Source organism: Ranitomeya variabilis, chromosome 5 (assembly GCF_051348905.1).
Source record: "Ranitomeya variabilis isolate aRanVar5 chromosome 5, aRanVar5.hap1, whole genome shotgun sequence".
Classification (NCBI taxonomy): domain Eukaryota; kingdom Metazoa; phylum Chordata; class Amphibia; order Anura; family Dendrobatidae; genus Ranitomeya; species Ranitomeya variabilis.
Genome location: NC_135236.1, coordinates 393165726 through 393454083, shown reverse-complemented (window position 1 = coordinate 393454083; position 288358 = coordinate 393165726).

Genomic DNA, 288358 nt, shown 5'->3' with positions numbered 1-288358 from the left:
CTGCACTTTAATGCACGTCTAAAAAAGATGGACACCGCCGGATCACAGGCCAGACAGCGGCCATAGTGCCTCCATCTGCCTCATTATAGGGAATCTTCCGTCTGAATCATGTATTTCAGAGATTTACACTGCAACCCCGGTGTAAGCGCAGTCTATACAGCACAGGTTAAATGTGCGCCAAGCCTTACTGCAATGATAGTGAGACAATGAAAAAATCAACAGCAGGTGAAGAATTTGTATTATTTATTTTTTACGCCGTTCTTCGTGCGGTATAAGCGTTAGACGACTTTATTCTTTGGGTCGGTGCGATTACAGCAATACCACATTATACAGTATAGTTTTTTTATGTTTGCCTGCTGTCAAACACTATAAGACGCTTTTTTCTTGAGAGCTATAATTTTTCCATAATTCTGCCAACACAGTCATGTTAGGGCTTGTGTTTTGCTGGACGAATTGACGTTTTTATTCGAACCATTTTCGGGCACACAACATTTTTTGATCGCTTTCTATTCTGATTTTTGTGAGGACGAATGAACAAAAACCAGCACTTAAATAATTTAAAAAAAAAATTTTTTAACCCCTTAGTGACAGAGCCAATTTGGTACTTAATGACCAAGCCAATTTTTACAATTCTGACCACTGTCACTTTATGAAGTTATAGCTCTAGAACGCTTCAACGTATCCCACCGATTCTGAGATGTTTTTTCATGACATATTGTACTTCATGTCAGTGGCAAAATTTATTTGACATAACTTGCGCTTATTTATGAAAAAAAACGGAAATTTGGCAAAAAAATTTAAAATGTAGCAATTTTCAAAATTTTATTTTTGTACCCTTAAATCAGAGAGGGGTGTCACACAAAATAACTAATACATAACATTTCCCACATGTCAACTTTACATCAGCACAATTTTGGAAACATAATTTTTTTTCGTTAGGACGTTATAAGAGTTAAAAGTTGATCAGCGATTTCTCATTTTTCCAACAAAATTTACAAAACATTTGATGTGAGTTTGGGGGGTCAATATAATAGAAAATACCCAAAAGTGACACCATTCTAAAAACGGCACCCCTCAAGGTGCGCAAAACCACATTCAAGAAGTTTAATAACCCTTCAGGTGCTTCACGAGAACTAAAGCAATGTGGAAGGAAAAGATGAACATTTTACTTTTTTCACAAAAAATTTACTTTGGAACCAATTTTTTTAATTTTCACAAGGGTGTCAGGAGAAAATGGACCACAAAATTTGTTATGCAATTTCTCCTGAGTACACCAATACCCCGTATGTGGGGGACAGTCACTGTTTGGGCGCATGGCAGGGCTCAGAAGGGAGGGAGCACCGTTTGACTTTTTAAATGCAAAATTGACTGGAATCAATGGTGGCGCCATGTCACGTTTTGAGACCCCCTGATGTACCTAAACGTTGAAACCCCCCAATTCTAGCTCCAACCCTAACCCCAACACACACCTAACCCTAATCCCAACCCTAACCATAACCCTAACCACAAACCTAACCCTAACACACCCCAAACCCTAATCTCAACCCTAACCGTAATCCCAGTGATAACCACAACCCTAACTTTAGCCCAACCCAAACTTTAGTCCAACCCTAACTTTAGCCCAACCCTAACTTTAGCCCAACCCTAACGTTAGCCCAACCCTAGCTTTAGCCCAACCCTAATTTTAGCCCAACTCTAACCCTAATGGAAAAATTGAAATAAATACATTTTTTTTATTTTTACCTAAATAAGGGGATGATAAAGGGGGGTTTGATTTACTATTTTTTATTTTGATCACTGTGATAGGGTCTATCACAGTGATCAAAATGAACCAATAGGAAACTTTTTTTTTCCAGTTGCTGTTATTTCATTAATAACTTGTATGTAACACCTTCTCATGTACAGCACCATGGAACCAATGGTGCTATATAAATAAATAATAATAATAATAATAATAACGGCGATCGCAACACTGGGTCGGTAAAACCGACCCAAATCATGTTCTCTGGGGTCTCGGCTACCCCCGGTAGCCGAGATCCCTGAGAAATTCTGTCACTGGGGGGCGCTATACACTTATTTCTTAGCGCCATTAAAAAGCGTCGCTGAGGAATAAGTACTCTTAACTGCCGAAGTTAAAAGGCTTGTCGGCTGTCGTTAAGGGGTTAATGCCATTTTGCATGTGGTAAAATTGATAAGGCAGCTTTATTCTTCGGGTCAGTATGATCACAGTGATACCTCATTTATATAATTTTTGTATGTTTTTGGCGCTTTTACACAATAAAAAGAGCTATAACTCTTTTTCATTATTTCACTGATTGAGCTGTATAGCGGCTTGTTTTTTGTACAAATTATCTTGCATACACCAATTATAACCACATGTAAACAGGTATGGTTAAGGTACAAAGATTTAATCCTGAGCAGCTTTGACCAGACTAATTTAATGTATAAATCATAGTATAGTATATTACTGCCATCCATGCTGCCAGGGTGAAAACACACATATATAAAGCTATGCAGTAAAAAGGGCCACAGGCCGAATCTACTATATAATTGTCTAAGGGTCACTTCCGTCTTTCTGTCTGTCCTTCTGTCTGTCTGTCTTGGAAATCCCAAGTGCTGATTGGTCGCGGCAAAACAGCCACGACCAATCAGCGACAGGCACAGTCCTTCGGCAAAATGGCCGCTCCTTACTCCCTGCAGTCAGTGCCCGCTCCATACTCCCCTCCAGTCAGCGCTCACACAGGGTTAATGGCAGCGTTAATGGACCGCGTTATGCCGGGGTGTAACGCACTCCGTTAACGCTGCTATTAACCCTGTGTGACCAACTTTTTACTATTGATGCTGCCTATGCATGGAGTGACCGCTCCATGCATTGCGATCTCGCGAGATGATGACGTAGCGGTCTCGCGAGACCGCTACGTCATCATCTCGCGAGACCGCAATGCACTCTTGTGACCGGAGCGCACGAGGAGCAATGGTAAACGCTTCGCCTGGATCCGGAGCCGACGGAAGGTGAGTATATAACTATTTTTTATTTTAATTATTTTTTTAACAGGGATATGATGCCCACATTTCTATATACTACGTGGGCTGTGCAATATACTATGTGGGCTGTGCAATATACTACGTGACTGGGCAATATACTACGTGGCTGTGCAATATACTATGTGGCTGTGCAATATACTACGTGGGCTGTGCTATATACTATGTGGGCTGTGTAATATACTACGTGGGCTGTGCAATATACTATGTGGGCTGTGCAATATACTATGTGGCTGTGCGATATACTACGTGGGCTGTGCTATATACTATGTGGGCTGTACTATATACTACGTGGGCTGTGCAATATACTACGTGGGCTGTGCAATATACTACGTGGCTGTGCAATATACTATGTGGCTGTGCAATATACTACGTGGGCTGTGCTATATACTATGTGGGCTGTGCAATATACTACGTGGGCTGTGTTATACACTACATGGGCTGTGCAATATACTACGTGGGCTGTGCTATATACTACGTGGGCTGTGTTATACACTACGTGGGCTGTGTTATACAATACGTGGGCTGTGTTATATACTGCATGTGTGGGCTGTTATATACTACGTGAGCTGTGTTATGTGTTACGTGGGCTGTTATAAACTATAGCTCTGTTATATGCTATGTGGGCTGTTATACACTCCGTGGGCTGTGCTATATACTCCGTGGGCTGTGTTATATACTACGTGGCTGTGCTATATACTTCGTGGGCTGTGCTATATACTCCGTGGACTGTGCTATATACTATGTGGCTGTGCTATATACTACATGGCTGTGCAATATACTACATGGCTGTGCTATGTACTACGTGGCTGTGCTATTTACTACGTGGGCTGTTATATACTACGTGACTGTGCTATATACTACGTGGCTGGCCGTGAACAATCAGCGACAGACGCAGTCCGGCCACGAATTGGCACGGGATTTGAACCACGCTTTGCTAATTGATCGCGGTTTGCCGAATCCTGAGTATTCAATGTATTATTCTAAAATCTTCATAAATAAACTACATACATATTCTAGAATACCCGATGCGTTAGAATTGGGCTACCATCTAGTGGTATATAATGCAGAAGTATAAATAGGTAGCTGAAGGCAAAGAAACAGAAAAATTGTTACCTTAGTAGAGGACAAGAAGTATACATGCATGCAGGACGAAACAGAATTTCCCCCCTCATCCCGAAATATGTTTTGCAACTCAGCTTCTTCGGGGGGGGGGGGGGGAGGGCGTGTTTGGAAAGCCTGTTCAAAACTGCTCAGGATTTAATCTTTGTACCTTAGCCATACCTGTTTACATGTGGTTATCACTAGTGTATACAACATAATTTATGCATATGACATTTTTGGTCATTATATACTGTATATATACACTACACCACCTCTTTAGGACGGACCAATTTCCCCCCCTTCTGGGCACTCTGCTATAATAATCACTCTGCATTTATTTTATTTTACAAGTTGTTTTTATCTTGTATTCAAGAAAGATTTATAATTTTAGTCATAGTTTTCTTCGTTTGGCTGTGTTTCCATGTGAGTCCGAAACTGGATTGAATTGTGAAAATATATGTTGTGAGGCAGTGACCAGGGTTATATGCGAGGGTCTCTGTGTCCCCCAGGATGCGTAAAGAAGCATATTGAGGCCGTGGGAGTGCCTTGCAGTCACAGGCATAGCTGTGATTGCAATGCACAATAAAAGTGAGTGTTGTTCTTGGGCAAGTTATTTGTCCAAGGCAGATTTAGGAAAACCTGCCATGGGCTTTTATTTTTGAAACAATCTACAGGAAGGTAGTAGGGAGGTCCGTTTCCTCCCCTGGCCCGGGTTTTCCATGTGGCCTACGGCCACAGGTTCTTTGGTAAAAAAACCCTGCAGCAGAGGATTGGGTGTGTTAGTTTGGGTTTTGCTAGCATGCAGAGCAAAAAGCTCTGCAGAGCTCCACCTGTGTGAAGACAACACAGAGCCTAAGTGAAGCCAAAAGGCCTGGCACCCTCAGCGTACACGGCGGTGCAGTCGCCCACGGCAACCGGTCCAAGTTGCAGACTATCTTGTTTCCCGGCTGTGAGGATAACCTTTTGTTTTCTACTTTGTGAGTATGCTGATCATTAAAGAGACTTTTGGTTTTGGAACTTTCCTGTGGTCACTACCTGTCTATCACACTGCACCAATCCCGCTGCACTACAATGTCTACAGGATATCTATATGTTCTTTCTATGTATCAATGTAGTCATATCTATATATATAATTGTCTAAGGGTTTTTCCGTCTGTCTGTCTGTCTTTCTGTCTGTCTGTCCTGGAAATCCCGCGTCTCTGATTGGTCGAGGCCCCCAGGCCCCGACCAATCAGCGACGGGCACAGTATCGACATAGATGTCATAATGGTTGCCATGGCGACGATGATGTCATAAAGGTTGCCTCGACCAATCAGCGACGGGCACAGTCTGCCGCGAATTCTGGAATCATCATTGTCCATATACTACGGGGACTTGCATATTCTAGAATACCCGATGCGTTAGAATCGGGCCACAATCTAGTCTATATATATATATTTGTCTAAGGAATTTTCTGTCTGTCTGTCTGTCCTGGAAATCCACTGTCTCCGATTTTTCGAGGCCGCCTGGGCCTCGACCAATCAGCGACGGGCACAGTATCGACGTAGATGTCATAATGGTTGCCATGGCGACGATGATGTCATAAAGGTTGCCTTGACCAATCAGCGATGGGCACAGTCTGCCGCGAATTCTGGAATCATCATTGTCCATATATTACGGGGACATGCATATTCTAGAATACCCGATGCGTGTATTGTCTAAGGGTTTTTCTGTCTGTCTGTCCTGGAAATCCCACATCTCTGATTGGTCGAGGCCGCCAGGCCTCAACCAATCAGCGACGGGCACAGTCTCTGATTGGTCGAGGCCAGCCGGCCTCGACCAATCAGCGACGGGCATTGTCCTCCACTGCTGTCAAGTGCCGCCATTGTGTTGTCTAAGGGTCTAATTGTCTGTCTCGGAAATCCCGTCATGCTGATTGGCCGAGGCCAGCCGGCCTCTACCAATCAGCGACGGGCACAGTCTGCCGCAAATTCTGGAATCATCATTGTCCTCCACTGCTGTCAAGTGCCGCCATTGTGTTGTCTAAGGGTCTAATTGTCTGTCTCGGAAATCCCGTCATGCTGATTGGCCGAGGCCAGCCGGCCTCTACCAATCAGCGACGGGCACAGTCTGCCGCAAATTCTGGAATCATCATTGTCCTCCACTGCTGTCAAGTGCCGCCATTGTGTAGGGTGTGTGCCTGCGTCTCCCTGTATGGGCGGCATCTCCCTGTGTTTCTATCTTAGAATGGGTCATAAATGAAATTACACCAATGAGGATGACAGAAAAGCAGCAGCAGCAAGAAAACGACAACATTGGGAACAGGAGACACCACAACAAACTGCTGCCAGACAAGCCCAGGATGCGAAATCTCACAGACACCGTCGCCAACCGGAGACACCACAACAAACTGTTGTACGACAGGAACAACATGATCGCCAAATTCATAAAAAACGAATGCTCTACCAACTAAGGCACGACCAGGACAATATTCAACAACTTGCACATTACGTAACAGACAATGAAAGTACAATTCATGAACACTACTGTGGGAATATGAATGCAGTTTGCTCTAAATGCGACTCTCTGAATTTCATTGATGAAAAACCATCTGACAATCAGTTTACTCAATGCTGCCAAAAAGGAAAAGTTATGCTACCGAGACCTCACTACTCAGATCTGTTTGAGCAATATACTACGTCACTGGGCAATATACTACGTGGCTGGGCAATATACTACGTGGCTGGGCAATATACTACGTGGCTGGGCAATATACTACGTGGCTGGGCAATATACTACGTGGCTGGGCAATATACTATGTCGCTGGGCAATATACTACGTCACTGGGCAATATACTACGTGGCTGTGCAATATACTACGTCACTGGGCAATATACTACGTGGCTGGGCAATATACTACGTGGCTGGGCAATATACTACGTGGACATACATATTCTAGAATACCCGATGCGTTAGAATCGGGCAACCATCTAGTTTGTATATAAGATTGCTTTATTACTTTGTAAACTAGCTTTAAATTACATAGAGAATTACAGTATGTAAAAGATGATGGTAAAAACGCTTGTCATACTGATGCTAGGTGAGGAAAAATATCGCACACCCAAATTACATAAGTTGAACCATACGGATTCCAATCTTCCAACTTTTCAGGAGCAACATGGGAGCTATTTTTTATATGCTAATGTGAGCAAGCCTTTTGTATATACATAAAATATATCCTACATAACAAGAAAACTGTATAACGAGAATCTCTGAATGAACTTTGTCCTTTCCCAGTAAAACATGTCTGCAATCGAATGCACAATTATCCATTGCTACCAGTGGGCTCTTAGACAAATAGATCCTTTTAAACAAAATCTGGGTTTGCTCGGTTATGTTTTTATTGTAAAGCAGTTCACTTTGATGATTTTTTTTCTAGAATACCACCGCAAGTCGGATTTCTTGACTTGGATGAAAACAATGTGCATGAGTTCTGCAGTTTGTTTTCCACTGCCTACAGCTGTCCATGCTGAGTTTAATGATGCTCTCCATCAAGACATCAAAAGTGAGCCGATTACAGGGAAGTTAATGAATCGAGGCTTTTTAGAACTGGGATACTGTATGGATTGCAGCCAGCTCCTTGTTATGATCACACACAAACAGGAACATTTCCAGAGAACCACACAATAGATTGGGATGCCCAGAGTAACCCTCACTGCACATCAATACTGTCTAAAGGCAAAAAAATCAGAGACTGTGATTAAAAAAAAAGACTAACAAAAAAGAAGCTACAGTCTGCTGGTCACATTCTTAACAGTTAAATAAGTGAAGCAAAGGTAGCAAGAGAATTTCTCATTAAAATCATGCCTTTCAGAAAATGGCTTTCATGAGTTGCTTTCTTTTCTCTTTGGTAAAATTAGAAAAGAATCATTTTTGCATCGTCCAGCTAGGAAATCCTTATTTGTGTTTACCCTATATAAAGTACTTGCAGTACCATGCCTTGGAGAACAAGGTCACATTACCAAGAGGAAACCACAGGCAAGATCCCGATGACCACTGTATGTGCAGATGCAACACATAGCGTGCCTTCCCACTTACATAGTAATGTTACCATGATTTCAGAATTACATAGAACTTCTCTCATTTTTTTTGCCTATGATAGCATGGGTTGTGCCTGGGAAAAGCACCTCCTAACCCGTTAGCACTTCCATCGGTCATGTATTGCACCCCTTAGCCCCCAAACACATGTAATGTAAAGATGGCCTATCACTAGTCTGAGGCTGTGCTTTCTAGCTAAGAAATCAATAGGAAGCCAAAGATTAATAATTGTACTAAATAACATTAAAAAAAAAAAAAAAAAAACATTCCTAGACGTGTCCCTAATGATCCCCTAAGGGACCTGACTTTGTAGCAAAATACAGGTGCGAACTTTCAGATTGTGGGATCCTGGCATGCAGAGTTGGATCCTACAAATCTCCACAGCTCCTATTGCAGTGAAAGTGTGAGATCTTGTATTTAAGGCTTCATTCACACGTCCGTGTTTAAATGAGTACGAGAAAAAATGGTACCCGTGTCATCAGTGTTTTGGATCAGTGTGTCCATCAGTGTCCGTTTTTACCATCAGTCGTCAGTGTTTTGGATGGATGGATAAAAAAATGACAAAGCTTCTCCTATACTTTGCAGTTAAATACAGACAGGACACGGATGGCACACTGATGCTATCCATATATTTTTCACAGATCCATAGAGATCCAAAAACTGGTATTGGCCCTTGTCATCCTTACTGTAAGACATGTCTCCATGAGCATAGCATGGACACATGGTCCATGAAAAAACATGAACATTTGAATAGCACCATCTATATATATAATTGTCTAAGGGTTTTTCCGTCTGTCTGTCTGTCCTGGAAATCCCGCGTCTCTGATTGGTCAAGGCCGCCAGGCCTCGACCAATCAGCAACGGGCACAGCATGGCGACGATGATGTCATAAAGGTTGCCTCGACCAATCAGCGACGGGCACAGTCTGCCGCAAATTCGCCTCGACCAATCAGCGACGGGCACAGTATCGACGTAGATCTCATAATGGTTGCCATGGCGACGATTATGTCATAAACGTTGCCTCGACCAATCAGCGACGAACTCAGTCTGCCGCGAATTCGCCTCGACCAATCAGCGACGGGCACAGTATCGACGTAGATGTCATAATGGTTGCCATGGCGACGATGATGTCATAAAGGTTGCCTCGACCAATCAGCGACGGGCACAGTCTGACGTGAATTCTGGAATCATCATTGTCCATATACTACGGGGACATGCATATTCTAGAATACCCGATGCGTTAGAATCGGGCCACATTCTAGGCTATATACTGTATTTTCTGGTGTATAAGACGACTGGGCGTATAAGACGACCCCCAACTTTTCCATATAAAATATGGAATTTGGGATATGCCCGCTGTATAAGACTGGGGTCATCTTATACGCCCAGTCATCTTATACAGCGTGTGGTTCCCAGGGTCTGAAGGAGAGGAGACTCTCCTTCAGGCCCTGGGATCCATATTCATGTTAAAAATAAAGAATAAAAAATATGTATATACTCACCCTTCCGAGAAGCCTGGCTCTCACCGGTGTAAGCGTCTGCCTCCGTTCCTAAGAATTGCAGCATGAAGGACCCTCGATGACGTCACGGTCAGGTGACTGGCCTGTGATTGGTCCGTGACCGCTCATGTGACCAGTCACCTGACCGTGACGTCATCGAAGGTCCTTCACGCTCTGCAATTCTTAGGAACGGAGGCAGACGCTTACACCGGTGAGAGCCAGGCTTCTCGGAGGGGTGAGTATATACATATTTTTTATTTTTATTCTTTATTTTTAACATGAATATGGATCCCAGGGCCTGAAGGAGAGTCTCCTCTCCTTCAGACCCAGGGAACATCCAGGATCGCTCCCTGCACACGCCGTACCCGGCGTATAAGACGACCCCCGACTTTTGGGACAATTTTTAGGGGTTAAAAAGTCGTCTTATACGCCGGAAAATACGGTATATAATTGTCTATGGGTTTTTCTGTCTGTCTGTCTGTCTGCCGCCTGGGCCTCGACCAATCAGCGACGGGCACAGTATCGACGTAGATGTCATAATGGAAATCCCGCGTCTCTCATTGGTCGAGGCCGCCAATCAGCGACGGGCAAAGTATCGACGTAGATGTCATAATGGTTGCCATGGCGACGATGATGTCATAAAGGTTGCCTCGACCAATCAGCGACGGGCACAGTCTGCCACGAATTCTGGAATCATCATTGTCCATATACTACGGGGATATTCTAGAATACCCGATGCGTGTATTGTCTAAGGGTTTTTCTGTCTGTCTGTCCTGGAAATCCCGCGTCTCTGATTGGTCGAGGCCGCCAGGCCTCAACCAATCAGCGACGGGCACAGTCTCTGATTGGTCGAGGCCAGCCGGCCTCGACCAATCAGCGACGGGCATTGTCCTCCACTGCTGTCAAGTGCCGCCATTGTGTTGTCTAAGGGTCTAATTGTCTGTCTGTCTCGGAAATCCCGCCATGCTGATTGGCCGAGGCCAGCCGGCCTCTACCAATCAGCGACGGGCACAGTCTGCCACAAATTCTGGAATCATCATTGTCCTCCACTGCTGTCAAGTGGCGCCATTGTGTAGGGTGTGTGCCTGCATCTCCCTGTATGGGCGGCATCTCCCTGTGTTTCTATCTTAGAATGGGTCGTAAACGAAAATACGCCAATGAAGATGACAGAAAAGCAGCAGCAGCAGCAAGAAAACGACAACATCGGGAACAGGAGACACCACAACAAACTACCGCCAGACAAGCCCAGGATGTGGAATCTCACAGACAACGTCGCCAACAGGAGACACCACAACAAACTGCTGCTAGACAAGCCCAGGATGCGGAATCTCACAGACACCGTCGCCAACCGGAGACACCACAACAAACTGTTGTACGACAGGAACAACATGATCGCCAAATTCATAAAAAACGAATGCTCTACCAACTAAGGCACGACCAGGACAATATTCAACAACTTGCACATTACGTAACGGACAATGAAAGTACAATTCATGAACACTACTGTGGGAATATGAATGCAGTTTGCTCTAAATGCGACTCTCCAAATTTCATTGATGAAAAACCATCTGACAATCAGTTTACTCAATGCTGCCAAAAAGGAAAAGTTATGCTACCGAGACCTCACTACTCAGATCTGTTTGAGCAATATACTACGTCACTGGGCAATATACTACGTGGCTGGGCAATATACTACGTGGCTGGGCAATATACTACGTCGCTGGTCAATATACTACGTCACTGGGCAATATACTACGTGGCTGGGCAATATACTATGTCACTGGGCAATATACTACGTGGCTGGGCAATATACTACGTGGCTGGGCAATATACTACGTCGCTGGTCAATATACTACGTCACTGGGCAATATACTACGTGGCTGTGCAATATACTACGTCACTGGGCAATATACTACGTGGCTGGGCAATATACTACGTGGCTGGGCAATATACTACGTGGACATACATATTCTAGAATACCCGATGCGTTAGAATCGGGCAACCATCTAGTAGATTATAATTATAAAAACGGATACAACACTTACATGCAACGCGGCCATGTGGATGAGGCCTTATGGCGAAATCTTACAATTTGAACTAAGCAAGGTCAGCTACATCCTTCACTAAGTACGTACTGACCGGTTACCAGTGTTACCATATACAAGTAGTATGAGCACTTTAGGCCACGTTCTCACCTTCAGCATTTGGTCGGTGTTTTACCTCAGTATTTGTAAGCCAAAACCAGGAGTGGGTGATAAATACAGAAGTGGTGACGGGTTTCTATTATACTTTTCCTATGATTGTTCCACTCTTTGCTTTGGCTTACAGATACTGAGGTACAATACTGACCAAATACTAAAGGTGGGAACGTGGCCGTACTCTAATGCTTCTTCCGTGACTTCCACCCTGACTAGCGTTGCTCTGTAATGTAACACACAAGTGTGGCCACCATTGTACACAGTACCTCCTTTGGTGAATACTACTAGAGAACGTCTACCTTAGAGATGCTATACAATTAATATCAGCACCTGCTGATTTGGACAACCATCTATGGCCGGTTTCAAAATTTGTTTTAGGGGTGCACATCACTTATCTGTTTGTACTGTAAAAAATGTATTAAAACAGATACCTTTTCATTTACACAGAATTCCAATAAAAACATATGTGAAATGGGTATTAGTATGACGTACAGTATGTTTGGGCACATATCCCTTGGTGAAAAAACAGTCCACTGCACTTTTTCATCCATTAAAAAAATCTGTTTTCATAACATTGCAATTTATAGAAGACATATACAAAGGTACCAGTTACTTTTGCCTCCACTCTTTCAGCCATGTTTTTTTATGTTTTTTTTTTGCCATAATACCATTCATGTGATCTCCTGACACTCCTTCCTATGCCTTTAAAAAACAAATCTCTTAAAATAAAAAGCAAAAAAACAAAACACATGCAAACGAGTGAAATGTGTATGTGGAATAAAACTGATATTTAATTCAAGATACCCATTTGGATCAGTTTTACAACAGATCAGGTTATTTTTTTATTTACAGTATAAAAACGTGTAGCTTTCAACTGTTAAAAAACTAGGTGTGAAAGAGGAATAATATGCATGGGGACGACTGGACTTTCCCTCAATGGCAGATGTTGGGGTGGGATCAGGCTGTTGGATTACAACATGCTCAATCCTTTTATTCCCAGAAAAGACAAGTTGCCCTCAGAGGTGCCTGACAGCGGCTTACTTCTCTCTCCACCTTCAGAATACATGCAGACTCAGTGGAGCATGTAAAGGGCCCAATTCATCAAGGTGTTTTCGACAGTTTTCTGGAATTAACGTGATTTTTGGAACGTAAATATTGGATCAGATATGCATCACTTATCTTGTGGATATGTGATAAATTTCTCTTGTAGGACATTCCCTTTTATATTGTAGAGAAAGGGTGTAGTCAGCTTACCATTGCCTGTGTTCTGACTCCCTGTAGGCAGCCAACGCTTCGCACGGATCTGGTAGCGCAACCAGGTAGTTCAAGTGAAAAATGAAAGCGTGATCCAGCGGTAGGCGGAACTAGGCTAAAAAATAGAATTAGACTTATCGGTAATTCGGTTTCTAGGAACCTTCCATGACAGCATAGGAGGTTGTCTCCACGCCCTAATGGGGGACAGGAAGCACAAGAGGTTAAAAGACCCTACCACCTCCGAAACCTCAGTGACTTATAATGAATCCCATAGCACAGATTATTTTACATTTCCAAGTATTAATCGAGAAACGTAAGGAGGGAAATTAGCGCTGTCGTGGAAGGTTCCTAGAAACCGAATTACTGGTAAGTCTAATTCTATTTTCTCTAGTCACCTTCCACGACAGCATAGGAGGAATACAAACCTATTTTGTAGCTAGGGGGGGACAACTGCCTGAAGGACCTTACGGCCAAAGGCTAAGTCCCGGTTGGATAGAGCATCCAACCTATAATGTTTTGGAAATGTATGAATGGACGACCATGTGGCGGCCCTACAAATCTGCTCTGTAGATGCACCTGCTTTTTCTGCCCAGGAGGTCGAGGTAGATCTTGTAGAGTGGGCTTTAATGCCTTCCGGAGGAGTCATCCCCTGAGTAAGGTATGACTCAGAAATTGCTCTTCTAATCCATCTTGCAATGGTAGTCTTTGCCACCTTCCTACCTTTATTTTTACCAGAAGGGTTGATAAATAAATTTGAATCAATCCTCCAAGGTTTAGTCTGTTCCAGGTAGAATAGTATTGTTCAACGGACATCAAGAGAATGGAACTCTGCGGTCACACGTTGCAATACACGGCGCTGGAGCGATAATTTCATGACGTATTTACGATGTAGAAGCCATTGGTTACTGTGCGCACATCGTATACAACCTTTGTCACACGATGCAATCATGCCGCCACAGCGGGACACTAGACGACGAAAGAAAGTTTCAAACGATCTGCTACGACGTACGATTCTCAGCGGGGTCCCTGATCGCAGTAGCGTGTCAGACACTGCGATATCGTATGGATATCGCTGGAACATCACGGATCGTGCCGTCGTAGCGACCAAAGTGCCACTGTGTGACAGTACCCTAAGCTATCTTCTCTGATAGTGAAGTATGGTTCTCTAATGGACAGAGCTTGAAAACTAGCATTGAAAAAATCTCCCAATTCAGTTTCCATTCCCTTGGAATTATATCCTGCCGACTCAAAAAATCTGCCTGCCTGTTGGAGGATCCCTTTAGATGTACTGCTGTTAGGGATAGTAAATGCTTCTCCGCCCAGCAAAATATTCTTCTTGATATAGCTTTTAGATTGTCGTATTTTGTGCCCCCTTGATGTTTGAGGTGGGCTACTGCTGTGACATTGTCCAAATAAACTTTTATGTGGTGACCTGTAATGATCCCACTTGCTGCCAAAAGGGTTTGTTCCACTGCTTTCAGCTACCTGGTATTGGATGAGCTGGCAGATATTTTTTACTCCAGAGACCCTGAAAGGGAGTATGCAGGACCATACCCCCCCAACCCCTCCGGCTGGCGTCTGTGGTTACCGAGATAAGGGGAGACTGATACCACACCACTCCCTTCCGGAGATTCCCTGGTTTTAGCCACCACACCAAAGACGCCTTCACTCTGCCAGGGGTCTGAATTCTTTTGTTCAGTGAACCAGAATTCCAGTTCCAATTTTTTAGTATGTGATTTTGTAGGGTTCTGGAGTGTGCCTGGGCCCAGGAAACAGTCTGAATGCAGGTCGTCATTGAGCCTAAAACAGACATTGCCTCTCGTATGGTAGGGCGTTTCATTCCTCTGAATTTCAATATTTTTGATATCAGGTTGCTGAGATGATCCTCCGGAAGAAAAGACATTTGAAGTTTGGAATTTAGGACCAATCCTAGGAACTTTCTTATCATAGAGGGCTGGAGCTCTGATTTTTTCGAATTTGGAATCCACCCCAATGAACGGAGGATATCTAATACATTTTGCACCTGAGATTCTAGAATGTGAGAGGAGGGGGCTATGATTAGCAGGTCGTCTAAATAGGGTACTATACAGATGCCCTGCTTGCGAATGTATGTCACCGTCTCTGCCATGACCTTTGAAAATATTCTTGGAGCTGACGATATCCCGAACGGGAGCACATTGAATTGATAATGTATCTGTTGATTTTGAAGAACCGCAAATCTTAGAAACTTTCTGTGATGGGGGTGAATTGAAATATGAAAATAGGCATCTTTTAGATCGATTGTTACCATCACGTGTTGTAGGCCTATCAGTGGAATTGCCGTCTTTACTAATTCCATTTTGAATCTTCTGTACAGAATGTGACGATTCAGACCCTTCAGATTTATTATTATTCGTGCATCGCCAGATGGCTTTCTTACTATGAAAAGACGGGAATAGTGACCTTCCCCTAGTTCTTGATCTGGCACTGTGAAAATTACATTCGCCTTCAGAAGACTCTGAAGACCTGATATTAAAAGATTCTCGGAAGTCGGGAGGGAAGGGACATGACTCGTACGCCCTGAGGGGGAGGAGATTGGAATTCTATCAATAGACCTTCTCTGATAATGTTTGTTACCCAATGGCTTTCTGAAATTAGAGTCCATTGGTGAAGGAATCTTCATAGCCTCCCTCCTACAGCACCCGAGTCACTGTTTGTCCTCCTGTTGTTTTTGGGGAACCAGGATATTTCCCCCCCCCCCCCTTAGCATAGCTCCATCTTTTTCCTTCCCCCTTTGAGCAGTTTGAGGAAAGGAGGGACAAAAAAATGCTTTTTTGTTACTTTTTGCTCAGGAAGAGTCTTCTTTTTATCTGTAGCTGTTAGGCTGCCGTCACACTAGCAGTATTTGGTCAGTATTTTACATCAGTATTTCTCAGCCAAAACCTGGAGTGGGTGATAAATGCAGAAGTGGTGCATATGTTTCTATTATACTTTTCCTCTATTTGTTCCACTCCTGGTTTTGGCTTACAAATACTGACATAAAATACTGACCAAATACTGCTAGTGTGACGGCAGCCTTAGGAGTCGAGTTTCCTCTGCTGCACAGGGGGAATCTCGATCCGTCTTTGCTGCGGTCTCCCATTCTCCATCGGCCGCAGTGGAGCCTGCTCAGCGGAGACGTCGGTCCCAGCGTCTCACTGAGTCTGATTCAGTGCAAAGGGTTTTTGCTGCCTCTCCAGGCTCTGCTATTGTACCCTGCACTGATCTACGGCGAACAGGCTTTTCTGGGACTAAGTCCTGCTTTGCACACACTGAGCATGCCCAGGGTAAGATCTCTCAGTGGAGATCAAGGGTCACATGTTCAGGTACTGCAGCCAAGTCTATTGGTCTTTCTAGGAAGGTCCTGTAGGTACGCAGACTCAGTAGCAGTCTCTCATTGCTCCTGATTTTTAAGGTCCTGTACGTGCTGCAGCTATTTAAGGCTCGCATGGCCGCACGGCCATGCGCTAGTATCTTCTAAAGTTACATGCTTTGCGCCACTGTTGTCATATGCGTGAATGTGTTCAGGGACCCGGCTGAAATAAGCCCCTAGAATGCTGGCACCTCCGGCGAGGAGATTGTGTATGAAAGTATTCAGGGACCCGGCTGAAATAAGCCCCTAGAATGCTGGCACCTCCGGCGAGGAGTGTTGTGTGCATGCATGACCACTGACTGCTCTCTTCTGGGTAGTTAGCCTGTGCCTCTGTGAGAGTTAACAGGGCACAGAGCTTTGCTTTCTCGGCCGCTCTGTGAAGCTAACAGAGCTGGTTAATACCGCCATATTGTGCCGCCTTTTACTTAGCGGCAGGATATTTCCTGCACGGTGGATCCCGGGTTGCGGTCGCACCAATCACATCAATAAATATATTCGGTGCGTTCCGCAAACCCTAACAGTAGCCTTTTCCAAAATGTCGTCAAGGGCAGGGCCAAACACATGTCCACCTTTAAATGGGATGGAGCAGAGTTTAATTTTGGATGTAACATCACCACTCCACATTTTCAGCCATAAGGCTCTTCTAGCAGAGTTAGACTGAGCCATTGCTCTAGTGGCTATACAAACCGACTCAGCTGATGCGTCAGCCAAGAATCCTGAAGAACTCTTTAATAGTGTTGAGCATTCCGATACCGCAAGTATCGGGTATTGGCCGATACTTACGGTATCGGAATTCCGATACCGAGATCCGATACTTTTGTGGTATCGGGAATCAGAATCGGAAGTTCCCAGTGTATGGTTCCCAGGGTCTGAAGGAGAGGAAACTCTCCTTCAGGCCCTGGGTCCATATCCATGTAAAAAATAAAGAATTAAAATAAAAAATAGGGATATACTCACCCTCTGACGCGCCCTGGTAGTAACCGGCAGCCTGCTTTGCTTAAAATGAGCGTGTTTAGCACCTTCCATGACGTCACGGCTTCTGATTGGTCGCGTGCCGCTCATGTGACCGCCACGCGACCAATCACAAGCCGCGACGTCATCCCTCAGGTCCTAAATTCCCTTCTAGGAATTTAGGACCTGAGGGATGACGTCACGGCTTCTGATTGGTCGCGTGGCGGTCACATGAGCGGCACGCGACCAATCAGAAGCCGTGACGTCATGGAAGGTACTGAACGCGCTCATTTTAAGCAAAGAAGGCTGCCGGTTCACAGCGGTAAGGTCCAGGCTGCGTCGGAGAGGTGAGTATATCAATATTTTTTATTTTAATTCTTTATTTTACACATTCATATGGATCCCAGGGCCTGAAGGAGAGTTTCCTCTCCTTCAGACCCTGGGAACCATCAGGGTACCTTCCAATACTTGAGTCCCATTGACTTGTATTGGTATCGGTTATCGGTATCGGCGAGATCCGATACTTTGCCGGTATCGGCCGATACTTTCCGATACCGATACTTTCAAGTATCGGACGGTATCGCTCAACACTACTCTTTAATAATCGAAGAGAGTCCCAACAGCTGCCCTCTAAAGGTTCCCTGGGATATGTGGGTTTCCAGCTGATCTATCCATCTATAGATAGACCGAGCTACACATGTGGAGGTAATATTGGTCTTAAGTGACGAGTAGGAAGATTCCCATGATTTTCTTAAGAGGCTTTCTACCTTTCTGTCCATTGGATCTTTTAATTGTGATGAGTCTTCAAAGGGAAGAGATGTTCTTTTAGCAACTCTAGCAACCTGTACGTCCACTCTAGGGATTTCCCAATTGACAGACTCTCCCTCTAAGGGAAATCTATTTTTTAATTCGGATGGAATATTTAGGCGCTTTTCTGGTGATTCCCATTCTTGAGAAATCATACTCAGAATGTTTTCATGGACAGGAAAACCTAACTGTTTTTCCGCCTTCAGACCACCGAACAAATCATCTTGTACTGCACATGAGGCTTCTTTTTCCTCAAACCCCATCGTATTGCGCACAGCAGGAACTAGATCCTCCATGAACTCCATAGAGAAAAAATATTTCCTCTTTTCAGAAGGCCTTTTGGGTGAAGACTCTTCCCATTTGAATGAGGATGAACTCACAGAACCGTCTGAGTCTGAATCAGAGGGTTCAATATATATTTTTCTTTTCTTAGGAGCCGAAGGACCTGGGGTTAGTGAAACAGTAGTAGGAGGTGTAAGGTTGGCAAGAGATGATTGAACTTCATTTTTAACTATGGATTTTATCTCTTCTATTAGGGAGGGATGCTCAGCCCTAATTACCGATTCCATGCGTTCACGACATAATTTGTTATGATATAGTTTTTTGAGGCAGATGGCACACTTGGGTGCAGATTTGGAAGGCATGTGTGTGGCCTTGACTCCCTATAACAAAACAAAGGGGAGAGGAGTGATACACACGAGCTATACTAGCTTGCCCTTCCTAGGACCCACCCCCTAACACACCACTTACTGGGGCAGGGGTAGCGCTGGGCTCTGCAGACATGGGGCTTGCAGGAACACCGTCTATCATCCTAACCTGACGATGTTTTCTGGAGGGTTTATATCCTTAAACCCTCCCCCAGCAACGGAAGTGTTTCCCCCCCTCCTTCTCCCTGGGTCCTGAGCAGGCATGATTAAATCGGCGTGCTCCGCACACCGCTCGGATCCCCCGAGACCAAGATGGTCGAAAACCAGAAGTGAGCGCGATCCACCGGAAAGCACGACCCGGAAGTGCTCCGACGTCACTTCCGGGTTCACCGAGCGGCGCAGGAGAAAGGTGAGCCGGAGAGCTGCTAGAGGCCTCCGGCGGGGAATCACTGATCCGCTTTACCCCCAAAGGAGGCGCAGAAGTATCAGGAAAAGTCCCGGAATCACTGCAAGCAGGGAGATGGGAGCAGCTTCATTGGGAGGAGGAACCTGACTGCCACTGCCCGGCTAATATAGAACAAGGTAACGCTGCAGTCACCGGCCACACAGCATACCAGATAACCTCTCCATGCCCCATGGGGGACAAGAAAGACACTGAGGATTAGGAGGTGGGAGGGTCTTTTAACCTCTTGTGCTTCCTGTCCCCAATTAGGGCGTGGAGACAACCTCGTATGCTGTCGTGGAAGGTGACTAGAGAAAATAACTTTTATTCCATAATGATTAAAACAATTGAAAAGTCATATTGTCAGACAATATACACCATTGGAACAGATCAACTCGTTTTGACATGAGGCTTCCTCATGATCTCATGAGGAAGACTTACATCAATACGCGATGATCTGTTCCAATGGTGCAGAGTGCCCAACAATATGACTTTTCAATTGTTTTACTCATTATGGAATAAAATTTATTTTTTAGCCTAGTTCTGCCTACCGCTGCATCACTCTTTCATTTTTCATTTTTATATTGTACACTAAAGTTAGGGGGTGGTGTGCATGATTCAATGTTTGCTGGAATTCCCACTTTACACTTCATTTGCCACTTCTCTTTTCAAGCCTCCAACTTCCCCAAATTAATTTCTGATATAAGAATTTTCTCTTCTGGATTTGTTTTACACAGCATAATATTGTCTGCATACTTTTATATCTAAGGGTGCATTTATACTGGCTGATCATAGGGGAACATTTGTGCAGTGTAAAAAGGCTGCCAATTACCAGATGAATGAAGAAAACACCCCTTTGTTAGGTGAAATGATTTTAAAGGGACTCTGTCAGCACAGAATTACTGTTCAAACCAAGTAAAGGCGCTTGATGTTTCACTACGGGGCCAATCATTTATATACACCTTCTCACCTGCTTTGTTTCAATTTATCTCCACCATTCTCTGGCCCTATGTAGCCAGAGCTGTGAATCAAAGATGGGGATGGAAATAGAGGGTAAGACAAGCAGGTGGGAAGGTGTATTTAAATGATTGAATCCGCATGAAGCACTGAACCGCGGTACTTAGTTTGAACAGTCATTCTGTGCTGACAAAATCCCTTTAAGCTTGCATAAAAATCATCATTCTCGACAGCACATCGTCATGTGTAAACAAGACCTGTACTACCGAGAACAATAGCAGATTATGCACACTGAACAAATTATTACTGATTGTGCGCATGAGAAGTGCAGTTGGTCTGTATAAACAATCGGTTGTTTAACGCCCACTCTCGGCCATTGTAAAAGCACTTTTACACTCTAAACCCTCTACAACATATGTCAAACTCAAGGACCTGGGCCAAACCCAGCTTACCAAATCATTTAACGTGGACAGCGATGTCCGGACACAGAAAGATCAGCTCTCCACTCTCCCCGTCCAACGCATGAAAGTTGCTGAACTGATGGAAGGGAAGCTGCATGCCAGAGTCCAAAATCTAAGACCGCACTCGTTCCCGTGCTACTACTACTTCCCTCTGCTAAGTGCTGACTGTGTTCTGCTGTAGGGATCATCTAGGGGTGCAGCGATCATATTACCATCACAGGTGTGTCACAGAATTTTATACCATTGAGCAGTGAGGAAAAAATAACTGCATTTTTACCACCAAAATTTTAATTTAGCCCCAGACTTTACATTTTCACACAAGAAGTGGGTAAAAGTGGCACCCAGTTTTGTCCCACAATTTCTACTGAACATGACAATACCCCATATGTGGCTGTAAAGTACTACTTAGCCATACGTAGAGACTCGGGAGGAACAGAGTGCTATTTTCCTCCTTGAACGCAGATTTTCCTAGAACAGTTTGCGAACTCCATATACAGAGCCCCTAATTGCCAGAAGAGTGGAATCCTTCCTCAAGTGACCCCATTTTGGAAATTATACCCCTTTGGGAATTTATCTACAGGTGTAGTGACGATTTTAACTCCATGGGTATTTTCCAGAATCAAGCAGCAATGAATCTTGCTGAGTGAAAATTGCAAACTGCCGTTGTAGTGACCAGTACGCTGTAGTGACCAGTACGCTGTAGTGACCAATACGTTGCAGTCACCAGTACATGCTTCTGGAGACATGCACCCATAAGCTATTTCAGAAATGCCAATCATGTGGAAGCTATATGTCGTTTTAATACACTATGGGGCTCAGAAGGGAGTGGGACATTTGGATTTGGGAGTGCTGAATATGCTGAATTTCTTTTGAAGGGTGAGGAGCCATTTCTCTTTTCCAGAGCCTTTGTACTACTTGTGTAAGAGGGTGGTGCTGTTATGGACAGTAACACGCTGCCACTTTAAGAGACAGCACCCCCTTGTTTGGTGTGATGGAATGTTCTGCTTCCCCCTGCTATAGACTGTGAAGATGAACTGCCCTAGAATAAGGAGAGGAGTTGAGCCTGAACTGTGTGTGTGAGCTGAAGCTGCGACAGAGAGAACTGTGTGCTGTTTGCTACAAGAAAGGTCCCACAGCCTGGGACGGAGTGTACTTGTGAAATTTGCAAGACTTTTCCGGGTACAGCAAAGGTGGCTGTTCTGTGCTAGTTTGTGAAGCCACGAAGACACTGAGAAAGGGACTTACAGTTTCCAGGAGCATCCCTAGGACCCAGAAGCAAGGAGAAGACCACGTTTCACAGAGCTGACCGAAAGCCGTGCGCACCACCATATTAGACTGCTGGGGGCCCCCCTGGGACTGGACCTGAGTCCCCAACATCACCGTGAGTCTGTTCCTGTTTGGTGCACCTGTTAGGGCCTAGTGTAGGCTTCAGTAGTCAGTACACGGCAGCCGTGGGGCCTACTTAGTAAAGGCCAGGGAGGTTATACGTAGCATCGTTATTTGTTTATTGTTTAAATTTGCTTGTGAGACATATTTTGAGTCTGTAATAGCTGGAGCACCGTGCTATTTTACGGACAAGATAAAGTTTATAACTCTTGTAAAGTGTCTCTTGCCATTGCATACCCCTGTTTGCATCTTCCTCACCCACTTCATTCCTTGCATCCCAATAAATCTACCCTTTGTTGTTTGCACCTCATCTTGTGTACAGCAGTCTTCCTGCACCGTGGTGGTCCCCCGGCCATCGCTTCAAGTGGCGCTGCGAGCAGGGTACTGTCACCAAGATGGATGCAGCAGACAGCAATGGCGGGAATGCTAACATTAATGGGGATGCTGTGGGCATTGGTGGAACCCCTGCAAGGACACTCCCTATGGGCACCATATTTAGTGTGCTACCAAAGTTTGACGGCAAGAATATGCCACTGTCAGACTGGGTGTCCCGGCTGCAAAGCACCCTGAAAATTTATAACATCAGCCCAGACCTTGAAGTGGACATCGCTTTAAAAGCCCTAGAGGGAGAAGCCCGCAGAAATGTCTGCCTACAACCAGAACTCACCCGCAGTACCCTGAAGGAGCTAGTGAAGTTCCTGGAAGAAATCTACGGCGAGACTGCTAGCGCGGGACACCTTCGAGCCAAATTTTTGTCTAGGCTGCAGCGGGAAGAAGAAGGAATTTCTCAGTATGCAACAGCACTGCAAGAAGTGTTAGCAGAGGTGCAGAGAAAGGAGGCGGATGGATTTGGCGGCATGGGCTCTAAAGACCGGATACTCCGGGAGCAATTCATTCTGGGACTGCACTGCACATCCTTGAGGCGAGCACTGTCAGAACGGGTCCGGGCAGATCCGGCCCTTACGTTTCGTCAAATCCTGGCGGAAACAGTGGCCCGAAGTAAAGAAGAGAGCTATGCGTCTGGGGTGATGCGTGTCCAGGGCGCCAATTCCAGAGGTGACCCAAACCATCAAGAGGTGCTGGTCCAGGTAGTGCAAGACTTGCAGCGGTCCCTTGTTAACGTGCAAGAGAAACTGACCCAGATGGAGTGAAGAGTGGGGGAACTACAAGAGCCTGACCCACCATACTCATGCAACCATTCTTCAGCCCGACCGACAAGTGATAAGTGGGAACAAGCCCCCTCCCATCAGGCATCAGAGGCACGAGGACAGGCTCGAGGTGCCCCCCAGCGAGGAGGAGGCATCCAATGCTGAGAATCTGGAGGACGGGGGCACCTTGCTAGAGACTGTCGGAACTATACTCAAGGCCAGCGGAAGCCGCCGTTAAACTACCAACCCCCGCAGTAGTGCGGCACTCTACGGGGGAGGCGAGGAGAGAGGCCGCTCCATATCATAACGAACACTTGATTGCTGGGAGTCCCATCCTACGTGCTAAATTTGAGGGAGTTCTAGTGGATTGCCTGGTAGATACCAGGTCACAAGTGACGACGATGCCAGAAACGTATTTCAAGCCGCATTTCCAGGCCCTGGCCAAGCCAGAAAAAGAGACATTGATCCGGTTGTTTGCTGCCAACCAACAACCGATCCCGGTCACAGGGGTCGTGTGGATGAATATTCAAATCTGTGGGCAAGAAGTGGGGAGAAAAGGGATCCTGCTAGTCCCTGAGCCTATCAAAGAAGATGTGCCTGTCGTACTGGGGATGAATATACTACGTGAACTCGATCAGATTATGTTTACCAAACAGGGACCTGGATATTGGAAGAAGGCTACTACACATAAGCCTACTCAAGAAGCTCTTCAACGACTGATCCGCGTCTGTGGGACGCAGAAGAGTGTGCCATCCTATCAGATGGTAGGGGTCATCAGGGCTCCTGGTAAAGAATCTGTAATCCTGCCTCCCGAGCGAGAAACTATAGTATACCTTCCAGTGGGGACGCATCGCAACCTTGACGGGTTGGAAGTGATTGTTCACGCTGTGGTAGGCGGAGGAGTGGACCAAGAAGTCATGATAGCTCATACAGTAGCTGTGGTCCAGCGAGGACACGTCCCCATAAGAGCTTTGAATGTGGGCCCCGGGGAGGTCACCTTGCCACGAGGGACAAATCTGGCCCTGATGTACCTACATAAGGGCGAAGTGGTGAGTCAGAAGGAGATGTCTTTATCGCCGAAAGAAGGTGCAGGGTGGAACCTAGCAGTTGCTGTGGGGGCCGAAGAGACGCCATCCCCGGAGTGGAGTGGACGGGTCATCCTTAATCAAATGGAAGTGGATGTGAAGGCTCTGGGCCCTGAGCGTGTGCAAGCAATAGAAGCTATGCTGTGGGAACATCAGGCCGCATTCACCCATCACGCCGAGGATTTCGGCTGTACTGAAGCAATCACGCATGAGATACTGACCGGAGAAGCTTGTCCAATTCGAGAATGATACCGGCAGATCCCACCCAAGATGTATCAAGAGGTGAAAACATTACTGACGCAGATGCTGGATTCAGGAGTGGTGCAGAGTAGTCAGAGCCCTTGGGCAGCCCCGGTGGTGCTAGTCAAGAAAAAGGATGGGACCATCTGGTTCTGTGTAGACTACAGGAAACTCAATGCCTGCACTGTTCAAGACTCGTATCCATTGCCCCGCATCGAGGAATCCTTGACAGCGTTGGGGAAAGCCAAGTACTTCTCCACCCTGGACCTAGCAAGCGGATACTGGCAAGTAGCCGTGACAGAGAAAGACAGAGAAAAAACTGCCTTCATCCTCCCTATGGGACTGTTTGAGTTTAACCGGATGCCCTTCGGGCTCTCCAATGCTCCGGGCACATTTCAACGGCTGATGAAAAAGTGTTTGGGAGACTTAAATTTTTTGGCTACCCTGATCTATCTGGATGACATCATTGTATTTTCGGCCTCATTCGAAGAACACCTTGCCCGGCTTGGACAGGTACTCGGAAGACTGCGGGCTCATAACCTGAAGGTGAAGCCAAAGAAGTGCCACCTCTTGAAGAGAGAGATTGAGTACCTGGGCCACATAGTGTCACAAGATGGAGTTCTACCCTCACCAGAAAAAGTGGCTGCTATCCAGATGTGGCCAGTCCCTCGCACGGTGAGAGAACTTCAGGCCTTTCTGGGGCTTGCCGGGTACTACCGCCGGTTTGTCAAAGACTTCGCTAAGGTGGCGGGTCCCCTGAATGAGCTGCTGAGGGGGACCGCCGGAGTGCTGAAGACCCAGTACATCCCTTGGGCCCAGAGACAAGATGAGGCCTTCCAGGCTATAAAGAATGCCCTTACTTCAGCCCTGATTTTGGCCTATGCAGATTTCGATCAACCGTTCTTGTTGTACACAGACGGTAGCCTTCATGGACTCGGTGCCGTACATTCTCAGATACAGGATGGACATGAGAGAGTCATCAGGTATGCCAGCAGGTCCCTGCGAGACAGCGAAAGAAACCCCCACAATTACAGCTCCTTTCGGTTAGAGCTCCTGGCCCTGGTGTGGGCCATGACAGAGAAGTTTGCGGGCTTCCTGGCAGGGACCTGAGCATGTGCAAGCAATAGAAGCTATGCTGTGGGAACATCAGGCCACATTCACCCATCACGCCGAGGATTTCGGCTGTACTGAAGTAATCACGCACGAGATACCGACCGGAGAAGCTTGTCCAATTCGAGAATGATACCGGCAGATCCCACCCAAGATGTATCAAGAGGTGAAAACATTACTGACGCAGATGCTGGATTCAGGAGTGGTGCAGAGTAGTCAGAGCCCTTGGGCAGCCCCGGTGGTGCTAGTCAAGAAAAAGGATGGGACCATCTGGTTCTGTGTAGACTACAGGAAACTCAATGCCTGCACTGTTCAAGACTCGTATCCGTTGCCCCGCATCGAGGAATCCTTGACAGCGTTGGGGAAAGCCAAGTACTTCTCCACCCTGGACCTAGCAAGCGGATACTGGCAAGTAGCCGTGGCAGAGAAAGACAAAGAAAAAACTGCCTTCATCCTCCCTATGGGACTGTTTGAGTTTAACCGGATGCCCTTCGGGCTCTCCAATGCTCCGGGCACGTTTCAACGGCTGATGAAAAAGTGTTTGGGAGACTTAAATTTTTTGGCTACCCTGATCTATCTGGATGACATCATTGTATTTTCGGCCTCATTCGAAGAACACCTTGCCCGGCTTGGACAGGTACTCGGAAGACTGCGGGCTCATAACCTGAAGGTGAAGCCAAAGAAGTGCCACCTCTTGAAGAGAGAGATTGAGTACCTGGGCCACATAGTGTCACAAGATGGAGTTCTACCCTCACCAGAAAAAGTGGCTGCTATCCAGATGTGGCCAGTCCCTCGCACGGTGAGAGAACTTCGGGCCTTTCTGGGGCTTGCCGGGTACTACCGCCGGTTTGTCAAAGACTTCGCTAAGGTGGCGGGTCCCCTGAATGAGCTGCTGAGGGGGACCGCCGGAGTGCTGAAGACCCAGTACATCCCTTGGGCCCAGAGACAAGATGAGGCCTTCCAGGCTATAAAGAATGCCCTTACTTCAGCCCTGATTTTGGCCTATGCAGATTTCGATCAACCGTTCTTGTTGTACACAGATGGTAGCCTTCATGGACTCGGTGCCGTACATTCTCAGATACAGGATGGACATGAGAGAGTCATCAGGTATGCCAGCAGGTCCCTGCGAGACAGCGAAAGAAACCCCCACAATTACAGCTCCTTTCGGTTAGAGCTCCTGGCCCTGGTGTGGGCCATGACAGAGAAGTTTGCGGGCTTCCTGGCAGGGACCAAGATTCAAGTTCAAACAGACAATAATCCCCTGGCCCACCTTGAGAATGCTAAATTGGGGGCCTTAGAACAACGATGGGTGGCTCGCCTAGCCAAGTTTGACTACCATCCGTTATCGCTCTGCTACCGAAAACGCAAATGCTGATGGGCTGTCAAAAGTGACTGTGCAGACTCCAGCGGGGGATCTCGATGAACAACTCGAAGAGGAGGAGACCCCAGATTTTCGTAAGTTCAAGCCCCCAGTGGTTGCGGCCCACTCAAGAAGGGAGGCCTGCGCACTACCCTGGTCCCTGGGGAGAACCAATGAGGAATGGGGACATGTTCAGGATGAAGACGAAGGGCTGAGACAGATGAAATGGTGGGTAACTCTGAAGCGGAAGCCTGGCAAACAAGAGAGAGATGATCTGGACGCTGAAATGAAGAGTATCTTACACCAGTGGGATAGACTGGAAGTGCGAGAATCAGTGTTATATCGCAAGAGACAACAGCCAAAAGATATGGAAGTAAGGTGGCAGGTGGTCATCCCAGGAAGAATGGCTCAAGAAGTAGCTAGAGAAGCCCCCGAATTTGGAGCTCACTTCGGTCCCACAAAGACCTACAAATGGTTACAGCGATATGTGTATTGCCCCCGTTTGGAGTCTGTGGTGGAAGAGGTTTGCCGGCAATGTCGAGTATGCAACCTCATTAAGAGTACCAAACAGAGAGCACCCATCCAGACCATACAAACTAAGGAACCGCTAGAAGTCTTGATGATCGACTATCTCCTCGTGGGACTCTCGGCCCGGGGGCTACAGTACTGTTTGGTGATGACTGATCATTTCTCCAAGTTCGCAGTAGTTACCCCGACTAGAGATCAGACTGCAGAGTCGGCGGCGCGAGCCATCTGTCAAGACTTCATCCGGGTGTATGGGTGCCCAAAGTGCATCCACTCCGACCAAGGCACTTGTTTCCAAGGCAAGGTGATGGAAGAACTGTATCGTATGTATGGCATCGAGCGGTCCCGTACCACCCCTTACCATCCTCAAGGCAACGGAGCATGTGAACGCTTCAACCGAACCTTACTTCAAATGCTGAGAACGTTGGAGGAGGATAAGAAGGTGTGTTGGCCAGACTACCTGCCAGAGTTGGTCTGGACCTACAACAATCGGGTCCACTCCACCACGGGTTATACCCCCTATATACTTCTGTTTGGAAGAGCTGGACGGGAGATCATTGAGCTGAATTTGGAACAGCCAGAGGAGCTGATGGAGCGAACGGTCACCTCATGGGTGAAAGAGCATCGGCAACGACTACAAACGATATGGCGGTTGGCGGGTCAGCAGCTGCAAGAAAAAGAGCATACAGGCCATAAACTGACTCAAGAGTTACCACTCCAACCCAGAGACCGAGTGTTAGTCAGAGAGAAGCGCCCCAAGGGAAAACTAAGTGAGAGATGGGAAGTACAGCCTTATAGAGTAATCGAGCGAGTGTATGCTAACGGCCCTGTCTACAAGGTGCAAATTGAGAGTGGGGCGTCCGCCCCTAGAGTACTTCACAGAAATATGCTGAGGCCCTGCCGGTCTGAGATCTGTTCTACGCCATTGTGGCCTGAAGGCGCTACTCCACTTCCCGAATCTGTCATGCCTGATGGTGAAATCGATGACGAGTGGTGGACCGTCCCTGATGTAGGGGGTCCTCAGCCGCACAGAGACAATAATCCCATGGATGTACCAGTACCGCCACATGAGAACGAGACCAGACAAGAGCCCATGATGACTCCTGCAGCAAGTGTTCCTCTGGAAGATAGTCAAGCCTTGCCTGACAGCCAAGAGCTCCGGAGATCCCAGAGGTCTAATGCAGGGGTTCCACCAGTCCGATATGTAGAACAGTGTGCTCTGTCTGTTTTTCCAACTTTGTTGCCTCCTCTATAGGTGCTGTTTCCGCATTGCACGTTCCTTCATTACGCTTCGACCTTGATACTGTGATGGCCGAGGACGACCATCATTAAGAAGGGAGGCATGTAAGAGGGTGGTGCTGTTATGGACAGTAACACGTTGCCACTTTAAGAGACAGCACCCCCTTGTTTGGTGTGATGGAATGTTCTGCTTCCCCCCTGCTATAGACTGTGAAGATGAACTGCCCTAGAATAAGGGGAGGAGTTGAGCCTGAACTGTGTGTGTGAGCTGAAGCTGCGACAGAGAGAACTATGTGCTGTTTGCTACAAGAAAGGTCCCACAGCCTGGGACGGAGTGTACTTGTGAAATTTGCAAGACTTTTCCGGGTACAGCAAAGGTGGCTGTTCTGCGCTAGTTTGTGAAGCCACGAAGATACTGAGAAAGGGACTTACAGTTTCCAGGAGCATCCCTAGGATTCAGAAGCAAGGAGAAGACCACGTTTCACAGAGCTGACAGAAAGCCGTGCGCACCACCATATTAGACTGCTGGGGGCCCCCTTGGGACTGGACCTGAGTCCCCAACATCACCGTGAGTCTGTTTCTGTTTGGTGCACCTGTTAGGGCCTAGTGTAGGCTTCAGTAGTCAGTACACGGCAGCCGTGGGGCCTGCTTAGTAAAGGCCAGGGAGGTTATACGTAGAGTAGCATCGTTATTTGTTTATTGTTTAAATTTGCTTGTGAGACATATTTTGAGTCTGTAATAGCTGGAGCACCGTGCTATTTTACGGACAAGATAAAGTTTATAACTTTTGTAAAGTGTCTCTTGCCATTGCATACCCCTGTTTGCATCTACCTCACCCACTTCATTCCTTGCCTCCCAATAAATCTGCCCTTTGTTGTTTGCACCTCATCTTGTGTACAGTAGTCTTCCTGCACCGTGGTGGTCCCCCGGCCATCGCTTCACTTGCACCGTGTAAGTCCCCTATGTTTCCATTAACATATGACAGACCTGAGTGGGGGCTTGCTTTTCTTGTGGATTGATATTAAGCTTTTATTGAGAACATTTTACATAACGTTTGGGATTACATTTATCCTGAGCTCTACGCTGAGCACTTGCTTAGGGGTTTCCATCTAAATCTTTACCCAAGAAGTATCGTTTCTCCTTGCGGAGATCAACATGCTAAGCATGCCGAGATGAGGAGACTTAAAGCCACAATGCTCCTCTGAGTAATATGCCAATTATATATATATGATTAGCATCTAAATCTTTGAGTGACATGATTCAGATGAAACTCCTGAGGGTTTCATTCACTAAAATGAGGCAGCAGAGTTACTCTGGACTCCATTTGGCCTCTGTTCAGCATTGTCCTTCTTTTTAGAAGTACACAAAACTGTGGCAGATGGCACCTTTATGCAATCTTAAAAAGATGGACACTGCCTGATGCGACCCCTCTACAGGGGCTCCAGTGATACAATGACAGAAGGTATCCTTCCGCACTGTATCCCTCCGCCGCTGTGAGTGCAGAGTTTATACTATCACTTGTAGCACCGCTGCGTGGGAAAATTCTCATGCAGCAGTGCCATAAATTGAGAGGGCATTGAACCCTCAGTGATAACACTGCAGGAGCCATTGTCTCCTGTCAGTGTGTCACTGGAGGCCTATAGAGCTGTCACATCTCCTGACAGGGGAGATCATCGTGGGACGCTCATTATTAAATGGATTGCGTCGGACCTGGGAGTATTTGTGTTGGTTTATAATTTTTTCTTTTTTTCCAGTAGATCGAGGGCATCGCATGGATTGGCAGAACAATAAAGATGGCAAAACTGTGTGGTGTTTTATTTCATTAAAATACTTTATTCTACATATGTGTGTTTATATAATCCATTAACAACTGTATGATTAGTAATGGATAAGTGTCTTATTGACACCTCTCCGTGTCTTATTGACACCTCTCTATTACTAAGCCAGCTTGATGTCACCTTACAATTCAAAGGTGACATTAACCCCCTATTACCCCATATGCTACCGCTACAGGGCAGTGGGAAGAGAGAGGCTAAGTGCCGGAATTGGCGCATCTGTAAGATGCGCCATTTCTGGGGTGACTGTGAGCAGGTGCTTGTAGCCGGGGGGGCCAATATCCATGGTCCCTTTCCGGGCTATGAATATCAGCCTGAAGCTGTCTGCATAGCCTTTTCTGGCTATTAATTATACGGGGACCCCATGTCATTTGTTTTGGGGAGTCCCTCTATTTTAATAGCCAGTAAAGGCTAAATATACAGCTGCGGGCTGATATTCATAGCCTGGGAAGATCCATGGGTATTAACCCCTTCCAAGCCAAAAACATCGGCCCCTAGTCTCTGGCACAGAAAATTGCACGGGAGCCCACACCATTTTTTGTTCAATTTTCTTTAGAAATTAAACAGATATTGTGTTTAAGGCAGGGGTCACACTTGTGAGAAGCTCGCACGAGTCTCGCATCAATACCTGGCACTGCTGCCAGCACTCGGGACCAAAGCGTGAGGCTGCATGTATTGCTATGCAGCTGAATGCTATGGTCCCAAGTGCCGGCGGCAGTGCTGGGTACTGAGGTGCGAAACTCATGCGAGATTTTGTGTGTGTCTTTATTTAACTCTTTATGTACCATTTTATTATGTTTATGTACCATTTTATTATGTTTATTGGTAAACATCGGGCTTGGTATAATCTATCTATAGATCTATCTATCTACAGATAGATGGATAGATAGATCTATAGATAGATAATAGATAGATCTATAGATAGATAGGTAATAGATAGATAGATATATAGATAGATAAATCTATAGATAGATACATCTATAGACCTATCTATCTATTATTTATCTATTATCTATCTATATATTTATCTAATGTAGAGCAGTGGTGTCCACGCTGCACAGTGATGAGACAGTGTCCCAAGCAAGTTCAAAACAAAAACGTGTTTAATGTCCAAAAACTCACACAGTGCACAGCACGCTGTATCCTCCGAATCGCAGCCGGGAAAACAAAAGACAGTCCGGGATCGGTTGCTGTGAGTGTCCACACTGCATTGTACGCAGGGGTGCCAGACCCTTTGGCTCCTCTTGACCCTGTGTGGCCTCACACAGGGAGTGCTCTGGAGACAACTGCTCTCTCTGCTTGCAAGACCAAAACTGACACACCTCTCCCTATACCACAGGGCTTTTAATCAGTCCCTGCTTCACCTATTGTAATGAAAGTTACACCTGCGACTGCAATACCCCCTCATGGCCTCATTACGCCTCCGTGCGCATTTTGGAGAGCCCAACCAGCGCCCACTAGCTATGACACCAGTCACTGCTTCACACTACCTATTGTGATGCAGTGACCCCTGTTACAGGTAGGGGGCGCATACGCATGGAATACGCATGGAGACGTATTGAAGCCATAGGAATGCATGGCAGTCACAGGCATAACTATGGTGATGAGCCAAAGTCTGGCATTATTGTGAATGGCTGGTATGTGTGTCGCAGAGGAAGATACTCTGCGCTGTCAGCCAGAAGTAAGGTTGTTCTGGGACCTGTAGTCCTACAAGTAATTGTGTTACATTAGAGGGAGGCTGGCAGGGCTGGTTCTGAGAGCTGGGCGGGTGACTAGCCACACACACACCACCCATCTATGGGAGTGGTTACAAGTATATAATGTGACCAGGGTGTGGGTCACATGGTTCCTGAGTATGGACCTGAATGATTCTGGGCTGGAAGGTTCTGTGAGAGGCTGCGATCCTGAGTGGCCTGGGTGTTGGGAAGTCCAGAGTGGGGACCAGATCCCTGAATAGCACCTGGTGAGACCGTGATCCTGAGTGGCCTCTGTGTTGGGAGGTCCTGGGCGTAGGACCGAATCCCTGAAGAGCACAAGGTGAGGCCAAGGACCTGCAGAGCCAGTGACAGCTACTGTTGTTGGGAAGCTACGTCCTTCAGTGGGTCTGGACTGACTGAGGTGTGCCTGCCAGGCAAGTTGGTGATCCCCGTAAGGCAGTTTTCCCAGGGAGAGAGGACTGACAAGGAGTTAGCGTGTGGAGCAGGAGCTCCTGTAAGGTACCTCCACAGACTGTTGGTGCTTATTATGCTCTATGAACTGTGTGGTCACCCACGGCAACTGGTCAGAGGAGGACCAATTGCCACAAACTAATGATGTGAAACTTAATGTGATGTCCTGATACAGTGTGTAATGGACTGTTCGTGATACGGTTTATGATTCTTTAATAAACCGCATAAACTGTTATGTGTTAAAAAGTGTTCCTGTGCACCTTGAATCCCGTTGCTAAGCGAGTATTCCCCAACCCATTAGTGAGTGCTATTTCACACTATCTATTATCTATCTATATATGCATCTATCTATTATCTATCTATCTATCCTTCTGTGTGTGTGTGTGTAAATATTATTCTTCAACGGAGTATGTAAATGAAGAGGTTGGACAAGAAATTACATCACAATTTTTTTTTTTTTGTTCAATAATAGATCTTTATTTAGCTTTCATAAACACATACAAATCCGCATGAAAAAAAGCATGAAAATCTTGCTTAAAAACGCGGATTTTTACCCACGTTTTCTGCCAAGAGATGCATAATCTGCGCAGAAAATTCCACATGCAAATTTGCAACGTGTGCATATACCCTAACACAGACTTCAGTTTGGAAGTCTGTGTTTGGGGTACGGTACCGGACACTAAGTATTCGGTATGAACACCAAACTTTACTGTTCGGGTTCGCTCATCACCAGCAATAAAGATTAAAAACGAGTTAGGATAGGAAAACGTGCCAGTATAGTATGTGTGTGTGTATGTGCGCTGACATGCACATGTATATTACACGTCCCGTCTGGCGCTATTTATAGGAGTTATATTTCCCAACATTGGATTAAGTAAATTGCAAGTGTCAGTTAAACATGAAGGGCCACATAGTTTCTGAGATGTAAGCACATCTTATTGACAGCTTGATGCACATAAACGAGCCAGGATTATTTCATGACTGTCAGAGTTGGTGATCCCAGCTGATACCTAATCCTAAAGAAACACTTTGGCTCTCAATGCCTTTTTAGCAGTAACCTCTAGGGAGTCTCAAAGACATTAAACCTATCAAAATAAGAACCCCCATCTTTGCCAGTTGGCATAATTAAACAAACTTGTGTAGTGATCTGTAGCATTATGTCATTTCTGTATGCATTGTCTCCCTATTAATTATAAGACAAGGCTATATTTCTGAAGTTTCTTGCATACATTGCTTTTTGTATTTAACCAAAGGCAGGAATTGAGCCTGAAGGGAGGTTTGTTGCTAACTTTGTAGTTACAGCAGCATAAAAGAACGAAGGATTTCTCTGATAACTCCAGTTATACCCAATCATGTGGCAGGAAGCACTAGTTATCCCATGTGGGTAAGCACCTTTTGACAGCACTATTCACTGCACTTTACCTATTGTGACAATCCTAGTCTTCTACTTAGGGCTCATATTCATTTGCGTGAAATACGGCCGAGTCTCGCAGGTTAAAACCCGGCTCTGCCGCCGGCACTCCAGAGCAGAGCGTGCGGCTGCACAGCAATACATGGAGCTGCATGCTCCGCTCCCAAGTGCCGGCGGCAGAGCCGGGTGTTACCATGCGAGACTCGACCGTATTTCACGCAAGTGAGTATGAGCCCTTAGGCTCTATACGAGCATGAAGACTATAGTCCTTTTGGGTACTCTCCCCACATTCTCCATGGAGAGATTGTATCCAAGACTTTTTTGGATTTATCACACAGAATTTTTACTGCCCAGATGTGTAACCATTTTTGCCCTTGACATTTGACATCTGTCATGTTCTAGTGCCTCTGTACCCTGTCTTCAACATATCCATTCATCTTTTATCATTAATTCATGTTATTTACTATCTATAATATAACGCTGGGAGTGTCACTCTGTCCGAAGCCTTTATAGACTGCGCAAGCGCCTGCGCAGTCTGGACCCCACAGAGTGACGCAGCCCAGGAGATCGCGGTATGCGTAAACACTGAACGCATACCGCGATCTCCGACGGACAAGCAGGGACGTGCCAGTAGGGGGTGAGTATGCGATATTCACCTGTCCCCTTTCCACTGCTGTGCACCGCTCTGTTTTCCACGTTCTCTGGCTGTGACGTTCAGGTCAGAGGGTGCGATGATGGGGTTAGTACGCGCCCTCTGACTGAACAGTCACCCCCATAGCACGCCAGTGTCCCCGCCTGCTCAGGCCCCCGGCACTCAGAGCCCAGCGACAAGAGGTAAGTATGTCATTCTTTTTAATCGCAGCAGCAGTATATGGGGCATATTATGTTATGGAGCATCTTATGGGGCCATCAACCTTTATAGAGCAGCATACGGGGCATTTTAAGCTATGGAGCATCTTATGGGGGCCATCAACCTTTATGGAGCAGCATATTGGGCATATGGATGGGAGCAGCACATGACAGAATGGGGGCGCAGGATGGGAGCAGCACATGACAGGATGGGAGCGCAGGATGGGAGCAGCAGCACATTTCAGAATGGGGCGAAGGATGGGAGCAGCACATTACAGAATGGGGGCGAAGGATGGGAGCTGCACATTACAGAATGGGGGCGCAGGATGGGAGCAGCACATGACAAGATGGGGGCGAAGGATGGGAGCAGCACATGACAGGATGGGGCGCAGGATGAGAGCAGCACATTTCAAAATGGGGCACAGGAAGGGAGCAGCACATGATAGGATGGGGGCTCAGGATGGGGCAGCACATTACAGAATGGGGCGCAGGATGAGAGCAGCACATTACAGAATGGGGGCTCAGATTGGGAGCAGCACATTACAGAATGGAGCGCAGGATGAGAGCAGTACATTACAGAATGGGGGGCAGGATGGGAACAGCACATGACAGGATGGGGGCGCAGGATAGGTGCAGTACATTACTGGATGGGGCAGCACATACCAGAATGGGAACGCAGGATGGGAACAGCACATGACAGCATGGGGGTGCAGGATGGGAGCACCACATGACAGGATGGGGGCGCAGGATGGGAGCACCACATGACAGGATTGGGCCCAGGATGTGAGCACATGACAGGATTGGGGCGCAGGATGAGAGCACATGACAGGATGAGGGTACAGGAAGAGATTAGCACATAACAAGATGGAGGCACACAAAACAGGATGAGGGTGCATGATAGGAGCATCATATGACAGGATGGGGGCGCAAGATGGAACAGCACATGACAGAATGGGGGCACAGGATGGGAGCAGCACATGACAGGATGGGGGCGCAGGATGAGAGCAGCACATGACAGGATGGGGCGCAGGATGGGAGTAGCACATTACAGGATGGGGGTGCAGGATGGGAGCACATGACAGGATGAGGGCACAGGAAGAGAATAGCACATGACAAGATGGAGGCGCACAAAACAGGATGAGAGCACAGGATGGGGGCTGCACATGACAGGATGGGTGCGCAAGATGGTAGCAGCACATGACAAGATTAGGGCACAGGATGGAAGCAGCACATACCAGGATGGAGACCATATACCAATATAAATGCTCACCACCCGGGTGTAGAACGGGTTCAATAGCTAGTTATTATATATATGTTTTTGCTATTTGTATTTGTATTTCATAAACTTCTGTATATTGATGAACACATACAGTGTTGCTCTTTGAAATATTTTTAGTATATTCTTGGGGCATTGAACTCAATTTTTCTTTGTAGAATTCTAGTATCTGGGAGTTGCCCCCCTTCCCTCCTATTTATATGTTTTATATTTACTTTGGTTCATTATTGATGTATCTGGTATGATTTTTTTTTTTTTTGAAACTTACAGTTTATACATTGTGTAGTGTTGCCGACCTGTGGGGTTCTGGGTCATGAGACCCACAGGTATTGGATAAAACATCACTTTGAATTGTGCAGCACCTGCATGAGCTGTGCATACAGAGCAGTGTACAGGCTCAATGGTAAGTCTATGCCTCTTTGCATTCACTATCACAAGCCACAATAAGGGTGCAGAAACTTATAATTAAGCCCTGTGGTTGTTCAACTCACTTGGCAGTACACAAAGGTAGAAAACAGGAACACTGTCTCTTTAAGTTTTTAGTTGGTTTATTATATGGCAGCATAAACCAACAAGAAGGGGAAAGTAAACACAGGCCTTCAGGCAAAAAACAGGAAAACAACAAAGAAAACAAAATGCTGTAAGACCAGGTTCACATTACGTTTTTGGCGTCTGTTAGACTGGCTCCGTTACACCGAGGCATAACGCGGTGTAACGTAGTCCGGTAACGCCGCCATTTAGTCCAATGTCGGACACATCGCTAGCGCACGCCCACAATGGGCGTGCGCTAGCGATGTGCCGTAATTGAGTGACGGACGCGGGCTGCAGCGTTTCCGGGTCTGTCACTGCTAGCGCAGATAGAGCATCTGCTAGCTCTATCTGCGCTAGCGCAACGACATATTGGCACTTGCGTTAACAGCAGCCCGTTAATGCATGTGTTGAACGGGCTGCTGTTAACGTAAAGTAAACCTGGCCTAACACAGTCCATACTTTTTTTTTATATTGATAGGTTGGACGATTCTGAACGCAACGATACCAAATATGTGTAAAAATTTTTTACTGTTTTATTTTGAATGGGGCGAAAGAAGGGTGATTTGAACTTTTACATTATTGTTATTTTTTGAATAATTTTAAAAACTTTTTTACTTTTTGCATGCTTTAATAGTCTCTATTGGAGGCTAGAAGCTGCAGTACTTTGATCGGCTCTGCTACATACAGGCGATGATCATATCACCTGTGTGTAGCAGAAATGCTCACTTGCTATGAACGCCGACCACCGGGTGGCGCTCATAGCAATCTGGCTATGACAACCTTAGAGGTCTGATGGAGACCTCTGGTTGTCATGCCGACCCATCGGTGACCCTCGATCATGTGACGGGTCACCGATGGGCAGGATAAAGGATGTGCTTCCAGTAAGGGCGAGTTAAATGCCGCTGTCAGAGATTGACAGCGGCATTTAGCTAGTTAACAGCCAATGGTGGATCGTGATTCCACCCGTAGCTGTTGCAGGCACGTGTCAGCTGTATAGATCAACTGACATGGCCCAGAAAGGTGCGGGCTCAGCGCCGGAGTTAATATACAAATTGTCTCTTTAGAGAGGAAGAGGACTAGAACTCTCGTGCTACTTATGGGAAGTAGCAAATCAAAAAGTCAATATCGACTCTCAAACAAGCCTTACACATGTCTTAGGCTAATGACCAAAACCAAAATCTCAATTTGCAGACACTGAGTTTCAGGGTACTGCCTCTTGTCAGTGCAAAGTGTGAGACTTCATTTGCAAAATAATGTATATATTGTGCCATGGGGCCGAGTTTATCTAGGAAGGGCATAGCTAAGCAGCTACTCGGTGTTCACTGGAGCTCCTGATGGTGGAGTCAGGCTTGAGCTGCAAATAGCTGCCAGGTACCACTCCTACGCAGTCCCCAGTACTGCAACTGCAGATCCGAGGGGTCAGTTATGCAGACACGAACTGGACTCGGACTCTGTCAAACTACTCCTCAGGCAGGACAGATACTGAAGTCACACATAGGGCTGGAATTGGAGACTGGAATAACAGTCCGGACAACTCTGAGTGCTAGGATATATACACGTTAAAACACAAGGGTCTCGGGTACAGCTTCAGGTTCCGCTGGAACAGCTTCATGTTCCGCCGGATCGGCTTCAGAGTTCAGATACCACCGGATGCAGTTTTAGGATTCAGATATTGGCTACACACGGACCAGGGTAGCAGAGTCAGGAACTGGCTTCACAGGAACCAGAGATTCAGGTTCACGAACTGGCCACACACATGTAGAGGGATGGGCACTAGCTCAGTCGCTTTGAGAAGCCTTCATGTAATGTTGTACAGTGAAATGTGTAGTGTGCACTGTGTGATACGTAATGTTATGTGATGTTAAGTTTAATAGCCACAGGATGTCAATAACCTTGTTATAGTCTGCCCAGCCTCAGACAGTGAGTGGGGTAAGATAGAGTGAAGTCCAGAGTTTAGCCCAGAGAGGGAGCTATGCAGCAGGATCAGAAAGGACTTCCTGGTAGTTAGTCTGAAAGAGCCCAGAGTATGCAGAGTAAAGACTTCAAGTCTGGAGTGAGTAGTGCTGCATGCAGTGGGTGTCCCTGTGGCAAGATAGGAACTACCAGAGCAGGTAGTAAGAGCCTGTAGGAGAAGAGACAGCAGAAAAGAGAAGTGAGTAGCAGTCCAGAATCAGGACTGAGAGAGTGAGAGAATACACTGTGCAACAAATTTCAGGGAAGTTCTTGTCCCCTGAGAAAATTTTATTGCATCTTATAGATTTTGATATGCTGAACACGAATATGTGCTCCAAAAGTCTGTAACACGTAAAGTTTTTAAAGTCTACATTATGACATCCGAGACACTACATACATGTGCATTGATGTCAGTAACAAAAGCAATTGTTCAAAAATGTTTTGCAGACGACTTTCATTTATAATCTGTGTCAGGCTCTCCATGACACTTGTTCAGCACCTTGCAAAAGACCATCAAAGCTACTGTCATTCATTATATCTCTGATCTGTGGGCCAATAAAAATACCATCTTTAATCTTTGCATCACTTATTCTTGGAAATTTCTGTCGCAAGTAAGAAAAGGCTTTCGATTCTTTGCTCATTGCTTTGACAAAATTCTTCATACACCCAAGTTTAATATGCAAAGGAGGGAGAAATAGATTTGCTGGATCAACGAGAGGATTATGTTTAACATTCTTCTGTCCAGCAACCAGGTTTTTCGCGGAGTGGCCAGTCCTTTCTGAAATAGTGCATTTCTCATGCACGACTATCCCACTCACAAATAAAACAACAATACTTGGTATATCCAAGCTGCAGTCCAAGAAGAAGTGCAATAACTTTTAGATCACCACATATGTTCCAGTTATAATTTCTATAATTAATGTGGGTCAACAGTAACTCCATATTCTCATACGTTTCTTTCATGTGTACGGCATGTCCAATAGGTATAGGCATTCTCTTGATGAGCTTCAAGAGGTAGTCATCGGGAATGGTCTTCCAAGAATCTTGAAGGATTTCCCAGGGATGCTGAGCACTTGTTGGCCCTTTTGCCTTCACTCTGCGGTCCAGCTGACCCCAAACCATCTCGATTGGGTTCAGGTCTGGTGACTGTGGAAGCCAGGTCATCTGGCGTAGCACCCCATCACTCTCCTTCTTGGTCAAATAGCCCTTACACAGCCTGGAGGTGTGTTTGGGGTCATTGTCCTGTTGAAAAATAAATGATAGTCCAACTAAATGCAAACCGGATGGAATAGCATGCCTCTGCAAGATGCTGTGGTAGCCATGCTGGTTCAGTATAAATCCCCAACAGTGTCACAAGCAAAGCACCCCCGCACCATCACACCTTCTCCTCCATGCTTCACGGTGGGAACCAGGCATGTAGAGTCCATCCGTTCACCTTTTCTGCGTCGCACAAAGACACAGTGGTTGGAACCAAAGATCTCAAATTTTTACTCATCAGACCAAAGCACAGATTTCCATTGGTATAATGTCCATTCCTTGTGTTCTCTAGCCCAAACAAGTCTCTTCTGCTTGTTGCCTGTCCTTAGCAGTGGTTTCTTAGCAGCTATTTTACCATGAAGGCCTGCTGTACAAAGTCTCCTCTTATAACAGTTGTTGTAGAAATGTGTCTGCTGCTAGAACTCTGTGTGGCATTGGCCTGGTCTCTAATCTGAACTGCAGTGGACCTGTGATTTCTGAGGCTGGTGACTTGGATAAACTTATCCTCAGAAGCAGAGGTGACTCTTGGTCTTCCTTTCCTGGAGTGGTCCTCATGTGAGCCAGTTTCTTTTGTAGCGTTTGATGGTTTTTGCCACTGAACTTGGGAACACTTTCAAAGTTTTCCCAATTTTTCGGACTGACTGACCTTCATTTCTTAACGTAATGATGGCCACTCGTTTTTCTTTACTTAGCTGCTTTTCTCTTGCCATAATACAAATTCTAACAGTGTATTCAGTAGGACTATCAGCTGTGTATCCACTAGACTTCTGCTCAACACAACTGATGGTCTCAACCCCATTTATAAAGCAAGAAATCCCACTTAAACCTGACAGGGCACACCAGTGAAGTGAAAACCATTCCCGGTGACTACCTTTTGAAGCTCATCAAGGGAATGCCAAGAGAGTGCAAAGCAGTCATCAAAGCAAAAGGTGGCTACTTTGAGGAACCTAGAATATAAGACATATTTTCAATTGTTTCACACTTTTTTGTTAAGTATATAATTCCACATGTGTTAATTCATAGTTGTGATGCCTACAGTGTGAATTTACAATTTTCATAGTCATGAAAATACAGAAAAATCTTTAAATGAGAAGGCGTATCCAAACTTTTGGCCTGTACTGTAGTTCATATCAAGTTATTCTTCAGTAAAAAGAAGTTTAATTTTAAACAGTGGTGGGGCACAGGAGACAAATACCTCGCCCATGGCTACCATCCCACACCACATTGCACATGGACCAGGGGAAGCAGTTTCAGTCAATGGCCACACAAGGACCAGGGTATCAGGTTTGGGCCCTGGCCACACACGGATCAGGTAATCAGGCGCCTCACTATTAGGGAGGTGCCTTTTATCCAAGATGCCTCCCAGCTATTGGCTAGGAGCATCTAAGCACTACCCCTTTAAGAATAGAGTAGTGTCTCCAGGAATTGCACAGACAGAAGCAGGGAGGCACGACGGGGACCATGCCACACGGCTGGGGCAGTGAATATGTCACCGTCCCTTCATGGGGCGGGGAAGGAGAAACATGCAGGGGTGCCAGTATAAGTGTTACAGTAACTAGTGAAGAGCAGAGGGTCAGAGTAGTTCAGTTAAAGAGAGTGACTGACAGCGCATCAGCAGACCGGCACCTGAAAGGCCTCTTTCACACATCAGTTTTTTTAGAATCAGTCACAATCCGTCAAAGTGTTGAAAAGACGGATTCTGTGCAGATTGTAAAAAACTGATGCACTGGATCCTTTTTTTGACAGATCCGTCAGAGCAGCCGCCACAGGAATTTAAAGGAACAGATTTCTGGAGAGAGAGAGAGAGAGAGAGAGATTCCCTGACTTGAAAAATTGGTTAAATTAAAGGAATAGAAATTCTTCCATGCATGCTAAGTTTCAAAAAACGGAATCCATCGCCGGATTCTGTCTTTTGACAGACAGTGACTGTTCCTGCGCCCATAGGCTTCCATTCTAGCCAACAACGGACGCAGCTGGATCCATTGCTAGCCGACTTTTTGACGAAGACAAAAAATGTTTCTTTGTAAGACTTCTCCATACGACAGATAAACAAATTCCGATGGATCCAGCGTGCGATGGACGAAACGTGAGGCCATCTGTCGTAATCCGTCGCTAATACAAGTCTATGAGCAAAAGATGGATCCAGTGGGCAACAAAAAGACTGAAGTATGAAAGAGGCCAAAGATGCAGACCTACTCTTGCAGGAAATGTGTGATGAGTAGAGATGAGCAAATTTGATTGGGTCTCTGCTTATTCGGCAAGCTATAGCGCTTACTGAATAAGCTGTAGAGGGAACCCGGATACATAGAGCCTGTCGGTTGATCAGCTGTTCGCCTCCGCAGCTGCATGTGTCACGGCAGTGTCCCAGTTGCAACACATGCCTGGAGAGCCCTAACACACAAGATCTCCATGCATGTGCTGTGACTCATCACTAGAGATGAGTCACTATTAGTGACCATTTTGCATTTTCACAGAGACTCATATCCAGAGAGAGAATTTTAAAACCAGTAGGACTCCTACACTTCTAAAGCCTATGCACTTAGTGCAATGCCTGGCAAAAATTTAAAGGTGGGATTGCAGTACACCCAGTAAGAAACTTAAAGGAGGGTCTAAGAAAACATTTTTTACCATGTGGAAGGAGTGGGACTCCTAAAGTGGTAAAGCATATGCACTTTGTGTAAAGGCTGCCAAAACTTAGTAGGCACTGCGATACACCATGGAAGAGACATAGAGGAGGCACTCAGAAAACATTATTTCACCATTAGGAAGGAATGTGCTAAGTACAAAGGCTAAACATTTACACCTGGGAGATATACATACATGTGCTTCTCACAAAATTAGAATATCTTCAAAATAAGACGGACATCTTACTCCTGAAGTCTACTGTGAGCTGTCCTTGGGGACTCTCTTCCTATCTTCCTTTCCTCCTAAACCACTCCTCTTACTCAAGTGAGGTTTGAAAAAGACCGCGTCAGGTCGAAACGTTCCTCCTTATGGTCCGCAACCACTTGTTGTTTCTGTAAAATCACTTGGTGGTGCCTGTACACTTGAATAAAAACAAAGAAAATTCTCCACATTTCCAAGACTTGAGCTGGGCAATATAATACATCGCTGGGCAATATACTACGTGGCTGGGCAATATACTACGTCGCTGGGCAATATACTACGTGGCTGTGCAATATACTACGTAAAGGCAATATACTACGTCACTGGGCAATATACTACGTCACTGGGCAATATACTACGTCACTAGCCAATATACTATGTCACTAGGCAATATACAACGTCAATGGGCAATATACAACGTCGCTGGGCAATATACTATGTCGTTGGGCAATATACTACGTCGCTGGGCAATATACTATGTCACTGGGCAATATACTACGTGGCTGGGCAATATACTACGTGGCTGGGCAATATACTACGCCGCTGGGCAATATACTATGTCGCTGGGCAATATACTACGTCACTGGGAAATATACTATGTCACTAGGCAATATACAATGTCGCTGGGCAATATACAACGTCGCTGGGCAATATACTACGTCGCTGGGCAATATACTACGTCGCTGGGCAATATACTACGTGGCTGTGCAATATACTACGTAACTGGGCAATATACTATGTCACTGGGCAATATACTACGTCACTGGGCAATATACTACGTCACTGGGCAATATACAACGTCACTGGGCAATATACTACGTCGCTGGGCAATATACTACATCGCTGGGCAATATACTACGTCACTGGGCAATATACTACGTCGCTGGGCAATATACTATGTGGCTGTGCTATATACTACGTCACTGGGCAATATACTATGTCACTGGGCAATATACTACGTGGACATACATATTCTAGAATACCCGATGCGTTAGAATCGGGCCACCATCTAGTATATTATATACACTATGTTCCAAATTATTATGCAAATGACATTTTTCTCGGATTTTCCTAAAGGGTCGGTGCAAATGACAGTCAGTCTAATAAAAGTCATCACCCGTTAGAGTATACATCGAATTTTATTGAAGAAACCTCCCAATGATAACAGTATAATCTCCAAAATGAATAAAAACTCAAAATGCACTGTTCCAAATTATTATGCACAGTAGAATTTCTAAACATTTGATATGTTCAAACATTTGATATATCAAACTCATTTTATGTTTGTGTGTGTGTGTAGCCCATTCACTATCTCCATCTGCCCCCCACCCCCTGAAGATGGCTGGACCATCATTGTAAATAAATCATTGTAAATACACACCTGTACTTTGTATCTCCCCCACCTCATTGTAGACTGTAAGCTCTCACGAGCAGGGTCGTCTTATTTTATCTTATTTTGCTTTATTACTGTATTGTTAAGATTGTTACCTATGACTGTTGTGTTTGAAACTGTTAAACTGTAAAGCACTGCGGAATATGTTGGCGCTATATAAATAAAGATTATTATTATTATTATGTTTTAAAGAACTGAAAATGCTCATTTGTGGAATTTGCAGCATTAGGAGGTCACATTCACTGAACAAAAAAGCTATTTAACTCCAAAACATCCTAACAGGCCAAGTTACATGTTAACATAGGAGCCCTTCTTTGATATCACCTTCACAATTCTTGCATCCATTGAACTTGTGAGTTTTTGGAGAGTTTCTGCTTGTATTTCTTTGCATGAAGTCAGAATAGCCTCCCAGAGCTGCTGTTTTGATGCAAACTGCCTCCCACCCTCATAGATCTTTTGCTTGATGATACTCCAAAGGTTCTCTATAGGGTTGAGGTCAGGGGAAGATGGTGGCCACACCATGAGTTTATCTCCTTTTATGCCCATAGCAGCCAATTACTCAGAGGTATGCATTGTCATGCATGAAGATGATTTTGCTCCTGAAGGCACGTTTCTGCTTTTTAGACCATGGAAGAAAGTTGTCAGTCAGAAACTCTATTTACTTTGCTGAGGTAATTTTCACACTTTCAGGAACCTTAAAGGGCCCTACCAGCTGGTTCCCCGTGATTCCAGCCCAAAACATGACTCCTCCACCTCCTTGCTGACGTCGCAGCCTTGTTGGGACATGGTGGCCATCCACCAACCATCCACTACTCCATCCGTCTGGACCGTCCAGGGTTGCTTGACACTTATCAGTAAACAAGACTGTTTGAAAATTAGTCTTCATGTATGTCTGGGCCCACTGCAACCGTTTCTGCTTGTGACCACTGTTTAGGAGTGGCCGAATAGTAGGTTTATGCACCACAGCAAGCCTTTGAAGATCCTACACCTTGAGGTTCGAGGGACTCCAGACGCACCAGCAGCTTCAAATAACTGTTTGCTGCTTTGTAATGGTATTTTGGCAGCTGCTCTCTTAATCCAATGAATTTGTCTGGCAGAAACCTTCCTCATTATGCCTTTATCTGCATGAACTCTGTCTGTGCTCTGTTTCAGTCACAAATCTCATCAGAGTATAATGATCACTCTTAAGTTTTCGTGAAATATATAATTTTTTCATACCTTGTCCAAGGCATTGCACTATTTAACGCTTTTCAGCAGCAGAGAGATCCTTTATATTTCTCATATTGCTTGAAACCTGTGACCTGCTTAATAATGTGGAACATCATTTTTAAGTAGGTTTCCTTTAATTAGAATCACCTGGAAAACTAATTATCACATGTGTATAAGATTGATTTCAGTGATTCATTGAGCCCTGAAACACAATACCATCCACGAGTTTATTTGAAAATCAAAACAATTAAACCTTTATGACACTTAAATCCAATTTGCATAATAATTTGGAACACAGTGTAGAGTCATTACAAACAGAGTGATCTATTTCAAGTGTTCATTTCTATTAATATTGATGATTATGGCTTGCAGCTAATTAAAACTCAAAAGTCATTATCTCATAAAAATTAGAAAAATTCAAAAAAAGCCCCCTGCAAAGGCTTAGGTTACTGTGACTATCAAAGGGGCACGGAGGGCAATATTACTTTCTAGGGAGCAAAATGTGGGCACTGTTTTCTAGGGCACTTGCATTTGGCATTACTATATTCTAGAGGGTTGCTTTAGAATTTAGAGGGCACAGAGAACCACAAAGAAGGTGCAGTAATAGGGACACATATGGCAGCAACATTGGGGTACTAGTAGGATGAGTTTGTGCAGGTTGGGAATACAGTAGATGGTGATGTGCTGAAAGTATGAGAAGTGAAATGTGTCTTTTTGTATTTTCTGCAGACGAGTCCTGGGCGGAAGAAGTTGTGTCGGTCTGGGCCAGATGGAAAAGACCGGAAAAGTGGACAACTCCTTTAGAAAGAACGTCAGCGGTAAGTCACCATCTGTAACTGTGCTGTGATCTCTTATATGTTCAGCAGGGCTGGTATTTATCACTGACCATATGGCGGTAATATCAATGTTGCTCTTTGTATAGAGATTATTTTCAGCAACAGCGCGGACATCTGCTGAGGTTCTCCTCCACTATTAGGGTACCGTCTCACTATACGATTTACCAACGATCACGACCTGCGATACGACCTGGCCGTGATCGTTGGTAAGTCGTTGTGTGGTCGCTGGGGAGCTGTCACACAGACCGCTCTCCAGCGACCAACGATGCCGAGGTTCGCTGGTAACCAGGGTAAACATCGGGTTACTAAGCGCAGGGCCGCGCTTAGTAACCCGATGTTTACCCTGGTTACCAGCGAACGCATCGCTGGATCGCTGTCACACACAACGATCCAGCGATGACAGCGGGAGATCCAGCAACGAAAGAAAGTTTCAAACGATCTGCTACGACGTACGATTCTCAGCAGGGTCCCTGATCGCTGCTGCGTGTCAGACACTGCGAGATCGTAACTATATCGCTAGAACGTCACGAATCGTGCCGTCGTAGCGATGAAAATGCCACTGTGTGACGGTACCCTTAGGGTGCGTCACCCAGTTGTAATCAAGGTTACCTGGTTAGGGGCCCACTCAGAAGCTCCGCCCCCCCTGAACCAAAAGCCTAGCTATGCCTCTGGTGGACACCCAATAGTTGTACAGCACAGAGGAATCATGGAGGACGCTAATACTGTTGGCTAGGTATTCCTTCACCATCTTCATAAACTTTTTCCTCCTAATCAGAGCACCCTGCAAATCAGGGCCTGGGCGCTGGAAGGGTCTAATGAAATAATCGCAGACCTTTGATAGTGTTCCCCTGCCTGTGTTGAACCTGGTGTGTGTCTCCCTTGACTCTGGTTGTCAAAAGATCTGTGACCTCTGCACCAGCTTTGTCAGATGGAAATTTTTTGACCAATTCTTCAAAAAAGGCCTTCTGATATTGACTATTTTAGTTTCCCTTATCACCACAGGAAGGAGAAATGGAAATTGTCCTTGTAGAATGGGTTGAGAAGGGTGAACAACCAGTAATCGGTGGTGGCCAAAATGCGTATAACGCAAGGGTCACATGACAGGCAGCGGGACATAAAGTCTGCCTTATTTGCCAGACTCCCGACAGACAGTACTTCTGTCTCCACCAGGAGTAGGACTCTCCATCTTGGAAGACGAATCAAGCCCAGCATCCAAAAACTCATTTAAAAGTCCATATTTATTTCAAAAGCTTAAAAATGATATCCATGATAGCCTCTCAATCTCCTTGTCCTGTTATGACTGCCAAAGCACATTCATGCAGGTAATGTACAAACCAGGGAGACAAATAACTGAACCTGACAGAATACTCTTCTGACTAGGTAAAGCCCTTCTCGGACCCTGGTAGCAGTTCCCTAAGAAGTAAAGAAATCATGCACAAAACTACTGCAACCAACACAAACTACAGCCAAGTTAATCAATCCAACAAAGTCTAGCACTAGTAGGAAACACCAGTAAAGTATTTATAGGAAACACCAGTAAAGTATTTAAAGCTGCACCCAAAAAGTGATAGCACAGACAAACAGGGTAAATGAAGAACACCTGTGTTAAGCTAGGAAGATTGCAGCCAGAATATCAGGACCCAAACACCCAGAGAAAAGGTGTGTCTCCTGTGGCTTGAAAGAGAAGCTGACCACAAAAGAAAAACTCAAAGGATCTGGAGCGCCCCCACGCGTAAGGGCAATGGGGTACTTGGTACCGGGTCCCTCTGTCTCAGTTCTGGGGATGTCACGGTGGCCTGACCCGGTTCGTGGCCCTTTGAGGGGCGTCCAATTAAAGGTGTAGTTTGTACGGTGTTCGTGACGCCACCTGTGGTGTTCGGTCAGGGCGCCCGACGCTGCTTAGGGGTCCGCTGGGGGTGATGGAATGTCAGCTAGACGGTATACCTTCCCAAAGGTGAAGTATGTCCCCAGGGCTTCCCAGATGTGTAGGTGGTGATGGTGGACGATGTAAGGCGCAATGAATAACGAGGACACAAAAGTTGCAGTCTCTTTGCCTTTTACTGAAGACTTCAGCATCCACAGTCCAGAGTACAGATCACAGGGCTGGCAGAGTCCGGCCGGTCTGAAGGCAAATCCAGAGCTCTCTTATCCAGGTGGAAATCAGTAGCCTTCCTACTAGCGCCTGTGTGTTGTAGTACTTCCCTGCTGAGCACCACGGGATAGTCCTCACAACTTTCGTGGATGTTTCTGATGTTCTCTCTCTCTGTCCCCCAGATGCTATGGATAGGATGAACCCGTATGATGGGGATGGCCTGGGTCTTGTTTATAGGGACCCTAGAGACGCCCCGACCCCCACAATTTGCCACCGTGTCTTCTTAGGTATTAAGGTCGGGCAGCCAACTTGGAATTGACTGTCCTGCCGGTCTCTGAAGTAACGCGTAGAGTCAATTACTCCCTCGGTGTTCCGGCCACCGGCTACGTGCCTCAGATGGAGGCTGCCGATCTCGGGGCAGAACTCCTCCTGGTATTATCTCCTTGTGCTGTGACTTCGTTTCTCACTCTCTACAATACAGTTCGCTTCGTGTCCTTTCTTTGGATACTGCCGCACGTGGGTCAGGCGCAGCTCCGTGTCTTTCTATCTCGCTAGGCCTCTGTCAGGATCCCACCCCTGACAGGGACCCTCTGTCTGCAGCTCAGATGTTCCTCCTTTCCCCCTGTCTGCCTGACAGGTGTTGCCTGGGCAAAGCTCAGCCAGTGTCTCTCTAACTTTCTATCCAACCCACCAGTTTTACCCTTCTGTGAGGAGTGCCCTACTAGATAGGAGCATGGCTCCCCCTGGTGGATTGGAGTGTGAAATGTGTTGTGATGCCATGATACCTGGAAAGATGAACTCCTTTAGTGCCATCAGACGTAATATCACTCCCCCATGTGGAAGAACGACATTACTGCAGCAACCAGGACTCTGGGGCGCTGCAGATCCTGTCCAGGATCATGAAAAAAAAACCTATATGTATTGGCCACTGATCCCAAAGAGATTTCCATTTGCTTACTGAACTCCTTCACTAGGCAACCCGCATTGAAATCTTTTGCACCAACCTTGGTAATATTCTCGAGACCAAACCCTTTCCATTTAACGTGATGTTGCCGTCGATGTCAAACACATCTGGAACCCAACACCCACTTCCCCTCATACTCCTTGTTCTTAGTATTAGGAAGATATGTGACAGAGAAATCAATTTCATGAAGACTGAGGACAGAAGTGTTAGAGAAAGCAAAAGCATCAACAGCCTCAGTAGACCAAGAGGAAAAATCTGTACCCTTCTTGGTCATATCAGTAAGAGCGTTTCCCTGGATGTGCTGCCTCAATTTCTTATATTTCTTGACTATTTGTGATTGTTGGATGAAGTCCTTACTGTCGCTAAGGTAGACTGAAGTACTCTTATTTTTTTAACAGAAAGGAAAGCTTTATTATTTTAAACGGGGAGAATGTTAATTTGGATGGTAAAATAAAGATGCCATTTGACATACCTACTCCACAAACTTAAATATTTATGTCATATTGTGTCTTGAATTTGAATGTGCTGTCTGCTTTTGATTCTGGAAGCCACTAGGAATTTACATGCTGCTATTTCATTGTTGTACTAGATGGACTCAATTATTTCCTTCATTCTGTTGTTTCCTTTATAATGGTTTTACATTGTAATTGTCTCTTTCTTGAATGGATATCATAATTAATTATGAAGAAAAAAAGATAGAAGTGTAACATGCTAATGTTACATTTCATTTTGTCAAAGGGTAATGAATCAACATTTAACAGAAGAAGAGATACATTTACCAGTATCATTAATCCCTTCCTGATATGGGCAATTTTCATTTTTGCATTTTTGTCACTTTCCAAGAGCCATAACTTTTTTCTGCTGCTATACCACTGATGTTTTGCAGCGCTGGAGTTCTGGGTTCAAATCCCACCAAGGACAACATCTGTAAGGAGTTTCTATGTTCTACCCTTGTTTGCGTGGGTTTACTCCCACACTCCAAAGACATACTGATAAGGAATTTAGATTGTGTGCTCCTTTGGGAACAGTGATGATGATGTCGGTAAGGGTATGTGCATGTAACAAGGGACACTGGGGTGGTATTCCGGACCGAGCTCACCCACTGAACAGTTTGTAGACACCCTGGATAGGGTTGAGCGAAACGGGTCGGCCATTTTCAGAAGTCGCCGACTTTTGGCAAAGTCGGGTTTCATGAAACCCGACCCGACCCCTGTGTGGGGTCGGCCATGAGGTCGGCGATCTTCTGAATCTGGTATCGGAATTCCGATACCGAGTTCCGATATGTTTGCGATATCGGAAATCAGTATCGGAATCCATATTTAAGTGTAAAATATAGAATCAAAATAAAAAATATTGATATACTCACCCTCGGACGCGCCCTGGTACTAACTGGCAGCCTTCCTTCCTAAGAATGAGCGCGTGAATGACCTGCGGTGACGTTGCGGCTTGTGATTGGTCGCCTGAGCGGTCACATGGGCGGCCGCGACCAATCACAAGCCGTGACGTCATCTAAGGCCCTTCACGCGCTCATTCTTTGGAAAAAAATGCTTTGTAAAGTAATTTCCTGGTTCAACCCCTTCTTTTTCATTCTGATGCAGTGGCATCAGGGTAATGGGATAGGGCTTAGTGTCAGCAGCTGTCACTGACACCAAGCCCTAGGTTTAGTAATGAAGAGTTGTCAGCCAGACACTCTCATTACTAAACTGATAAGTATAGAGTTAAATAAAAACACACACACATTGCCATCAGACTATGTAGGAGTGTTAACAGAATGAACAGAATAGGCAGTAAACAAACAGCAACTGGCAGAAATCAGCGTGCACCACGATACCTTTTTATAAAAAATGAAAAAAATTGCGTGGGCTCTTACGTAATTTTCATAACCAGCAGAGGGAAAGCCGACAGCTGAGAGCTGATATTCTGGGAAGGAGCCAACCACTGAGCCAACATCCTCAACAACAAAGAAATAAATTGTTGTTTTTGACACCATTCATTTTATCATATTGGATACTGAGAAATAGAAAAAAGAAAACCAAAACCACAAATGAGGAATCAGACCCATAACACAGGGGAACAATTTGAATAAAAATTTCTGTTGAGTTAGGTTTTTGAGCTGATTTATACTAAAATTGGCATGCTGATTCCAAAAATGTAGTCAGTTTTTTTCTAGCATGTCACGTTTTTCCTACACAATCTACCTGCCAGAGAAGCACAATTGCACTGATATCTGTAATAAGACTTATCTGATTACAATTCGACTCATATAGAGCTACGTGGCAACTTGTAAGAGTAGTCACAACTTTGTCATGCCTATTTCTTATATATTTCATTTTTTGTTCATATTTGTACTATTTAAAAAAAAACAAAACACTTTTTAGGTACAGTAGTTTACATAGTTTTGAGAAGACAAAAATCCTATAGTTCAAAAACTTGACGTGATAGAGAATTAATTAATTAATTAAGAACAGTTGTCTGACCTAACTCTTAAAAAATTGTGTTCCCCAGTGTAATGATCAAAGCTTCATTTTGCTCTATCTTGGCTGTATAAAACACAATGTATGTGTTTTCCAGTTATTTTTTTACCCTGTAAAAATGTAGCACTACACTGCAGTCAGTCCACACCAGATGCGTAGCTAGGGGTTCAGCTCTGGGTGATGGGTGGGAGTGGGGAGCGAAACATATGAGTGAGCCCATAATTACAACTATAGTGATGTACCCTAATTGTGGGTATAGGGGTATCTCAGCAGATGACCGCCCTGTTACTGAAAACAAATCTGAACACAAAGACCAACACTGATATTACTGCCACATAGTGACCCTTTATTGGTAGATACCAGTGCTGCAGAACATGTAAGATTACAATACAGTCATAGATTGTGACTTACAGCTGATGTTCTTTCTTATGGAGTTGTTCACCTTTCCTGTATTTTCTATCTGGCCCAGACCGTCACGACAACTTCATCCAGTCAAGAGTCGACTCATCTGCAGAGATTATAATAAACTGTAAAAATGTGGAAACGCGCAACATGGTCTTATCCAAGTGTAAAAAGGTGAAAGATAAGGGTGACATGCACATCTTATAGTGTTGTATGTGACCCAACCACTATTGTGGCGTAACTGACAGCTGCTGCAACATCCACAGATGAGCAAAATGGTAATGCACGAACAGGATTAGTGGATTTCAAATGCACTGCTGATTCAAAGATCCGAGGACAAGGCAATTAAAAATGGAAAGTGGTTTATTGTCAACAGATCACATGTGCTATCTGTCTGTATCAAAATATAGTAAAAACATTCCATAATATATTAAGTTTTATTGCAATACAATAATTAAAAATATGGGGAAAAAAGAAGGAAAAAAAGCAAAAAGAAGAGAGAAGTAGGGATGAATATGTCTGTAAATATACTAGTGAATAACAGATTAAATAAAATAAATGTTATTATGTATTTCGTATGTAAGATACTTTATACAGGTGCTTCTCACAAAATTAGAATATCATCAAAAAGTTAATTTATTTCATTTCTTCAATACAAAAAGTGAAACTCATATATTATGTAGAGTTATTACAAGCAGAGTGATCTATTTCAAGTGTTTATTTCTGTTAATGTTGATGATTATGGCTTACAGCCAATGAAAACTCGAAAGTCATTATCTCAGTAAATTAGAATAATTAACAAAAACACCTGCAAAGGCTTCCTAAGCATTTAAAAGGGTCCCTTAGGCTACGTTCACATTTGCGTCTTACGACGCAGCGTCGTCGACGCATAACGACGCATGTGTCATGCGCCCCTATCTTTAACATTGGGAGCGCATATACATGCGTTGTTATGCGTTTTTGGACAACGCACGACGCATGCGTCGTTTGGCCGCACCTGGCGGGGTGCGGTCGACGCTACATGTTGCATTTTTGTAGCGTCGTAAAAACGCGTGCGTCGCACTTGCGTCGCCCGTGCATCGTAATTGCGTTACAATCCCCATTGAAACCAATTGACAACACACGAGACGCAAGTGCGTGCGTCGTACGTGCGTTGTCATGATCTCAATGGCAAGAGATCATAGCATCAGCATATATAGGAACTAGCTCTTGGAAGATGGAAACTGAGCTGACCATGAACTAAACCTAACGCACAACTAGCAGTGGCCGGGTAGCATGCCTACGTTGATTCTAGATGCCCAGCACCAGCCGGAGGACTAAATAAAGCTAGCAGAGGAAAATATTAGTCCTAGCTCACCTCTAGAGAAATACCCCGAAAGGAGACAGAGGCCCCCCACATGTATTGGCGGTGAATCAAGATGAAATAACAAACGTAGTATGAAAATAGGTTTAGCAAATTTGAGGTCCACTTACTACATAGCAGAAGACAGAAAGGACACTTTCATGGTCAGCTAAAAACCCTATCAAAACACCATCCAGAAATTACTTTAAAACTCTGGCATTAACTCATAACACCAGAGTGGCAATTCCTGTTCACAAGAGCTTTCCAGACACAGTAACGAAACTACAGCTGTGAACTGGAACAAAAATGCAAAAACAAACATGGACAAGAGTCCAACTTATCTAGTAGTTGTCTAGGAGCAGGAACAAGCACAGAGAGGCTTCTGATAACATTGTTGACCGGCAAGCAACTAACAGAGCAGCAAGGTTATATAGCGGCTCCCACATCTTGATGGGAACAGGTGAACAGAGAAGATGAAGACACCAGTTCAATTCCACCAGTAGCCACCGGGGGAGCCCAGAATCCAAATTCACAACAGTACCCCCCCCTCAAGGAGGGGGCACCGAACCCTCACCCGAACCACCAGGGCGATCAGGATGGGCCCTATGAAAGGCACGAACCAGATCAGAGGCATGAACATCAGATGCATTCACCCAAGAATTATCCTCCTGGCCGTATCCCTTCCACTTGACCAGATACTGGAGTCTCCGTCTGGAAACACGAGAGTCTAAGATTTTCTCCACAACGTACTCCAACTCACCCTCAACCAACACCGGAGCAGGAGGCTCAACGGAAGGCACAACCGGTACCTCATACCTGCGCAATAATGACCGATGAAAAACGTTATGAATAGAAAAGGATGCAGGGAGGTCCAAACGGAAGGAAACAGGGTTAAGAATCTCCAATATCTTATACGGGCCGATGAACCGAGGCTTAAACTTAGGAGAAGAGACCCTCATAGGGACAAAACGAGAAGACAACCACACCAAGTCCCCAACATGAAGACGAGGACCAACACGACGACGGCGGTTAGCAAAAAGCTGAGTCTTCTCCTGGGACAACCTCAAATTGTCCACCACCTGCCCCCAGATCTGATGCAATCTCTCCACCACAGCATCCACTCCAGGACAATCCGAAGATTCCACATGACCAGAGGAAAATCGAGGATGAAACCCCGAATTACAGAAAAACGGGGACACCAAAGTGGCAGAGCTGGCCCGATTATTGAGAGCGAACTCCGCCAATGGCAAAAAAGCAACCCAATCATCCTGGTCAGCAGACACAAAACACCTCAGATATGTCTCCAGGGTCTGATTAATCCGCTCAGTCTGGCCATTCGTCTGAGGATGGAAAGCGGACGAAAAAGATAAATCTATGCCCATCCTAGCACAGAATGCCCGCCAAAATCTAGACACGAATTGGGTCCCTCTGTCAGAAACGATATTCTCAGGAATACCATGCAAACGAACAACATTTTGAAAAAACAGAGGAACCAACTCGGAAGAAGAAGGCAACTTGGGCAGAGGAACCAAATGGACCATCTTAGAGAAACGGTCACACACCACCCAGATGACAGACATCTTCTGAGAAACAGGCAGATCTGAAATAAAATCCATCGAGATGTGTGTCCAAGGCCTCTTAGGAATAGGCAAGGGCAACAACAATCCACTAGCCTGAGAACAACAAGGCTTGGCCCGAGCACAAACGTCACAAGACTGCACAAAGCCTCGCACATCTCGTGACAGGGAAGGCCACCAGAAGGACCTTGCCACCAAATCCCTGGTACCAAAAATGCCAGGATGACCTGCCAACGCAGAAGAATGAACCTCAGAGATGACTCTACTGGTCCAATCATCAGGAACAAACAGTTTATCAGGTGGGCAACGATCAGGTCTATCCGCCTGAAACTCCTGCAAGGCCCGCCGCAGGTCTGGAGAAACGGCTGACAATACCACTCCATCCTTAAGGATACCTGTGGGCTCAGAGTTACCAGGCGAGTCAGGCTCAAAACTCCTAGAAAGGGCATCCGCCTTAACATTCTTAGAACCCGGTAGGTATGACACCACAAAATTAAACCGAGAGAAAAATAATGACCAGCGCGCCTGTCTAGGATTCAGGCGCCTGGCAGTCTCAAGATAAACCAAATTTTTGTGGTCAGTCAATACCACCACCTGATGTCTGGCCCCCTCAAGCCAATGGCGCCACTCCTCAAAAGCCCACTTCATGGCCAAAAGCTCCCGATTCCCAACATCATAATTCCGCTCAGCGGGCGAAAATTTACGGGAAAAGAAGGCACAAGGCCTCATCACGGAGCAGTCAGAACTTTTCTGCGACAACACTGCCCCAGCTCCGATCTCAGAAGCGTCGACCTCAACCTGAAAAGGTAGAGCAACATCAGGCTGACGCAACACAGGGGCAGAGGAAAAACGGCGCTTAAGCTCCCGAAAGGCCTCCACAGCATCAGGGGACCAATCAGCAACATCAGCACCCTTCTTAGTCAAATCGGTCAATGGCTTAGCAATATCCGAAAAACCAGCAATAAATCGACGATAAAAGTTAGCAAAGCCCAAAAATTTCTGAAGACTCTTAAGAGAAGAGGGCTGCGTCCAATCACAAATAGCTTGAACCTTGACAGGATCCATTTCAATGGAAGAGGGGGAAAAAATATATCCCAAAAAGGAAATCCTCTGTACCCCAAAAACACACTTAGAACCCTTCACACACAAAGAATTAGACCGCAAAACCTGAAAAACCCTCCTGACTTGCTGGACATGAGAGTCCCAGTCATCCGAAAAAATCAGAATATCATCCAGATACACAATCATAAATTTATCCAAATAATCGCGAAAAATATCATGCATAAAGGACTGGAAAACTGACGGAGCATTTGAAAGACCAAAAGGCATCACTAAATACTCAAAGTGGCCCTCGGGCGTATTAAATGCGGTTTTCCACTCATCCCCCTGCCTGATTCGCACCAAATTATACGCCCCACGAAGGTCAATCTTAGAGAACCACTTGGCCCCCTTTATGCGAGCAAACAAATCAGTCAGCAACGGCAATGGGTATTGATATTTAACAGTGATTTTATTCAAAAGCCGATAATCAATACATGGTCTCAAAGAGCCGTCTTTTTTTGACACGAAGAAAAAACCGGCTCCTAAGGGAGATGACGATGGACGAATATGTCCCTTTTCCAAGGACTCCTTTATATATTCACGCATAGCAGCATGTTCAGGCACAGACAGATTAAATAAACGACCCTTTGGGTATTTACTACCCGGGATTAAATCTATGGCACAATCGCACTCTCGGTGCGGAGGTAACGAATCAAGCTTGGATTCTTCAAAGACGTCACGATAGTCAGACAGGAACTCAGGAATTTCAGAGGGAATAGATGATGAAATGGAAACCACAGGTACATCCCCATGAGCCCCCTTACATCCCCAGCTCAACACAGACATAGCTTTCCAGTCGAGGACTGGGTTGTGAGATTGCAGCCAAGGCAATCCTAGCACCAAATCATCATGTAGATTATACAGCACCAGAAAGCGAATAATCTCCTGGTGATCCGGATTAATACGCATAGTTACTTGTGTCCAGTATTGTGGTTTATTATTAGCCAATGGGGTGGAGTCAATCCCCTTCAGAGGAATAGGAGTCTCCAAAGGCTCTAAATCATACCCACAGCGTTTGGCAAAGGACCAATCCATAAGACTCAAAGCGGCGCCAGAGTCGACATAGGCGTCCGTGGTAATAGATGACAAAGAGCAAATCAGGGTCACAGATAGAATAAACTTAGACGGTAAGGTGCAAATGGAAACAGATTTACCAAGCTTTTTAGTGCGCTTAGAGCATGCTGATATAACATGAGTAGAATCACCACAATAGAAACACAACCCATTTTTCCGTCTAAAATTCTGCCGCTCACTTCGGGACAGAATTCTATCACACTGCATACTCTCTGGCGATTTCTCAGTGGACACCGCCAGATGGTGCACTGGTTTGCGCTCCCGCAAACGCCTATCGATCTGAATAGCCATTGTCATGGACTCATTCAGACCCGCAGGCACAGGGAACCCCACCATAACATCCTTAATGGCATCAGAGAGACCCTCTCTGAAAGTCGCCGCCAGGGCGCACTCATTCCACTGAGTAAGCACAGACCATTTACGGAATCTTTGGCAGTAAATTTCCGCTTCATCTTGCCCCTGAGATAGGGACATCAAAGTTTTTTCTGCCTGAAGCTCCAAATGAGGTTCGTCATAAAGCAACCCCAAGGCCAGAAAAAACGCATCCACATTGAGCAACGCAGGATCCCCTGGTGTCAATGAAAAAGCCCAGTCTTGAGGGTCGCCCCGGAGCAAGGAAATCACAATCCTGACCTGCTGTGCAGGATCTCCGGCAGAGCGAGATTTCAGGGACAAAAATAATTTGCAATTATTTCGAAAATTCTGAAACCCAGATCTATTCCCCGAGAAAAATTCCGGCAAAGGAATTCTCGGCTCAGATACAGGTGCATGACAAACAAAATCTTGCAAATTTTGTACCTTCGTGGCGAGATTATTCAAACCTGCAGTTACACTCTGAAGATCCATTGCAAACAGGTGAACACAGAGCCATTCAAAGGAGAGAAAAAAAAAAAAAAAAAATTTCAGCAGACTACTTATTTCTCTCCTTTCTCAGCCAAGGATTTTAACCCTTTAGCGGGCCGGTCAAACTGTCATGATCTCAATGGCAAGAGATCATAGCATCAGCATATATAGGAACTAGCTCTTGGAAGATGGAAACTGAGCTGACCATGAACTAAACCTAACGCACAACTAGCAGTGGCCGGGTAGCATGCCTACGTTGATTCTAGATGCCCAGCACCAGCCGGAGGACTAAATAAAGCTAGCAGAGGAAAATATTAGTCCTAGCTCACCTCTAGAGAAATACCCCGAAAGGAGACAGAGGCCCCCCACATGTATTGGCGGTGAATCAAGATGAAATAACAAACGTAGTATGAAAATAGGTTTAGCAAATTTGAGGTCCACTTACTACATAGCAGAAGACAGAAAGGACACTTTCATGGTCAGCTAAAAACCCTATCAAAACACCATCCAGAAATTACTTTAAAACTCTGGCATTAACTCATAACACCAGAGTGGCAATTCCTGTTCACAAGAGCTTTCCAGACACAGTAACGAAACTACAGCTGTGAACTGGAACAAAAATGCAAAAACAAACATGGACAAGAGTCCAACTTATCTAGTAGTTGTCTAGGAGCAGGAACAAGCACAGAGAGGCTTCTGATAACATTGTTGACCGGCAAGCAACTAACAGAGCAGCAAGGTTATATAGCGACTCCCACATCTTGATGGGAACAGGTGAACAGAGAAGATGAAGACACCAGTTCAATTCCACCAGTAGCCACCGGGGGAGCCCAGAATCCAAATTCACAACAGTGCGTTGTGCGACGCATGCGTCGTTATTTAAAATTACACAAAAAGTGTCTAGACTATGTCTAGACAGTGAAAAAAAACATCCCCCATATATAAAAATAAAGTTTGCATTGTTTGTCACTTTGGCTACAGCATACCACAGAGACCAGACCTACCAGAGCTCATCATCTGCTTTCAAGAGATGTAAGTATAGAATGATTCTGCGCATTTTTTAATGTTTTATTTTAAATTGTATTGCAAGTTGTGTATGTAGTTCTGCACTGTAGTGTATATGGACATTGGTGTATTTATTCTGGTTGTGATGTATGGCGTTCATTGTCTCCGGCCTTGTTGATTTTATTGTAAAGTATGGTGGTCTATCCAGGATTGACTTTTCTTTTCCATTATTTTTTTTTGGCTGTTTTGTTATTCTGGTTGTGATGTATATTGCTGGCGTTATATGATGGCGTTTCATTGTCTCTGGCCTTGTTGATTTTATTGTAAAGTATGGTGGTCTTTCCAGGACTGACTTCTTTTCCATTTTTGTTGTGGTGTTTTTTTATTCTGGTTGTGATGTATATTGCTGGCGTTATATGATGGCGTTTCATTGTCTCCGGCCTAGTTGGTTTTATTGTAAAGTATGGTGGTTTATCCAGGATTGACTTTTTTTTTTTTTTGTTTGGGTTGTTTTTTCTTTTTCTGAAATGTATTGTGCTGTTTATTTTGGGTTTTTCTGTGCATGCGGTGGTTCCACTGTGTTTTTTTTTTTTTTATAGAAATATTTTCTTGTATAATCATGTTCTGAAGAATTTTAGGGCTTCATATGTAGCCGTACTCGTTTTATTTTGTTATTTTTTTCTATTGTAACGTATGGCGTTATGGTTTGCCTTTTCTTGGGCCTTTTTGGAAATCAATGTTATAAAATTGTGGCATAAAAAATTCTTTGTCTTTTTTGTGTAGTACATAGGGTCTGTTGTTTATTTGTTTTGTTATCTTTCCTGGGACTGGTATTATGCTTTTGCTATACTCTGGCATTGTGTCGTCTCTGCCATTGTTTTTTCTTTTAATGTATGGCGTTGTTGTTTGCTCAGCGCTTGTTCAGTTGGCATTGTACTGTGAGGGCACTGTTTGTTGTGGTTGTAATGTTAATGTATGGATTTTTGGATTTTGGATATTTTCCAATATGTGACTCTGTATTGTGCATAGTAAATATTTTTTTTTTTTCATTTTAGAATTTCATCGCAATGGCAAGTGACTCGAGCCACACGACACCGCAGGGGAGTCCGGTGAGTACATGATCTACTGTTGCTTACTATTCGGTGTCATTTGGAGATGTGTCACTCAATTTTTTAAAACTATTTTCCAGGCTTCTTCAAGTGAGGAGGAACATAGCCAGCAGGAGCAGCGACCTCAGGGCCAAGCTGTGGTGGCAAGACGGCGAGTAAGTATTTTTTAAAAGAACGTAGTCCAAATTATTTTTTTATCATTATTTATTTATTTTATTTTTTTGGAGGGGGGGGGAGAAGGGAGGGAGACCAAGGAGACCAATTTGTATTTATATTGCAAAAATTGGGACCAAGAAGAGGGCATTGATGTTGATGTCATGGTAGCATCAATCCAGGAGCGAGGCCCGTTGTGGGACCCCCGTGACCCCCGGCACGCGGACCAGGTGGTTTTGAAATGTATGTGGACTGAAGTGGCCAAATCGCTGTGGGATGGCTTTGACAGCGCTTCACCCACTGACCAAACTAAATTTGGTAAGTATTGCCAAAATGCCGCTCTGAACCATCAGGCCAGGATACACAACCATCTGTGATGTGTTCTACTTTTGTATCATCGCACACGGTTGTGTTATCAATAAAAGTTTCTCTCAAACTAATTGTTTGCCTTTTCCACAGTCAAAAAATTGAAGACCAGATGGCGCTCCATGAAGGACCGTTTCAATCGGGGCCTGCGGAAGGAGGGAGAGGCTCGTAGTGGTGCTGCAGCGGCAAGGTCAATACCATACAAGTACAACAGGATTCTGCAGTTCCTGAGACCGGCCCTTGGCCGCCGACAGTAAGTATTACCTATTCCCACACATCGTGTACTGTCCAACATGCATATTCACGTAGTCTATTCCCCAGCCACGTAGTTTATTGCCCATCCATTTTTATTACATTGGCCAGTGACGTAGTATACAGCACACAGACACATAGTATATTGGCCAGCCACTTGCAATATGTCATTGTGGCGTAGTATATTGCACATCCAGGTTTATCACAGTTTCCTATAACGTTAAAATAATTGACACGGGAGACCTTGTAGTCCACGGCAGGTTCTGTACCCAGGGTTGGCCTGATAGCAGGACCTGTGATGACGTCTCGGTCACATGTCCGTGACGTCATGACAGTTCCGACGATAAGCGTAAACCATGGCGGCCGTTACAAACGGCAAACATGGTTGAGTATAGCTTGTTAATTTTTTAACACAAACATTTTTCAATTTTTAATATTGATGCGTCATCGGCAGTGTCAATAGTAAAAATTTGGTTACATCTTAACGGCGGCAACGGTTACCGCCGGTAAGTGTTTATATATGGGGTATATGGTTTCACATATGGGGTATAAGCATACTCAGGACAAAGTGCACAAAAACGTTTGGAGTTCAATTTCTCCTGTTACCTTTGGGAAAATAAAAAATTTGGGGCGAAAAGATCACTTTTGTGAAAAAAATATGATTTTTTATTTTTATGGCTCTACGTTATAAACCCCTGTTTAGGCACATCAGGGGCTCTCCAAACGTGACATGGCATCCGATCTCAATTCCAGCCAATTTTGCATTGAAAAGTCAAATGGTGCTCCTTCCCTTCCGAGCTCTGCCATGTACCCAAACAGTAGTTTACCTGCACATATTGTCTATCAGCGTACTCAGGACAAATTGCACAACCACTCTTGGGGTCCAATTTCTCCTGTTACCCTTGGTAAAATAAAAACATTTTGGTCTGAATTAAATTTTTTGTGAAAAAAAGCTAAATGTTCATTTTTTTTAAACTTTCCAAAAATTCCTGTGAAGCAACTGAAGGGTTAATAAACATCTTGAATATGGTTTTTAGCACCTTGAGGGGTGCAGTTTTTAGAATGGTGTCACACCATATTTTCTATCATACATACCCCTCAAAATGACTTCAAATGTGAGGTGGTCCCTAAAAAAAATGATGTTGTAAAAATGAGAAATCGCTGTTTAACTTTTAACCCTTATAACTTCCTAACAAAAATAAATTTTGGTTCCTATGTAAAGTAGACATGTGGTAAATGTTACTTATTAAGTACTAGACTGTGGCCCGATTCCAATGCACCGGGTATTCTAGAATATGCATGTCCCCGTAGTATATGGACAATGATGATTCCAGAATTCGCGGCAGACTGTGCCCGTCGCTGATTGGTCGAGGCAACCTTTATGACATCATCGTCGCCATGGCAACCATTATGACATCTACGTCGATACTGTGCCCGTCGCTGATTGGTCGAGACGAATTCGCGGCAGACTGTGCCCGTCGCTGATTGGTCTAGGCAACCTTTATGACATCATCGTCGCCATGCTGTGCCCGTCGCTGATTGGTCGAGGCCTGGCGGCCTTGACCAATCAGAGACGCAGGATTTCCAGGACAGACAGACAGACAGACAGACAGAAAAACCCTTAGACAATTATATATATAGATTTTGTGTGACATATCTCTGTGATTTAAGGGCATAAAAATTCAAATTTGGAAAACTGCAAAATTTTCTAAATTTTTGCCAAATTTCAGTTCTTTCACAAATAATCGCAAGTCATATCAAATAAATGTTACCACTAACATGAAGTACAATATGTCTCGAAAAAACTATGTCAGAATCACCGGGATCCATTGAAGATTTCCTGAGTTATTACCTCATAAAGGGGCTTGGTCATTAACATGCAAACCACCCTCATGGGTAAAGTGGTTAAAAAGATGAGAGAGGCTTGTAATTGACATCATAGGTAGACCACAACTATGAGAGTCAAAATGAGAAAACAAATCCAGAAAATCACATTGTCTGATTTGGAAAGATTTATTTTGCAAATTATGGTGGAAAATAAGTATTTGATCACCTAAAAACATGCAAGATTTCTGGTCCTCACAGACCTGTAACTTCTTCTTTAAGAGGCTCCTCTGTCCTCCACTCAGTACCTGTAGCAATGGCACCTGTTTGAACGTGTTATCAGTATAAAAGACACCTGTTCACAACCTCAAACAGTCACACTCCAAACTCCACTATGGTGAAGACCAAAGAGCTGTCGAAGGACACCAGAAACAAAATTGTAGCCCTGCATCAGACTGGAAAGACTGAGTCTGCAATAGGTAAGCAGCTTGGTGTGGTGAAATCAAGTGTGGGAACTGTCACCAGTGCCTCTTCTACTGTTTCCTGCCTGGCAAAAAATTTCACTTGCAAGTTGTAGCATGGCTCTGCCCAGAAGAGTGCTGTGGGCATAATGTCAGGGCAGGGAGCTGATTGGTGCTCCTCTGTCCATGCAGCCCCCCCCCCCCCCAATAATTTTCATACTCAGTAGAGCGGACGTAACAAGGGGAAATTAAAAAAAACAAAAACATTTTTTCAAATCTTCCATCATGGTGGCGACACCCCCCACTCTTGGGTGCCCATTGGCAAATATGGCCCTGAGTGTAGTCACAGGTGCATTTTTTAACCTGTTACCATTTATTGCATGTTCTATTTGAAGAAAAAATGTGCAATTCTGGCTAATAGTTTCTGGTAACTCTGTACTATGCTGCTGCTTTTTTTTTTAATTCTTGCTAAATATTGATAAATATATTGACAGCTGGGTGTTACCCCTGTAATTGTCAAAAGGGCGTGTCCTTATATGGCGTGGCCCGTACAGATAACAAATACAATGAGCACCTCCTAACAAAGTAAAATAAATGTGCAAGTGCAAATCTGCTATGACGGCAGTGAAAAAGTAATCAATATGGGAACCACGGCACTGCTAGTTATAGGTGCATGGATAGCACGCATTGCATTGCAAAAGCAAACAGAATTGATGCAGCAGTATTTTGCATTATTAGGACATACTTACCGGTAAATCCTTTAATTTTTTTTCCTAAATCAATAGTGCAAACAAACTAGAAAATGTTTATTTTATTTTATCAGAATACAATCTCCTTTCCCCTTCTTTTCTCTCCTGTCTCCTGCACTGATTATCCATTTTCAAAAACGGGTATAATATGACTTCAGTTCTGCATGACCATGCTACTCCATTAATCCTGAAAGCAATGAGGAAAAAAGTTGGATCGTGAGTAACCACCAGGTCTAGTGACAGCGAATGATCTGACATCTATTGCTTGTCCACAGGAAGGTGATAAGCTGCTTTTGTAAGAAAACCATATTAAGGGCAGTTTTTAATTAAATGAGAACATTGTAGAGCTAAATCCTACCCACCCGGACGAGGCCCAAGAAAGATTAGCTTATTAGCAGACTCATCTGTATCAGGTTGCACTGTCATGGCAGATGGGCTCACATTATTTGATCAATATATAAACTGACCACGACATATTTTACTATAATACATGTAATATTAAGTCATTTACAGGTCCTTCTCAAAAAATTAGCATATAGTGTTAAATTTCATTATTTACCATAATGTAATGATTACAATTAAACTTTCATATATTATAGATTCATTATCCACCAACTGAAATTTGTCAGGTCTTTTATTGTTTTAATACTGATGATTTTGGCATACAACTCCTGATAACCCAAAAAACCTGTCTCAATAAATTAGCATATTTCACCCGTCCAATCAAATAAAAGTGTTTTTTAATAACAAACAAAAAAACCATCAAATAATAATGTTCAGTTATGCACTCAATACTTGGTCGGGAATCCTTTGGCAGAAATGACTGCTTCAATGCGGCGTGGCATGGAGGCAATCAGCCTGTGACACTGCTGAGATGTTATGGAGACCCAGGATGCTTCAATAGCGGCCTTAAGCTCATCCAGAGTGTTGGGTCTTGCGTCTCTCAACTTTCTCTTCACAATATCCCACAGATTCTCTATGGGGTTCAGGTCAGGAGAGTTGGCAGGCCAATTGAGCACAGTAATACCATGGTCAGTAAACCATTTACCAGTGGTTTTGGCACTGTGAGCAGGTGCCAGGTCGTGCTGAAAAATGAAATCTTCATCTCCATAAAGCATTTCAGCCGATGGAAGCATGAAGTGCTCCAAAATCTCCTGATAGCTAGCTGCATTGACCCTGCCCTTGATGAAACACAGTGGACCAACACCAGCAGCTGACATGGCACCCCACACCATCACTGACTGTGGGTACTTGACACTGGACTTCAGGCATTTTGGCATTTCCTTCTCCCCAGTCTTCCTCCAGACTCTGGCACCTTGATTTCCGAATGACATGCAAAATTTGCTTTCATCAGAAAAAAGTACTTGGGACCACTTAGCAACAGTCCAGTGCTGCTTCTCTGTAGCCCAGGTCAGGCGTTTCTGCCGCTGTTTATGGTTCAAAAGTGGCTTTACCTGGTGAATGCGGCACCTGTAGCCCATTTCCTGCACACGCCTGTGCACGGTGGCTCTGGATGTTTCCACACCAGACTCAGTCCACTGCTTCCTCAGGTTCCCCAAGGTCTGGAATCGGTCCTTCTCCACAATCTTCCTCAGGGTCCGGTCACCTCTTCTCGTTGTACAGCGTTTTCTGCCACATTGTTTCCTTCCAACAGACTTACCATTGAGGTGCCTTGATACAGCACTCTGGGAACAGCCTATTTGTTGAGAAATTTCTTTCTGGGTCTTACCCTCTTGCTTGAGGGTGTCAATGATGGCCTTCTTGACATCTGTCAGGTCGCTAGTCTTACCCATGATGGGGGTTTTGAGTAATGAACCAGGCAGGGAGTTTTTAAAAGCCTCAGGTATCTTTTGCATGTGTTTAGAGTTAATTAGTTGATTCAGAAGATTAGGGTAATAGGTCGTTTAGAGAACCTTTTCTTGATATGCTAATTTATTGAGACAGGTTTTTTGGGTTATCAGTAGTGTTGAGCGATACCGTCCGATACTTGAAAGTATCGGTATCGGAAAGTATCGGCCGATACCGGCAAAGTATCGGATCTAATCCGATACCGATACCCGATACCAATACAAGTCAATGGGACTCATGTATCGGACGGTATTCCTGATGGTTCCCAGGGTCTGAAGGAGAGGAAACTCTCCTTCAGGCCCTGGGAACCATATTAATGTGTAAAATAAAGAATTAAAATAAAAAATATTGCTATACTCACCTCTCCGACGCAGCCTGTACCTCCGCGAGGGAACCGGCAGCGTTGTTTGCTTAAAATTTGCGCGTTTACTTCCTTACTTGAAGTCCCGGCTTGTGATTGGTCGCGTGCCGCCCATGTGGCCGCGACGCGACCAATCACAGCAAGCCGTGACGTAATTTTAGGTCCTTCAGGATTTGAAAATTACGTTCTGGCTTGTGATTGGTCGCGTCGCGGTCACATGGGCGACGCGACCAATCACAAGCCGTGACGTCACGGGAGGCTGGACATGCGCGCATTTTAAAATGCGCGCTTGTCCTGCCTCCCGTGACGTCACGGCTTGTGATTGGTCGCATCGCGTCGCGACCAATCACAAGCCAGAACGTAATTTTAAAATCCTGAAGGACCTAAAGTTACGTCACGGCTTGCTGTGATTGGTCGCATTGCGGCCACATGGGCGGCACGCGACCAATCACAAGCCGGGACTTCAAGTAAGGAAGTAAACGCGCGAATTTTAAGCAAACAACGCTGCCGGTTCCCTCGCGGAGGTCCAGGTTGCGTCGGAGAGGTGAGTATAGCAATATTTTTTATTTTAATTCTTAATTTTACACATTAATGTTGTTTCGATACCGATACCCGATACCACAAAAGTATCGGATCTCGGTATCGGAATTCCGATACCCGCAAGTATCGACCGATACCCGATACTTGCGGTATCGGAATGCTCAACACTAGTTATCAGGAGTTGTATGCCAAAATCATCAGTATTAAAACAATGAAAGACCTGACAAATTTCAGTTGGTGGATAATGAATCTATAATATATGAAAGTTTAATTGTAATCATTACATTATGGTAAATAATGAAATTTAACACTATATGCTAATTTTTTGAGAAGGACCTGTATATACCGGTAGTCATTGCTTTTGTTAGCATTAAGTGGAGGCGTACCTGCACATTTGCCACCTGGAGCTCTGCTTAACTGATAGCCCAGCTACTGCTGTAACAGTCAAGGCTGATGCCAGGCTGTTTAACCCCCTAAATGCTGTAATCAATATCAATTGTGGCATTTAGAAGGCTGTGTGAGAGAGGACTCCCTCTTTTACCCCATCCCCATATGTAATGATGATATATAACCTAAAATGCAACACCGTTTCTTGAATACAGCAGAGATTCTGTAAGGAGGTGGACAGACTGACACGTTCCCCCCTGAAGACACCAATTGTATTGATGTAATGTGCATTGCATGTGAAATGTAAGATGTTCCTGAGTAATGCTTGCATGGAACTGTGTGAAAGGTTAAGTCTGCCCAGAAACAGACTGCAGGGTTAGAGACAGTTTACATTGGGATTAGCCCACAGCGGTAGGGGCTAGAGTGCAGAGAAAGAGACTGTTTTTCTTGTTAGTGGGTGTGTTGTGGAAACCTTTAGAGAGCAGACAAGTTTAAGGGAGCAAGACCAGCAAAAGAAACAGCTGTAGTGTACAGGCCTCAAGGGACCAGCCTGGTACTCGCCCGTTTTGTATTTCTATTCTTGCACAAGAATAAAAATGGTCTCCATTCCGACGTCTTGTAATGTCAGGTGAATGTAGGTAGGCTTGTTATGCATAATGATATCCATGACCATTATCTCTCTAAATCTGAATATGTTAAATGAATGTAGCATAACTAAAGTGAATGGACCACAGTCTTAGCCTTTAATTAGGATGTATAATGTATGCAAGAAATTAATACTTGGGACAATCTTAACCCGTAACATAATTAATATTGATGATTATCAAACATACAATAAAAGTAACATAGTAAAATATGGATCTCTGTGACAATAAATATTTCAATACATATAAAAGCCGTTTGACTTCTAATGAGGTAATTAAGAATTAAATAGTGTTTTCCTGATCTGTATCAGGCTTGTGTTTGTTCAGGGGATTCTTGCCTGAAGCGGAGGCTATTCTAGTTTTTAGGTCAATTCTGGAACACCACTGAAGCATAATAAATCTAGTGGGATATTTCAAATACATTTTATGGCATGAGCTAATGCTGACTAATATTGTAAAGAATGGCTGATGGCATTGAATCACTATAAAGTATAGGTTATATACTTCAGGGAAGCATTACAGTGCTGATACAGTTATTGCCCTTTGTGTTGTGTTTAGGAATGTATGTGTGTATTAATGTAGAATATGAATAGAAGAAGAGATTGGAACTGTGTTCTATGTTTTATTATTATTTTTCAATATTCTGTGAGGTGTTCATTCATTTGTTAAAGAAAATGAATAGTATAGATGAATATAAACAATGCAAACTGTATTTTCATTAAAAGCAAAAAAACAATGCATAAAATTATGGTAAAATATAACAATATGGTACAGGGGTTATTCTACCCTCCAGATAGATTGTAATTTTAATAACTGTTCTTAAAACGGACACATTTTTCTGTTCCTACTTTAATGGAGAGTTAAAATAAAGGAAAATCTAGCAGGTCTCGGTCTATGAATACAGGAAGATGGTCAGAGACAGGCAGAGGCGCCAGTGATGAAGGGGAGCCAAGTCGATATCTGGAAATAAAACATTGAAATTACTAGGCCTAATCCTGAAGGAGCAAGGCAGAAGTGAAAGTCAGGACGTATTGTTGAGAAATCAAGAACTAGGAATACTGTATGCAGTCAGGAATGCAATTCCGACAATTTCTGAGGGATGAAAAAATGCCATTCGATCGTGGAGAAGTAACATAAGAATGTAGATAGCAATGTCATCATACTGCAATATCAGGTGGTAAATTCACCTTTTCCCATGTATCTCACAATAAACTATTGATAATACACAGGTGCATCTCACAAAATTAAAATATCATCAAAAAGTTAATTTATTTCAGTTTTTCAATACAAAAAGTGAATCTCATATATTATATAGAGTCATTACAAACAGAGTGATCTATTTCAAGTGTTTATTTCTGTTAATGTTGATGATTTTGGAAAACTCAAAAGTCTTTATCTCAGTAAATTAGAATACTTTATAACATCAGCATGAAAAAATGTTGTCCTACCAAAATGTATGTTCAGTAAATGAACTCAATACTTGGTCTGGGCTCTTTTTGCATCAATTAATTCATCAATGTGGCGTGGCATGGAGGCGATCAGTCTGTGGCACTGCTGAGATGTTATGGAAGCCCAGGTTGCTTGGATGGAACCCTTCAGCTCATCTGCATTGTTGGGTCTGGTGTCTCTCATCTTCCTCTTAACAGTACCCCATAGATTCTTCTCTATGGGGTTATGGTCAGGCGAGTTTGCTGGCCAATCAAGCACACTGATACTGTTGTTTTGAAACCAGGTATTGGTACTTTTGGAAGTGTGGACAGGTGCCAAGTCCTGCTAGAGAATGAAATTTCCATCTCCAAAAAGCTTGTCGGCAGAGGGAAGCATGAAGTGCTCTAAAATTTCCTGGTAGACGGCTGCGGTGACTTTGGTCTTGATAAAACACAGTGGACCTATACAAGCAGATGACATGGCTCCCCAAACCATCACCGATTGTGGATACTGTCAGTGTATAGGTAATACGGTGATCACCAGTGACATTATACATAGAAGTTCTGTATATAGTGTCAGTGTACAGGTAATACAGTGATCACTGGTGACATTATACATAGGAACTCTGAATATACAGTTGAAACTACAAGTTTGCATACACTATATAAAAAGACACATATGGATGTTTTTTTCATATCTGACATGAAATCAGAATACATCTTTCCCGTTTTAGGTCAATTAGGATTACCATAATTATTAATATTTGCCAAATGCCAGTGTAAGAAGAAGGACCAGACCGGAGTTACCTGTCCTGTGCCAGGTCCGGAACTGTCGAGGCTGTCTCCTCTGTTGTCCTGGGGAAAACTTAGAGACCAGGACCGACCTTTGCACAACAGAGCAGGGGGCGTGGCTACTAAGAAAAATCCTGAGAAAGTGCGTAAGCAGACGGACATGGCGGGAAGAGACAGCGCGCAGCAGGGACAAGAGAGTGCTCCGACTACTGAGCACCGGAATAGCGCAGTCCTGCACTTGTGCTTCCCTGCAATAACTCACAAAGACTATGACCAGTATCATGCTGTGTGCACGCTGGCTCCTGCGTCCCGAGGTTCCAGACGCTCTGGGCCTGTGAGTGACGCCCGCGCACCGCTTAGGAAAGACCGGGTGACTCACCGACAAGTGTGCTCTCATCCCCCGATATACATCTGCCGAGCCATGTTAGGCTCCGTTAGTGTTGTGGACTGGGTTGCACCCTGCGCTGCAGACCCCGGACCAAGGAACCCGTTAGAGACGTTGAGGACAAGCCGCTGCCATCGGGATTTGACTCAAGGACACCTACAAGATGATACCGGATCCATCCCGCTCTGACCGTGTTTGCTCCACCGTACCAATTGTGGACTCCTCAGTCAGGAAGCCGTCCGACTGATAAGTTAACTTTTGAGAACTGTTATCATCTCCCTTATACACTTTACTCCATCCTTTATACCAAACTGTTAAACCCCAGTTTTACTCTACCTCCTCCCTGTGTGGAGTATACTCCTGTTCCAGTAAACCAAGTTAACTCTTGCTCTGGCTCCTTTCCGTTACTGCATCCCGCAACCTGCTCACACCAGAATAATGAGAATGTTTTAAGGCATTTTTTCTACTTACTTCAAAGTCAAAAGTTTACATACACTAAGATTACTATGCCTTTATGCAATTGTGGATTGCCCATATGATGATGGAAGCTTCTGTTTTTTTTGCAACACAGCACTTTATTACACCCTGGCGCCCAGTAAGGAGAAGCACAAGAGGGGGGCTCTCTGTACTTCTGCTCACTGGACCCCATAAAGAAGTAAAGTCAGTAATGCGCTGATGGCGGCCCTGCCCCATTATAAACATGTATCAACAATTGTCTGTTTGTGGCCCTTCAGCCACCAGACGAGATAAGACTCCAGCACAAAAATAAGACAAAATTTATACAAAGTTTATTGAAACAATTAAAAAATTATTAGGAAGGATACTAAAATTAGACAGGGTTACAGCCTCAAAAAACAGGGAGGAAAAAAACACACAGCTTAGGCCAAGCACAGCATAATAAAATAATTCATTAAGAGACAATTGCTCTATCAATTGTTTTTTGAGTCTTTAGCCCTGTCCAATTTTAGTATCCTTCCTAATAATTTTTAATTGTTGATGCATTGTTCTTGAAGTGTCTAACAAATTATCCTTTTTGGACTTTATTGATATTCCCATTATAAACATATACACTAAGACAGCGACTGTCTCAGAGAACACAGGAGTGCTTGGTAGATTGTATTTAGAGTTTCTGCTGCCCTAGGCACTTTTAGCGCTGCCTCCCCCATTGGTGAGTATGACACTATCGGCAGTGACTTTGGCAAGAATCGCTGTTGTGAAAATAGCCTTTTGCAGCAGATCGGGCAGTTTTTTCGCATCTGCCGCGTAACGGATCACTTACGGCAACACTGCGTTCGGCCTCATTCATTCCCTATGGGATTTGTGGCACTTGCTGTGATCTGGCAACCTATATCCAAGTCCCAACCACACCCATTTAGCACTGCTGATCACACTGTTTCATATACAATAATTATAACCCCCCCAAAAATATGGCCACACAATGCTCCATACTGTATAATGACCCCTCATGATGTTCAATACTGTATAATGGCCCCACATGATGCTCAATACTGTATAATTGCCACACATGATGCTCAATAATGTATAATGGCCACACACGATGCTCCATACTGTATAATGGCCACACATGATGCTCCATACTGTATAATGGCCACACATGATGCTCCATACTGTATAATGACCACACAGTGCTCCATACTGTATAATGACCGTACATGATGCTCAATACTGTATAATGGTCACACATGATGCTCCATACTGTATAATGACTGCACATGATGCTCCATACTGTATAATGACCCCACATGATGCTCAATACTGTATAATGGCCACACACGATGCGCCATACTTTATAATGGCCACACATGATACTCCATACTGTATAATGACCACACAGTGCTCCATACTGTATAATGACCGTACATGATGCTGAATACTGTATAATGGCCACACATGATGCTCCATACTGTATAATGACCACACAGTGCTCCATACTGTATAATGACCGTACATGATGCTCCATACTGTATAAAGGCCACACATGATGCTCCATACTGTATAATGACTGCACATGATGCTCCATACTGTATAATGACCCCACATGATGCTCAATACTGTATAATTGCCACACATGATGCTTAATACTGTATAATGGCCACACACGATGCTCCATACTTTATAATGGCCACACATGATACTCCATACTGTATAATGACCACACAGTGCTCCATACTGTACAATGACCGTACATGATGCTCAATACTGTATAATGGCCACACATGATGCTCCATACTGTATAATGACCACACAGTGCTCCATACTGTATAATGACCGTACATGATGCTCAATACTGTATAATGGCCACACATGATGCTCCATACTGTATAATGACTGCACATGATGCTCCATACTGTATAATGACCCCACATGATGCTCAATACTGTATAATTGCCACACATGATGCTTAATACTGTATAATGGCCACACACGATGCTCCATACTTTATAATGGCCACACATGATACTCCATACTGTATAATGACCACACAGTGCTCCATACTGTATAATGACCGTACATGATGCTCAATACTGTATAATGGCCACACATGATGCTCCATACTGTATAATGACCACACAGTGCTCCATACTGTATAATGACCGTACATGATGCTCAATACTGTATAATGGCCACACATGATGCTCCATACTGTATAATGACTGCACATGATGCTCCATACTGTATAATGACCCCACATGATGCTCAATACTGTATAATTGCCACACATGATGCTCAATACTGTATAATGGCCACACACGATGCTCCATACTTTATAATGGCCACACATGATACCCCATACTGTATAATGACCACACAGTGCTCCATACTGTATAATGACCGTACATGATGCTCAATACTGTATAATGGCCACACATGATGCTCCATACTGTATAATGACCACACAGTGCTCCATACTGTATAATGACCGTACATGATGCTCAATACTGTATAATGGCCACACATGATGCTCCATACTGTATAATGACTGCACATGATGCTCCATACTGTATAATGACCCCACATGATGCTCTATACTGTATAATTGCCACACATGATGCTCAATACTGTATAATGGCCACACACGATGCTCCATACTTTATAATGGCCACACATGATACTCCATACTGTATAATGACCACACAGTGCTCCATACTGTATAATGACCGTACATGATGCTCCATACTGTATAATGACCACACATGATGCTCCATACTGTGTAATGGCCACACATGATGCACCATACTGTATAATGACCACACATGATGCTCCATACTGTATAATGACCCCACATGATGTTCAATACTGTATAATGGCCCCACATGATGCTCCATACTTTATAATGGCCACACATGATGCTTCATACTTTATAAGGGCCACATATGATGCTACATGCATACTGTATAATGGCCCACCCCCCCTCCCATCCTGTATGTGTGGCTCATCTCCCCTCCTTGTATGCATGGGTGGCTCAGGCTCATCTCCCATCCCCCTGTATGCGTGGCTCATCTCCCCCTCCCTCCCTGTATGCATGGGTGGCTCTGGCTCATCTCCCATCCCCCCCTGTATGCATGGCTCATCTCCCCCTCCCTGTATGCATGGGTGGCTCAGGCTCATCTCCCATCCCCCCTGTATGCGTGGCTCATCTCCCCCTCCCTCCCTGTATGCATGGGTGGCTCAGGCTCATCTCCCATCCCCCCCTGTATGCGTGGCTCATCTCCCCCTCCCTGTATGCATGGGTGGCTCTGGCTCATCTCCCATCCCCCCTGTATGCGTGGCTCATCTCCCCCTCCTTGTATGCATGGGTGGCTCAGGCTCATCTCCCATCCCCCCCTGTATGCGTGGCTCATCTCCCCCTCCCTCCCTGTATGCATGGGTGGCTGGCTCATCTCCCATCCCCCCTATGCGTGGCTCATCTCCCCCTCCCTGGTTGTATGCATGGCTCATCTCCCCCTCCCTGGCTGTATGCGTGGCTCATCCCCCCTCCCTCCCTGTATGCATGGGTGGCTCAGGCTCATCTCCCATCCCCCCCTGTATGCGTGGCTCATCTCCCCCTCCCTCCCTGTATGCATGGGTGGCTCTGGCTCATCTCCCATCCCCCCCTGTATGCGTGGCTCATCTCCCCCTCCCTGTATGCATGGGTGGCTCAGGCTCATCTCCCATCCCCCCCTGTATGCGTGGCTCATCTCCCCCTCCCTCCCTGTATGCATGGGTGGCTCTGGCTCATCTCCCATCCCCCCTGTATGCGTGGCTCATCTCCCCCTCCCTGTATGCATGGGTGGCTCAGGCTCATCTCCCATCCCCCCTGTATGCATGGCTCATCTCCCCCTCCCTGTATGCATGGGTGGCTAAGGCTCGTCATCTCCCATCCCCCTTGTAAGCTGTATGCGTGGCTCATCTCCCCCTCCCTGGCTGTATGCGTGGCTCATCTCTCCCTCTCTCCCTGTATGCATGGGTGGCTGGCTCATCTCCCCCCCTATGCGTGGCTCATCTCCCCCTCCCTGGCTGTATGCATGGCTCATCTCCCCCTCCCTGGCTGTATGCGTGGCTCATCCCCCCATCCCTCCCTGTATGCATGGGTGGCTGGCTCATCTCCCATCCCCCCTGTAGGCTATATGCGTGGCTCATCTCCCCGTCCCTGGCTGTATGCGTGGCTCATCCCCCCCTCCCTCCCTGTATACATGGGTGGCTGGCTCATCTCCCATCCCCCCTATGCGTGGCTCATCTCCCCCTCCCTCTGTATGCATGGGTGCGGGCGGCTCAGACTCATCATCTCCCATCCCCCCCGCTCCCCCAATGCGTGGCTCATCGGCTGCCCCACCGCCCCCCATCCACGGTCCTGCTTCATCCTCCCCGGCTCCCCCCGTCCTCCCTGGCTGACAGCTGTCATCATCATACTCACCTCACACCACTCAGAAGAACGGAATCCCGGCCGGCTCCACCTCTGTCCCGACTCCCAACGGCGGCGCAGCACCCTCGTCCTGTGTGAGTGCCGCGGTCAGGTGGTACCGCTCATTAAGTTCAGGAATATGCATGCATATTCATGAACCTTAATCAGCGGTACCATGTGACCGCTCACACAGGACGAGGCGAGGGCGTGCAGTCACTGAGAGCAGACCAGGCATCGCTGGAGCAGGTGAGGTGAGTATGATTGTATCATGATGTCTTCAAGGGGGCAAAGAGGCAGCGGCGGGCGGAGGGAGGGTGGAGGGAGGGGGGGTGACCCCGGCCGGACCGGACTCTATTTAAAAAAAATAAAAATAAAACACAACACATACCTGCTCAGGTGCCGCCCCCCGCGTCGCCCCGCCCTAGGCACGTGCCCTCAAGTGCCTAGTGGCAAATACGGCCCTGACAGTACCTGTGCGGAGCAAGTCAATAATCGTGTATATGGTCGTGGCTCATGGGGTTAGCTCAGCCCATACACAGCAGATGAGAAAAAATTCAGTTTTTCCAGCTCACCAATGTGTAGTAAATCCCTCTGGCAGTGGAAGGAGGCTGTGTTGGTAGTGGTGTAAGGGGTATACCGGGACCGTGTGACACTCTACTCCCTGCCTCTATGTGAATGTCACCCTTTATGTTAGAACTGTGTATATATATAAATATGTTCTGCTGACATGTCATGTTTTACATAGGGAAAGCGTAGTTTTCTAATAGGTCCACTAGAGGGAGCACCTTGTATTAGTAGTCAGCACACTGTACATAGTTAATGTAGGAGGGGCCACTGTGGGTTAAGACAGAGAGCTTCCTGTTTTTGAGTTTAGTGGTAGCTGAACAGCTGATGAGAGCCTGAGTGCCCTGACAGTGCAGATGGGCTTAATGCCCGGGACAACACAGTGGAATCCGTAACATTCAAGGAAGATAGCCCAGCCATCCAGGACCTTTAGTGAGCAACAGAAACAGCAGCAAAGACAATAGCAGTGACATCAGTAATGGGGACAGGAGCTGAAAGGAATAACACGGCAGTACAGACGGATAGATCGCTCACCATGTGGCAGCTTATAGCATGGGCAGCTGCCCTCAGATCTGGTGCGAAACGGCTGAGGGAACTACCAAGAGAATTAAGCCTGGACAGGGAGGATGCTGAGGAACCGTATGATAAGGATAAAGGAGAGCAATTTCCAGGAATATGTCCAGTCTGCCTTACATGTTTTGAACTGTCATGTTCTTAATTATAGTCTGGCCAGACTATGATTTGTTGCTGGATACCTACATCCATTTGTCCAGCAGATAATGGCTCTGTGTTACAGCCATCACCTGCCTCTACCAGCCGAGGGTGTAGTAGAGCAGAGCTTGCCAGAATGGGGTTGCATTCTTCTATGCACCCATCAGCGCTCTTATAGCGCAATTGCGGGGTGCCAAGTCGTTGCTATGACATGGATCTGTTGAAGGCAGTGGTGGACACAGTGTTGTGAATTTGCTTTTTGCTCCCTCTAGTGGTTACTAGTTTTTTGACTCTGGTTTTTCTGTCATTCCTTTTATCCGCACCTGGGTCGTTAGTTAGGGGTGTTGCTATATAAGCTCCCTGGACCTTCAGTTCAATGCCTGGCAACGTAGTTATCAGAGCTAGTCTGCTGTGCTCTTGTCTACTGATCCTGGTTCCAGTTATATCAGCTAAGTCTGCCTTTTGCTTTTTGCTATTTGTTTTGGTTTTGTATTTTTGTCCAGCTTGTTCCAAATCTATATCCTGACCTTTGCTGGAAGCTCTAGGGGGCTGGTGTTCTCCCCCCGGACCGTTAGACGGTTCGGGGGTTCTTGAATTTCCAGTGTGGATTTTGATAGGGTTTTTGTTGACCATATAAGTTACCTTTCTTTATTCTGCTATCAGTAAGCGGGCCTCTCTGTGCTAAACCTGATTCATTTCTGTGTTTGTCATTTCCTCTTACCTCACCGTCATTATTTGTGGGGGGCTTCTATCCAGCTTTGGGGTCCCCTTCTCTGGAGGCAAGAAAGGTCTTTGTTTTCCTCTACTAGGGGTAGCTAGATTCTCCGGCTGGCGCGTGTCATCTAGAATCAACGTAGGAATGATCCCCGGCTACTTCTAGTGTTGGCGTTAGGAGTAGATATATGGTCAACCCAGTTACCACTGCCCTATGAGCTGGATTTTTGTATTCTGCAGACTTCCACGTTCCTCTGAGACCCTCGCCATTGGGGTCATAACAGTTTGCCAGGCCAGTATTAAATGTTTAATGCATTGCAGAAGAGGGATTATAAGAAAGAAGATTCTGAGTTTTTTTTTTTTTCTTCTTCCCCTTTACCTCAGAGTGGCTATGCTTGCTGCAGACATGAATGTCCAGACCTTGATTACAAGTGTGGACCAGCTGGCTACTCGTGTGCAGGGCATACAAGACTATGTTATCAGAAATCCTAGGTCAGAACCTAAAATACCGATTCCTGAACTGTTTTCCGGAGACAGGTTTAAGTTTAGGAATTTCGTGAATAATTGTAAATTGTTTTTGTCCCGGAGACCCTGTTCATCTGGAGATTCTGCTCAGCAAGTAAAAATTGTTATTTCGTTCTTACGGGGCGACCCTCAGGATTGGGCTTTTTCGCTGGCGCCAGGAGATCCGGCATTGGCTGATCTTGATGCGTTTTTTCTGGCGCTCGGTTTACTTTATGAGGAACCCAATCTTGAGATTCAGGCAGAAAAGGCCTTGCTGGCTATGTCTCAGGGGCAGGACGAGGCTGAAGTGTATTGCCAAAAATTTCGGAAATGGTCCGTGCTGACACATTGGAACGAGTGTGCACTGGCCGCTAATTTTAGAAATGGCCTTTCTGAAGCCATTAAGAATGTTATGGTGGGTTTTCCCATTCCCACAGGTCTGAATGATACTATGGCACTGGCTATTCAAATTGACCGGCGGTTGCGGGAGCGCAAAACCGCAAATTCCCTCATGGTGTTGTCTGAACAGACACCTAATTCGGTGCAATGTGATAGAAAAACCGCTAATTCCCTCATGGTGTTGTCTGAACAGACACCTGATTTAATGCAATGTGATAGAATCCTGACTAGAAATGAGCGGAAAATTCATAGACGCCGGAATGGCTTGTGCTACTACTGTGGTGATTCTACACATGTTATCTCAGCATGCTCTAAACGTATAGCTAAGGTTGTTAGTCCTGTCACCGTTGGTAATTTGCAACCTAAATTTATTCTGTCTGTAACTTTGATTTGCTCACTGTCATCTTATCCTGTCATGGCGTTTGTAGATTCAGGTGCTGCCCTGAGTCTCATGGATCTCTCATTTGCTAAGCGCTGTGGTTTTACTCTTGAACCATTAGAAAATCCTATTCCTCTTAGGGGTATTGATGCTACACCATTGGCAGCAAATAAACCGCAGTATTGGACACAGGTTACCATGAGCATGACTCCTGAACACCGCGAGGTGATACGTTTCCTGGTTTTACATAAAATGCATGATTTGGTTGTTTTAGGGCTGCCATGGTTACAGACCCATAATCCAGTCCTGGACTGGAAGGCTATGTCAGTCTCAAGTTGGGGCTGTCGTGGTATTCATGGGGATTCCCTGCCTGTGTCTATTGCTTCTTCTACGCCTTCGGAAGTTCCGGAGTATTTGTCTGATTATCAGGATGTCTTCAGTGAGTCTGAGTCCAGTGCACTGCCTCCTCATAGGGACTGTGACTGTGCTATAGATTTGATCCCAGGCAGTAAGTTTCCTAAGGGAAGACTGTTTAATCTGTCGGTACCTGAACATACCGCTATGCGTTCATATATCAAGGAGTCTCTGGAGAAAGGACATATTCGTCCGTCTTCTTCCCCTCTTGGTGCGGGATTCTTTTTTGTGGCAAAAAAGGACGGATCTTTGAGACCTTGTATTGATTATCGGCTTTTAAATAAGATCACTGTCAAATTTCAGTATCCTTTACCGCTGTTGTCTGACTTGTTTGCCCGGATTAAGGGTGCCAAGTGGTTCACCAAGATAGACCTTCGTGGTGCGTACAACCTTGTGCGCATTAAGCAAGGTGATGAATGGAAAACCGCATTCAATACGCCCGAAGGTCATTTTGAGTACTTGGTGATGCCTTTTGGGCTCTCCAATGCGCCTTCAGTTTTTCAGTCCTTTATGCATGACATTTTCCGGAAGTATCTGGATAAATTTTTGATTGTTTATCTGGATGATATTTTGGTTTTTTCTGATAATTGGGATTCGCATGTGGAGCAGGTCAGGTTGGTCTTTAAAATTTTGCGTGAAAATTCTTTGTTTGTCAAGGGCTCAAAGTGTCTCTTTGGTGTACAGAAGGTTCCCTTTTTGGGGTTCATTTTTTCCCCTTCTGCTGTGGAGATGGACCCAGTCAAGGTCCGAGCTATTCTTGATTGGACTCAGCCCTCGTCAGTTAAGAGTCTTCAGAAGTTCTTGGGCTTCGCTAACTTCTACCGTCGTTTTATTGCTAATTTTTCTAGCATTGTGAAACCTTTGACGGATATGACCAAGAAGGGCTCCGATGTAGCTAACTGGGCTCCTGCTGCCGTGGAGGCTTTCCAGGAGTTGAAACGCCGGTTTACTTCGGCGCCTGTTTTGTGCCAGCCTGACGTCTCACTTCCCTTTCAGGTTGAGGTGGATGCTTCGGAGATTGGGGCAGGGGCCGTTTTGTCGCAGAGAGGCCCTGGTTGCTCTGTTATGAAACCTTGTGCCTTTTTCTCTAGGAAGTTTTCGCCTGCCGAGCGAAATTATGATGTGGGCAATCGGGAGTTGTTGGCCATGAAATGGGCATTTGAGGAGTGGCGTCATTGGCTCGAGGGTGCTAAGCATCGTGTGGTGGTCTTGACTGATCACAAAAATCTGATGTATCTCGAGTCTGCTAAACGCCTTAATCCGAGACAGGCCCGCTGGTCATTGTTTTTCTCCCGCTTTGATTTTGTTGTCTCGTATTTACCAGGTTCAAAGAATGTGAAGGCCGATGCTCTTTCTAGGAGCTTTGTGCCTGATGCTCCTGGAGTCGCTGAGCCTGTTGGTATTCTTAAAGATGGAGTTATCTTGTCAGCTATTTCTCCGGATCTGCGACGTGTGTTGCAGAGATTTCAGGCTGATAGGCCTGAGTCTTGTCCACCTGACAGACTGTTTGTTCCGGATAAGTGGACCAGCAGAGTCATTTCCGAGGTTCATTCCTCGGTGTTGGCAGGTCACCCGGGAATTTTTGGCACCAGAGATCTGGTGGCCAGGTCCTTTTGGTGGCCTTCCTTGTCAAGGGATGTGCGGTCATTTGTGCAGTCCTGTGGGACTTGTGCTCGAGCTAAGCCTTGATGTTCTCGTGCAAGCGGTTTGCTCTTGCCCTTGCCTGTCCCGAAGAGACCTTGGACACATATCTCCATGGATTTCATTTCTGATCTTCCGCTATCTCAGGGCATGTCCGTTATCTGGGTGATATGTGATCGCTTCTCCAAGATGGTCCATTTGGTTCCTTTGCCTAAGCTGCCTTCCTCCTCCGATCTGGTTCCTGTGTTTTTCCAGAACGTGGTTCGTTTGCACGGCATCCCTGAGAATATTGTGTCAGACAGAGGATCCCAGTTCGTTTCCAGGTTCTGGCGATCCTTTTGTAGTAGGATGGGCATTGATTTGTCGTTTTCGTCTGCTTTCCATCCTCAGACTAATGGACAGACGGAGCGAACCAATCAGACTTTGGAGGCTTATTTGAGGTGTTTTGTCTCTGCTGATCAGGACGATTGGGTGACATTCTTGCCGTTGGCTGAGTTTGCCCTTAATAATCGGGCTAGTTCCGCCACCTTGGTTTCGCCTTTTTTCTGCAACTCTGGTTTCCATCCTCGCTTTTCTTCGGGTCATGTGGAGCCTTCTGACTGTCCTGGGGTGGATTCCGTGGTGGATAGGTTGCAGCAGATCTGGAATCATGTGGTGGACAACTTGAAGTTGTCACAGGAGAAGGCTCAGCGCTTTGCCAACCGCCGCCGCGGTGTGGGTCCCCGACTGCGCGTTGGGGATTTAGTATGGCTTTCTTCCCGCTTTGTTCCTATGAAGGTCTCCTCTCCCAAATTTAAACCTCGTTTTATTGGGCCTTACAAGATATTGGAAATCCTTAATCCTGTATCTTTTCGTCTGGATCTTCCTGTGTCGTTTGCTATTCACAATGTATTTCATAGGTCCTTGTTGCGGCGGTACATTGTGCCTGTAGTTCCTTCTGCTGAGCCTCCTGCTCCGGTGTTGGTTGAGGGCGAGTTGGAGTACGTGGTGGAGAAGATCTTGGATTCTCGCCTCTCCAGGCGGAGGCTTCAGTACCTGGTCAAGTGGAAGGGCTATGGTCAGGAGGATAATTCCTGGGTGGTCGCCTCTGATGTTCATGCGGCCGATTTAGTTCGTGCCTTTCATGCCGCTCATCCTGATCGCCCTGGTGGTCGTGGTGAGGGTTCGGTGACCCCTCACTAAGGGGGGGGTACTTTTGTGAATTTGCTTTTTGCTCCCTCTAGTGGTTACTAGTTTTTTGACTCTGGTTTTTCTGTCATTCCTTTTATCCGCACCTGGGTCGTTAGTTAGGGGTGTTGCTATATAAGCTCCCTGGACCTTCAGTTCAATGCCTGGCAACGTAGTTATCAGAGCTAGTCTGCTGTGCTCTTGTCTACTGATCCTGGTTCCAGTTATATCAGCTAAGTCTGCCTTTTGCTTTTTGCTATTTGTTTTGGTTTTGTATTTTTGTCCAGCTTGTTCCAAATCTATATCCTGACCTTTGCTGGAAGCTCTAGGGGGCTGGTGTTCTCCCCCCGGACCGTTAGACGGTTCGGGGGTTCTTGAATTTCCAGTGTGGATTTTGATAGGGTTTTTGTTGACCATATAAGTTACCTTTCTTTATTCTGCTATCAGTAAGCGGGCCTCTCTGTGCTAAACCTGATTCATTTCTGTGTTTGTCATTTCCTCTTACCTCACCGTCATTATTTGTGGGGGGCTTCTATCCAGCTTTGGGGTCCCCTTCTCTGGAGGCAAGAAAGGTCTTTGTTTTCCTCTACTAGGGGTAGCTAGATTCTCCGGCTGGCGCGTGTCATCTAGAATCAACGTAGGAATGATCCCCGGCTACTTCTAGTGTTGGCGTTAGGAGTAGATATATGGTCAACCCAGTTACCACTGCCCTATGAGCTGGATTTTTGTATTCTGCAGACTTCCACGTTCCTCTGAGACCCTCGCCATTGGGGTCATAACACACAGGCAGTAGAGCGTCCCTGTGAAAGAACAATATATGAGCACTCTGCAGTCCAATAGCTCATCATAAAGAGTAGCAGGGTATGCAAATTCGCAAATAATTTTTAGGATATTAGCTGTGAAGTTAGGATATACAGAAAATAGTGTAATAACAGCTAATATCCAAATAGCTCATCATAACGTACAATTTCACATGCTTTGGAGGTTAAAAATAAAAAAAAGTTTTAAAATTATGAAAAAAGTAAAAAACTCCATAAAAGTTCAAATCACCCCCGTTTCCCAAATTAAAAATAAAGAAAATACCCATATATGGTATAACCACATCTAGAAAAGTCCTAATACATTAATTAACCTGATCAGTAAACACCGTAAACAAAAAAAAAATTAAAAAGCCAAATTTTTATTTTTAGTCTCCACAATATTGCATAAAATGATGTAAGAAATCATCAAAATGTCTTATTTAGTGATGAGCGAGCGTGCTCACCACTATTGTCACTCGCTAGAGCATCAGTGTGCTCGGGATGCTTGTTACTCGGCGAGTATTTTTGGAGTCCCCGCCCCGCATGTTTGGCGCTTTGTAGACAGCCAATGAACATGTGGGGATTGCCTGCCAGTCACCATAATGCTGTAGCCATCTTGATTGTGGTATTACTGTGATTGTCTGGCCGCATAGCGTCATCAGGTCTATATAAGACCTATGACGCTATGCTCGGCACACTGTACCCAGGTAGGGATTCAACTACATTTATGTTTCTGTGAAGTGGAACAACAGCCCTTCTTAGGGCTAATTATAATACATGTTAATACAACTGTTAGCAGCACTTAGGGAGAGATTGTGCTGAAGGGATCATGTAGGACACGATAGGGTGAATTGTACATCCTTTTTACTGCAGCCTGCAACTGATACTAAAACCTCTTTTCAGGGCTAATGATATTCTTTTTATTCTTAATCCTGCAAGTTGTTCTGAGCAGTGAGATATTATACACCATTTTTACTGTGGCATACAGCCAGACTTGGTTGGATCTCAATAGCATTGTATTATTGATACTGCAGTTTCATGCGTCCATCTGAGGTGTGAAAATTTGGCTGGCATTGTAATACATACTTTTCTTTGAGCTGTGAAATTTTATACAGCATTTAATATGCTACAGTTGGGCCTCAAAACCCTCTCCCAAAAATTTTTGTTAAAAATATCACATTGCTATATTGATACTGCAGTCTGATATGTCCATCTGAAGTGAGCACATTTTTCTGACATTGTAATACTGCAATTTTTTTCAGCAGAGACATTTTATATGATATTTATTGTGCTAGAGTTGAGCCCCAAAACACACATGAAAAAACTGGCTGCAAATAGCATTGCTATATTGATACTGTAGTCTTATACGGGAGCACAACAAACACATATATCATGTCGATCTAGCTTGCTGTCCCACTGTGTAGGGGGTGCAAAACACCATTTTTGAAGCCAGAACACTGTGAAAAGGATGTTTGATGGATAGCAGATAATGCTTCCAGTCACTTTGCCAGCACCACCCTGCCTACCACATGGTCCAGTCTCAGTAGCCATAATGCTGGGCCACATAATCCTCACTCTGATCCTCCTTCCTCCCACCATGCCAAGTGCCCGGACACAAGTGATCCCACACTTGGACACTCTGAAGAGCTGTTCACATTTGCATTTATAGATTCTGGTCTCTTGCCTTTCCTGTTCCAACAAGGACACGAGGAGATCACATGTGGCGATGCTCAAATATTGCTCAAATTGAGCAACCATGCTCACAAGAAGGCGACAGTGGGAAAATGCAATTACTATCGCAAGTGCTGGATGATGATGAGATACAATTGCCAGCAAGTGGTGTGGTTATGTTAGCAAGTCAGAAGGAAGACCTGAGTGTGGAAGTGGAAGACGAGGTTGTGGACAATGAAGTCACTGACCCAACCTGGGAAGGTGACAAGCAGAGCGAGGACAGCAGCAAACAAGGGAAGGGATCCACAGCACCACAACAGGCAGGAAGAAGCAGTGGGGTGGCCAGAGACAAATGGGGGGCAACTGAGCTCAGAGTCAGCGGGATACGTTGAAGAGTTCCAGAGCTATGAATTCATAAAGTGACAGTGGTTAGAATTGTAAAAATTTGGCTTGGTCATTAAGTACCAAATTGGCCCTGTCACTAAGGGGTTAAAAAAGTAGAAATCTTGCACTTTTCATACTGGCTACTGAGGCTTTTTTAGACTCTAACTTCCTGTTTCTTCACAAAACAACATATGTACGTAGCCACAATCATTGGAACCAGACCCAAACTTTTGTATTAAAACATCTAATGTGCCTATGCAAAGGTCATTGAGATGAGAGGGGGAGCAGGTCAGCTGTGATATTGCCTATTGTGAATGGTGGATCCTGTATTATCAGCTGTTTGAAGAGGAGTTACATGTCATTGTAATCCTGCCTGTGATTAGCAAAAGCCTTGCTAAAAACACTTTCCGAAAGCACAGAAAGTAGGAGTCTAAAAAGCTGTAGTGGCCAGTATGAAAAGTTCAAGATTATTTTTGTTTTAAGAATACATATAGCATGAAAACCTGATTTAAACAGTAGGCAATTTTCTGATTACCCAAACTTAAATTGCTTCATTGGGTAATAATCAACAACTTGGGATAAAACTAGAATAATTTACTAACATAAATTAGATTTTTTTATATTCATGATTTACTTAACTTAAATAGTTATTTACAGGCATTACTTTGTGATCTGAATATTGGATAGTGTTGGCACGGTAGGCCAAAAGTCATTACGTAATTTTGTCATAGTTTTATAAAATTTTGAGCAGATTTTAGAAGCTGTCACTTGTCACCTGAGTCTGTTTCTAATGAGTGGCTTCACAAATAACTTATCATATCTTCCTGATGATATGGAATTTACAATTGTAACAATGCAAGGAAAAGGAAGAATGCTGTGAATTTTTTAATCAATGACTAAATAGTTATGGTCACTTATCTCACACAAGCCTAGGTCATGAAGGCCCATGCACATGGTTCTGCTGTGAGGCACAATTACCTCCCAAAGAAGCAATGCTTTTAATAAGTAGGATTAAGAGGATAGCTTTTTATAAAGTGGGAGTTCTTTCACATGTTGGCAACTGACACACCTTGGTAGTCTGCAGAAGTATAATAAGCCATGGAACTACAGCACTCTATCAGCACATGAAGCAAGAACACTTGGCCATTTGAGAAAAGCAAGCTGGCCAGGAATCTGAGCAAAACTCGTCCTCTTATCCCTTCTCCTCATGCTCACACATCCTCAAGAAGTACCTGGTTGGTGTCATCATCATCAACATCAGAAACATACTGTATAGGCAGAATTGATATATTGGTAAGAATTCCACTCCATCTCACAAGTGAGGCATATCATGCTGATTAGACAGCAGATTTAGTTCACAGGTGTGCCTTTGGCTGGCCACAATCACAATAGAAGGCCACTATCTAAAACATTCCGTTTTACAGTACTGTATGCGATGGGGGATGATGTTTGAGGGGGAGGGACAGAAAAACAATCAGTATCTGGTGTGACCACAATTTGCATCATGCAGTTCAACGTATTTCCTTTGCATAGAGTTGATAAGGTTGTTTATTGTGGCCTATGGAATGTTGGTCCACTCCTCTTCAATGGCTGAGTGAAGTTGCTGGATATTGGCAGGAACTTGAACATGCTGTCATATACTTCGATCCAGAGCATCTGAAACATGCTCAATGGATGACATGTCTGGTGAGAATGCTGCCCATGCAAGATCTGGGATGTTTTCAGCTTCCAGGATTTGTGTACAGATCGTTGCAATATGGAGCCAGGCATTATCATGCTGCAACATGAGATGATGGCTGTGGAAGAATGGCACAACAATGGGCCTCAGGATCTCGCAACGGTATCTCTGTGTGTGGCACCCCAGGAGTCCGGTTGCCACAGTGGAATTGCCTTCCTCACGGTGGGGGGGGAGTGATATCATGCCTGGGAGTAAGGAGGGATCCCCTTAGTAGGTAACACAAACATACAACACCTTCCTGACTCCAGACCAGAAGGGGGAGCTCTAAACCCAGTTTCAGAGGAACTTCCCTAGAAGTTCTGGTCTGGAGGGGGGGGGGGGGGGGTTAGTGAGTTGAGTGTAAGACAGTGAAGGGAGATGAAGGACATGAGGAAAGAGACTGGGAATGGAGCTGTGAATGAGCTCTTCCCATGACAAAGCGCCAAGGAAACCAGACACTGGAGTCCGTGGTCGCAAGGGTACTAAAGGCCCAGCAGCTAGAAATGGAGGGCAGGAGATTGCAGGTCTCCTGGCCCATCTAATACCTGGAGGCACCACAGCAAGTCAGGAGCCTGGGGCTGCCAGTGAGAAGACAGTGCCCATGAAAGGCTCATGCTGTTAACCATATGGGTTAGGAGTAACAGACACAGAGAGGAACTTGTGTAAAGCTTCAGGCAGCAAGGGACAGAGAATTCAGCGCAGAAGGTAGGCCTCTGAACCCACCTTTCTAAGTGGATCCCAAGTTACTCCCAGGCTGCCCGGACCCGATCTACACCTGTAACCTGTGCCCCAGACTGCACCTGAAATTTACCAGTAAAAGGTAAAGGAGACTGAAAACCCTGTGTCCTCCAATTATTTCCTGCACCCTCAGTCCTGCACCCCACCAGTCATCATCCCTTACCAACTGCACCAGTAGCCCTGGGGACTAAGCTCTACCTGGGGGGAGTTATACCAGCTTTGCTGCAACACCATCAGCCCCAGTGGTCCCCTTTAGGCAGTGTAGGCCATCCCTGGCCGAGTACCACAGGTGGCATCACAAATATTTCTCCATAGACTTTATTTCCCACTACACTTCATCCCCTTTCACTGCTTCTGTGACCACCCCTTTAAGTACCGCCGAACCCGACCCGAGTACCCCATGGTCCTTGGGTGCGCTCCATGTGCATTCAAAATAGCATAAATAGAATGCACTTGTGCTTAATGTCCATAACATATGCCTACCAGAACCCCACCTCCACCATGATCCACAATGTTGACATAAGCAAACCGCTCACCAACATGACACCATACATAGTCTGCCATCTGCCCTGTAGAGTGAAAACTGGGACTCATCCACGAAGAGAACACCTCTCCACTGTGCCAGACGCCATTGAATGTGAGCATTTGTCAAGTCAAGATGGATACAACAAATGTCAGTCAGGTGGAGACCTAATGATGATGAAAATCATGTTAATGAGCTTCTCTGAGATGGTTTGTGCAGAAACTCTTTGATTATGCAAATATATTGTTGCAGCAGTTGTCCGTGTGACTGGTCTCAGACAATCTTGGAGGTAAATATGTTGGATTTTGAGGTCCTTGGCCGGTGTGGTTGCACGGGGTCTGCAGTTGTTAAGCCGGTTGGATGTACTGCTAAATTCTCTGAAATGCTTTTGGAGACGGCTTATGGTAGAGAAGTGAACATTCAAATCATGGGCAACAGCTCTGGTGGACATTCCTGCAGTCAGCATGCTAATTGCACACTCCCTCAAAGGTTGCTTGCAAAGGAGACCACAAGCAATAAAAAAGGATTGGGAGGGTATGTCAAAAGCAAAAGAAAAGTCAAAGATGCTATAGGATTTTTGCAGGACGACAAGGGTGAAGTGGTCAATAATGATGTTGAGAATTCCGAACATTTAAATTGCTATTTTGCATCTGTGTTCTCTAAGAAAGCAAATGTAACTTCAACTGATATTAGAATAAAAGAATCCACACTATCTATAAACAGAGAGATAGTGAGGGAACACTTAGGTAATTGAAATGAATTTAAATCTCCTGTTCCAGATGAATTACATCTTAGAGTACTGGAATCCAAAGGGTAACATTTCTCTTTGCGGAGAATGACATGTCAAGCCTGCCATGCCAATGTGAGGAAGTATCTACAGCATGTATATAAGTACTTGGATAAGGATACAGTGATTAACCAGGGCCAGCATGGGTTTGTAGCAAAGAAGTCATGCCAGACTATCTATCTACTAATAGATCACAGACTGCACATGAGTCAAGAGTATGGTGCAGCAGCAAAAAAGGCAAACACAGTTCTGGGATGTGTTAAAAGAAGCATAAAGTCTAGATCACATGAAGTAATTTTCCCCCTCTACTCCTCCTTGGTCAGACCTCATCTGGAATACTGTGTCAAATTCTGGTCATCACATTTTGAAAAAGATATCCAAAAACTGGAGCAAGTTCAGAGAAGAGCTACCAGGATGGTGAGCAGACTGGAAAAGATATCTTATGAGCAATGGTTAACCCCTTCCCGACCTTTGACGCCACGTAGGCATCATGAAAACCCGTGCCAATCCGACCCATGACGCCTATGTGGCGTCATGGAAAGATCGCATCCCTGCAGATCGGGTGAAAGGGTTAACTCCATTTTAACCCGATCTGCAGAGACAGGGGGAGTGGTACTTCAGCCCAGGGGGGGTGGCTTCACCCCCCCCCCCCGTGGCTACGATCGCTCTGATTGGCTGTTGAAAGTGAAACAGCCAATCAGAGCGATTTGTAATATTTCACCTATGAAAATGGTGAAATATTACAATCCAGCCATGGCCGATGCTGCAATAGCATCTGCCATGGCTGGAGACCCCGATCTGCCCCCCCCACCCCACCGATCGCCCCCCAGTCGTCCTTTCTGCCCCGATCTCCTGTCCGCTCCCCTCCTCCCTCCTGTCCGCTCCCCCGGTCCTCTTGTCTGCTCCCCCGGTCCTCCGATCCCCCCCCCGTGTTCCGATCCCACCCCCCCCCATACTTACCTAGCTTCGATGTCCCTCCCGGTGTCCGGCCGTCTTCTCCATGGGCGCCGCCATCTTGGAAAATGGCGGGCGCATGCGCAGTGCGCCCGCCGAATCTGCCAGCCGGCAGATTCATTACAAGTACATTTTGATCGCTGTGGTAGGTTCTATCGCAGCGATCAAAATAAAAAAATAATAAATAACCCCCCCCCCTTTATCACCCCCATAGGTAGGGACAATAATAAAATAAAGAAAATATTTTTTTTTCTTTCTCCACTAGGGTTAGGGTTAGAACTAGGGTTAGAACTAGGGGTAGGGTTAGGGTTAGGGGTAGGGTTAGGTGTTGTGAATTAGACTTTTTTGGCTCCCTCTTGTGGTCACTAGTGATATGACTCTGGGATTGTCTTTCCTCAGTTTGGCACCCACCTGGGTCGTTAGTCCAGGGGTGTTGCTATATAAACTTCCTGGTTTCTCAGTCCAGTGCCTGGCATCGTTGTAATCAGTTCCTTTCTGTTTGCTCCTGTCTGCTGGTCTTGGATCTTGCAAAATTAAGCTAAGTCCTGCTTCCTTGTTTTTTGGTTATTTGCTTTGCTCTTATTTTTTGTCCAGCTTGTACTAAATGTGATTCCTGATTTTGCTGGAAGCTCTAGGGGGCTGGTGTTCTCCCCCCGGGCCGTTAGACGGTTCGGGGGTTCTTGAATATCCAGCGTGGAAATTTTGATAGGGTTTTTGCTGACCATATAAGTCATCTTACTATATTCTGCTATTAGTCAGTGGGCCTCTCTTTGCTAAATATCTAGTTCATTCTTACGTTTGTCTTTTCTCCTTACCTCACCGTTATTATTTGTTGGGGGCTTGTATCCAACTTTTGGGGTCTTTTCTCTGGAGGCAAGAAAGGTCTATCTTTTCCCTTCTAGGGTTAGTTAGTTCTCCGGCTGGCGCGAGACGTCTAGAATCAACGTAGGCACGTTCCCCGGCTGCTGCTATTTGTGGTGCTAGGATTAGATATATGGTCAGCCCAGTTACCACTGCCCTATGAGCTGGTTTTTTGTGTTTGCAGACTTGGTATGTACTTTTGAGACCCTCTGCCATTGGGGTCATAACAGTATGCCAGGCCAAGGTTGAATGTTTAATGCATTACAGAAGTGGGATTACAAGAAAGGAAAGTCTGAGTTTTTTTTGTTTTTTTTTCTCTCCTCTCTTTTTTCCTCCCCTTTACCTCTGAGTGGCTTGTGCTTGCTGCAGACATGAATGTCCAGACTTTGATTACAAGTGTGGATCAGCTTGCTGCTCGTGTGCAGGGCATACAAGATTTTGTTACCAGTAGTCCAATGTCTGAACCTAAAATACCTATTCCTGAACTGTTCTCTGGAGACCGATTTAAGTTTAGGAATTTCAGGAATAATTGTAAATTGTTTCTATCTCTGAGACCCCGTTCATCTGGAGACTCAGCTCAGCAAGTAAAAATTGTTATCTCTTTCTTACGGGGCGACCCTCAGGATTGGGCCTTCTCGCTAGCGCCAGGAGATCCGGCATTGGCAAATATTGATGCGTTTTTTCTGGCGCTCGGATTGCTTTACGAGGAACCCAATCTTGAAATTCAGGCAGAAAAAGCCTTGCTGGCTATTTCTCAGGGTCAGGATGAAGCTGAAGTGTATTGCCAAAAATTTCGGAAATGGTCCGTGCTTACTCAGTGGAATGAGTGCGCTCTGGCCGCAAATTTCAGAAATGGCCTTTCTGAAGCCATTAAGAATGTGATGGTGGGTTTCTCCATTCCTACAGGTCTGAATGATTCCATGGCGCTGGCTATTCAAATTGACCGGCGTTTGCGGGAGCGCAAAGCCGCGAATCCTCTGGTGGTGTTGTCTGAACAAACACCTGATTTAATGCAATGTGGTAGAATTCAGACTAGAAATGAACGGAAAAATCATAGACGTCAGAATGGGTTGTGTTTTTACTGTGGTGATTCTACACATGTTATATCAGCATGCTCTAAACGCCTAACTAGGGTTGTTAGTCCTGTCGCCATTGGTAATTTGCAACCTAAATTTATTTTGTCTGTGACTTTAATTTGTTCATTGTCCTCCTACCCTGTTATGGCGTTTGTGGATTCAGGTGCTGCCCTGAGTCTTATGGATCTGTCGTTTGCCAAGCGCTGTGGTTTTGTTCTTGAGCCGTTGGTAAATCCTATCCCTCTTAGAGGTATTGATGCTACGCCATTGGCGGAAAATAAACCGCAGTTTTGGACACAGGTAACCATGTGCATGACTCCTGAACATCGGGAGGTGATTCGTTTTCTTGTTCTGCATAAAATGCATGATTTGGTCGTTTTGGGTCTGCCATGGTTACAGACCCTTAATCCAGTCTTGGATTGGAAGGCAATGTCTGTGTCAAGTTGGGGCTGTCAGGGAATTCATGGTGATTCCCCGCTGGTGTCTATTGCTTCCTCTACTCCTTCGGAAGTTCCTGAGTATTTGTCTGATTACCAGGATGTATTCAGCGAGTCCAGGTCCAGTGCTCTTCCTCCTCATAGGGACTGTGACTGCGCTATAGATTTGATTCCAGGTAGTAAATTTCCTAAGGGAAGATTATTTAATCTGTCTGTACCTGAGCATACCGCAATGCGTTCGTATATCAAGGAATCTCTGGAGAAGGGGCATATCCGTCCATCCTCTTCCCCTCTTGGTGCGGGATTCTTTTTTGTGGCCAAGAAGGACGGATCTTTGAGACCTTGTATTGACTATCGGCTTCTGAATAAAATCACTGTTAAATTTCAGTATCCTTTGCCTCTGTTGTCGGACTTGTTTGCCCGGATTAAAGGTGCCAAGTGGTTCACCAAGATAGATCTTCGTGGTGCGTACAACCTTGTGCGCATTAAGCAAGGAGATGAATGGAAAACTGCATTTAATACGCCCGAAGGTCATTTTGAGTACTTGGTGATGCCTTTCGGGCTCTCTAATGCTCCTTCAGTGTTTCAGTCCTTTATGCATGATATTTTCCGGAAGTATCTGGATAAATTTATGATTGTTTATCTGGATGATATTCTGTTTTTTTCTGATGATTGGGACTCGCATGTAGAGCAGGTCAGGATGGTGTTTCAGGTTTTGCGTGAGAATGCTTTGTTTGTTAAGGGCTCAAAGTGTCTCTTTGGAGTACAGAAGGTTCCCTTTTTGGGTTTTATTTTTTCCCCTTCTGCGGTGGAGATGGACCCAGTCAAGGTCCGAGCTATTCATGATTGGACTCAACCCACGTTAGTTAAGAGTCTTCAGAAGTTCTTGGGTTTTGTTAACTTCTACCGTCGTTTTATCGCTAATTTTTCTAGCGTTGTTAAACCTTTGACGGATATGACCAAGAAAGGTTCTGATGTTGCTAACTGGGCTCCTGCAGCCGTGGAAGCCTTTCAAGAGTTGAAGCGCCGGTTTACTTCGGCGCCTGTTTTGTGCCAGCCTGATGTCTCACTTCCCTTTCAGGTTGAAGTGGATGCTTCTGAGATTGGGGCAGGGGCCGTTTTGTCGCAGAGAGGCCCTGGTTGCTCTGTAATGAGACCATGTGCTTTTTTCTCTAGGAAGTTTTCGCCTGCTGAGCGGAATTATGATGTTGGCAATCGGGAGTTGTTGGCCATGAAGTGGGCATTTGAGGAGTGGCGTCATTGGCTCGAGGGTGCTAAGCATCGTGTGGTGGTCTTCACTGATCACAAAAATCTGATGTATCTCGAGTCTGCTAAACGCCTGAATCCTAGACAGGCCCGCTGGTCATTGTTTTTCTCCCGTTTTGACTTTGTGGTCTCGTATTTACCAGGTTCAAAGAATGTGAAGGCTGATGCTCTTTCAAGGAGCTTTGTGCCTGACTCTCCTGGAGTCGCAGAACCTGTTGGTATTCTCAAAGAGGGAGTTATCCTGTCAGCCATTTCTCCGGATTTGCGACGTGTGTTGCAGAGATTTCAGGCTGGTAGACCTGACTCTTGTCCACCTGACAGACTGTTTGTTCCTGATAAGTGGACCAGCAGAGTCATTTCCGAGGTTCATTCCTCGGTGTTGGCAGGGCATCCGGGAATTTTTGGCACCAGAGATCTGGTGGCTAGGTCCTTTTGGTGGCCTTCCTTGTCACGGGATGTGCGGTCATTTGTGCAGTCTTGTGGGACTTGTGCTCGAGCTAAGCCTTGCTGTTCTCGTGCCAGCGGGTTGCTCTTGCCCTTGCCTGTCCCGAAGAGGCCTTGGACACACATTTCCATGGATTTCATTTCAGATCTTCCGGTGTCTTAGGGCATGTCTGTCATCTGGGTGGTAAGTGATCGCTTTTCCAAGATGGTCCATTTGGTATCTTTGCCTAAGCTGCCTTCCTCTTCCGATCTGGTTCCTTTGTTCTTTCAGAATGTGGTTCGTTTACACGGCATTCCTGAGAATATTGTGTCTGACAGAGGATCCCAGTTTGTTTCCAGGTTCTGGCGATCCTTTTGTGCTAAGATGGGCATTGATTTGTCGTTTTCGTCTGCCTTTCATCCTCAGACTAATGGACAAACGGAGCGAACTAATCAGACTCTGGAGGCTTATTTGAGGTGTTTTGTTTCTGCAGATCAGGATGATTGGGTGACCTTCTTGCCGTTGGCTGAGTTTGCCCTTAATAATCGGGCTGGTTCCGCTACTTTGGTTTCGCCATTTTTTTGCAACTCTGGTTTCCATCCTCGTTTTTCCTCGGGACATGTGGAGCCTTCTGACTGTCCTGGGGTAGATTCCGTGGTGGATAGGTTGCAGCGGATCTGGAATCATGTGGTGGACAACTTGAAGTTGTCACAGGAGAAGGCTCAGCGTTTTGCCAACCGCCGCCGCGGTGTGGGTCCCCGACTTCGTGTTGGGGATTTGGTATGGCTGTCTTCTCGATTTGTTCCTATGAAGGTCTCCTCTCCTAAATTTAAGCCTCGCTTCATCGGTCCTAACAAGATATTGGAAATCCTTAATCCTGTGTCCTTTCGCTTGGATCTTCCGGTGTCGTTTGCCATTCACAACGTGTTCCATACGTCTTTGTTGCGGCGGTACGTTGTACCTGTGGTTCCTTCTGTTGAGCCTCCTGCTCCGGTGTTGGTTGAGGGCGAGTTGGAGTACGTGGTGGAGAAGATCTTGGATTCTCGTCTCTCCAGGCGGAGGCTTCAGTACCTGGTCAAGTGGAAGGGCTATGGTCAGGAGGATAATTCCTGGGTGGTTGCCTCTGATGTGCATGCTGCCGATTTAGTTCGTGCCTTTCACGCTGCTCATCCTGATCGCCCTGGTGGTCTTGGTGAGGGTTCGGTGACCCCTCCTTAAAGGGGGGGTACTGTTGTGAATTAGACTTTTTTGGCTCCCTCTTGTGGTCACTAGTGATATGACTCTGGGATTGTCTTTCCTCAGTTTGGCACCCACCTGGGTTGTTAGTCCAAGGGTGTTGCTATATAAACTTCCTGGTTTCTCAGTCCAGTGCCTGGCATCGTTGTAATCAGTTCCTTTCTGTTTGCTCCTGTCTGCTGGTCTTGGATCTTGCAAAATTAAGCTAAGTCCTGCTTTCTTGTTTTTTGGTTATTTGCTTTGCTCTTATTTTTTGTCCAGCTTGTACTAAATGTGATTCCTGATTTTGCTGGAAGCTCTAGGGGGCTGGTGTTCTCCCCCCGGGCCGTTAGACGGTTCAGGGGTTCTTGAATATCCAGCGTGGAAATTTTGATAGGGTTTTTGCTGACCATATAAGTCATCTTACTATATTCTGCTATTAGTCAGTGGGCCTCTCTTTGCTAAATATCTAGTTCATTCTTACGTTTGTCTTTTCTCCTTACCTCACCGTTATTATTTGTTGGGGGCTTGTATCCAACTTTTGGGGTCTTTTCTCTGGAGGCAAGAAAGGTCTATCTTTTCCCTTCTAGGGTTAGTTAGTTCTCCGGCTGGCGCGAGACGTCTAGAACCAACGTAGGCACGTTCCCCGGCTGCTGCTATTTGTGGTGCTAGGATTAGATATATGGTCAGCCCAGTTACCACTGCCCTATGAGCTGTTTTTTTGTGTTTGCAGACTTGGTATGTACTTTTGAGACCCTCTGCCATTGGGGTCATAACAGTTAGGGTTACGGGTAGGGTTAGGGTTAGGGGTAGGGTTATGGCATGTGCACACAGTGCGGATTTGGCTGCGGATCCGCAGCGGATCGGCCGCGGATCCGCAGCGGATCGGCAGCGGATCCGCAGCGGATCGGCAGCGGATCGGCAGCGGATCCGCAGCGGATCCGCAGCGGATCGGCCGCGGATCCGCAGCGGATCGGCAGCGGATCCGCAGCGGATCGGCCGCGGATCCGCAGCGGATCGGCCGCGGATCCGCAGCGGATCGGCCGCGGATCCGCAGCGGATCCGCAGAGGATCCGCAGCGGATTGGCCGCGGATCCGCAGCGGATTGGCCGTGGATCCGCAGCGGATTGGCCGCTGCAATTCGAAGCAGTTTTCCATCAGGTTTACAGTACCATGTACACCTATGGAAAACCAAATCCGCTGTGCCCATGGTGCGGAAAATTCCGTGCAGAAACCCTGCGTTGTATTTTCCGCAGCATGTCAATTCTTTGTGCGGATTCCGCAGCGTTTTACACCTGTTCCTCAATAGGAATCCGCAGGTGAAATCCGCACAAAAAAACACTGGAAATCTGCTGTAAATCCGCAGGTAAAACGCAGTGCCTTTTACCTGCAGATTTTTCAAAAATCGTGCGGAAAAATCTCACACGAATCCGCAACGTGGGCACATAGCCTTAAGGTACCGTCACACTAGGCGATATCGCCAGCGATCCGTGATGTTGCAGCGACCTGGAAAGCGATATCGCTGTATTTGACACGCAGCAGCGATCTGGATCCCGCTGTGAAATTGCTGGTCGCTGCTAGAAGGTCTGCACTTTATTTGGTCGCTAGGTCGCCGTGTATCGCCGTGTTTGACAGCAAAAGCAAGGATACCAGCGATATTTTACACTGGTAACCAGGGTAAACATCGGGTTACTAAGCGCAGGGCCGCGCTTAGTAACCCGATGTTTACCCTGGTTACCAGCGTAAAAGTTAAAAAAACAAACAGCACATACTCACCAGCGCGTCCCCCAGCCTCTGCTTCCTGACACTGACTGAGCGCCGGCCCTAAACTGAAAGTGAAAGCACAGCGGTGACGTCACCGCTGTGCTGTTAGGGCCGGAGCTCAGTCAGTGTCAGGAAGCAGAGGCTGGGGGACGCGCTGGTGAGTATGTGCTGTTTGTTTTTTTAACTTTTACGCTGGTAACCAGGGTAAACATCGGGTTACTAAGCGCGGCCCTGCGCTTAGCAACCCGATGCTTACCCTGGTTACCCGGGGACCTCGGCATCGTTGGTCGCTGGAGAGCGGTCTGTGTGACAGCTCTCCAGCGACCAAACAGCGACGCTGCAGCGATCGGCATCGCTGTCGCTATTGCTGCAGCGTCGCTTAATGTGACGGTACCTTTAGGGTTAGGGTTGGAATTAGAGTTAGGGTTGGAATTAGGGCTAGGGTTTGAAATAGGGTTAAGATTAGGCTTGTGGTTAGGGTTACGGATAGGGTTAGGGGTGTGTTGGGGTTACAGTTGTGGTTAGGGTTGGGATTAGGGTTACGGTTGGGATTAGGGTTAGGATTAGGGTTAGGGTTGGAATTAGGGTTACGGGTGTGTTGCGGTTAGGGTTGTGGTTAGGGGTGTGTTGGGGTTAGGGTTGTGATTAGGGTTATGGCTACAGTTGGGATTAGGATTAGGGGTGTGTTGGGGTTAGTGTTGAAGTTAGAATTGAGGGGTTTCCACTGTTTAGGCACATCAGGGGTCTCCAAACGCAACATGGCGCCACCATTGATTCCAGCCAATCTTGCGTTCAAAAAGTCAAATGGTGCTCCCGCCCTTCCAAGCCCCGACGTGCGCCCAAACAGTGGTTTACCCCCACATTTGGGGTACCAGCGTACTCAGGACAAACTGGGCAACAACTGTTGGGGTCCAATTTCTCCTGTTATCCTTGCAAAAAAAAAAATTACTTGCTAAAACATAATTTTTGAGGAAAGAACAATTATTTTTTATTTTCACGGCTCTGCGTTATAAACTTCTGTGAAGCACTTGGGGGTTGAAAGTGCTCACCACACATCTAGATAAGTTCCTTCGGGGGTCTAGTTTCCAAAATGGGGTCACTTGTGGGGTGTTTCTACTGTTTAGGCACATCAGGGGCTCTGCAAATGCAATGTGACGCCCGCAGACCATTCCATCAAAGTCTGCATTTCAAATGTCACTACTTCCCTTCCGAGCCCTGACGTGTGCCCAAACAGTGGTTTACCCCCACATATGGGGTATCAGCGTACTCACAACAAACTGGGCAACAAATATTGCAGTCCAAATTCTCCTGTTACCCTTGTGAAAATAAAAAATTGCTTGCTAAAACATCTTTTTTGAGGAAAGAAAAATGATTTTTTATTTTCACGGCTCTGCGTTGTAAACTTCTGTGAAGCACTTGGGGGTTGAACGTGCTCACCACACATCTAGATAAGTTCCTTAGGGGGTCTAGTTTCCAAAATGGGGTCACTTGTGGGGGTTTTCTACTGTTTAGGCATATCAGGGGCTCTGCAAACGTAACATGATGCCCGCAGACCATTCCATCAAAGTCTGCATTCCAAAACGTCACTACTTCCCTTCCGAGCCCCGGCATGTGCCCAAACAGTGGTTTACCCCCACATATGGGGTATCAGCGTACTCAGGAGAAACTGGACAACAACTTTTGGGGTCCAATTTCTCCTTTTACTCTTGCAAAAATAAAAAATTCTGGGCTAAAAAAATATTTTTGAGGAAAGGAAACACATTTTTTATTTTCACGGCTCTGCGTTATAAACTTCTGTGAAGCACTTGGGGGTTCAAAGTGCTCACTACATGTCTAGATAAGTTCCCTTGGGGGTCTAGTTTCCAAAATGGAGTCACTTGTGGGGAGTTCCTACTGTTTAGGCACATCAGGGGCTCTGCAAACGCAACCTGATGCCCGCAGAGCATTCCATCAAAGTCTGCATTTCAAAACGTCACTACTTCCCTTCCGAACCCCGACGTGTGCCAAAACAGTGGTTTACCCCCACATATGGGGTACGGGCGTACTCAGGAGAAACTGGACAACAACTTTTGGGGTCCAATTTCTCCTGTTACCCTTGGGAAAATAAAAAATTGTGGGCTAAAAAATCATTTTTGAGAAAAGAAAAATTATTTTTTATTTTCATGGCTCTGCGTTATAAACTTCTGTGAAGCACTTGGGGGTTCAAAGTGCTCACCACACATCTAGATTAGTTCCTAGATTAGTTAGGTCTAGTTTCCAAAATGGGGTCACTTGTGCGGGAGCTCCAATGTTTAGGCACACAGGGGCTCTCCAAACGCGACATGGTGTCCGCTATTGATTGGAGCTAATTTTCCATTCAAAAAGCCAAATGGCGTGCCTTCCCTTCCGAGCCCTGCCGTGCGCCCAAACAGTGGTTTACCCCCACAAATGGGGTATCGTCGTACTCAGGACAAACTGGACAACAACATTTGGGGTCCAATTTCTCCTATTATCCTTGGGAAAATAAAAAATTCTGGGCTAAAAATCAATTTTGAGGAAAGAAAAATTATTTTTTTATTTTCACGGCTCTGCGTTATAAACTTCTGTGAAGCACCTGGGGGTTATAAGTGCTCACTATGCATCTAGATAAGTTCCTTGGGGGGTCTAGTTTCCAAAATGGGGTCACTTGTAGGGGAGCTCCAATGTTTAGGCACACAGGGGCTCTCCAAACGCGACATGGTGTCCGCTAACGATTGGAGCTAATTTTCCATTCAAAAAGTCAAATGGCACGCCTCCCCTTCCGAGCCTTGCCGTGCACCCAAACAGTGGTTTACCCCCACATATGAGGTATAGGCATACTCAGGAGAAATTGCCCAACAAATTTTAGGATCCATTTTATCCTGTTGCCCATGTGAAAATGAAAGAATTGAGGCTAAAAGAAATTTTGTGTGAAAAAAAAGTACTTTTTCATTTTTGCGGATCAATTTGTGAAGCACCTGGGGGTTTAAAGTGCTCACTATGCCTCTAGATGAGTTCCTTGGGGGGTCTAGTTTCCAAAATGGGGTCACTTGTGGAGGAGCTCCAATGTTTAGGCACACAGGGGCTTTCCAAACGCGACATGGTGTCCGCTAATGATGGAGATAATTTTTCATTCAAAAAGTCAAATGGCGCTCCTTCCCTTCCGAGCCCTGCTGTGCGCCCAAACAGTGGTTTACCCCCACATATGAGGTATCAGCGTACTCAGGACAAATTGGACAACAACGTCCGTGGTCCAGTTTCTCCTTTTACCCTTGGGAAAATAAACAAATTGTTGCTAAAAGATCATTTTTGTGACTAAAAAGTTAAATGTTCATTTTTTTACTTCCATGTTGCTTCTGCTGCTGTGAAACACCTGAAGGGTTAATAAACTTCTTGAATGTGGTTTTGAGCACCTTGAGGGGTGCAGTTTTTAGAATGGTGTCACTTTTGGGTATTTTCAGCCATATAGAACCCTCAAAATGACTTCAAATGTGAGGTGGTCCCTAAAAAAAATGGTTTTGTAAATTTTGTTGTAAAAATGAGAAATCACTGGTCAAATTTTAACCCTTATAACTTCCTAGCAAAAAAAAAATTGTTTCCAAAATTGTGCTGATGTAAAGTAGACATGTGGGAAACGTTATTTATTAACTATTTTGTGTCACATATCTCTCTGGTTTAACAGAATAAAAATTCAAAATGTGAAAATTGCGAAATTTTCAAAATTTTCGCTAAATTTCCGTTTTTTTCACCAATAAACTCAGAAATTATCGACCTAAATTTACCACTACCATGAAGCCCAATATGTCATGAAAAAACAATCTCAGAATCGCTAGGATCCGTTGAAGCGTTCCTGAGTTATTACCTCATAAAGGGACACTGGTCAGAATTGCAAAAAACGGCAAGGTCATTAAGGCCAAAATAGGCTGGGTCATGAAGGGGTTAAACAATCTGGGAATGTTTAGCTTGCAATAAAGAAGGCTAGGAGGAGACTTAGTGTCTACAAATCTCTGAAGGAATGTCATAGCATAGAGGGATCATCCTTATTCTCATTTACACATAGAAAGATGAGAAGCAATGGAATTAAAATGAAAGGGAGAAGATACAGATTAGATATTAGAAAAAAAACAGTGATGGTGATCAATGAGTGGAACAGACTTCCACAAGAGGTGTGGTGAGTTCTCCTTCAATGGAAGTCTTCAAACAGAGGCTGAACAGATGTCTGCTTGAGATGGTATAGTGATTCCTGCATTGAGGTTGGACACAATGACCCTGGAGGTCCCTTCCAACACTAACATTCCATGATTCTATGAACCCTCTTTACATACACATATATTTCATGTCCTGATATTCTGGACTCCAAAAATTATATATTTTACCCTTGTGGAGACAGGAGTTTGGGATCAGAAGAATGGTTCAAGCATGCACTATATGTAGGGGCAGTTTTTCAGATTCAGAAAACAGAAAAGACATCAGCGAAATTTCCATATATTTCAGGTAACCCTCTGGGTAAAGCTTTAGGTGAATTCACAGATGAACACATACATTTACTCTGATACTCAGGGATTCAGCATACAATGTTTCCCTGGTGTCAGTAAATAAACTGATTATATATACTTTAAGCTATGCCCAATACTACCACCCCAGACAGATTTTCAATGTAAAAAATGAAATGGACTCAAAGTGTAACATACCCTTTTAACACACATTTTTAAAGACAAATAGAGATAGATAATTTTGCTGAGGACAGGACAGGCTGAGGTTGAGAGTCTCCAGTAGCAACAAAGATTCAACTTTTGTAGCTTAACCTTTTGTTGTTAATTGGATTGAGACACCCCACGCTACGTGAGATACTCAATAATTATAGTGGGAATACAAGTCTTTATTGAAGGTGCAGGAAAAATCCTGCATTCCTGTCTATGTTCTCGCAACAACTAATCCAGATAGATTTCCAAGGACATGGCTGATTCAAGGGAAACTGGAGGAGGAAACGGAACTAACATGTCCTTGATTTGATCAGAAAGTCCAAAACGGAATTGGGCCAAGTCATTCCATTTATAGTCTATGGCCCAATGCCAAAACTTAGTACAATTCTTTTTTGCAATATGTTGCCCTTGGCATATAAATGCTGTTTTACTCGCAGCAGGGATATGATGAGTCCCATACTCTGGCTATCATAACCATATAATTGTAGGCAGAGTCTGAGGAAGAGGAGACAACTGTACGCAATAACTTAAATGCAATAACGTTTTTATGGTAACGTGTGAATAAATTAAGAACATTCACTTGCAGTGTTAAATTGGTCAGGGGAGCTACTTCAGCGGCATGAGCAGCTTTCTATTGCCACTCTGCAAGATCCTGGACCAATTGAGCAAAGCTTTACATATGGCCGACCACAGCTTATGGGCAAACATTTTTTTTCCAACCAGTTGAACTGCAAGGATGAGCTGGACAAGGAAATCTGGCAGCTTTCAATAGGGGCTCCCTTTACAGACTTAGGTTATCAAGCTCCAAATGAAACCCTGAATGTACCCCTTAAAACCAATAAAGGGATTTGAACTTACAACAGGGTCTGCTGGATTGCATCCATGAAGTGCCTGCTGACTGGTGGAGCAAGTTGGGAGCGACGGGTTTACTAGCCGAGTCAAAACCAAAAAGATCAGTTACAGGACAAAATCAGTAGTCAGAGGCAAATGTCTAGGTGAAGATGTGACAGTCCCCATGCAATGTTGTATGTGTTTGCATTATCACAGATGAATCAGTATAACACTTTTGTGGGCTTCTATACAAAATTAGAGGCACATAAAGGTGCTACATAGGCCCAGAATCATCTATGGACACCATATTACACCTAGACACAATTTAGATTTGTAATACAGATTTGTGCAAGATGGTGTGAAAAAATGGAAGTCTTGAGTTACTGCATGCAAATAAGTTAAGAAAATAGAGGAGGCCCAATATTTAAAAGGTCCATCTTATTCAGATATAACGCTGGATAGATATAGCTGGTACATACCCAGTTTTAGATTTGTTTTCCAGTTTTAGATTTGCTTTTGGCTTACTGAACTTTATATGTATGTAAGTTAAAAGGCATAAGACAGTGGCTAATTTAGTCTACATTTGAATTTCTAAAGTCTTGAGTTTAATACAAATGAATAATATTATATAGAAACTAAAATCAAATTGATGAAAAAAATAAGTGATTGGTTTCACTAGTTCTCAAGTGGTGAGCTTATTTTGTGCATAAGTGGAGAAGATATTATCTCAACCTGGTTCTAGTTGCCCACTTGTGTGATTATGGTGGAAGGACAAGTGAAGGTGAAGAAAGGTTTGAGTGCAAAGATATGAGAAGCCCATTCATTGTTCTTCTGAATTCTTTTGAGGAAGAAATCTTATTTAACTCTCTGTGATAGCATTTTTCTACCACATTCATACATTATACACCATCTAATACCAATAAGGATCTTCAAGCCATATACTGTAAAACCTCTTTAACCTGTTCTCGCCAAAGCTAGTTTTGGTATTCCTAATCAGGCCAGATTTCTCATCTGTAATATATGGTAATGACTTTGAAATGCTTCTACTGTACATACTGTATCCCAGTGATTTTCAGACTGTTTTCTCTTGACACAATATGTTAGTGGTAAATTTAAGATGGTATGATTTGTATTTATTCATTTCTGACAATATCTGAAATTTTCAAACTTTGAACTTTAATTCCCTTAAAATAGATCTGATATTTTGTGCAATTTCTCCAGAGTACGCCAATAGCCTAAATGTGCCAGAACTACTGTTAAGGCACACTTCAGAACTGAAAAGGGAAGTAGACACATTTTGGAGTGCAGGTTTTGCTGGAATGGTTTGTGAGTGACAAGTCATATTGGCCCCTGAGGAGCCAATAAAGCAGAACACCCCCAAAAAAGTGACCCCATTTTTCAAACTACACCCTTCAATGAATTAGTTTAGGGATATATGAAGCATTACCCTAGCAATGGTATTTCACAGAATTTTATGCCATTGAGCCATAAAAATAAAAAGTGTGTTCTGCCCACTACAATGTTGTTTTAGCCCAACATTTTTCATTTTCACAAAAAATAATAAGAGAAATTGGACTTCTTAGTTTGCTAAACAATTTCTTCCAAACATGGCAATATTCTATCTGTGGCTGGAAACCATATGACACATGGCAACTATAGAAAGATAGGAAGCAGAATGTGATTATTGGCCCACAGAATTTACTAGAATAGTTTGCAGGTACCATTTGCAGAGGACACAAGGTTCCAGAACAGCAGAAAAAACACATTATTGCTATTTTGAAAATTACTTCTCTCAAAGAATTCCGCCATGGGTATAATGACAATTTTTTAGTCACACGTGTTTTCTAGAAATGTATTTTTATGCCAGTCACTGTATGGTAAAAATGACCAGACTATTTTATACTTTGGGTCAGTCCGATTACAGTGATACAAGGTTGATATAGTTTTTTATGTTTTACTGATTTTGCACACTACATAACACACTAATAACTATGTTTTATTTTTTAAATATGTTTTTGCATCACTTTATTCTGAGAGCTAGAATATTTATGATTTTGTTCTGATGGAGCTGTCTCAGGGCTTGTTTTTTTGCTGAGATGAGTTAATGTTTTCAGTGACACAATTTTTCTTTACATACAACTTTTTTATCACCTTTTTTCCATCTGTGTGGTCTTACAAAGAACAAACAGCACTTTTGGCATCTTATTTTTCTTTTTATCGTGCTTAGTGTATAGGCTAGGTAGCTTGGTTGGCTGCAGATGTGGCAATGCCAATTACTCGTAGGATTTACATTTTAAAAGTGAAATATTTTTCTGTAATTTTTTTTTCATGCATTTATTTATTTCAACACTGAATTGTCAGATTGCTGGATTAATTCTAATACTCATGTATTTCAGCCTATTAAACCTGTCAGTATCACACTGACAGGAGACGTATGGCAAGTACTAACAGGTCACTTACACTGCAAAACACAGATGTCATTGCTTGACGTCCGACTAGCAAGTCAACAACTGCCACTCTGGATTGGGTCTCGTGGATGCAGTTGAACATAGAGGTAGCACAACCATCTAGATGCTGCTGTGACTATTTACCTTGGCATTTAGAGGGTTAAGCTGCCAAAAACGGTGTTGCCGCTTACCCTGGTTGTTTCTGCAGGAGCTCAGCTGTTATCGTTCTGGGTACATCTCCTGTGTCCACATGATAACCCTGACATAATGTTGGAAAGAAGATAAAAGTCTTGGTCATTGAGAAGACCGCCCCTTTATCTGGACCAGATTTTCCTGTAACATATTTTCTTTTTCTCAATCTCCTGCGTATATTGGCCACTTCTTTGGGAAGACCACCCCATAGAATGCCATATTTCACTGCAATTCTGAGTGTTTGTCTCAAAATAATTTCCCTGCAGATATCTGTAAGACAGGGTGGGACTTTTTGGGGTAAAATTAATGTAAGACAGGGTCTTACTTTCGGGGAAACACCCGAAAGTAAGACAGGGTGGGGGTTACGGGGGGGTCCTTCAATGTAAGGCCTCCCCCGAATGTAAGGCAGGGTTGGGGGGCCGCTGTGAAATATAAGGCCCTTACCTTTGGGCCGCCGCTGTCCCCCAAATCCTCTGCCAGGGGATTGAAAATTGCAGCGATGTCCGTTATTCCTTCGGTGGTCGGTGGGCGCGGCCATCTTGCTTTGGCCGCGCGTGCGCAGAAGCGGCGCTCTGCTGGCCGCGGCTTCAGGAAAATGGCCGCGGGATGCCGCGCGTGCGCAGATGGATATCGCGGCGGCCATTTTCCTGAAGCCGCGGCCAGCAGAGCGCCGCGGCCAGCAGAGCGCCGCTTCTGCGCACGCGCGGCCAAAGCAAGATGGCCGCGCCCACCGACCACCGAAGGAATAACGGACATCGCTGCAATTTTCAATCCCCTGGCAGAGGATTTGGAACCTTGGACATGCGCACACCACTACGCCACCAACGGAAAACTACGCAAGATCTGGGGGAGGACACCACACGTTGGTAACGTATTTCGGCAGCTAATGTAAGACCTCCCCCGAAAGTAAGACAGGGTGGGACTTTTTGGGGTAAAATTAATGTAAGACAGGGTCTTACTTTCGGGGAAACACGGTATCTATCTATCTATCTATCTATCCAATATCTATCTATTTATCTTGATAAAAAAAACAACCAGCACTCCCAATGTGAACACGTGCACGCTGCAAACTGCATCATATAGATAAAAAAGAACACAGCAGATCATGTGCATGAATCTAGGCCATGTGAAAACACAGACAAATATTCAATATAGATTATACTTCTCAAAAATACTTTTTCACAAATTTTTTCAAAAACTTTTTATTCATAAAACTTACAGTAATAGTTGAAATGAAGGTTCTTAGTGCATAAATTGGCCAATTCATGTGTGCCCATCAACCACGGCAAGGTGACCTCCCTCTGATGGGTCCTACTCTACCGTACATGCCACTTTTGGGCCACCAGCCTACAACTATGGACAAAACATGTCACTCTAGGGTTAAGCCTACAATTTATGGGCAGGTAGAGCTGATTACAGCCACCTGCAAGGTCTGGAGGCAGCCAGCATCCAATGACTAAATAGAGAAAAATGTGCTGCTGTGTTCTTTTTTATCTATATGATGCAGTTTGCAGCGTGCACGTGTTTACATTAGGAGTGCTGGTTGTTTTTTTTTCTCTATTTTTCCAAAATAGAAAATCAGAAATAACCATACCATATAACCATATAGCAAGTAATTATGAGAATTTTACAAGAGATTAAAAAAAATCAGGACAAATGGATAAAAGCTGCTTATGAAACAAAAAAGGAGGAAACAAGGAGAAAAAAATTATAAGGGTATGTTTCCACGTTCAGGAAACGCTGCGTGTTTGACGCTGCGTAGAGCCGCAGCGTCAAACACGCAGCGTCCAGATGTTACTGCATAGTGGAGGGGATTTTATCAAATCCCGTCTCCACTAAGCGTGGTAACACGCATCCGGCGGCCCTGCGATTCCGGACATGCGGGGCGTCTTTTTAGATCGCAGCATGTCCATTTACCTTGCGGCGACGCTGTGCCACCGCAAGGTAAGACACAGGGCCCTATGAGTGGGGTGCGATGATGCCGGATGTGCAATGAACACATCCGGCATCATCGCGTCACAGAAGGGGGCGGAGCTTTGGGCGGAGCGGGTTTGCCACTCCGTCCAAACCGCCGGCCATCCTGAACGTGGTCACGTACCCTAAGAGGAAATAAAGTGAAAGGAGATTGCACAACAAAGTGATACAATTATTATAAGAGAGGGGGAAAGAATTGTAATACGAAAAAATGTAAAGTAAGAAGAAATAAATAATAAAAAATAATAACAATAAAAAGTAAAAAATAAAAAATAATAATTAAATAATAAGGGAAAGATAAATAATAATGTAAATAATATTATAAAATAAAAATAACTAAAAATAAAAAATAAGAAATATATAGTAGCAAAAAATGAATAATAAGTAATAATAAAATATAATAAATTAAAAAAAATAAGACCAAAAATAATTAAATATACTGTCAGCAGAGTGTTTCATGAACCTTAAGCTAGGTTCACATTGCGTTAGGGCAATCCGTTTAGTGCTAGCGCTAGCGGATTGCGCTAACGAAATGTATTTGTAGGGGTCGCGTTTAGGGGTTGTGTTAACGTCCCCGCTCTCGCAGGAGAGCGGGGAACGGACCTCGGGCGCGCCGCGGAAGCTGCAAGCAGCGTGCGAGGCGCACCACAAAAGAATGGCACATCGCTAGCGCGAGCCGAAAAAGGCACGCGCTAGCGATGCGCTTCAGGCAGAAACAACATTGCTGTCAATGGGTGCGCTAATGAACCCGTTGCACGGCGTTAATTGCGACATTTTCGCCGTGCAACGCTGTCCGTTACCGATCACCCAATAACGCAATGTGAACCTAGCCTTATCCAAGTCAGGACGTTATTGGTAGCTGCACTTCACGGTGACTTTTTGTAGGGCAACTGATGATTTTAACTATTAGGGCCCCTTTCCACTTGCGAGGAAAACGGACGAGTGCAATCAGATAAAAAATCGGATTGCACTCGGACCAATGTTATTCAATAGGTGTCTTTTCATTTGCGATTTTTTTTCTCAGCCAAAATCGGACTGAGAAAAATCTGGGTCGGCTGAGAAAAAAATCGCAGCATGCTGCGTATTGCTGCGATTCTCGGACGAGACTCGCCAATGCAAGCCAATGGGTGCAAGAAAAAAATCGCACAGCACTCGCACCATGCGAGTGCTGTCCGATTTTTACGCACCGGTGTCCTTTGAAAAACCGGTAATTCAGCGTGGTGTACAGTAAAATCACACTGACAGGTTAGAATAGAGTAGATATATACACATAGAATAGGTATATATACATATATATGTCAGTGAGACACCTATATATGTATATTTATATTTAATGCAGCGCTAGATAGCATAAAAGCCGCTAATTCAATTGCCAGGTTTTGCTCTCTCCTTCACAAACCCGACAGGATATGAGACATGGTTTACATACAGTAAACCATCTCATATCCCTTCTTTTTTTGCATATTCCACACTACTAATGTTAGTAGTGTGTATGTGCAAAATTTAGGCGCTGTAGCTTGTAAAATAAAGGGTTAAATGGCGGAAAAAATTGGTGTGGACTCCCGCGCAATTTTCTCCGCCAGAGTGGTAAAGCCAGTGACTGAGGGCAGATATTAATAGCCTAGAGAGGGTCCATAGTTATTGGCCCCCCCTGGCTACAAACATCTGCCCCCAGCCACCCCAGAAAAGGCACATCTGGAAGATGCGCCTATTCTGGCACTTGGCCTCTCTCTTCCCACTCCCGTGTAGCGGTGGGATATGGGGTAATGAAGGGTTAATGTCACCTTGCTATTGTAAGGTGACATGAAGCCAGATTAATAATGGAGAGGCGTCAATTATGACACCTATCCATTACTAATCCAATAGTACGAAATGGTTAAGAAAACACAAATTTTGCACATACACACTACTAACATTAGTAGTGTGGAATATGCAAAAAAAGAAGGGATATGAGATGGTTTACTGTATGTAAACCATGTCTCATATCCTGTCGGGTTTGTGAAGGAGAGAGCAAAACCTGGCAATTGAATTAGCGGCTTTTATGCTTTCTAGCGCTGCATTAAATATACATATATAGGTGTCTCACTGACATATATATACACTCACCGGCCACTTTAATAGGTACACCATGCTAGTAACGGGGTTGGACCCCTTTTGCCTTCAGAACTGCCTCAATTCTTCGTGGCATAGATTCAACAAGGTGCTGGAAGCATTCCTCAGAGATTTTGGTCCATATTGACATGATGGCATCACACAGTTGCCGCAGATTTGTCGGCTGCACATCCCAAAGATGCTCCATACAAGGCAGGATGGATCCATGCTTTCATGTTGTTTACGCCAAATTCTGACCCTACCATCCGAATGTCGCAGCAGAAATCGAGACTCATCAGACCAAGCAACGTTTTTCCAATCTTCTACTGTCCAATTTCGATGAGCTTGTGCAAATTGTAGCCTCAGTTTCCTGTTCTTAGCTGAAAGGAGTGGTACCCGGTGTGGTCTTCTGCTGCTGTAGCCCATCTGCCTCAAAGTTCGACGCACTGTGCGTTCAGAGATGCTCTTAGGCCTACCTTGGTTGTAACGGGTGGCGATTTGAGTCACTGTTGCCTTTCTATCAGCTCGAACCAGTCTGCCCATTCTCCTCTGACCTCTGGCATCAACAAGGCATTTCCGCCCACAGAACTGCCGCTCACTGGATTTTTTTTCTTTTTCGGGCCATTCTCTGTAAACCCTAGAGATGGTTGTGCGTGAAAATCCCAGTAGATCAGCAGTTTCTGAAATACTCAGACCAGCCCTTCTGGCACCAACAACCATGCCACGTTCAAAGGCACTCAAATCACCTTTCTTCCCCATACTGATGCTCGGTTTGAACTGCAGGAGATTGTCTTGACCATGTCTACATGCCTAAATGCACTGAGTTGCCGCCATGTGATTGGCTGATTAGAAATGAAGTGTTAACAAGAAGTTGGACAGGTGTACCTAATAAAGTGGCCAGTGAGTGTATGTATATATACCTATTCTATGTGTATATATCTACTCTATTCTAACCTGTCAGTGTGATTTTACTGTACACAGCACTGATTTGCCGGCTTTTCAAAGGACACCGGTGCGTACAAATCAGACAGTAATACGGATGTCATACGGATGATGCGATTACAAAAAACGGATGATGCGATTAAAAATCGCATTGCACTCGCATGACACTTGCATGACAATCGCATACGTTACATCCGTTTTTTCGGTCCAGATTACGGACCGATTTGTCTCTCGCAAGTGGAAAGGAACCCTTATAAGGCAGCTGCACTACACACAATTATATACAATTCAATTTATTGCTTCGGACTGCAGCTGTAGCTTCTTAAAATCAATCAATAGCGCTACAAAAAGTTGCACTGTAGCGCAGGCTGTACCCACTCAGATAAAAAGGGAATTTGAAGGAAATTTGGCTTTAAGAATACCTGTTACTTTGTTGATGCTAAGATTTCATCATTGTTTTGTGTATGTTTTATTATATTTAATAGAACTGTGCCATAAAAAAAATAATTTTAAAATGCGCGCGTGTCCTGCCTCCCATGACGTCACGGCTTGTGATTGGTCGCGTCGCCCATGTGACCACGATGCGACCAATCACAAGCCAGAACGTAATTTTAAAAATCCTGAAGGACCTGAAATTACGTCATGGCTTGCTGTGATTGGTCGCGTCGCGGCCACATGGGCGGCACGCGACCAATCACAAGTCGGGACTTCACGGAAGGAAGTAAACGCGCGAATTTTAAGCAAAGAACGCTGCCGGTTCCCTCCGTGAGGTCCAGGCTGCGTCGGAGAGGTGAGTATAGCAATATTTTTTATTTTAATTCTTTCTTTTACACATTATTACATTAATGTTGTTTCGATACCGATACCCGATACCACAAAAGTATCGGATCTCGGTATCGGAATTCCGATACCCGCAAGTATCGGCCGATACCCGATACTTGCGGTATCGGAATGCTCAACACTACTCATAACTAATCATGATCTGTAAGGTTATGTGCACACGTAGAATGGTCCACTGCGGATTTTTCCGCAGTGGATTTGATAAATCTGCAGGGCAAAAACACTGCGTTTTTGCCCTTCAGATTTACAGCGGATTTACCGCGTTTTTTGTGCGGATTTCACTGCGGTTTTACACCTGCGGTTTTCTATTGGAGCAGGTGTAAAACCGCTGCGGAATCCGCAGAAAGAAGTGACATGCTGCGGAATGTAAACCGCTGCGTTTCCACACGTTTTTTTCCGCAGCATGTGCACAGCGTTTTCTGTTTCCCATAGGTTTACATTATAATGTAAACTCATGGGAAACTGCTGAGGATCCGCAGCAAAATCCGCATCATGTGCACATAGCCTAAAAAAAGGAATGGGTCAGAAGTAGGTGTGGCATCACTTATGAAATGTATGTTCTCAACTCTGTATAGAGATATTATGCTTCATTATGATCCTGTGATATGAACAAAAATACAATTAAAAGGAATCTATCAGTACTTTTTTGCTATTTAATCTGAGAACAACCTGATTTATAGGCAGAGGCCCCGATTACCATGATATATCACTTACTGGGCTGTATGTTGATGTTTCAATAAAATCAGTGTTTTATCAGCAAGAGAGTATCACTAAATGACTAGACGTCTGGTGCCATGTAGTCCCTCTGCTTTGTGTAACCCCATCCCCACCACTGATTAGCAGCTGTCTACAATCTGCACAGAAAGCTGTCAATTAGTGGTGTGGGCAGGGCTATACAGAGCTCAGCACAGCAGAACTGGTAGATCTACTGCAAACAAAACAGTGATTTTTATCAAAACTGTAGTAACTAGTAAGTGATACAGTATATTGCTAGAATCAGGGTATTTGCCTTTACCTTTTGCTGCTCTCAGAAAGCATAGCAAAAACCAGGTGACGAATTGACTTTAAGAAAAAAAAATAGTTTAAACAATAGGCCATTTTCTAATTATTCATTTCTAGGAATTTTCCCTTTTTCACCCTTGATGCCCGCACCTTGATTGCATTATCCTTTAGAATGATGAAGTAACATTCATGGTGGCCACATTATTGTAGGTGATATCATTTTAGGCTTTGCCAATTTTAGTGTGGTTGTGTGTGGCTAAGTCATGGACATGCTAGGCAGATTGGGACCTAGACAATTACTGAAAGAGAGAGCCAGGAGCTTGTGCTGAGAGAATGGAACACTCTGTGGTCTTCCTCACCGCCACTAGCCACCAAAGTCCCAATTTAAATGTAATTGATTTGCATTTCAAGAACAGTTTTTGATAATGTGAAATCATTAGTCAAGGGCCTGTGCACTTACTGCAGGGGGTTGGCCCACCTTCTTCAGCCATATTTTTTCCAGAATATTTAAAAAGAATTGCATTTGAATTAAAAATGAATATTAAATAAGTAATTATAATTTTGATCCACAATAACTTTATAATTTATTGGAAGAGAATCAAAACTGTGATGCTAGAGCTATAAGGGACCTTGCTAAGCAGTGAAGTCCACTAGCATTTTCATCCTGTTTCCCATTATTTTCTGTGGCAGTCAATTCTAAAAAAAATGACCAGCCAACGCTTTATGACATTAGATCACACAGTGAAAATAGTTTTATGAATGAAACCATACATTAAAAGCACACAGTATTCATTAGATGCCTTAAGCCGGCCTGTGATACCTCAAATGTCTATGGCTCTGGCTAAACGCAGAACCATGACTCATCATGAGAACACCTACTAACAAATTACCTGCGAATGATAATTGGACTCATTGTGAAGAAACACCTGTTAGTGAAACCTCCGGTAATCAGACTAATTGCTAGATTTCGTTTATAAGGAATTATTTTCGACCTATGGTGGGAACAACAATATCTGAATAAATGCTAAATATCTTCTAAGGCAATTATCTGACCACTATGTAATTGTGTGCTATTAGCAAGAATAAAGGCTGCGGTAGCAAATAACTCACGTAGATATCTATTCTTTTACTGACATTGGTATTGCTGCAAACTCTGGAGACAACAAATGAGGAATGACCATGCTAAAAAAATGAAGGTTAAATTGAAGCTAACATGTATTAGTAATCCTTCAAAATCTCACTACGTATATTATACGGACTGTACCAATCAAAAAAATAAACCCACCACAGCACCAAGAGCTCTTAGTCGGGGGAGACAAATAAAAAAATACTTCCCACACTGTCTGTTTTTTTGTCTACCTTAGTCTATGTTCACACGTTCAGTATTTGGTCAGTATTTTACATCAGTATATGAAAGCTAATATCGGGAGTGGGTGAAAAATACTGAAGTGGTGCAAATGTTTCTATTATACTTTTACTCTCATCAGGGTCGGGATAAAGAATTTTGGTGCCCTAGGCAGATGAAGCCAATGGCGTCTCTGCCTCTATCTATCTCCCCGATGAACCCTCAGCCCCCATGCACAGGAATAGGTCAGAGACTAAAGTAACAGGATCCCTAACGGTCCCTCCTCCCCTCCAATTGGTTATATAATATAGGTTATATACAGTGCTCAAAAAAATAAAGGGAACACTTAAACAACAGAATATAAATCCAAGTAAATCAAACTTCTGTGAAATCAAACTGTCCACTTAGGAAGCAATACTGTTTGACAATCAATTTCCATTGCTGTTGTGCAAATGGAATAGACAACAGATGGAAATTATTGGCAATTATCAAGACACACTCAATAAAGGAGTGGTTCTGCAGGTGGGGACCACAGACCACATCTCAGTACCAATGCTTTCTGGCTGACGTGTTGGTCACTTTTAAATGTTAGTTGTGCTTTCACACTCGTGGTAGCATAAGACGGACTCTACAACCCACACAAGTAGCTCAGGTAGTGCAGCTCATCCAGGATGGCACATCAATGTGAGCTGTGGCAAGGTTTGCTGTGTCTGTCAGTGTAGTGTCCAGAGGCTGGAGGTGCTACCAGGAGACAGGCCAGTACACCAGGAGATGTGGAGGGGGCCGTAGGAGGGCAACAACCCAGCGGTAGGACCGCTACCTCAGCCTTTGTGTAAGGAGGAACAGGAGGAGCACTGCCAGAGCCCTGCAAAATGACCTCCAGCAGGCCACAAATGTGCATGTGTCTGCACAAACCCTCCTCCCCAATGCTCCCCATCTCCCATGCTGAGTCCACCTACACCCCATGCATTCCCTGCCCCTTGTCCCCGTGTGACCCATCTGCCCTGCTCTCAATTATCCCCTGTTACCTTTCTCACCATGTTTTCCCCATCTAGCCTGTCTTTGAAATCCCGGTGCCCCCCTTCTTCCCCGCTCCTATGTCTCTCCTGTCTTCCCCTGTCCCCTTGCAGCCCTGTCTCCCTGTGTGTCCCTATCTACTCTGCCCTCAGAGTCCCCTTGTGTCCTCTTGTGCCTGTTTCCCTTGCTCCCTAGTCCCTGTGTGTCCCCTTGTGCCTGTCTCCCTTGTCCCCTTGTGCTTGTGTCCCTTGTCTCCGTGTGTCCCCTTGTGTCAGTCTCCCTTGCCCTCTAGTCCCTGTGTGTCCCTTTGTGCTTGTGTCCCTTGTCACCGTGTGTCCCCTTGTGTCAGTCTCCCTTGCCCACTAGTGCCTATGTGTCCCCTTGTGTCAGTCTCCCTTGCCCACTAGTGCCTGTGTGTCCCCTTGTTTCAGTCTCCCTTCCCCACTAGTCCCTGTGTGTCCCTTTGTGCTTGTGTCTTGTCCCCGTGTGTCCCCTTGTGTCAGTCTCCCTTGCCCACTAGTGCCTATGTGTCCCCTTGTGTCAGTCTCCCTTGCCCACTAGTCCCAGTGTGTCCCCTTGCATCAGTCTTCCTTGTCCCCTTGTGTCAGTCTCCCTTGCCCACTAGTTCTCTTGGGCCCTTCTCCCCTGCCTCCTAGTCCCCGTGTGTCCCCTTGTGCCTGTCTTCCTTGCTCCCTAGCCCCTGTCACCCTTGTGCCTGTCTCCCCTAGCCCCCTTGTGTCCTTCGCCCCTGCTCCCTAGTCATTGTTTGCCCATGTCTTTCTCACTGCCCCTGTATGGAGGGGCTGCATTATACTATGAGAGGGGCTGCATTATATTCTATGGGAGTTACATTATATTGTATGGCGGGGCTGCATTATACTTTTGTGGGGTGGCTGCATTATACTCTGTGGAGTGGCTGCATTATGTTCTGTAGAGTGGCTGCATTATACTATATGTGGGCTGCATTATACTGTATCAAGGACTATGGGGAATAAATTATACTATATGAAGAACTATGGGGTGCATTATACTATGGGAAGTGAATTGTACGACATGGATGACTATGGAGGTGCATTATATTATATGGAGCACTATGAGGAGTGTATTATACTATATGGAGAACTGAGCAGTGCATTTTAATATATGGAAGACTATGAGGAATGTATTATACTATATGGAGGACTGAGGAGTGTATTATACTATATGGAGCACTATGAGGAGTGTATAATGCTATATGGAGCACTATGAGGAGTGTGTTATAATATATGGAGGACTATGAGGAGTGTATTATACTATATGGAGGACTGAGGAGTGTATAATACTATATGGAGGACTATGGGGAGTGTATTATACTATATGGAGGACTATGGGGAGTGTATTATACTATATGGAGCACTATGAGGAGTGTATTATGCTATATGGAGCACTACGAGGAGTGTATTATAATATATGGAGGACTATGAGGAGTGTATTATACTATATGAAGCACTGAGGAGTGTATAATACTATATCGAGGACTATGGGGAGTGTATTATACTATATGTGGGACTATGGGGAGTGTATTATACTATATGGATGACTATGAACTGTGCAGTATATTATATAGAGGACTATGGGGGTTCATTATATTATAAGGAGGACTATGGGGGTGCATTATACTTCTTATATGGATCCCCATGACTTCTATGTAAGCCCCTGATGAGTACAATGGTTTATTTTCTTTTATACATTACATAACGGCAGTATGGGGGACAAATATATACCAGGATGGGGCATGTGCCACTGAGGTCACACTATACAACTTTGCAATAAAGCTATAGTGTGCGAAATGAATAGGAAAAATGTGAATTTGGGTGGAAAATTGTAGTTATGCCACTGTGTGTGTGTTTTCTTGGGTGTGTGTATGTGTAGTTTTCTCTTGTGTGTATGTGTGTTTCAAGTGTGTGAGTGTGCATGTGTGCGTGTGTTTTTCCTGTCTTTGAGCGTGCATGTGTGTGAGCGTGCATATGTGCGAGCGTGTGGACAGCCCATAATTTCACTTTCAAATCTCAAAATCAATTTGTAATGTGTATATACAGTATATCAGTCCCAGAGTACCCTGTATGGCTGATAGTCATCGGCCCCAGCGTATCCAGCATGGCAAATAGTGATCGGCCCCAGCGTATCCCGCTTGTTGAATAGTGGTCGGCCCCCCCGGAACCAGTGTGGTGGATAGTTGTCGGCCCCAGCGTATCCCTTGTGACATAAAAGGCATAATTAAAGTGCCCCTGTCAGCAGGATTGTGCACAGTAACCTACACACAGTGTCAGGTCGGCGCCGTTATATTGATTACAATGATACCTGGTGATGAAATCCGTCTTCTTGTTGTTGTCTGATCTTTATTTTCAGTTTTGTGTTAATGACATGCTCATGCCCCGGGCGGCCTGTGGGGGGTCTTCATGTGGTGCTCTGATTAAGTATTCATAATGCAGACTGCTGACAGGTCACTGATCCCACACTGCCCCCTAGTTTACATAATGAATATTTTATATATCGTATATACTCGAGTATAAGCCGATCCGAGTATAAGCTGAGACCCCTAATTTTGCCACAAAAAACTGGGAAAACTTAATGACTCAAGTATAAGCCTATGGTGGGAAATGCAGCAGCTACTGGTAAATTTCAAAACTAAAAATAGATACCAATAAAAGAAAATTAATTGAGACATCAGTAGGTTAAGTGTTTTTGAATATCTATATTGAATCAAGAGACCCATATAATGCTCCATAAAGTTCATAATGGACCCCATAAGATGCTCCATACAAAATACACCCCATATAATGCTCCATAAATTTCATGATGGGCCCCTTAAGTTGCTTCGTACAAAAATATGCCCCATATTATGCTGCACAAAGGATGATTATGGCCCCATAAGATGCTCCATATAAACATTTGCCCCATACAATCCTGCATAAAGGTTGATCATGGCCCCATAAGATGCTCCATAGAAACATTTGCCCCATACAATCCTGCATAAAGGTTGATTATGGCCCCATAAGATGCTCCATAGAAACATTTGCCCCATTTAATGCTGCACTAAGGTTCATTGTTGCCCCATAAGATGCTCCATAGAAACATTTGCCCCATTTAATGTTGCACAAAGGTTGATTATGGCCCCATAAGATGCTCCATGGAAACAATTTCCCCATATGCTGCTGCTGCAATAAAAAAAAAAATTCACCTCTTATCCTGAGCAGGCAGGTACATCGGCACTTGCGATATTCACCTGTCCCCGTTCCCCCGCTGCGCGTCGCTCCATCTTCCGCGTCCTCTGCAGTGACTGTTCAGGCAGAGGGCGGCGCACACACTAAACACGTCATCGCACCCTCTGACCTAAACAGTCACTGCAGAGGACACGGAAGACGGAGCGAAGTGCAGCGGTGGAACGGGGACAGGTGAATATCAGAATGCTAACCCTCCCCAGTTATACTCACTTGCTCCCGGAGCGGTCCCTGGCAGCTTCTCACTGACAGATGGTCTCCGGGCGCCGGCAGCTTCTTCCTATGTTCAGCGGTCACATTGTACCGCTCATTGAAGTAATGAATGTGCGCTCCACCCCTATGGGAGTGGAGTCACGTCCATATTCATTACTTTAATGAGTGGTACCATGTGGCTGAACACAGGAAGAGCTGTGGGCGCCGGTGAAGCAGGGACCTGCAGAGACGCCCCGGGAGCAGGTGAGTATGATTTGACAGCTGCCGCTACCCCTTCCCCGCCGACCCCCTGGGACAATGACTCAAGTATAAGCTGAGAGGGGCCCTTTCAGCCTAAAAAAATGGGCTGAAAATCTCTGTTAAATGAAGAATGGGCAAGAATTTCAGTCTCTCGATGTACAAAACTGATAGAGACATACCCCAAGCGACTTGCAGCTGTAATCGCAGCCAAAGTTGGCGCAACAAAGTATTAAGTTAAAGGGGCCAAATAATATCGCACGCCCCACTTTTCAGTTTTTGAATTTCCACAAAAATTTAAAATAACCTATAAATTTCATTCAACTTCACAATTGTGTTCCACTTGTTGTTGATTCTTCACCAAAAATTTACATTTGGTATCTTTATGTTTGAAGCATGATATGTGGGAAAAGGTTGAAAAGATCAAGGGGACCGAATATTTTCGCAAGACACTCTATACACACACACACACTTTATGACCTTGTGTGTACATATGGATATGTGTGAGTGGTACTTGTCAGACACTGTGTAGGCTTTGCTGAGGTACGTTATGATGGTATTAGTAAAGCATTGTTCATTGGTTAGTGAGGCAGTGTCCTGTTCTGTTGAGAAACTGTATGATGGACAAGGTGTTATGGAGGTATTGTATGGTGGTGTTATGGAGGGACCGTATTGTGGTGTTATGGAGGTAGTGTATGGTGCTGTTATGGAGGTAATGTATGGTGCTGTTATGGAGGGACTGTATGGTGGTATTTTGAAGGTACTGTATGGTGGTGTTATGAAAGCACTGTATGGTGGTGTTAAGGAGATACTCTATGGTGGAGTTATGGAGGCTTTCTATGGTGTCGTTATGGAGGTACTGTATGGACAGTGGACAGCGGGAATGGTGAGCAGTGATCCACATATGAGCTGCAGATTACATGGCCTGTCAAGGGGAGAGGAGGCAAGTGTTGGGCAAAGTGTTTTACTGCTAGTGCAGATACAAGGACTGTGGTGTGTGTGTCATTATACAGTGGGGTTGTGCATGTGTGTGTCATTATACAGTGGAACTGTGCATGTGTGTGTCATTCTATGTGACTGCAGACTTGTGAATCCTCACATTGCTTGCAGTGCTTTTGTTATTTGGCGGGTTTGTGACTGCAAGTTTGTGATTTGCACACATGCGGTCACATGTCAACTAGACTTGCATGGCCTAATGCAACTGTACTGAACAAGGCCAGAAACAGTCTAGTCGGAATGTGGCTAGGAATATATAGATCGCATACTTGCAGTCACGAGACCACCTGTTCCCGGTGCCGGCACCAGAGAATCTTCACAGCGCTCAGTGCGCACGATATGAGGATTCACACATAGTGACTGTAGACATGTAGCATAAGATCCGACAACCCCTTTAAGGATGGGCTGCTACTCATGGGCCACTGCTGTGTGCTTGCCCCTAGGCTAAAATTTGCCAGCCAGCCGCTGCTTCCATCCCTTGTAATAATCTAGATACCTGCCTTTGAACTGACTCTAACTTCTGAATATCCTTTAAACTGGATCCCATATTCTATATGTGGCCTTACAAGTGATTTATAGAGGGGTAACAATACATTGGGATCATGGGAATTTATCACTCTTTTCAAACATCCTAAAATCTTGTTTGCTTTTGCGGCTGCTGCTTGACATTGAGTACTGCTGCTCTGTTTACTTATAACCAAAATACCCAAGTCTTTCCCCTGTTCTGTAGTCCCGAGTATACTCATTTAATGTATGTGCAGCAATAGGATGACTCAAGCCTAGATGCATTACTTTACATCAACATTAAATCTCATTTGCCAAGTGTTTACCCATTCAGACATCTTATTTAGATCGTTTTGTATTATTATACTGTCAAGGTCAGTTTTTAATATCCTACATAGTTTGGTGTTGAATTTAATCACCTAAAGAAAAGGCCCTATTTGTTTTATTGTGTTAAAACTACACTCAAAACCAAAATGAGTCTAAAATTGCCATAATCAATGCAATAAAGACTGAAAAACACAATTCCAATAATTTAAGTATTATAATGTTTATTAATAATTATACCATATATTAATTCATAATTTAAACAGTAATAACCTCCAATGTAAAAAGGAGCGGATACATACACATAACATCAATTTTTGACCCCTATGTAAGCAAGGTTCCTATGCATATATACAACCCACCACTGCCTTTAACAGAGAAACATTAGTTTCCTCATGGATGGTAGCCTATCATAAATATGCCCGTGAATGCTGATAGCTTATTGCACACAGAAAGTGCCTTAGTAATCATGAACCGGAGCCTACACTTGTATCGCTACCATCCAGCATGTATCTCAAACGAAGCTCATACCTTCATTAATATGTTACAAAGGCTCACTATAATTGAAAAAAGTGGGCACAAAAGGAGAGGTTTTTACTTACATGGGGTATGATGTCCGTGTCACCGTTCCTAAACCCCGACGCGCGTTTCGTAACACTTCCTCAGGGGGCGTACCTTGCTTACATAGGGGTCAAAAATTGATGTTATGTGTATGTATCCGCTCCTTTTTACATTGGAGGTTATTACTGTTTAAATTATGAATTAATATATGGTATAATTATTAATAAACATTATAATACTTAAATTATTGGAATTGTGTTTTTCAGTCTTTATTGCATTGATTATGGCAATTTTAGACTCATAGTTTGGTGTTGTCAGCAAAGACTGACACTTTACTTTCATCACTGAGATGAAAAAGAATTGGTCCTAGCACAGATACCGGCTGTACCCCTCTGCTGACTACATTTGTGGTCAAAAGTTTACATACCCCCGCAGAATTTTTGCTTTCTTGGCTTCTTGGCCAGAGAATATGAATGATAACACCAAAACTTTTTCTCCACTGATGGTTAGTTGTTGGGTGAAGCCATTTATTGTCAAACTACTGCATTTTCTCTTTTTTTAAATCATAATGACAACCCAAAACATGCAAATGACCTTGATCAAAAGTACACATACCCCATTTCTTAATACCATATATTACCACTCTAACATCAATGACAGCTTGAAGTCTTTTGTGTCAGTTGTGGATGAGATTATTTGCTCAGATGCTAAAGCTGCCCACTCTTCTTGGTAAAAAGCCTCTAGTTCCTTTAAATTCCTGGGCTGTCTAGCATGAACTGCGCACTTGATATCTCCCCAGAGTGGCTCAATGAAATTGAGGTCAGAAGACTGAGATGGCCACTCCAGAACCTTCACTTTGTTCTGCTGTAGCCAATGACAGGTCGACTTGGCCTTGTGTTTTGGATCGTTGTCATGTTGGAATGTCCAAGTACGTCCCATGCCCAGCTTCTGGGCTGATGAGTGCAAATTTGCCTCCAGTATTTGTTGATAATGTGATGCATTAATCTTTCCGTCAACTTTGACCAAGTTTCCTGTGCCTTTGTAGCTCACACATCCCCAAAACATCAGTGATCCACCTCCGTGCTTTTTAGTAGGAATGGTGTTCCTTTCATCATAGACCTTGTTGACCTCTCTCCAAAAGGTAATGTTTATGGTTGTGGCCAAAAAGTTAAATTTTGGTTTCATCACTCCAAATTACTTTGTTCCAGAAGTTTTGAGGCTTGTCTCTGTGCTGTTTTGCGTATTGTAGGTGAGATACTTTGCGGATTTTGCGCAGTAATGGCTTTCTTCTGGCGACTCGACCATGAAGCCCATTTCTCTTCAAGTGCCTCCTTATTGTACATTTTGAAACAGCCACACCACTAGATTTCAATAGAGTCCTGTATTTCAGCTGATGTGATTTGTGGGTTTTTCTTTGCATCCCAAACAATTTTCCTGGCAGTTGTGGACGATATTTTGTTGATCTACCTGACCGTGTTTTTGTTTTTACAGAGCCCCTGATTTTCCTTTTGCTAATCACAGTTTGAACACTGCTGACTGGCAATATCAATTTCTTGGATATCTTTTTGTATCCCTGTCCTTATACAGTTCACCTACCTTTTCGCATAGATCCATTGACAATTCTTTTGCTTTCCCTATGACTCACAATCCAGAAACATCAGTGGCTGGATAAAAGATGCAAGTGTCTGTCTGGATCCAAGAAACTCACTCAGCTTTTATGCGCACACACTGATTACAAGCAAACAGGTCACAGGTGAGGATGTTACCTTTAGTAGCTATTCAAACCCATTTGTATCAAATTCTGTGCATGTTATCAAGCCAAAATCACCAGGTATGTGAACTTTTGATCAGGGTAATTTGGAATTTTTTGGTTTTTCATTATGATTTAAAAAGAGGAAACACAGTAGTTTGACAATAAATGGCTTCACCCAACCACTAACCATGAGTGGAGAAAAAGGTTTTGTGTTATCATTCTTATTCTCTGAAAAAAGGTCAAAAGAGCAAAAATTCTGATGGGGTATGTAAACTTTTGAGCACAATTGTATATCCCATTTAGAGAATTTACCATTTATGTCAACTATTTGTTTCCTATCTTTTAGCCAGTTCCTTTCCCATTTGCATATAGACTACCACAGTCTTTGCTTCTGTAGCTTCACTATATGGCTGTTATGTGGTTCAGTATCAAATGCCTTTGTAAAATCTAGATAAATCACATGAGCCACATTACCAACATTCAGATTTGCAGTTACCTCCTCATAGAAACCCAACATATTGGTTAGACATCTTTCATGAATCCATATTATATAAAAAGGAGAACCAAGAGTTTACTAAATATAACCATTTATTGCATCAAAAGATTTAATACATAATAAAAATGGATATTATACATCAAATACATATTATGTGAACTACCCAGGTGAGTACAACTGACCGGAAGTCCACAGAGGGTAACCAAATATAACTAAACAGGCTAATACATTGGATTAGTAAATGGTAGCAGCTTAGTGTGGTTTTTCTCAAAGCAGACTATAGCACTGCAACTCAATGCTCATTCCCTAGACCGCCCACCTTGCTACTCTGCCTATATTAAGTACACCAGCCTGTTTACGTGTAAAAAATAACGGTAATAATTACCCATTTGTTGGTTTTCAACTCCTGTGAGGACCCCGATCACCCCAACGCGCGTTTCGCGTGCTTGTAACAGCCTCGCTTCCTCAGGGGGCGTCAACTATTTGTTTCCTATCTTTTAGCCAGTTCCTTTCCCATTTGCATATAGACTACCACAGTCTTTGCTTCTGTAGCTTCACTATATGGCTGTTATGTGGTTCAGTATCAAATGCCTTTGTAAAGTCTAGATAAATCACATGAGCCACATTACCAACATTCAGATTTGCAGTTACCTCCTCATAGAAACCCAACATATTGGTTAGACATCTTTCATGAATCCATGCTGGTTGTCAGTTATTATATTATTCTCTGCAATATATCCTTTCAGGTAATCTGTTATAATGCCTTCAAAATCTTTTCACAGTACTAATGTCAGACTTACCGGATGGTAATTGCCTGGATTCACTTTCTTACGGTTCTTAAATATCGGTAACACGTCAGCCATCCTCCAATCCTTTGGCAGCAACCCTGCTACAAGAGAATCTAAGAAGATGAGATACAGCAGTCTGTCAATTACTGTCAATATCCGTGGATGATTGCCATCTGGGCCTGGGGATTTGTCAATGTTTAATTTGTTCAGACTTAGGCATACTTCTTCTTGTGTTAAACTACTTATATCAGATGATGAACTTTGATTTTTGTCTTGTTGAATGATCCATGCAACATTCAGTTCATTGGTGAACATGGATGTAAAGTGCTTGTTTAATATCTCAGCCTTTTCTTTGTCCTCTATAATTATCTTGTTATTATCATCTTATAAGAGGCCTATACCATCTTTTTTTTTCTTTTTGGAATTGATGTATTTTAAAAAGGTTTTTTGGATTTATTTTAATGTCACTGGCAATCTGTGTTTCGTTAGCTAACTTTGCTAGCTTAATTTCTTTAGACATTTCTTATTGAGATCTTTATAGTCTTGAAATGCTATTTCTGTATTCTCAGCCTCCAAGATTTTGAATGCTCTTTGTTTTTGTCTTATTAAACTTTGAACTATCTTATTTATCCATAATGGTTTCTTTTTATTCCTGAACATTATATTACCAGAAGGTATAAGTTTTCTACAGGATTCTAGTAGCATATCCTTAAACCTTCCCCATTTATGTTTAGTATTCTCAGTTACCATGACATGGTGGTTTCAGTCTACTTAATTAAGGTTTTTGCTTAATTTGATCAATAAGACAATTTCTTTTTGGGGTGATCTTTTCAGCGCTGCCCAGGAGAGTCTGGACTGGACCTTCCTGGGCAACGCTGAAAAGATCATCCCAAAAAGAAACTCCCTTCCTCAACATATTCTGGACGTTGTGGGGCATCCAGAGGGTGGAGCAGCATCCCTCATGATTTAGGTGCATACCACAGGGTTCTGCCTGGACGCACAACCAACACAGGTGAGCCCCTGACCACTGATCATTGATGGTCGTGGTTGATGTGCGCTTTCTTTTCTCTTTTCTTACCCTTAATTTGTTGAAATTAGCTTTCCTAAAGTTCCAGGTTTTTGCATTTTCCCATTTGAACTGTTTTATTGAATATTACATTTAAACTTACCATATTATTGTCACTGCATCCCACATCTTTCCAAACTTGTAGATCTAAAATTGTATCTGGTCTATTTGACAGGACCAGATGAAGTAGATTATCTCTCCTGAGTCCTGGCTGGTTCATCTACCATCTGAGAGAGGTAATTGTCTTGAACTGTGAATAAGAAGTTGCAGCATTTAGCACAACCAGGAGATCCTATGTCCCATTTGAATGTCTGGATAGTTAAAATCCCCCATAATAAGGACCCCATTATTATTTGCTGTATTTTTAATTTGCTGCAGCATTTTGTCCTCTATCTGTTCATCTACAGTATGTTAGGAGGCTTGTAGTAAACTCCAATTAACAGCTTTCCATTATTGCCCTTCTCATGTACTTTTACCCATACTGACTTTACATTGTCACAGCTCTCCCTAATGTTGTCATTGAGCACAGGTCTTAACTTGTATTTAACAAAAATACACACCTCTTCACCTTTTTGCCTTTCCTATCCTTTCTGAATGTAGTGTAACACTCTGTTTCTTACACAGTTATCGCTTTTTCCAATCAGGTTTCCTTAATGCCCACCATCTCGTAATCTGTGGCTGACATATGAGTCTCCAATTGATTCATTTTGTTTGCAAGACTTCTTGCATTTACCAGCAAACATTTAATACTATTAGCATATATATTATTCCTACTTACATCACTACATTTCTTGCATGTTCCAGACCCCTAAAATCCTCATTGACCCCTACTGTCTCACTCTCTATCCCCTTATTTGCAAAATTACCCTCCTAGTTTAAAAGCTCCTCCATCCGTCTTCCCATTTTTTTCCACCAGCACCGCTGCACCCTCTGTTTTGAGGTGCAACCTGTTCCTTCCATAGAGCTTGTAGATGACAGAGAAGTCAGCCAGGTTATTTAGGAACCCAAACCCTTCCTTTCTGCACTAATTTCTAAGCTACTTATTTATTTCCCCAACCAGTTTTTCTACTGATGCTTGTGGCACTGGCAGTATTTTTGAAAAGACCACCTTGGAGGTCCTGGACTTCAGCCTCTCTACTAGTTCCCTGCAATCATTTTTAAGGAACTTCCACCTTCTTCTAACTTGTGTACCATGACCACTGGGTTTTCCCCCAGCATCACCCAGTAATCTGTCTATCTGATCCGCAATATGCTGAACCAAAGCATCCAGCAGACAACACACTGTTTGGCATTCACTTTCTCAGCAGTGGATGACTCTGTCTGTCCTCCTAATTATAGAGTCCCCTACCACCATCTGTCTGGCCTTTGATGCACTTTTATCTCCTTCCGACAGTAGTTATTTTCCTGGTTGCTTAGAGCAACATCCTGCTGTAGTAATCCCAGTCCTGGCCCTGCATTCCTAATATCAGCCAAACAGGCATATTTACTAGGTTGTGTCACATCAGGACTAGGTTCCCTGTCACTTTTACCCCTACCCCTACTTCTAACTTTTACCTAGCTTCTTAATTCTGGGCCCTGATTTTCTCTACCTCCACCCTTCTCCTTATCACTGCCCCCAAGCAGAGCATGCTCAGTGAGCTCTAAACTCATCTCCAGGTTTACAATGCTCTTGAGTCTTGCAAGCTGCATATTTAGACCCATTACCTGGGCTTCCAAAACATGTAACATGCGGACATCAAGCACAGATATATTTACTGGGCATCAACGTTAAAGGGGGGTTAAATGTTCAAAGTTTGTCGTGACGCCACCTGTGGAGTTCGGTCAGTAGTGGGACCGACGCTGCATTAAAGGGGGTCCCCTGGGGATGTTGCAGCAGCCCAGATGTTACACTTCCCGCAGGTGAAGAGGATCCCCAGAGGTCCTATGATGTGTGGCGTAGATGGTGTAGCCAGTGAATAAATGGAGGAGACAAGTGATAAGTCTTTACTTGGTTTACTTGTGGGTGACAGGCCACAGTCCAGGGTACCAGCAACAGGTTGTTTAGGAGTCCAGGCAGTCCAGAGACAAGTGGGGTCCCTTGGGTAGGTCAGGCTGGGGCCTTCCACTCTGCGCTCACTGTCTCTGTGGTCCCTGTTGCCACTAAGTGTCTCAAACAAGGTCCTTATTCGTTCTCCTGTCCTGAGACAGGTACCTGTATGGCAGGCAGCTTGAGCCGTGCCTACTGCGGTCCTTTCACAGTGACTCCAGGCTCCAAGGTGCTGCTGTGCCACAGGTAAATATGGGCAAAGTCCATGTAATTCAATGCCCTCCGGTTCTGCTCTCTGTATTATAATCCACATAAGCCTCGGGCTCCTGGTTCCTGGATTGTCTGCGCACTGACTCCCTGGGGGCCTACTCATGGCCTCCTGGAGTCCTGTATTTCCACTGCATTCCGTCCCTGTCTGTCCTCGCACACAGACTGTCTGCACTAACTGCACTAGCTCCGCCTCCAAACCAGGATCTTTATCCAGGGAAGCTGCCCTAAAACAGGGTTTTGAGCTCCCCCTCCTGGCCTGGATTTGGATGGTGTTGTGTGTGTGATAACCTACCAAAGGGAATCCCACTTGTCTCCAGACATAGCACTACCCTCCCTGAGAGGAAGGCAGCACTACTGTGGTACCCGAACTCCTGGGGTGCCACACATGCATACAATACCTCACATGTGGATAAACAATACAGACAAAAGCAGAGAAAACAGTGAACAGCTAGTAAGGAAAACACCTTACAATGCTCTTATGTTAAACTATGATATTGTGTTAAACTATGCACTTATCTGCAGCCTCACACTTAAGGTACCGTCACACAGTGCCATTTTGATCGCTACGACGGTACGATTCGTGACGTTCTAGCGATATCGTTACGATATCGCAGTGTCTGACACGCAGCAGCGATCAGGGATCCTGCTGAGAATCGTACGTCGTAGCAGATCGTATGGAACTTTCTTTCGTCGCTTGATCACCCGCTGACATCGCTGGATCGTTGTGTGTGACAGCGATCCAGCGATGTGTTCGCTTGTAACCAGGGTAAACATCGGGTAACTAAGCGCAGGGCCGCGCTTAGTAACCCGATGTTTACCCTGGTTACCAGCGTAAACGTAAAAAAACCAAACAGTACATACTCACATTCCGGTGTCTGTCCTCCGGCGTCTCAGCTTCTCTGCAGTGTGAGCGCCGGCCAGCCGGAAAGCGAGCACAGCGGTGACGTCTGACGTCACCGCTCTGCTTTCCGGCCGCTGTGCTTACACAGTGGAGAGAAGCAGAACGCCGGGGGACAGACACCGGAATGTGAGTATGTACTGTTTGGTTTTTTTACGTTTACGCTGGTAACCAGGGTAAACATCGGGTTACTAAGCGCGGCCCTGCGCTTAGTAACCCGATGTTTACCCTGGTTACCCGGGGACTTCGGCATCGCTCCAGCGCCGTGATTGCAACGTGTGACCGCAGTCTACGACGCTGGAGCGATAATCATACGATCGCTGCGACGTCACGGATCGTGCCGTCGTAGCGATCAAAATGGTACTGTGTGACGGTACCCTTAGAATGCAGCCTCCGCTTCGCTCATCTTCCCTCGCTTAGAGTCAGTGGAACGTGTAGTTCTCCCACCAACAAGGAACGGGTGTAGCTACTACAAACACTTATCTGCAGCCCCTCACTTAAAATGCAGCCCCCCGCTTTGCTCAGCTACCCACGCTTAGGGTCATGTAACAACCTCTGACAATCACTTTCAATAGATCTCTTATCTTTTTTGCCGGAAAATACCAGTAAAAATAAAACAGTGGTGTACTTTTGGGGTGAGGCGCAACAAGGAGTGCGATTTTAAAGTTCAGTATAAATGTATACATTGTTTGTGGACTATTTACATAATACCGAGGACAAATAGCGATATTCATCACTGATGTCCCGTTTTTTATATGTCAGACAAAAGAAAATCATGGAAACTAACATAGCTTAACTATAGCAGGGGCCATTTGGTTTCAATTATGTGTCCAGCATTTGACTGATACACTAATGGAAACTAAACAGACCTCATCATAGATAAAGAGATTTGTATGATGATTTTGCTCCTGTCATGCAACAAATAAAGTTTGCAACAAAACTGATGGTGGTTCTGGTGCCATATTCCGGTACAGATAATAGTTCTGGTAATGATGATTGTATTGATGATTCTGTTGACATATTCATGTAGTGATGGTTATTCTGGTGCTGTATTTATGTACTACTGATGGCACTAGTGATGTAATCATGTAGTGATGATCGTCATGGTGCTGTATTCATCATCAGAACCATCATCAGTACATGAATATGAAACCAAAATCATCAGAACTCAAATTAAATACCAGAGCCATCAATTGTACATATATATGTCATCAGAACCATTATCAGTACCTAAATGCATGACCATAACCACAAATGAATAAGGCACCCAAACCACCAAACCACCATCAGTGCATGAATGAATGGATCACCAAAACCATCATCAGTACATGAATACGAAACCAAAATCATCAGACCATAAATGGAATGCCAAAGCCATGATTATTAGTACATGAATGCATCACCAGAATCACAATTAGCACAGTACATAAGTAAATCACGAGTACCACTGTTAGTAAATGAATACACCAGTACACGGCTTCATCACCAGAACTAAAATCAGTACATGACTACATCACCAAGCTTAGTACAGAAATCACTTGAAATGTCAAATCAAGCCCATAGATATTTGTATTGCATGAACATATAACTGCCAGTATGTCCTTAACAATTATAAGGAGATGCTGGAAGTTGTTTTATCTGTCATTATCAAACTGTGGATTATACAAGAACCACAGTCCAAATAATGCAAAGTCAGTATCAACAAGTAAACTTTTATATCCAGGTACTTTATAAATGCAATCTTCTTTGATTAGATTAGAGTTGTCCTTTCTTTTCATCTCCATCTTGTCCATACTCCATGATGACTTTTCCCATCCACATCTCGTCAGTGCAGACTTCCCTCTTCTCCAGTCTTCTGCAGGGCATTCTCACATGGTGCTCTTAAAAATAAGGGTGTTATTAAAATTCTTTCAGCATAAAAATATGATATATGTCCATATTATTACCTAAATAAGCTTTCTATGTTATTTGTGCTCCATACTGTCTGCCTTAATGAGTTATTACTAACCTACAGTTTGCCATTATCAGCTATAACTGCTACACCATCCGCCCTTATGAACCTTTACCATGACTGGAGATATAGAGAGTGTAAAGGAAAACAGTGGAGAGGGGACACACTGCCCACCGATCATGCTAACCTATTTCCATACTGTGCCCCCATTTAACTCTGCCCCCTCTCCATATCAATTATGTGTCCCCTCTTCACACTGTGCCCTCATACTGCCCTCCATGCTGACCTCTCCAAACTGTACCCCCTCCTCACACTGCTCCCCAATGCAATATGATGGTAATCAAAGCAGCCCATACAGTATGATACTCACAACAATATTGCTATAATCTACACCACAGTCCCCCATGCAATATCATGATCATCATAGTCCCCCATTATATAGCATGATGGCCTCCACAGCACCCCATACAGTATTATGGCGCCATCATCCGATACAGTGTAATGGCCCACACAGCCCCTTATATACAGTATAATCCACCACAGCCCCCTATACAATATGGTCACCACAGCCCACTATACAGTGTAATGTCCCACACAGTTCCGTATTCAGATTGGTCACAAGAGCCCCCAATATAAAGTACCCAACAGCCCCAATACAGTATTGTCACTACAGACCCCATTATGTCCACTACAGCCCCCTTTACAGTATGATGTCTCTACAGCCCCCAGTATTGTCACCCACAGCCCTCTATACAGTATGATACCCCCCGCAGCCCTCCTACATAGTATGATGTCCCCACAGCCCAGGTATAATATCGCCCACAGCCAGCCCCCTGTATAATGTTCCCTACAGCCAGCCCTTATTATGTTTTTCATAGCAAGCCCTCATTAAAAAAGTCCCCCAAAGCCAGCCCCCAGTATAATAACCCTCACAGCCAGGCTACAGTATATTGTCGACCACAGCCAGCCCCCAGTATAAAGTTCTCCATAGCCAGCCCCCAGGATAGAGTCATCCACAACCAGCCCCCAGTATAATGTCCTCCTAAACCAGTCCAAAGTATTATGTACCCCACATCCAGGCCCTCGCTTAATGGCGACCATTAAGTGGCAAAATAATGTAAGAAAAATTAAAAAATGGCTTATTCTCTTATAATCCGGGCTCCCATCCAGAGCAACCTGAGTCTCCTCCTCTGTCTGATACAGTAGTGGGCACTGGATGATAGCATGCATCACCCCATCTGATGTCCCCTGGGTGCGCTGTCTTCAACAGGGCGCAGGCTGGGAGTGGCCTGCATTCTGATGAAGTTCTTGGTGGAGCAGGCAGTGGATTTCAGCACTTCTGCCAGCAAGACTGAGGACTGGGGGGTCTGCAATACCAAGACAGGTTATTACACTTGGGGCTATTTAGTTTGGAAAAACGAAGGCTAAGGGGTGATCTTATTTTAATGTATAATTATATGAGGGGACAGTACAAAGACCTTTCTGATGATCTTTTTAATCATAGACCTGAGACAGGGACAAGGGGGCATCCTCCTACGTCTGGAGGAAAGAAGGTTTAAGCATAATAACAGATGCGGGTTCTTTACAGTAAGAGCAGTGAGACTATGGAACTCTCTGCCGTATGATGTTGTAATGAGTGATTCATCATGTTACGTGGCATATAGACGCTGTCTACATGCCACATGACAGAAAGTACCCAGAATTGATACTATTCTAAAAACTGCACCCCTCAAAGTCCTCAAAAATAAATTGGAGAAATTGGACCCCAAAATGTGTTGTGAAATTTCTCCTGCATATGCTAATACTCCATGTGTGGGTGAACACTACTGTTTGGATGAATGGCAGGGCTCAGAAGGGAAGAAGCATCGTTTAACTTTCTGAGCGCAAAAACGTTACAGAATAATGGGCCCCATATATTGGTCTATACAGTATAATGGTCCCATATATTGCTGTATACAGAATAAAGGGCCCCTTATAATGTTCCAGACAGTATAATGGGTGTAGTGCCCGCATCTCTGCCTGCAGTCCCTCTCTCCCTGCAGAGACATCAGTGTACTCATCACCAAGGCTCCTGTCCTGCCCCTTCTGTTGCTGATGCTGCCCGGGGTGCATGCACTACTAGCAGGTCTCCAGTCACTGCTTACAGTGCTTGCACAGCCTTCCTCTTTTTTAAAAGAGCCGCGGGCATTCCTCTAAAGTGTCCCCGGCCAATAGCTGGAAATCTCTTTCTATTTAAACCGCCTCCTCCAACATGGAGGTGCCTGTGCAATGTTGTGAATTTGTTCCTAACACGCTTGTCAGTTCTCATGCCCCTGTACTTACAGCTGAGCCAGCTGCACCCGCCAGTGCTCACCTCAATGGCAGCAGAGTCAGCTGCACCCGCTAGTGCTCACCTCATCGGCAGCAGAGCCAGCTGCACCTGCCAGTACTCACCTCAATGGCAGCTGAGCCAGCTGCACCCGCCAGTACTCACCTCAAAGGCAGCTCAGCCTGCTGCACCTGCCAGTGCTCATCTCTCTGTCTAACTGTCCTGTCTGCGCCTGCGGTTCCTGTCATCTTCTCTGCCTTCCTGCATCTGTTGGACATTCCCCTGGGGCCATTCCAGCTATCCGCTCTTATGGGTCAGCCGCCATCTACCCAAGGTCAGTCCTGGAGTAACACCTGGATCATCTCCATCGTTTATCCACAGACTCCGGTGTTGTTAGCTACTGCATGTCTGTGGTTGGATTGGGTGAGGCTCCTAGTCACACCCCTCCAGGTCTTCCTTGGGCTTTGGCACAGTGGTTCCACCACCCTGCCCATTACAATGGGCCCCAATTCTTCATACAGAATGGGCCCCATATATTGCTCCATACAGAATGGGCCCCATATAATGCTCTATACAGAATTGGCTCCATATACAGTTATATGAAAAAGTTTGGGCACCCCTATTAATCTTAAGCTTAATGTTTTATAAAAATTGTTTTTTTTGCAACAGCTATTTCACTTTCATATATCTAATAACTGTTGGACACAGTAATGTTTCTGCCTTGAAATGAGGTTTATTGTACTAACAGAAAATGTGCAATCTACATTCAAACAAAATTTGACAGGTGCATAAGTATGGGCACCTCACCAGAAAAGTGACATTAATATTTAGTAGATCCTCCTTTTGCAAAAATAACAGCCTCTAGTCACTTCCTGTAGCTTTTAGTGAGTTCCTGGATCCTGGATGAAGGTATATTTGACCATTCCTCTTTACAAAACAATTCCAGTTCAGTTAAGTTTGATGGTCGCCGAGTATGGACAGCCCTCTTCAAATGATCCCACAGATGTTCAATGATATTCAGGTCTGGGGACTGGGATGGCCATTCCAGAACAGTGTAATTGTTCCTCTGCATGAATGCCTGAGTAGATTTGGAGTGGTGTTTTGGATCATTGTCTTGCTGAAAGATCCATCCCCTGCGTAACTTCAACTTTGTCACTGATTCATGAACATTATTGTCAAGAATCTGCTGATACTGAGAGGAATCCATGTGTCCCTCAACTTTAACAAAAAACAATTTTTATAAAACATTAAGCTTAAGATTAATAGGGGTGCCCTAACTTTTTCATATAACTGTATATATTAAAAAATAATCAAATACTTACCTCTCCCTTTAAAATGTTGTTTTTCCCCAGATTTTACATTTTCACTCTGGGAAATGGGTAAAAATGGCAGCAAAATTTGTCACACAATTTCTGCTGAATGTGGCAATACGCCGTCAGTGGCTGTACAGTACTGCTTAGACTTGGGAGGGATGAAGTGCCATTTGCCTCCTGGGGAGCAGATTTTCCTAGAATCATTTGCAGACTCCATATTTAAAACCATTAATTGCCAAAAAAGCAAAATAACCCCTCATGTGACTTCATTTTAGAAATTATAATAGCCAGGATGTATTCATAAGTCCAAGGTCAGGAAGTCCTTCCGTTCCATGACTTATGGATACGTATAAGGTCTGAAAGGGTTAAAATGGTGGCTTGACTGTACAACGCAATAATGAAGCAGATCTAACACTGTCATATATCAGAATGACATATATATATAGCTATAATGCATGATGATCATTTATTTTACGTAGGTGTTTAGCTCAAGTAGTGCACGTGTGATAGTCTCAGTTACTTGACTGCTAATTTTTAGAGCATACTGATACTGCTCCTTTAGAGTTGAGAAATACTGGGCTTTTGGGTGTAGTATATTGCTAAAAGTTAATTAATTCAGATGCTTTGCAAAGCTACTTGTTATTGTTATTGAGGTAGTAAATTTGCATTTAATGATCAGACTTTTACTAGTACCAGATATGACTTTTCTGATATGTTCTTCCTGATATCTATAGAACATTATATGATATTCTCTGTATTCAATGATTTCTCTGTTACCCTCAATAAGACAGCTACACTGCACCTATCCACAGACATATGGGTGTCTATATGTGTGTGTGTGTGTATGTATATGCACATACATACATAACCACATACATATACACCATGGCATTTAAACATCTGGGCACCCCTGGTCAAAATTTCTGTTATTGTAAACAGTTAAGCAAGGTGAAGATGAAATTATCTCTAAAAGTTAAAGTTGACACATTTCCTTTGTATCTTAGGGGAAAGAAATATTATATATATACTAGCTGTTTCCACCCAGCTAACGCTCGGCACGCTCATTGCTATCTATTTAACGCTGCTGGTGATTAAAGTAAATAATGACAACATTCAAGGACGGCGCCTCATGTGGTAATGTGTGGGGACGGAGCCTTGTGTGGTAATGTGGGGGGGCGGGATTAGATGTGGTGGGGGGCAGGATTATGTGTGGTGATGTGGTGGGGGGTGGGATTATGTGTGGTGATGTGGTGGGGGGGCGGGATTGTTTGTGGTGATGTGATGGGGGGCGGGATTGTGTGTGGTAATGTGGGGGGGTGGGATTGTGTGTGGTAATGTGGTGGGGGGAGGGATTATGTGTGGTAATGTGGTGGGGGGAGGGATTGTGTGTGGTAATGTGGTGGGGGGGAGGGATTATGTGTGGTGATGTGGGGGCGGGATTGTGTGTGGTAATGGGGGGCGGGATTGTGTGTGGTAATGTGGGGGTGGGATTGTGTGTGGTGATGTGGTGGGGGGTGGGATTGTGTGTGGTGATGTGGTGGGGGACAGGATTGTATGTGCTGATGTGGTGCGGGGGCGGGATTGTATGTGGTGATGTGGGGGCGGGATTGTGTGTGGTAATGTGAGGGCGGGATTGTGTGTGGTGATGTGGTGGGGGGGCGGGATTGTGTGTGGTAATGTGGTGGGGGGCAGGTGTGTGTTGTAATGTGGTGGGGGGCGGGATTGTGTGTGGTAATGTGAGGGCGGGATTGTGTGTGATGTGGAGGGGCAGGATTGTGTGTGGTGATGTGAGGGTGGGATTGTGTGTGGTGATGTGGTGGAGGGGCAGGATTGTGTGTGGTAAGGTGAGGGTGGGATTGTGCGTGGTGATGTGGTGGGGGGCGGGATTGTGTGTGGTGATGTGGGGGGGCGGGATTGTGTGTGGTAATGTGGGGAAGGGATTGTGTGTGGTAATGTGTTGGGGGGGCGGGATTTTGTGTGGTAATGTGGTGGGGGGCGGGATTGTGTGTGGTAATGTGGGGGCGGGATTGTGTGTGGTAATGTGGGGGCGGGATTGTGTGTGGTAATGTGGGGGCAGGATTGTGTGTGGTGATGTGGTGAGGGACGGGATTGTGTGTGGTGATGTGGTGGGGGCAGGATTGTATGTGCTGATGTGAGGGCGGGATTGTGTGAGGTAATGGGGTGGGGGCGGTATTGTGTGTGGTGATGTGGTGGGGGGGCGGGATTTTGTGTGTTGATGTGGTGGGGGGCAGGATTATGTGTGGTAATGTGGTGGGGGGCGGGATTGTGTGTGGTAATGTGGTGGGGGGCGGGATTGTGTGTGGTTTTAGGGTGGCGGGATTTTGTGTGGTAATGTGGGGGCGGGATTGTGTGTGGTAATGTGGGGGCGGGATTGTGTGTGGTAATGTGGGGGCGGGATTGTGTGTGGTAATGTGGGGGTGGGATTGTGTGTGGTGATGTGATGGGGGCGGGATTGTGTGTGGTGATGTGGTGGGGGGCGGGATTGTGTGTGGTGATGTGGTGGGGGGCGGGATTGTATGTGCTGATGTGAGGGCGGAATTGTGTGTGGTAATGGGGTGGGGGGCGGGATTATGTGTGGGGATGTGGTGGGGGGCGGGATTGTGTGTGGCAATGTGGTGGGGGGCGGGATTGTGTGTGGTAATGTGGTGGGGGACGGGATTGTGTGTGGTTTTAGGGTGGCGGGATTGTGTGTGGTAATGTGGGGGCGGGATTGTGTGTGGTAATGTAGTGGGGGGGTTTGATTGTGTGTGGTAATGTGAGGGCGGGATTGTGTGTGGTGATGTGGTGGGGGGCGGGATTGTGTGTGGTAATGTGAGGGCGGGATTGTGTGTGGTGATGTGGTGGGTGGCAGGATTGTGTGTGGTGATGTGGTGGGGGCGGAATTGTGTGTGATGATGTGGTGGGTGGCAGGATTGTGTGTGGTGAAGTGGTGGGAGCAGGATTGTGTGTGGTAATGTGATGGGGGCGGGATTGTGTGTGGTACTGTGGGGGGGCGGGATTGTGTGTGGTGATGTGGTGGGGGGTAGGATTGTGTGTGGTGATGTGGTGGGGGATGGGATTGTATGTGCTGATGTGGTGCGGGGGCGGGATTGTATGTGGTGATGTGGGGGTGGTATTGTGTGTGGCAATGTGAGGGTGGGATTGTGTGTGGTGATTTGGTGGGGGGCGGGATTGTGTGTGGTAATGTGGTGGGGGGCGGGTGTGTGTTGTAATGTGGTGGGGGTCGCGATTGTGTGTGGTAATGTGAGGGCGGGATTGGGTGGTGATTAGTGTTGAGCGATACCGTCCGATACTTGAAAGTATCGGTATCGGAAAGTATCGGCCGATACCGGCAAAGTATCGGATCCAATCCGATACCGATACCCGATACCAATACAAGTCAATGGGACTCAGGTATCGGACGGTATTCCTGATGGTTCCCAGGGTCTGAAGGAGAGGAAACTCTCCTTCAGGCCCTGGGAACCATATTAATGTGTAAAAGAAAGAATTAAAATAAAAAATATCGCTATACTCACCTGTCCGACGCAGCCGGGACCTCAGCGAGGGAACCGGCAGCGTTGTTTGTTTAAAATTCGCGCTTTTACTTGGTTACGTGAGGTCCCGGCTTGTGATTGGTCAGGGCGGCCATGTTGCCGGGACGCGGACCAATCACAGCAAGCCGTGACGAAATTACGTCACGGCTTGCTGTGATTGGTCCGCGTCCCGGCAACATGGCCGCCATTAACCAATCACAAGCCGTGACGTCACGGGAGGCTGGACATGCGCGTATTTTGAAAAGCGCGCGTGTCCAGCCTCCAGTGACGTCCCGGCTTATGATTGGTCACGGCGCCATGTTGCCGGGACGCGGACCAATCACAGCAAGCTGTGACGAAATTACGTCACGGCTTGCTGTGATTGGTCCGCGTCCCGGCAACATGGCCGCCATTAACCAATCACAAGCCGTGACGTCACGGGAGGCTGGACACGCGCGCTTTTCAAAATACGCGCGTGTCCAGCCTCCCGTGACGTCCCGGCTTGTGATTGGTTAATGGCGGCCATGTTGCCGGGACGTCACTGGAGGCTGGACACGCGCGCTTTTCAAAATACGCGCATGTCCAGCCTCCCGTGACGTCACGGCTTGTGATTGGTTAATGGCGGCCATGTTGCCGGGACGTCACTGGAGGCTGGACACGCGCGCTTTTCAAAATACGCGCATGTCCAGCCTCCCGTGACGTCACAGCTTGTGATTGGTTAATGGCGGCCATGTTGCCGGGACGCGGACCAATCACAGCAAGCCGTGACGTAATTTCGTCACGGCTTGCTGTGATTGGTCCGCGTCCCGGCAACATGGCCGCCCTGACCAATCACAAGCCGGGACTTCACGTAACCAAGTAAAAGCGCGAAATTTAAACAAACAACGCTGCCGGTTCCCTCGCTGAGGTCCCGGCTGCGTCGGACAGGTGAGTATAGCGATATTTTTTATTTTAATTCTCTTTTTTACACATTAATACATTAATGTTGTTGCGATACCCGATACCCGATACCACAAAAGTATCGGATCTCGGTATCGGAAATTCCGATACAGCAAGTATCGGCCGATACCCGATACTTGCAGTATCGGAATGCTCAACACTAGTGGTGATGTGGTGGAGGGGCGGGATTGTGTGTGGTGATGTGGGGGTGGGATTGTGTGTGGTGAGGTGGTGGAGGGGCAGGATTGCGTGTGGTAATGTGAGGGTGGGATTGTGTGTGGTGATGTGGTGGGGGGTGGGATTGTGTGTGGTGATGTGGTGGGGGGCGGGACTGTGTGTGGTAATGTGGGGGAGGGATTGTGTGTGGTAATGTGGTGGGGGGGCGGGATTGTGTGTGGTAATGTGGTGGGGGGCAGGATTGTGTGTAGCAATGTGGTGGGAAGCGGGATTGTATGTGGTAATGTGGGGGCGGGATTGTGTGTAGTAATGTGGGGGCGGGATTGTGTGTGGTAATGTGGGGGCGGGATTGTGTGTGGTAATGTGGGGGTGGGATTGTGTCTGGTAATGTGGTGGTGGGGTCGGGATTGTGAGTGGTAATGTGGTGGGGGCGGGTTGTGTGTGGTAATGTGGTGGGGGGCGGGTGTGTGTTGTAATGTGGTGGGGGCGGGATTGTGTGTGTTGATGTCGGGGCGGGATTGTGTGGTGATTTGAGGGCGGGATTGTGTGTGGTAATCGGGTGGGGGGGATTGTGTGTGCTGATGTGGTGGGGGGCGGGATTGTGTGTGGTGATGTGGTGGGGGGCGGGATTGTGTGTGGTAATGTGGTGGGGGGCGGGATTGTGTGTGGTAATGTGGTGGGGGCGGAATTGTGTGTGGTAATGGGGTGAGGGGGCAGGATTTTGTGTGGTAATGGGGTGTGGGGGCAGGATTGTGTGTGGTAATGGGGTGGGGTGTGTGATTGTGTGTGGTAATGTGGTGGGGGGCGGGATTGTGTGTGGTAATGTGGGGGCGGGATTGTGTGTGGTGATGTGGTGGGGTTGGGATTGTGTGTGGTGATGTGGTAGTGGGCGGGATTGTATGTGCTGATGTGAGGGCGGGATTGTTTGTGGCAATGTGGTGGGGGGCAGGATTATGTGTGGTGATGTGGTGGGGGGTGGGATTTTGTGTGGTGATGTGGTGGGGGGCGGGATTGCTTGTGGTGATGTGGTGGGGGGGCGGGATTGTGTGTGGTAAGGTGGGGGGGTGGGATTGTGTGTGGTAATGTGGTGGGGGGAGAGATTGTGTGTGGTACAGTGGTGGGGGGGAGGGATTATGTGTGGTGATGTGGGGGCGGGATTGTGTGTGGTAGGGGGGCGGGATTGTGTGTGGTAAAGGGGTGGGGGGGCAGGATTGTGTGTGGTAATGGGGTGGGGGGCGGGATTGTGTGTGGTAATGGGGTGGGGGGGCGGGATTGTGTGTGGTAATGGGGTGGGGGGGGCGGGATTGTGTGTGGTAATGGGGGGGCGGGATTGTGTGTGGTAATGGGGGGCAGGATTGTGTGTGGTAATGTGGGGGCGGGATTGTGTGTAGTGATGTGGTGGGGGGTGGGATTGTGTGTGGTGATGTGGTGGGGGAGAGATTGTGTGTGGTACAGTGGTGGGGGGGAGGGATTATGTGTGGTGATGTGGGGGCGGGATTGTGTGTGGTGGGGGGGCGGGATTGTGTGTGGTAATGGGGTGGGGGGCGGGATTGTGTGTGGTAATGGGGTGGGGGGCGGGATTGTGTATGGTAATGGGGGGCGGGATTGTGTGTGGTAATGGGGGGCGGGATTGTGTGTGGTAATGTGGGGGCGGGATTGTGTGTGGTGATGTGGTGGGGGGTGGGATTGTGTGGTGATGTGGTGGGGGACAGGATTGTATGTGCTGGTGTGGTGCGGGGGCGGGATTATATGTGGTGATGTGGGGGCGGGATTGTGTGTGGTAATGTGAGGGTGGGATTGTGTGTGGTGATGTGGTGGTAGGTTAGGATTGTGTGTGGTAATGTGGTGGGGGGCGGGTGTGTATTGTAATGTGGTGGGGGGCAGGATTGTGTGTGGTAATGTGAGGGTGGCATTGTGTGTGGTGATGTGAGGGTGGGATTGTGTGTGGTGATGTGGTGGAGGGGCAGGATTGTGTGTGGTAATATGAGGGTGGGTCTGTGTGTGGTGATGTGGTGGGGGGCGGGATTGTGTGTGGTGATGTGCTGAGGGGGCGGGATTGTGTGTGGTAATGTGGGGGAGGGATTGTGTGTAGTAATGTGGTGGGGGGGCGGGATTGTGTGTGGTAATGTGGTGGGGGGCGGGATTGTGTGTGGTAATGTGGGGGCGGGATTGTGTGTGGTAATGTGGGGGCGGGATTGTGTGTGGTAATGTGGGGGCGGAATTGTGTGTGGTGATGTGGTGAGGGACGGGATTGTGTGTGGTGATGTGGTGGGGCGGGATTGTGTGTGGTGAAGTGGTGGGGGGCGGGATTTTGTGTGATGAGGTGGGGGGGGCAGGATTATGTGTGGTAATGTGGTGGGGGGCGGGATTGTGTGTGGTAATGTGGTGGGGGGCGGGATTGTGTGTGGTTTTAGGGTGGCGGGATTTTGTGTGGTAGTGTGGGGGCGGGATTGTGTGTGGTAATGTGGGGGCGGGATTGTGTGTGGTAATGTGGGGGTGGGATTGTGTGTGGTGATGTGATGGGGGCGGGATTGTGTGTGGTGATGTGGTGGGAGGCGGGATTGTATGTGATGATGTGAGGGCGGAATTGTGTGTGGTAATGGGATGGGGGGCGGGATTATGTGTGGTGATGTGATGGGGGGGCGGGATTGTGTGTGGTAATGTGGTGGGGGGCGGGATTGTGTGTGGTAATGTGGTGGGGGACAGGATTGTGTGTGGTTTTAGGGTGGCGGGATTGTGTGTGGTAATGTGGGGGTGGGATTGTGTGTGGTAATGTGGTGGGGGGGCGGGATTGTGTGTGGTAATGTGAGGGCGGGATTGTGTGTGGTGATGTGGTGGGGGCGGGATTGTGTGTGGTAATGTGAGGGCGGGATTGTGTGTGGTGATGTGGTGGGTGGCAGGATTGTGTGTGGTGATGTGGTGGGGGCGGGATTGTGTGTGGTAATGTGGTGGGGGCGGGATTGTGTGTGGTAATGTGTTGGGGGGCGGGATTGTGTGTGGTAATGTGGGGGCAGGATTGTGTGTGGTAATGTGGGGGTGGGATTGTGTGTGGTGATGTGGTGGGGGGCGGGATTGTGTGTGGTGATGTGGTGGGGGGTGGGATTGTGTGTGGTGATGTGGTGGGGTACGGGATTGTATGTGGTGATGTGGTGCAGGGGTGGGATTGTATGTGGTGATGTGGGGGCGGGATTGTGTGTGGTAATGTGAGGGTGGGATTGTGTGTGGTGATGTGGTGGGGGGCGGGATTGTGTGTGGTAATGTGGTGGGGGGCGGGTGTGTGTTGTAATGTGGTGGGGGGCGGGATTGTGTGTGGTAATGTGAGGGCGGAATTGTGTGTGGTGATGTGGTGGATGGGCGGGATTGTGTGTGGTGATGTGAGGGTGGGATTGTGTGTGGTGATGTGGAGGGGCAGGATTGTGTGTGGTAATGTGAGGGTGGGATTGTGTGTGGTGATGTGGTGGGGGGCAGGATTGTGTGGGGTATTGTGAGGGCGGGATTGTGTGTGGTGATGTGGTGGGTGGCAGGATTGTGTGTGGTGATGTGGTGGGGGCGGGATTGTGTGTGGTGATGTGGTGGGTGGCAGGATTGTGTGTGGTGATGTGGTGGGAGCAGGATTGTGTGTGGTAATGTGATGGGGGGCGGGATTGTGTGTGGTACTGTGGTGGGGGGCGGGATTGTGTGTGTTGATGTGGTGGGGGGTGGGATTGTGTGTGGTGATGTGGTGGGGGATGGGATTGTATATGCTGATGTGGTGCGGGGGCGGGATTGTATGTGGTGATGTGGGGGTGGGATTGTGTGTGGCAATGTGAGGGTGGGATTGTGTGTTGTGATGTGGTGGGGGGCGGGATTGTGTGTGGTAATGTGGTGGGGGGCGGGTGTGTGTTGTAATGTGGTGGGGGTCGGGATTGTGTGTGGTAATGTGAGGGCGGGATTGGCTGGTGATGTGGTGGAGGGGCGGGATTGTGTGTGGTGATGTGGGGGTGGGATTGTGTGTGGTGAGGTGGTGGAGGGGCAGGATTGCGTGTGGTAATGTGAGGGTGGGATTGTGTGTGGTGATGTGGTGGGGGGTGGGATTGTGTGTGGTGATATGGTGGGGGGCGGGACTGTGTGTGGTAATGTGGGGGAGGGATTGTGTGTGGTAATGTGGTGGGGGGGCGGGATTGTGTGTGGTAATGTGGTAGGGGGCAGGATTGTGTGTAGTAATGTGGTGGGAAGCGGGATTGTATGTGGTAATGTGGGGGCGGGATTGTGTGTGGTAATGTGGGGGCGGGATTGTGTGTGGTAATGTGGGGGCGGGATTGTGTGTGGTAATGTGGGAGTGGGATTATGTCTGGTAATGTGGTGGTGGGGTCGGGATTGTGTGTGGTAATGTGGTGGGGGCGGGTTGTGTGTGGTAATGTGGTGGGGGGTGGGTGTGTGTTGTAATGTGGTGGGGGCGGGATTGTGTGTGTTGATGTCGGGGCGGGATTGTGTGTGGTGATGTGAGGGCGGGATTGTGTGTGGTAATCGGGTGGGGGGGATTGTGTGTGCTGATGTGGTGGGGGGCGGGATTGTGTGTGGTGATGTGGTGGGGGGCGGGATTGTGTGTGGTAATGTGGTGGGGGGCGGGATTGTGTGTGGTAATGTGGTGGGGGCGGGATTGTGTGTGGTAATGGGTTGAGGGGGCAGGATTTTGTGTGGTAATGGGGTGTGGGGGCAGGATTGTGTGTGGTAATGGGGTGGGGTGTGGGATTGTGTGTGGTAATGTGGTGGGGGGCGGGATTGTGTGTGGTAATGTGGGGGCGGGATTGTGTGTGGTGATGTGGTGGGGTTGGGATTGTGTGTGGTGATGTGGTAGTGGGCGGGATTGTATGTGCTGATGTGAGGGCGGGATTGTTTGTGGCAATGTGGTGGGGGGCAGGATTATGTGTGGTAATGTGGTGGGGGGTGGGATTTTGTGTGGTGATGTGGTGGGGGGGCGGGATTGCTTGTGGTGATGTGGTGGCGGGGCGGGATTGTGTGTGGTAAGGTGGGGGGGTGGGATTCTGTGTGGTAATGTGGTGGGGGGAGAGATTGTGTGTGGTACAGTGGTGGGGGGGAGGGATTATGTGTGGTGATGTGGGGGCGGGATTGTGTGTGGTGGGGGGGCGGGATTGTGTGTGGTAATGGGGTGGGGGGGCAGGATTGTGTGTGGTAATGGTGTGGGGGGCGGGATTGTGTGTGGTAATGGGGTGGGGGGGCGGGATTGTGTGTGGTAATGGGGGGGCAGGATTGTGTGTGGTAATGGGGGGCGGGATTGTGTGTAGTAATGTGGGGGCGGGATTGTGTGTGGTGATGTGGTGGGGGTGGGATTGTGTGTGGTGATGTGGTGGGGGGAGAGATTGTGTGTGGTACAGTGGTGGGGGGGAGGGATTATGTGTGGTGATGTGGGGGCGGGATTGTGTTTGGTGGGGGGGCGGGATTGTGTGTGGTAATGGGGTGGGGGGGCGGGATTGTGTGTGGTAATGGGGTGGGGGGGCGGGATTGTGTGTGGTAATGGGGTGGGGGGCGGGATTGTGTGTGGTAATGGGGTGGGGGGGCGGGATTGTGTGTGGTAATGGGGGGGCGGGATTGTGTGTGGTAATGGGGGGCGGGATTGTGTGTGGTAATGTGGGGGCGGGATTGTGTGTGGTGATGTGGTGGGGGGTGGGATTGTGTGTGGTGATGTGGTGGGGGACAGAATTGTATGTGCTGGTGTGGTGCAGGGGCGGGATTATATGTGGTGATGTGGGGGCGGGATTGTGTTTGGTGGGGGGGCGGGATTGTGTGTGGTAATGGGGTGGGGGGCGGGATTGTGTGTGGTAATGGGGTGGGGGGGGCGGGATTGTGTGTGGTAATGGGGTGGGGGGCGGGATTGTGTGTGGTAATGGGGTGGGGGGGCGGGATTGTGTGTGGTAATGGGGGGGCGGGATTGTGTGTGGTAATGGGGGGCGGGATTGTGTGTGGTAATGTGAGGGTGGGATTGTGTGTGGTGATGTGGTGGGAGGTTAGGATTGTGTGTGGTAATGTGGTGGGGGGCGGGTGTGTGTTGTAATGTGGTGGGGGGCGGGATTGTGTGTGGTAATGTGAGGGCGGAATTGTGTGTGGTGATGTGGTGGAGTGGCGGGATTGTGTGTGGTGATGTGAGGGTGGGATTGTGTGTGGTGATGTGGAGGGGCAGGATTGTGTGTGGTAATGTGAGGGTGGGATTGTGTGTGGTGATGTGGTGGGGGGTGGGATTGTGTGTGGTGATGTGGTGGGGGGCGGGATTGTGTGTAGTAATGTGGGGGAGGTATTGTGTGTGGTAATGTGGTGGGGGGGCGGGATTGTGTGTGGTAATGTGGTGGGGGCGGGATTGTGTGTGGTAATGTGGGGGCGGGATTGTGTGTGGTAATGTGGGGGCGGGATTGTGTGTGGTAATGTGGGGGCGGGATTGTGTGTGGTAAAGTGGGGGCGGGATTGTGTGTGGTGATGTGGTGGGGGACGGTATTGTGTGTGGTGATGTGGTGGGGGGCGGGATTGTGTGTGGTAATGTGGTGGGGGACGGGATTGTGTGTGGTTTTAGGGTGGCGGGATTATGTGTGGTAATGTGGGGGCGGGATTGTGTGTGGTAATGTGGAGGTGGGATTGTGTGTGGTAATGTGGTGGGGGGGCAGGATTGTGTGTGGTAATGTGAGGGCAGAATTGTGTGTGGTGATGTGGTGGAGGGGTGGGATTGTGTGTGGTAATGTGAGGGCGGGATTGTGTGTGGTGATGTGGTGAGGGGTGGGATTGTGTGTGGTGTTGTGGTGGGGGGCGGGATTGTGTGTGGTGATGTGGGGGGCAGGATTGTGTGGTAATGTGGTGGGGGGCGGGATTGTGTATGGTAATGTGGTGGGGGGCAGGATTGTGTGTGGTAATATGGGGCGGGATTGTGTGTGGTAATGTGGGGGCGGGATTGTGTGTGGTGATGTGGTGGGGCGGGATTGTGTGTGGTGATGTGGTGGGGGGCGGGATTGTATGTGCTGATGTGAGGGTGGGATTGTGTGAGGTAATGGGGTGGGGGCGGGATTGTTTGTGGTGATGTGGTGGGGGGCGGGATTGTGTGTGGTGATGTGGTGGGGGGGAGGGATTGTGTGTAGAAATGTGGTGTGGGGCGGGATTGTGTGTGGTAATGTGGTGGGGGGCAGGATTGTGTGTGGTTTTAGGGTGGCGGGATTGTGTGTGGTAATGTGGGGGCGGGATTGTCTGTGGTAATGTGGGGGCGGGATTGTGTGTGGTGATGTGGTGGGGGTGGGATTGTATTTGCTGATGTGAGGGCGGGATTGTGTGTTGTAATGGGGTGGGGGGCGGGATTATGTGTGGTGATGTGGTGGGGGCGGGATTGTGTGTGGTAATGTGGGGGCGGGATTGTATGTGGTAATGTGGGGGTGGGATTGTATGTGGTAATGGGGTGGGTGGGGGGGCGGGATTATGTTTGGTGATGTGGTGGGGGCAGAGCTACTTTGCAGGGGGCGGGATTAGCGAGTAATCACGATGCCTCTTATATATATATATATATATATATATATATATATATATATTTATATATATATACAGTACAGACTGAAAGTTTGGACACACCTTCTCATTTAAAGATTTTTCTGTATTTTCATGACTATGAAAATTGTACTTTCACACTGAAGGCATCAAAACTATGAATTAACAGATGTGGAATTATATACTTAACAAAAAAGTGTGAAAAAACTGAAAATTAGTGTTGAGCGATACCTTCCAATATCCAAAAGTATCGGTATCGGATTGGATCGGCCGATATCCAAAAAATATCGGATATCGCCGATACCGATATCCGATACCAATGCAAGTCAATGGGACACAAATATCGGAATGTAAATAAGCCCTTTCTGTCCTTCTACATCCTGTTCCAGGGGGGAGTTTGTGGGCGGTGCGTGGGTGGACAGTGTGTGTGTCTGTGTGTGCGGGCGGGGTCAGTGCGGGCCTGCCGGGGATCTGTACGGACCTCTCGGGGCTCTGTGTGGACTGCCGGGGCTCTGTGCAGGCTGTCGGGGGCTCTGTGCGGGCTGCCGGGGGCTCTGTGCGGGCTGCCGGGGGCTCTGTGCGGGCTGCCAGGGCTCTGTGCGGGCTGCCTGGGGCTCTGTGCGGGCTGCCTGGGGCTCTGTGTGGGCTGCCGGGGGCTCTGTGCGGGCTGCCGGGGGCTCTGCGTGGGCTGCTGGGGCTCTGTGCGGGCTGCCGGGGCTCTGTGCGGGCTCTTGGGGGCTCTGTGTGGGCTACCGGGGGTCTGTGCGTGTGTGCAGGCATTGTCCGATGGAACTACAAGTCCCATCGGATGATGCCTGCTACAGTGACAGTGATTGACACATTAGCCAATGATGGGACAGTAGTAGTCCCATCATCCGGCTAATGTGTTGAATGTAAAAAACAAACAAAAAACACCCATACATACTACATACATACTACATGCATACTACATACATACTACATACAATACATTCATACATTACATACAATACATACATACAGACATACAGTACATATAACATAGAGTACATACTCACCATTACTTGTCATTTTGATCCCCGAAGCCAGTGTCACCTGTAAAAAAGATTAAAATAACAAACAACCAATATACTCCCTGATCCGCAGAAATACACGAGTGTCCCATTACTATCTCCCGTGGAGAATGGCAGCATCAGCTGATGCAACCGCTCTCCAGGGGCTCCAGGAACACAATGACGGGAGGAAGGTATCCTTCCGCAACTGTATTCTTCCACCGCTGTAAAAAAATAGTCCCTAGTCTCACTTTTGGCAATGCTGTGTGAGAAATTTTCCCACGCAGCAATTGCCATAAGGTGAGACTTTGAACTATAGTAACCTCAGTGATGCACTGCAGGAGCCATTGTCTCCTGTCAGTGTGTCACTGAGGGTCCTATAGAGCAGTGACATCACCCGATGTCACTGTTGATTAATAATGGATAGGCGTCTTATTGACGCCTCTTCATTATTAACCTGGCTTAATGTCACCTTACAATAGCAAGGTGACATTAACCCCTTATTACCCCATATCCCACCACTACACGGGAGTGGGAAGAGAGGGGCTAAGTGCCGGAATTGGCGCATCTTACAGATGCGCCATTTCCGGGGTGGCTGCGGCCTGGTATTTGTAGCCGGAGGGGCCAATATCCATGGCCCCTCTCTAGGCTATGAATATCAGCCCGCAGCTGTCTGCATAGCCTTTCTGGCTATAAAATATAGGGGGACCCCACGTCATTTTTTGGGGGGTCCCCCTAATTTAATAGCCAGTAAAGGCTGCGCAGACAGCTGCGGGCTAATATTCATAGCAGGCTACAAATATTGGCCCCCGGCCGTCGGCTTTCCCCCTCTGGCGCAGAAAATTGCACGGGAGCCCACACCGTTTTTTTCCGTTTTTTAAAAAAAATTAAACGCTCATTAAGGCCTCTTTTATACTTGCGTCAGTACGGGTCCGTCGCTATGCCGACGCACATTGTGAAATTTGTGCACAACGTGGGCAGCGGATGCAGCTTTTCTACGCATCCGCTGCCCATTCTGAAGTCCGGGGAGGAGGGGCGGAGTTTCAGCCATGCATGCGCGGTAGAAAATGGCGGACGCGATGGACAAAAAACGTTCACTTGAACGTTTTTTCATGCCGACGGTCCGCCAAAGCACGACGGATCCGTTGCACGACGGATGCGATGTGTGGCCATCCGTCGCGATCCGTCGCTAATACAAGTCTGTGGGTAAAAACCGCATCCTGCGAGCACATTTGCAGGATCTATTTTTTCCGCCGGATCCGTTTTTTCTCATAGAGTTGTATTAGCGCCGGAATGCGCCTGATGGCCACATGTTTCATCCGTTTTTTTGCAGGATCCGTCAAAAAAGCTGTTTCTGCCAGACGGAAAACACATACAGAGGAATGGTTTTTCTGTCCAGCGAAAAAACGCACAGCGACGGATCCGGGAAAAAACGGATGAAACTGAGATGTGAAATGATGAATCCGGCCTCCAAATCCGTTTTTTCATGCATGTTTCCATGCAAATATGCTCACAGAATGCGTTTTTGACCTATAGACTTGTATTAGTGACCGATGGCCACACGTCGCGTCCGTCGTCCAACGGATCCGTCATGTTTTGGCGAACCGTCGGCACGAAAAAAACGTTCAAGTGAACTTTTTTTGTCCGTCACGTCCACCATTTTCTACCGCGCATGCACGGCCGAAACTCCGCCCCCTCCTCCCCGGACTTCAGAATGGGCAGCGGATGCGTTGAAAAACTGCATCCGCTGCCCACGTTGTGCCAAATTTCACAACGTGCGTCGGTACGTCGACCCGACGCATAGCGACGGACCCGAACCGACGCAAGTGTGAAAGAGGCCTTAATGATTATTTAACTATTTATATAATTTAAAAAAAAACCGGAAAAAACGGCGTGGGCTCCCGCGCAATTTTCTGCGCCAGAGGGGGAAAGCCAACGGCCGGGGGCCAATATTTGTAGCCTGCTATGAATATCAGCCCACAGCTGTCTGCGTAGCCTTTACTGGCTATTAAAATAGGGGGACTCCCAAAAAAATGACGTGGGGTCCCCGTATATTTTATAGCTGATATGTTAGTCATAGCCTAGAGAGGGGCCATGGATATTGGCCCCACCCCGGCTACAAATACCAGTCCGCATGTGTAAGATGCGCCAATTCCAGCACTTAGTCCCTCTCTTCCCACTTCCGTGTAGCGGTGGGATACGGGGTAATAAGGGGTTAATGTCACCTTGCTATGGTAAGGTGACATTAAGCCGGGTTGATAACGGAGAGGAGTCAATAAAACACCTATCCATTATTAATCCAATAGTAATAAAGGGTTAATAAAACACACACATTAGGAAAAAAGTATTTTAATATTCTTCATTTCACCATACTTACCATACTTCAGGGCCTGCAAAAAAACGTAAAATAATAAACCGCATACAACCTGTCCGCCGTAGTTCAATTAATAACGAGTGTCCCACGACAATCTCCCCTATAGAACAGTGACATCGGGTGATGTCACTGCTCTATAGGACCCTCAGTGACACACTGACAGGAGACAATGGCTCCTGCAGTGCATCACTGAACTATAGTAACCTCTGAGTCTCACTTTATGGCAATTGCTGCATGGGAAAATTTCTCACACAACAATGGCATAAAGTGAGACTAGGGACTATTTTTTTACAGCGGCGGAGGAATACAGTGCGGAAGGATACCTTCCTCCCGTCATTGTGTTCCTGGAGACCCTGGAGAGCGGCCGCATCAGCTGATGCAGCCGTTCTCCACGGGAGAGATCGCACAGACCCCAAGGCAGGCCACACAGACCCCTTGGCAGGCCGCACAGGCCCCCCCGGCAGGCCACACAGAGCCCCGGCAGCCCACACAGACTCCCCGGCAGGCCGCACAGAGCCCATGGCAGCCCGCAAAGACCCCTGGCAGGCCACACAGAGCCCCCGGCAGGCCGCACAGAGCCCTCGGCTGGCCGCACAGAGCCCCCGGCAGGCCGCTCAGACCCCCCCACGGTCCCGCACAGACCCCGCCCGCACAGAGACACACAGTCTCCGCCCAAGCACCACCCACACTCCATTATAGTGCATTATTGCACTATAGGAACTTCCGATTCCGGTATCCGATATAGCAAAAATATCGGAACTTGGTATCGGAATTCCGATACAGCAAATATCAGCCGATACCCGATATTTGCAGTATCGGAATGCTCAACACTACTGAAAATTTGTCTTATATTCTAGGTTCTTCAAAGTAGCCACCTTTTGCTTTGATGACTGCTTTGCACACTCTTGGCATTCTCTTCATGAGCTTCAAGAGGTAGTCACCGGGAATGGTCTTCCAACAATCATGGAGGAGTTCCCAGAGATGCTTAGTACTTGTTGGGCCTTTTGCCTTCACTCTGCGGTCCAGCTCACCCCAAACCATCTCGATTGGGTTCAGGTCTGGTGACTGTGGAGGCCAGGTTATCTGGCGTAGCACCCCATCACTCTCCTTCTTGGTCAAATAGCCCTTACACAGCCTGGAGGTGTGTTTGGGGTCATTGTCCTTTTGAAAAATATGGTCCAACTAAACGCAAACCAGATGGAATAGCATGCCGCTGCAAGATGCTGTGGTAGCCATGCTGGTTCAGTATGCCTTCAATTTTAAATAAATCCCCAACAGTGTCACCAGCAAAGCACCCCCACAACATCACATCTCCTCCTCCATGCTTCACAGAGGGAACCAGGCATGTAGAGTCCATCCGTTCACCTTTTCTGCGTCGCACAAAGACACGGTAGTTGGAACCAAAGATCTCAAATTTGGACTCATCAGACCAAAGCACAGATTTCCACTGGTCTAATGTCAATTCCTTGTGTTCTTTAGCCCAAACAAGTCTCTTCTTCTTGTTGCCTGTACTTAGCAGTGGTTTCCTAGCAGCTATTTTACCATGAAGGCCTGCTGCACAAAGTCTCCTCTTAACAGTTGTTGTAGAGATATGTCTGCTGCTAGAACTCTGTGTGGCATTGACCTGGTCTCTAATCTGAGCTGCTGTTAACCTGCGATTTCTGAGGCTGGTGACTCGGATAAACTTATCCTCAGAAGCAGAGGTGACTCTTGGTCTTCCTTTCCTGGGGCGGTCCTCATGTGAGCCAGTTTCTTTGTAGCGCTTGATGGTTTTTGCCAGTGCACTTGGGGACACTTTCAAAGTTTTCCCAATTTTTCGGACTGACTGACCTTAATTTCTTAAAGTAATGATGGCCACTCGTTTTTCTTTACTTAGCTGTTTTTGTCTTGCCATAATACAAATTCTAAGGCCGGAATCACACTACAGCGAGATACAGCCGAGTCTCGCAGGTTAAAAAGAAGCTCTGCAACCGGCACTGTGGAGTGGAGCATGCGGCTCCATGTATTGCTATGCGGCCGCCCGCTCCGCTCTGGAGTGCCGATGCCAGAGCTTCTTTTTAACCTGCGAGACTCGGCCGTATCTCGCTGTAGTGTGACTCCAGCCTAACAGTCTATTCAGTTGGACTATCAGCTGTGTATCCACCAGACTTCTGCACAACACAACTGATTGTCCCAACCCCATTTATAAGGCAAGAAATCCCACTTATTAAACCTGACAGGGCACACCTGTGAAGTGAAAACCATTCCCAGTGACTATCTCTTGAAGCTCATCAAGAGAATGCCAAGAGTGTGCAAAGCAGTCATCAAAGCAAAAGGTGGCTACTTTGAAGAACCTAGAATATAAGACATTTCAGTTGTTTCACCCTTTTTTGTTAAGTATATAATTCCACATGTGGTAATTCATAGTTTTGATGCCTTCAGTGTGAATGTACAATTTTCATAGTCATAAAAATACAGAAATATCTTTAAATGAGAAGGTGTGTCCAAACTTTTGGTCTGTACTGTATATATATGTATATGTGTGTCAATAATATATATATATATATATATATATATATATATATATATATATATATGTATATACACTCACCGGCCACTTTATTAGGTACACCTGTCCAACTTCTTGTTAACACTTAATTTCTAATCAGCCAATCACATGGCGGCAACTCAGTGCATTTAGGCATGTAGACATGGTCAAGACAATCTCCTGCAGTTCAAACCGAGCATCAGTATGGGGAAGAAAGGTGATTTGAGTGCCTTTGAACGTGGGATGGTTGTTGGTGCCAGAAGGGCTGGTCTGAGTATTTCAGAAACTGCTGATCTACTGGGATTTTCACGCACAACCATCTCTAGGGTTTATAGAGAATGGTCCGAAAAAGAAAAAAAATCCAGTGAGCGGCAGTTCTGTGGGCGGAAATGCCTTGTTGATGCCAGAGGTCAGAGGAGAATGGGCAGACTGGTTCGAGCTGATAGAAAGGCAACAGTGACTCAAATCGCCACCCGTTACAACCAAGGTAGGCCTAAGAGCATCTCTGAACGCACAGTGCGTCGAACTTTGAGGCAGATGGGCTACAGCAGCAGAAGACCACACCGGGTACCACTCCTTTCAGCTAAGAACAGGAAACTGAGGCTACAATTTGTACAAGCTCATCGAAATTGGACAGTAGAAGATTGGAAAAACGTTGCTTGGTCTGATGAGTCTCGATTTCTGCTGCGACATTCGGATGGTAGGGTCAGAATTTGGCATAAACAACATGAAAGCATGGATCCATCCTGCCTTGTATGGAGCATCTTTGGGATGTGCAGCCGACAAATCTGCGGCAACTGTGTGATGCCATCATGTCAATATGGACCAAAATCTCTGAGGAATGCTTCCAGCACCTTGTTGAATCTATGCCACGAAGAATTGAGGCAGTTCTGAAGGCAAAAGGGGGTCCAACCCGTTACTAGCATGGTGTACCTAATAAAGTGGCCGGTGAGTGTATATACACAGTATATACACCTATTCTAGGCGTATATGTGTAATGTATCTTTTCTATTGGAACCTGTCAGTGTGATTTTACAGTAGCCGCATATGAAATGCCGGCTTTTCAAAGGATACCGGTGTGTAAAAATCTCACAGCACTCGCATGGTGTAAGTGCTGTGCGATTTTTTATCGCACCCATTGACTTCTATTGTGGGATGCAATCTGTTTTCTGATTACAATCGCAGCATGCTGCAATTTTTTTCCATCCTTATCGTAATCCGATTTGAGCTGGAAAGAAAAACGCAGATGAGCACACAATCATAGATTAACATTGGTCCGAATTCAATCCGATTTTTATGATTGAATTAGTTCGATTTCATCGCAAGTGGGAATGAGCCCTTAAAAAGAATGTCAGAACTTTTTTCTATGTAACCTGAGGACAGCATGAGGTAGGGGTTAAAACACGGAATTCAGAGATGTACTTCGTATTAGACTGTGTACTGTTGCTTACTTACAGTCAGGATCGGTCTTGCCTGGCGGGGAACTGGGGAAATCCCCAGTGGGCCCTTGCAGTGGACTAGGGAGATGGCGGTGGGAAGGAGAGAGAAATAAAAAAAAATCTGCAGTTTTTAGGGACGCGGGCCCTTTAAAAGTGCAGGCATAGTCTGTGCAGGGGCGCACACGCAGCATTCATTACCTGAACCGCCGCGGCACGCGTCCCGATCAACACTGACTAGTGTGCAACTGTCGTCACCAGCGTATGACATCAGTGTCATGCGCCGCAAGCGATGGGCGCACACAAGTCAGCTATCGGCCTCTGCTAAGTTGGCGATCATGTTATTGGAGAGCGCTGGACCTGCAGAGGAATAGGACGCCGCCCAGAGCTGGGAGCGCAGGCAAGTAAGAGGATTTTTTTTTCTTCTTCTGTCCATGCGACAAGGGACCAGAGGGGATATATGGGGGGAAGAGAGAGCAACACAAGGGACCAGTATGGATTTATGGGGGGGAGAGAGCAACACAAGGGACCAGTATGGATATATGGGGGGGAGAGAGCAACACAAGGGACCAGTATGGATTTATGGGGGGGAAGAGAGCAACACAAGGGACCAGTCTCGATATATGGGGGGAGAGAGCAACCCAAGGGTTCAGTATGGATATATGGGGGGAGTGCAACACAAGGGACCAGTATGGATATATGGGGGGAGAGAGCAACACAAGGGACCAGTATGGATATATGGGGGGAGAGAGCAATACAAGGGACCAGTATGGATATATGGGGGAGGGAGAGAGCAACACAAGGGACCAGTATGGATATATGGGGGGAGAGAGCAACACAAGGGACCAGTATGGACATATGGGGGAGGGAGAGAGCAACACAAGGAACCAGTATGGACATATGGGGGAGGGAGAGAGCAACACAAGGAACCAGTATGGACATATGGGGGAGGGAGAGAGCAACACATGGGACCAGTATGGATATATGGGGGGGAGAGAGCAACACAAGGGACCAGTATGAATATATAGGGAGGGAGAGAGCAACACGGGGGACCAGTATGGATATATGGTGGGGGAGCAACACAAGGGACCAGGGTGGATATATGGGGAGGGGGAAGAAAGCAACACAAGGGACCAGGGCGGATATATGGGGGAGAGAGCAATACAAGGGACCAGTATGGATATATGGGGGAGGGAGAGAGCAACACAAGGGACCAGTATGGATATATGGGGGGAGAGAGCAACACAAGGGACCAGTATGGGCATATGGGGGAGGGAGAGAGCAACACAAGGAACCAGTATGGACATATGGGGGAGGGAGAGAGCAACACAAGGAACCAGTATGGACATATGGGGGAGGGAGAGAGCAACACATGGGACCAGTATGGATATATGGGGGGGAGAGAGCAACACAAGGGACCAGTATGAATATATAGGGAGGGAGAGAGCAACACGGGGGACCAGTATGGATATATGGTGGGGGAGCAACACAAGGGACCAGGGTGGATATATGGGGAGGGGGAAGAAAGCAACACAAGGGACCAGGGCGGATATATGGGGGAGAGAGCAATACAAGGGACCAGTATGGATATATGGGGGAGGGAGAGAGCAACACAAGGGACCAGTATGGATATATGGGGGAAGAGAGCAACACAAGGGACCAGTATGGACATATGGGGGAGGGAGAGAGCAACACAAGGAACCAGTATGGACATATGGGGGAGGGAGAGAGCAACACATGGGACCAGTATGGATATATGGGGGGGAGAGAGCAACACAAGGGACCAGTATGAATATATAGGGAGGGAGAGAGCAACACGGGGGACCAGTATGGATATATGGTGGGGGAGCAACACAAGGGACCAGGGTGGATATATGAGGAGGGGGAAGAAAGCAACACAAGGGACCAGGGCGGATATATGGGGAGAGAGAGCAACACAAGGGACCAGGATGGCTATATGAGGGGGGGCAGCACAAAAGGCCTGGGTGGATATATGGTGGGGGAGCAACACATGGGCCCAGTATGGATATATGGGGGGGAGCAACACAAGGGACCAGGGTGGATATATGGGGAGGGGGAAGAGAGCAAAACAAGGGACCAGAGTGGATATATGGGGGGAGAGAGCACCACAAAGGCTGGGATGGATATATGAGGGGAGCACAAAAGGCCTGGATGGATATATGGGGGGGAACAGCACAAGGGACCATGATGGATATATGGGGGGAAGCACCACATGGGCCCATAACTGTTACATGGGGGAGCCCCACAAAGGACCAGGATGGATATATAAGGGGAGCAGCACAAGGGACCAGGATGGATATATGGGAAGGAGCAGCACAAGGGACCAGGATGGATATATGGGGGGAGCAGCACAAGGGACCAGGATAGATATATGGGGGGCAGCACGTGGAGCTATGATTGATATATGGGGAGCAGCACAAGGGACCAGTATGGATATACGGGGGAGCAGCACAAGGGACCAGGATGGATATATGGGGGAGCAGCACATGGAGCCATGATTGATATATGGGGGAGCAGCACAAGGGACCAGTATGGATATATGGGGGGATATGCACAAGGGACCAAGATGGATATATGGGGGGAGCAGCACAAGGGACCCGGATGGATATATGGGGGAGCATCACATGGGACTAGGATGGATATATGGGGGAGAGCAGTACAAGGGGCAAGGATTAATATATAGGGGGATCTGCACAAGGGACCAGGATGGATATATGTGGAGAAGCAGCACAAAGGGCCAGGATGGATATATGGGGGGAGCAGCACAAAGGACCAGGATGGATATATGGGGGAGCAGCACAAGGGGCCAGGATGGATATATGGGGGAGCAGCACAAGGGGCCAGGATGGATATATGGGGCGGGAGCAGCACAAAGGACCAGGATGGATCTATGGGGGGAGCAGCACATGGAGCCATGATTGATATATGTAAGCCAGGACAAGGGACCATGTTGGATATATTGGGTCCATGATAGATATAGGGGGAGCAGGACAAGGGACATATGGGGTCCTGTGTGGATAGCTGGGGGGCAGGATGGATAGCTGGGGCCCAGGCTGCAGATATTGGGGCCAGGCTAGACAAAGGACATGGGGGGCGAGGCTGGGGCATATTATAAAATAAAGGGTGCCAGGCTGGGTGAGATTATTAAATAAAGAGGGCCAAGGGGAGGGACTTAATTACTGTTTGGGGGCCAGAATGAGGAACATGCTGTATTAGTTTATGGTGACAAGTGGGGAAGATAATTTCTTTAGGATCCAATTAGGGGCATTATTACTACTGTAAAATTTACTTTTTAAGAAACTGTTTTCCATGGAGGGAACAAAAAGGAGATCCTGTTAGCATGCAGTGCCTCACTACGTCACATTTTTCTTCATCTGACATAGTGTAGAAATTGGGGAAAAATTGGGGAAGGTGATCTGGAAGCGATCAGCTATTGACGATTGTGTGTTATTTTTTTGCAGAGACGAGTCCTGGCTGGAAGAAGTGATGGCGGTCTGTGCTTGTTGAAGAAGAAAAGTGAAGATAATGGACTTCAACTACAGATGTCACTCGTGAGTCAGTGTATTACAAGTACACGCACACTATACACTATATACTATGTACAGAGCTCCCTGTGTATAATGTCACTGGTGATCACTGAATTATCTGTACGCTGACATTGTATACAGAGCTCCTGTATATAATGTCACTGGTGATCCCTGTATTACCTGTACACTGACATTATATACAAAGCTCCTTTGTATAATGTCACTGGTGATTACTGTATTATCTGTACACTGTATACCATGCTCCTGTGCATAATGTCACTGGTGATCACTGTATTACCTGTACACTATAAGCTGCATACAGAGATCCTGTGTATAATGTCACCGGTGATCACTGTAATACCCATACACTGACACTATATACAGAGCTCCACTATAATGTCACTGGTGGTAATAACAGTGTTGTTAGTATTGTGGTTTGTATTCAAGATCTGTATTGTAGTATTCGGTCTCTATGTGGTGGTAATTTGTGTTTCTGGTCACGGATTGGCAGTATTTCTCCTTGTATTTGGTATTATTTGGTCCCTATATGCTGGTAATATGTCATATTGTTCGGTCACTATGTGGTGGTGATATGTGGTCTGGTCATGGTGTGACGGTATTTGTTCCTTGCATGTAGTATTATTCGGTCACTATGTGGTGGTAATATGTGGTCTGGTCATGGTGTGGCGGTATTTCTTCCCTGTATGTGGTATTATTGGTCTTGGTATAGTGGATTTTGTTGTGTATTGCTGTCATTTGTTCTCTCTGATATTAATTAGGAGAAGATTCTTTATTTCCATTAGAGATTAGACACTTGGAATACAGCGGCAGAGATCCACTTACAAGGGTTCTCCTGTGCAAAAAAGTAGTCACCTCTCTACAGGATAGGTGATAACATCAGAAAAAGAAAAAATGTACACAGGAACCAATAATAATAAAAAATACAAAATTTTATTGACAAAAAAGAACCAAAAAGACTGACAAGGTTATTAAAAAGGGGGAAACCAAAAAATTGACAGCAGGAACCTACCACATGTTATAAAGAGGTTGTACATTGAGATTGATAAGCTAGCACACTTCAGAGGATAATGCATCCAAGAAAAAGCCAAAAATTTAATCAGAATTAATGGTGCTCTCAATGCTGAAGCAAAGAGCATGGTGGTATTTGCACGCTGAGGTCTATCCTCTAGTGGCTCGGTATGGGTTGCTGCACCAGGCTGGCTTCGGGTCTGAGTAGATGCAGACTCCCACTGCCTCCCTGCATCGGGTTGTGGCCCAAGGTTGCCCCGGTGTCTCTCATCCTCCACCCATTGGTGATTTCACAGAGGTGCCTGTTTCTTCTGCGGATCTTCCACTTTTCCACCTCTTTTCTACATTTCTTTATATCTTTTTCTGTGCACAGCATTTGTGTCCTCAGCTGTCTTCCATCATAGCGCTGCCATCCACTCACCTCACTGCACTGTCCCCGCTGTTAGCTTCTGAGCTTTCTTGTTCTCTTCAGCCCACCCTTCTGAAGGCTGATCTTCTGACGTGCTCATCGCGTGACTTGTCAGTCCCAGTGACTCTGCCTTTGGTCATGCCTCTTTCACTCGTCATCTCTGGCTTCAGCACATCCCCTCTTCTGGGTCGAACCTCCAATAGGTGTAGCACCTTTTCGTGCCCTCGGCGACATCCACTATCACAATGGGCCAGCATTCTCTACTTCAGATGACAGGTCACTTTCATCTTGAGATCCATGCTATAGCCAACGTCTAAGTTTTTTCAATTTCAGGTACTGTCATATCCGAATCAACATACACCATTTTGGATTTTGTATGCTGTACAATTTCAGGTTGTTCATTTTCAGGGGCTTCTTCAATTGCGCCATAGACATGCTTCACCCCACTTTCTCCATGTGAGAAACCCAACTACACCAAATGTAATGGGTCCCAGGGTGGTAGTCATCGGCAAGTGTACCCCACGGCCTGCTACAGAGATAGGGGGACCTTTGGGTCCCTGGGTGAGTGTGGAGTGCAGTGTTTCAGTAAGGTAGATTTTCATACTCCTGATTTGCCTACCACGTTGACAATTATTTTGGTCTTCAGATTGAGACAGCCACACCAGCTTGTACTTGCAAAGTCTTCTTTACTTATCAACACATTAAGATACAGGGAGTAGCATGTAACCAGGGCCGGACTGGCCATAGGGCACTTCTGGCAAATGCCAGAAGGGCCGGTGCCAGTGGTGGGCCGCTCAATCCGCCGCCCCCGCCGTCGCATTCAACTATACCGGCGTATAGACGCCGGTACAGTTGAATGCAATGATGGAGGAGAGAGCGTCTACAGACGCTCCTCTCCCATCATTCCCCGCTCTGCCTCTGACACTGCGGGTGCGCGATGATGTCATATCATCGCGCACCTGCTGTGTCCCGGGCAGACTGCAGCTGCTGAGACAGGAGCAGGAACCAGGAAGCAACGCTGGGCACGAGGAGAGGTGAGGAGAGTTGTTTTTTTTTCTGGACTGTGGGGCCGTTCTCGGAGGAGGTGAGGGGAGGAAGAGAAGAGATGTGGGCTGTATATAGTTCTCTGTGGGCTGTGCTCTGTGCTGTATACTGCTGTGGGCTGTATATAGTTCTCTGGGCTGTGCTCTGTGCTGTATACTACTGTGGGCTGTATATAGTACTCTATGGGCTGTGCTCTGTGCTGTATACTACTGTGGGCTGTATATAGTACTCTGTGGGCTGTGCTCTGTGCTGTATACTACTGTGGGCTGTATATAGTTATCTGTGGGCTGTGCTCTGTGCTGTATATAGTTCTCTGTGGGCTGTGCTCTGTGCTGTATACTACTGTGGGCTGTATATAGTTCTCTGTGGGCTGTGCTCTGTGCTGTATACTACTGTGGGCTGTATATAGTTCTCTGTGGGCTGTGCTCTGTGCTGTATACTACTGTGTGCTGTATATAGTTCTCTGTGGGCTGTGCTGTATATAGTACTCTGTGGGCTGTGCTGTATATAGTACTCTGTGGGCTGTGCTGTATATAGTACTCTGTGGGCTGTGCTGTATATAGTACTCTGTGGGCTGTGCTGTATATAGTACTCTGTGGGCTGTGCTGTATATAGTACTCTGGGCTGTGCTGTATATAGTACTCTGTGGGCTGTGCTGTATATAGTACTCTGTGGGCTGTGCTGTATATAGTACTCTGTGGGCTGTGCTGTATATAGTACTCTGTGGGCTGTGCTGTATATAGTACTCTGTGGGCTGTGCTGTATATAGTACTCTGTGGGCTGTGCTGTATATAGTACTCTGTGGGCTGTGCTGTATATAGTACTCTGTGGGCTGTGCTGTGTATAGTACTCTGTGGGCTGTGCTGTATATAGTACTCTCTGGGCTGTGCTGTATATAGTACTCTCTGGGCTGTGCTGTATATAGTACTCTCTGGGCTGTGCTTTATATAGTACTCTGGGCTGTGCTGTATATAGTACTCTGGGCTGTGCTTTATATAGTTCTCTGTGGGCTGTGCAGTATATAGTTCTCTGTGGGCTGTGCTGTATATAGTTCTCTGTGGGCTGTGCTGTATATATTACTTTGTGGGCTGTGCTGTATATATTACTTTGTGGGCTGTGCTGTATATATTACTCTGTGGGCTGTGCTGTATACTACTGTGTGGACTGTGCTGTATACTTCTACGTGGGCTGTGCTGTATACTACTGTGTGGTCTGTGCTGTATACTACTGTGTGGTCTGTGCTGAATACTGCTGTGTGATCTACTACGCGAGCTGTGCTATAGTATGCAGGCTGTGCTGTATACTATGCGGTTTGTGCTATATAATATGCGGGCTTTGCTATATACTATGGGGAGTATATTATATTCTATGGGGGAGGCCATGTTATGTACTATGTGGCTGTGTTATATACTATTGTGGGGGTATATTATATTCTATGGGGGAGGCTGCGTTATATACTATGGGGGGCTGCATTATATTCTATGGGGGGCTACATTATATATTATGGGGAGGTGGGCTGTATTATATTCTATGGGGGTTACATACTCTGGGGTGGCTGCATTATACTCTGTGGGGTGGCTGCATTATACTCTGGGGTGGCTGCATTATACTCTGGGGTGGCTGCATTATACTATATGTGGGCTGCATTATACTGTATCGAGGACTATGGGGAATACGTTATACTATATGAAGAACTATGGGGTGCATTATACTATGGGAAGTGAATTGTACTACATGGATGACTGTGGCGGTGCATTATACTATATGGAGCACTATGAGGATTGTATTATGCTATATGGAGGACTATGAGGATTGTATTATGCTATATGGAGGACTATGAGGAGTGTATTATACTATGTGGAGGACTGAGCAGTGTATTTTAATATATGGAGGACTATAGGGAGTGTATTATACTATATGGAGGACTATGGAGCACATTATAATATATGGAGGACTATGGGGTGTATTTTACTAAACAAGTAAAATGCTGCATATTCGGATTGTTTTTGCTGGAACTAAAAGCCTTGTTGTCAGCAGCACATTGCCAGTGTAAACTGTAGATGTGCTGCTGAAAACATGATACTGTATGGTGATCTGTTAGTGATCTATTAGTGATCGTTCTGTCTCATCATTATTCCTCAGCTGGTGGAAAGAGGCCGGGAAACAAGCGTTGAACAACTTCAGTATTGTCGATCAAACTTGTTTAGCGGCCTGAACTCAGCGCACGTAAATACAACAGAAAGGCTTCTGTGTGATGTGCAATATGTTAGCATTTGGGGACCCATTTTAAACTTTGCCTAGGGCCCCACTTTGCCTAAAACCGGCCCTGCCTACAAGTGTACAAAGATATTATACAGTCACCATGTGACAAGTGGGCCTGTGTAACTTCAAATGCCAGGGCTGAATTTTAGTCCCAGTCCGGCCCTGCATGTAACACATTTTACTTGACGTTATTTCACAGGCAATGGCTCTTTCATGGTGTTGATGGACACAGAGACAGTTCTTACACTACAGATCATTGTAGAGTGTTTCAGCCCTCAGGGTAACTAACTTTTCTTGGAACCTCGATGTAAGTAAACTCCTGCTCAAGCTTGCTGTTCCCGCCACCTGGCTATCCTGGATCCACCTTCTAGACAAAGCTTTGTGTTACAACATGTCCCTTCTTAATCATGGCCCCAGTTCCAACAAACAAGAAAATAGAAATGGAGTACTATTCCATTATCCCTAGCTAGAGTATTAAGGTGTGGTTGCCTTCTTTGCACGATATTTTTTTCAAGGTAAACACTTGGGCCCCAGGGACGCTTTGGTAACAGCATTGGGCAGGCGTCCCAGGCCAGATTGGCTGGGACTACCACCATCTTGATCCAGAAACAAACTACAAGCTTTTTATTTGCGACTGCTCTACTGTGTGCTATCGAAAGTAAAAGTTTGGCTCTCTGGGTGAACTATGAAAACATTCTCTGTTGGTGAAAATTTTCCGTGGAGGTACTGTCTCCCATACTCTGTGGATGAAATTTTAATCCACTTCTGTGGGGGTAGTCTGCTCCATGCTCTGTTGTTGAAACTTGTAAGCTGCTTCTGTGGGGGTACTGTGCTTCATGATCAGTAGCTGAAATTTGTAAGCTGCTTCTGTGGGGGTCCTGTGCCCCATACTCTGTGGGTAAAATGTGCAAGCTGCTTCTGTGGAGGTACTCTACCCCATGGTCAGTGAGTAAAATTTTTAATCAGCTTCTGTTGGGGTACTGCGAGTGAAATTTGTAAGCTGCTTCTGTGGAGGCTCTGCCCCATGCTCTGTGGGTGAAATTTGCAAGCTGCTTCTGTGGGGGTACTCTGCCCTATGCTCTGTGGGTGAAAGCTTCGTGATCGACCGCCAGCACGATCCAAAATTATACTACCAGCTTTTAATAAGAAGCTGCTGTAGTGTATACACTACTGGAGCTGAAATTTTGGACAGGTGGTAGCAAGCCTTAGTTTCTGTGTGGGCACTGTTAAAACTTTAAAAAACATCCAGCCGAACTCGCCAAACCCGGACATCCATGGGTTCGCTCATCTCTAGCTGCATTTTGCACCATAGGTTTTTCATAAGAATGTTAAAAGTACTACATGCAAATGACATTTTTTCCCAAAAATTGTTGTTTTAGCCTCAAATTTTTCATTTTTACAAAGGTAACAGGAGAAAATGGATTAGTTGTCCAATTTCTCCCAAGTACGCTGATATTCCATATGTGTACTTGCAACTAATGTTCTGCACACTGCAGCACTCTAAATGCACCCTCTCACATATGCAGAGCTTTTGAGGTGCAGAACAGCATACAGAGCTAATAGTTTTTAACCCCTTCACCCCCGGAGCTTTTTTCGTTTTTGTTTTTCGCTCCCCTCATTCCCAGAGCCACAACTTTTTTATTTTTCCGTCAATATGGCCATGTGAGGGCTAATTTTTTGCAGGACGAGATGTACTTTTGAACGATACCATTGGTTTTACCATGCCATGTAACAGAAAACGGGAAAAAAATTCCAAGTACGATGAAATTGCAAAAAAGTGCAATCTCACACTTGTTTTTTGTTTGGCTTTTTTGCTAAGTTCACCAAATGCTAAAACTAACCTTCCATTATGATTCTCCAGGTCATTATGAATTCATGGACACCAGACATGTCTAGGTTCTCTTTTATCTAAGTGGTAAAAAAAAAATCCAAAGTTTGCTAAAAAAAATTTAAAAAAATTGCACCATTTTCCGATACCCGTAGCATCTCCATTTTTGATGATCTGGGGTCGGGTGAGGGCTTATCTTTTGCGTGCCGACCTGGCGTTTTTAATGATACCATTTTGGTGCAGATACATTCTTTTGATCGCCCATTATTGCATTTTAATGCAATGTCGAAGCGACCAAAAAAACGTAATTTTGGCGTTTTGATTTTTTTTCTCGCTATGCCATTTAGCGATCAGGTTAATCCTTTGTTTTTATTGATAGATCGGGCGATTCTGAACGCGGCGATATCAAATATGTGTAGCTTTGATTTTTTTATTGTTTTATTTTAATTGGGGTGAAAGGAGGGTGATTTGAACTTTTACATATTTTTTATTTTTTATATTTTTAAACACTTATTTCTTTTTAATTTTGGCATGCTTCAATAGCCTCCATAGGAGCCTAGAAGCATGCACTACAAGATCGGCTCTGCTACATAGAGGTAAAGCACAGATCACCTCTATGTAGCAGAAATGCAGGTTACATAGTTACATAGATACATAGTTATTAAGGTTGAAGGAAGACTTTAAGTCCATCTAGTTCACCCATAGCCTAGCATGCCCTAACATGTTGATCCAGGGGAAGGCAAAAAAACCCCATGTGGTAAGAGTAAGCTCCATCATGGGGAAAAAAATTCCTTCCCGACCCCACATACGGCAATCAGACTAGTTCCCTGGATCAACGCCTTATCATGGAATCTAATATATATACCCTGTAATATTATACTTTTCCAGAAAGGTATCCAGTCCCCTCTTAAATTGAAGCAATGAGTCACTCATTACAACATCATACGGCAGAGGGTTCCATAGTCTCACTGCTCTTACAGTAAAGAATCCGCGTCTGTTATTATGCTTAAACCTTTTTTCCTCCAGACGTAGAGGATGCCCCCTTGTCCCTGTCTCAGGTCTATGATTAAAAAGATCAGCAGAAAGGACTTTGTACTGTCCCCTCATATATTTATACATTAACATAAGATCACCCCTTAGTCTTCGTTTTTCCAAACTAAATAGCCCCAAGTGTAATAACCTATCTTGGTATTGCAGACCCCCCAGTCCTCTAATAACCTTGGTCGCACTTTTCTGCACCCGCTCCAGTTCAGCCATGTCTTTCTTATACACCGGAGACCAGAACTGTGCACAGTATTCTAAGTGTGGTCGCACTAGTGACTTGTATAGAGGTAAAATTATGTTCTCCTCATGAGCATCTATGCCTCTTTTAATACATCCCATTATTTTATTTGCCTTTGTAGCAGCTGCCTGACACTGGCCACTGAATATGAGTTTGTCATCCACCCATACACCCAGGTCTTTGTCATTGACGGTTTTGTCCAGAGTTTTAGAATTAAGCACATAGTTATACATCTTATTACTTCTACCCAAGTGCATGACCTTACATTTATCCCCATTAAAGCTCATTTGCCATTTATCAGCCCAAGCTTCTAGTTTACATAAATCAGCCTGTAATATAAAATTGTCCTCCCCTGTATTGATTACCCTGCAGAGTTTAGTGTCATCTGCAAATATTGAAATTCTACTCTGAATGCCCCCTACAAGGTCATTAATAAATATGTTAAAAAGAAGAGGGCCCAATACTGACCCCTGTGGTACCCCACTACTAACCGTGACCCAGTCCGAGTGTGCTCCATTAATAACCACCCTTTGTTTCCTATCCCTGAGCCAACTCTCAACCCACTTGCACATATTTTCCCCTATCCCCATTATTCTCATTTTATGTATCAACCTTTTGTGTGGCACTGTATCAAAAGCTTTTGAAAAGTCCATATACACTACATCTACTGGGTTCCCTTGGTCCAGACCGGAACTTACCTCTTCATAGAAGCTGATCAAATTAGTCTGACATGATCGGTCCCTAGTAAACCCATGCTGATACTGGGTCATGAGGTTATTCCTCTTCAGATACTCCAGTATAGCATCCCTTAGAATGCCCTCCAGGATTTTACCCACAGTAGAGGTTAAGCTTACTGGCCTATAATTACCGAGTTCAGTTTTTGTCCCCTTTTTGAATATTGGCACCACATTTGCTATACGCCAGTCCTGTGGTACAGACCCTGTTATTATGGACTCTTTAAAGATTAAAAATAATGGTCTATCAATGACTGTACTTAGTTCCTGCAGTACTCGGGGGTGTATCCCATCCGGGCCCGGAGATTTGTCAATTTTTGTGATTTTTAGACGCCGCCGTACTTCCTGCTGGGTTAAGCAGGTAACATTAAATTGGGGATTATTATCACTAGTCATATTGGCTGCCATGGGATTTTCTTTTGTAAATACTGATGAAAAAAAGTCATTTAGCATATTGGCTTTTTCCTCATCCTCATCCACCATTTCACCCAGACTATTTTTAAGGGGGCCAACACTATCATTTTTTAGTTTCTTACTATTTATGTAGTTAAAGAATATTTTGGGGTTATTTTTGCTCTCTCTAGCAATGAGTCTCTCTGTCTCAATCTTTGCTGCCTTGATTTGCTTTTTACATAATTTATTTAATTTTTTGTATTTAGTTAATGCCTCCTCACTACCTACTTCCTTTAATTCTCTAAATGCTTTCTTTTTGTCACTTATTGCGCCCCTTACAGCTTTATTTAGCCATATTGGTTTCCTCCTATTTCTAGTATGTTTATTCCCATACGGTATATACTGTGCACAGGTCCTATCCAGGATGCTAATAAATGTCTCCCATTTTCTTTGTGTATTTTTATGCCTCAGGATATCGTCCCAGTTAATTGCACCAAGATCCTCTCTCATCCGTTGGAAATTTGCCCTCCTGAAGTTTAGTGTCCTTGTCACCCCTCTACTACACATCTTATTAAAGGAGACCTGAAAACTTATTATTTTGTGATCACTATTCCCCAAGTGACCCCCAACCCTTATATTTGATATGCGGTCTGGCCTGTTGGTTAATATTAGGTCCAGCAGTGCCCCCCTTCTTGTTGGGTCCTGAACCAGTTGTGAAAGGTAATTGTCTCTCATAGTTGTCAAAAACCGATTACCTTTACTGGAACTGCAGGTTTCTGTTCCCCAATCTATTTCAGGGTAGTTGAAGTCCCCCATAATAATGACTTCTCCTTCAGTCGCAGCTTCATCTATTTGCTTTACGAGGATATTCTCCATTGCTTCCATTATTTTTGGAGATTTATAACAAACCCCTATCAGTAATTTATTATTTTTCCCCCTCCCCTTATCTCCACCCACAGGGACTCTACATTTTCATTAGATTCACCTATATTATCACGCAGGATGGGTTTTAAGGTTGATTTTACATACAGACACACCCCACCCCCTCGCTTATCTGTACGGTCATTTCTGAACAGACTATAGCCCTGCAAGTTAACAGCCCAGTCATGGCTCTCATCCAGCCATGTTTCAGATATCCCCACCATGTCATAATTATGTTCCAACAACATTAGTTCTAATTCGTCCATTTTGTAGGTGTGCTTTGCACGCCGACCACAGGGTGGCGCTCAAAGCAATCGGCCATCAACAACCATAGAGGTCTCAAGGAGACCTCTGGTTGTTATGGAAATGCACCGATGACCCCCGATCATGTGACAGGGGTCAGCGGTGCGAGCATTTCCGGCCGCGCGGCCGGGAGCTCTAGTTAAATGCCGCTGTCAGCGTTTGACGGCGGCATTTAACTAGTTAATGGGTGCGGGCGGATCGCGATTCCGCTCGCGCTCATTGCACTCACATGTCAGCTGTACAAAACAGCTGACATGTTACGGCTTTGAGGTGGGCTCACCACCGGAGCCCACCTCAAAGTGGGGGTTCTGCCAGCTGATGTACTATTCTGTCAGCTGGCAGAAAGGGGTTAAAGGTAAGGTACCGCGTTTGTAGATCATTCATTAATCAATGTAATGTAGCATAACATGCTGTTATAACCAAGATTTGAATGCATGTAAAACAGATTTCGTGTGTTATACCAGTAGATAGAAGGAACTGGGGGCTGACATCTTGGTTTCACAGCAGTAGCACGACAGTAGCAGTGTCACTTTACGGCACCCCATGGACATAGGAGATAATAGACCGCCGCGGACCCTATCTATAACATTGAAGAGGCATTAGCAGTGAGCTGGGCATGCCTCTATGGGCTGCACAACTCACTGCTGTAGGTGTGACTGGCCTCCATTTTACTATACCCCAGTGCTATCTGCCCAGCTCCACTTGCTCTCTATCGCTGCAGGACAGAAGCGCTGACTGGAGCCAGGAGAGTGGGGAGTGCGGGTGATTTATCTCCCTGCTCCTCTGTCTGTACTCCAGGCATTGTGCGTTCTGAGCAGACATCCCCTGCTCTCACACGCTGCCCTCCCTGGGTGCTTCTCCAGTTCTCCTGCTCTGTCTCCGCCTCCTCACACACAGTCCCGGAGATCTCCGGTAAGCTACACTCTCCCCCTGTGTCGCTCTCCCTCCTCCCTGCATTCTCTCCCCCTGTGTCGCTCTCCCTCTCTGCGCGGTGTGGGGGGGTCTCTATGCATGTGTGCAAGCATCGTCCAATGGGACTACAAGTCCCATCAGACGATGCCTGCTACACTGACAGTGATTGACACATTAGCCAATGATGGGACAGTAATAGTCCCATCATCCGGCTAATGTGTTGAATGAAAAAAAACAATACTCCATACATGCTACATACATGCATACATGCTACATACATACATGCTACATACATGCTACATACATACAGACATGCTACATACATACATGCTACATACATACATGCTACATACATGCTACATACCTACATGCTACATACATACATGCTACATACATACATACATGCTACATACATACACACATGCTACATACATACATACATGCTACATACATGCTACATACATGCTACATACATACATGCTACATACATACGTACATGCTACATACATACATGCTACATACATACATGCTACATACATACATGCTACATACATGCATTACATACATACTACATACATACATGCTACATACTCCATACGGTACATTCATACATTACATACATGACATACATATAGACATACAGTACATTAAACATAGATTACATACTCACCATTACTTGTCATTTTGATCCCCGAAGCCAGTGTCATCTGTAAAAAATATGAAAAAAACAAACAACCAATATACTCCCTGTCCGCAGAAATCCACAAGTGTCCCACGACGATCTCCCATGGAGAGCAGCAGCATCTGCTGATGTGACCGCTCTCCAGGGGCTCCAGGAACACAATGACGGCAGGAAGGTATCCTTCCAGCACTGTATTCCTCCGCCGCTGTAAAAAAAAAAGTCCCTAGTCTCACTTTATGCCATTGCTGTATGATAAATTTTCCCAGGCAGCAATTGGCATAAAGTGAGACTTTGTCCTAAGGTAACCTCTCAGTGATGCACTGCAGGAGCCTTTGTCTCCTGTCAGTGTGTCACTGAGGGTCCTATAGAGCAGTGACATTACCCGATGTCACTGTTCTATAGGGGAGATCGTCGTGGGACACTCGATATTAATTGGACTACGGCGGACAGGTAGTATGCGGTTTATTATTTTATGTTTTTTGCAGGCGCTGGCGTTTTTTGCAGGCGTCTTATTGACGCCTCTCCGTTATTAACCCGGCTTAATGTCACCTTACAATAGCAAGGTGACATTAACCCCTTATTACCCCATATCCCACCGCTACACGGGAGTGGGAAGAGAGGGGCTAAGTGCCGGAATTGGCGCATCTTACAGATGCGCCATTTCCGGGGTGGCTGCGGACTGGTATTTGTAGCCAGGGGGGGGCAATATCCATGGCCCCTCTCTAGGCTATGAATATCAGACCGCAGCTGTCTGCGTAGCCTTTCTGGCTATAAAATATAGGGGGACCCCACGTAATTTTTATTTTTGCGGTCCCCCTATTTTAATAGCCAGTAAAGGCTACACAGACAGCTGCGAGCTGATATTCATAGCAGGCTACAGATATTGGCCCCCGGCCGTCGGCTTTCCCCCTCTGTGCAGAAAATTGCGCGGGAGCCCACACCGTTTTTTTATTTTCTTTTTTTTTTTTAAATTCAACGCTCATAAAGGCCTCTTTCACACTTGCGTCGGTACGGGTCCATCGCTATGCGTCGTGCCGAGGTACCGATGCATGTTGTGAAATTTGTGCCCGACGTGGGCAGCGGATGCAGATTTTCAACACATCCGCTGCCCATTCTGAAGTCTGGAAGGAGGGGGCGGAGTTTTGGCAGCGCATGCTGTTTTTTTTCCGCCAGATCTGTTTTTTTCCGCCAGATCCATTTTTTTCCGCAGGATCCATTTTTTCCCGCCGGATCCGTCTTTTTTTCGCCGGATCTGTTTTTTTCCACCGGATCTGTTTTTTTTCCGCCAGATCCGTTTTTTCCACCGGATCCATTTTTTCCCGCCGGATCCGTTTTTTTTCCACCGGATCCGTTTTTTCCCGCCGTATCCGTTTTTTTCCACCGGATCCGGTTTTTTCCACCGGATCCGTTTTTCCACCGGATCCGTTTTTTTCCCGCCGGATCCGTTTTTCGTCGCCGGATCCGTTTTTTCCATCAGATCCGTTTTTTTCCGCCGGATCCAGTTTTTTATCTGATGCTGCTGCTCTCCACGGGAGATCATCGTGTTACACTCGTGGATTTCTGCGGACAGGTAGTTGGTTGTTTGTTTTTTTCATATTTTTTACAGATGACACTGGCTTCGGGGAACAAAGTGACAAGTAACGGTGAGTATATACTCTGTTATATGAACTGTATGTCTATATGTATGTCATGTATGTACTGTATGTATGTAGTATGTATGTATGTATGTAGTATGTATGTAGTATGTATGTAGCATGTATGGAGTATATATGGAGTATTTTTTTTTATATTCAACACATTACCCGGATGATGGGACTACTACTGTCCCATCATTGGCTAATGTGTCAATCACTGTCAGTGTAGCAGGCATCCTCCGATGGGACTTGTAGTCCCATCGGACGATGCCTGCACAGACACAAAGACCCCCGGCAGGCCGTACAGACCCCGGAGACGCCGTACAGACCCCCTAGAGAGGCTGTACAGACCCCCCGGCAGGCCGTACAGACCACCCACGGTCCCGCACAGACCCCGGAGAGGCCGCACAGACAGCCACGACCAATCAACGACCGGCACAGTCCGGCGGAAAAATGGCCGCTCCTTCCTCCCCGCAGTCAGTGCCCGCTTCATACTCCCCTCCAGTCAGCGCTCACACAGGGTTAATGCCGGTGGTAACGGACCGCGTTATGCCGTGTTTAACACACTCTCGGTAACTGCTGCTATTAACCCTGTGTGTCCCCAACTTTTTACTATTGATGCTGCCTATGCGACATCAATAGTAAAAAAATGTAATGTTAAAAATAATTAAAAAAACCTGCTATGCTTACCCTCCGACGTCGCGTGCTGTCCTCGGCAGTGCAAGTGGCAGGTTCCGGTGCCAAGGATGGTATGCGAGAAGGACCTTCCATGACATCACGGTCATGTGACCACGACGTCATCACAGGTCCTGCGCGCATCCAACTCTGGGACAGGAAGCTGCTGCGTGCACCGCACACAGGCGACAGGACTACAAGGGCTCCCTCGGAAGGTGAGTATATGTTTATTTTTTATTTTAACTCTTTTTTAACCTGTTACATACGTGTCTGGACAATATAGTACGTGGCTGGGCAATATACTATGTGGGCTGTGCAATATACTACGTGGGCTGTGCAATATACTACGTCGGCTGTGCAATATACTACGTGGACATGCATATTCTAGAATACCCGATGCGTTAGAATCGGGCCACCATCTAGTACCATATATGTATATATGCCATGGATGAGGCCACAGTAAAGTGTATCTTTATTTGGGACAAAAGGTAACTCACAGGTCATTGCAGATGATGATGATGATGATGATGATGAACATACAATTTGTCATTCCTCCTACACAGTCACATACCAGGGAGGAAGCCACTCCAGCCAGTGTAATATTGCCCCTTTATTTGGGTCACATGGTAACTCACATGCATTTATTTACAGCCCACATACTCCACTCTACCTCTCTGATGTCTGCTCCTCCCACATGAGTCACAGTCACACTTCACTGGCTGAATCTGAGAAGCTGCCAGGCCCAGACAAGAAAGACAAAAAAAAAAAGACTCGGCTCACTCGCTGCAGAGCCGACTCCTTTCATTCACAGCCGGGAGCCGGCTCTTTGCATTGGCTCGTTCACGAATGACACATCACTAACACACACACCACTGCACCCTTCCTCCAGTCCACCATGCTGCTGAGCCCACTGTTTTCTGCTCCTCTGTAAACAAGCTGTGCTTCTGATGCAGTAACTGCTGGTGATAGCAGATCACAGGGCAGTCACACACAAAATGGCGCTGCCCTGTGATGCTGCTCTTCATTCTGCCCCAGGGATATTAGACCACCCAAAAGGGGAGGGAAATGGTGATGTCAGCAGTTACTGCCCAGATTTTCCAGCTAACAGTAAAGCTGGTAAGTCTCACTATAGCTGCTTGAGGTCTAAAATGGAAAATGCTCCCCCTAGTGGTCAATATATATATATTTGCAAGAAAATATATAATATTTTTCATATAGAAATGTTTGCAAACAGTGCAAACATTGCATTAGTACATTTTATTTACTATTTTAAGCTTAATTTCACAAAAAAAAAAATACAAGAAAACTGGTGGCACCTTCCCTTTAAGGGTTTTACCGTTGAGTTTTGATTTGAGGTGGCATATGCAGGATGTGGACAGCACATTAGGGTGTAATAGAATGATGTATAGGATGACAATGTAGATCACAAATAAAAATTAAAAGGCTTGTTAAGGTTTGGCAAGAAAATCTGTAGTCACTCTATGTATTATATGTACTCCAACTAGGCAGTGCCAGGTTTCTACAGTGCAGGTAGCGAGACCGAGCAGTTATATGACATCGATATATAGTTGAAACTAGAAGTTTTCATACACTTGTGAGGCAGTGACTGGTGTTACATGTAGGGTTCACCGTATTTCCCCCAGGATGCGCACAGAGGCGTATTGAGGCCATGAGAGGGCATTGCAGTTACAGGCGCTGTGGTGATTGCAATGCAGAATAAAAGTAAGTGTTAGTCCTGGACAAGCTATTTGTCCAGGGCAGATTTAAAAAAAACCTTCTGGGTTTTTGTGTTTTGAAACGAACTACAGGATGGTAGTCATGCAGTCCGTTTCACTGCTGGCCACAGATTCAAGTAAAAAACCCTGCAGTATAGGGTTTGGGTGTGTCAGGGCCAGTGTCAGCTTGGTGCTTGCTAGAGTGCAGAGCAGTTGGCTGTGCAGAGCTCCATCTGTGTGAGACAACACAGGCAAGTGTAGCCAAACAGCCAAGGGAGCAGAGAGGTCTTGCACCCACAGCGTACACAGTGGTGCAGTCACCCATAGCAACTGGTCTTGGAGGTGGACTGGCGTGTTTAGTGACTGTAAACTGGAGGATATGGATCCCAGCTGCGATCTGAAGGATATCGAGTACTGTGTATTGCTGTGAGTAAAGAGACATTAATACGGAGGTGCAGTTGCCCACGGTAGCAAGTCAGAGGTGGATTGAACTTTTTGGGCATAATAACCATTGTTATGTATGGAGGAAAATGGTAGAAGCTTGGAAACCTAAGAATACCATCCCAACTGTGAAACACGGGGGTGGCAGCAACATGTTGTGGGGTTGTTTTGCTGTAGGAGGGACTGGTACACTTCACAAAATAGATGGCATCATGAAAAAAGAAGATTATGTGGCAATACTGAAGCAACATCTTAAGACATCAGCCAGGAATTTAAAGCTTGGGCGGAAATGGGTCTTCCAAATGGACAATGACCCAAAGCATACTGCCAAAATAGTAACAAAGTGGCTTAAGGATAACAAAGTCAATGTTTTCGAGTGGCCATCACAAAGCCTTGATGTCAATCCTATTCAAAAAATTATGGGCAAAGCTGAAAAGGCAGGTGTGAGCAAGGCAACTTACAAACCTCGATCAGTTACACCAGTTTTGTCAGGAGGAATGGGCTCAATTTCCGACCAACTATTGTGAGAAGCTTGTGGAAGGATATCCCAAATATTTGAACCAAGTCATTCAGTTTAATGGCTATACTTCTAGGCACATTCTGACTAGACATGCACAGCTTTGCTCAATTCAGTTATCAGAGTGTGGCGCATGCATATTGCCGCCGGTACTAGAGAATCCAGGAAGCGTATCTCGGGCACAATGTGAGGTTTCACGAGTCTGTGGTTACATAGAGTGATTGTAGACTTTTTTTATCAAACATGGAGAGCCCCATTAATAATTCACTGGTCAACGCAATTTTTCTGGCAAAAGGTTTTAAAACATATTTTAAGTCAATTTTGGCTGCTGTTTACGAATATGAACTCCGTTTTTGGTTATCACATCAGGATTTTGAGATTTTCAATTTTTTTCAGAAAATTACTCCTATCTAATCTTTTATGATAAAAACACACGATTTTCGATACTACATTGTATATTTTTAATCAAGGAATAACAAAGATTACAAAGTCTATGTACAGCAAATCAAATATACTTACAGAATTAAACTACAAAATATAAAAACACATATATATGGTACACAGATGAATGACAAATGGCAGTTATTTGAACTTTCTTTTCTTGGCTGATCTGTGATGTACAGCTTCTGGGTTGTCTCTCATCAAGCTCCAGCAATAGTCAGCCATCATATGTGAGTCCCACCGGCCTTGATACCGTTCTTCCATTGTTTTAATGTCCTGATGAAAATGCTCCCCTTGTTCCTCGCTCACATCCCAAGGTTCTCTGGAAAAAAGTCCAAATGGCTGTGTAAATAGTGAATCTTGATACTCATTCTACATCCAAGATTTCGCAGACTCATTAGTAGCTCTTCCACAATCTCTTCATAGTTGTCTGCTTTCTTATTCCCTAGAAAATTCTGCACCACATTACAAAATGCATTCCAAGCTCTTTCTTTTGTCTCATTCATTGATGTGATAAAATTTGGGTCTCTCATAAGTGTTCTTATTTGAGGTCCATCAAATATTCCAGCCTTTTTCTTCTCTTCACTAAGATCAGGAAAAGTTGAACATATATAGTTAAAGCATTCTCCACTGTGATTGAGAGCTTTGATGAACTGCTTCATCAATCCAAGTTTTATGTGTAAGGGAGGAAACACAATGTTCTTCCTATCCACTAGAGGATCATGGATGACATTCTTATCGCCAGATGCCAAACTCTGTCGCTGAGGCCGTTCAGTTTTCACCCAATGCTCTGCTGTAGCTCTACTGTCCAGTAGCACAGAAAATAAGGGTGTTATCATAACAAATGGGAATTATGCATGTTCAAAGAAAACAAAGATATTCTCACATTTATTGGGAGACTAAATGAAAACTAAATTTACCTTAGTGCACCGTATAAACCGGCACTTTTCATACACTACTTATATTTATCATGGAATTCTTGAAAATGGGCTATATACCTGTAGCGCAAAAACGTGATGTGATTGAGAAATTATAAGATCAGATTTGAATTCAGCACCCTCAAATTAGTCTAAAACTGTTCTTAAAGTCCATGCCAGAAAAAAAAAATTTTATTTGTAGACCAGTGTAATCAATGGATTCTTGGTTTATTTTGAAATATTCTTTTATGCTTAAAGCCAGGTGTGTCAGCTCAGGGATTGTACAGAAAAATGGTCTCGTTGCAATCCCTTTGGTTACACACATCACAAGTTTCATTTCTTACCAGATTGGGAGACTTAAGTGGGGAAATGTTGTCTTAATACAATATATAGACACTTTCAGTTATAGACATACTGGGGTCCTCCCCTTCTTAATTTCCAAATATTAGAGCCTTGATTACTACCTCCTGAAACTGAAGTAATATGCCAGTTTGGCCAACACATCGTGATAGCATATAAGCGATATACAATACAATCTGTACGATGTGCATGTTCAGCTTTTTAAACCTTCTGTTTTCTGCATGGCACTATAAGGCTTATGGACACCTACCATGTTCTCATTATACCCCACGACATAATCTTGTGTGGGGGTCCTTGTAAAGGTACCTCGTTTACTGGTAGGGGTGTTGCCATTTCCATGTACTGTGGTCGCGATCAGGACTTCCCTCTTGTTCTTATACTTGACCACCAGAAGATGTCTTTTCTGAGCAGTGGAACGGTTAGTGACCTATGGAGGCCTCACTGTTTTTTGTGCACAGTACCGCATGCTCCGGTAGCTCTGAAAAAGAGGGGCAGCAGCAGTTCAATATTAGTGGTACAAAGTCTGTGGCACTACAACTTCCAGCAGGAATGCAGCAGCTCAACACATTGAATGCTCTGTACACTTATCCAAACTGGAATTAAGTAGTGCAGAGAGGTACCGAGAGGTTAAATTGACCTCTAGCACTGTGATTGGTCAATCGGACATCACCATTGCATTAATTTGGGATGGGGGGAAGCTAACGCTATTAGCATTCTTGCATCTCCTTTCTAGTGCATTGTGAATGAAAAAATAAAAATGTATAATTGTAATTCAAATGAAGTCGGACAGTGTCACGATTTCACCGCTCTGTGTCCTGGACGCAGTGAGTCACAGCTCAGCAGTCCTACTGTGACCTGACCACGCGTTTGTCTTACCCCTCTGTTTATGATGAGCTCTTTTGATATCTGACTCTGGACATTATTATTATTTATTGTTATAGCGCCATTTATTCCATGGCGCTTTACATGTGAGGAGGGGTATACGTAATAAAAACAAGTACAATAATCTTAAACAATACAAGTCATAACTGGTACAGGAGGAGAGAGGAAGGCTCACAATCTACAAGGGATGAGTGAGAATACAGTAGGTGAGGATAGAGCTGGTCATGCAGCGGTTTGGTTGATCGGTGGTTACTGCAGGTTGTAGGCTTGTCGGAAGAGGTGGGTCCTCAGGCTCTTTTTGAAGGTTTCAATGGTAGGCGAGAGTCTTATGTGTTGTGGTAGAGGGTTCCAGAGTAGGGGTGATACGCGAGAGAAATCTTGTATACGATTGTGGGAAGAGGAGATAAGAGGGGAGTAGAGAAGGAGATCTTGTGAGGATCGGAGGTTGCGTGTAGGTAAGTACTGGGAGACGAGGTCACAGATGTATGGAGGAGACAGGTTGTGGATGGCTTTGTACGTCATGGTTAGGTTTTGTACTGGAGCATCTGGGCAATGGGGAGCCAGTGAAGGGATTGACAGAGGGGAGAGGCCGGGGAATAGCGGGGGGACAGGTGGATTAGTCAGGCAGCAGAGTTTATAATAGATTGGAGGGGTGCAAGAGTGTTAGAGGGGAGGCCACAGAGCAGCAGGCTGCAGTAGTCAAGGCGAGAGATGATGAGGGCATGGACTAGGGTTTTTGCAGATTCTTGGTTGAGGAATGTACGGATTCGTGAAATACTTTTGAGTTGAAGTCAGCAGGAAGTGGAAAGGGCTTGGATGTGTGGTTTGAAGGAGAGATCAGCGTCAAGGATTACCCCGAGGCAGCGAGCTTGTGGGACTGGGGAGAGTGGGCAGCCATGTACTGTAATGGATAGGTTCGTTGGGGGGGTCGCATGAGATGGGGGAAAGATGATGAATTCTGTTTTGTCCATGTTAAGTTTCAGAAATCTAGCGGAGAAGAAGGATGAAATAGTGGACAGACATTGAGGGATTCTGGTTAGTAGGGAGGTGATATCTGGTCCAGAGATGTAGATCTGTGTGTCATCAGCATAGAGGTGATACTGAAAGCCATGAGATTCTATGAGCTGTCCCAGGCCAAAGGTGTAAATGGAGAAGAGCAGGGGCCCAAGGACTGAACCTTGTGGGACTCCGACAGATAGGGGGCGAGGTGAGGAGGTGGTGTGTGAGTGGGAGACGCTGAATGTCCGGTCTGTTAGGTATGATGAGATCCAGGATAGGGCCAAGTCTGTGATGCCAAGGGATGAGAGGGTCTGTAATAATAGGGAATGGTCCACTGTGTCAAAGGCAGCCAACAGGTCGAGGAGGAGGAGGACAGAGTAGTGTCGCTGGCTCTTGGCGGTTAAGAGATCATTGGTGACCTTAGTTAGGGCAGTTTCAGTGGAATGGTGTGACCGGAAGCCAGATTGTAAGTGGTCAAAGAGGGAGCAAGAAGAGAGATGGGAGGACAGTTCAAGGTGGATGTGTTGTTCCAGTAGTTTGGAGGCATAAGGGAGAAGTGATATAGGGCGATAGCTAGATACAGAGGATGAGTCAAGAGAGGGCTTTTTGAGGATAGGTGTGATGGAGGCATGTTTAAAGCTTGAGGGGAAAACACCAGTTGTTAGTGATGGGTTGAAGAGATGGGTTAGGGTTGGGATGAAGACTGTGATGAGGTTTGGGATGAAGTGGGATGGGAGCGGGTCAAGTGCACAGGTGGTGAGATGCGATCTTGAGAGTAGAGTGGAGAGTTGATCTTCTGTAATGGTGGAGAAGTTGGTTTTGGAGGTGGAGGGCTGGGAAGTCGGGAGGAAGGGCTCTGGTGGTTGTTGACAAAAACTGTCTCTGATGCTATCAATCTTCTGCTTGAAAAATGAGGCAAAGTCTTCAGCTGAGATAAGTGGGGAGGGAGGAGGTGCTGGGGGATGGAGGAGAGAATTGAATGTGTTGAATAACTGTTTAGGGTTGTGAGACAGGGAGGATATGAGAGATGAGAAGTAAGTTTGTTTAGCTGTGGCGAGTGTGGTCTTGAAAGTAGTGAGGGACTGTTTGAATGCGATGAAGTGCTCGCTGTAGTGGGATCTTTTCCATCTGTGCTCAGCAGTCCTGGAAGCATGCATCAGTTCTTTGGTCAGGCTGGTGTGCCAGGGCTGTCTGTTGATTTTGCGAGCTTTGGTATGTGTAAGTGGGGCAGCAGATTCCAAAGCTGCAGCTATTGTGGTGTTATATAGAGTGGCAGCGTCATCCGCATTGTGTAAGGAACTTATGTCTGTGAGAGGGAGGAGGGATTCAGAGAATAAATGTAGGTCAAGATGTTTAAGATTTCTGCAAGGGTGTGAAAGTTTGTGGGGTGGGGATTGTAGACATGGAGTGGAGAGGGAAGAGAATGTGAGAGGGTTGTGGTCAGAGAGAGGAAGAGGTGAGTTAGAGAGGTTAGATAGGGAGCAGAGGCGGGTGAAGATGAGGTCCAGTGTGTGACCATCTTTGTGAGTGGCTGCAGAAGACCATTGAGTGAGGCCGAAGGAGGAAGTGAGAGATAGAAGTTTAGTGGCAGCTGAGAGGGAAGTGTCAATGGGGATGTTGAAGTAGCCCATGATGATAATGGGGATGTCCGTGGAAAGGAAATGAAGTAGCCAGGCGGTGAAGTGGTCAAAGAAGGTGGTGGCTAGCCCTGGGGGGCGGTAAATGACAGCCAGTTGGAGGTTGGAGGGGGAGTAGATGCGCATAGAGTGCATCTTGACTACCCTGTCTCACGGCTTGTCTGTTAGTAGCGACTAAGCGTCACATTTGTGACTCAGCATCACAGACAGACTCCAGATACACCATATCACTGGTCAATCACATTGTGCTTGGCACTACCGCTGGCACCTCCCTTATCTCTCACCACCACCAATTGAATCAAATTTATGTATTATTTCCAGACTACTGCTTTCAGCGTTTTCAGTGCTGCAGTTTTACAACATAATACTGTCTAGAGTATTTGTCCAGTGTTTTAGGGCTTTCTCTTTTATGTAAATTACTGAGTTTTGCTGTACACTCACTTTCCTAAACTTACCCTAAAATGACTGCTGAATTCCCTGCCTATGCTTTTTATAGAGGATATGATAGTCCCTCCTCATTACCCGTGCTATATCATGTAATGTGATAGCTTCAAAGCATTATGGGGAAGTCTACTTAGTCACACCTGAGGCCTTGTCATGCTTTTGTGGTTGATTATATATTTTTGGGGTGATTTATGCATCTAAAGTCCTCAGCATTGTCCACTTCTTCGTGTCTTTAATGCTGAGAAATAGGCAGATATTATACATCATGTAATGTTATTAAAGAGACATGTGATTAACTCCAAATTTAGTCTGCAGCAAGACAACAACTTCACCCATACAGCCAATATAATTAAGAACTATCTTCAATGTAAAGAAGAACCAGGGGTCCTGGAAGTGGCCCTCACAGTATCCTGATCTCAACATGATTGAGTCTGTGAAGAGACAGAAGGATTAGCTAAGCCTTTATACACAGAAGAAATGTTGTTGAACAACCTCTCTGCCAAATTCCTTCAAAACATGTGTTTAAGTGTACCTAAAAAAAAATTTTTGATGCTGTTTTAACCCCTTGATGACCAGGGGTATTTCAGTTTTTGAATTTCTGTTTTTTACTTCCATTCTTCCCAGATCCATAACTTTTTTATTTTTTTGGTTAATATGGCCATGTGAGGGCTTGTTTTTTGCAGGACAACTTGTACTTTTGAACAACACCATTGGTTTTAACATATCGTTAACTGGAAAATAGGAAAAAAATTCCAAGTGTGGTGAAATTGCAAAAAAGTACAATTGCATAGTTGTTTTTTTTTTTACCATGTTCACTAAATGCTAAAACTGACCTGCTATTATGATTCACCAGTCATTATGAATTAATAGAATCCAAACATATATAAGTTATTTTTTATATAACAGGTGAAAAAAAAATCCAGAATTTGCTAAAACAAAAAAAATGGTGCCATTTGTTGAGAACTGTAGCATCTCCAATTTTTGTGATCTGGAGCTGGGTGAGGGCTTATTTTTTGCTTGCCAAGCTGACATTTTTATTGATACCATTTTGGTGCAGATACATTCTTTTGATTGCCCATTATTGCATTTTATTGCAATGCAGAGGCGACAAAAAAAGTAATTCTGGTGGTTTTAATTTTTTTCTCCTTATCCCGTTTAGCGATTGGGTTAATTCTGTTTTTATATTGATAGATCGGGCGATTCTGAATGCGGCGATACCATATATGTGTATATTTGATTTTTTTGTTTGTTTTATTTTGAATGGGGCGAAGGGGGTGATTTGAACTTCTGCATTTTTAAAACTTTTTAAATATTTTTTAATTTTTTTTTAAACTTTTTGAATAGTCTCCATTACAGACTAGAAGCTGCAGTACTATGATCGTTTCTGCTACACACAAGCGATGATCAGATCTCCTGCGTGTAGCAGAAATGCTCACTTGCTATGAGCACTGACCATGGGGTGGCCCTCATAGCAATCCGGCAATGACAACAATAGAGGTCTGCTTCAGATCTCTGGTTGTCGTGCCGACCCATCCGTTACCCGTAATCATGTGACACCGATGCACATCATAAATCCCGCCCTTCCGGTAAGTGTGAGTTAAATGCCACTGTCAGAGATTGACAGAGGCATTTAAGTAGTTAACAACTGCGGGTGGATCGCGATTGCTCCCGTGGCTGTTGTGGGCACATGTCAGCTGTATAGAACAGCTGTCATGTGCCCAGAAAGGTGCAGGCTCGGGCACTGAGGGGGATGGGGAGTCCGACGCGGGCATACTATCACGCCCAATGTCAAAAAGGGGTTACAGGAAAGGAGCATCACAATAAATATTGATTTGATTTAGATTTCTCTTTTGTTCAGTCCCTTTGGATTTTGTTAATGAACTATTAATTTTACTATTGAAAGCATTCTTACCTTGCAGCATTTTTCCACATCTGCCTAAAACATTTGCACAGTATTGTACATATATTTATTTATATAGCCGAAGATGCACACTCTGCGATTCTTTAGTTACCCTTAGCAGAAATTTCTATCTTTCTTGAGCACAGATAGAGCCTGAAACTACAAATTCACCAGGGAGTCTTAACACGTATTATTCTATTGAGTTTATCCAATATTAAAATGGAAGAAACATTTGAGTATGGTGTTTTAATAGATTCATTACTTATAGAAACAAAGAAAGTGCTTATCACTTGGATAATCATTTTCAGATCTTTTCCTATAGCTAAAGTATATTTCATAGAGAAATAATATTTTCAACACCGGGAAAACACACACTTACTGTAAGTCATCGCTAATGGAGTGGGCCAATGCAGCCATACGATACTGAAGTATTTTATTGGTTAAAGATTTGTAGTCAATTACCTAGAGCACAAAAAGCAGCAGAAGAAAATTGTATTTAGTGTTCTTTGTTGGAGGACAGTAGTCTATGTATAAATCAAAGGCAATTAGCTTCATCTGTTCAATATTTGCAGATTTTAATACCCAGGTCTGCTTGTGAACTGTAAACCAACTGCTCAATCCCCTCTGATGCAGCAACAGGGAAGCAATACTCTGTCTGCCCCAAGAGGATTCATTGAAATCATTATTGGCATCCATCAATTTTTTGCTTCACAGCACAAGAAAATATATAAATTACTTTGAGATGTTGAGGACATTTTCTATTTTTGATGAGTTTTTTTTGCCAGGCTTCATGCCAGCCTGCTTACTTCAGTGTGATATGTGAAACATTTTCTGGCTTTCATACAAGGCTTTGAACAAAACAGGATGTGTCCAAAATACACATTTGTAGATGCTCCACTAATGAAGGATAATGTGAGTGTTCATTTGGCTGTTCTAATCAAAATGAAGAATTTGAAATGTTCACATATTTTTCTTCCATAGGGAGAACATTTTTTGTGAATTATTTTGCTAATATTAAATCATATTTCAATTATGGATCTTAATTTGTGCAAAAAATTGTATTTCCCCCAAAAGAAAAATAGAAATTGTATTCATTCGCTTGGGTTTGATTTTAATTCAAGAATGTAGTTCTACCTTCAATCATTGATGCAACTTAAAGGGGTTCAGATGATCAAGATGACTTATCCTGAGGATATGTCATCCATAGAAATAAGTGGATGTTTTGAAATTTGATATTGCTGATGTAACACCCCAGGTAACCGGTTGTTAAAGTGATGTTGCCTTCCTTTCGATATCATGCGTGGAGGCAAAGGGAATTCTCTTTACCAGGTAAGCACACACATGCAACACATTCTGAATACAGGCCAGGAGGGGGAGCTCAGGACCCAGTTTCAGGGGAGCTTCCCTCAAATATGGACATATGTCCTGGTTTGGGGGAGGAGTTAGACAGTCTGGGAGAGACAGTGGACAGAGACAGTTGGTCTCCAGGAGGGAGAGATAAAGGAAGGACGTCTGGAACAGACAGGGAGGCCATCAGCACGGGGGAGCTGCAACCTCTGGGAAGAGGAGAACCTGAAGGGTTGTTGCATGCAGTGGAGCATTGAAGAAAGGACCGCAGGAGAGGACCAGGGCTCAGCAGGGGAACAGTGGCAGGACACCCTCAGAGCCAGAGCGCAGCAGCTGGGTACCGGGAGCCTGAGACCTTAGTGTAACTGTAGGACACTTGGCAGAACCGGAGGACTAAGAACTTTATGTGATTGGCCCACACCACACCTGAGACGCATCAGCACCTGAGGAGCCTGGAGCATGATAGAGTTCCTGTAAAATGGCTCAAGCTGCCCATCATGCAGGTACCTGTCTTAGGACAGGGGGAAAAGAGGACTTTGCTAAACAGCGTCAAGCAGCAGAGACCTCATAGGTCAGCGCTAGTTGGAAAGGTTTACAGACCTCACCTGGGAGAGGGATTCCCCAATTGCCTCCAAGCCAGCCGGACCTTAACTACACCTGTACCTGGTACCCTGGACTGAGGCCTGCTACATCTACAGTAAACCAGGTAAAGACTTTACAACTTGTGTCCTCCACTTGTTCATCAGTATACACCATCATCGCCACACACCTTAGGACCCCTGGGGACCCCGCTTCACCTGTGGGAAGCGTTACCATCATTGCTGTGACAACATCCCCCAGAGGACCCCTTAAAAGCAACGTTGGTCCCCCTATTGACCAAATACCACAGGTGGCATCACGACCACCTGAAGAAGACGGTGTATGTCGTTGAAACGCGTTGTGGCTCAACTCAAGCTGGTGTCAAAGTCCTTTTTCCTGTGCTTCTAGGACCGGCTTTTTCTTCTATAACCTGCTATTATATTCTCTATTGGGGGTGCCTGGCTGGAGCTGCGGGGACTCGGCTGTCTACCTTCCCGTTCCTGGGACTACTGCCAGTGCTCTACTTACAAACCGCCAACTATTGATCCATATATGCAATTCCTTGGTGACAGGAGAGGCATTCTGCCCCCTGGATTGACTGATGAATGGGGCAGGAGTGACGTCATGTCAGTGAGAAGCCTGGAGACATTCGGCCTCACTGCTGCGGCATTCATCATGCTTCATGGATCAGTGATCCAGGGAAGATGAAAAGACAGCCAGAAGCAGGAGAAGATATCATTGGGAACTGCTAGACTGCACTCCGTGACCCAAGGAGCTGCAGCTGCGACAGGTAAGTATGTCCATTTTTTTTGTTCTAGGGTGATACTACTCCTTTAAGGCCGGCCAGATGAGACACTGGGTGAGCTGCTGAAAAGGCAGCCACAGGAATCCCCAGCAAATTGGGGTCCTGTATATTTTACCCGCAGGTATGTTCAACCCTAGATGTTTTGATCCCTGCATGTTGACCCCAAAAGTTGAGGGTGAAACATCTGGGGTCAAAATGTTAGGTGCGAAACATCAGATGGTGACACATCCAGGGACAAAATGCTGTAGGAGAAACATTTGGGGATGAAACATCCGGGGGTGAACTGCTGGGGGCAAACTGCTGGGGGCGAATCATTGATGACGGACGGGAAATCATGAACCACAAGTTTACAAACATCCGGGGGCGAACTGCCGGGGGTGAACTGCTGGGGGTGAAACTGATGATGGACAGGAATTCATGAACCACAAGGGTACAAACATCCGGGGGCGAACTGCTGGGGGTGAAACATTGATGATGGATGGGAATTCATGAACCACAAGGGTACAAACATCCGGGGGTGAACTGCCAGGGGCAAACTTCTGGGGGCGAAACATTGATGATGGAAAAGAATTCATGAACCACAAGGGTACATGGAGCAGCCCCCAAACGCAGGACGGCGAGGTACTCGATACCGGGTCTCTCGGTTCTGAGGATGTCACGGTGGCCTGACCTGGTCCGTGGTCCTGCTAAGGGGTGCCCAATAAAAGGTGTAGGTGGTGGTGTAAGTCGCAGTAAATAATGAGGACACAGGGTTGCAGTCTCTTTACCTCTTTACTGAAGGCTTTGGCATCCGCAATCCAGAGCACTGTTAACTGGGCTGGCTGAGACTGGCCGGTCCGAGGGCACATCCAGAGTTCCCTTTGCAGGAGGAAATCAGTGCCTACCTACTAGCGCCTGGGTGTTGTAGTACTTCCCTGCTGAGCACCACGGGATAGTCCTCACAACTGTCGTGTGTGTTTCTGTTCTTTCTCTCCGTCCCCCAGATGATATGGATAGGACGCACCCGTATGACGGGGTAGGCCTGGAGTTATTTTATAGGGACCCTAGAGATGCCCCTCTCCCACAATTGCCTCCGTTGTCTTCATTAGGTGATTTAGGTGAGGCAGCCAACCTAAAATTAACTGCCCTGCCGTTGGTTTGAAGTAATGCGTAGAGCCCAATACTTCCTCGGCGTTCCGGCCACCGGCTACGTGCCTCAGTAGGATGTTGCCGATCTCGGGGCATGACTCCTACTGGTTCTATCGCCTTTGTGCTGTGATCTTGTTTCTCACTTCTCCACAATATACTTTGCTTCGTGTCCTTTCTTAAGATGCCGCCGCAATGAAGTGCAGGCGCGGCTCCGTAACGATCTGTCCTTTTCGCTAGGCCTCTGCCAGGATCCCACCCCTGACAGGGACTCCCAAGGATCTTCCCAAGCAACCTCTTCTCTCACTAGATGTTACCTGGGCAAAACCCAGTCAGCTTCTCCCTAACTTCCTATCCAACCCCCAGTTTTACCAGAGTGTGAGGAGTGGCCTAATACATAGAACCGTTTGCTCCCCCTGGTGGCCAGAGTGTGAAGTGTAATGTGTGACTGTGATACCTGGTCAGGTGAACTCCTTTAATGCCATCAGACGTACCATCACTCCCCTTAGTGGCGGAGCGACAGTACTGCAACTACCAGGACTCTGGGGTGCTGCACTCAAACATCTGGGGGCGAACTGCCGGGGGCGAACGGCTGGGGGCAAAATATTGATGATGGACTGGAATTCATGAACCACAAGGGTACAAACATCCAGGGGCGAACTGCTGTGGGCAAAACATCCGGGGGCCAAATGCTGGGGAAACATTGATGACGGACAGAAATTCATGAACCACAAGGGTGCAAACATCTGGGGCGAACTTCCGGGTGCGAAACATCCAGGGGTGAACTGCCGGGGGCAAAACATCCAGGGGCCAAATGCTGGAGATGAAATGTGCGGGGGCAAAATGCATCCAGGGGCAAACTGCTGGGGTGAAATGTGCGGGGGCAAAATGTACCCAGGGACAAACTGCTGGGGGCCAACTGCTGGGGGCCAACTGCTGGGGGTGAACTGCTGGGGGCGAACTGCTGTGGGCGAAATGTGCGGGGGTGAAATGTGCGGGTGCAAAACATCCTGGGGGCCAAAGGCTGGGGACGAAATGTGCGGGGGCGAAATGTACCCGGGGCGAACTGCTGGGGGCGAAACATCCTAGAACCACTGCCTGCAGCATCCTTCAGCATGACTGGTTTGGCAGTGGGTCAGTAATGGTGTGGGTTGGCATTTCTTTGGAGGGCCACACAGCCCTCCATGTGCTCGCCAGAGGTAGCCTGACTGCCATTAGGTACCGAGATGAGATCCTCAGACCCCTTGTGAAACCATATGCTGGTGCGGTTGGCCCTGGTTTCCTCCTAATGCAGGACAATGCCAGACCTCATGTGGCTGGAGTGTGTCATCAGTTCCTGCAAGATGAATGCATTGGAGCTATGAACTGGCCCGCCCATTCCCCAGACCTGAATCCAATTGAACACATCTGGGACATCATGTCTCGCACCATCCACCAACGTCTCGTGGCACCACAGACTGTCTAGGAGTTGGCGGATGCTTTAGTCCAGGTCTGGGAGGAGATCCCTCAGGAGACCATCCGCCGCCTCATCAGGAGCATGCACAGGCATTGTAGGGAGGTTATACAGGCACATGGAGCCCACACACACTACTGAGCATCATTTTCTTGTCCTGAGGCATTTCCACTGAAGTTGGATCAGCCTGTAACTTCATTTTCCACTTTGATTTTGAGCATCATTCCAACTCCAGACCTCCGTGGGATATTAGTTGTGATTTACGTTGATCATTTTTAGATTTGATTGTTCTCAACACATTTCACTATGTAATGAATAAAGATTTACAACTGGAATATTTCTTTCATTGATATCTAGGATGTGGGATTTTAGTGTTCCCTTTATTTTTTTAAGCAGTATATACAGTGCCTACAAGTAGTATTCAACCCCCTGCAGATTTAGCAGGTTTAATAAGATGCAAATAAGATAGAGCCTTCAAACTTCAAACAAGAGCAGGATTTATTAACAGATGCATAATTCTTACAAACCAAAAAGTTTTGTTGCTCAGTTAAATTTTTATAAATTTTAAACATAAAAGTGTGGGTCAATTATTATTCAACCCCTAGGTTTAATATTTTGTGGAATAACCTTTGTTTGCAATTACAGCTAATAATCGTCTTTTACAAGACCTGATAAGGCCGGCACAGGTCTCTGGAGTTATCTTGGCCCACTCCTCCATGCAGATCTTCTCCAAGTTATCTAGGTTCTTTGGGTGTCTCATGTGGACTTTAATCTTGAGCTCCTTCCACAAGTTTTCAATTGGGTTAAGGTCAGGAGACTGACTAGACCACTGCAACACCTTGATTTTTTGCCTCTTGAACCAGGCCTTGGTTTTCTTGGCTGTGTGCTTTGGGTCGTTGTCTTGTTGGAAGATGAAATGACGACCCATCTTAAGATCCTTGATGGAGGAGCGGAGGTTCTTGGCCAAAATCTCCAGGTAGGCCGTGCTATCCATATTCCCATGGATGCGGACCAGATGGCCAGGCCCCTTGGCTGAGAAACAGCCCCACAGCATGATGCTGCCACCACCATGCTTGACTGTAGGGATGGTATTCTTGGGGTCGTATGCAGTGCCATCCAGTCTCCAAACGTCACGTGTGTGGTTGGCACCAAAGATCTCGATCTTGGTCTCATCAGACCAGAGAACCTTGAACCAGTCAGTCTCAGAGTCCTCCAAGTGATCATGAGCAAACTGTAGACGAGCCTTGACATGACGCTTTGAAAGTAAAGGTACCTTATGGGCTCGTCTGGAACGGAGACCATTGCGGTGGAGTACGTTACTTATGGTATTGACTGAAACCAATGTCCCCACTGCCATGAGATCTTCCCGGAGCTCCTTCCTTGTTGTCCTTGGGTTAGCCTTGACTCTTCGGACAAGCCTGGCCTCGGCGAGGGTGGAAACTTTCAAAGGCTGTCCAGGCCATGGAAGGCTAACAGTAGTTCCATAAGCCTTCCACTTCCGGATGATGCTCCCAACAGTGGAGACAGGTAGGCCCAACTCCTTGGAAAGGGTTTTGTACCCCTTGCCAGCCTTGTGACCCTCCATGATCTTGTCTCTGATGGCCTTGGAATGCTCCTTTGTCTTTCCCATGTTGACCATGTATGAGTGCTGTTCACAAGTTTGGGGAGGGTCTTAAATAGTCAGAAAAGGCTGGAAAAAGAGATAATTAATCCAAACATGTGAAGCTCATTGTTCTTTGTGCCTGAACTACTTCTTAATACTTTAGGGGAACCAAACAGAATTCTGGTGGGTTGAGGGGTTGAATACTAAATGACCCTCTGAAAAGACTTTTCACAATTTAAAAAAAAAATAAACAAAGAAATAACATTCTTTTTTGCTGCAGTGCATTTCACACTTCCAGGCTGATCTACAGTCCAAATGTCACAATTCCAAGTTAATTCCAAATGTGTAAACCTGCTAAATCTGCAGGGGGTTGAATACTACTTGTAGGCACTGTATATATATATATGCATGCTCGAGGTAGGCCTCTAAAAATTTTTAATATGGGCATCAGAAACACCCTTAAAAAATTCATAGCGAGCATGGAGGGGAGGAGGAAGAGGATGACACAAAAAGATGAAATCATGTTTGGGTGGGAAGGAGTGCATGTGAATAGACCACAAAAAAAACAAAAAAAAAAACACTGACTTTGAGTTTATGCTCTGCTGGTGTCATCTGGTGGTGTAGAGAATTCTGGCCCTATCCAGCCCTTGTTCATTTTGATAAGAGTGTGCCTGCATTTTCAGTTAATAGGCAGATGCGCCTTTTGGTTTTAATACCACAGGTGGCACTAAAAACCTGCTCTGGCATAACGCTAGCGACAGGGCAGGCCAGGACCCCAAGGCATAGAGAGACAGTTCATGTCATGTGTCTAGGTTGGATAACCAATAGTTGTAAGGCACAGAAGAATCATGGAGGACACTGGTATGGTCAGCAAGTAACTTCTTCAGCATCTTCCAAAACTTTTCCCTCCTTGTCAGAGTACACCACGCATCAGGGCATGGGCTATGGGAGGTTCTGAGAAAACAGTCCCAGATTTTTGATAGTGTTCCCCTTCCTCTGCTGCATTTTGCGGTCTCTAGTACACTTTAAATACATTCTACTTTGTATATTGTCACAGTGATGGGGTCTTGAGTGCTTTTAGCATTTATACCGCCATATGGTGCTTTACCTGTTACCCTCTGTTGTCCATTCATCTTTTCTGTGCTGTGTTTATGTTATGTTATTTTGAATATTTAATAAACTTACAAGATTTTATGGGATATTTGACTGCAAGTCTGTGATGTTTTGCACTTTGTAGTGTGCAGTTTTTCCCGATTATTGTCCTGATGTACATGCATTGTGGCACTAGAGGGATTTTGTTATTATCTAGTGGCTCTTATGGGTGTCTAATCTATGCATGTAATATGTGTGTAACAACTGTATTTTGCATTTTGTATGTGTCTACCTCATCTCTACTCCTTGGTTGTCCAAAGAACTGTGACCTTGGCTGCCAGCGTTGTCAGATGGGATGTTTTTCATTATTTTTCAACTAGAGCCTTCTGATACTGCAACATTTTATTAGACCTCTCCACCACAGGAAGGAGAAAGGTAAAGTTCTCCTTGTAGCGAGAGTCTAGAAGGGTGATCAACAAGTAATTAGTGCTGGCCAAAATGCGTACACCGCAAGGGTCACGGGAAAGGCAGCTTAAGATAAACTCAGCTATGTGTGCCAGACTGCCAACAGCCAAGACTTCCCTGTCCCCACCAAGAGGACAACAGTCCATGTTGTCCTCCTCCTCCTCATCTTTAGGACATCAACGCTGAACAGACTGGATGAAAGGGGTAGTGTAAAACCGTCTGTAGAGCAGGCATCCAGCTCCTGTTTCTGCTTCTCCTCATTATCACCCAATCTGCATTGAGAAGATGAGATGAGGCTGGGCTGTGTAATATCACTCAGTATGGTTTCTTGCTACATCTCAACTTGCTCCGCCTGCAACGCTTCCTCTTTAATTGTGAGCAGCGAGTGTTTCAGTAGACAGAGAAGTGGAATATTGACACTGATTATGGCATTATTGCCGCTCATCATTTTAGTTGAGTCCTCAAAGTTTTGGAGAACTGCACAGATGTCAGACATCCATGCACACTCATCAGCTCTTATGTGCAGAGGCTGACCGGAATACCGACATGCATGGTGTAGCTGGTATTCACCTACTGCCCTCTGCTGCTCACAAAGCCTTGACAACATATGTATCGAGTTCTGTTATGTTGGGCTGGTGGTTAGGAGCACTAGAAATGACCAGATGAGCAAACTAGCAATACAGGACGAGCTCTGGGAAGTGGGAGCTCTGCTGACCGCAACCCCTAATCCTATCACAACAACTAGAAATAGCCGTGGAGCGTTCCTGACTCTGCCTAGACGCCTCTTCACAGACTAAGAACTAACTACCCCTAAAGGTAGAAAATACAGCCTACCTTGCCTCAGAGAAATTCCCCAAAGTAATAGGCAGCCCCCACATATATTGACTGTGAGTTAAGATGGAAGTCACAAACACAGGAATGAAATAGGTTTCAGCATAGGAGGCCAGACTTAACTAAACAGACAGAGGATAGAAAAGGTATCTTTGCGGTCAGCATAAAAAACTAACAAAAAACCACGCAGAGTGTGCAAAAGAAACCACCGCACCGACTCACGGCGCGGTGGTGCCACTCTGCATCCCAGAGCTTCCAGCTAACAAGATTAAATCATAATAGCAAGCTGGACAAAAACACAGTGGTAACAAATAAGCTAGCAGGGACTTTGCTTTTGCTGAATTAGACAGGTCATCTGAAAGATCCAAGAGAACAGAACCAGTACTAGGACATTGACAGCTTGCATCAAGTAAAGATCTAAGAGGAGTTAAATAGAGCAGCCAGCCAAGGCCTGAACGAGATCAGCTGGAGAAGGAATCTCAGAACCAGCAGCTCCACTCACAGCCACCAGAGGGAGTCCATGAACAGAACTCACCGAAGTACCATTCATAACCACAGGAGGGAGCTCGAGAACAGAATTCACAACAGTACCCCCCCTTGAGGAGGGGTCACCGAACCCTCACCAGAGCCCCCAGGCTGCTCCGGACGAGTCAAATGAAAGGCACGAACAAGATCGGCAGCATGAACATCAGAGGCAACTACCCAGGAATTATCCTCCTGACCATAACCTTTCCACTTGACTAGGTACTGAAGTTTCCGTCTCGAAATACAAGAATCCAAAATCTTTTCCACCACATACTCCAACTCCCCCTCAACCAACACTGGGGCAGGAGGATCAACGGAGGGAACCATAGGAGCCACATATCTCCGCAACAACGACCGATGGAACACATTATGGATGGCGAAAGAAGCTGGAAGGTCCAAACGAAATGACACAGGATTAATAATTTCAGAAATCTTATAAGGACCAATGAAACGAGGCTTAAACTTAGGAGACAAAACCTTCATAGGAACAAAACGAGATGACAACCAAACCAAATCCCCAACACGAAGTCGGGGACCAACACAGCGACGGCGGTTAGCGAAACGTTGAGCCTTCTCCTGGGACAATGTCAAATTGTCCACTACGTGAGTCCAAATTTGCTGCAACCTGTCCACCACAGAATCCACACCAGGACAGTCCGAAGGCTCAACCTGCCCTGAAGAAAAATGAGGGTGGAAACCAGAATAACAGAAAAAAGGCGAAACCAAAGTGGCCGAGCTGGCCCGATTATTAAAGGCGAACTCAGCCAAAGGCAAGAAGGACACCCAATCATCCTGATCAGCAGAAACAAAACATCTCAGATATGTTTCCAAAGTCTGATTGGTTCGTTCGGTTTGGCCATTTGTCTGAGGATGGAAAGCTGAAGAAAAAGACAAATCAATGCCCATCTTAGCACAAAAGGACCGCCAAAATCTTGAAACAAACTGGGAACCTCTGTCCGACACGATGTTCTCCGGAATGCCATGTAAACGAACCACATGCTGGAAAAACAATGGAACCAAATCCGAGGAGGAAGGCAATTTAGGCAAAGGTACCAAATGGACCATCTTAGAGAAGCGATCACAAACCACCCAGATAACTGACATCCTCTGAGAGACAGGGAGATCTGAAATAAAATCCATGGAAATATGCGTCCAGGGCCTTTTCGGGACCAGCAAGGGCAAAAGCAACCCACTGGCACGAGAACAGCAGGGCTTAGCCCGAGCACAAGTCCCACAGGACTGCACAAAAGAACGCACATCTCGTGACAAGGAAGGCCACCAAAAGGATCTAGCCACCAAATCTCTGGTACCAAAGATTCCAGGATGACCAGCCAACACCGAACAATGAACCTCAGAGATAACTCTACTAGTCCATCTATCAGGGACAAACAGCTTCTCCGCTGGGCAACGGTCAGGTCTATCAGCCTGAAACTCCTGCAGCACCCGCCGCAAATCAGGGGAGATGGCAGACAAAATTACCCCCTCTTTGAGAATACCAGCCGGCTCAGGAACTCCCGGAGAATCAGGCACAAAACTCCTTGAAAGGGCATCAGCCTTCACATTCTTAGAACCCGGAAGGTACGAAACCACAAAATTGAAGCGGGAGAAAAACAGCGACCATCGAGCCTGTCTAGGATTCAACCGCTTGGCAGACTCGAGATAAGTCAGATTCTTGTGATCCGTCAAGACCACCACGCGATGTTTGGCTCCTTCAAGCCAATGTCGCCACTCCTCAAACGCCCACTTCATAGCCAACAACTCTCGATTACCCACATCATAATTGCGCTCAGCCGGCGAAAACTTTCTAGAAAAGAAAGCACATGGTTTCATCACAGAGCCATCAGAACCTCTTTGAGACAAAACAGCCCCTGCTCCAATCTCAGAAGCATCCACCTCGACCTGAAACGGGAGCGAAACATCTGGCTGACACAACACAGGGGCAGAAGAAAAACGACGCTTCAGATCCTGAAAAGCCTCAACGGCCGCAGAGGACCAATTGACCACATCAGCACCTTTCTTGGTCAAATCAGTCAATGGTTTAACAACACTGGAAAATTAGCGATGAAGCGACGGTAAAAATTAGCAAAGCCCAGAAATTTCTGAAGGCTCTTCACAGAAGTAGGCTGAGTCCAATCATAAATGGCCTGAACTTTAACAGGGTCCATCTCGATAGTAGAAGGGGAAAAAATGAAGCCCAAAAATGAAACCTTCTGAACTCCAAAGAGACATTTAGACCCCTTCACAAACAAGGAATGAGCACGAAGGACCTGAAACACCATTCTGACCTGCTTCACATGAGACTCCCAATCGTCCGAAAAGACCAAAATATCATCCAAATATACAATCATGAATCTATCCAGGTACTTTCGGAAGATGTCATGCATAAAGGACTGAAACACAGATGGAGCATTAGAAAGCCCGAATGGCATCACCAAGTACTCAAAATGGCCCTCGGGCGTATTAAATGCTGTTTTCCATTCATCGCCCTGTTTAATACGCACAAGATTATACGCCCCTCGAAGATCTATCTTGGTGAACCAGCTAGCTCCCTTAATCCGAGCAAACAAATCAGACAGTAGCGGCAAAGGGTACTGAAATTTGACGGTGATTTTATTAAGAAGGCGGTAATCTATATAAGGTCTCAGAGAACCATCCTTCTTGGCCACAAAAAAGAACCCTGCTCCCAACGGTGACGACGACGGGTGAATATGCCCTTTCTCCAAGGACTCCTTTATATAATTCCGCATTGCAGCGTGTTCTGGCACAGATAAATTGAACAGTCGGCCCTTCGGAAACTTACTACCAGGAATCAAATTAATAGCACAATCGCAATCCCTATGAGGAGGTAGGGCACTGGATTTGGGCTCCTCAAATACATCCCGGTAATCTGACAAGAACTCAGGGACTTCAGAAGGATGGGAAGACGAAATAGACAACAATGGGACATCCCCATGTACCCCTTGACAACCCCAACTGGATATAGACATTGATTTCCAATCCAATACAGGATTATGGACCTGTAGCCATGGCAAACCCAAAACGACCACATCATGCAGATTGTGCAACACCAAAAAGCGAATATCCTCCTGATGTGCAGGAGCCATGCACATGGTCAATTGAGTCCAGTACTGAGGCTTATTCTTGGCCAAAGGTGTAGCATCAATTCCTCTCAATGGAATAGGATACTGCAAGGGCTCCAAGAAAAAACCACAGCGCCTGGCAAACTCCAAGTCCATCAAATTCAGGGCAGCGCCTGAATCCACAAATGCCATAACAGAATAGGACGACAAAGAGCAAATCAGAGTAACGGACAAAAGAAATTTTGGCTGTACCGTACCAATGGTGGCAGACCTAGCGAACCGTTTAGTGCACTTAGGACAGTCAGAGATAGCATGAGTGGAGTCACCACAGTAAAAACACAGCCCATTCTGACGTCTGTATTCTTGCCGTTCAGCTCTGGTCAAGGTCCTATCACATTGCATAGGCTCAGGCTTCTGCTCAGAAAACACAGCCAAATGGTGCACATTTTTGCGCTCACGTAAGCGTCGATCGATCTGAATGGCCAAGGACATAGACTCATTCAGACCAGCAGGCGTGGGGAATCCCATCATGACATCCTTAAGGGCTTCAGAAAGACCCTTTCTGAAAATTGCCGCCAGGGCACACTCATTCCACTGAGTAAGCACAGACCACTTTCTGAACTTCTGACAATATACCTCCGCTTCATCCTGACCCTGACACAAAGCCAGCAAAATTTTCTCTGCCTGATCCACTGAATCTGGTTCATCATAAAGCAATCCAAGCGCCAGAAAAAACGCATCTACATTACGCAATGCAGGATCTCCTGGCGCAAGGGAAAATGCCCAGTCTTGAGGGTCGCCACGTAGCAAAGAAATAATGATTTTTACTTGCTGAATGGGGTCACCAGGGGAGCGGGGTTTCAAAGCAAAAAACAGTCTACAATTATTTTTGAAATTCAGGAACTTAGATCTATCCCCAGAAAATAAATCAGGAATTGGAATTCTGGGTTCTAACATCGGGTTCAGAATTACATAATCTTGAATGCTTTGTCCCCTTGCAGTGAGTTGATCCACACAAGAGGACAGACCTTGAATGTCCATATCTACACCTGTGTCCTGAACCACCCAGAGGTTAAGGGGAAAAGAAATACAAAACACACTGCAGAGAAAAAAAAATGGTCTCAGAACTTCTCTTATCCCTCTATTGAGATGCATTAACACTTTGTAGGCCAGCTGTACTGTTATGTTGGGCTGGTGGTTAGGAGCACTAGAAATGACCAGATGAGCAAACTAGCAATACAGGACGAGCTCTGGGAAGTGGGAGCTCTGCTGACCGCAACCCCTAATCCTATCACAACAACTAGAAATAGCCGTGGAGCGTTCCTGACTCTGCCTAGACGCCTCTTCACAGCCTCAGAACTAACTACCCCTAAAGGTAGAAAATACAGCCTACCTTGCCTCAGAGAAATTCCCCAAAGAAATAGGCAGCCCCCACATATATTGACTGTGAGTTAAGATGGAAGTCACAAACACAGGAATGAAATAGGTTTCAGCATAGGAGGCCAGACTTAACTAAACAGACAGAGGATAGAAAAGGTATCTTTGCGGTCAGCATAAAAAACTAACAAAAAACCATGCAGAGTGTGCAAAAGAAACCACCGCACCGACTCACGGCGCGGTGGTGCCACTCTGCATCCCAGAGCTTCCAGCTAACAAGATTAAATCATAATAGCAAGCTGGACAAAAACACAGTGGTAACAAATAAGCTAGCAGGGACTTTGCTTTTGCTGAATTAGACAGGTCATCTGAAAGATCCAAGAGAACAGAACCAGTACTAGGACATTGACAGCTGGCATCAAGTAAAGATCTGAGTGGAGGTAAATAGAGCAGCCAGCCAAGGCCTGAACGAGATCAGCTGGAGAAGGAATCTCAGAACCAGCAGCTCCACTCACAGCCACCAGAGGGAGTCCATGAACAGAACTCACCGAAGTACCATTCATAACCACAGGAGGGAGCTCGAGAACAGAATTCACAACAGTGTTCCAATGTGTGTTGACATCGCTCTCCAGTTGGTGAACTGGAAGTAGCAAACACTACTGCAGCACAAAAGTGTGGAGACAACTGTAGCTGACTTAAGAAAATAGGCACACACGCGGCATACTTTCACAAGTAGCTCAGGCAGATCTGGGTAGGTTTTGAGAAACCACAGAACCACTGATTTGAGCACACGGGCCAGGCATGGTATGTGTGCATGGTTGCAAAGCTTCAGAGCTGCCACCAGGTTACCATGGCCAATGTTGCAAATGGCCTTTTTATGATTAACTGGACTGTATTTAAAAAAGCACCAAGCTCAGGAACACCTAACCCTTGGCTTGGCAACTTCACCTGTGTTGGTGCTCTGGGGAACAGTTGTCTGCCTTGTGTCTCTGGCCACCCCACTGCCTCTTCCTGCCTGTTTTGGTGTTGCGGACCCTTCCCCTGTGCGCTGCTGTTCTCGCTCTATATGTCACCTACCCAGGTGTGGTCAGTGACTTCTTCATTCACCACTTTATCTTCCACTTCCGTACTCTTGTACTTTTCCTGACTTGCTGACATAACAACACCACTTTTTAGCAATTGTGTCTCATTATCCACCTCTTGTGACAGTAATAGCATTTTCCTACCATCACCTTTTTGAGAATGTGACTGCTCAAATACTTGGGCATTGCTACATGCGATCTCCTCATGTTCCGCTTGAAAGGGGCAGGGGGAGAGGCCAGAATCTGTAAAAGGAAATGTGAGCAGCTCTTCGAAGTGTCCAGGTTGAGATCATTAGTCTCCAGGCACTCGGCATGGTGGGAGAAAAGAGGCTCAGGGTGAGGATTATGTGGTCCAGGAACATGGCTACTAAGACTGGACCGTGTGGAAGACAGGGTGGTGCTGGCAAAGTGACTAGAAGCATTATCTGCTATCCATCCAACAATCTTTTCACACTGGTCTGGCTTGAAGAGTGGTGTTCCACACACCCCTACAAAGTGGGACAGGAAACTAAATCAACATGATGTGTGTGTTTGTTGTGCTCCCGCGGCAGGGACAGTTTCACCTTGCCCTATGGCTCAGCCTCTGCACTCACTATCAGCATCATGTCCACTTCCCTGTCCCTTATCATGTGCCTTTCCTATTTTAAATTAGGCTTGAGAAAGGCTCATTTGTAGCCGAAACGTCGCCCAGACATGTGGGTTGATTAAAATCCTGCACATTTTTCCACTGAAACAATGGAGTGCTGCCTCTTTCTTGGAATTCTATGAAGTTTGGATAATCATTGGACAGATTGTCTAGGGGCCTTGCACCCGAAGATAAGTATTTCTACTGTGCTGTTCCTTTTTTTGTTTCTAGATATATCTATAGATAGATGGTTATATATATCTATAGCTAGATGCATAGATATATCTATAGATGGATGGATAGATATATCTAGATAGATGGATAGATAATACCAAGCCTGATGTTTAGTAATAAACATAATAAAATGGTACATAAAGAATTAAATAAAGACACACACACACAAAATCTGCTTAGGCTGGGGTCATACTTGTGAGAAACTCGCCCGAGTCTTGCACCTCAGTAGCCGGCACTGAAATACATGCATCTGCACACCCCAATCCCGAGTGCTGGCGGTAGTGCCGGGTATTGATGCAAGAGACTCGTGCGAGTTTCTCACAAGTGTGACCCCGGCCTTAAACGCAATATCTGTTTAATTTATGAAAAAATTGAAAAAAAAATATGGCGTGGGCTCCTGTGGCATTTTTTGCGCCAGAGAAAGCCAGCGACTAGGGGCTGATGTTTATAGCCTTCGAAGGGGTTAATACCCATGAATCTTCCCAGGCTATGAATATCAGCCCGCAGCTGTATACTTAGCCTTTCCTGGCTATTAACCCCTTCATGACCCAGCCTATTTTGACCTTAATGACCTGGCCGTTTTTTGCAATTCTGACCAGTGTCCTTTTATGAGGTAATAACTCAGGAACGCTTCAACGGATACTAGTGGTTCTGAGATTGTTTTTTCGTGACATATTGGGCTTCATGATAGTGGTGAATTTAGGTCGATAATTTTTGCGTTTATTTGGGAAAAAATGGAAATTTGGCGAAAATTTTTAAAATTTCGCAATTTTCAAATTTAGAATTTTTATTCTGTTAAACGAGAGAGATATATGACACAATATAGTTAATAAATAACAATTCCCACATGTCTACTTTACATCAGCACAATTTTGGAAACAAAATTTTTTTTTGCTAGGAAGTTATAAGGGTTAAAATTTGACCAGCGATTTCTCATTTTTACAACAAAATTTACAAAAACATTTGAAGTCTTTGAGGGGTCTATATGGCTGAAAATACCCAAAATTGACACCATTACAAAAACTGCACCCCTCAAGGTACTCAAAACCACATTCAAGAAGTTTATTAACCTTTCAGGTGCTTCACAGCAGCAGAAGCAACATGGAAGGAAAAAATGAACATTTAACTTTTTAGTCACAAAAATGATCTTATAGCACCAATTTTTTTTATTTTCCCAAGGGTAAAAAGAGAAACTGGGCCCCAAAAGTTATTGTGCAATTTGTCCTGAGTACGCCGATACCCCATATGTGGGGGGGGGACCACTGTTTGGGCGTACAACAGGGCTCGGAAGGGAAGGAGCACCATTTGACTTTTTCACTGAAAAATTGGCTCCAATCTTTAGCGGACACCATGTCGCGTTTGGAGAGCCCCTGTGTGCCTAAACATTGGAGCTCCCCCACAAGTGACCCCATTTTGGAAACTAGACCTCCAAAGGAGCTTATCTAGATGCATAGTGAGCACTTTGAACCCACAGGTGCTTCACAAATTGATCCATGAAAAAGAAAAAGTACTTTTATTTCACAAAAAAAATATTTTAGCCTCAATTTTTTCATTTCCACATGGGCAACAGGATAAAATGGATCCTAAAATTTATTGGGCAATTTCTGCTGAGTACACCGATACCTCATATGTGGGGGTAAACCACTGTTTGGGCACACGGCAGGGCTCGGAAGTGAAGGAGCGCCATTTGACTTTTTCAATGAAAAATTAGCTCTAATCGTTAGCGGACACCATGTCGTGTTTGGAGAGCCCCTGTGTGCCTAAACATTGGAGCTCCCCCACAAGTGACCCCATTTTGGAAACTAGACCTCCCATGGAACTAATCTAGATTTGCGGTGACCACTTTAAACCCCCAAGTGCTTCACAGAAGTTTATAACGCAGTGCCGTGAAAATAAAAAAATCATTTTTCTTTCCTCAAAAATTATTTTTTAGCCCGCAATTTTTTATTTTCACAAGAGTAACAGGAGAAATTGGACCCCAAAAGTTGTTGTCCAGTTTGTCCTGAGTACACTGATACCCCATATGTGGGGATAAACCACTGTTTGGGCACACGTCGGGGCTTGGAAGGGAAGAAGTGACTTTTGAAATTCAGACTTTGATGGAATGGTCTGCGGGCATCATGCATCATGTTACGTTTGCAGAGCCCCTGATGTGCCTAAACAGTAGAAACCCCCCACAAGTGACCCCATTTTGGAAACTAGACCCCCTATGGAACTTATCTAGATATGTGGTGAGCAGTTTGAACCCCCAAGTGCTTCACAGAAGTTTACAACGCAGAGCGGTGAAAAGAAAAAATCATTTTTCTTTCCTCAAAAATGATGTTTTAGCAAGCAATTTTTTATTTTCACAAGGGTGACAGGAGAAATTAGACCCCAAAAGTTGTTTTCCAGTTTGTCCTGAGTGCGCTGATACCCCATATGTGGGGGGGAACCACTGTCTGGGCACATGTCGGGGCTCGGAAGGGAAGTAGGGACGTTTTGGAATGCAGACTTTGATGGAATGGTCTGCGGGCATCATGTTACGTTTGCAGAGCCCCTGATGTGCCTAAACAGTAGAAACCCCCCACAAGTGACCCCATTTTGGAAACTAGACCCCCCCAAGGAACTTATCTAGATATGTGGTGAGCACTTTGAACCCCAAAGTGCTTCACAGAAGTTTACAACGCAGAGCGGTGAAAAGAAAAAATCATTTTTCTTTCCTCAAAAATTATGTTTTAGCAAGCAATTTTTTATTTTCGCAAGGGTAACAGGAAAAATTGGACCCCAAAAATTGTTGCCCAGTTTGTCCTGAGTATGCTGGCACCCCATATGTGGGGGTAAATCACTGTTTGGGTGCACGTCGGGGCTCGGAAGGGAGGCAGCACCATTTGACTTTTTGGTGGCGCCATGTTGCGTTTGGAGACCCTTGATGTGCCTAAAAAGTGGAAACGCCTCAATACTAACTCCAACACTAACCCCAACACACCCCTAACCCTAATCCCAACTCTAGCCATAACCCTAATCACAACCCTAACCCCAACACACCCCTAACCGCAACCCTAACCCCAGCACACCCCTAACACTAATCCCAACCCTAACCCTAATCCTAACCCTAATCCCAACCCTAACACCAACACACCCCTAACCCTAACCCTAACCACAAGCTTAATCTTAATCCTATTTCCAACTCTAGTCCTAATTCCAACCCTAATTCTAATTCCAACCCTAACCCTAAGGCTATAAGCCCACATTGTGGATTCGTGTGAGATTTTTCCGCACCATTTTTGAAAAATCCGCAAGTAAAAGGCACTGCGTTTTACCTGCAGAATAACCGCGGATTTCCAGTGTTTTTTGTGCGGATTTCACCTGCGGATTCCTATGAGGAACAGGTGTAAAACGCTGCGGAATCCGCACACAGAATTGACATGCTGCGGAAAATACGACACAGCGTTTCCGCGTGGTATTTTTCGCACCATGGGCACAGCGGATTTGGTTTTCCATAGGTTTACATGGTACTATAAACCTGATGGAAAACTGCTACGAATCCGCCGGGGCCAATCCACTGCGGATCTGCAGCCAAATCGGCACCGTGTGCACATAGCCTAATTCTAACCCTAACCCTAGTTCTAACCCTAATTCCAACCCTAACCCTAACCCTAGCCCTAACCCTAGCCCTAGCCCTAACCCTTACCCTAGTGGGAGAAAAAATATATTTTCTTTATTTTATTATTGTATGGGGGTGATAAAGGGGGGGTTCATTTACTATTTTTTTTATTTTGATCACTGTGATAGGTTTTATCACAGTGATCTAAATGTACCTGGAACGAATCTGCCGGCTGGCAGATTCGGCGGGCGCACTGCGCATGCGCCCTGTTATGATCTGGTGGCCTAGGAGCGGCATGAGACGTACTCTGGAGAATGTGGTAACTGTACTGACTGCAGACCCTGGACTTAACACCACAACTAGAAGTAGCCGTGGGATTTACCTACCAATCCTAGACACCTCGACACAGCCAGAGGACTAATTAACCCTATAGATAGAAAAGGGAAAACTATCTTGCCTCAGAGAAAATTCCCAAAGGATAGGCAGCCCCCCACAAATATTGACTGTGAGAGGAGAGGAAAAAACATACACAGGCTGAAAACAGAATTTAGCAAAGGAGGCCAATCTAGCTAAAATAGGAAAGATAGGACAGAGAACTATGCGGTCAGTATTAAAATACTATGAAATGTCCACCAGACCACCACAGATAATGCAAAAACTCCACATCTAACTAAAGACATGGAGGGTAAATCTGCCTCTCCAGAGATTCCAGCTTGGCTGCATAAATCCTTACACAGATAAAGCTGGACAAGAAAAAACATGCAATGCACTGAACAATGAGGCCCACAAAATGTGAGCAGAAAAACAAGCAGAACTTATCTTGTAGAAATGAACTGCAAGCAGGAGCGACCAGGAAGGGATGTGAATCCTCCAGAAACAATGAACAACTGGCACTCACTAAAGGGTGAAGCCAGACTAAATAGCCCCGTCCGAAGTGGACGCACCTGATGACTGCTGTGAAGGACAAACAGCAGCACTACCACTTATAACCACCGGAGGGAGCCCAAGAGCAGAACCCACAACAGAATTCACAACAGTACCCCCCTTGAGGAGGGGTCACCGAACCCTCACCAGAGCCCCCAGGACGATCAGGACGAGCCAAATGGAAGGCACGAACCAAATCGTCAGCATGAACATCGGAGTCAACAACCCAAGAATTATCCTCCTGGCCATAACCCTTCCACTTGACAAGATACTGAAGCCTCCGTCTTGAAAAACGAGAATCCAAGATCTTCTCCACAACACACTCCAACTCCCCATCAATCAACACCGGGGCAGGAGGATCAACAGAGGGAACAACGGGCACCACATATTTCCGCAACAAAGATCTATGAAAAACATTACGGATGGAAAAAGAGGCTGGAAGGGCCAAACGAAAAGACACTGGATTGATAATCTCAGAAATCCTATAAGGACCAATAAACCGAGGCTTGAACTTCGGGGAAGAATCCTTCATAGGAACATGACGAGAAGACAACCAGACCAAATCCCCAACCCGAAGCCGGGAACCCACACGCCGACGACGGTTGGCAAAACGCTGAGCCTCCTCCTGAGACAACACCAAATTGTCCACAACATGAGCCCAAATTTGCTGCAACCTGTCAACCACAGAGTCCACCCCAGGACAATCAGAAGACTCAACCTGCCCTGAAGAAAAACGAGGATGAAACCCAGAATTACAAAATAATGGTGAAACCAAGGTAGCAGAACTAGCCGGATTATTAAGGGCAAACTCGACCAATGGCAAGAAAGCCACCCAATCATCCTGATCGGCAGACACAAAGCATCTCAAATAAGTTTCCAAAGTCTGGTTAGTTCGCTCGGTTTGGCCGTTTGTCTGAGGATGAAATGCGGAAGAAAAAGACAAATCAATGCCCAGCTTAGCACAAAAGGACCGCCAAAACCTAGAAACAAACTGGAAACCTCTATCGGACACAATATTCTCCGGAATGCCATGCAAATGAACCACATGCTGAAAAAACAACAGAACCAACTCAGAAGAGGAAGGCAATTTAGGCAAAGGTACCAAATGAACCACCTTAGAAAACCGGTCACGGACCACCCAGATAACCGACATCTTCTGGGAAACAGGAAGATCCGAAATAAAATCCATAGAAATATGCGTCCAAGGCCTCTCAGGGACCGGCAAAGGCAAAAGCAACCCACTGGCGCGGGAGCAACAAGGTTTGGCCCGCGCACAAGTCCCACAGGACTGCACAAAAGAACGCACATCCCGTGACAAAGAAGGCCACCAAAAGGACCTACTAACCAAATCTCTGGTACCAAAAATCCCAGGAATGCCAGCCAACACAGAACAGTGAACCTCAGAAATCACTTTACTAGTCCATCTGTCAGGAACAAACAGTTTCCCCGCTGGACAGCGATCAGGTTTATCAGCCTGAAACTCCTGAAGAACCCGTCGCAAATCAGGTGAGATGGCAGAAAGAATCACCCCCTCCTTCAGAATACCAACCGGCTCAAGAACCCCAGGGGAATCAGGCAAAAATCTCCTAGAGAGGGCATCAGCCTTAACATTCTTAGAACCCGGAAGATACGAGACAACAAAATCAAAACGGGAGAAAAACAGGGACCATCGGGCCTGTCTAGGATTCATCCGTTTGGCAGACTCGAGGTAAATCAGATTCTTATGATCGGTCAAGACCCCAATACGGTGCTTGGCCCCCTCAAGCCAATGTCGCCACTCCTCAAATGCCCACTTCATAGCCAACAACTCACGATTGCCGACATCATAATTGCGTTCCGCAGGCAAAAACTTTCGAGAAAAGAAGGCACACGGTTTCATCAAGGAACCATCAGAATTCCTCTGAGACAAAACGGCCCCTGCCCCAATCTCAGAAGCGTCAACCTCAACCTGAAAAGGAAGAGAAACATCCGGCTGACGCAACACAGGGGCAGAAGTAAATCGGCGCTTAAGCTCCTGAAAGGCAGAAACAGCCTCAGAGGACCAATTCATTACATCAGCGCCATTCCTCGTCAAATCGGTCAGGGGTTTAACCACACTGGAGAAGTTGGCAATGAAACGGCGATAAAAATTAGCAAAGCCCAAAAATTTCTGAAGGCTCTTCAGGGATGTGGGCTGGATCCAATCATGAATGGCCTGAACCTTAACCGGATCCATTTCTATAGATGATGGAGAAAAAATGAAGCCCAAAAAAGAAACTTTCTGTACTCCAAAGAGGCACTTAGACCACTTCACAAACAAGGCATTATCACGAAGGACCTGAAATACCATCCTGACTTGTTTCACATGAGACTCCCAATCATCTGAAAAAATCAAAATATCATCCAAATATACAATCATGAATTTATCAAGATAATTCCGAAAAATATCATGCATGAAGGACTGAAACACAGATGGGGCATTAGAGAGTCCGAAGATTTTCAAAATGGCCCTCGGGTGTATTAAACGCAGTTTTCCATTCGTCACCCTGCTTAATACGAACAAGATTATATGCCCCTCGAAGGTCAATCTTAGTAAACCAACTAGCCCCCTTAATCCTGGCAAACAAATCAGAAAGCAAAGGCAAAGGGTATTGGAATTTGACCGTGATCTTATTCAAGAGGCGATAATCAATACAGGGTCTCAAGGAGCCTGTTGTGTATCCGCTTTTTGGGCTCCCCTGGTGGTTGCTGGTGGTACTGGTGACTTGTTTGCACTTTGCTGCTTCTGTTCACCTGCTTCCATCAGTGTTTGGGAGTTTCCTATTTAGCCTTGCTCTCCAGTCATTTCCTTGCCGGTCATCATTGTAACCAGAGCCTTCGGTTGCATGTTCCTGCTACTAGTCTGCTGATCAGCTAAGTGGACTTTGTCCTTTTGTTTTGTACCTTTTGTCCAGTTTGTAGAGAGAGCTATGGGTCACGGGGGCCCAAAAGAACGACCAAAAAATCCCAATGTAAAAAATATATCAACTTTATTAATACATAATAGTACTGAGAACATAACATATAGGAAACAGGTGAGGCACAGTGCCGCAGGGTGTGCACAGACACCACCACAGGAGCATACTAAGGGGGCACGGAGCCGGGATAAAACCATGTACCCATCAAAAGAACAAAATTACTATTAGTAAAGTACTGCATAGTGTGTCATATTAAATGCCCTGATGAGACACTGCTGAAGATCCAACAGCTATATAATGAACAGCAGACCAGAATGCCAAGGTATAATAAATGTATATTACCTCAAAGGGCAGATGGGTAGAGTGTATCCGGGGTCCGTGCGCCCTCCCCGACGCACATTTCGGTGAAAAGACCTTCCTCAGGGGGATTACTAAGGGGAGTCAGATGTGCCGTTTTATAGATGCCCGCGACCGGAAGTAACCGGAACGAAACCGGAAGTGATTCATTGTTGCTATGAAAACGGGGATATACATATCCCATGATAATGGTATCGAGCGCTACAAGGCAGCTTGTACCCGATCATACCAGACACCAGCAAGTGCGTCGCACATCGCCACGCACCGAGCCGGCACAGGGCCCTGTGTCGCTCGGCGGTGAGCGTGTAGCGGCGCAAGCGCAGTGCAAGGCAAGTGAGAAAATAGCCGCGCATGCGCAAAGGAACTTACAGGTACGACGCCGCCATGTTGGAAGAGGGAAACATCAATGCAAGCTACAGCAACAAAAATACAGGCGGTAACAGGGCACGCATAATATAAATGGATATCAAAAGATGACATATAAACAACATAATAAACAAAAAATAGAATAAGTATATAAATACACAACAACATATAATGAATGTGCAGATATGAGCAATATATACCGGACACAAAGAAAAAAGGGACCATCATTCGATCTTAACAATTGCGGCCATACATAATATACATAGAGACATATATGATGTATTACATGCATAAATTGATCAAGCACAAAAGAATATGGATGAAGCCTAATAATAATCTATATATTTAGCTACAAAGCTTATAATCAATTCAGGATATTCAATCCATAAAAGGCTCCATAATATGTCAGAACGTTTGACTTATAGCATTCATGCAGGAAAGGCCATCAAGATGACAGAGGGTCCGAAGTTAGAGATTGTCCACATATCGACATCCACGTAACAGACATGAGGTGAGACACGAAACAGCACAACTAAACCTAAATATAAAGTGAATAGAGCAATAAAAAATTATTAGGAACACCATATATGATAAAAAGTTAAAAACAACAAAACTAGACTGAAGCGGTATCCTGCACAGATGTGCAGCAGGCAAAGATCACAGAAAGGACGAGAAATTAAAATGCTCATTAAGGCCCCGTGGATGGACCGTGCCAAGTGTCCAAATCCATCGGGACTCTAATTGAGAGAGGCGCTGAGAAATGTTACCCCCCCGAATACCCAGATCAATTAAATCAATGCCTTTCACACGCAAACCTCTGCTGTTACACATATGATGCAACTTAAAATGTTTTGGTATTGTTTTCAGGAGGGATGCGTCCTCCTGTTCACTGGCCGCCTCTATGCCACGCACGTGCTCCCTGACCCGCACCCTCAGTTGGCGTGTCGTGAGGCCAACATAGATCAGGGAGCACGGACACGTGGCATAGTAAATGACATTCTTAGACTCACAGTTTATTGACTTTTCAATTTTGAAGCTGTTATGCCCAGAAGAGTCAACAAATGAGTTACTATGCTCAATATTTCTACAGGCGACACAGTGTCCACAAGGCCTACAGCCACTCCTGATAGGAATATCATTAAGGAATGTACGAGGGGGCATACTTTCGTAGTGACTACGTATTAGCCGATCCCGCAGGTTTTTTGCACGGCGGAAGGTAATAGCAGGCCTCTTGGGGATAATTTTGGCAATAGTTTTATCGGTCATCAAGATGGGCCATGCTTTCGTGAGGGCAGCACGCACCGACTCGGATTGGGTGCTAAAGTTGGTGACAAACCTTATCATATTTCTATCCTTAGTGTCAGTACGGGCCTGATATAGTAAAGTATCCCTGTTTGACCACTTAGCCCTATGATAGGCCCTCTTGATAGACCTACGGCTATACCCTCTTTCAAGAAACCGCTGACTAAGTTTCTCCGCCTCAGCCTCAAACAATACCTGGGTGGAACAAATACGTCGAAGGCGCAAGAACTGGCCCACGGGTACGGCGCGGATCATGTGGGCAGGGTGCGAGGAGGAGGCATGTAGCAGCATATTGGTGGATGTGGGTTTACGGTAAATGTTAGTACCAATTTTACCATCGGGCTCTCTACGTAAAGTTACGTCGAGGAACTCAATTACATTGTGATGTTTTTTGACAGTGAGACGAATATTAAGATTGTTCTTATTGACTCCCACAAAAAATGAATCTAAAGACGAAGAGGTACCCTGCCAGATGAGAAAGACGTCGTCGATGTACCGCGCCCAGAGCAGGACGCAGTCCACCGACGACGGCCGCTCATCTGACAGGAAGAGGTCCCTCTCCCACAGCCCCAGGAACAAATTAGCATATGAGGGGGCAAAGGCCGCCCCCATAGCCGTGCCCTGGAGCTGGAGGTAGAGGGACCCCTTAAAAGTAAAAAAATTATGAGTGAGAGTGAATTCTAACAACTCTAACACAAGAGCCCTGAAGCTGGGGGAGTGGTCGGACATTGCCAAGAAAAATTGGACTGCCCGTAATCCATCATGGTGCCTGATGTTAGTATATAGAGATTCGACATCAGCTGTCGCTAGAAGGGTGTCCGGATCAAGGGAAAGACCATCAACCGTCCGGAGCAGCTGTGTCGTATCTTTAAGGAAGGAAGGAAGACCCACCACCAATGGTTGTAAAATGGAATCAATCCATTTATTTATCTTCTCCAGGAAATTCCCCCGTCCTGACACTATTGGGCGACCTGGGGGGACATGGATGTCTTTATGTATTTTGGGGAGGAGGTACAGGGTAGGAATGGTGGGCTCTTTAACCACCAAAGCTGCCGCCAGTTCTTTCGTGATCACCTCATCATCAACAGCTGCAGAGAGGATGGTAGAAAGTTGTGTACAATAGGCGGACAAGGGGTTAAATGTAAGTTTTTTATAGCAAACAGAATTTTTGAGTTGATGAAAGGCCTCCCGTTCATACATCATGGTAGGCCAAATGACAACATTACCCCCCTTGTCCGCCGGCTTGAACACAACACCTGGAAGCTGCTGCAAATGGCGCAGCCGCTGTCTCTCCTCCCCAGTTAAGTTGTCCCCACGGATGTGCTGTGGAATATTCTTGAAGTCATTAGTGACCACCTGCACAAAGAGATCAATTGCGCTACAACTGGAAAGGGGGGGAAATTTCCTGGAGCGAGGTCTAATGGATGGGGGTATCCTACCTCCCTCAGTGGATTTATGTTCGTCCGACAACTCCTCCAGTATCCTCAGGGCTGTTTGCTCTTTTGGGCCCCCGTGACCCATAGCTCTCTCTACAATTGTGTTAGCGACTATCCCCAATTATTGGTCCCTATTTTCCGTAGGATACCTTTAGCATAGATTGGTTCATCTTTTGCTATGCTGTTTTCTGTCATGTGTTTGGTTATTCTTTTGTCCAGTTTGCAGTTTTTGTAATTCTCTGTAGCTGGAAGCTGTTGCGGGCTGAAATTGCCACTCCTGTGTCATGAGTTGACACAGGAGTCTTAAAGTAATTTCAGGATGGTTTTTGAAAGGGTTTTCAGTTGACCGTGAAGTCCTCTTTTGTATCCTTCTGCTATCTAGTAAGTGGACCTCTCTTTGCTAAATCTACTTTCATACTGTGTATGTCTTTTCCTCTTAATTCACCGTTATTACATGTGGTGGGCTGCTATCATCTTTTGGGGTATTTCCCTAGAGGTAAGCCAGGTCTGTTTCTTCCTCTACCAGGCGTAGTTAGTCCTCCGGCTGGCGCGTGGCATATAGGAAGCCGTAGGTATGCTCCCTGGCTACTGTTAGTTGTGTGGTAGATTTAGCTCACGGTCAACTCGAGTTTCCATCACCCGAGAGCTCGTTCGTTACTTATATGTTTCTTACGTTCCCTTGCCATTGGGAACCATGACAGTGAATTATAGGCGTAAAAATGGGTTATGCTTCTATTGTGGTGATTCTGCTCATGTTATATCGGCATGCTCTAAACGTACTAGGAAGGTTGACAAGTCTATTTCAATTGGCACTTTACAGTCCAAATTTATTTTGTCTGTAACCTTGATTTGTTCATTATCAGTTATTACCGTGGATGCCTATGTGGACTCTGGCGCCGCTCTGAGTCTTATGGACTGGTCCTTTGCCAGGCGCTGTGGGTTTGATTTAGAGCCTCTGGAAGTCCCTATACCTCTGAAGGGTATTGATTCTACACCTTTGGCTTGTAATAAACCACAGTTCTGAACGCAAGTGACTATGCGTATTACTCCAGACCATCAGGAGGTGATTCGCTTCCTTGTGTTGTACAATTTACATGATGTTTTGGTGCTTGGATTGCCATGGTTACAGTCTCATAACCCAGTCCTTGACTGGAAAGCTATGTCTGTGGTAAGCTGGGGATGTCGGGGGGCTCATGGGGACACTCCTTTGGTGTCCATTTTGTCATCTATTCCATCTGAGATTCCGGCATTTTTGTCTGATTATCGTGATATTTTTGAAGAGCCTAAAATTGGTTCACTCCCTCCTCACAGGGATTGTGATTGCGCCATTGATCTGATTCCTGGCAGTAAATTTCCAAAGGGTCGTTTGTTTAACCTATCTGTACCTGAACATGCTGCTATGCGCGAGTATATTAAGGAGTCCCTGGAAAAGGGACATATTCGTCCTTCTTCATCACCTTTAGGAGCCGGTTTTTTCTTTGTCTCTAAAAAGGATGGCTCTCTGAGGCCTTGTATTGATTATCGACTCCTGAATAAAATTACAGTCAAATATCAGTATCCGTTGCCTTTGCTGACTGATTTGTTTGCTCGCATAAGGGGGGCTAAGTGGTTCTCTAAGATTGATATTCGTGGGGCGTATAATTTGGTGCGAATTAAGCAGGGGGATGAGTGGAAAACCGCATTTAATACACCTGAGGGCCATTTTGAGTATTTGGTAATGCCTTTCGGCCTTTCTAATGCACCTTCTGTCTTTCAGTCCTTAATGCATGATATTTTCCGTGAATATTTGGATAAATTTATGATTGTGTACTTGGATGATATTTTGATTTTTTCTGATGACTGGGAGTCTCATGTTCAGCAGGTCAGGAGGGTTTTTCAGGTTTTGCGGGAGAATTCTTTGTGTGTAAAGGGTTCAAAGTGTGTTTTTGGGGTTCAAAAAATTTCCTTTTTGGGGTACATTTTTTCCCCTTCTTCTATTGAGATGGACCCTGTCAAGGTTCGGGCTATTTACGACTGGACGCAGCCTACTTCTCTGAAGAGCCTTCAGAAATTCTTGGGCTTTGCTAATTTTTATCGTCGATTTATAGCTGGTTTTTCTGGCGTTGCTAAACCTCTGACGGATTTGACTAAAAAGGGTGCTGATGTTGCCAATTGGTCCCCTGCTGCTGTGGAGGCCTTTCGGGAGCTTAAGCGCTGCTTTTTGTCTGCCCCTGTGTTGCGCCAGCCTGATGTTTCTCTTCCCTTTCAGGTTGAGGTCGATGCTTCCGAGATCGGAGCGGGGGCGGTTTTGTCGCAGAGAAGTTCCGACTGCTCAGTGATGAGACCTTGTGCGTTCTTTTCGCGAAAATTTTCGGCCGCCGAGCGAAACTATGATGTTGGTAATCGGGAGCTTTTGGCCATGAAGTGGGCATTTGAGGAGTGGCGTCATTGGCTTGAGGGTGCCAGACATCAGGTGGTGGTTTTGACTGATCACAAGAATTTAATTTATTTGGAGTCTGCCAGGCGCCTGAATCCTAGACAGGCACGTTGGTCGTTGTTCTTTTCCCGGTTTAATTTTGTGGTCTCGTACTTACCGGGTTCTAGGAATGTGAAGGCAGATGCTCTTTCTAGGAGTTTTGAGCCTGACTCTCCTGGGAATTCTGAACCTGCTGGTGTCCTTAAGGATGGGGTGGTTTTGTCTGCTGTCTCTCCAGATCTGCGACGTGCTTTGCAAGAATTTCAGGCGGATAGACCTGATCGTTGTCCGTCTGGTAGACTGTTTGTTCCTGACGATTGGACCACTAGAGTCATCTCGGAAGTTCATTCTTCTACTCTGGCAGGTCATCCGGGAATTTTTGGCACCAGAGATTTGGTGGCTAGATCCTTCTGGTGGCCTTCCCTGTCTCGAGATGTGCGTGTTTTTGTGCAGTCTTGCGATGTGTGTGCTCGGTCCAAGCCTTGTTGTTCTAGGGCTAGTGGGTTGTTGTTGCCCTTGCCTATTCCTAAGAGGCCTTGGACGCACATCTCTATGGACTTTATCTCGGATCTCCCTGTTTCTCAGAAGATGTCTGTCATCCGGGTGGTGTGTGACCGTTTTTCTAAAATGGTTCATTTGGTGCCATTGCCTAAGTTGCCTTCCTCATCTGAGTTGGTCCCTCTGTTTTTTCAAAATGTGGTTCGCTTGCATGGTATTCCGGAAAACATCGTTTCTGACAGGGGTACCCAGTTCGTGTCTAGATTTTGGTGGGCAGTCTGTGCCAGGTTGGGCATTGATTTGTCCTTTTCGTCTGCATTCCATCCTCAGACCAATGGCCAGACGGAGCGAACTAATCAAACTTTGGAGACTTATTTGAGGTGTTTTGTGTCTGCGGATCAGGATGATTGGGTTGCCTTTCTGCCGTTGGCAGAGTTTGCTCTTAATAATCGGGCTAGTTCTGCCACTTTGGTTTCTCCTTTCTTTTGCAATTCAGGGTTTCATCCGCGTTTTTCATCTGGTCAGGTTGAATCTTCGGATTGTCCTGGAGTGGATGCGGTGGTGGATCGGTTGCATCGGATTTGGGGACAAGTGGTGGATAATTTGGAATTGTCCCAGGAGAGGACTCAGCAGTTTGCTAACCGTCGTCGTCGTGTTGGTCCCCACCTTCGCGTTGGGGACTTGGTGTGGTTGTCTTCCCGTTTTGTCCCTATGAGGGTTTCTTCTCCCAAATTTAAGCCTCGGTTCATCGGTCCTTATAGGATTTTGGAGATTCTTAACCCTGTTTCCTTTCGCTATCCATAATGTGTTCCATCGGTCGTTGTTGCGGAGATATGAGGTACCGGTGGTTCCTTCTACTGAACCTCCTGCTCCTGTGCTGGTGGAGGGTGAATTGGAGTACGTCGTAGAGAAGATCTTGGACTCCCGTATTTCCAGACGGAGACTTCAATATCTGGTTAAATGGAAAGGCTATGGTCAGGAAGATAATTCTTGGGTAACTGCCTCTGATGTTCATGCCTCGGATTTGGTTCGTGCCTTTCATAGGGCTCATCCAGATTGCCCTGGCGGTTCTTGTGAGGGTTCGGTGCCCCCTCCTTAAGGGGAGGGTACTGTTGTGTATCCGCTTTTTGGGCTCCCCTGGTGGTTGCTGGTGGTACTGGTGACTTGTTTGCACTTTGCTGCTTCTGTTTACCTACTTCCATCAGTGTTTGGGAGTTTCCTATTTAGCCTTGCTCTCCAGTCATTTCCTTGCCGGTCATCATTGTAACCAGAGCCTTCGGTAGCATGTTCCTGCTACTAGTCTGCTGATCAGCTAAGTGGACTTTGTCCTTTTGTTTTGTACCTTTTGTCCAGTTTGCAGTTTTTGTAATTCTCTGTAGCTGGAAGCTCTTGCGGGCTGAAATTGCCACTCCTGTGTCATGAGTTGACACAGGAGTCTTAAAGTAATTTCAGGATGGTTTTTGAAAGGGTTTTCAGTTGACCGTGAAGTCCTCTTTTGTATCCTTCTGCTATCTAGTAAGTGGACCTCTCTTTGCTAAATCTACTTTCATACTGTGTATGTCTTTTCCTCTTAATTCACCGTTATTACATGTGGGGGGCTGCTATCATCTTTTGGGGTATTTCCCTAGAGGTAAGCCAGGTCTGTTTCTTCCTCTACCAGGCGTAGTTAGTCCTCCGGCTGGCGCGTGGCATATAGGAAGCCGTAGGTATGCTCCCTGGCTACTGTTTGTTGTGTGGTAGATTTAGCTCACGGTCAACTCGAGCTTCCATCACCCGAGAGCTCGTTCGTTACTTATATGTTTCTTACGTTCCCTTGCCATTGGGAACCATGACAGGAGCCATCCTTCTTGGCAACAAAAAAAACCTGCTCCCAATGGAGAAGAAGATGGCCAAATATGCCCCTTCTCCAAAGACTCTTTAACATAACTCCGCATGGCGGCATGTTCAGGCACAGACAGGTTGAAAAGTCGGCCCTTAGGGAACTTACAGCCTGGAATCAAATCAATAGCACAATCACAGTCCCTATGCGGTGGAAGGGAACTGGACTTGGGCTCATCAAATACATCCTGGAAATCTGACAAAAACTCAGGAATTTCAGAAGAGGGGGAGGAGGAAATTGACATCAGAGGAACGTCATCATGAACCCCCTGACAACCCCAACTAGTCACAGACATAGATTTCCAATCCAACACCGGATTATGTACCTGTAACCATGGAAAACCCCCAGCACAATAGCATCATGCAAATTATGCAACCCCAGGAAACGACAATCTTCCTGATGGGCTGGCGTCATGCACATGGTTAACTGTGTCCAAAACTGAGGTTTATTTTTAGCCAATGGTGTAGCATCAATGCCCCTCAAAGGGATAGGACTCCGCAAAGGCTGTAAGGGAAAACCACAACGTCTGGCAAATTCTAAGTCCATTAAATTTAAAGCGGCGCCTGAATCCACAAATGCCATGACAGAAAATGGCGATAATGAGCAGATCAGGGTCACAGATAACAGAAATTTAGGTTGTACAGTACTGATGGTAATGGAATTAGCGATTCTCTTGGCACACTTAGGGCAATCAGAAATAACATGAGCAGAATCGCCACAGTAAAAGCACAACCTTTTCTGACGTCTGAATCCTTGGCGTTCACCTCTAGACACAATCCTATCACACTGCATAGGCTCAGGACTCCGCTCGGAAGACAACGCCATATTGTGCACAACTCTGCGCTCACGCAAGCGCCGATCAATCTGAATGGCCAGAGACATAGAATCACTCAGACCTACAGGCGTGGGGAACCCCACCATAACATCTTTAACAGATTCAGAAAGACCCTTTCTGAAAATTGACGCCAAAGCATCCTCATTCCACTTAGTAAGCACAGACCATTTTCTAAATTTCTGGCAATATGATTCTGCCGCTTCTTGACCCTGACACAGGGCCAACAAGGTTTTCTCAGCATGATCCACAGAATTAGGTTCATCATACAATAACCCAAGCGCCTGAAAAAAGGTGTCTACATTAAGCAAGGCCGGATTCCCAGATTCCAGGGAAAATGCCCAATCGTGAGGGTCACCACGCAACAGAGATATGACAATTTTTACCTGCTTGATGGGATCACCAGAGGAACGGGGCTTCAGAGCAAAAAACAGTTTACAGTTATTTTTAAAGCTCAAAAATTTGGACCTGTCCCCAAAAAACAGATCGGGGGTAGGAATTCTAGGCTCTAAAACAGGAGTCTGCACGATATAATCAGAAATACCCTGTACTCTAGCAGCAAGTTGATCCACACGAGAAGCAAGTCCCTGAACATCCATGTCAGCACCTAACTCCTGAGCCACCCAGAGATAAAGAGGGAAAAAAAACACAACAGAGTACAGAAAAAAAATGGCTCAGCACTTTCTTTCCCTTCTTTTGAGATGCGGTTAACTCATTGTTGGCCAGTTGTACTGTTATGATTAGTGTTGAGCGATACCGTCCTATACTTGAAAGTATCGGTATCGGATAGTATCGGTCGATACCTGAAAAGTATCGGATATCGCCGATACCGATACAATACAAGTCAATGGGACACCAAGTATCGGAAGGTATCCTGATGGTTCCCAGGGTCTGAAGGAGAGGAAACTCTCCTTCAGGCCCTGGGATCCATATTACTGTGTAAAATAAAGAATTAAAATAAAAAATATTGATATACTCACCTCTCCGGAGGCCCCTGGACATCACCGCTGGTAACCGGCAGCCTTCTTTGCTTAAAATGAGCGCGTTTAGGGCCTTCCATGACGTCACAGCTTCTGATTGGTTGCGTGCCGCTCATGTGACCGCCATGTGACCAATCACAAGCCGTGACGTCATTCTCAGGTCCCAAATTCCGAATTCTAGGAATTTAGGACCTGAGAATTACCTCGGAATGCTCAACACTAGTTATGATCTGGTGGCCTAGGAGCGGCATGAGACGTACTCTGGAGAATGTGGTAACTGTACTGACCGCAGACCCTGGACTTAACACCACAACTAGAAGTAGCCGTGGGATGTACCTACCAATCCTAGACACCTCGACACAGCCGGAGGACTAATTAACCCTATAGATAGAAAAGGGAAAACTATCTTGCCTCAGAGAAAATTCCCAAAGGATAGGCAGCCCCCCACAAATATTGACTGTGAGAGGAGAGGAAAAAACATACACAGGCTGAAAACAGAATTTAGCAAAGGAGGCCAATCTAGCTAAAATAGGAAAGATAGGACAGAGAACTATGCGGTCAGTATTAAAATACTATGAAATGTCCACCACAGATAATACAAAAACTCCACATCTAACTAAAGACATGGAGGGTAAATCTGCCTCTCCAGAGATTCCAGCTTGGCTGCATAAATCCTTACACAGATAAAGCTGGACAAGAAAAAACATGCAATGCACTGAACAATGAGGCCCACAAAATGTGGGCAGAAAAACAAGCAGAACTTATCTTGTAAAAATGAACTGCAAGCAGGAGCGACCAGGAAGGGATGTGAATCCTCCAGAAACAATGAACAACTGGCACTCACTAAAGGGTGAAGCCAGACTAAATAGCCCCGTCCGAAGTGGACGCACCTGATGACTGCTGTGAAGGACAAACAGCAGCACTACCACTTATAACCACCGGAGGGAGCCCAAGAGAAGAACCCACAACAGAATTCACAACAGCGCCCGCCATTTTGGAAGATGGCGCCCATGGAGAAGACGGACGGACACCGGGAGGCTCGGTAAGTATAAGGGGGTGGGATCGGAGCACGGGGGGGTGGATCGGAGCTCGGGGGTGGATCGGAGCATGGGGGGAGTGGACAGAAGGACGGGGGAGCAAACAGGAGGATGGAGGGGAGTATGGGACAGAACGGAGGACTGGGGAGGAGATCGGTGGCGGTGGCGGGGGGAACATCAGGATTTCCAGCCATGACCGATGATATTGCAGCATCGGCCATGGCCGGATTGTAATATTTCACCACTTTTCATAGGTGAAATATTACAAATTGCTCTGATTGGCTGTTTCACTTTCAACAGCCAATCAGAGTGATCGTAGCCATGGGGGAGCGAAGCCACCCCTTCTGGGCTGAAGTACCACTCCCCCAGTCCCTGTAGGTTGGGTGAAATTGGAGTTAACCCTTTCACCCGATCTGCAGGGACGACATCATTCTGTGACACAGCATATGCATCACAGGTCAGATTGGCACGACTTTCATGACGCATACGCTGTGTCACAGGTCGGGAAGGGGTTAAAATAGGGGACCCCAAAAAAATGACGTGGGGTCCTCCTATAATTAATAGTCAGAAAAGGCTATGCAGACAGCTGCAGGCTGATATTCATAGCCTAAAGAGATGCCATGGATATTGGCCCCCCTGGCTACAAATACCAGCCCCCAGCCACCCCAGAAATGGCGCATCTCTAAGATGCACCAATGTCAGCACTTAGCCTCTCTTTACCCACTGCCCTGTAGCGGTGATATATGAGTTAGTAAAGGGTAAATGTCACCCGTGATTGTAAGGTGACATGAAGCCCAGTTAGTACTGGAGAGGCATCAATAAGATACCTATCCATTACTAATCCTAAAGTAGTGAAAGAGTTAAATAAAGACACAACCAGAAAAAAGTATTTTAATATTCTTAATTCCCCGAAGCCATCGATCACCTGCAAAAAATAAAAAATAATAAAACAACTGTATACTCCCTGGTCTGACGCAGTCCAATTAATAATGAGTGTCCCACGACGATCTCCCCTATAGAACAGTGACATCGGGTGATGTCACTGCTCTATTGGCCTCCCACGATGCACTGACAGGAGATAATGGCTCCTGCAGTGCATTGCTGAAGAGGTTTCCCGAGTTCAGGCTCGCTTTACGGCAATGCTGAGTGGGAATGTTCTCACACAGCGCTGCTGGTGAGAGAATGAACGCGGGTGACCTCTCTCCCGGCAGCGGCAGAGGGATACATAGCGGAGGATTACCTCCGCTTGTCAGTTCATCGCGGAGCCCCTGTAGAGCAGTGAAATCACCTGATGTCACTGTTCTACACGGGATATCATCGGGGACACTCGTTATTAACTGGACTACGGCGAAAAGGTAAGTATAGGTTGGTTTACTATGTTATTTTTATTAGATCGAGGGCTTCGGGACTAGGTAATTGGTGAGTATGCACTGTATGTCATATGTTGTATGTACTGTCTGTAATGTATGTCCTGTATGTTCTGTGTGTTTTTTTTTTACTACTGAACACATGCATTGTCTGATGGGACTACTTTCGCATCATCGGTAATGCTGTCACTGTGAGCATTCATAGCCGGATGGGAGCAGTAGTCCCAGCAGACAATGGCTGCTTACACAGACCTGCACACACAGGGACACACGTACACACAGACACACACAGACCCGCACACACACACAGACCCCCGCACACAGACACGCACATAGTCTCCACCCACACACACAGTCTCCGCCCACACTCTGCCCACACACTTCCCTCCTCCCAATCTGCAGCGTTTTTCGCACCCACATCCGCAGCAAATCTGCAGATCTTTTTTACACCTGTGGTTTTGCTTCGGATTGCCCTGACTCAATGGAAGTCAATGGGTGCAGAAACGCTGCAGATCCGCAAAAAGAATTGATATGCTGTGGAAAATAAAACGCTGCAAAACTGCGTGGATTTTTCCACAGCATGTGCACAACAATTCTTCATTTCACATAGAATAACATTGGTAGTGTATGATATAGAAGGGTTAATGTTTTGCCTTTAATTGTCTTTTGCCTTTAATTGCTAGAATGTATTTTTATGACACTGTAGTCTGTTAGGGTACCGTCACACAGTGCCATTTTGATCGCTGCGACGGCACAATCCGTGACGTCGCAGCGATCGTATGATTATCGCTCCAGCGTCGTAGACTGCGGTCACACGTTGCAATCACGGCGCTGGAGCGATGCCGAAGTCCCCGGGTAACCAGGGTAAACATCGGGTTACTAAGCGCAGGGCCGCGCTTAGTAACCCGATGTTTACCCTGGTTACCAGCGTAAACGTAAAAAAAACAAACAGTACATACTCACATTCCGGTGTCTGTCCTCCGGCGTCTCAGCTTCTCTGCACTGTGTAAGCACAGCGGCCGGAAAGCACAGCGGTGACGTCAGACCTCACCGCTGTGCTCGCTTTCTGGCTGGCCGGCGCTCACAGTGCAGAGAAGCTGAGACGCCGAAGGACAGACACCGGAATGTGAGTATGTACTGTTTGTTTTTTTTACGTTTACGCTGGTAACCAGGGTAAACATCGGGTTACTAAGCGCGGCCCTGCGCTTAGTTACCCGATGTTTACCCTGGTTACAAGCGAACACATCGCTGGATCGCTGTCACACACAACGATCCAGCGATGTCAGCGGGTGATCAAGCGACGAAAGAAAGTTCCATACGATCTGCTACGACGTACGATTCTCAGCAGGATCCCTGATCGCTGCTGCGTGTCAGACACAGCGATATCGTATGGATATCGCTGGAACGTCACGGATCGTACGGTCGTAGCGATCAAAGTGTGACTGTGTGACAGTACCCTTAGTCTCCTGTTCAAGGATTTTATACTTCTTATCTTATATGTTTTCAATAGTCAGCAAACAGCATGCTCTGGGTATGTGAGAAATAAAGGTCAGTATGACTCGGGGTAACGGGGGAGGGCTACATGAATTACATTAAGAGTTAAATTTGTTGTAAATGGTATAAAATACTGCCTTTTGCTGCATTATATCAGATAAAAGTGACTTTGCTCACAGAACGTGTGCGCGGTGTCCTTTTTCTCCAAGCGCGCTTGTAAATGACGGGCGTAACCTCCTGATTTGGCCTCACTGGTGATCTGGCATGTCTGACATTGGGTCAGAATGCAAACAGCTACAACCTGCACTAGACTGCGGATTTGATGCAATTCCACGAGTCCAAAAATGCTACGGATCGGCATCTAAATCAGCAACGTGTGCATATACCCTTAGAGTATTACTATCGCAGCAAAATTAGCCCACCTCAGATTAACTCCTTATGCTGCAGTACCCATATAGCAATGATATTTTTAATCAAATTAATCTGGCTTTTTTTGTTTTGATGCACAACTGGAGCAGTATAAATGCCGTATAATATTTAACTGCTGAAAAAATTTAACAGTATTAGTATCACAGGAAAATTGACCTAAGTCAAATGGATTTCTTACACTGCAGTATCAATATAGAAATGCTATTTCTATCCAACCAAGTTTTTTTGTATTGGTGCACAGCTGTAGTAATATAAATGCCATATAATATTTCACTGCTGAAAAAAATTTGCAGTATTACTATTGCAGGAAAATGTGCCAACTTCAGATGGACTGGTTACACTGCAGGAGCAATATAGTGATGCTATTGAGGTCCAACCAAGTCTGGCTGAATGCTTTTGATGCACAACTGCCGCAGTAAAAATAATGTATAATATTTCCCTGCTCAGAATAATTTTCAGGATTAAGAGCAAAAAGAATATTATTAGCCGTGGCAGGCAATCCCCACATGTTTATCGGCTCCCGCTCGAACATTAAAAAAATACTTGCAAGCATCTCGAGCACACTGATGCTCGACTGAGTAACAAGTAGTGACGAGTATGCTCGCTCATCACTAAGACGGAGCTATTCAATTTTATATATTTAATCCAGAAAAGTATGCAGTGTTTATAAAAAATATACAAAAATGTTTCAAAATGGGAACAAAACAATACAGTATATGCAATCACGTTGGATAAAAAGGATAACAAAAGCATAGTACTAAATCTGTGTCACGGAAATGGCTCAGAGCTTAGTGGAGGGAAGCAGGGGTGTAACTGCAACAGCTACAGTCGCACACAGGCCCTGGAGCCTATGGGGCTCTAAAAGTCCCTTTGGCCTATAGAAAAAGACTATTGTTATCAAAGATTTAAAATATTTGGGGGCCCATTGGAGCGTTCGCATCAGGGCCCATGAGATTCAAGTCACGCCATTGGAGGGAAGCACTACTTTTAGGAAAACAGGCAGGACCACAGCAAGCTGTATCTTCCAGGACTCTCAAAAATAAATAAAACCCAAACTCTGATTTTTATTACATCAAGGTTACGCCTATATACGTCTCCTTGGTGACCTCATATGGGGAGCTGGTCGTGGGATGTGATAGATCTTTAGAAGATTATGCGATCCTCGACCTTGTCCTTGGAGTTCCCAGGTAGCAGAAATTGCTGCCATGTTTCTTATCATGATTATCATTAATAGCATCATCCATATGACCCATAGTAAGTTGGATGTCTTAGGCTGGCTTATCAATCATGTGAGTGAATGCGTTATCTTCATCCTTTTGCTATGACACAAAAAATATATCTCCCATAATTTACGGATCGATGCAAACCCCAATTTTCATCACTGACCACTGGCTCCAGAGTGTCTGAGATAATTCCTTTGAACAGAGGAAGCCCCTGTACTTTTCCACTACTACATATATGAATCCTAGACTTGGTGACTGGCTTTCAGCAGATCTTTGCTACAATTATCTGTTCATGGCAGGAGGTCCTACTTCAATAGACGTTGAAGTATCAGCTCTTTTTCACTTTCCTAGTTGTGTTTAATCCCATATGTTCAATGTGAGAGTGATCTTTATGGATAAAATCTTTGTGGATTTTACAAATTTTCTCTACAACATAAGGGTAAACATGAAATATCATACATTATATTGCGAGGAAGTCAATGCCTCTTACCGGTTATTTAAGTAATATAAGGTATATAGTTTCAGATTTTTGGAGTCAAAGGCATTATTGTTCTCATTGTTTGACATACCTTTTTCACCTATAATCAGTGGAAGCTGGAAGGCCCTGCCAGAACTCGCTGAACGTCAAGACTTCTTATCTGCCAAAACAAAATGATTAACAACTTTTCCTGTATGACTTAATAAACACATAGAGACAAATGATAAAAAACTCTATATCTCCAGTCTCATCGTCTGCCCCGCTATCATATGCTGCTTTCAGATACTGTATAAAAAAAATCAGCAAGCCACTTTAAGAACAGGTTATGAATTCATGAAATCTGTTTCCTTATATAAAACGTTCTTTATTAAAACCATAAATTGAAAACAAGTTCAGGATAATTATAGTCTTTCTTTGTAAGAAATGTATTAACATTATAGCCATATGAAAGTATCAAATGCTTATCCAGGTGATGGACAATTTGCACAGAGCTGTATACAGTTGTGGTGAATGCAGTGATATATTTTTCTCTGGAGGCATGTTAATAGGCCACTAAAAGCAAGAGCGGAAGAAAACAGTACATGCCAAAGGGATAACATGCAATTAAATTGTTCATCTTTTCAATCAGGTTATCTATATTTAAAAGCACTGTTCCTTAGGTGAACCTGCTCATATTGCAGCTGATATTCTTCTCATCTGTATCACTTCTTCCTTGAATGTGCCATTTTCACAATGTTTATTGTGTGCTTATTTCTTATGTTACAAAACTCATCAATAAGTAACCATATCTAAATTTGCGAAATATAGTTCACAGTGTTTCTATATCTGTAATGTGATGTGACAAGGTGAGATGGGGAAAAGAATCAAAGCAACTGTAAGGAAATACAGTTGTATACTTCTGCCGCTGACTTTTAACCTTCACCCCAGAGCCTGTTTTCAGCTTCATGACCAGTCCAAAGTTTATAATTCTGACCAGTGTCATTTTATATGGTAATAACTCTGGAACGCTTCAACGGATCCCACTGAGACTGTTTCTTCATGATATATTGTACTTCATATTAGTGGTAAAATTTGTTTGCTGTGACTTGCGTTTAATTCTGAAAATATCGGAAATTTGGGGAAAATTATGAATATTTAGCAATTTTCAACTTTTAATTCTTATGCCCTTAAACCAGAGAGTAAAGTCACACAATATACACTACTCAAAAAAATAAAGGGAACACTAAAATAGCACATCCTAGATATCAATGAATGAAATATTCCAGTTGTAAATCTTCATTCATTACATAGTGGAATGTGTTGAGAACAAGAAAACCTAAATATTATCATCGCAAATCACAACTAATATCCCATGGAGGTCTGGAGTTGTAATGATGAGCAAATATAAAGTGGAAAATGAAGTTAAAGGCTTATCCAAATTCAGTGAAAATGCCTCAAGACAAGGAAATGATGTGTTGTGAACTGTGTTTCTGGGCTCCCTCTGGTGGTCACTAACGGTATTGTGTTAGGCATGTCTTGTTGCAGGCCTGAGCTCCAGCTGTGTCGTTAAGCAGAGGGTGTTCCCTATTTAAGTCTCCTCCGGACTCAGTCTCTTGCCTGGCATCGTTGTATCCAGACCTATATGGTTTACTCCGGATTCCTTTCAGTCTGTCTCATGCAAGAAAAGCTAAGTCCGTTTTGTATAATTTGGATCGTTTGCATTTTTCAGTGTCTTTGTCCAGCTTGCTTAATATTTGATTTTCTGGCTCGCTGGAAGCTCTAGGGGGCTGATACTCTCCCTCCGCACCGTCAGTCGGTGTGGGGGTTCTTGAATGTTCAGCGTGGATGTTTTTGTAGGGATTTCTGCTGACCGCATAGTCCACTGTCTATTTTCTGTCTATCTAGACTAGTGGGCCTCACTTTGCTGAATCTAGTTCATCTCTACGTTTGTGTTTTCCTCTTGCCTCACCGTTATTATTTGTTGGGGGCTTTCTATATCTTTGGGGTTCAATTTCTCTGGAGGCAAGTGAGGTCTTATTTTCCCTCTAGGGGTAATCAGTTCTCCGGCTGGCTCGAGACGTCTAGAACCAACGTAGGCACGTTCACCGGCTGCTTCTAGTTGTTTGTGTTAGGATCAGGTATGCGGTTAGCCCAGTTTCCACCTCCCTAGAGCTGTATTTATGTTTTTGCTATCTTGCCGGAATATCAGAGATCCTCTACCACTTGGATCATAACAGTATGCCAGGCCGAAAGAAAATGTTTATTGCATCGCAGAAGAGGGATTAAAAAGAAGTTCTGAGGTTTTTTTTTTGTTGCTGCAGTTTGCCTAGCTTCTTCCATCCCCTTTTTCTCTGAGTGGCTGGAACTCTGCTGCAGATATGAATGTCCAGACTCTGACTTCTAGTGTGGATCAGCTTGCTGATAGGGTGCAAAGCATTCAGGATTTTGTTGTCCATAGCCCTATGTCTGAACCAAAAATACCTATTCCTGAGCCGTTTTTTGGAGATAGATCTAAGTTCCTGAATTTTAGGAATAATTGCAAATTGTTTCTGTCTCTGAAACCTCGTTCCTCTGGTGATTCCGCTCAGCAAGTTAAGATTGGTATTTCCTTCTTGCGCGGCGACCCCCAAGATTGGGCCTTCTCTCTGGCGCCAGGAGATCCTGCATTGGTGAATGTTGATGCGTTTTTCCTGGCACTTGGTTTGCTTTATGAGGAGCCTAATCTTGAAAATCAGGCTGAAAAGATGTTGCTGGCTATCTCTCAGGGTCAGGACGAAGCTGAGGTATATTGTCAAAAATTTCGGAAATGGTCCGTGCTTACTCAATGGAATGAGTGTGCACTGGCCGCAAATTTCAGAAATGGTCTTTCTGAAGCCATTAAAGATGTGATGGTGGGGTTTCCTATCCCTACAGGTCTGAATGATTCAATGGCTCTGGCCATTCAAATTGATCGACGTTTGCGGGAGCGCAAATCTGTTAATCCTTTGGCGGTGCTGTCTGAACGGTCACCTGATTCTATGCAATGTGACAGAATTTTGACCAGAGCCGAGCGAGACGTCAAAATGGGTTGTGTTTCTACTGTGGTGATTCAACACATGTTATCTCAGCATGCTCTAAACGCTTAAAAAAAATTGTTAATCCTGTCGCCATTGGTACTTTTCAGCCTAAGTTTATTTTGTCTGTGACTTTAATTTGTTCATTATCTTCTTACTCAGTTATGGCTTTTGTGGATTCTGGTGCTGCTTTAAGTCTGATGGATTTGTCGTTTGCCAAGCGCTGCGGTTTTGTCCTGGAGCCTTTGTAAAATCCTATTCCTCTTAGAGGAATTGATTCTACGCCATTGGCAGAGAATAAACCTCAGTATTGGATGCAAGTGACCATGTGCATGACTCCTGTACATCAGGACGTGATTCGTTTTCTGGTACTGCATAAAATGCATGATGTTGTCGTTTTGGGTCTGCCATGGTTACAGGCCCATAATCCAGTTTTAGATTGGAAAGCTATGACTGTGTCTAGTTGGGGGTGTCAGGGGATTCATGGCGATTCTCCATTGGTGTCTATTGCTTCTTCTACTCCTTCTGAGATCCCTGAGTTTTTGTCAGACTTTCAGGATGTATTTAATGAGGCCAGGTCCAGTGCCCTTCCTCCTCATAGGGACTGTGATTGTGCTATAGATTTGATTCCTGGTAGTAAGTTTCCTAAGGGACGACTCTTTAATTTATCTGTGCCAGAGCATGCCGCGATGCGGAGTTATATAAAGGAGTCTTTGGAGAAGGGACATATTCGCCCATCCTCTTCTCCTCTTGGTGCAGGATTCTTTTTTGTGGGCAAGAAAAACGGGTCTTTAAGACTTTGTATAGATTATCGTCTTCTGAATAAGATCACGGTTAAATTTCAGTATCCTTTGCCATTGTTGTCTGATTTGTTTGCTCGGATTAAGGGATCCAGTTGGTTCACCAAGATAGATCTTCGTGGTGCGTATAACCTTGTGCGCATAAAGCAGGGAGATGAATGGAAAACGGCATTTAATACGCCCGAGGGTCATTTTGAGTACCTGGTGATGCCTTTTGGATTATCGAATGCCCCTTCTGTGTTTCAGTCCTTCATGCATGACATCTTCCGGAAATATCTGGATAAATTTATGATTATTTATCTGGATGATATTTTGGTTTTTTCTGATGATTGGGAGTCCCATGTGAACCAGGTCAGGATGGTGTTTCAGGTTCTGCGGGAGAATGCTCTATTTGTGAAGGGCTCAAAATGTATCTTTGGGGTACAGAAGGTTTCTTTTTTGGGTTTTATTTTTTCCCCTTCTACTGTGGAGATGGACCCAGTCAAGGTCCGTGCCATTCATGACTGGACTCAGCCCACGTCTGTTAAGAGCCTGCAGAAGTTCTTGGGCTTTGCTAATTTTTACCGTCGTTTTATCGCTAATTTTTCCAGCGTGGTTAAACCTTTGACGGATATGACCAAGAAGGGTTCTGATGTTGCTAATTGGTCTCCTGCGGCCGTGGGGGCCTTTCGGGAGCTGAAGCGTCGGTTTACTTCAGCGCCAGTCTTGTGCCAGCCGGATGTCTCTCTTCCCTTCCAGGTTGAAGTTGATGCTTCTGAGATTGGTGCAGGGGCTGTTTTGTCGCAAAAAAGTTCTGATGGCTCCGTGATGAAGCCATGTGCCTTCTTTTCAAGAAAATTTTCGCCTGCTGAGCGGAACTATGATGTTGGTAATCGGGAGTTGTTGGCTATGAAGTGGGCATTTGAGGAGTGGCGATATTGGCTCGAGGGAGCTAAGCATCGTGTGGTGGTCTTGACTGATCATAAAAATCTGATTTACCTCGAGTCTGCCAAGCGCCTGAATCCTAGACAGTCTCGTTGGTCGTTGTTTTTCTCCCGTTTTGACTTTGTGGTCTCGTACCTGCCTGGTTCGAAGAACGTGAAGGCTGATGCACTTTCTAGGAGTTTTGTGCCTGACTCTCCGGGAGTCTCGGAGCCGGCTGGTATTCTCAGAGAGGGAGTGATTTTGTCTGCCATTTTCCCAGATTTGCGACGAGTGCTGCAGATATTTCAGGCTGATAGGCCTGATCGTTGCCCACCAGAGAGACTGTTTGTCCCTGACAGATGGACCAGCAGAGTTATTTCTGAGGTTCATTCTTCAGTGTTGGCGGGACATCCTGGGATTTTCGGTACCAGAGATTTGGTGGCTAGGTCCTTTTGGTGGCCTTCCTTGTCGCGGGATGTGCGTTCTTTTGTGCAGTCCTGTGGGATTTGTGCTCGGGCTAAGCCTTGCTGTTCTCGTGCCAGCGGGTTGCTTTTGCCTTTGCCTATCCCGAAGAGGCCTTGGACGCACATTTCCATGGATTTCATTTCGGATCTTCCGGTATCTCGGAAGATGTCTGTCATCTGGGTGGTGTGCGATCGTTTTTCTAAAATGGTCCATTTGGTGCCCTTGCCTAAGTTGCCTTCCTCCTCTGATTTGGTCCCTTTGTTCTTCCAGAATGTGGTTCGTTTGCACGGCATCCCTGAGAATATTGTGTCTGACAGAGGATCCCAGTTTGTGTCCAGATTCTGGCGATCCTTTTGTGCTAAGATGGGTATTGATTTGTCTTTTTCGTCGGCTTTTCATCCTCAGACTAATGGCCAGACCGAGCGAACTAATCAGACGTTGGAGACTTATTTGAGATGTTTTGTTTCTGCTGATCAGGACGACTGGGTTACCTTTTTGCCACTGGCCGAGTTTGCCCTTAATAATCGGGCTAGTTCTGCCACTTTGGTTTCACCCTTTTTCTGCAACTCTTGGTTTTCATCCTCGTTTCTCCTCGGGCCAGGTTGAACCTTCTGACTGTCCTGGAGTTGATTCTGTGGTGGATAGGTTGCAGCGGATTTGGAACCATGTGGTGGACAATTTGAAATTGTCACAAGACAAGGCCCAGCGTTTTGCCAACCGCCGCCGCCGTGTGGGTCCCCGACTTCGTGTTGGGGATTTGGTTTGGTTGTCTTCTCGGCATGTTCCTTTGAAATTCTCCTCTCCTAAGTTCAAGCCTCGCTTTATCGGTCCTTATAAGATTTTGGAAATCCTTAACCCGGTGTCTTTTCGCTTGGACCTTCCAGCGTCATTTGCTAGTCATAATGTGTTCCATAGGTCCTTGTTGCGGCGGTACGTGGTGCCTATGGTTCCTGCTGTTGAGCCTCCTGCCCCGGTTTTGGTTGAGGGCAAGTTGGAGTACGTGGTGGAGAAGATTCTGGATTCTCGTATCTCTAGACGGAAACTCCAGTATTTAGTTAAGTGGAAAGGCTATGGTCAGGAGGATAATTCCTGGGTTGTCGCCTCTGATGTTCATGCGGCTGATTTGGTTCATGCCTTTCACGCTGCTCATCCTGATCGCCCTGGGGGTCTTGGTGAGGGTTCGGTGACCCCTCCTCAAGGGGGGGGTACTGTTGTGAACTGTGTTTCTGGGCTCCCTCTGGTGGTCACTAACGGTATTGTGTTAGGCATGTCTTGTTGCAGGCCTGAGCTCCAGCTGTGTCGTTAAGCAGCGGGTGTTCCCTATTTAAGTCTCCTCCGGACTCAGTCTCTTGCCTGGCATCGTTGTATCCAGACCTATATAGTCTCCTCCGGATTCCTTTCAGTCTGTCTCATGCAAGAAAAGCTAAGTCCGTTTTGTATAATTTGGATCGTTTGCATTTTTCTGTGTCTTTGTCCAGCTTGCTTAATATTTGATTTTCTGGCTCGCTGGAAGCTCTAGGGGGCTGATATTCTCCCTCCGCACCGTCAGTCGGTGTGGGGGTTCTTGAATGTTCAGCGTGGATGTTTTTGTAGGGTTTTCTGCTGACCGCATAGTCCACTGTCTATTTTCTGTCTATCTAGACTAGTGGGCCTCACTTTGCTGAATCTAGTTCATCTCTACGTTTGTGTTTTCCTCTTGCCTCACCGTTATTATTTGTTGGGGGCTTTCTATATCTTTGGGGTTCAATTTCTCTGGAGGCAAGTGAGGTCTTATTTTCCCTCTGGGGTAGTCAGTTCTCCGGCTGGCTCGAGACATCTAGAACCAACGTAGGCACGTTCACCGGCTGCTTCTAGTTGTTTGTGTTAGGATCACGTATGCGGTTAGCCCAGTTTCCACCTCCCTAGAGCAGTATTTATGTTTTTGCTATCTTGCCGGAATATCAGAGATCCTCTACCACTGGGATCATAGCAATGATGCTCAGTAGTGTGTGTGGCCTCCACGTGCCTGTATGACCTCCCTACAATGCCTGTGCATGCTCCTGATGAGGCGGTGAATGGTCTCCTGAGGGATCTCCTCCCAGACCTGGACTAAAGCATCCACCAACTCCTGGACAGTCTGTGGTGCAACGTGACATTGGTGGATGGTGCGAGACATGATGTCCCAGATGTGTTCAATCTGATTCAGGTCTGAGGAATGGGCGGGAGAGTCCATAGTTTCAATGCCTTCATCTTGCAGGAACTGCTGACACACTCCAGCCACATGATGTCTGGCATTGTTCTGCATTAGGAGGAAGCCAGGGCCAACCACACCAGCAAATGGTCTCACAAGGGGTCTGAGGATCTCATCTTGGTACCTAATGGCAGTCAGGCTACCTCTGGTGAGCACATGGATGGCTGTGCGGCCCTCCAAAGAAATGCCACCCCTCACCATTACTGACCCACTGCCAAACTGATCATGCTGAAGGATGTTGCAGGCAGCAGATCGCTCTCCATGGCATCTCGAGACTCTGTCATGTCTGTCACATGTGCTCAGTGTGAACCTGCTTTCAACGGTGAAAAGCACAGGGCGTCAGTGGTGAATTTGCCAATCCTGGTGTTCTGTGGCAAATGCCAAGCATCCTGCACAGTGTTGGGCTGTGAACACAACCCCCATCTGTGGACGTCAGGTACTCAAACCATCTCATGGAGTCGGTTTCTAACCATTTGTGCAGACAAATGCACATTTGTGGCCTGCTGGAGGTCATTTTGCAGGGCTCTGTCAGTTCTCCTCCTGTTCCTCCTTGCACAAAGGCTGAGGTGAAGTTTGAAAGGTTATATTTAAGTTGAGAAGCAATTTCTACTTTTTCCAACAACATTTACAAAACCATTTTTTAGGGACAACATCACATTTGAAGAGCCTATGTAACAGAAAATACCCCAAAATGACATCAATCTAAAAACTGCACCCCTCAAAGTCCGCAAAACCATATTCAAGAAGTTTATTAACACTTCAATGCTTCACCAGGAATTAAAACAACGTGGTAGGAAAAAATTTACATTTTACTTTTTTCACAAACATGTTACTGTAAACCCAATTTTTTTTTATAAGGGTAACAGGAGAAAATGGACCTCAAAATTTGTTGTGCATTTCCTCCTGAATATGAGGATACCCCATATGTGGGGAGAAACTACTGTTTGGGCGCATGGCAGGGCTTGGAAGAGAATGAGCACCGTTTGACTTTTTAAATGCAAAAATGTCTGGAATGAGAGTGGATGCTATGTCACATTTGGAGAGCCCCTACTGTGCCTAAACAGTGGAAACCGCCCACAGCTGACCCCATTTTAGAAACTAAACCCCTCAAGGTATTTATCTAGACATGTGGTGAGCACCTTGATCCCACAGGTGCTTCACAGAAATGTACAACTGTAAAAATAAAAAACATTTTTTCCCACAAAAATGTTTCCATTTTTACAAGGATAGCAAGAGAAAATAGACCCCAAAATTTGCTGTGCAATTTCATCTGAGTACACTCATACCCCATATGTGGCCGAAAACTACTCTTCAGGTATAGTGCAAAGCTCACAAGGGAAAAGATTTTGATGGAATCATTTGAGGGTGCCATGTCACATTGGCAGAGCCCCTGAAGTTCCAGAACAGGAGAAACCCCTATTGGTGACCTCATTTTTATAAATTAAATTAAAATAGAAAGATTATTTTTAAACTTTTTGTCAAAAACAAGGCATCATACATTTCATCTAGCTCCTTCCACAGATAATTGAAAAAGCAATTGATGGTGGCAGATATGTGATACTTGCAGTACATGAACTGCTGATAAAGAGTGAGGCAGCAAGAAGAAGCAAGCTGTAACAGTGAGGCAAGCTGTAACTTTGAAGAGGTGGGGCCCACTTTCAGATTTCACTGTTCCACTATGCAAAGAAGCTAGCAGATAATAGAATGCCCTGAGATATTGAGAAAACTGGTCCACTGACCAGCCTGCTGCAAATATTAGCTTGACTATCCACCCCTGAGGAGCAGAGCAAATAACATGTTTTTATACTGATCGTTGTTATTTCAGTTGCTCCATATGTATAGTATCATTGTAACAGGGTTGACACTGAGCATATAGAAGTATTGAGTGTTGGGACGAAGGATGCCCTGTGCTGCTTACCAATGCAGAATCAAAACTCAGAGCATTACCAGTTAACTAGTTGATAGTGGGCCCCTACATGTGGGTGGACCTCTGACAGTAGCCCTCTGTTTTCCTGCTCACTACAACTCTACAATTTATGTATTATATTGTTCCCTGGACAACAATAAAAGGTGGTAGAACTAGGCTGAGCAAAGATATTGATGACTTTAGGAGAGGTCATCTGGACCAGAGGTCTGACACCTGGCACACCTACCAACTATTTTCAGGAAATTAGTCACTTTCAAAACCTTTTCTATGCATCTTGTAATCATTTTGTGTATGAGGATATATGTCCTATTTATGTAGTTTACTGTGGTTAAGATTGAGGATGTTTCTTTCTAGAGTTTTGGGACTAGCTGTAGAGTAGACTTTTTATAACTGTTGTGTTGTGCTTGATCATTATCAGGAATGCTCTCATCTTCTTACTTTACATCATTTAGGGTATGTGCACACGTCCGGATTTCTTGCAGAAATTTCCTGAAGAAAACCGGAAATTTTCTGATCCGCATTTTTTTTTTGCGTTTTTTCCCCGTTTTTTTCGTGGTTTTTTAGCATTCTGGAAGCGTAATTAGCTTGCAGAATGCTAAAGTTTTCCAAGCGATCTGTAGCATCGCTTGGAAAACTGACTGACAGGTTGGTCACACTTGTCAAACATACTGTTTGACAAGTGTGACCAACTTGTTACTATAGATGCTGCTTATGCAGCATCTATAGTAAAAGATAGAATGTTTACAAATAATAAAAAAAATAAAAAATGGTTATACTCACCCAGACGATCTCCTCAGCGGCGTCCGTTCCTATAGATGCCGGTGTGGTTCAGGACCTGTGATGACGTCGCGGCTTGTGATTGGTCGTGTGAGTCACATGAGCGGTCACGCGACCAATCACAAGACAGTGACGTCATCACAGGTCCTGAACCACACCATCTATAGGAACCGAAGAGAGAGCATGCACCGGAGAGGCGGGAACACTTCGGGGTCCATCAAAGGGTGAGTATAGGACTATTTTTTATTTTAATTCTTTTTTTTTGACCAATTATATGGTGCCCAGTTTGTGGAGGAGAGTCTCCTCTCCTCCACCCTGGGTACCAACCGCACATAATCTGCTTACTTCCCGCATGGTGGGCACAGCCCCGTGCGGAAGTAAGCAGATCAATGCACTCCTAGGTGTGCGGAATCCCCGCAATTCCGCATTTTTAATGAACATGTTGCTTTTTTTTCCGCAATGCGATTTTTTCACGGAAAAAATCGCAACATTTGCACAAAAAATGCGGAATACCCTGTAAATAATAGGAGGCATATGTAAGCGTTTTTTTCTTTGCGTTTTTATCATGTTTTTATAGCGAAAAAACGCGAACAAAATGCGAAAAATCCTGAACGTGTGCACATGGCCTTAAGGTTTCTGTTTTTCTGTTGAACACATAAATATTTGCAGGACACTGTTAAATGGTTTCTTGGGTTTGATAAGTGTGCTTTCCTTGAAGTAGAATTCTGTTTATTCTGTGTGAAGGTTTCCAGATAATCCAGTTCATTGGACCACAGGCCCATCATGATGAAACTCACCTTGCTCGGACATGCAGTAGGTGTTTGTTTCAGGCCTGTCACTGAAACAAAGATGAAGAACAATACACCTGTCCAATTGTAAGAGCTGAAATGTGCCCAGGTCATCACAATAGCATTGCTCAATGCTAAGGCATCAAAATGTATTGGACCAGGAGCAGAAAAGTTCTATTTACTTTGGAGGATGTTAGGAAGTACATTTGCACTGTCAAAAATTAACGTTTTCCTTTTGAAAGGGTTGAATGATATTGGATTCAGCCAGGTAAAGGCTGTAGACAACAGAAAAAACCCTCATAACGCCACATAAAAAATTCAAAGAATTGTGTTCGCATGTCACCCTAGATCTTAATGTATATAAAATGTTATAATTTGCTAGAAGTTTTAGTATGTATGCTTCTTTCCACACACACAAATCTATGTTCGCGTGTCTTTTCTGAGATGGATTTGTTTTTTTCATTTTCTGCTGGTAAGCAGGCTATTTTTATCAGACTCTTCAGGGTTGTTCATTAGTCAGTCTGTGCTACATACTTACCAAATGCCATCTTTCCATTTCTGAGTTTGTGCTGTATGTTACTTCAGAGTTCTTTGATGCATGCTGTAAATCATTTTATGTTGTATTACGTAGAGGAATGGTTTTCACTACATAAATCATATGGATAACGTCAGTAACTTTTTATAGTTAAAGTGTTTTCTGTATAAATGTCAGTTCAGTTGACCATCCTTAAAGAGGTTGTCCATGCTTGGTACAACAAGAGTCTGTGGTCACACTATAAAATGGGGCAGTCTTTTGAATAGTGACAACAAACGGTACGCATTATGTCATGAGTATTCCTGATGTGTGTAGGTAATCCCTTGATCGCATGTATGACATTTGCATTCTTGTGATCACATGCCAAATAGACTCATTCAGCTTCTGTCAAGTAAATTGAGAGAAACAAAATGGGTTAGGTATGCCAATCATATACATGCGATCACATGACTACCTGCTCACACCAGGAATACTCGTCACAATTCGGCAGAGTGATTGCAGACTAGTGCGCCAAGCCTGGACAACTTCTCTAAGATCCTTGCTGTCAGTACTGCACACTGGGTTACATTCAAAGGCTGAAAACCTATCCTCATGTACATCTAATATGTGCATGGCCCAGGAAATGTATGCAAGCTCCAGATTTGAATACACCGGTGTCAATAAAAATAAGATATATTTGCAATTTAGAAAAGCACAACAAATCTTTCACTGATATTGGCAGCAAGATCAAATAACAAAAAATAATTAAAACTAAGTTATTAAAAAAGGTATGGTTACTCTAGATATTTACTGAGCAACTTATTCTAGATATTGCAACCTTTATCTTTCAGCAGTGGCCATATATGTCCTTTCCTGGCCACATTTTCAGGATTGCACCTCGGTCTATGGTCACTTTATACTAACCCACAGAACTGAAAAGGCTGCTCATGTCCAGCAGTCTGGAACTTGTCTTCTTCTAAGCTATTGAATGACATGCCAATCTGTCATTCCTAATGAATGGCTACACTGGGAGTGCACATTAGGCAACAAGTGGTTTTTGCAATACTATGTGCGCACATGCTGTAGGTTTGCTGACTGTCCTTTAAGTTTCTAACAGCGAAAGACTATCCAACATAAGGCAGGTGTGGGAAAATAATGGTGGTAAAATGTAAAACACTAAGCAAGCATTGAAAAAAAGTAATGTACTTGCAAACAGTTTTCTACTGGTGGTGCAAAGATTGTGCCTCTCTGACCACTGTCACTGTTGTGTGTGAATATAATGTTAAGAATAAAGCTACCATTCATTATTTCAGAGCTTTCTGCTGCTGATTACAGCTATGCATGCTTTGCTGATTACCCTCTGTGTAACAAAGACACTGCAACATTACAATCAATGCAAGAGGCTTACTCTAAAATTATGTGTTAAAGTAGCAATTTGATTGTGTATATGATGTGCATGTGCACAGATTTTGCTAAAGAGAACATTGTAATCTAAAACAGAAGGAAAATAAACAATTATTCTTCATCTCTGTAGAACGAGGCCACTATGGTCAATAGGTCATGGATGTTATGTGATCTGTTCATAGTATGCTGGCAGCCAGGGGTGGATTAAGGGTAGCCAGGGCCCCGGGCTGTTCAGACTCTGTGGGCCCCCCCGGTCATGTGACGGGGTCATCATATACCTGAACCAGATTATTCCAGAAAAATAGTTGCTGAGTGAAACTCCACTTCTCACCTATCACACATTAACAGTTCCCATTACCAGATCACACATATAACCGGCAGCTTTTGTTTTGGCCAAAAGATTTATCAAGCCGCCACTATAACACGGTAGACACTTTTGGCCGGGCCCTACTCTATTGTAACCTATTAAATATTTGTTAAAATATGCAATACAATTTAGGTATATTTTTATTTATTTTTCAATTTTTAAAATTACCAATAATATCACATACAAGGAACAAATACAACACCATGGCCAGACCACATATTACCAGTGACCGAATAATATCACATACAAAGAACAAATACCACCGCACCATGACCAGACCACATATTACCTGTCATGGTTCCCAATGGCAAGGGAACGTAAAAAACACATAAGTAACGAACGAGCTCTCGGGTGATGGAAACTCGAGTTGACCGTGAGCTAAATCTACCACACAACTAACAGTATCCAGGGAGCATACCTACGGCTTCCTATATGCCACGCGCCAGCCGGAGGACTAACTACGCCTGGTAGAGGAAGAAACAGACCTGGCTTACCTCTAGGGAAATACCCCAAAAGATGATAGCAGCCCCCCACATGTAATAACGGTGAATTAAGAGGAAAAGACATACACAGTATGAAAGTAGATTTAGCAAAGAGAGGTCCACTTACTAGATAGCAGAAGGATACAAAAGAGGACTTCACGGTCAACTGAAAACCCTTTCAAAAACCATCCTGAAATTACTTTAAGACTCCTGTGTCAACTCATGACACAGGAGTGGCAATTTCAGCCCGCAAGAGCTTCCAGCTACAGAGAATTACAAAAACTGCAAACTGGACAAAAGGTACAAAACAAAAGGACAAAGTCCACTTAGCTGATCAGCAGGCTAGTAGCAGGAACATGCAACCGAAGGCTCTGGTTACAATGATGACCGGCAAGGAAATGACTGGAGAGCAAGGCTAAATAGGAAACTCCCAAACACTGATGGAAGCAGGTGAACAGAAGAAGCAAAGTGCAAACAAGTCACCAGTACCACCAGCAACCACCAGGGGAGCCCAAAAAGCGGATACACAACAGTACCCTCCCCTTAAGGAGGGGGCACCGAACCCTCACAAGAACCGCCAGGGCGATCTGGATGAGCCCTATGAAAGGCACGAACCAAATCCGAGGCATGAACATCAGAGGCAGTTACCCAAGAATTATCTTCCTGACCATAGCCTTTCCATTTAACCAGATATTGAAGTCTCCGTCTGGAAATACGGGAGTCCAAGATCTTCTCCACGACGTACTCCAATTCACCCTCCACCAGCACAGGAGCAGGAGGTTCAGTAGAAGGAACCACCGGTACCTCATATCTTCGCAACAACGACCGATGGAACACATTATGGATAGCGAAAGATGCCGGGAGGTCCAAACGAAAGGAAACAGGGTTAAGAATCTCCAAAATCCTATAAGGACCGATGAACCGAGGCTTAAATTTGGGAGAAGAAACCCTCATAGGGACAAAACGGGAAGACAACCACACCAAGTCCCCAACGCGAAGGTGGGGACCAACACGACGACGACGGTTAGCAAACTGCTGAGTCCTCTCCTGGGACAATTCCAAATTATCCACCACTTGTCCCCAAATCCGATGCAACCGATCCACCACCGCATCCACTCCAGGACAATCCGAAGATTCAACCTGACCAGATGAAAAACGCGGATGAAACCCTGAATTGCAAAAGAAAGGAGAAACCAAAGTGGCAGAACTAGCCCGATTATTAAGAGCAAACTCCGCCAACGGCAGAAAGGCAACCCAATCATCCTGATCCGCAGACACAAAACACCTCAAATAAGTCTCCAAAGTTTGATTAGTTCGCTCCGTCTGGCCATTGGTCTGAGGATGGAATGCAGACGAAAAGGACAAATCAATGCCCAACCTGGCACAGACTGCCCGCCAAAATCTAGACACGAACTGGGTACCCCTGTCAGAAACGATGTTTTCCGGAATACCATGCAAGCGAACCACATTTTGAAAAAACAGAGGGACCAACTCAGATGAGGAAGGCAACTTAGACAATGGCACCAAATGAACCATTTTAGAAAAACGGTCACACACCACCCAGATGACAGACATCTTCTGAGAAACAGGGAGATCCGAGATAAAGTCCATAGAGATGTGCGTCCAAGGCCTCTTCGGAATAGGCAAGGGCAACAACAACCCACTAGCCCTAGAACAACAAAGCTTGGCCCGAGCACACACATCGCAAGACTGCACAAAAACACGCACATCTCGAGACAGGGAAGGCCACCAGAAGGATCTAGCCACCAAATCTCTGGTGCCAAAAATTCCCGGATGACCTGCCAGAGTAGAAGAATGAACTTCCAAGATGACTCTAGTGGTCCACTCGTCAGGAACAAACAGTCTACCAGACGGACAACGATCAGGTCTATCCGCCTGAAATTCTTGCAAAGCACGTCGCAAATCTGGAGAGACAGCAGACAAAACCACTCCATCCTTAAAGGGAACCTGTCACCCCGTTTTTTCGGTATGAGATAAAAATACTGTTAAATAGGGCCTGAGCTGTGCATTACAATAGTGTAGTTTGTGGACCCCGATTCCCCACCTATGCTGCCGAAATACGTTACCAAAGTAGTCGTTTTCGCCTGTCAATCAGGCTGGTCTGGTCAAAAGGGCGTGTTGTCTTCCCCCAGATTTTGCGTAGTTTTCCGTTGGTGGCGTAGTGGTGTGCGCATGTCCAAGGTCCAGAATCCTCTGCCAGGGGATTTAAAAGAGCGCGCTGTTCGTTATTCATTGGTGATCGGTGGGCGCGGCCATCTTCCTTTGGCCGCGCGTGCGCAGAAGCGGCGCTCTGCTGGCCGCGGCGCTCTGCTGGCCGTGGCTTCAGGAAAATGGCCGCCGCGATATCCATCTGCGCACGCGCGGCATCCCGCGGCCATTTTCCTGAAGCCGCGGCCAGCAGAGCGTCGCGGCCAGCAGAGCGCCGCTTCTGCGCACGCGCGGCCAAAGGAAGATGGCCGCGCCCACCGATCACCAATGAATAACGAACAGCGCGCTCTTTTAAATCCCCTGGCAGAGGATTCTGGACCTTGGGCATGCGCACACCACTACGCCACCAACGGAAAACTACGCAAAATCTGGGGGAAGACAACACGCCCTTTTGACCAGACCAGCCTGATTGACAGGCGAAAATGACTACTTTGGTAACGTATTTCGGCAGCATAGGTGGGGAATCGGGGTCCACAAACTACACTATTGTAATGCACAGCTCAGGCCCTATTTAACAGTATTTTTATCTCATACCGAAAAAACGGGGTGACAGGTTCCCTTTAAGGACACCAGCAGGTTCAGAATTCCCAGGAGAGTCAGGCTCAAAACTCCTAGAAAGAGCATCTGCTTTCACATTCCTAGAACCCGGTAAGTACGAGACCACAAAATTAAACCGGGAAAAGAACAACGACCAACGTGCCTGTCTAGGATTCAGGCGCCTGGCAGACTCCAAATAAATTAAATTCTTGTGATCAGTCAAAACTACCACCTGATGTCTGGCACCCTCAAGCCAATGACGCCACTCCTCAAATGCCCACTTCATGGCCAAAAGCTCCCGATTACCAACATCATAGTTTCGCTCGGCGGCTGAAAATTTTCGCGAAAAGAACGCACAAGGTCTCATCACTGAGCAGTCGGAACTTTTCTGCGACAAAACCGCCCCCGCTCCGATCTCGGAAGCATCGACCTCAACCTGAAAGGGAAGAGAAACATCAGGCTGGCGCAACACAGGGGCAGACAAAAAGCGGCGCTTAAGCTCCCGAAAGGCCTCCACGGCAGCAGGGGACCAATTGGCAACATCAGCACCCTTTTTAGTCAAATCCGTCAGAGGTTTAGCAATGCCAGAAAAACCAGCTATAAATCGACGATAAAAATTAGCAAAGCCCAAGAATTTCTGGAGACTCTTCAGAGAAGTAGGCTGCGTCCAGTCGTAAATAGCCCGAACCTTGACAGGGTCCATCTCAATAGAAGAAGGGGAAAAAATATACCCCAAAAATGAAATTTTTTGAACCCCAAAAACACACTTTGAACCCTTTACACACAAAGAATTCTCCCACAAAACCTGAAAAACCCTCCTGACCTGCTGAACATGAGACTCCCAGTCATCAGAAAAAATCAAAATATCATCCAAGTACACAATCATAAATTTATCCAAATATTCCCGGAAAATATCATGCATTAAGGACTGAAAGACAGAAGGTGCATTAGAAAGGCCGAAAGGCATTACCAAATACTCAAAATGGCCCTCAGGCGTATTAAATGCGGTCTTCCACTCATCCCCCTGCTTAATTCGCACCAAATTATACGCCCCACGAAGATCAATCTTAGAGAACCACTTAGCCCCCCTTATGCGAGCAAACAAATCAGTCAGCAAAGGCAACGGATACTGATATTTGACTGTAATTTTCTTCAGGAGACGATAATCAATACAAGGCCTCAGAGAGCCATCCTTTTTAGAGACAAAGAAAAAACCGGCTCCTAAAGGTGATGAAGAAGGACGAATATGTCCCTTTTCCAGGGACTCCTTAATATACTCGCGCATAGCAGCATGTTCAGGTACAGATAGGTTAAACAAACGACCCTTTGGAAATTTACTGCCAGGAATCAGATCTATGGCACAATCACAATCCCTGTGAGGAGGGAGTGAACCAATCTTAGGCTCTTCAAAAATATCACTATAATCAGACAAAAATGCCGGAATCTCAGATGGAATAGATGACGAAATGGACACCATAGGAGTGTCCCCATGAGCCCCCCGACATCCCCAGCTTAACACAGACATAGCCTTCCAGTCAAGGACTGGGTTATGAGACTGTAACCATGGTAATCCAAGCACCAAAACATCATGTAAATTGTACAACACAAGGAAGCGAATCACCTCCTGATGGTCTGGAGTCATACGCATAGTCACTTGCGTCCAGAACTGTGGTTTATTACAAGCCAAAGGTGTAGAATCAATACCTTTCAGAGGTATAGGGACTTCCAGAGGCTCTAAATCAAACCCACAGCGCCTGGCAAAGGACCAGTCCATAAGACTCAGAGTGGCGCCCGAGTCCACATAGGCATCCACGGTAATAACTGATAATGAACAAATCAAGGTTACAGACAAAATAAATTTGGACTGTAAAGTGCCAATTGAAATGGACTTGTCAACCTTCCTAGTACGCTTAGAGCATGCCGATATAACATGAGCAGAATCACCACAATAGAAGCATAACCCATTTTTACGCCTATAATTCTGCCGCTCGCTTCTGGACATAACTCTGTCACATTGCATTTTCTCTGGCGTCTCTTCAGAAGATACCGCCAAATGGTGCACGGGTTTGCGCTCCCGCAAACGCCGATCAATCTGAATTGCCATTGTCATGGACTCATTCAGACCTGTAGGCGCAGGGAACCCGACCATAACATCTTTAACGGCATCAGAAAGGCCCTCTCTGAAATTTGCCGCTAAGGCGCACTCATTCCACTGAGTAAGCACAGACCACCTACGAAATTTTTGGCAGTATATCTCCGCTTCATCTTGCCCTTGAGATAGGGCTATCAAAGCTTTTTCAGCTTGAATCTCCAAATTAGGTTCCTCATAAAGCAACCCTAAAGCCAGGAAAAACGCATCCACATTGAGCAACGCAGGATCCCCGGGTGCCAATGAAAATGCCCAATTTTGAGGGTCACCTCGCAGCAAAGAGATTACAATCTTAACCTGCTGGACAGGATCTCCTGAGGAGTGAGGTCTGAGAGAAAGGAATAATTTACAATTATATTTGAAATTCAAAAACCAAGATCTATCTCCGGAAAACACCTCTGGTGTAGGGATTTTAGGTTCAGAAATAGGAGCATGTATAACAAAATCTTGTAAATTTTGAACCTTCGTAGCAAGATTATTTAAACCTGCAGCCAAACTCTGGACATCCATGTTAAACAGCTAAGGTCAGAGCCATTCAAGGGTTAAGAGGAGGTAAGAAGCAGCTAGACAGCAATTAAGGGCTAGGCAGCAAAACTCTGAGGGAAAGAAAAAAAAAAATTTCCCTTACACTTCTTTTTCTCCTGCTTCAGCCCAAACAATTAACACTTTGTAGGCCGGTCATACTGTCATGGTTCCCAATGGCAAGGGAACGTAAAAAACACATAAGTAACGAACGAGTTCTCGGGTGATGGAAACTCGAGTTGACCGTGAGCTAAATCTACCACACAACTAACAGTAGCCAGGGAGCATACCTACGGCTTCCTATATGCCACGCACCAGCCGGAGGACTAACTACGCCTGGTAGAGGAAGAAACAGACCTGGCTTACCTCTAGGGAAATACCCCAAAAGATGATAGCAGCCCCCCACATGTAATAACGGTGAATTAAGAGGAAAAGACATACACAGTATGAAAGTAGATTTAGCAAAGAGAGGTCCACTTACTAGATAGCAGAAGGATACAAAAGAGGACTTCACGGTCAACTGAAAACCCTTTCAAAAACCATCCTGAAATTGCTTTAAGACTCCTGTGTCAACTCATGACACAGGAGTGGCAATTTCAGCCCGCAAGAGCTTCCAGCTACAGAGAATTACAAAAACTGCAAACTGGACAAAAGGTACAAAACAAAAGGACAAAGTCCACTTAGCTGATCAGCAGGCTAGTAGCAGGAACATGCAACCGAAGGCTCTGGTTACAATGATGACCAGCAAAGAAATGACTGGAGAGCAAGGCTAAATAGGAAACTCCCAAACACTGATGGAAGCAGGTGAACAGAAGAAGCAAAGTGCAAACAAGTCACCAGTACCACCAGCAACCACCAGGGGAGCCCAAAAAGCGGATACACAACAATTACCACCACAAAGTGACCAAATAGCACGTACAAGGGACAAATACCGCAACACCATGACCAGACCACATATTACCACCACATAGTGAACTAATACTGCAATACTGATCAGTAATAAAAAAACACAATACTATCACCATAAGTGCCAGTATTCACAGGAGATCTGTACTTAGTATGCAGTGTCTGTGTAGAGGTAATACAGTGATCACCGGTGACATTATACACAGGACCTCTGTATATAGTATATAGTGTATAGTGTCAGTGTGTCAGTGTATAGGTAACACACTGACTCACCAGTGACGTCTCTAGGTGAAGTCCTTCATCTTTCATCCAGCACAGACCGCCATAACTTCTTCCAGCCAGGGCTCGTCTCTGCAGGAAATAACACAGTTATCTCGAGCTCCACTTGCAGAACACATTACTTAATATTTCCCAACTTCTACATTACACAACATGAAGAAAAAGAGGCGACATAGTGTCACTCTGCACAGTAACAAGACCGCCCCCCCATTTAAAACAGTATACTCAAAAAATAAAATAAATACTTCACTGCAGTAATAATATCCCTTAATTAGCCCCTATGGTAATAATAATATCCCCCATCCTGGCCCCGTGTATCTCATTCCTGGCTCCAGCCATATGTTCTCGCATCCTGCCCTCATGAGTATCCATCCTGCCCCATATGATCTCCCCATCCTGCCCCATCTGTCTCCATTGTATCCATCCTGCCCCATGATCCTGCACGATCTGTCTCCAATCCTGCCCCATGTCTTTCATTCTGCCCCGTGTCTCCAATCATGCCTCGTATCTACATTCTGCCCATGTCTCCAATCCTGCCTCATCTGTCTCCAGTCCTGACCCCAGTGTGTCCAGCATCTCTGCCCCCACTGTCCAGCATCTCTGCCCCAATGTGTCCAGCATCTCTGCCCCCAGTGTCCAGCATCTCTGCCCCAATGTGTCCAGCATCTCTGCCCCCAATGTGTCCAGCATCTGTGCCCCAATGTGTCCAGCATCTCTGCCCCCAGTGTCCAGCATCTCTGCCCCCAGTGTCCAGCATCTCTGCCCCAATGTGTCCAGCATCTCTGCCCCCAATGTGTCCAGCATCTCCGCCCCAATGTGTCCAGCATCTCTGCCCTCAGTGTCCAGCATCTCTGCCCTAATGTGTCCAGCATCTCTGCCCCCAATGTGTCCAGCATCTCTGCCCCCAATGTGTCCAGCATCTCTGCCCCCAATGTGTCCAGCATCTCTGCCCCCAATGTATCCAGCATCTCTGCCCCCAACGTCCAGCATCTCTGCCCCCAATGTGTCCAGCATCTCTGCCCCCAATATCCAGCATCTCTGCCCCCAATGTGTCCAGCATCTCTGCCCCCAATGTGTCCAGCATCTCTGCCCCCAATGTGTCCAGCATCTCTGCCCCCAATGTGTTCAGCATCTCTGCCCCCAATGTGTCCAGCATCTCTGCCTCCAATGTGTCAAGCATCTCTGTCCCCAATGTCCAGCATCTCTGCCCCCAATGTGTCCAGCATCTCTGCCCCGAATATCCAGCATCTCTCCCCCCAGGGTCCAGCATCTCTGCCCCCAGTTTCCAGCATTCTGGCCCGGGTCCGACTGACAGTGACATCAGATGCCAGAGATGTGCGTGCTGCGGCTGACGTCAGCTGCCAGCCTCCGATTGGCTGGAGGCTGTTAACTACTGATGTGCGGGCGCGAGCCCGCACGTCAATAGCGTTAAACTGCCGCAGCGCCAGTAGGGGCCCGGTGAGCAGATGAGACGGGGCCCGATGCGGGCCCCCTCTGCCCACCGGGCCAATACACCACTCAGGGCAGTAATGCCTTGATGGCGGCTGTCAATCTGAGCGGTAGCCCAGGGCCCCCCCACACCACTGGGCCTTGGGCTACCGCCCAGATTTACCTAATTTTAATCCGCCCCTGCTGGCAGCTCTTAAAAGGGCTTTGATGGATAGACTTTGCACTAGCTACTACACTTAGCAAGTCACAGATCAACACTGGCTTTTACCCTTTAACGCCTATACAGGGATTTTGGCTTACACATTGTTCTGTGGGTTGTGGCTGCTGGCTGGTGGAGTGAACTGGCAGCGTTGTTTTATAAGCATGTTAAAATCAAAGAAGACAAAAATCATAGCCCTGAATCATCAAGACTGATGTTTTCACACTGAGGTGGATAAGGTGGCGGAGTGGAGTGCAATGCACCTGATGTAATAAGAGGACCAAGTGACAAATCTTGCTTTTCAATGCTTTTTATTCCACTTTTCTGACACAAAAGCTTTAGTGAATCCAGACCTTAGAATCCTCAGGAACAGCAAAGGTCAATAAATCAGAGGTTTATATAAGAAAGAGCACCACACACGGCTCCCAGCAGCAAGGTAATTAAAACAGATAATTACAGTTTGACTGACAAGTGGGTCACCAATATCCAGCCATACTAAAGTTAAATCTAAAACTGACTTGAACTTCCCAGCAGCATCTGTAATAAAAATGCATCCCTGCCTGTCAATAGAGGCAGAGGCAGTAGAAGCGTATTGAGACACGGATGTAACAATAGTCATTTATTTATCCTGATCTCATGGTTAGGCTGGGGTCACACTACCGTAGAATACCAGTGTTAATCTATGGGGCAACTCAGACCACCGTATTTTTTCTCAGGCGTATTCGACATGCATGTAAAATTGCAGCATGCTTGGATTGTACGCGCATATCGTCCAAGACTTCCCAATGCAAGTCTGTGGGTGCGAGAAAAAGTCGGACACCACACGGACCATCCGTCTAGCTTGCGACAAATACGCACACATTTTCCTCATTTCAGTCCATTGAGCCATTAAATTCAATGGGGAAAAGCAGTGAGAAATGTAAAGCCATACGCATGTCATACGGATGTCATACGAATGCATAGGTGGGAGAAAATCGCATCATCGCATTAGAAACGCATTACACACAGATGACCATACGGAGAACAATTGTGGCACTTCCCCGGCTGTAGCCATGGCAAGTGGGGTTCAAATTTGTGGGGTTGATGTCACCTTTGTATTATCAGGTGACATCAAGCCCATGGCTTAGTAATGAAGAGGCGTCTATAAGACCCCTATCCATTACTAATCCTATAGTTGTATGGTACATAAAGACACAGCCAGAATAAAGTTTTTTAATTGAAATAATGACACAGACTCCTTTAATAGATCGCAATTAAACCATACTTACTGCATCGCTTATTCCACTGACGCCCTCGTTCTTCTGTAAGAGAATTAAAATAAAAAAGCAACAATATCCTTACCTGTCTGCTGAGAAGATATACATACTGTCCCACGACGAGTCCAGCTCTGCTACATCTGGATGCCTTTGGCTGAACAATGGCATTATGCCACCATTCAGCCTGACATCCAGATACAGCGGAGCTTGAAGATGAACACAGGAGATGTCCCCGACAGTCATGTGCACTGCAGTTCTCGTGATCAGCTGATCGTGAGAACTTGGCTAGTGACTGGAAATAACCCCATCCCCAGTAGTCACGTGCATGGCAGTTCTCGCGATCAGATCAGCTCATCGCGAAAACTGCAAAGTAGGTGTACTTCCAGCTGAAACAAGGTACACCTTTATTTAAATTAGTACACATGCATAGTAAGCTGCGTTCTCGCACTTAATACGCATGTGACTAGAAAAATAATGCGGTTTTACCACATTTAATGATAGTGAATGGGTAATTTACACAGTGGAGATGGAGTGTCTCCGCTACATAAATTGACATGCAGCGGTCTGGAAAGACGCACCGCATGTCCGTCTCCGCAAGGAAGCCGGAGACGTCCGTGCACACATAGTGGGCATGGGATTTCTAGAAATCCCATCCACTATGCTGTAACATCTGGCCACTGCAGGTTGGACGCTGCGGATGTACACAGCGCCCAACCCATAGCATTTACTGACCGGGTGAACACACCCTTAAAAATCTTATATGGATAACAATTGATTCCCCAGTATTAGTCCTGACGTGAATCAATGCATCCACTACTTTGTATTGTTACTTGTTTCAGTTTGTCTTCGTGTGATCATTCACTGAAGGGGAATGTGTCATTAGAAAATTACCTATTGTTTAAATCAAGTTTTGCATTTTTTTATTTTGCTAATGTTTTTCTTGGGGAGCAGAAGGTACAAGAGCCAAAGACACTGCCGAGAACCAGCTGACGGTACTGGAACCCGGATGGATAGCTGAAGGTACAAGAGCCAATGGAGCTACCGAGGACCAGCTGACGGTACTGGAACCCGGTTACTAAGCAGGAGGTACCCGTGCCAGAAAGCACTACCAAGGACCACCAGACGTTGGTGGAACTCGGATACCCAGGAGGCACCTAAGCCAAAGGCTCTGCCTGGAAACAGCTGACGTACTGGAACCAGGGGGACCTATTCAAGATTGTCTTCCTAAGAACCAGCTAATGGTGCTGAAACTCAGATAGGCAGCAGAAGGTCCACAGGAAAAAAAAATTGCTAGGCCGCGAGCCAGCCGTAGTTACCGAAAACCCACAGTCCTACAGGGGGAGCTTGTCCTATTGGCACTACGGAACCAGCCTTGATTGCCAGTTCCCGCAGCCCACATAGGAAGCACCTAAACTGCAGGCACCATAGAGTTGGCTAACCCGATCGCAACCCGACAGGACAATGTCAGCATCAGCTGATCCCTAAGCGCATGCGACGGCGCACAGTCTGAAGAAGGCGGAGGGAGATGAGTGAGAGGTGAAGATATGCACTGCGCATGCCCATGAGGGGCGGGATCTCGGGCACCGTGACCGCACAGGCGCAGTCAGCCTGACATCAAATGATGTCAGAAGCCGGGCAGCGCTAACTGCACATGGCCAAGGGATAACATAACAGCGCAGGCTCTGGGACAGATTCAAACAACGCTCAGGAGGCGATGCACGGCAACAAGGGGGTATGAATGACGGCTGTGCCGCGTCTGATTAGGAAGGAAAGTCCCGTCTCCGGGACTTTCACGGTATGAGGGGGCACATTTTATAAGTGTTTAGTTCAGCGTGAGCAAGGAGTATAACTAAAAGAGCCACCTTGTCCAAATGCAGCATTAGTGCTGCACAAGGTGGCTCTTTCAGTTACAAACACCTGGGGGGGGACAAGTTCCCTTTAATTTCTATAGTAGTGTGAGTGTGGAGGGAGCAGGAGAAATTGGCGGATGCACAGCTGGGGATCAGCTGACGTTACTGAACAACAATAACACGGCAGCAATTGTTGACTGTGCAGACGGCACTTCCAAGCAGCAACTGGCGGTGTTGGAGCCCAGGGTCAATGCTAGAAGCAGAGTGTAGGCCGAGGCCTAATTGGAGCTAGTTTAATATCAGTTGTAGTCTTAGTGTGGAGGGAGCAGGAGAAATTGCCGCACACACAGCAGGGGAGCAGCTGGCGTTACTGAACCCCAATAACAGAGGAGCAACTGTTGACTGTGCAGACAGCACTTCCGGGCAGCAACTGGCGGTGTTGGAGCCCAGGGAATGCAGGAGGAGCAGAGTGGAGGTATTGCCGGATACACAGCAGGGGAGCAGCTGATGTTACTGAACCCCAGTAACAGAGGAGCAACTGTTGACTGTGCAGATAGCACTTCTGGGCAGCAACTGGTGGTGTTGGAGCCCAGGGAATGCAGGAGGAGCAGAGTGGAGGTATTGCCGGATACACAGCAGGGGAGCAGCTGACGTTACTGAACCCCACTAACACAGGAGCTAGTGTTTTTCTCTGTGCAGACGGCACTTCTGAGCAGCAACTGGCGGTGTTGGAGCCCAGGGTCAATCAGGGTGTAGGCCGAAGCCTAATTGGAGCAAGTTTAATATCTGAAGTAGTGTGAGTGTGGAGGTAGCAGGAGCAATTGCCGGATACACAGCAGGGGAGCAGCTGACGTTACTGAACCCCACTAACACAGGAGCTAGTGTTTTTCTCTGTGCAGATGGCACTTCTGAGCAGCAACTGGCAGTGTTGGAGCCCAGGGAATGCAGGAGGAGCAGAGTGGAGGTATTGCCGGATACACAGCAGGGGAGCAGCTGATGTTACTGAACCCCAGTAACAGAGGAGCAACTGTTGACTGTGCAGATAGCACTTCTGGGCAGCAACTGGTGGTGTTGGAGCCCAGGGAATGCAGGAGGAGCAGAGTGGAGGTATTGCCGGATACACAGCAGGGGAGCAGCTGACGTTACTGAACCCCACTAACACAGTAGCTAGTGTTTTTCTCTGTGCAGACGGCACTTCTGAGCAGCAACTGGCGGTGTTGGAGCCCAGGGTCAATCAGGGTGTAGGCCGAAGCCTAATTGGAGCAAGTTTAATATCTGAAGTAGTGTGAGTGTGGAGGTAGCAGGAGCAATTGCCGGATACACAGCAGGGGAGCAGCTGACGTTACTGAACCCCACTAACACAGGAGCTAGTGTTTTTCTCTGTGCAGATGGCACTTCTGAGCAGCAACTGGCAGTGTTGGAGCCCGGGGTCAATCAGGGTTTAGGCCGAGGCCTAATTGGAGCAAGTTTAATATCTGTTGTAGTGTGAGTGTGGACGGAGCAGGAGAAATTGCCGGATACACAGCAGGGGATCAGCTGACGTTAGTGAAACCCAATAACACTGGGTCATGTGTTGACTGTGCAGACGGCACTTCTGAGCAGCAACTGGCGGTGTTGGAGCCCAGGGATTACAGTTCAGGTTGTAGAAACATGAACACAACAGGAGACCGACCAGGATACTGTTGCCAACCAATTAGTTAATCTGGAAGAGGAGTGGAAAATTCCTGCGAGATTCAGGCCTTGTTCATTTTCAGAAAAGTAAGCCGGTCAACGTTATTGGAGGATAGTCACATGCGGCGGTCTGTTAGTACACCACCTGCAGCACTAAAGACGCGTTCCGATAATACACTAGCCGCAGGGCAAGCCAGCACCTCCAATGCATACTGGCTAAGCTCTGGCCATGTATCCAGCTTAGAGACCCAAAATTTGAAGGGGGAAGAGCCGTGTGGGAGTACACTGAGAGGGCAAGACATGTAGTTGGTCACCATCTGACGGAAATGTTGCCTTCTGCTGACTGGAGCCGTCTGTGATGGTGTAGACATTTGTGGCGGGCACACAAAACTTTGCCACAGTTGGGCCATACTGGTCTTGCCTTGTGCTGAGGCACTGCTTCTGCTCCCTCTTTGTGCAGAGCTTCCTCCACTGCCTCGACACACTGAGCTGCTTTGTAAAGCACTAGCAGCACTGCTCTCGATTGGACTGGAGAAGATGATGGACTGCACCAGTGTGTCTTGGTACTCCCGCATTTTACGCTCCCGGTTCAACGGTGTTATGAGGCTTTGTAAGTTGTTCCGGTAGCGAGGATCTAGGAGGGTTTACACCCAATAATCAGCCGTGCTGAGAATGTGGGCGATGCGGCGGTCCTTTCTCAGGCACTGCAGCATGAAATCAACCATGTGCTGCAGACTGCCAACTGGCCAAGAAACGCTGTCCCCTGCTTGAGGCGTGATCTCTGCCTGCTCTGCATCACCCCACCCTCACTCTACATACTGACTACTGGAGAATTGTGTAACTCCCTCCTCTGGACAGATGTCTTCCTCCTCCATTGACTTCTCCTCATCCTCCTCACAAAGTGTCCCCTGCCTAGGCCTTTGTGAGGAACCACGTTGCGCAGACTGTTCAGAAGCAGATGGCGTTTGTGACTCCTCATCCTCCACCTCTTCCACAACCTCATCCCTTAGCGCTTGCAGTGTTTGTTGAAGCAGGCAGATAAGGGGGACAGTCATGTTGACTAGTGCATCATCTGCACTCGCCATCCACGTGGAATCATTGAAGGCACGCAAAACCCGGCAGATGTCCCACGTTTGGCCACGGCTGTGCTCATATCGGTTGTAACAGGTAAGCGTTCATGGGTCCATGTGGAGGTGGACTGTGACGGCTCCTGCAGCGCTGATTCAGAGGAACTGGATTATAAGGAGGAGTCAATGTGTACAGACTGGATTTCTGCAATCCTTGGAGTTGGCAGAACACGTACAGCGCCACTCTCAAGATCTGTACCCGGCTCCACAACATTTACCCAATGGGCAGTGAGGGAAAGGTATCGTCCCTGTCCATGGTGACTGGTACACGCATCGGTGGTGAGGTGGACCTTGCTACTGATGGCGTTTAGTAGCGCATGTTTAATGTTTCCCTCCACATGCTTTTGCAGGGCAGGGACAGCTTGCCTGCTGAAATAAAAGTGGCTGGGCACGTTGTATTGTGGGACTGCCAATGCCGTCAAGTTATGAAAGGTGTCAGTCTCCACCAGCCTGAATGACAGCATTTCAAGGGACAGTATTTTTGCAATGACAGCATTCAGAGCCTGTGCTTGGGGGTGGTTTGCCGAGAATGGCCGCCTTTTCTCCCATGCCTGTGCTACCGATGGCTGTAGACTGGGCTGGGAGTGTGAGGATGACAGGGAACGTGGTGCTGTCAGTGGAATTACACTGGGTCTCTGGACAACTATGCCAGAGGTTCTTCCATGGCGATCCTGTGAGGAAGCCGAACCAGCTGTGTGTGAGCTGGAGGAAGAGGCTACAACACGAGCTGAAGAGGTGGTAGCTGCCGTTGTAGGTTGGCCTAGGTCTTCAGTGTGTTTTTGTAACTCCACCGCGTGCTTGGTCCGCACATGTTTCCACATATTTGTGGTATTGAGGTTGCTGAGACTTCCCTCTTTTGACTTTCTGATGACACAGCTTGCATTTGACAAAGCAAATGTCATCTGCAACTGTGTCAAAAAAGGACCAGGCAATGCAAGTCTTGGGAGCGCCCGTTTTGGCTTTTGGAAGAGGCATGCTCCTAATGGGTGCCGAAGTGGAGGCCACAGGCAATGCAGTCTTCCCCCTCCCTATCCCTCTTTGGGCCATTCGGGGAATGTCTTCCTCAGAGCTACTCCCACTACCTTCCTGTACCTCATGCCATGATGGGTCAAGGACCTCATCATCTACACTACCCTCTTCCAACAACTGCTTCTCCTGGGTAGTCTCGGCAGCACAGTACGCACCAGAAAGTGGCACCTACGTCTCATCATCAGATGCGTACTGAGGTGTGCTGACCGGAGGCACTGGCCCACCCGCCTCTTCAGATTCAGAGAGATAAAGCTGTTGGGCATCACTGCATATTGCCTCTTCTTCCATTTCTCGAATGCCTCTTGGCTAGCCCCCTCTTTCCAAGACAAGAGATTCAGAGAACAGAAGTAGAGATGGCTCCTGTCCTGGGCTCTCTGACTGCCTGGGCAATTTGGCAGGTGGTGAAGAGACAGATGGGTGCTCTTCAGTGCTCTGTGCCTGAGAGGATGTGGCACTATTCGAAGTCGATGCGTTAGCTGCCATCCATCAGACAACAGCTTCAATTTGTTCATCCTGCAGCAGCGGGGTACGGCGAGCTCCTACAAAGCTGCACATGAAGGACTGTTCCCTGCTAAAACTGGGGGATGATGAGTCACCGGTGCCCGCAGCAGGCATAGAATCCCCACGTCCTCTCCCTGCTCCACCTCCACGCCCATGACCACGTGCCTTACTCCCTGCCTTCTTCATCTTGGTAGACTGATAAAGATAGGCAGAAAAAGACTAAGGACTTAGTGTGCTTACTCCTGAACAGCTGCTAACAGGTATAAGAAACACTAATTTTATAAAGTGTGGACTAGACTATAATATGAGCTAATGTGGCCTACACAACTGTAAAGTGGAGTGTTTGGTGAACTTTATTTACTTTTAGTTTTTTTTCGCAGAACAGACTACAGAGTGAGCTGCACTCACACAGAGACCTTGCAGACAGCCGTGAACGGCGCTGCAAGGCCTAAAAAAGCTCCTCTATGTACTCCTATATAGTGTTTTTCCACAATCTAGCAGGATACGGATGGAAACCCACTAATAGGATAAATCAGAAAAAATGTGCAACAGGCAGCACTAATTCAAAAATGGACAATGGAACGGTATGAGGCAGTGACGCACGCTGAGCTGACTACAACCAGCTGTGGCGGCAGAACAGGCTACAGCGTGAGCTGCACTCACACAGAGACCTTGCAGACAGCCGTGAATGGCGCTGCAAGGCCTAAAAAAGCTCCTCTATGTAATCCTATATAGTGTTTTTCCACAATCTAGCAGGATACGGATGGAAACCCACTAATAGGATAAATCAGAAAAAATGTGCAACAGGCAGCACTAATTCAAAAAAGGACAATGGAACGGTATGAGGCAGTGACGCACGCTGAGCTGACTACAACCAGCTGTGGCGGCAGAACAGGCTACAGCGTGAGCTGCACTCACACAGAGACCTTGCAAACAGCCGTGAATGGCGCTGCAAGGCCTAAAAAAGCTCCTCTATGTAATCCTATATAGTGTTTTTCCACAATCTATCAGGATACGTATGGAAACCCACTAATAGGATAAATCTGGACAAAATGTGCAGCAGGCAGCACTAATTGAAAAAAAGGACAATGGAACAGTATGAGGCAGTGACGCACACTGAGCTGTCTACAACTGGCTGTGGCTGCAGAACAGACTACAGAGTGAGCTGCACTCACACACACATTGAAGTTGCAGATAGCCGTGAACAGCGCTGCAAGGCAAAAACAAGGTTCTCACACAACGGTTGCTAAATTAGCCTGGGTAAAGCACAATGAAGCAAATAGCTATCTCAAACTGGCCCACTCAGTCAGAAAAAAGCGTCCTGTCCTTAACTGAATTCACAGCAGAGTGAACCCAAAATGGCGATGGTGACTTTTATAGTACATCATGACATCATTTCAGCAGCCAATCACAGCCATGCCAGTAGTTACATGCCTAACATGCAGAACAGGATGTGCCCACACTTCTAATGATTCCTCATTGGCTGAATTAAATGAAACTGGCTATTTGCATTATGGGAACTTCCGATTCCGGTATCCAATATTGAGAAAGTATCGGAACTCAGTATCGGAATTCCGATACCGCGAATATCGGCCGATACCCGATATTTGCGGTATCGGAATGCTCAGCACTAAAAACAATCTGTATTAAAAAAACAAAAACTAAAATAATTATCTTGCAGCTTTCACAATGGCCATTGGGGGGTATTTTAGAATTATAACATCTATTCTTTCAAGAAGAGTTTTCTGAAGACTCATTATCATCATAGGCTGGATTGTAATAACAGGAAACACATCTATACACAACTGATAACATAGGATTCAACAATCTCATTTGGTAATGTCACATATCCCCCTGATATCCTCCTTTATATTGACCTTTGCATATGCTTAATAGATGCTTCAATACACAAAAAATAGGGCCTGATTTAATCTCTTGCTAACACCCTATGGATTATATGAAATGAAAGTCTAAAATAGACCCAGTGTCCTGTGTGAAAAATGCAAGTTTTCTAATTTTGAATACCTATTGTGATACGAAAAAAAACAATATACATCAATCATCAATTAAATTATAATTTTCAAGTGTTCTCTTGAATGGACTTTGACAAATTAAAAAAAAAAGCATTTGACACAAGACAATTGTAACAATAGATCATTTGCTGATGACATATTTCTTTTAAGATAGCTGTCAGTCTGGTTCAGTCATTAATTATTTCAAACAACTAGACACAGCACCGGACCTCGAGGAGGGTGAATACTGCCTGATCTTGTTATCTAAATATATACTTACCTTGTAATGTCTTCACATCCTGCTCAGTCCAGATGTGTCCGGATCCCAGAATTCCAAGCGGCGGAAGTTCACTGACCTCCATATTGGGACACCCAAGTGATGGGTGTCTCAATATAGAAACTGCTGGTGGTACCAGCCTCTTGCGCAGCACCACCAGCGGAACACCATCGTAACATACACACACACACCTGTATATGCCGTACGCACCACACACACACACACACACACATTGTATTCGACGTACGCAGCCTCTTGCGAGGTACCACCAGCGGAACACCATCGCGATCACGCTGCCGCTGGGATCAGCCGAATGATTCACTGACTGCCGCCATCTTTTTACCTGAGGAGCGCATGTGCAGTTTTAATGTGACCGCCGATATCTGTCTGCACAAAGATGGCGGTGGTCTGATTTACTGCGCCTGCGCGAATTCCGTGCAGGCGCAGTGAATCAGCTAATCCCAGCGACAGATGCGCAACGTGTCTACAGGCAGCCGGTCACATTAAAGGGGTTTTCCCACGAACGAAAGTTCATTTAAAAAATTGTCTGTGTCTGACCGTGTACGGAGCATACCACATCTCCTGGGCAGGGGAGGAGGAAAAAGACAATACTGACATTACAGCAGGGGATCACAGAGGATTTCTTTTGTCAGGTGAAATATTTCACTGACTGTTTTTAAACAATATTTTACCTCAAAAAATGTATCCTCTGTGATCAAAGCGCACAGGGGTGAGACAGCTCAAACGAGACAGCACATAAGGGAAGAACACAGCACAGGAAGGAGAAGAAAGGAGAGAGACAGCAGACAAAGGGGATAGCACATGGCATAGACCGGTCAAAGTAGAGAGCACAGATGGGAGAAGTCAGCACATGGGGAAAGAGACAGTGGATAGGTGGGTGAGCATATGTGGGGGAGAGATTGTCCACATCATGACATTACCGCCCTCCCGATGCGATAGCATCAGGCCTCCATCTAGTTTTACATAACAAGTAATGTCAAGTGGAAAACTTCTTTAATAGGGGTAGTCCACGATAAGAAAATAGCTTCTAGATTTTCCAGAAACACAATCAGTCTTTTACATGGGTTAGTCCTGGTATTGCAGCGCAGCTGCAGATACCTACTGTACATAGCCAACTCTCCACTTACTGGAGTGCTATACAGAGGTCAAGAAACCCCTTATTTTGCAGATATATGTGAATCCCATAGATGGCCACACAGTGCATCATTAGTAGAGATGAGCGAATATTTCAAAGTTCGGTTCAGATTACGATAGCCGAATTTGCAATATTCGACGATTAATTAGTCGAATATTCGCCGAATATAACCGAACCCCATTCATGCCAATGAGAGGCAGAAACATATGCATGTACAACACCTTATAACGGCCACAAATGCTGCCAAAACACATCAAATTCACCCACAGTACAAATTGTAGCATTGGACAGCACTTACAGCGTTCAATTGAATGTCACATTAAGATGAGGTGGGTGAGGGATCGGTGTAGCCGTCCTTTGCTGGGAGCCCTGATACCACATGTAACACCTCTACCTGCTTTCATGTTGAGCAACACTCAAATAACAGTTTTGTAGACTAACATTGTCAGAAAAATTTAAGAATAGTAACATAGATAGTTGAGTGCATGGAAGTGGAGGCCTGACAGTCTTGGAGGACTACTGCTACAGGCAACACGCTTGAAGGAGAACCAACCAGGAGTGTTCACATTTCCAAAAATTATTAGCAGACACCACCAAAGTGGCATCAATTTCACCACAGTAGAAATAATATCACATGGATCGACAAGTGGCTGAAATGTTACGAGAGTAAAAATAGTAATCTACTATATCATCATCTAATTCTGTCTGTTTGTCTGTAACGGAAATCCTGCGTCGCTGATTGGTCGCGCCAGCCGCCCGCAACCAATCAGCGACAGGCGCAGTCTGGCCATAGTTCAGTCACGTTTACGGAATAAGTTCTGTCAGTCACAGTGTGACGTAGTTCACTCACGTTTACTGAATAAGTTCTGTCAGTCACAATGTGAAGTAGTTCACTCACGTTTACTGAACATGTTCTGTCAGTCACAGTGCGACATAGTTCAGTCACGTTCACTGAATATTTTCTGTCAGTCAAAATATTCTAGAATACCCGATGCGTTACAATCGGGCCACCATCTAGTAATAATAATAATAATAGGAACCAACAGGTCTTCCACCACACCCAATCCAGAAGATGGACACACAACGAGAAGTGTTCACATTTCTGAAAATTATTGGCAGACAATACCAAAGTGCATCAATTTCACTGCAGTAGAAATAGTACAATAGGGACCGACAGGTCTTCCACCACGCCCAATCCAGCAGATGGACACCCAACCAGGAGTGTTCACGTTTAAACAAATGAGTGCCTTACATGACAGAAGTGGCAGAAATTGTATGAGAGTAGAAATAGTATAATAGGGACCAACAGGTCTACTACACCCAATCCAGCAGATGGACTCCCAACAATGAGTGTTCACATTTTAAAAAATGAGGGCCTCACACCACGGAAGTGGAATAAATGCCACAAGAATAGAAATAGTATAATTGAAACTGACGGGAGGTATCACTTATGCGCTGCTGACATGAAATACTTAAGATCAAATCAATTATTGGAACAATAAATCAATTTATCACCCTTCCTATCAAAACCCCATCAATTGTGGACAGATCTAAAATGTCTGGGGATAGTCTTTAATTCCGATAAATCAGCCACTGTCTTGGTTGCACCAATGTCCCGCACATGCACCCTCACCCTCACTCTTAATTCTCTCGAAGTAAGCCCCACGTAAATCAGTGGGTAACTGCATGTTGCAAAGTATATAACATTCGTGCTACTGCAAGAAATGTATTCCCTGTGCATTTCTATTATGGCAGCACATTTTGATGCGGTGTGTCTTTTTTGGCCTGACCTGGCAAACCTATCACGGCAACAGTCCAAAATTTAATAAGAAGATATTTGTAAGGAACATTGATAATCAATATTTAATGTGTTGCCATTTTTACATGGGAGATGGGGTTTTGATAGGAAGGGCGATTAAATTGATAGGGCATTTCTTACCAGCTTAAACATACACTGGTATGTGATACTTCTGAGTGATATAGTACTGAGTGCCACCAATTGGTGTCCTTATTCGCACTTTTTATGTACAGTACAGACCAAAAGTTTGGACACAGCTTCTCATTTAAAGACTTTTCTGTATTTTCATGACTATGAAAATTGTAAATTCACACTGAAGGCATCAAAACTATGAATTAACACATGTGGAATTACGGTATATACTTAACAAAAAAGTGTGAAACAACTGAAAATATGTCTTATATTCTAGGTTCCTCAAAGTAGCCACCTTTTGCTTTGATTACTGCTTTGCACACTCTTGGCATTCTCTTGATGAGCTTCAAGAGGTAGTCACCGGAAATGGTTTTCACTTCACAGGTGTGCCCTGTCAGGTTTAATAAGTGAGATTTCTTGCCTTATAAATGGGCTTGGGACCATCAGTTGTGTTGAGCAGAAGTCTGTGGATACACAGCTGATAGTCCTACTGAATAGACTGTTAGAATTTGTATTATGGCAAGAAAAAGCAGCTAAGTAAAGAAAAGCGAGTGGCCTATTCATTACTTTAAGAAATGAAGGTCAGTCAGTCCGAAAAATTGGGAAACCTTTGAAAGTGTCCCCAAGTGCAGTTGCAAAAACCATCAAGCGCTACAAAGAAACTGGCTCACATGAGGACTGCCCCAGGAAAGGAAGACCAAGAGTCACCTCTGCTTCTGAGCATAAGTTTATCTGAGTCACCAGCCTCAGAAATCGCAGGTTAACAGCAGCTCAGATTAGACACCAAGTCAATGCCACACAGAGTTCTAGCAGCAGACACATCTCTACAACAACTGTTAAGAGGAGACTTGGTACAGCAGGCGTTCATGGTAAAATAGCTGCTAGAAAACCACTGCTAAGGACAGGCAACAAGCATAAGAGACTTGTTTGGGCTAAAGAACACAAGGAATGGACATTAGACCAGTTGAAATCTGTGCTTTGGTCTGATGAGTCCAAATTTGAGATCTTTGATTCCAACCACCATGTCTTTGTACGACGCAGAAAAGGTGAACGGATGGACTCTACATGCCTGGTTCCCACCGTGAAGCATGGAGGAGGAGGGGTGCTTTGCTGGTGACACTGTTGGGGATTTATTCAAAACTGAAGGCATACTGAACCAGCATGGCTACCACAGCATCTTGCAGTGGCATGCTATTCCATCCGGTTTGCGCTCAGTTGGACCATCATTTATTTTTCAACAGGACAATGACCCCAAACACACCTCCAGGCTGTGTAAGGGCTATTTGACCAAGAAGCAGAGTGATGGGGTGCTACGCCAGATGACCTGGCCTCCACAGTCACCAGAACTGACCCAATCGAGATGGTTTGGGGTTAGTTAGACCACAGAGTGAAAGCAAAAGCGCCAACAAGTGCTAAGCATCTCTGGGAACTCCTTCAAGATTGTTGGAAGACCATTTCTGGTGACTACCTCTTGAAGCTCATCAAGAGAATGCCAAGAGTGTGCAAAGCAGTCATCAAAGCATAAGGTGGCTACTTTGAAGAACCTAGAATATAAGACATATTTTCAGTTGTTTCACACTTTTTTGTTAAGTATATAATTCCACATGTGTTAATTCATAGTTTTGATGCCTTCAGTATGAATTTACAATTTTCATAGTCATGAAAATACAGAAAAATCTTTAAATGAGAAGGTGTGTCCAAACTTTTGGTCTGTACTGTATGTCTTTTTTATTGTCTTAAGAGTCTAATAAACATTTTGTGTACAGATTTTAAACACTCCTATGGTTCTCCTTTTTTCAAATATGTCAATTTTGGAGTGGTCCAGTAGTGGCTAAGTGACGTGCACTTGGCTAACAAATCAACATGAGTCTGGGTTTTTGTTTATAAACTATTTTAAACTCTGGTCCCCTACTGTATGACACTAGGAACAGAAGAATTTTTTGGCAGCCTCTGTATCAGGCCTCTATAACACACTAGATGCTACAAACGATTTGAATGTGAGATGTCCCATACTGTAAGACACTGGGAGCAGAAGAATTTTTTGGTGGCCTCTTGATTAGGCCTCTATAAAACAATAGATGCTACAAACTATTTTAAAGTCAGGTCCCCTACTGTATGACGTTTAGCAACAGAAAAAACATCTTGGTTATGTGCTTGAGATCTGCAGACAGCTTAATTTCAACCCAACAATATGACAATGTGTAATATGGCGGGTTGTCTAACTTTTTGCAACGAAAAATTATATATTTTTTTATGTGCCTTAGGTCTGCAGACAGTTTCATATCACTACAGCACTAAATGATAAGGTGGGATACAGCAGGCTGTTTCACATTTAGCTAGAGAAAAAATATTATTTAGAATGTTATACTCGTGCATGGAGCACAATAGAAGTAGTGCACAACACATCTCTTATCATTAGCACTTATTTCTCCATGCTTCTGCAATATAAGTCACTTCTTTTCTTTTTGACAAGGTTCTAGTCCTCTTTTTCTCTGAAGAGGTAATTTGTAAATTTAATTTCCCAGAGGAGCATTGCAAGGCTTACAAGTCTCCTCACCTTGACATGCCAGGCTTTGTATGTCACTCTACACAAGGAGGAACGTTACCCCTTGATCCCATTTAGAAGCCTCTCAGCTAGCCAAATCAGATCTCAAACTTTGCACTGATGAGGGACAGCATCCTGAAACACCATGTCTGCAAATTCAGATTCTGGTTTGGCTTTTATCTTAAGTAATGTGGCAATGTTTGTTAAAGGGTTGATATTGACTTTTAGAAATGCTACTTCCAATGGGTGGTACTAGAGTACTAGCCCTTTTCCTCTCTGATGAAGCAATTAGCATATTTCATTTCCCAGATGAAAACTGCAAGGCTTAAAAGTCTCCATACATTGACATTCCATGCTTGGCATGTCACTCTCCACAATAAGAAACGTTACCGCTTGGATCCCTTTTTTACATAGAACCGAAGCCACCACCAGACATAGAAAAACATGTCTGTAACCAAAAAGTTATGGGCCACTTGGAACCCCTGGATAAAGGATTGTTCGCCCCTGGTCTAGGGTGCCAATGTGGTTATTTATTAAATGTTACTCACCTGTCTCGACTTCAATCACTGGGTTATTCTTCCATCTTCTATGGCCAGCTATGTGTGTACTAGTCCATACCGAGTTACTAGAGTAGTCCGGCAAGCACCTCTGATGTTAGCATCCAAGGTTCTTAAGGTAGGCTCAGTCAGCATTGTGTGGCCTGAGTGTTACATTACATTAGTAAAGCCCCCTGCTACCACATATTATTCTAGGAGTTAGCCTTATATTCCATTCCATCTGTTCCAGCTATTTGTCTAATCGTCTATTTTCAAGCTCAGTTCAGGTAACCCTGGTGCTACTATATTCTAAGTCCTGCTATGTCAAGTTGTTAACAAACTCACCTCAGCTATCAAGGTACCAAGTTATTATCAAAACTCAAAGACTCCTGACTTCCAACCCTGCAACTAGCTAGTACTATCAACCTTAGTTCAGCTACTTTTAGTGCTATTGCATCCTCAGATATGCATATTAACGCTTTTCCGACAATGGGCGTAATAGTACGCCAATGTCAGACTCCCTCCCTGTGATGTGGGCTCCGGTGCTGAGCCCACATCTTTTCCGGCACATGTCAGCTGTTTTGACCAGCTGACATGTGCATCTAACAGCCGCGGGTGCAATCGCGATCCACCTGCGGCTGTTATCATCACCTGTATGTAGCAGAGCCGCTCGGATTATGGCAGCTTCTAGTCTCCCATGGAGACTATTGAAGCATGCCAAAAGTAAAAAAAAATATTTGTAAAAATATTTAAAAAAAATATAAAAGTTCAAATCACCCCCCTTTTGCACTATTCAAAATAAAACAATAAAAAAAATCAATCATACACATATTTGGTATCGCTGCATTCAGAATCACCCGATCTATCAATATAAAAAAAAATTACCTGTTTGCTAAACGGCGTAACAAAAAAAGTCAAAACGCCAGAATTACGTTTTTTTTGTTCGCCACAACATTGCATTAAAATGCAATAATGTATGATCAAAAGATCGTATCTGCACCAAAATGTCTATGAACTTGTAATGACCTGTAGAATCATAATGGCAGGTCAGTTTTAGCATTTAATGAACATGGTAAAAAAAAAAACAATGGTGGGATTGCACTTTTTTGCAATTTCACCACACTTGGAATTTTTTTCCCGTTTTCCAGTACACGATATGTTAAAACCAATGGTGTCGTTCAAAAGTACAAGTTGTCCTGCAAAAAATAAGCCCTCACATGGCCATTTTGACCAAAAAAAAAGTTATTGCTCTGGGAAGAAGGGAAGCAAAAATGAAAATGCAAACCCAAAAATACTTCTGGTCGTTAAGGGGTTATAAAACGTATCTCAGCTATCAAAGTACTTGTTAATTAATGTGTTTCTGCTATGCTGCTGCTTTTGTACACTTACAACTCTGCAATTCCTGCATGTAAGGCTGGTTTCACACTTGCGTTTTGATCTGCAGCGTTTTAGCGCTAAAAAACGCATGCGTTTTTTTTCTATACTTAACATTAAAAACGCATGCGCTTTTTAGCATGCGTTTTGACGCGTTTTCAGCAACGCATGCGTTTTTTGACGCGTGCGTTTAGTTGCAGAAATGCAACCTGTAGTAATTTCTAGCGGCGTTTTTTTGCCGCAAAAAACGCATGCGTTTATTCGCGGCAAAAAAATGTATTGCTGTCTATGTAAACGCATGCGTTTTTAAGCACATGAATTTGCATGCATTTTTAAACGCATGCGTTTCTATAGAAAAACACAAGAAAACACACAAAAAACCAAGAAAACCCTAACCCTAACCCTAACCCTTGGGTTACTAGGGATCCTAACCCTAACCCTAACCCTAACCCTTGGGTTACTAGGGATCCTAACCCTAACCCTAACCCTAAGGTTAGGATCCCTAGTAACCCTAGGGATCCTAACCCTACCCCTAACCCTTGGGATCCTAACCCTAACCCTTAGGGTTTGGATCCTAACCCTTAGGGTTAGGGTTAGGATCCCTAGGGTTATGGTTAGGGTTAGTGTTAGGGGTAGGGTTAGGGGTAGGGTTAGGAGTAGGGGTAGGGTTAGGGTTAGGGGTAGGGTTAGGGTTAGGGTTTGGATCCCTTTATCACCTTGATGGTGGGGGGTGGCTTATCAGTGACCTGGTGACCAGGACATTCTTCTAATAAAAAGCTACCCCTAACCCTAACCCTAGGGATCCTAACCCTAACCCTAACCCTATGTAATTCTATTAATAGTGGGTTTTCTAGTTGATTTTGATGATTGGCAGCTGTCACACACTTCTCAGCATGCGTTTCAAAAACGCAAATGCAGGAAAAAACGCATGTAAACGCGTCAAAATGCCGCGTTTTTTTCTGCATGCAAAAACGCATGCATCTAAAAAACGCAGCGTTTGCATGTGTTTACATGCGTTTTTTCACCACCTGCGTTTTTTTTAAAACGCTGCAGATCAAAACGCAAGTGTGAAACCAGCTTAACTGCACTTCTGCTAACAGGATACCAGTATACCTATGGATGTCTGCTACTCCTTTATGTAACACACTCATGCAGCTGGATACCCCTACACATCTCTACTATTGATGTACTATCCACATATCTGGCTCATCTGCATCTAGTGCTTCAATCTCTACTTACCTATCGGGCATCTGGCATACCCTGCTGCACTAGTCCTTACTGATCATTGTGCTGTTCAGCAAACCCAACTTTACTGCATCATCACCTCAGGCTCGTGCTGCTCACTTTATCAATAACAGAATACTTAGGCAATGGATTCATACAGAGGACCTATCTGGACTGATTATGCAACTTTCTGTAAGCCAATGAGTCGCAAGTCAGGGCAGTGGGGTACTCGGTACTGGGTCCGGTTGCAATTACTGGTGATCACGGTGGCAGCGCCCCTGGTCCGTGGCCCTGGGCGCCCAAGTAAAAGGGACAGTCTTTAAAGGGGTTGTGGAAATAATGAAAGTTCGTGATGCCACCTGTGGTTCTCGGTCAGAGGTGACCGACGCTGCTTAAAGGGGTCCTCTGGGGGCAATGGTGCTGCAGCAAAGATGGTATCGCTTCCCACAGGTGAAGCGGTGTCCCCAGGGCTCCCTATGTGTTTGGCAGGGATGGTGAATGCCAGCAAATAAATGGAGGACACAGGGTTGCAGTCTTTACCTGGTTTACTGGTGTTAAGCAGCCTCAGTCCAGGGTACTGGCAACAGGTGTAGATGGAGTCCAGGCAGCCTTAACACAAGTGGAAATCCCCTTGACAGGTCAGTTTGGGAGCCTTCCACTATGCACTGGTCTGTAGTCCCTTGCTGCCTGTAGCTGTCTAACAAGGTCCTCTTTCTTCCCCTGTCCAGGGACAGTATCTGTGATGCGCCCACAGGGCAGTGGGGTACTCGGTACCGGGTCTGGTCACAGAGGGGGATGTCACGGTGGCGACCCGGTCCGTGGCCCTGGGCATCAACATTAAAAGGGAAAGGTCTTTAAAGGGAACAAAGTTTATGTTCGTGACGCCACCTGTGGTATTCGGTCAGTGGGGACCGATGCTGCTTTAAGGGGTCCTCTGGGGTGATGTTATGGCAGCAAGATGGTATAACTTCCCACAGGTGAAGTATATCCCCAGAGCTCCCGGTGTGTAGATGGTAGATGGAGAATAGCACAGTAAAGAATGAGGACACAGGTTTGCAGTCTCTTTACCTTGTTTACTGAAGACTTCAGGCAGCCACAGTCCAGGGCACCAGATCACAGGGCAGGCATTGTCTGGCCGGCTTGGAGGCAAGTTAGGAGTCCCCTTACCCAGGTGGAAATCAAAGCCTTCCTCTAGCACCGTGGTGTTGTAGTCCCTTACTGCCTATGGCTTCCCTGTTATGACCCCAATGGCAGAGGGTCTCAGGAATCAATACCAAGTCTGCAAACACAAAAAACCAGCTCATAGGGCAGTGGTAACTGGGCTGACCATATATCTAATCCTAGCACCACAAATAGAAGTAGCCGGGGAACGTGCCTACGTTGGTTCTAGACGTCTCGCGCCAGCCGGAGAACTAACTAACCCTAGAAGGGAAAAGAAAGACCTTTCTTGCCTCCAGAGAAAAGACCCCAAAAGTTGGATACAAGCCACCAACAAATAATAACGGTGAGGTAAGAGGAAAAGACAAACATAAGAATGAGCTAGGTATTTAGCAAAGAGAGGCCCACTAGCTAATAGCAGAATAAGTAAGATGATTTATATGGTCAGCAAAAACCCTATTAAAATATCCACGCTGGATATTCAAGAACCCCCGAACCGTCTAACGGCCGGGGGGAGAACACCAGCCCCCTAGAGCTTCCAGCAAGGTCAGAAATTACATTTAGTACAAGCTGGACAAAAATAGTAGCAAAGCAAGTAACTCAAAAAACAAAGAAGCAAGACTTAGCTTAATTTTGCAAGAGCCAGGACCAGCAGACAGGAGCAACAGAAGGATCTGATTACAACGATGCCAGGCACTGGACTAAGGATCCAGGAAGTTAATATAGCGACACCCCTGGACTAACGACCCAGGTGAGTGCCAAACAGAAAAAAGACAATCCCAAAGTCATACCACTAGTGACCACAAGAGGGAGCCAAAAAGTCTAATTCACAACAGTACCCCCCCCTTAAGGAGGGGTCACCGAACCCTCACCAAGACCACCAGGGCGATCAGGATGAGCAGCGTGAAAGGCACAAACTAAATCGGCCGCATGCACATCAGAGGCAACCACCCAGGAATTATCCTCCTGACCATAGCCCTTCCACTTGACCAGATACTGAAGCCTCCGCCTGGAGAGACGAGAATCCAAGATCTTCTCCACCACGTACTCCAACTCGCCCTCAACCAACACCGGAGCAGGAGGCTCAACAGAAGGAACCACAGGTACAACGTACTGCCGCAACAAACACCTATGGAACACGTTGTGAATGGCAAACGACACAGGAAGATCCAAGCGAAAGGACACAGGATTAAGGATTTCCAATATCTTGTAAGGACCGATGAAGCGAGGCTTAAATTTAGGAGAGGAGACCTTCATAGGAACAAATCGAGAAGACAGCCATACCAAATCCCCAACACGAAGTCGGGGACCGACACCGCGGCGGCGGTTGGCAAAATGCTGAGCCTTCTCTTGTGACAACTTTAAGTTGTCCACCACATGATTCCAGATCTGCTGCAACCTATCCACCACAGAATCTACCCCAGGACAGTCAGAAGGCTCCACATGTCCCGAGGAAAAACGAGGATGGAAACCAGAGTTGCAGAAAAATGGCGAAACCAATGTAGCGGAACTAGCCCGATTATTAAGGGCAAACTCAGCCAATGGCAAGAAGGTCACCCAATCATCCTGATCCGCAGAAACAAAACACCTCAAATAAGCCTCCAGAGTCTGATTAGTTCGCTCCTTTTGTCCATTAATCTGAGGATGAAAGGCAGACGAAAACGACAACTCAATGCCCATCCTAGCACAAAATGATCGCCAGAACCTGGAAACAAACTGGGATCCTCTGTCAGACACAATATTCTCAGGAATGCCGTGTAAACGAACCACATTCTGAAAGAACACAGGAACCAGATCGGAAGAGGAAGGCAGCTTAGGCAAAGGTACCAAATGGACCATCTTAGAAAAGCGATCACATACCACCCAGATGACAGACATGCCCTGAGACACCGGGAGATCTGAAATGAAATCCATGGAAATGTGTGTCCAAGGCCTCTTCGGGACAGGCAAGGGCAAGAGCAACCTGCTGGCACGCGAACAGCAAGGCTTAGCTCGAGCACAAGTCCCACAGGACTGCACAAACGACCGCACATCCCGTGACAAGGAAGGCCACCAAAAGGACCTAGCCACCAGATCTCTGGTGCCAAAAATTCCCGGATGCCCTGCCAACACCGAGGAATGAACCTCGGAAATGACTCTGCTGGTCCACTTATCAGGAACAAACAGTCTGTCAGGTGGACAAGAGTCAGGTCTACCAGCCTGAAATCTCTGCAACACACGTCGCAAATCCGGAGAAATGGCTGACAAGATAACTCCCTCTTTAAGAATACCAACTGGTTCTGCGACTCCCGGAGAGTCAGGCACAAAGCTCCTTGAAAGAGCATCCGCCTTCACATTCTTTGAACCTAGTAAATACGAGACCACAAAGTCAAAACGGGAGAAAAACAATGACCAGCGGGCCTGTCTAGGATTAAGGCGTTTAGCAGACTCGAGATACATCAAATTTTTGTGATCAGTCAAGACCACCACACGATGCTTAGCACCCTCGAGCCAATGACGCCACTCCTCAAATGCCCACTTCATGGCCAACAACTCCCGATTGCCAACATCATAATTCCGCTCAGCAGGCGAAAACTTCCTCGAGAAAAAGGCACAAGGTCTCATCACAGAGCAACCAGGGCCTCTCTGCGACAAAACGGCCCCTGCCCCAATCTCAGAAGCATCCACTTCGACCTGAAAGGGAAGTGAGACATCAGGCTGGCACAAAACAGGCGCCGAAGTAAACCGGCGCTTCAACTCCTGGAAAGCCTCCATGGCTGCAGGAGCCCAGTTAGCAACATCAGAACCTTTCTTGGTCATATCCGTCAAAGGTTTAGCAATGCTAGAAAAATTAGCAATAAAACGACGGTAGAAGTTAGCAAAACCCAAGAACTTCTGAAGACTCTTAACTGACGTGGGTTGAGTCCAATCATGAATAGCACGGACCTTGACTGGGTCCATCTCCACCGCAGAAGGGGAAAAAATAAACCCCAAAAAGGGAACCTTCTGTACTCCAAAGAGACACTTTGAGCCCTTAACAAATAAAGCATTCTCACGCAAAACCTGAAACACCATCCTGACCTGCTCTACATGCGAGTCCCAGTCATCAGAAAAAAACAGAATATCATCCAGATAAACGATCATAAATTTATCCAGATACTTCCGGAAAATATCATGCATAAAGGACTGAAACACTGAAGGAGCATTAGAGAGCCCAAAAGGCATCACCAAGTACTCAAAATGACCTTCGGGCGTATTAAACGCGGTTTTCCATTCATCTCCTCGCTTAATGCGCACAAGGTTGTACTCACCACGAAGATCTATCTTGGTGAACCACTTGGCACCTTTAATTCGGGCAAACAAGTCTGACAACAAAGGCAAAGGATACTGAAATTTAACAGTGATTTTATTCAAAAGCCGATAGTCAATACAAGGTCTCAAAGATCCGTCCTTCTTGGCCACAAAAAAGAATCCTGCACCAAGAGGGGAAGAGGAAGGACGGATATGCCCCTTCTCCAGAGATTCCTTGATATACGAACGCATTGCGGTATGCTCAGGTACAGACAGATTAAATAGTCTTCCCTTAGGAAATTTGCTACCTGGAATCAAATCTATGGCACAGTCACAGTCCCTATGAGGAGGCAGAACACTGGACCTGGACTCGCTGAACACATCCTGATAATCAGACAAATACTCAGGAACTTCCGAAGGAGTAGAGGAAGCAATAGACACCGGCGGGGAATCACCATGAATACCCTGACAGCCCCAACTTGACACAGACATTGCCTTCCAATCCAAGACTGGATTATGAGTCTGTAACCATGGCAACCCCAAAACGACCAAATCATGCATTTTATGCAGAACAAGAAAACGAATCACCTCCCGATGTTCAGGAGTCATGCACATGGTTACCTGTGTCCAAAACTGCGGTTTATTTTCCGCCAATGGCGTAGCATCAATACCCCTCAGAGGGATAGGATTAACCAACGGCTCAAGAACAAAACCACAGCGCTTGGCAAATGACAGATCCATAAGACTCAGGGCAGCACCTGAATCCACAAACGCCATAACAGGGTAAGAGGACAATGAGCAAATTAAAGTCACAGACAAAATAAATTTAGGTTGCAAACTACCAATGGCGACAGGACTAACAACCCTTGTTAGGTGTTTAGAGCATGCTGATATAACATGTGTAGAATCACCACAGTAAAAACACAACCCATTCTGACGTCTATGATTTTTCCGCTCATTTCTGGTCTGAATTCTATCACATTGCATCAAATCAGGTGTTTGTTTAGACAACACCACCAGAGGATTAGCGGTTTTGCGCTCCCGCAAACGCCGGTCAATTTGAATAGCCAGCGCCATGGAATCATTCAGACTTGTAGGAATGGAGAAACCCACCATCACATTCTTAATGGCTTCAGAAAGGCCATTTCTGAAGTTTGCGGCCAGAGCACACTCATTCCACTGAGTAAGCACGGACCATTTCCTAAATTTTTGGCAATACACTTCAGCTTCATCCTGGCCCTGAGAAATAGCCAGCAAGGCTTTTTCTGCCTGAACCTCAAGATTGGGTTCCTCGTAAAGCAATCCGATCACCAGAAAAAACGCATCAATATTTGCCAATGCCGGATCTCCTGGCGCTAGCGAGAAAGCCCAATCCTGAGGGTCGCCCTGTAAAAAAGAGATAACAATTTTAACTTGCTGAACTGAGTCTCCAGATGAACGGGGTCTCAGAGATAGAAACAATTTACAATTATCCCTGAAATTCCTAAACTTAAATCGGTCTCCAGAAAACAGTTCAGGAATAGGTATTTTAGGTTCAGACATAGGACTACTGGTAACAAAATCTTGTATGCTTTGCACACGAGCAGCAAGCTGGTCCACACTTGTAATCAAGGTCTGGACATTTATGTCTGCAGCAAGCTCAAGCCACTCAGAGGTAAAGGGGAGGAAGAGAGGAAAGAAAAAAAAAAATTCAGAATTTCCTTTCTTATATCCCACTTCTGCAATGCATTAAACATTCAATGTTGGCCTGGCATACTGTTATGACCCCAATGGCAGAGGGTCTCAGGAATCAATACCAAGTCTGCAAACACAAAAAACCAGCTCATAGGGCAGTGGTAACTGGGCTGACCATATATCTAATCCTAGCACCACAAATAGAAGTAGCCGGGGAACGTGCCTACGTTGGTTCTAGACGTCTCGCGCCAGCCGGAGAACTAACTAACCCTAGAAGGGAAAAGAAAGACCTTTCTTGCCTCCAGAGAAAAGACCCCAAAAGTTGGATACAAGCCCCCAACAAATAATAACGGTGAGGTAAGAGGAAAAGACAAACATAAGAATGAGCTAGGTATTTAGCAAAGAGAGGCCCACTAGCTAATAGCAGAATAATTAAGATGATTTATATGGTCAGCAAAAACCCTATTAAAATATCCATGCTGGATATTCAAGAACCCCCGAACCGTCTAACGGCCGGGGGGAGAACACCAGCCCCCTAGAGCTTCCAGCAAGGTCAGAAATCACATTTAGTACAAGCTGGACAAAAATAGTAGCAAAGCAAGTAACTCAAAAAACAAAGAAGCAAGACTTAGCTTAATTTTGCAAGAGCCAGGACCAGCAGACAGGAGCAACAGAAGGATCTGATTACAACGATGCCAGGCACTGGACTAAGGATCCAGGAAGTTAATATAGCGACACCCCTGGACTAACGACCCAGGTGAGTGCCAAACAGAAAAAAGACAATCCCAGAGTCATACCACTAGTGACCACAAGAGGGAGCCAAAAAGTCTAATTCACAACACTTCCCATAAGGTCCTCACAGATGTTCTCTCTCTCTCTGTCTCCCGTATAGGATAGGACACTACCCGTATGACTGGTGACTTGAGGTGCTTGAATCCTGTGCCAAGCAAGTGTTCCCCAATACACTCAGTAAGTGCAATCTTACATATGGTGCTAGACTGTGGGCAACGATCCAGGAAGCACGTGTGAGGTGTTTGCTGTGGCTCAGCGGGGGTCACAAAGTTTTTTTTTTTCTCAAGTCAGCTTGCTGTGGATCGGTGGGTCCACGAAGCTAACAAGCATCTGGCTGTAACTCGGCGGGGTTACGAAGTTTTGCTGTGGATCAGCGGGTCCACGAAGTCTCTGGTGCGGAGCCGTGCAGAGCTTTGTGGAGAGTAGCTGCAGTTGCAGCAAGATGTTCTGTAGCAGCAGCTTGTGAACAGCACCCGGAGGTGCTGGCGTTTGTGGTTGCAGCAGGAGCTGTGACCATACCAGCGGGAGCTGGTGAGGTGTCGTGAGGACACTGGTGGACCAGATCGTGTAGGCTCTTGAAGGGCCAGTGCGACCTAAAGAGACGTTTTGTGTGTTCTGTGCGAACTGGTGATTAAGAGTACCGTAGGAGTCCCCGAAGTGTGCCCCAGGGAAGGGGTGGTGACCTTAAAAAGGGTGGTGTCCCTAAAAGTGGGTGACTTGGGTACCAGGTGTTGAAACCCCTGGTGTGTGACAGGTGTTCAACCCCACAAGTTTGAACAGAGGGGGGGATATGTGATGCAGTGAACCCTGTTACAGCTAGGGGGCGCTGCATGTGCTCCTCAGGATATGCATGGAGGCATATCTGTAGCTGTAATGGTTGAGCTAGCCACACACCTCCCACCTATGGGAGTGGCTACAAATATATAATGGACCATGTGGGTCACATGGGGAAAAGATGGATAGACCTGAGTGGTCTGTGTGCCAGGTCCTGGAGGGCCTCTGTGTTGGGAGGTCCTGGGAGTAGGACTAGATCCCTGAAGAGAACATGGGGGAGGCCTTGGGCCTGGGGGCCTGTATGTTGGACGGTCCCAGATGGGGATGGACGTCCTGAAAAGCGCACAGAGAGAACGCGTGTGCAGAGTCCATGATGGCACTGCGTTTGGGGAAGCTACAGCCCGTAACTGGATGAAGTGAGAGGTCCAGCATGTTTAGTGTCCGTGAGATAAATTCGAATATGAAGTGTCTAAAGATAAAGCTGCAACTTTATGTCACCGGTTGGTGCCTATTGTGTTCTATGAAGTGTATATGATGAACTGTGCATAATCAGGTTTATGATCCCATAATAAACCGTGTGGACTGTTTAAGTAGAAAAACCGTGCCTAAGTGCTTGAATCCCGTGCCAAGCGAGTGTCGCCCAATACACTCAGTAAGTGCAATCTTACAACATAGTATGCATACTTTTGAGAATAGAAAACAGTATAACTAACTAACTATGAAATGCTATTACCCGCTACGGGTATGCTATCTTAAGGTTTCACAGTGCAAAACAAACATTTTCTGAATTCACAGTGCAGAACCTTTCTAGTAATGGCGACTACCCCTATGGGTATGCTACATCAAGTCCATCTGGTTCAAAAGTGCAGCATCATACATTTTCACTACTTCCTGCACACAACACTATCTAACTGTAAGTATCAATTTTATTTGTATTCAATATATATTAACTCATTAATATATTAACTAACTGGCATATTAAGTACATTCCTAACTAACTTTTGGCATTGGTTCATCAAAGTGCAACAAATCAACTGTCAAGTCTTTCAATACTGAGGTAGTGCAAATAGTACTCAAGTCAATTAAAAACTTTATAACAGCAGTAACGATGCGAGGGACCCGTCATTAACCCCCAACTTTGGTTTGGGCTGGCTACAAGGCATGTATCCAGAACTGGAATCCTGCTGCGCCAAACAGGTTTTTCTTCAGGTCTCTGTAAAACAAAGCAACTTTCATAGCAACTTTGTAAGCAGTCTTTTTATAGCTTCTTTGTAAAACCAGTAGGAAGCACCTTTAAGAAGGTGCAAACTATTTACAATGGAAAGTTTGTGAGCCATTCATCGTCCATGACTCAAATGTCTTTGAAGCAAAATGCAACTCTGTAAACAGAGGATCCCTTTAAACGAAGGACCCCTTTAAATAGAAAACTGGTCAGGTTTATTTAACTGTTAAAAGGTAGCAGTCATTTTTGAAACTTGCAGCAACAATAGGTAAACTTTTAACTATGTACAGTCATATTTAAATTTTCAGCAACAGTTATTTAACGCTTTACTTTCTCTTATGTTTGTCTGGCCAGGGATGGTTGCCTTCCCTGCTTCTGACATTTACAGCGCTCCTGCCAGGTTATCATGGGGATTTCCCCTTGGAGCATGATCATGTCCTCCTCTGTGCTCACCTCCAGTGGTGTGCCTGTGAGTTTTAGCAGTGCTCTCATGTGCTTCCCCATCCCGGATCCCTGGTCCCAGGGAACATTGTAACGGCCCCAACCATTTCAAGGGTCTGATGGTGCTGGGAATGGGCCTATCAGTGACTCTTTGGTCTGCAGCGTGGCACAGTCGGTGGCCGCGGTAACGTCAGTCACTGGAACAGGCTCAGTAACTGTGGCACGAGCAGTCAATAGAGCGGGGTCGGTCACCGGGGCAGGGTCGTTCCTCATATCTGCTTCAGATGTGGTCCCTCCGGTGCCGATCTGCTCCTCTGCTGGGGTCAGGATCACTTGTTGCGGTGCCTGGTCAGTGGGCTGCAGGGCCTTGTGCTGCGGCGTTGTCATCTCTGTTTGCAGCATCTCGCTTTCCGGCGGTGTCTTACTTTCTGGCTCTGTTGGGATTGTGAGCACTGATGGTAAGTTTTGTTGTTGTGTGGTCGTCATCTTTTTGATCAGGGTCTCCTTCCGTATGGTCACCGCTGTCATCTGGGTCTGCAGCAGTCGTTGGGCCAGCTCCGCCATCTCTCTCCGCAGGAGGTCCGGGCTAATCGTTGGTGACGGGTGCAGTTCTTGCAGGTCCTGGCTTGGAGAGTCCTCTTGCTCCATCCCACGCTCTGATGTCCGCTCACCTCCCTCTGCCATCTTGATTCCCGGTTCTTCCTCCTTCCTCACATCACAGTGCTGCCAGGGGGCGGGCATGTTCTTCGCACCGTTCTGCTGGACCCACCCACGATGGCATGCCCTTCTCCGGTGCTCCTCGTGGCACTGTAATGGCGGCGGTTTTGGCTGCAATTTTGGCGGTATTTTACAATCCACAGTCTCTTAATAAATCACAGTTGAGGCACAGTCTTTTAGGCGCACATGACCCGATTTGCTGAGTCAGTCCATCCTCTTCGTGATGCCAAAAATTTACGCACCCACAGGGCAGTGGGGTACTCGGTACCGGGTCCAGTCGCAGAGGGGGATGTCACGGTGGCGACCCGGTCCGTGGCCCTGGGCATCAACGTTAAAAGGAAAAGGTCTTTAAAGGGAATAAAGTTTATGTTCATGACCCCACCTGTGGTATTCGGTCAGTGGGGACCGATGCAGCTTTAAGGGGTCCTCTGGGGTGATGTTATGGCAGCTAGATGGTATAACTTCCCACAGGTGAAGTATATCCCCAGGGCTCCCGGTGTGTAGATGGTAGATGGAGAATAGCACAGTAAAGAATGAGGACACAGGTTTGCAGTCTTTACATTGTTTACTGAAAACTTCAGGCAGCCACAGTCCGGAGCACCAGATCACAAGGCAGGCAGGGTCCGGCTGGCTTGGAGGCAAGTTAGGAGTCCCCTTACCCAGGTGGGAATCAAAGCCTTCCTCTAGCGCCGTGGTGTTGTAGTCCCTTACTGCCTATGGCTTCCAATAAGGTCCTCACAGATGTTCTCTCTCTCTGTCCCCATATAGGATAGGACACGACCCGTATGACTGGTGACTTGAGGTGGTTTAAAGGGACTCTAGCACGCCCCAGCCTCTAAGGGTGTCACCATGCCTCCTGGGTACTAAGGCGGACAGGGAACGTGGAATTCAGCTGTCCTGCCGGTCTCTGATGTAAGTCATGGAGAGCCTTACGATCCTCGGTGTTCCAGCTACCGCTCTCTGCATCTCAGAAGGAGGCAGCCTGCTCGGGGCTGGTCTCCCCCTGGTATCCTCTCCTGTGCTGTGCTCTCCTGCACGTTCACTGCAATGTATTCGGCTTTCTGAATGTCACTTTCCGGGAACTGCTGCACTGCGGCTACACAGCTCTGTAAACCCTCTTCTGCCTCAGACTGATCCGGTCTGTTTCCTGGCAAGAACTCACTAACTTTCCCTACAGACTACCAGATATATATATATATGGGGAGTCACCTAGTAAATAGGATCAAAAGCTCCCCCTGGTGGCCTGGAGTGTGAATGTGTTGCATGTTTGTGGTACCTAGTTACAGTTATCCCTTCTTGCCTTCAAGGGTAACATCACTCTCCCCATGAGGAAAGCAATGCTACTGTGATGACCAGGATCCTGGGGTGCCACATCTGCACGGTAGGCAACTTGAGCCGTCTCTTTGGGGTCTCTGTCCACGGTGACTCCGGACTCTGATTGCTGCTGTACCTCAGGTATTATGTGGGCAAGTCCCTTTTAGTTTCCTGCTCTCCGGTTCTACCGTGGGACCTGTAGTTCCTCATGACCTTGGGCTCTCGGTGCCCTTTTTCTGCGCTCAGCTTAGAGAGGCCCAGTCGCAGCCTTTCTCTAGCTCCTAAGTCCTTCGGTACTCCTTCACTGCCTGCTACCAACTGTCAACTGTCCACTTGTCTGCACCAGACTGACTCCTCCTCCAGACCAGGATGTTTATTGGGAAATTCCCCTTGAACCGGGTTTAGAGCTCCCCCTTCTGGCCTGGAGTCAGAATGTGTTGCATGTAAGGTTACCTGCCAAAGGGATTCTTCCTGTCTCCAGGCATGGCACTACCCTCCCCGAGAGGAAGGCAGCACCACTGTGGTACCTCTAACTCCTTGGGTACCACACCAACACAAGGCCATCCAAGCTGTGAATGATGTCTTACTTCATATAGACGCACTATTGCTGTTACATCTTCAGCTCTTCAACATCTGACAATTCCTCATGCTTTTCTGGGACATTTCTATATTTGTTCACTATGATTTGGGTTGTGGTTGATTATTTTTCTAAAATGTTTTGTTCTGTTACCTGGACTTCTGCCTGATCCACAACTGACCTAAGTGTTCGAAAGAGAAATGTTCTGATTTCATAGTCTTCCAACCCATATATATTTTCTTGACGTGGTGCAAAATTTCTTTCAAAATTCTGGATGGCGCTCTACAAGAATCCAAAAATGTCCTCTGCCTGTCACCTCCAAAGTAATCAGAGTAACATAGATGATCAATGAGTTTATGGAGCAATACCTATGGGATTTCTCTCATTCTAATCAAAATAATTGGTTGGATTTGCTTCCTTAGAAATTACCTGCCCATAACAACTAAGTTTCTAAGTCTTCTGGGAAATCTCCTTATGTCACAGTCTCCGATCATGAGATCACCTTTCTCTGTTAATTGTATCTAAAAACAACTTCCTACTCGGAATATTGTTTCTATAGACATTCATGACATCTGAGCTGTGGTGCAATCAAATTTAGCAGTAACTGCAGCTAAAGCAGAGTGCTGGTAAACACTGGCGACCTGTTCCCAAGATCTCTTGTGATTATGTATGGCTTTCCATCAAAAATATCACACACTTGCAACTCTGCAATTCTTTTATGTAACCACACATTTGCTAACAAGTTATCAGTTTACCAATACATCTCTGGTATCACACTTCTTCTAGCAAGATTCCAGTTTCCTATAGATCTATCTATGCTACTCCTGTGTATAAATTCATTCCTATAGAAACATACCAGTGGCCAACACATCCCTGTTGTTCCTGTGCTATCCACACATCTGGCTTAGCTGCATTTGATACTTCCAGCTCTGCTTGTTCATCTGCCATACTGCATATGCTGTTGTACTGTTCCTCGCTGATACATGTGTCCTTCAGCAAGCCAGCTCCACTGCATTATCGCTTCCAGTCCGTGCTTTTCGCCCTAAGCTAAGACTTAGAGAATCCACCATATCAGGAGAACCATATGATCACATGTTTTTCCAGCCTCATATCATGCCCTACTATAACAAAAATTAAACTAGATCAGGCTGTTAATTATATTTAGCTTTCCCTTCCTCTATTTCACTAATCATACAATCATGACAGTGTAGGGCAATGCTTTTCCAGCATATTATCAATTTGTATCCAAGGGGTCCTTCCTATGATGGGGGTTTATGCTGCAAACAGCAATACCTTTTCACTGGTCTCAGGTTTGAAGATGAAATTGTTGGTAACACTTTTCTTTGTACACTGTCCCACATAAGTGTTTCTAGTGTTTCTACATACATCATAAAATTTGTTTACATAAATGACAAATAGCAGAACATTTTTAAGGTCACTAATTCTTTTATTCAATTATTATTATGGTATTTTATAGAACACCAGTCCTCATTATGTCTACCAACATTCTGAATTGTAAAACTACTGACCTTACTAGAAGTGAGAAGTCTTAAGACATATATCTGCTGAAGTGACTAGGCAGTGAGGTTAGAAGAATGCTCTAAGGCATCATCTCTTCTGACACTGACAGATATGGACAGTTGTGCTAGTATTTTTTGTTTTAAAAGAGCTGAGATCTACAATGAACTGAAAAGATTAATTCCAATGACAGGGCATGCTCCAGAGAGCAGAAATACAACTGACAAGATAGGTTCATGGGCTCTGAATAAGTATGATACAGTCTCCAAAAATTTTGTATTTCTAGAAAATATGGGCTTGTAAGTATTAGTAATGAAGAAATTTCAAACTTAATATAAATGAAGTTAAATGTACATTCTTTAAAAATATATATATTATACTCAATGTAAAAAGAAAAAAAAAACCTTTAATAGTGACACAAATAAATCCCATATTTGTGTTCAGTAGTTATGAGCAAGCGTGCTCGCCACTGCTCGATACTCGATCAACCATTGGGGTACTCGGGTACACTCATTCTCGAGTGCCATGCTCGAGTCCAAAACGAACATGTTTTGCTAGACAGCCAATGATCATGCGGGTATCGCCTGCCATATATGGTAATGCCATAGCCATGTTGGCTACTGGTGTTACTCTGATTGGCCGGCCGCATTGCATCATGGGGTCTTATAAGAGACTCTATGACGTGATGCTTGGCACACTATGTACAGGAAGCAGTTCAGGGAGAGTTGTTATAGCCTAAAGGGAGAGCTTATGTCTAATAAGTAAATAAATAATTTAGAAAATTATGTGGGTTCCCTCTTATTTTTGATAACCAACCAAGCTAGGTTTATATTATCAGGCTGGGAAGGTGCCTGGTTATTGGGTCCTTCCTAGCCTCACATTAGCACATCACATTTGCCTGGTTCTTCCCAACTGCCCTGGAGCAATGGCAATGAAGGTAATATTTTTGGAGTTTGATGTCAGCTGTGTAATGTCAGCTGCTATCAACTCCAGGGGTTAGTAATGGAGAGGTGTCTATCAGACATCCCCATTACTAACCCGGTAATAAAAAATAAAAACCTACACACAGAAAAAAAACACTTTATTTGAATAAAGACTCCCCAACACTAACTTTCATTCACCAATTTATTAAAAAAAGATGTTCCCACGATGCTCCCCTGATGTAGCCTATGTTCCCTGATGTAGCCCATGTTCCCTGATGTCTCTGATGTTTGTAAATAGCAGTAAAGTACTGCTATTCAAAGGCACTGAGTAGTGTGTGTTTTTTCTTTTTGGATTACTGGGTTAGTAATGGAGGTGTCTGATTAGACACATCTCCATTACTATCCCAAGGAGTTGATGACAACTGACATTACAGAGCTGACCTTAACCCCAAAAATATTACTCTAATTGCCACGGCTCCAGGGCAATTGGGAAGAGCCAGGCAAAGTACCTGAATTGGCGCAACAAATGTGATGCGCTAATTCTTGGGTGGCTGTGGGCTGATATTTTTAGGCTGAGAAGGGGCCAATATCCATGGACCTTCCCAGCCTGATATTATCAACCCCAGCTATCTGCTTTATCTTGGCTGGTTATCCAAAATGCGGGTGATCCCACGTCATTTTTTTAAGTTATTTTTTAAGTTCCCAGCAGCAACCTGGGAGTCAGAAATGCGGCCAAGCGTCTTCCCCATGCTGTTCCCATTTCATTTGAGTGCTGTTTCCATCCATTTCAGCAATGTTCCTTCCCCCTAGGCCTTCCTGTTAGGGTCTCCTGAAAAATCCTCAAGTTTTCCTTCGACTTCCATTATACTTGTTACTCGAGTTGAGTATGTCCGAGCGTCTGACATGATTGATTCGAGTACCGAGCACGCGAGCATTTTAGTGCTCGATCATCACTCGTCTCCTCCACCTGTTGAAAAAAATCTTATACCTTTGTGATTTGCAGATTGTGGAAGAACAAGCAGTGAATATCAGTATTTATTACCAGTTCTCCAGAAACCTAAAATAATGACGTTCATGTTAAAAGGATTGTCTGGGTCATGCAAGTTGTGGAAGTACCAGCGGTGAATATCAATATTTGTTACCAGTTCTCCAGAAACCTCTAGAAATTACGTTCATGGTCGAATAATTATCTGATTCTTGGAGAACTGGTAACAAATATTGATATTCACTGCTGGTACTTCCACAACCTGTATTTCACAAAACCTCTAAGTTAGACCTGTATGTTAAAAGGATTATCTGGGTCTTGGTTTAAAAAAATAACAAGGCATGTCACCTCACCATTCTCCTGCCACTCCTGTTCTGATGCTGCCTGGTATTCCAAAGGCCTCTTCTTCCTGCTGCAGTGATAATTTTCTGTCAAAGGGACTATTATGTTCAATCACATGCCATAATCATGTTCTTCTTAGTTTTGGAAGACATTTCAGAGACTTTGGAACCACTTACTATTTTTTTGCAGAATAATTGACTTAGTTTAGAATAGTTTTAATTTGCAATGGTCATCACCGAACACACTAATATTGCAACTTTAGGGACCACTCAGTTTTCAAAATAGATTCAAATGAATTAGCAACATAGTAAATATGTAATATTATGTACTGTATTTATGTATATGAGAAGCGAATGTTCGGAAATAAAATTAGCTCAATTCTGGAGGAATTTGATTTGCATCAAATAAACTCAATGTAAATTGATTAGACAGGAAGATATTAAAAAAATGTTATACGCACCTCTCCTCTGCTCTCACCATACCTGCACCACCACCATCTTCCTCCAATCGGTTCTTCTATCTTCTATCTCCATTTTGGCCAGGTATTTTGTTCACGAAGCCCTAGGTCATCTGGTAGGGTCTAGTGATTGGATGACTTGGCTGGGTTTTTTGTATCTCCTTCCCAGCTTTCTATAATCCAGATACATTGCCAGATGGAAATTGCAGAAGGTTCAGATTCTGATATAAACAGCATATATGATTTGATTCCAAAAGGGACATCGATAACAATGTCTGTGAAGATCTGTGGAATGTGTTGGCGCTATATAAGCAAGAATAATAAATAACAAGCTTTACACATTGCTGCCGAGTCCAGGGCTAAAAATCAGAAGTAGGATTAAAGAAAACTGATAGATATAAAATGCAGCTACAGCAATTGGTGTTGTAGCGGTTAGCACGGTGGCGCAGTGGTTAGCACAGCAGCCTTGCAGCACTGGAGTCCTGGGTTCTAATCCCACCTTGGACAACATCTGCAAAGAGTTTGTATGTTCTGTCCGTGTTTGTGTGGGTTTCCTCCGGGCACTCCAGTTTCCTCCCACATTCCAAAAGACATACTGACAGGGAATTTAGATTGTGAGCCCCATCGGGGACAGCGATGATAATGTGTGCAAACTGTAAAGCGCTGCGGAATATGTTAGTGTGAACATGTTGCTGCATCGAGCACAGAAATCAAATAGAGCTGCGGAATATGTTGGCGCTATTTAAATAAAGATGATTATTATTATATGTCTTCTGCAGTTTTGCTGCACTTCATTTTGCAATAGGATAATGTATAATAAATAACATATAATAATAATAGTGAAAAAATGCACATAACTCCCATACTGTGCTCACATAATATTGTTATAGAACACACAAACTATGCCACCAAAATGTAAACAAATGATAGTAATGATATACAAGATTTATAATTTAATGCCAAACAGCATTAGCATAACAATGCCATAGAGTAACAATGTAATACCACCAGTTAAAGGAGTTGTCCACTACTAGAACAGCCCCTTATTAAACTAAATGTTTGGCTTTGATAAAACAATAAAGCCTATACTCACCTCCTCTGCCAGTGCCGTTCACGTGATGTCGGCACTCGCTCTCCCCGGGGCTGTGATGCGGTGTTGTGACATGTGACATCAGAGTCCAATCAGTGCTGGATTCACTGCCTTCACTTTCAGACAAACTGAACATGAAGTGGAAGCCAGGGATCAGCTGTGTCTCATCCTGGATTTCCTCTTCATGTTCAGTTTATCTGAAGGCGGAGAGAGTGCCGATTGGGCACCGAGCATCACGTGTCATTCCACCACTTCACAGCCCAGGGATCGCGAGTGTCGACATCGCTGGAACTGAGCCAGCACAGGAGGTGAGTATATGCTTTATTATTTTATCAGGGCAGAACATTTAGTTTACGAAGAGGTTGTCATAGTAGTGGACAACTCCTTTAAGACCACAATAATGCTATTCTGTAATTTCCAATAACTACCTCCGTAAGGTATTCATAGTAACCAAAGACATATGTACATCACATACTTATTGTACAGTTGCAAAGATAAACACACTGACAAAAAAATTGCATATAAAATATATGAAAGTATGTACAGAGCATAAATATGAAGTATACTTGTATATTTAGTCTGCACAGTATAGATGTGCTATATATACACTGCGTGCAGAATTATTTGGCAAGTTGTATTTCAGAGGATTATTTTTATTATTGATCAACAACTGTTCTCAATCAACCCAAAAGACTCATAAATATCAAAGCGTAATATTTTTGGAAGTTGGAGTGGTTTTTTTTTAGATTTGGCTATCTTAGGAGGATATCTGTTTGTGCAGGTAACTATTTCTGTGCAGAATTATTAGGCAACTTAATAAAAACCAAATACAATCCCATCTCATTTGTTTATTTTCACCAGGTAAACCAATATAACTGCACAAAATTTAGAAATAAACATTTCTGACATGCAAAAACAAAACAAAAAAAATTAGTGACCAATATAGCCACCTTTCTTTATGATGACACTCAACAGCCTTCCACCCATAGATTCTGTCAGGTGCTTGATCTGTTTACGACCAACATTGCGTGCAGCAGCCACCACAGCCTCCCAGACACTGTTCCGAGAGGTGTACATGTCATTATTTTTTCTTCTTTGAGACCTTTACTGGCCAGCCACGCTGTGGAGTAGTTGGAGGCAAATTGGCAGTAGGTCTGAGAGTTGAGCTTCACTCCATCCTCAACCCGAAAAGGTCCCACAAGTTCATCTTTGATGATACCAGCCCATACCAGTACCCCACCTCCACCTTGCTGGCGTCTGAGTCAGAGTGGAGCTCTCTGCCCTTTACTGATCCAGCCTCTGGCCAATCCATCTGGTCCATCAAGAGTCACTCTCATTTCATCAGTCCATAAAACCTTTGAAAAGTCAGTCTTAAGATATTTCTTGGCCCAGTCTTGACGTTTTATCTTATGTTTCTTGTTCAAAGGTGGTCATTTTTCAGCCTTCTTTACTTTGGCAATGTCCCTGAGTATCGCACACCTTGGGCTTTTTGTTACTCCAGAAACGTTGCAGCTCTGAAATATGGCACAACTGGTGGCAAATGGCATCTTGGCAGCTTCACGCTTGATTTTCCTCAATTCATGGGCAGTTATTTTGCACCTTTTCTGCCCAACACGCATCTTGCGACCCTGTTGGCTATTTGCCATGAAACGCTTAATTGTTCGGTGATCACGCTTCCAAAGTTTGGCAATTTCAAGACTGCTGCATCCCTCTGCAAGACATCTCACAATTTTGGACTTTTCAGAGCCCGTCAAATCTCTCTTCTGACCCATTTTGCCAAAGGAAAGGAAGTTGCCTAATAATTAAGCACACCTTATATAGGGTTTTGATGTCATTAGACAACACCCCTCCTCATTACAGAGATGCACATCACCTGATTTACTTAATCTGTAGTTGGCTCTCAAGCCTAAACATCTTGGAGTAGGACAACATGTATAAAAAGTATCATGTGGTCCAAAAAACAACTTGCCTAATAATTCTGCACGCAGTGTACATACACAGAGCCTTGAAAAAGTGTTCATACCCCATGAACTTTTTCACTTTTTTATGTTACACTGACAAACATAAATGTATTTTATTATATTTAATTGGGATTTTATGTACTTGGTAATATACCAACACAAAGTATTTGTGAAGTGTAAAGGAAATGATACATGGTTTTTCTAAATATTTTAAAAATATAAATCTATAAGTTGTGATGTGCATTTGTATTCAGCCCTGAGTCAATACTTTGTAAGACCACCTTTATTGATGTTCATTGGGGCATGTCTCTACCAGCTTTGCACAGCTAGAGGCTGAACTTTTTGACAATTCTTCTTTGCAAACTAGCTCTAACTCAGTGAGATTGGATGGAGTGTCTGTGAACTGCAAAAGTCTTGCCAAAAATTCTCAATGGAATTTGGGTCTGGACTTTGATTGGGCCATTCAAACACATGAATATGCATTGATCTAAACCATTCCATTGAAGCTCTGACAGTATGTTTAGGGTCATTGTTCTGCTGAAAGGTAAACCTGCGCCGCAGTATCAAGTGTTTTGCTGCGACTTCCCATCTGACCAACTTCACTGTCCCTGCTGAAGAAAAGCATCCAGACAGCATTATACTTCCACCATCATGTTTGACAGTGGGTATGGTGTTTTAACAGTGATGCATAGTGTTAGTTTTACACCACACATAACATTTTTCATTTAACCCAATATGTTCTACTTTAGTTTTTTTGACCAGAGCACTTCCTCCACATGCTAGCTGTGTCCCCTACATGGCTTTTTTTGCAAACTGAAAATGGGAGTTCTTTTAACTTGCTTTCAAAAATGGGTTTCTTCTTGTCACTCTTTCATAAAGGTCAGATTTGTGAACTATGCAACTAATAGTTTTACTGTGGACAGATTGGCCAAACTGCGGATCTCTGCAGGTCCTCCAGAGAGTCCATGGGACTCTTAGCTGCTTTTATAATTAGTGCTCTCATTGCTTGAGATGTCAGTTTAGGTGCACAGCCAAATCACAGTAGCTTTGTTGTTATGCCGTACTCCTTCAATTTTTTCGATGATAGATTGAAGAGTGCTATGTGAGATCTCCACAGCTCGTGTTATTTTATTAAAAACTTACCCTGTTTTACTTTTCTCAACTTTATCCTTGACTTGTCTGGTTTGTTCCTTGGTTTTCATGATGCTGTTTGATCTTTAGTCTTTTCAAACAAACCTCTGCGGCCTCCACAAATCAGATGTAATAATACTGAAATAAATTACACACAGATGGACTCAATCTACTAATCATGTGACTTATGAAGGCAATTGGTCACTCAAGATTTTATTTAGGGGTATCAAACTAGAGGGAGTGGAAAACAATTTTCAGATTTATATTTTTAAAATAAGAAAACCATGTATCATTTCCTTTACACTTAACAAGTACGTGTGTTTGTGGGTGTAACATGAAAAACTGTGTAAATGTTCATGGGGGTATGAATACTTTTCAAGACACTGTATATAGATTTATATATATTTATATACAGTGCTCAGCATAAATGAAAACACCCACTTTGAAAAGTAAGATTTTAATTACTATCTCGCTGAACACAAGAACAATTTCCAAAATTTTGACAAGTTTCATAGAACACTTTTTTAATCCTATAACATGAAAGTAATGTTAAAAATATAATTTTCATTACAAAATTTTCAGTTTTACTCCAATTAGTTTCTCCTGAGCTGGTGGGAAGAATTAACAGTCTTCCAAGACTATACATGGTGGTTCTCAAAAATTGTCACAAAGGAATTTCATGCCTTTGTGGGTAACCTAAATATCAACGACATTGGTCTGTCTTTTACCTCTGACATTAATCTCACTGAACTTCCTTTCCTTGACTTGGTCATAAAAAAGACACCGAAAACTCACTATGACCTATGACAAATAATCATCTCAAATGGAAAAGCCACCATTCTGTTCCTTTAAAGGGGTTGTCCACTACTAGGACAACCACTTCTTAAACTAAATTTTCGGCCCTGATAAAATAAACAAACCTATACTCACCTCCCATGCTGACTCCGTTCAAGTGGTGTCAGCTCTCGCAGTCCCGGGGCTGTGATGCGGTGGAATGACACGTGATGCCCAGAGCTCAATAAGTGCTGGCATCACTGTCCCCGCCTTTGTATTAACTGAACATAGCACAGATGTCCGAGCTGCAGCTGATCTCGCACTTCCTCTTCATGTTCATTTCAACAGAAGGTGGGGACACTGACACCAGCGCTGATTGGTCGCTGGGCTCCATGTGCCATTCCACCGCATCACAGCCCCTCCAAACACTTGGTTAAAAATGTATCTGTGTTATATTGATTATCCACACAGCATAATGTGTTTTTGGGTACATTTCCTTGCAATGAAAGCTTCAAAAAAGTGTTAAAAAGTGTATAGGTATTATATTGCTCATCCGCACAGTATAACATGTTCTTAGGTACATTTCATTGCTATAAAAGCCTCAAAAAAAGTGTTAAAAATATATTGGTATTAAATTGCTCATCCATAGGGTATTATGTCTTCTTGGGTACATTTTGATGCTATATAACCCTCAAAAAAACTTGTTAAAAAAAGTATCCGTATTACAATATAACGTGTTATTGGATACATTACATTGCTATATAAGCCTCAAAAAACTTGTTCCAAAATTTATCGCTATTATATTGCTCATCCATCCAGTATTATGTGTTCTTGGGTACAGTTATATATATTATGTAACACTCCAAAAAAAGTTCAAAAATGTTTTCTTGATTTAATTAGTCATCCATACAGCTTAACATGCTTTGTGTAAAATTAGAGTGGGTTAAGATTTTTAGAAACCGCTTGTCCTGGTACAGTTAAAATATTTTTTTTTCTAGAAATTGATTAATGTCATATATACTCTACTACTTGGTTTGTGTGAATTTTCTTTAGTTTCAAAATAAATTCAGAATTGGCCTTGAAAAGATGCGAAAATTTGGTTGTTCAAAAACTGACTAATGCCACATATACCCTAAAACTTGGTTGATGTGAAATTACATAGGCTTAAAAAAAAATTGCACTGGTAGAGATGTAGAAATTTGGTTGTTTAAAAGTTGAGTATTGTCACATTTACTGTAGAACTTGGTTTGTGTGACATTTCAGCTCTTTCTAATAAAACCAAAAATTGTCCTTCTACTGGTGTCAAAACTTGGTTGTTCCAAAGCCTGATCATACTGGTGGTGGATAAGTTCTTAATGGTCAGGCCCCTGCTGAACTTGACATGGCACAGATTGCAAATGGCCATTTTGTTTGTCTCAGAACACTCTTAAAAAAGTCCTAGACTGGGGAACACCTAACTCTTTGACGGAGAAATTCAAAAGTGTTGGTGCTCTGAGGAGCAGCTGCCTGCCTTCGCCTTCTGGTTACGCCACTGCTTCTTCCTGTCTGTTTTGGTGCTGCTGATCCCTCCACCTGAGCAGTCTTGGTCTCGCTTTGCATATCAACTTCCCAGGTTGGGTCGGTGTGTTCATCGTCCACCATCTCGTCTACCACTCCCACACCCTGCCTCCCTGCAATGTGGGACAGGAACCTATGTGTCATGGAAGGGCATGTTTCCTGTGCTCCAGCAACAGACATAGTTGCACGTGCCCCACAGCCTCAGCAACTGTGTGTACCATCATCAGCACTTCCACTTCCTCATTCCTTACCACATGCCTTACGCATTTTGTAATTGCTAGGTCTCTTGAAACCAAGTTTATTTTAAATTTTTTTTAAAATTGGTCACCTGCAGCAGTTACAGCCATTTTGGGGAGTTTAATACCAACATAATGTAACAGAAAGAATGCAAACGTGTATGAATGAAATCAAATTTGATCAAGAAAAATGTTTTGCCGCTTTTTGGGAGTGTTAGATATCACATAAATGTACCACAGAACATGTGAAACTGCATGGCTGAGAAATGTAAGCCTGCAAAAAAGTTTTACGCATTTTTTCAGCTTTATAGATCACAGAAATGTACCCCAGACCACATAATACTGTATGGGTGGCAAAATTATCCCTGCATTTAACTCTACAAAATTTTTCCTTGCTTTTTTGGAATGTTATGTATAAACTTTTTTTTACCCCAGAACACAGAATAGTGTATGGGTAAGGATATTTTTTTACGATTTTTTGGAGTGCTATATAACACAAAAAAAGTAACACAAAGCAAATATTCGGTGGATCAAAATATACTAAATTTTTACATCCCCTTCCTTCAAAAAAATGCAGCTATATAATTGAAAATGGACTGCACAGCGCTAATCCCTGTCAAGTGATTGTATTTAGCTACTGTCCCTGTTCCTGCAACTCTCTCTCCCTTCCTAGGCTAAATGCAGATTGTACGTGATACAAACAGCAAAGAAAATGATTAGCCCATAGAAAGGCTGTTAGTATAATGGCTCATCTTCAGCACCAGTATCAAGACTACAAGCCTCTGATTCCTGCACACACAGGCTTAGACAAGCAATCTTTCCCTCCAATACAAAGTGTCAAAGAGCTGTGCAATGGCGGGCGGAGTTTTTATTTTCTATTTTCAGAAACTGGTTCTAATATCCAGATACCAGTTTATTCCTTGTATTTTGAGATTCCCTGGTTTTAAAGATTTGGAGAATTCCATAAGTTATACTGATATTCTCTTATAGATATAAATGTTTCCTGTTTGGAGTAATGTAGAGTAAGTGAGGGTCCATATAGGGCTAGCCACCGTTGAGCGTGGACTCCATCTTTCTTTTATTTAAGGTGCCAACCTTTTTGCAAGGCAGGGATATTGTTCAGGCAAAGATCGTGTTATTGGTTAAGAAATATAGCATCAGGGCTAATTCTCTATAGTAGTATATATCTTTAACTGAGGGGACTATCTATAAGCAATATCACTAGCCATTACATGGGGATGAGGACTGGGGGGAAATTCCTTCATGCTGTGTGTCAGCAGTGAGATCCTCCTGGGTCTCCTGCCATAGCGTTTCTTTTCATTCAAATGTCAACAGATAATTTGCGTTGAAACTGATGCATCCTAAGCCTCCAGGATAGCTTGAATTTCTTTGGAACTTAATTGGGGCCGCTTATCCACCATCCTGACTATCCTGCATTGCAACTTTCATCAATTTTTCTCTGATGTCCATGTCCAGAGAGATTAGCTACAGTGCCATGGGTTGTAAACTTCTTGATTATGTTGTGCTCTGTCAACAAAGAAACATCAAGATCTCTGGAGATGGACTTGTAATCTTGAGTTGCTTGAATTGTTTTTCAACAATTTAGGTTCTCAAGTGCTCAGACAGTTCTCTTCTCCTCTTTCTGTTCTCCATGCTTAGTGTGGCACACTCATACACCCAATGCAAAGACTGAGTAAACCTCTCCCCTTTTTATCTGGTTTCAGGTGTGAATTTAATATTGTCCACATCTGTTACTTGCCACAGGTGAGTTTGAATGAACATCACATGCTTGAAACAAAATTGTTTACCCACAATTTTGGAAAGGTGCCAACAATTTTCTCTGGCCCATTTTTGTGGCTTTGTGTGAAATTATGTCCAATATGTCTTTTATTCTGTTTTTTTTTGTGTTGTTCCAAAGCACCCAAAGGAAATAAACATGTGTAGAACAAAATATGTCTAATTGCAATAATGTTCTGGGAGAAATATTTTATTTTCTGGAACAATTTCTAGTGTGCAAACACTTTTTGGCCATGACTGTATATTTATTCAGCAGGTGAAATAAATACTGAACATGTAAAAATGTTCTAAGTAAACATATTTCCAAATGTACTATTGTCATGAAATTCTTACTAGAAGTCAGTAACAACCCATTCAATACACACAAGCAAAGAAATTAAACCATAGATGTCCATAAGTTGTGTGTAATAATGAGAAATGACACAGCAACAAGGTATTTAACATGCTTAATTAAATTTAGTTAATACTTTGTACAAAAGCCTTTGTTGGTGATAACTTCAAGACACCTCCTGTATGGAGAAATTAGTATGGACCAGCTATCGGGCTATACTCTTAGCAGAGGAGTTTTTTATGGAACTGCCTCCAGTTACCATGTCGCATAGTCCAGGACCACTAAAATATACTGAGGCCATCTGGCAAACTTGATGAGGGGTCCCATTAAATCCATAGCTATGCAATCAAATGGGACCTCAATGATGGGTAATGGCACTAACGGATTATGGAAATGAGGTTAACTGGCAGGTGGGACAGGACCTACAATAAATCATGATCTCTCTGTGACAGCCGGGTCAGTAGAACCTCTTGAAGATTCATTCCTGGGTTTTATTTACACCAGATGACCCCCTAAGACATGAGTATGGGCAATGGCTAACTACCTGTATCAGTAGGGCCCTGGCACTATTAGATGTTCTATGACCTCACCTCTCTGCTTGAAGACACAATATTAGAACCCCCATTCATGGCAAAATAAGGGTATCCAGTGATGGCTCTTGCTCTTGAGAAATCCCATTTAGTACAGTTACATTATTAAATGCTCTTTGTCCATGAGTTAGGCAGTTTTAAAGTTTTTCCTGAACACCCCCAGCTCACGGATGTTTGCCTCAGGCTGCGATTAAGTTTCTTTAAAGGTGACCTGGCTGTTTTCTGGGTAACCAGGCAACCTCATTTTCCCCCACAAGTTCAAAAACAAGTCAAAGTCCCAAATTATTATACCAGGATGTCATACGTCCCAGACTACACCAACCTCATGGGACTCCATCTCACAGTTTGTGTCTATCACTACAGGGGCAACAGGGTAGTTTTTAGCGTCACCATGGATTTAACAGATGGACACAACACATGCCAAAACAAACTTCCTGAGTCCAACAGGTAAGACATTGGCACTAGGTTCAAGTAAGATATCAGTGAGATGAGTTTGTCTTTTTATTTATTTTATAAAATGTTAAGTTGTTCTACAAAAACAATACCTGGCTGGACTAATTTTGATAGATGTTAAAAGTAAAGGTTAATGTTAATTGGGAACTTTTAGGCAAACATTTATTCACCAGGAGTATAGTATCCGCCAACTTAATCTTAAAATATGATATTGATATGTATATAACAAGGCAGAACTGACGAGAAATCTTACTGAAGTAAGTCTCTCAGCGCCGCTGCAAAATAGGCCTAGGGAGATTAGAAATAAAATGTTAAATCATTTAATTAAAAGAAAGGAAGACGAGCTATCTATATTCCAAGACAGAAATGCTTTGTGAATACATTACTTTCTGAATCACTCATTCATTAATGTTTCCATACGACTTTCTAGGTTGTAGTTGAGTGTTTTACTCCAGCCTGATACATGTAAATCCGTAATTCTGTTTTTGGTACAGAAGTAAAAAAGTAATGTAGCTTAAAACTGTAGTTATTCATCCAGAATAATTATTAGGTATGGTGAGTCCATGTGTGTGAAAACTGTACTTTGAGCCTATGACAAATGTAAACCCCATCCAATGGCGTAACTTGAAGCTCGTGAAACTCAATGTAAATTTCCAACAGATCCCGAACTATCATTGGTTTTTATTAATAATATTGGTCTTTTCATAATGGCTAAAGTGACCTACCTGACACACCCACACCTAGGTTTCATGGCCCTGTACCCACTAAAGTCACACCTCAACCCTATCCCTTGTTAAAGTTTATGCCGGTGTCACTCCTTCCAGTTGTACAGCATCCTCCCTTTGAGTGTTAGACTGTGTGCACAAGTTGCATTTCTGCTGCGTTTTTTAGTGCAGATTTGTCACAAAACTTGAAGGGTTTCCTGATGGCTGCAAAGTAAATGAGAATCCTGCAGTGTCATGCACACATTGCTTATTTGTGACTTGCAGATTTAGTGCAGATTTAAATCTTCAGCATGTCAATTCTTTGTGTTTTTGCTGCAGTTTTCACCCATACTAATGAGTGGGGAAAAATCTACCCCAAAAATTCAAGTAAAAAATGCAGCACAAATGTGGCAAAAAAGTTTGTTTTTTTATGCTGTATTTTCTTGCCAATAGATGCAGAAATGGTGCAGGAATTGCTGCATCAAATACTTATCCTTAGTCCTACATAATATATCACATTACTTCTGTACCAAGTATCAATCCAGCAATACTATATCAGTTCCAAATTATATATTAGACCCCTTATCTAACTGGGCGAACACCTGGATATTTGGGTCCAGCGGGTTCAGCTGAAGAGTTACAAAAAGTTTGAGGTCGGGTACCAGGACAGTATCCGGACCCGAACCTGGTGTAACAGGCCAGAATATACCCCGTCCCAGACTATGCCTGGGGTTAAAGTGACCTAGGCCAGAGTATACCCCAGGTATATTCTGGCCTAGGCCAAAGTATACCCTGGGGTATATTCTGGCCTAGGCTACATTATACCC